The sequence below is a fragment of the Phocoena sinus genome, chromosome 14 (assembly GCF_008692025.1).
Source record: "Phocoena sinus isolate mPhoSin1 chromosome 14, mPhoSin1.pri, whole genome shotgun sequence".
NCBI lineage: Eukaryota > Metazoa > Chordata > Mammalia > Artiodactyla > Phocoenidae > Phocoena > Phocoena sinus.
In genome coordinates, this window is record NC_045776.1 from 50,109,142 (window position 1) to 50,337,378 (window position 228,237).

At 44.2% G+C, this 228,237-nt stretch overlaps 4 protein-coding genes and 1 non-coding gene across 28 annotated transcripts; 2 read left to right on the forward strand and 3 right to left on the reverse strand.

The window, feature by feature from the left end:
* The first annotated feature begins 222 nt into the window (after positions 1-222).
* NPC1 (NPC intracellular cholesterol transporter 1) lies at positions 223-47,888 on the forward strand. The gene is made up of 25 exons (XM_032654001.1): positions 223-391; positions 11,035-11,157; positions 12,082-12,188; positions 14,135-14,310; positions 20,535-20,702; positions 21,269-21,518; positions 23,290-23,363; positions 23,946-24,316; positions 25,754-25,980; positions 28,726-28,826; positions 31,262-31,364; positions 34,008-34,197; positions 34,638-34,820; positions 35,596-35,710; positions 37,492-37,619; positions 37,715-37,855; positions 39,217-39,306; positions 39,709-39,899; positions 40,217-40,332; positions 40,984-41,113; positions 43,098-43,298; positions 44,187-44,418; positions 45,389-45,502; positions 46,318-46,480; positions 47,086-47,888. The coding sequence occupies exons 1-25, from the start codon at positions 335-337 to the stop codon at positions 47,166-47,168; spliced, it is 3,834 nt and encodes a 1,277-aa protein (XP_032509892.1). The 5' UTR covers positions 223-334; the 3' UTR covers positions 47,169-47,888.
* RMC1 (regulator of MON1-CCZ1) lies at positions 46,470-69,558 on the reverse strand. 4 transcript variants are annotated; one of them, XM_032654003.1, is made up of 21 exons: positions 69,242-69,558; positions 68,468-68,544; positions 65,705-65,789; positions 64,779-64,835; positions 63,310-63,396; positions 59,510-59,650; positions 59,098-59,201; positions 57,403-57,492; positions 57,206-57,311; positions 56,322-56,433; positions 53,193-53,237; positions 52,887-52,940; positions 51,912-52,040; positions 51,322-51,428; positions 49,751-49,870; positions 49,361-49,438; positions 48,956-49,060; positions 48,800-48,868; positions 48,482-48,707; positions 47,671-47,751; positions 46,470-46,917 (listed from the first exon to the last, which is right to left on the reverse strand). In XM_032654003.1, the coding sequence occupies exons 1-20, from the start codon at positions 69,341-69,343 to the stop codon at positions 47,672-47,674; spliced, it is 1,974 nt and encodes a 657-aa protein (XP_032509894.1). In that variant the 5' UTR covers positions 69,344-69,558; the 3' UTR covers positions 46,470-46,917; position 47,671. The 4 variants fall into 4 exon arrangements, with proteins under 4 accessions (XP_032509894.1, XP_032509893.1, XP_032509896.1 ...); XM_032654002.1 differs by lacking the exon at positions 46,470-46,917 and having other exon boundaries at positions 47,586-47,751; positions 69,242-69,553; XM_032654005.1 differs by lacking the exons at positions 46,470-46,917; positions 69,242-69,558 and adding an exon at positions 68,612-68,791 and having other exon boundaries at positions 47,586-47,751.
* Positions 69,559-82,025: 12,467 nt separating this feature from the next.
* RIOK3 (RIO kinase 3) lies at positions 82,026-106,886 on the reverse strand. Its single transcript, XM_032602784.1, has 13 exons — positions 106,634-106,886; positions 98,840-98,955; positions 98,076-98,221; positions 97,875-97,982; positions 97,579-97,688; positions 95,765-95,908; positions 94,959-95,086; positions 89,337-89,534; positions 87,968-88,127; positions 86,175-86,255; positions 85,998-86,087; positions 84,996-85,103; positions 82,026-84,040 (listed from the first exon to the last, which is right to left on the reverse strand). The coding sequence occupies exons 1-13, from the start codon at positions 106,694-106,696 to the stop codon at positions 83,933-83,935; spliced, it is 1,560 nt and encodes a 519-aa protein (XP_032458675.1). The 5' UTR covers positions 106,697-106,886; the 3' UTR covers positions 82,026-83,932.
* TRNAE-UUC lies at positions 94,708-94,779 on the reverse strand. Its single transcript has one exon. It is a non-coding gene; the product is annotated as a tRNA-Glu (tRNA).
* A 7,172-nt stretch (positions 106,887-114,058) lies between the features above and the next one.
* On the forward strand, positions 114,059-222,705 carry TMEM241 (transmembrane protein 241). 21 transcript variants are annotated; one of them, XR_004345368.1, is made up of 17 exons: positions 114,065-114,232; positions 116,918-116,964; positions 123,285-123,362; positions 137,919-138,000; positions 151,510-151,587; positions 157,563-157,588; positions 160,911-160,962; positions 163,166-163,214; positions 163,521-163,560; positions 163,789-163,873; positions 164,356-164,401; positions 165,517-165,552; positions 168,921-168,955; positions 175,361-175,430; positions 179,167-179,260; positions 208,951-209,015; positions 218,817-221,630. XR_004345368.1 is itself a non-coding variant. In XM_032602554.1 (16 exons), exons 1-16 carry the CDS (start codon positions 114,161-114,163, stop codon positions 218,875-218,877), a joined length of 1,044 nt encoding a protein of 347 aa, XP_032458445.1. In that variant the 5' UTR covers positions 114,101-114,160; the 3' UTR covers positions 218,878-221,630. The 21 variants fall into 21 exon arrangements, 7 of the variants coding, with proteins under 7 accessions (XP_032458447.1, XP_032458448.1, XP_032458449.1 ...); XR_004345365.1 differs by lacking the exons at positions 163,521-163,560; positions 163,789-163,873 and adding exons at positions 166,509-167,311; positions 167,400-167,587 and having other exon boundaries at positions 114,091-114,232; XR_004345371.1 differs by lacking the exons at positions 163,521-163,560; positions 163,789-163,873 and adding exons at positions 167,400-167,587; positions 221,923-222,705 and having other exon boundaries at positions 114,096-114,232; positions 165,517-167,311; positions 175,361-175,562; positions 218,817-219,218.
* Positions 222,706-228,237: the final 5,532 nt, after the last annotated feature.

Here is a 228,237-nt window from a genome sequence, read left to right on the forward strand (position 1 = left end):
CGCGGGACGGAGAAGTGCCGAGCTGGGACTGGGGAGGGCGCTGTGGGATCCGGCGGTCGGGTCCCGACTAGCCCCGCCCCTGTCCCGCTCCCCACCCCGGGCCGGTCCAGCCCCAGGACAGGTCTAGGGCGGGTCCAGGCAGTGCCGGCAGCGGCCCCGCCCAAAAGTGGGAGGAGCCGACGACGCCATCGTCATTCCTGACCTGCGCGCGCAATCAGCCGCAGCTGGCGCTTGTTCCCTCCCTCAGGCGGCGCCGGACCCAGACAGACCCGGACGCCGATCGGAGCCTGCCAGCTGACCCTCACAGACGTCTGCAGCCCGGCGCCACGGCAGCATGAGTGCGTGCGGCCCGGTCCTCGGCCTCCTCCTGCTGCTGCTCTGCCCGGCGCAGGTGAGCGGCCGCCGGCGACCCGGGCAGGCTGTGGGGGACGTGGTGAGGCCGAGAGGCGGGGAGGGCTGCGGGCTGTGCAGAGGCTCAGGCGCCCCCGGCCCCAGAGGGGACCAGCCGCGGGTCCAGCGGATCCCGGGGAAGTTGGTCTAGCGATGGAGCCCCTGGAGGTCCCCCCACAGCTCCCCGGTGCCTTTCCCCGGCCACGCGGTTTTCCCTGTGGTCTGGAAGACGGTGGCAACTGGGGGCTGCTTATTTGACCTGTTTGGAGCTCCTTTCACCTGTGGTCACCTCGTTTCTGGATTTAGGGTGTGGGGTGAAGAGAGGAGGAAGAACATGGGCAGAGAGGAAATAGGGTTCGTATTATTTAACCTGTCTTTCCCCCTTAATTCTGCCAGATGCACGCGAATTCTTTGTAAATGTGTTTAGAAGATCTGACCACTTTATTTCTTCTCCTCCTCCCCTAAAGGTGAAGGAGGGAGGGGAGATAAAGTTAGCAATCCGTCAGGCCCCAGATTGGAACAACCCTAAGTACTTTACAGAAGGCAGCTTGGTCTTCTAAAGAGTGCAAGTTACTTCTTACCCACTCCCTTTACATCTCTAGAAGCTGAGGCCGACAGGTGCACGGGTTAATTGGATTTCGCAATACTAGCCGTGGAGAGGAGGGGCCTGGAACTCCCTGGGTCGGCTTTCCCCTGGTTTGGTAGAAGCCCTGGGCATGAGCGCCTCGCTGCTATTTGTGTGTCTAGTTTTATCCTTTAAAACTGTGGGTGTCCGGAGGGATGTCTAAGGATTTAGTGCTGATTAAACCAGATCCGGATGGGAATCCCAGGTTCTCGTGCCCACTCATAGGTGTGTCAGTGATGAGGGGGCAGTGAGTCCCAGGGGAAGGCAGATCAAGGGGTTTCCTGCACCAGGAAAAGCTCTCCTGAGACGTCTGCATAGTTCTCAGCAGGGGGGTAGGTGTGGGTGACCGGGAAGGGCCTCCTGTATGTGCGTGTGGGCGTCGCCAGGGGTGTGGGTTTGTGGAAGAGCACACACCTGGTGGGCAGGGGAGGCAGAGGAAAGCAGGTTTCGGGGAGGTGCTTTGGAATGGGGTCAACCGGTAGACCGCCTGCTAGCTCTGTGGCTTTGGGCTCATTACTCTTTCAAGCCTAACTTTTTCTGAAGATGAGCAATTCCTCATACGGTTATTGAGGTCCCTTCATGCATAATGATGTTTGGAGAGATCGCATCACTGGTAAAAACTCAAGAAATAGCAGCAGTTATTTGCTTTGAAAATACAGCTATTCAATTTCCCGAGAGTTTTAGGTTAGGATCTAACAGGCAGGCTTCACATGGTTAAGTAGCTTTAATTTATCTCTGAAATCCTTTTACCTCAAGGTAGCAGCCAGGGCTGATGGTAAATGAGTGCCTCTTCTCCTAGGACTTTTGGGATAGGTCAGGGGTTGGTCACAAGTTTCTTGCAAAATGCCTGGAAGCCTTGAGAGGGTTTGCAAATATGAACTGGAGACCCTCGTGTTGATATTTTTAAGATTAGCTCCCTCATGTCTGCAGAGGCTTTCAGTACCTGCATTTCCTCACACCTGAAATGTGATGGGGGGGGGCGGTTCCCGCTTTTAGAATTCTCACCAGTGATAAGCAGCTCGTCTGGGTTGAGTCTGAGCACCAGTAAAGTTCTGTCACGGAATTGCAGACTAACTGTCCTTCATAAAGTCTGAAATACCCTTGTGGGGTGGGGGATTTTTGCTTTCCTTAACTTTTAAGTTTTACAGGTGATGAAATCACATTACTAAGACTGCGTGGTTTTTAAACCTTGTGCTCATCCAAATAATGTGTGCAGTTTTGAGAAGTAGTACGCATCTCTCCTGACTGTAATATTTATAAGCTTTTTCTTGAGGGACTTGCACCATAATGAGGCCTGGGTAGGAATTAGGCCATTAAAACTGCTTTTCCTGAGGAGATTGGGAATGGGTTAATCTTTCAGCCTGAGAGCATTGAAGAATAACTTTCTGAAATTGGAGCGAATTTGGGTAATCTTCCCCAGTCTCTCCCATTCCTTAATTGATGCTGTGATCAGTTATTTTACTAACATAAGTAATCAAGGGAGAATGAGGCTTTTTATTATTAGCAAGTGGGCAGAAAGAAAACGCCTTGCTGAATAGGTCTTTGTATTCCTTCAGTGTTTGTCATATTACCCAGAACAAAGAATCCTCTTTCCTGGGTAACCCTTCCCCTCCCTCCACTCCTCCTAAAAGGGATGCTTTCAGGGGTGTGTTACAGATGACACATTACCTGTGCGGAAACCTGGAGTGGGCCGTCTCTGACCTGATCTCAGGTGCCTCGTCTGCTCTTTCACCCACAGATCTGTGAAGGGCACCAGCTCTCCAGCCAAATAAACTACTTGCTGTCAAAACCCTGCCCATCTTCCAAGGCCCGGTTCAAAAGCATCTTCATCTGTGACGTTGTTATTCTGTTCCCCCAACTAGAATGCCTTCACTCTGAAGTTCTCAATCTTCTTTTAAACTGCTGCAGGAGCAGCAGCGTTTACGGCCTGGCACAAGACTTGGAGTTAAAAGACCTGGTGTGGGTCTTGACTCTTCCTCTTACCAGGAGTGATCTTGGGCAAAGGCAGTCTCCTCCTCTGTAAAATGGGGTTAACAACTTCACCTACTTCTCAGGGTGCTTGTGGAAAGACAGAGAAATATTGTTTGAATTGAACTACCGTGCTGCAGGCTCCTTGAGGGCAAGAACTATATTTTACCATCTCCAGCATGGCCTGAATCAACAAATCATTGGGCCTTCATGGATTTGGGTGAGGGAATAAGATCGGTGAGGCATTCAGAGGCTACTAGAGATCAGAATTGGATTTGCATTTTTTGTCTCGGTGATTGCAAAGATCAACGGTGGCCCGACAGGCTTTCCTTTGCTTGGAACACGCTTGTTATTTTCAGTCTTTAGAATATTTGCTTTGGCAAGAAGACTTTAAAACACACACACACACACACACACACACACACACACATACACACAAACCCAAAAAACCCCTGCTCTCTCTGATGCAAGTGTGCTCTTGGGGGATTTGTGAGGGAATCTTTAGAATTGGGCCACGGAGGAACTCAAATTACCGTCATTCAGTAATTTCATAAATGTGAAGTGAGTGCAATGTAGGATACAATAGTAGATTGAAAGAATCACCTAGTCAGAAAGTGGTCTGTCTACAAACTGTAAAGTGCTATGTAAAAGTTAGTAGTTACTATCCCTGTCTTGTTCATAGTTGATAGGAGGACGAGTGGATACACAAAAAAATTACAATGCAAAGAAAAGTGTGCTCTAATAAAGGGACAGAATGTGATGGGGAGTCCATTTTTGAGCTGAGTGTTGGAGGGTGAATTAATGCTTACCGGGCGGATGAAAGGAAAACTGGAGAAAATGGGGGGGAAAGTTACCCGATTGTTACTAAAAACCATTAAACTGTACACTTCAATGGTGAATTTATGGTATGTAAATTATCTCAATATTTTTAAATGGCATCCTGGATTACAAGAGACTAAGGAAAAAGGAATTACCTAATTTTTGCATAGTACTCCATTGCGATGACACCTCTGGTCTTGTTTTAACCTCCCAGGACTCCTTAAGATAGGTGTGATGCTGTTTTTCCTGTTTTACAGATGTGGATATTAAGGCTGAAGTTTGTCTCAAGGTCATAGTTGGTACATGGCAGACTGGGGCTTGAGCCACTGTCTTCTGACTTCCGGGCTCTGCTTTATTCAAATTCAGAATATTGCTGCCAGGTTATTCATATTTAGCAAGCTCTGTTGAATGGGTGTTTAGCAGACGTTCTACTTGGCCAGTAACATTCAAGGCATGTTGCTGGCTCCAGTGTGGCTTCTCCAAAAGCCTGTGATAGATCAGGGGTGGATTTAGCCTACTGGCCTGACCCTTGGTTCAATTGTCACGTTGTGTGAACATTCCCTAGGAAAACACCTGCGGACAGTATACACCCCCATCCACTTTCATGGTTTTGATTTACCCTTGTGGCTTTTGGATTATTTTTCAAACTCGTGAGTGTGGGAGCTCAGAAATGTCTAAGACTGACTAATAGTGTGACCTTGGGCAAGTCAGTTAAACTGCAAGCTGGAGGGGTTATCTGTAAAGTGAAGATTGGCTGAGCCCATCTAACTCGAAAAATATATCTAAAATACCCATCTAAAGGCGTGCCTGGTGCTCACACAAATTATCCTTTGTTATGTGGATATGTTTACCCCAGGTTGGCTATAAAACAGAGTTCCAGAGAATTCCGTCAATAAAAGTCAGAGCAGACCAGCCTCCACCCCAAATGTCCTGTCATATTTGTTTGGTCTGCATACCTGACCCCAAAGGACACAGCAGGCAGCTTAATCTCTGGACAGGATTCTCTGGGCCACTGCCTCCTGGGTTATCCTGACTGGCCAGGCCAGCCCCTCAGCTCCACCCCTCGCCAGAGCTGCAGCTGGGTGTGTCTCCAGGTTCCATCGTGAGCTTTACTCATCCAGGACAGCAGCAGAGGTGAGGGGCCCAGGCCCTGCACTGCATCTGCATGGGATGGCCAGGTACAGGCCTGGGGCTGAGGACAGTCACTGGTCCTGAGAAAGTGAGTCAGGACTTGACAGCTGCCTAGAGTTGTATGTAAATGGTAGTCATCAGTCCTGCAGCTGAACAAGGCTGTGTGGAAAGAGGGACACCTGTGTAGGATGATAGTGGAGGGGACAGCCCATCCCTAGCACATTGTCGCAATCTAAGGATACGTCCATGTACAGACTGAGCTGAAGTTTGAACACTGCAGCAGCTGGTGGGGTGGGTGTGGGGGTGAATAGGAGGGAGAATGCTTAACTTGGCATTCAAAATCTTGTTTCTCATTACTGGTTTTCTCACTTATGAGCCATGTGACCTCAGAGAATCCTCTCTGAGCTCCAGTTTCCTTACCTGTAAAATTCTGTGATACTACTGCTCCATGGGGTGTCTGAGAAATAAACGAGGCAATGAGGGAGAAATCACTCAACTTTTTGCCTGGCACTCAGTTGATGTTCATTAAGCATTTGAACATGAGTTAATATTTACCCTGGAGTATAGAATTCTGTTGCTGATGTTCAGAGCTTCTCCGTGTGATAAGATGTGCTTTCAGGGAGCTCCCAATTAGAGTCTGTTTAGCAGCTGCTAGAGTTGCTGACACGTAGCAGAAGGGGCATTTTTTTTTTTTAACTTTCCTGAACTATTCCTATTATTATTGAAAGATGCTTCCCTGTGCAGTCATATATCCAATAATTAAACTCTAGAGCATGTTGTGAAATAACCATGTGGCCTAACCTTTAAAAGCAGAGATAGCGTACCTAGGCTTGTAACTACTAAATTCTGGGTTAAAGCCAAAGCAACTTCTTACATAATCCAGTCAAGCTCCTTCAACTCATCTTGTACGTTTTGACAGTTTCTGAATGAGTGAACACTGGATGAGATACTATAGAAAATTTCAAAGGAAGTATAACACCTGGGCTCTGCCCTTTAGGATTCTGTGGCCTCACAGGGCATTCGAGACCAAGGCAAGAAAATACTCTTGCAACTTCTGCCTTCATGCGCAACTTTGTGATACTCATAAATTCTCCTTGATCTTAGAGCAGGAGCCAGCAAATTATGACCTGGCTAGAGCCTGTAGCTGTGGATAGTTTTCTTGGGACACACCCACGCCCATCTTTTACCCATTGTCTGTGGTTACTTTTGAGCTACAGCAGACAAGGTTGAGTATGTAGCACAGAGACCTCAGGGCCCACAAACCTATCATATTTAATATTTGGTCCTCTAAGGAAAAGTTTATCCACTGCGTCCTGGTGGATCCGCAGGGGAGCTTGTGGAATGTAAGTCACAGAGAAATGGTTCGCCTGAGCTCTGGGTGCAGGACACCTGCTGACTCAAGCAGTGAGGATGGATTCCCGTGAGCACCAGCCAGGTGCTGCCTGGGGCCAACCTGCCTCTGCCCCAGGACAGCTCACCTGACAGGGGAACACCATGACCAGATCCAGGTGATAGGAGTCAGAGTTAAATTTAGTGGAGGCAGTGAGTCTTGGGTGAGGCTTGTAAACAGGGAGGCCGTTCCAAGATGGGGGGGACTGAAATGTGTGGAGAAAACAAGGGAGGGCAGACAAGGGCTGGAGTCCGGCCTTGGGGACCCCGATAAATACATTTAGAGGCAGTTCAGGTAGAGTCAACAGCCAGTCACGGAAGGTAGTAGAGATTATGTAAAAGTTACTGCATTTGGGTGTGTTTGCGTGGATATATCTCTACAGGTTTGCCTGTGGGAGGGAACTGAAAGCCCGGAAGACCTAGATCTAATAAGTTAGCATTGGTTAAATCTGAGGAATGGGGTGGCAGTGGAGAGGTAAGGGGGAGCTTCCAATGTTATCTCATATACACCTGTAATGTTTGAATATTTGTGATGGGTGGGTGCTCTGTAATTAAGGAAAATAAAATCTACACTCATTTAACATTTTAGGAATCAGACAAATGTTTAAATGCTTAAATAAGACAGTTCTTGTGGTCATGAATAGCTCTGTAAGACTGGTCAGTGCCCATGAGATGAACTGTGAAGAATTATCATTCTTTGAACTTGTCCCGCACCGACCCCAAGTGGAGCTTTGACAACACCTGTTATTAGAGACTCTGGCTGTGTCGCATGACGCTCAGACCCATGGTGTTCAACTGACGGTCACCCTTCTCTGTTTAATCTCAGTATAACCAAGAACGTGCTGTCTGCAGTCCTTGTCACTGGGCTTTTCTCTTACATGGTGAAGGAAGGGCGTCCGAGCTCATGTATTGTGATAGAATACACATAAAATCGACCATTTTAAGTTAAAGTACAGTTCAGGGACATTAGGTACAACACATGTTGTGCAACTACCACCACCGTCCATCTCTAGAGCTGAGCTCACACGCAGTCTGGTGCCCTTTGGGCTCTGTCAGACCTCCAGCCTTGGTGGGTTTATTTCAGTATCGGGCAGGCTATGTCCTTCCCCAGGTGAGTATCATTGGTGTGAAGTCAGCACCAGTTGTTCTTGTATCAGAGCAAAGGCAGCTTTCACCCAGACACCTTGCTTCCCTGAGAAAGGAAGTACGTGGCCTGTACCTGAGCCCTTGATTGCTCGGCGTGCCCTTAGTCTTGGTGTCGGCTTGTGCTGCCCTGACATTCCAGGAAATCTCCCAGGGATCTTGAGGTGAGCCGTTGTCTTCGTTGATAAAGTCCGACCGCTGGGCCGTGGCACTTTGGAGCCTGGAAACCCCAGTTGTTCGGATGTCAGCTAGGTTCTTGACGGGCTGCATAGATGAGCTCGGCCTAGTCAGTGGTCCGCTGAGGAGTGACCCTCGTGCAGCATAAGGAGTAAGAGCTCCAGCTTCCAAACCAGCCAGGCCTTGGGTCAGGTCTGGCTCTGCCGTTCTCAGTGGCCTCAGATGGGTCACTTTACCTGTGTAACCCTCAGTTTCCTCATATGTGAAATGGTGTTATTTTAGTGGCAGCCTTACAGATCTGCTGCGGGATTGAGGTGACAGGGGCACCCTTATCCAGTGCCTGGGTGCCGTGGGCGTGGCGTACCCCCATGGGAGCAGACCATGTGGTGGGAGGTGATGAGGTGGACAGAGGATGGCTGTGGGCTCGCAGGGAAGGGGTTGCGGGGGAAGGGGTGAGGGAGGCTGCACCGGCGAGGCTTCCCGGGAGGTTGGTGGGAAAGGTACCTGGGCCTGAGCCCCTGATGAAGAGGGCCTGGCGATGGAGAAAAGACTGGTTTCCTTTTGAGCACCTGGGCTGTGCAGCAGGCGGTTGGAGGTGCAGCTGGAGAGGAGTTGGGGGTGGTCTGACTGAGCGGGAGGGTGAAATGGAGCAGCCTTCCTGGGCAGGAGCAGGTGAAGGAACCAACACAGAGATGAGGTTGAACACGTGGGTGAGGAGGAAGCCAGGTGGTGGAGGTCCCCAGGGGCCTCGGCACCAGCGGGGCCTGCGGTTGAAGGAGATGCTCGGGTTTCAGCTGTAGGTGAGCCGAGGGGAGTCGGGGAGAGAGACTCGAGGTGGGGAAGAGGCCTCCCCACCTGTGCAGCCGTGTGAGTGAGTGCACAGGCGCACAGGCCTGCACAAGGGATGGGTGATGGACCCCCCTTGAGGGAGGACCTTAATCATAGGGTTGATTATATCTTATTGAGAGTCTGTTTCTGGAACTAGAATGTTCTGCTTTGAATCCTGGCTCTGCTGCTTTGGGACAAGTTATTTAGCCTCTCTGCCTCTGTTTGCTCATCTGTAAATTGGGCATAATAGCACCTCCCAGGACTTCCCTGGCGGTCCAGTGGTTAAGACTCTGCGCTTCCACTGCAGGGGGTACAGGTTCCATCCCTGGTCGGGGAACTAGGATCACGCATGCCGCGCGGTGTGGCCAAAAAAAAAACTTCCCTTGTGCATCTGTTGTAAGGATTCATTGGGTTAATATGTAAGAACAGTTAAAACAGTGCCTGGCACACAGCGAGTGGCCTGTGAGTACCTTTGGGCCCCGCCGGTTCATGCTTCTTTAGGTAGGTGACTTGGGAAAGCAAACCTAAGAGCAGTGACTCAGGCCCAGTTTTTTCCTGGCCCTAAAGAAACCACGAGCAGTTTATTTTCTTCAGGTCTTTGGATCCTCTTTGGTGAGGTCCCAAACAGTTGAAAGACATTGAGAATAATTCCTTACGTTTGAGTGGTAGTGCTTTCTAGTTTCCTAAGCACTTCCTCCTTTATTCCCGCATTCAGTGTTCACACCAGAACTGTGACGTAAGCGGGGTTTTGAGTGCAGTTCACAGGTAGGAGACTCCTGCTCTTCTCAGCCAGGTTACCTGCTCCAGGTGCAGCCGGGCGCAACATTTATTGAGGAACCCAAGACTCCTGATCTCCCGCCCCTCAAGCTCAACCCTCAGCCCTTCCTCCCTACCCCACCCCCCGCCCCATCTCTTCTTGGTGGGTGGAAACAACCTTGCTTTGAAACAAATAGTGTAGATTATAAAGGATCTTGTAAATAGGGACCAAACAGCATTGGATCATCTTTATTTTCCCGTAGAGTGCTAAGTGCTGAGGAAGGGGAACTTAGACTCCAGATGTCCGTCCTGTTAGTCATGCCAGAGTTGGCGTTTTTATGACTGGATTCCTGCCACTCCTGTGGGTGATGTGCCAGAGTGCCCCCTGGCCGGGACCTGCTTGCCCTGTTGGTCTGTTGAGAATTCTGTGAGGGGGAGTCCAAGGGACGTGTCCCTTGTGTGTAAATTACGGGTCAGTATCAGCAGTTGTCACCCCTCCTTAGCTTATTTGCCTTTTCAAACTTCAGTAGATGGATAATGACCTTTTAGTGGGAAACCCAGAGTTCTGGAAAGAGCAGTACTTTCTCTAGATTCGCTAGGTTTATGGACATAATTATGAGTCTTTTTATATAGAAATGGTGGAATTTTGCAACTTCTTGCCAGAGGTTTGGGATATGGCGTTGTTAAATGCTTGTTGCTTCCTCATTTGTATAATTTCCCTTCCTGTGGCCTAAATATATGACTTTTAATGAAACAAGATGGGGTAAGTCATAATTTCTGTTTTAAAAAATCTGAAGAATGAATTCAGAGACAAGTCATTTGGGCCCTGAGATTTCCTCTCGAAACCCCTCAACCTCCTGCTTGTTTTTCCTTTCATGTCTTCAAGGCCTGTTGTGGGATTTGTGTCTTGATGCCGGCGACCAACACAGCCCAGCTTAACTCCTTGCAGTGTGCGGCCCGTGTGCCACTGCCCCTGGAGAGAATTCACTTTCTTGCTTCTATGCCGATTTTTTTTAAATGACTTTTCCAACAGGTATCTTGGGATCCATGGTTGCTTCTCAACAGTCTCTGTTTCCCTACACGATAGCTGATTGCAGGGTCATGCCGGCCTTGACCCTGGCCAGCTTGGTGGAGCTTGGTGGCCTTGCTGATGGGATGAGTCACATGGTGCCCTCCTCCCCCCAACCCCACCGTGTGACTCACGTGGGGAATAGGAGTGGCTCTTGAGAAATCTTTACACAAGAGGTTTTATGTTTTTAAGATTCTGAGGGGATTTTCCTTAAAGTGAGCACATATCTTGCCTTTTAGTTAAATCTCGAGGACAAAGTATTCATTCTTCTCCTCCTTAAGGTCTTTTCTTCACATTACTCATGGTGTGCTGATATTAATTAACCTTAACAGATACGCAAATGATCTTTCATTATTTAGACCTGACGCAGTTCCTTATACAGACGTGCAAAAATAGAGCCTTAGTAATCACAGACTCACATACTATCTTGCTTTCTTCTACACTGATTGTATGTGGAACTGTAGCTTCCTCTTATTAATAAATCTAGCAGGAAGTAGAAATCATGTAAATAAGGAATTTCTGTTACCTCCTTCGCTGACTGACTTGACAAGTCCATTTTGGTCTATTTTAATTAATATTTGTCAAAATGTTAAACTAACCAGTGCCTCTTGCTGTTACTTGGCTTTGCAGGTAACCTTGGAAGCTTCTATGAATGGGGCTTGAGTGGGTGCCCTTTGCTGTTGAACTTTGTGTTATCCCTGAGGCCCTAATGAAGCGAGTTTTGGGTTGACTTTTGTAGGTATTTTCACAGTCCTGTGTTTGGTATGGAGAGTGTGGAATTGCATCTGGAGATAAGAGGTACAACTGCAGATATTCTGGGCTACCAAAGCCGTTGCCAGAGGATGGCTATGACCTGGTGCAGGTGAGTTAGTTGTCTTGGGCGTTGGGAACACAAAATGCTAATCAGAGATCCTCTGCAATTATACCTTAAATATTACCGTGGGGTGGGGATAGAGATGAAATGAATGGGCTTTTCTCATCCCAAACTCTTATCTGTAGCACAAAGAAGATAACATAACTCCAGAGGCGTAATTTTTGGGGGCTTACTATACCTTGCTCATAAAGTTTCCCATTATCAGGTTACTACTTAGGGACTGATCTTGGTACCTCAGATGTTGCTTTAGCAGCTTCTTCAAAATACACTCAAAGTTAACTCTTTTTGTTCCTAGATTTCAGGACTTGAGTGGGCGAGGCTGCTAAGTGGCTGTGACTCCGTTGTCCTCTGTTCACTTTAGTGATTCCTCCGGTTTCCACCAAGAGCCTATGAACTTTGGCTGCTACCAGGAATCTGTTTCCTGTTGTCTCTTTCACCATCCCTGATACACAGGGATATTAGAAAAGAACTGGAAATATCCAGGTGGAAAGACTGGTCTTAGAGGCTGCAGTTTACACGATAGCGGGTCATCTGGACTTACTCCTTTCATCAGAATTATTAAAGGCATTTGACATTCCCTGAAGTGACTGATGGAAAGAGTAAATAGCATTCTGGTTAAACTTAACCAAATAACCTAAAAAGAGGTAAAATGATTGTCAAGGGAGGAAAGTGAGCTTCCCAATTAGAAAAAAAAAAATTAAAATACCTCTACTGCCTCTACTTCTGTGAATCCTTAGTTATAAACAGTAAATATGATAGCCTTTTAAAAGAATTCTGCAAGCACTTTGCATATAGGTGTCTCACCCTTGTGTACCTAAAAAGGGCGATATGAATAAAATGGTCTTATATTTGAGGAATGCTTGTCCTTATTTAACTGTGCTCCTCTGATGTCCGTGCTTTCTCACCCAAAAGGAACTCTGTCCAGGGTTCTTCTTCGGCAACGTCAATCTTTGCTGTGATGTTCAGCAGCTTCGGACATTGAAAGACAACCTGCAGCTGCCCCTGCAGTTTCTGTCCAGGTGGGTTGACTGCCAGGCATGCAGGAAAAATAGGTCTAAAAGTTAGCTCTTGTTTTAAGAATGCTATCTTATGACTTCTCAGAAATAAACAGTAACTTCTGATAAGGTAATAATTATCAGACTCAGTTCTCTCTTTACATTCAGAGTTGCTACTTGGTTTTCCTCTGAGATGTCTTCATCCCAAAGGGGACCTGCACTGGGGTCTGGGTCCCTTCAGACTTGAGCCCCTTCGTGCTGTGGGGAGGAGAGGGGTTCCTGCCCATTTCTCTGACCTGAGACCCTCCTCCGTGCAGTCCTCTGCATTGCCTCCCTCCCCTGCTTTGTGCGTGGTTCTCTCTTCCTATGGTGACCCAGGCCTCATAGAGCCGGCCTTTGGTAACTGCTCAAAGCTTGTTTTGGCAGAGTCGGCTGGTTTTGTCAAAATTAGTTTGCCATCCAGTGTGTTCTGTGTGACCGGGTCAGTGAAAAGGGCTTTGTAATACATGTTCTCTAAGCTTACCCAGCAGTTCTCGAATGTGCAGAAGAACCAACTGGTGGTGGTCTTTAGATCAGCATGCTGAGCACCCTGATAAAGGCGGATGGGAAGGACATGTGCTTCTCTATGCAGGTGTCACTGCAGGTGACAGGGCACAAGTCGGTGTCCACTCGGAAACTTAGCTTCTTCTCAGATTTTCAATCGGCAATATAGAGTGGAAAACCATCTGTAAATTGTTCTCTGAGGACAACAAACAATATAATAGATCAGAAAGTTGAGACTCTAATCAGGCCAGCTTATCTTGTGGAAGGAAGCCTAGTCGATGTTGCTGTAGCCAGATTGGAGCTGTCAGTTAGCCAAAATATATTTATCTAGCACCTGCTCTACGTGAGGTATTATGGGCGTAAACATCAAAAGATAACCAAGTTTTCCCCGTGTTGTCAGAGGTAGCAAAGCTTTATTTATAATAGCAAACAGTAAGATGCTAATATGGAAAACTATGCAGCTGTCCAAACTGATGATTGTACAGATTAAGTGGAGTACCATAGAAAGAGGTTTGTAATTTATGGAAAGTAGTAGAAAACTGTGCACCCCAAGAGCGAATTCTGTTTGAATGGTGTAATTGTCGTTCCTGTTTGTCACAGTAAAGCACGGAACTCCTGAAAGCAAGTTAGTGTGGGTGTCTGCTCCTTCACTAGACCAGAGGCTTTGAAGGCTGGGACCACACCTTCCTTGTTCTGTGTCACGTGTGGTCGTCTGGGTGGGTTCAGAATAGAGAGCAATCCTGATTGGTTTTGTTGCAAGAATGCAAGTCTGATGAAGCAATAGCTTTTACAGATAACGGTGAACCAAAGAGGAGAGAGAGGTCTTCTGCCACATAACTGGTCAACATTAGACGCTTAAACTTTGAACCTGGAAGACAGCAGACAGTTGTGGTTCTTAAGAAAACCCAGGTGCTTCTGAAATGCATGCAGCCAGAGGACACCACTGCTGTTCTCTTTATCTTCTCATGTCACAGGGAAATCCTCTTGTGTTTAGAGAGAGCCTAGGATTATCTGGGGATTGGAAGAGAGCCCTTCAGTAGGTTATAAGATGAAAACTAATGTGTAAATCTCATTTTTTCCCTCTTTTCTTCTCAATCAGAATTGTCACCATGATGCTTCTAAGTCCTTCTAACTTCAAGACAGAGAAAACATGTCTGAATTATAAAGTGCAGAATTCAGAGAGCATTTGTCTCTTTTTGAGATTACATCTGGGCAGCACAAATGTAGTAATTAGGGCAGTTTCTAAAGAGGTGTCTTTATTTTAACATGAGGTTTTAGGTTTGGAATTGCTGGGTTTAATATGTCCTCATGGTAATCCATTTGCCATTTTACAATAAATTTTCAACATTCTTTGTCTATTTTAAATCATCTTTTTGCTGGCCCTATTATCCGTGAAATCATACAGAGCAGTTTACTTTTCCTTTTAGATGTCCATCCTGTTTTTATAACCTAATGAACCTGTTTTGTGAGCTGACATGTAGCCCTCGACAAAGTCAGTTTCTGAACGTTACAGCAATGGAAGATTATGTTGATCCTGTTACAAACCAGACAAAAACAAACGTAAAAGAATTACAATACTATGTTGGAGAGAGTTTTGCCAATGGTAAGTAAACTTTTAACTTATTCCTCTTTTATATTTGGTATCAGGACAGTGGATCAAATTGTCCCTTTTTGTTGTCCTGTCAACTCTGTGAAAATGAGTTTTTAGTTCCATTGGCCTTGAAATGTGAGTTGTTGCTTTGCTTGTATCCTGGGACTTGAGCTACAACCTTTTATACAATCTCCTTAAAGTATTTGCTTTAACTCCTTCCTAAGTATAAGTTCCCACATGGAAATTTTTAGTATGTGCAAGCTTATTTCTATACATTTTAGAAACCATTGGAACTTTGGTTCTAGTGGACATGAAAGGCATAACTTCATGAATTACTGCAAGACTGAGGAGATGGGGTGGAAGGTAGAACTAGTTGGCAGAGGAGAGATTTTTGACCTTGAAGAAACAGATCACGAGAAGGGAAAGTAAGCAGGTGTAACAGATAGGAGAAAGGGTACCCCAGCAACTAGAAATCATAGAACAATCTGAAAAAGACCATGTCATGTTTGTTGAAAATGACTGAAATGAAAGAATTCTACAAGAATAGGACACTAAAGAAAAAGAGTGAACAGATTAGAAATAGAACCACAGGGCTTCCCTGGTGGCACAGTGGTTAAGATATATAACAGGCAGGCAGTGGTTAAGAATCTGCCTGCTAATGCAGGGGAAACAGGTTCGAGCCCTGGTCTGGGAAGATCCCTCATGCCACAGAGCAACTCAGCCCATGCACCACAACTACTGGGCCTGCGCTCTAGAGCTGTACGCCACAACTACTGAGCCTGTGTGCCACAATTACTGAAGCCTTTGTGCCTAGAGCCTGTGCTCCGCAACAAGAGAAGCCATTGCAATGAGAAGCCCATGCACTGCAACGAAGAGTAGCCCCCACTCACCACAACTAGAGAAAAGCCCGTATGCTGCAACGATGACCCAATGCAGCCAAAAATTAAAAAAAAAAAAAGGAATCGTCATTTAAGTAGATTAAAAGAAGATTAGATGCAGCTGAATAAAGAATGTGCCCAAAAACAATAAATAAAATAAGAAAATAATTCATCAAAGTTGTTGACTATAAGAGCAACATGTAAATTTAATTATAATGATCAGTTAAAAACGTAACACAAAAACTTACTAGAAAAAAGATCCCATTCACAAAAGCAACAAAAAGTAGGGTACCTAGGAATAAATCTACCAAAAGATGTGACGTAAAAGACAGCCTGACAGGATGAAGAGAGTTGATTCTGTGTAGAAACAGAACCATCCATGTGGACAGTTGATACAGGTGTGTTGTTACAAATCATTAAGGGAAAGAGTGGGCTAGTTGATAAATGGAGTGAGAAATTAATTATTCATCTAAATTTATTTTTGATTAACAAAGTAAAACTCCTAATCTTGGAAATTTTTAGAAGTAAATACAGAATGTCTTTATGACTTTAAGGTAAGAAAGGATTCTAGACAAGAGAGGAAAAGCAGAAACCAGAAGTGAAAGGATTTATAAATACAGATAATTAGCATCTGTAGCAGTCAGTGAAATGCAGATTAAAACAGTGAGCTACCATTTCATGTATCAGATTGGCACAGATTTAAAAATTGGTCAACTCGAAATATTGGTGAGGATGTAGAGGCAGAGGAATGCTAATATACTACTCCACTGGTAACTGTAACTTGGTGTGAGTGTTTGAAACCATTTGAAAAATAGTTTTGCAATACCTGGTAAACTTGAAGATAAATAAACCCTCACCGCAGAAATTCCACTTAGAGGTGCCTACCTTAGGGAAACTCTTAATGCATGTAAGGAGGGAGAACCATATAAAAACGTTCATTGTAGCATTTCTGTGATCATGAAAAATTGGAGACATCAAGAGAATGAGAAGACAAGCACAGACAGGGAGAAAATATTTACAAAAGACATAATCTCATAAAGGACTGTTACCCAAAATATATGAAGAATTCTTAAAACTCAACAATAAGGAAGTGAACGACCTGATTGAAAAGTGGGCAAGAGACCTGAACAGACACCTTACCAAAGAAGATACATGAATAGCAGACGCTAAGTGCTAATTAAGAGGAGAACAGATCAGTATACTGGAGCATAGTCATAGTCTGTTATGTTAAAATGGGTGAATTAGGATTGTGTCAGTCACGTGAATGACACTTAAAAATACTGACTGAAAGTAACAGAACATATGTAGTATGTTTATACTAAACAGTACTACATATTTATGGATACAATATATCATAAAAGTACACAAACGTGCATGGGAAAAATAAACATCAAACTCAGGATTGTGATTACCTTAGGGAAGGGTGGATGCCCATAGGAAGGGATAGTGAGGGAGCTTCAGCTATATGTATAATGTGTTTTTGTTAATGTTGAGGCAAATGTAAAATAGTAAGATCGGTAGAGGTGGGTGGCAAGTACATGAGAATCACATTCTCCATATTTTCCGTATCCTTGAAATATTTGATAAATTAAAACCTGAAAACCAAATGGTTAGCTGGAAGATATGAGGGAATTACTCAGAAAACAGCATAGAGATATAAAGTTCTGGAAATCATTAAAAGTGACATATGGGGGTAAGAGAGCTGGAGAGAGACAGTAAGCAAAAGGATAATGGCTGGGGATTTTCCAAAATGGATGAGAGATGAATCTTCAGGCTTATGAAAAGAAAATGAATCCTTAAACCAGATAAATTAAGAAGAAATAGAATAGGGGCTTACCTGGCAGTCCAGTGGTTAAGACTCCTTGTTTATACTGCAGGGGGCGTGGGTTTCATCCCTGGTCACAGAACTAAGATCCCACATACTGCATGGCGTGGCCAAAAAAAAAAAGAGAAAATATATATATAAATCAGTTGTATTTCTATACACTTGAAATGGACAATCTGAAAGTGAAATTTTTAAAAAAATTCCATTTACAGTAGTATCAAAAAGAATAAAATGGGCTTCCCTGGTGGTGCAGTGGTTGAGAGTCCGCCTGCCGATGCAGGGGACACGGGTTCATGCCCCGGTCCAGGAGGATCTCACGTGCCACGGAGCGGCTGGGCCCGTGAGCCATGGCCACTGAGCCTGGGCGTCTGGAGCCTGTGCTCCGCAACAGGAGAGGCCACAACAGTGAGAGGCCTGCGTACCGCAAAAAAAAAAAAAAAAAAGAATAAAATACTTAGGAATAAATTTAACAAAAAAAGTGTGAAACATATTCTAAAAGCTAAAGAACATTATTTTAAAAATTAAAGAGGATCTTTATAAATGGAAAGGCATCTCGTGTTCATGGATCAAAGACTTAATATTGTTATAAGATGGCAGTACTCCCCAAATTGATATACAGAGCCAGTGCAATCCCTATCAGAATCCCAACTGACTTCTTTGTAGAAATGGAGAGGCTGATTTTTAAATTCACATGAAATTACAAGGGACCCAGAATAGCCAAAACAATCCTAAAAAAGAAGAACAAAATAGGAGGAATCACACTTCCCAGTTTCAAAATTTACTAAGCAACCAGTGGAAATCAAGATGGTATGGTACCGGTATAAGGATAGGCATGCAAAGAAATGAGACAGAATTGACAGTAATCCCATACATCTGTGGTCATCTGATTTTTGACAAGGGTGTCAAGACCATTCAATGGGGGAAAGAATAGTCTGCAACAAGTGGTCTTGGACAACTGGATAGCCACATGCAAAAGAACAAAGTTGTACCCTTACCTCACACCATATACAAAAATTAACTTAAAATGTTTGCAGCAACATGGATGGACGCATTATGCTAAGTGAAATAAGTCAGACAGACAAAATTAAATACTGTATGATCTCACTTATATACATGGGATCTAAAAAATACAACAAACTAGTGAATATAACAAAAAAGAAGGAGACTCAGATATAGAGAACAAACGTGGTTACCAGTGGCGGGGGGGGCAGCATATAAACCCTGAGGGAGTGGGAGGTACAAAATATTGGGTATAAGATAGACTCAAAGATGTACTGTACAACATGAGGAATATAGCCAGTATTTTGCAGTAACTTTAAATGGAGTGTAACCTTTAAAAATTGCATTTAAAAACTTAAAATGGATCAAAGACCTAAATGTAAGAACTAAAACTAGAAAACTCTTAGAAGAAAACATCAGGATTAAAAATTTAAAAAAAACAAACATCAAGATAAATCTTCATGACCTCAGATTTGGCAATGAATTCTTAGATATGACAGCAAAAGCATGAGCAAACGAAAGGAAGAAATAGATATCTTGGACTTGATCAAAATAAAAAACTTGGGCTTCCCTAGTGGTGCAGTGGTTGAGAGTCCACCTGCCAACGCAGGGGACACGGGTTCGTGCCCTGGTCCGGGAGGATCCCACATGCCGCGGAGCGGCTGGGCCCGTGAGCCATGGCCGCTGAGCCTGCGCGTCCGGAGCCTGTGCTCCGCAACGGGAGAGGCCACAACAGTGAGAGGCCCGCGTACTGCAAAAAATAAATAAATTAATTAATTAAAAACTTGTGCATTGAAGAACACCATCAAAAAGAGGCGAAAACAATATTTTCAAATCATGTATTTAATAAAGGATTTATATCTAGAATATACAAAGACTTCTAACAACTCAGTAAGTAGATAACCCAATTTAAAAATGGGCAAACGATCTGAGTAAACATTTCTCCAGTATGTGATACAAATGGTCAATAAGCTCATGAAAAGATGCTTGAGATCATTAGTCATCAAGGAAATGCAAATCAAAACCACAATGAGGTACCGCTTCACACCCACTAGGGTGGCTAGAATCGAAAAGATAGCAAATGTTGGCGGGGATGTAGACAAATTAGAACCTTCATACACTGCTGGTGGGGATGTAAAATGGTGCTGTCACTTTGGAAAACAGTCTGGCAGTTCCTGAAACAGTTAAACATAGAGTTACCATGTAACCCAGCAGTTCCACTCACAAGAGAAATGAAAACATATGTTCATAATAGGTGGAAACAACGAAGATATCCATCAACTGATACATAGATAAACAAAATGTGGTACATCCATACGATGCAATATTATTTGACCATAAAAAGGAATGAAATATGGATCCATGCTGCAACATGGATGGACCTTGAAAACATCATGCTAAATGTTAGAAGCCAGTCAAAAGACTGTATATGATTACATTTATATGAAATGTCCAAAATAGGCAAATCTATAGAGACAAAAGTAGATGAATGGTTGCTTAGGGCTTGAGGGGATGGGGAGATAAGGGAGCATTAGTTAAAGATACCAGGTTTCTTTTTTTAAGGTGATGAAAGTGTTTTAAAATTGACTGTGGTGGTGATTGCACATATCTATGAATATGCTGAAAGCCATTAGATTTTAACTTTAGATTGGTGAATTGTATGGTATGAGAATTATCTCAATAAAGCTATTTTAAAAAGGAATCCATACCTAAATATAGCTCATAAAAACTATAAAATTCCAAAGACAAATATCAAGTAGAGAAAGGATAGAAATCACTTCAAAAGAATGACAATTGGAGATTTTCTAACCAGCAATGATAGAGACCTGAGGGCAATGGAATTATAGTTCTAAAGAAGCTACTATCGCACTAGCTAAATTGTCTTTCAAGAGTGAGGATAAAGCACAATGAATTTATAAGTATCTCCTTAAAGTTTAGGGGAAGAAGGTCCTGGGAAGTTTCTAACAAGCAGGGACTGGTAATTGAATATTAAGATAGGACCCATTACCACTGCTTCCTTATGTGCAACATGTCATTGACATTCTTATTTCGTGTGTTGTCTTTATGCGTACTAAAATAAAACCCAAAAAGAGAGTGGTATTGGGGTCATTCACATGTGAAGTCTGTCCTGAAACCAATTTTTACCCTGGAAGTGCCATCATTCTCCAGCTGTAGAATTTCCTGGAACCAGCTTTGCTGGCTGAAGAGGCACTGAGGTCCTTAGCTTCTCCTTGCTCGGTCTTCAGTATGCTGTTGCATGCGCTGGAGGTGATACTGGGATGACGTAAGCCTTTCCTGTCTTTGACTTTTAAGTTGCTTGGAATCTGGCCTGATGTTACTTGTAGGGTGACAAGCTGGTTTCAGAGGTGACCTCCGTTCCCGTCCTTAGTGTCTACTGTCCCGAGTCCCAGCCCGTGGCTCCTGCTTGCAGTGTGTCTGGATTTCCAAGGTCACACGTGAGAGGCCTCCGGTAAGATCACATCTGGTGAATTAAAGCAGCTCGGCTTCAGTCTTTTCCCTTCCTCCCCTGCCAGCCATGTACAATGCCTGCAGGGACGTGGAGGCCCCCTCCAGTAACGAGAAAGCCCTGGGGCTGCTGTGCGGGAAGGAGGCCGAAGCCTGCAACGCCACCAACTGGATTGAGTACATGTTCAACAAGGACAACGGCCAGGCGCCTTTCACCATCACGCCCATCTTTTCAGGTGGGGATGAAGACCTCCACGTTTGGTGTATTGTACTTAGGCTTTTTTTAAAGCCCAGGAACCTTAACCTGCAGTAGGAAGATAAATTCAGATCACTAGGTTCTAGAGTTTCCTCCAGCGAGAGAGGTAACTAGAGCATTTATCCTGCCCCTGGTTGGTTAGGGGCTGGGCATGGGAGTGGAGATAGAAGAATTGCCTTCAGGTGTTGCTACAGAATTGAAGGAATAAGCTGTTTTTTAAAAAAAGTTTTTTCAAAAGCTCTGCCATAGTGTTAGACTAGCTCCTCAGTGGAGATAAAACTTGATTGAAGGTTTACCGTGGAATGTGGTGGACTTGGATCTCGGTGACAAACCCTATGCCCAGAGTTATTGAGGTTAACTTAAAATTTTACAGGACTAAGCAGCAGAACATAACTTGATCACCCAGAAACCTCCAGTCCTTTTTATTCTTCCATTTGTGTTACTTTCAGTGTGCTTATCATTGGGTTTAAATATAATTTAACACAAGCCTTGTAGTGTTTGCTTTTTTTTAATGGAGATTCTCACTCAACACAATCCTTCCCACAGATCTTCCAGCCCATGAGATGGAGCCCATGAACAATGCCACCAAGGGCTGTGACGAGTCCGTGGATGAGGTCACGGGGCCCTGCAGCTGCCAGGACTGCTCGATCGTCTGTGGGCCCAAGCCCCAGCCCCCCGCCCCTCCTGTTCCCTGGAAAATCCTGGGTCTGGACGCCATGTACGTCATCATGTGGAGCACCTACATGGCGTTCCTGCTCGTGTTTTTTGGTGCATTCTTTGCCGTGTGGTGCTACAGGTAATCCGTTTTGTTTTTCCTCCAGGACAAGAAGAGCAAAATTACCTAAGTGGCACTTCTAGCTTTCGCTCGGTAGACTTTGGTTCATTAGAATAGGAAACAAATATCTGCATGAATACCATTCCATGAATTGCTTATGCCCTGCAACTAGTCAATAATCAAAAGCCTATTTAGCCGTTGAAACATTTGAAGTCAGTTTCATTGATTTATTCAAAATGGCATGTGATTTAAAGCAGCCATTCTTTAACACAAAGTCTCATGAGCCAAATCTGATTCAAATCCTTTCAGATGCAATACTGTATCCTTCTAGATATCTGCGTCTTGACTTAGGACAGCACATTTTTTTTTAAACTTTTTATTCTGAAATAATTTTAGACTCACCAAAAGGGTACAAAAATAGTAGAGTTTATTTATATCCTCTACCGGCTTCCTCTAGTGTTACAACGTACATCACCCATGGAATATTATTTAATCAAAACCATGAAAATAACATTGGTATACTGTTGTTGGCTAAACCACAGTCTTTTTTTCAAGTTTCACCAGTTTTTTCTCTAACACCCTTTTTCTGTTTCAGGAACCCATGTCACGTTCACTTTTTGTTTTATTCATCTCCTCCTATCTGTGACAGTTTCTCATCTTTCCTTTTCTCTTATGGCCTTGACACTTTTGATGAGTGCTGGTCAGTTATTTTGTAAAATGTGCCCCAGTTTGTCTTTATCTGATATTTTCTTGTGATTAGGTTGAGGTTAGGTGTTTTTGACAATATCACAGAAGTGACGTGTCTTTCTCAATGTATCATATCAAGGGCTTATGATGTCAGTATGTCTCATCACTGGTGAGGTTAGCCTCGATCGCTTGGTTAAGAAGGTGTCTGCTGGGTTTCTCTACTACAGTAATGGTGAAGTTACTATTTCTCCCTTTGGAGTTGATAAATATCTTAGAGGAGGTATGTTGAGACTATGTTAATACCTTGTTTCTCCTCAAACTGCCGCCCACTGATTTTAGCATCCATCCGTGGATCTTGTCTTCAACACTTATTTCCTGTGGTGTTTGCCTGCTGGTGCCTTTGTATTTCCCTCGTTCCTTCTCCATTTACTAACTGGGCTTACTCTGTACAGAGTTATCCTTTCTCCTCTACTTATTTATTTATTCAGTTACGTTTACATCATGGACTTTTAAAAAAAATTCTGTGGTCTCTGTTCAGTATCATCATTTATCTTATTGCTCAATTTTTCCCAGTTTCAACCACTGGGAGCATCTTCTGGTGGCTCCTGTGCTTTTTTAAGCATGCCCCCCCCCACCACACCCCCCAATTCTCAAGCTTGTTCTTATTTTCTGGAATCACAAGATGTTCTTTTATTTTCCCTGCTCCAGCCCTAGAAGCATCCTTTTCTGCAAGGAGTCCTGGTTGCTTTCATTGGAGAGTGGTGTTTAGAAACCAAGATCTAGGCACTAGATGTGCTCATTGCTCCTGCAATATAGTGTTTACTGTGTTTTTAAAGAACCTAAAACTTTTAAATGTAAATGAGGGCTACAAGGTGAAATTATCCTTTATTAATTTTTTTTAATACCCTCATAAATTCTCCCCTGAGACTGATGAGCAGAGAGACCCAGAGCAAGAGAACTTAAGGGCAGGCAGGCACCAATTAGGGAGGAAGCAAACAGGATGCGGAAGTGAGCTTTCAATGGGGAAGCTCGTGTGGGAATGTCAGAAGAACAGCCTCACTGTGCCGAGGTCCACGAACACGACTTGCATGCTTTTATTTTCCAGAAAACGGTATTTTGTCTCCGAGTACACCCCCATTGATGGCAATATTGCTTTCTCTGTAAATGCCAGTGACAAAGGTAGGCACGTTGGTACTTAACTAAAAGGGTTGGGACCATGTTGGCACAAGAATGTTCATGTCCTCAACAAACGTTCATATGCCTGTTCCAGGAGAGGCCCTGAGCTCATGCCGAGGACACGGCTGTGATGGAGACAGGGTCCTTGACTTTGTGTGGCACTAACAACCTGGTCAGGGTGGCAGATCAGAACCACGCAGTTAATGATAGCAGTAGAATGATCCTGGCCTGGGATGAGAGCTGTGGAGGCGCCAGCGTGGTGGGCTGAGAGCCGGGGTAGCAGGAAAGATTGGAGGGAACTGCTCTGGACAGAGTGCTGAGAGCACTTTGCTTTTCTGAGGCTTGTGTGTGAGCACCGTTCCTCTAGGGGTGGGGATAGGTGTGGGCAGGTAAGCAGGGCCGCTTCCAGAGCAGACAAGTAGCTGGTGGGAGGCGGGCAGGGGATCGTCCTGTGCACGTCCCGGTGTGTCCTGTGTGGGCGCTAGTCCCGTTATGGGCAGTGGTAGCTGATGCTCTCCCCGTTCCGACTTTCAGGAATGGCTTGGCTCTTAACCTCCACCCTCTCTTCCTATCCCGCTCTTCCAGGGGGGCCATCCTGCTGTGACTCTCTGGGTGCCGCCTTCGAAGCCCGTCTACAGCGGCTCTTCGCACAGTGGGGCTTGTTCTGCGTCCGACACCCCGGCTGCATCATTTTCTTCTCCGTGGCCTTCATTGCCGCCTGTTCTTCGGGCCTGGTGTTTGTGCAGGTCACGACAGACCCGGTGGACCTCTGGTCTGCGCCCGGCAGCCAGGCGCGCCGGGAGAAGGAGTACTTCGACACACACTTCGGACCTTTCTTCCGCACCGAGCAGCTCATCATCCAAGTCCCCCTCACCCAGCCACACATGTACCATCCCTACCCCTCTGGAGCCGACGTGCCCTTTGGGCCTCCACTTGCCATAGACATCTTGCACCAGGTAATCTGCTCTTTGCAGAAATCAATTCCGGGGGACACGGCACTTTGTCAGCTTTTGACCAGTTTACTTGATGTGGGTTTGGGGCTGAGTGTGGTGGTTTATCTTGTAAACCTTAATGATAAAAGTACAGGCGCTTTTCACTTACTTTTCAAAAAAGTGATAGCTGTTGAATTTAATGAAAAATTTACTGTAGACCGCTTTGGTATTTATTTCATACAGATGGTCTTGCTTGAAATTGAGATGAGCATTTCTCTTTTGAAACAGAATGTATTTATAATTCACCTAGGAACTTATGGATTTTTTTCCCGTGATAATTAAAAAGTAATACACCAGGATCCAAAGGGATAAAGCCTCTTACGCTGTCCTGGGGACCTAGGAAGGAACTGCTGGATCACTGCTGATCCACCTGCAGGAATGAACTTAGTGTTGCCTGAATGTGGGCTCCCTGCCTGCGTTTGGTGGGAGGTGCATTTGGAACGAGATCCATCCCGTGCTCTTACAAAGGCTTTTAAACCTGCCCGTTCTCCCTTATCACACTTACCTGTAAATAAACTGCATCCACTTATTTTTTAATGAACAGTTGCACGGTTGCATGGTTTTTCCTTTAAACATTGCTGTTGCCCTACAGAAAGTCTTGATAGCTTGAAAAAACATCAAAATATTCTCAAGACTTTAGTAGGATCTTTTTTCCACCCAATGACTGTCTGTTGCTTTTTCCCAGCTTGTTGCAAAAGGTGCAAATGTTGTCATTTACCTCCTGGAATATATTCTCTATTAGAAAGTACGAGAATATACATAAATAACCATAGTATGGAGGAAGGTGGTATTTGTTGGTGAGGGGAGGGAGTGTCAGGAAGATCAGGCAGATGACCCCAGGCTGCCCTCTGTGGCCTCGTGGGTCCCTGTGGAGAAGGGTGGGAGGGCAGATGTTCGTGTGTCCTGCGCTGGGATCTGACCTGTCGTGGTGCCCCCTCCTCTCTCTGGGTGCCTGTAGGTGGGGTCTCCATCCCAGTTTGCTGTTCCTCAGCAAAAATATGTTTGTTTTCTTTTTAAGATTTTTTTTTTTGATGTGGACCATTTTTAATGTCTTTATTGAATTTGTTACAGTATTGCTTCTGTTTTATGTTTTGGTTTTTTGACTGTGAGGCACGTGGGATCTTAGCTCCCCAGCCAGGGATTGAACCCTCACCCCCTGCATTGGAAGGTGAAGTCTTACCCACTGGACCGCCAGGGAAGTCACCAAAAATATGTTTTAAAAAAAAAAAAAAATTTTTTTTTTTTTTTTAACCGTCATGTGTCTCAGCCTTCCCTGTCTCAGGAAGAATTTTCGCCAAATCCTCTTTACCTTCTGACTCCTCCAGGCGATAACGGTTAGTCAGCCTCTGAGGGAAAACTGATACATTTCTGGGTTTGTTTATTTTAAAAATCATCCTTCAGGTTCTTGACTTACAAACAGCCATCGAGAACATTACTGCATCTTACAACAATGAGACTGTGACACTCCAGGACATCTGCTTGGCCCCCCTCTCACCATATAACAAGCACTGCACCATCATGAGCGTGTTAAATTACTTCCAGAACAGCCATTCCGTGCTGGACCACAAAGTAGGAGACGACTTCTTTGTGTACGCGGATTACCACACACACTTCCTGTACTGCGTTCGGTAAGTGGCAGGGACAGTCCTTCCTTCATTCCTCCAACATTGGAGCCCCTGCTGTGGCCACACACCGTTGAAGGTACTGGAGCCCCAGCAGGGGTAAACAGTGGGATCCTCCAGGCAAAGCCTTCCTTCTAATGAAGGGAGGCAGAGGGTGAACAGTAGCCGCTGGCCCTGACACCGGGTTGAGACGGTGCCAGGTAGAGGCGATGCAGTGGGGAAAGGAAGCTGGGCGAGGGCAGGGAGTGCAGGGGGCATGCCGCTCTCCGTGCAGCAGAGACCTGGTCAGCAGAAGGGAAGACGGAGGCCTGGGAGAGTTGGGGTTGGGGGGGTGGGGGGAGTGTTCCGTGTAGGCGGGCAGCAGGTGCAAAGGCCCTGGGGCAAGGCATTCGTGGTGTGTCATTGAGGAACGGCAGGTACCGCTCAGCCCCTGACTCCCGCCTGGATTGATAACACATAGTTGCACTGCCCCAGGCATTCCTGAGCTGGTTAAATAGTGCAAAAATAGAAGCCTATAGTGCTTTTTCTTGTCTTTCAAGTATAAATTTATTTCATGATACTGAGTTTTTAAAATGTGCAGCATCCCCTCGAGGAGTGGGGGCTGGATTAGAGTGCAGTTAGATCGGAGGGCACTGAAGCTGCTTCGCCTCGGCGGCTCGACTGGCTGGGCAGGGTGCGTGTATGGTTTGAATTAGACACAGAGAAGCGTGCTCGGTGACCTGTGAGGTGATCTTTAGGCCTGTCCCGCGGCAGGAGGAGCGGCTTGCGGCTTGCGTCTGCCGTCTCTGGATGCCATCCATGTACCTTGGCCTGATCTGGCCCAGAGACAGTTGTTCAGCCAATCAGACCACCACTGTGGCTGTTTCTTTTTTTTTTTTTTTTTTTTGCGGTATGTGGGCCTCTCACTGCTGTGGCCTCTCCCGTTGCGGAGCACAGGCTCCGGACGTGCAGGCTCAGCGACCATGGCTCACGGGCCCAGCCGCTCCGTGGCATGTGGGATCCTCCCGGACCGGGGCACGAACCCGTGTCCCCTGGATCGGCAGGCGGACTCTCAACCACTGCGCCACCAGGGAAGCCCTGGCTGTTTCTTCATTATGGAAGCAGAGAAATTATTCCTTGTCACCTGTGAACGTGCTGCTCAGTTAACCACATCTTGACAGCCAACTGCTCTAGCTTCTGACCTGGTTTGGTGACTTTAGGTTCCGTCTCTTTTTGTTACTGGAATGTGACTGACTCTAGATGGTTGGGCTGTGTTTACTCTCTTCAGGATGTCACATCTATAAACACAAGCCCGTGAAACAATAAGTGTAGCCCGTGTACCCAAAGCAGTGTTCTCCGAAGGACAGGTGGTACAGGGTGGCCACTGGTAATTGGAAAGAAAGGTTCAGTATTATTTAACTTTAGTATTTAAAGAAAAAAGTTATTTTCTCTCTGTTTGTTTTACAAAATAAAATATCGACAGAATTTTGGCCACAGGGGAGACACATGAGATGGGTGTTTTGCCCGAGGGGAGTGTGGTTCACACAGGTGTGGAAGCACCACCGTGAGCACCTCCTCTCCTGCGCGGCAGAGGTGTGTGTTGTCTGTGGTTCCGCTTGTGCGTCCCCAGCTCTCAACTCCCTCCTCACCCTCCACCTTTCCCTGGGCTGTTCCGCCTGGGGGCATGCAGGCCCTGCAGGAGCCCGGCTAGCCCAGAACCAAGCACAGACCTCCTGCTTCCCCCGCATCACATGATGGCATCAACGCCTAACCGCTTACAGGATGCCTGGACTCTTCCTCACGTAGCTCTTATGGGTTTTAACCTCAGCATGAGCCCTCAAGCCCACAGTGTGGCAGCAGAGCCCCACATGTGTGGGTTGACAGGACTCAGCTTCTATGCAGCCCTGCTGTTTGCCCCCAGCAGTGACCTGAGCTCCAGGACCTGAGCCCGTCCCTTGTCCCTTGGCGCTGAAGGGCGGTGGTTCACATTATATACGAGGACCTTCACGTGTGCCCAGCGTCTGCCTGACTTCTGTGCTGAAATGCTGGTTCCCTGTCACCGGTTGTCTGTCTCTCCTGCACTGCTTGCATCCCTGGCCTGGTCTCCCTGCTTCTTTCTTTCCTACTTCCAGACCTCCTTCCGCTTTGCCACCCGAGTTATCTTTGTCAAACAGCTCATGACCTCCCTTTTCCCCACATCTGATTGTTCCCTAGTGTCTACAGGATAAAAATCCAAACTGCTTAGCATGGCGCCTACCCCTTTTTTCCGCTGCTTCCCTCTTCCTTCCTAGCCCCACCCCCTGCCTGGGAGGCCCCCCTTCATGAGTACCCCATGCTCTAGACCCAGGACTTTCTGTGGTCCCTCAGGCCGCCGTCCACTCTATCCTTTCCTGTACCTGTCCTCATGCTCTTTCTTCTCTTCCCACCAGTGTGGTGTGTGGAAGCCCTCACTTCTTCCCTCCCAGGTGAATCGCCCCTCAACCTTAGAGACCTGGCCTGTACAGCTCTTTTCTTCATGGTGGCGGTTTTCCCCACGTATTAGCGGCCCCCTCCTCTGTGCACCAGGTGACATCAACCACATTGCACTGTATGTGCCTGCCTCTCAGTGATGCTGAGCTCCCAAAAGCAACTACTGAACTGTTATTATTCATCCAAGGAACCAACCTCAGGCTCACATTCTTAATCCGCCTCATGACTGCTGCGTAAACGTTTAGGTCTCTGTGACGTCTTAAGGTTGTTCTAATTGGGTGGTGTTTTCTGAATTCTTGGCAGGGCTCCCGCCTCCCTGAATGACACCAGTTTGCTCCACGATCCTTGCCTGGGGACCTTTGGTGGACCAGTGTTCCCGTGGCTTGTGTTAGGAGGCTATGATGGTGAGAGAAGCTTTTACTCTTCCTGCTAGATAAAGTAGTCTTGGTTCTGTCATTAACAGTCAAGTGATAATTACGAAGATTTCATCAATCGAGCACTCTTATTATTTACCCAGTATATTGGGTCCCAAATATAGTATCTCCTTCGGCTTTGGGTTTTATTGTGCATTTGAAGGAAGTGGTATTAGCCATTTTTAGGTTACTCTTGGGAAAGCTGTCGACAGCTAAGGACGTTTTCCCAGAGTAATGCCATTGTGTACATCCACGTAATACGTTGCTCAGTTTCAGGGAGTTCATGGAACCCTTGAAACTCGTTGAGAGAGCCCCTGTGGAGTCTCTAGCCCTCTGGTTAAGAACGTCTGTAATGGGCTTCCCTGGTGGCGCAGTGGTTGGGAGTCCGCCTGCCGATGCAGGGGACACGGGTTCGTGCCCCGGTCTGGGAAGATCCCACATGCCGCTGGGCCCGTGGGCCATGGCCGCTGGGCCTGCGCGTCCGGAGCCTGTGCTCCGCAGCGGGAGAGGCCACAGCGGTGAGAGGCCCGCGTACCGCAAAAAAAAAAAAAAAAAAAAAAAAAAAAAAAAAAAAAAAAAAAAAAAGAACGTCTGTAATGGGGGAGAGATAATATGTGAGATGGGGGAAAAGAAACAAAGTGGATAGATTTTTTTCCTTCTAAACCAGTTGGCTGAGAATTCAAACACTTTTATAGTGGGAGAGGCGGTTGGTTTGCTCTTTGCTGGTTCCTGCAGCACCTTGGAGCAGATTCTGTTAGGTGTGATGGGGTAGTGAATCATGTGACAGCTTTGGCATCTGAAGCCTAATTACAGGCAGCCTAACAGGTTTTTCTCCAGCCTAAAGAAGAAGCCAGATGTTCTTCTCCTCATCCAGTGGGAAGGGAGAAGTTGTGAGCTGTAAATTTTACTCTGCCTTATGTAACACCATGTGGTTTCTAATCAGTGGGGAAAAGATGGTGTCACCAGCTGGGTAGCCACAGCCATCAAAATTAAATTTGTTCTCTACCTTATTCCTTCCACCAGAGTTAAATTCCAATGGAACAACGATTACAGGATAAGAAGTGAAACTATTAAAGTACTAGAAGAGAATGCAGGATGAATTTTTAAAAATAATTTTTAAATGGAGAAGGCATTTCTAAGCAGGACACACAATGCAGAAGCCACAGAAGGAAACACTGATGAATTTGACTGCATGAGAATTTAAAATTCCTGTGTAGAGAACAAAGTTTAAAAAACAAACAGCAAACTGGAGAAAAAAAAAAGTTAGTGTACATAACAGACAGCATTTCCTTAATATGTGGATAGCTCTTGGGGAAAAGAGAGAAGGTCAGCCACCCAAAAGAAAAGTGGGCAGAAGTCATATGAGTGTTAACAAAGGAAGAAATGCAAGTGGCTTTCAGTTATATGGGGAAAATGCTGAACCTTACTCCAAATTAGTGAAATGCCTCTCACTTCAATCTTTTACATAAGAGATTAGTAAAGATCTAAGTGTTTGATAAAATCTTTTGTGGATGGATGTGGGGAAACCACATTGTTGGTGGAAGTATAAATGGTTACTGGAATATAAGCTCCAGGAAGACGGAGATTTTTATCTCCTTTGCTCACTGATGTATCCATAGTCTCTAAGATAATGTCTGGCACAAAGTAGGTCTCAGTAAATATTTTGTTGAAGAAAGAAATGAAAAACAGGAGGCCTCTTTGGAGGGCAGTTGGGGGGCATCTATCAAAATTAGAAATGCACATATTTTTTGATTCTGTGATTGTACTTATAAGAATTGATTCTACGAATTACATTGTACATATTGGAAATATCAGGTTATTCTTTGTAGTAATTCTGTATATAATACCAAAAAGATTTGCAAAGATAGCCATCAACTGGAGATTGGTTAAATTATACTAGGAAATATCATACAGCAGAAAAAAGAATAAGGACACTCTCTGTGTACTAAAACAGAGCATTCTCAGGATACGACTTTAAAAGCAGCATTTGCAGAAGAGCGTGTCACCGCTTGTGTAAACAAGGAGGGAAGGGGAGACTGTGCTTATGCACATGGACCGTGGCTGGAAGGAGTCACAGTGCCATGGTGTGGGGAGGAGAGCTGAGACACAGACGGGGACTGAGGGAGGAGGGAGGCTTTTCCCTGAACACCTTTCCGCTCTGTTTGAAATTGTCACCATGCACATGCCGTGTAGTAATGATGATATGAATGACAACTGTGCCTACTTCCACACGAGGGTCCTTTTTCTTCACTAGCTGAACTACACAGGCACCAGATCTCCTGTTGTGTTCCTCGAGCTCAGGTGTGTATAGGCTTCAGCCCTATGAGAAACCAGGCACCTAACTGGCTTGTGATTTTCCCCTCGTATTGATCTAGTTTTCTGCACGCTTGTAATCTGCTTTTTGATGTCACCTTTTTCCTTTCTAGATGAAAACTACAATAACGCCACAGCCCTTGTGATTACCTTTCCTGTCAATAATTACTGTAACGATACAGAGAAGCTCCAGAAGGCCCAGGCCTGGGAAGGAGAGTGAGTTGCTCACAGGGTCTAAACAAGCTGTTCTTTCTGGGGGAAGGTGGACCGTAGCAGAAAGCATTTACAATTAGTTCAACTACATTAACCAACAGTAGATCTAAGTTATGCCATTTTTTTCACTTGGTACTGGTGGTGCTATGAAAAAAAAAATCTATTAATAAATTTACTTATAAACATTCTTTTAATACATATCCCTGCAACAAGAATGCAAAAGTATCTATGCAGAAATGTTCCTTGCATTCTTTTCTAACAGCGAAACCTAAGCAGGCTGAGTGTATGTTAGTAGGGAGAAGTGCAGTAGAATATTATTTCGTCATTAAAGATGGTGAGGCAAATAAATGGTTCAAGATAGTGACTAAAAACTGCAGTCAGCATGTTTGGACAAATATATGCTATGCATGCCATCCATGCCTAGAAAAGATATCAAACAAATGACCTGGGAACCGGTTAGCTGTGGTATAACCTCTAGAGAATGGGAAGAGGGGACCGAGGGAGACAGGGACTCTGAACAGCTTTGTTGGGATATAATTCATATACCATACAGTTCACCCATTTAAAGCGTACAGTTCAGTAGCTTTTAGTATATTCACAGATGTGTGCAAACATCACCATGGGCAATTTTAGAACATTTTCTTTACCACAGAAAGAAATCCCATCTTCTTTATTGGTCACCCTCCTAACCCCCAGCCCTACCCAGCCACCAATCTACTCTCTGTCTCTAGATTTTCCTATTCCAGACTTTTATATGAATGGAATCATGTACGTGGACTTTTGGGTCTGGCTTCTTTCAGTTAGAATAATGTTTTCAGGGTTCATCCAAGTTGTAGCCTGTGTCAGTACTTCGTTCCTTTTTATGGCTGAAGAATATCCCATCCTATGGATATACCACATTTTGTTTATCCATTCATCAGTTGATGAACATTTGAGCTGTTTCTACCTTTTGGCTATTAGGAATAATACTACAAACATTCATATACAAGTTTTTGTGTGAACATGTTTTCATTTCTCTTAGTTGGTATATATCTAGGAGTAGAATTGCTGGATCATACGGTAACTCTGAGGAACTGGCAGACTTTTTTCCAAAGCGACTGCACCGATGGGACTTCCCTGGTGGTCCAGTGGTTAAGGCTCTGCTTCCACAGGTTGGGGAACTAAGATCCCACGTGCTGTGCGGCGCAGCCAAAAAAAAAAAGTGACTGCACCATTTTACATTCCCACCAGTGTATGGAGGTTTCAGATTCTCCACACCTCGTCAACACTTGTTATTATTTGACTTTTTGATTCTAGCTATCCTAGTGGGTGTGAAGTGGTATCTCATTGCAGTTTTTTTTGTTTTATTTTGTTTTTTTTCGGCCAAACTGCACAGCTTGTGGGATCTTAGTTCCCCAACCAGGGCTTGAACCGGGCCACGGCAGTGAAAGCACCAAGTCCTAAGCACTGGACCACCAGGGAATTCCCTCATTGCAGTTTTGATTTGCATTTCCCTGATGACTCATGAATTTGAGCATCTTTTCATGCACTGATTTGTGTAACTTCTTCGGAAAAATGTTTATTCATATCCTTTGCCCATTTATTTCACTGGGTTATTTGTATTTTTATTATCGAATTATAAGAATTGCTATATATTCTACAAGTCCCTTATCAGATGTATGATTTGCAAATATTTTCTCCCATTCTCCAATCTGTGTTTTTGCCTTTCTTGGTATCCTCTGAAACACAGAAGTTTTTAATTTCAGTAAAGTCCAATTTATCTATCTTCTCTTTTGTTATTCATACTTTTGGTGTCATAGCCAAGAAACCATTGCCTAACCCAAGGACCTGGAAATTTACACCTATGTGTTCTTCTGAGAGTTTTATAGTTTTAGCTCTTACATTTAAAAGGTCTTTTATCCATTGAGTTAAGAGTTAATCTTTATACATGGTGTGAGGTAAGGGTCCAACTGCATTTATTTGTATATGGCTCTCCAGTTGCCCCAGACCATTTGTTGAAAAGATATTCTTTCCCCCATTAATAGTCTTGCCACCTTTATTGAAAATTAGGTGAAGGCAGATACATGGCATATTTCTGGACTCTTAGTTCTGATTCTTTGATCTGTATGCCTGTCCTTGCCTTGTGCTTGTAACCACACTGTCTTGATTACTGTTGGTTTGTAGTAAGTTTGAAATTGGGAAGTGTGAATCTTCCTACTTTGTTCTTGAAAAAGAAGATTTGGGGTATTCTGGGCCCCTCGCAATTCCATGTGAATTTTAGAACAGCTTGTCTTTCTACAAGGAAGTCAGCTGGGATTCTGATAGGGATTGCATTGAATCTGTAGATCAACTTTTAAAATTTTTGTTCCATGAGCATATGTCTGTAGTATAATATACTTCATTTAGAAATCATTTTTAGTAAAAAAGAAGTGAGACCATGAAGCAGTTTTTAAACTTGTTCTAAACCTGTTTTAAATACTGGAAAACTCAGCATGTCTGGAACTTCGTAATCTGGAAGTGTCCTACCTTCTACTTGCCAGTTTAGAAGGTCCTAACGAGGTATAAGGGTTAAGTGTGGCTTTTGTGTCGTAGAAGTTACGAAGAAGTTCCTTACTTAGTTGTCACTAAGTTTTAACTAAAAATACAAAATTTTGCTTACCCTTTTAGGTTTATTAATTTTGTGAAAAACTACAAGAATCCAAATCTGACCATTTCTTTTAAGGCTGAACGAAGTATTGAAGATGAAATAAACCGTGAAAGTAACAGTGATATCTTCACTGTTCTAATCAGCTATGGCATCATGTTTTTATATATTTCCATAGCCTTGGGGCATATCAAAAGCTGTAGCAGGTTTCTGGTAAGTGGGGTGTGTAGGTGTGTATGTGTATGTGTGTTAGAGGGAAATGACAGTACACAGCGTGATGGCATGGTTTTGCCTCTGCTTAATCCTAATTCATTATGTTCAAAACTACCTTAAATTGTCCTGTGTTTTACTTGTTTGTCACATTTTCTGCTTCCTGCATCTGTTTTCTTCAGTTCCAATTTCTTATCTTCAGCTTAAAGTTTATTTCACGTAATCCAGTTTTTTTTCTAACTTGCCATCACCTAAGAATGTAAGCTGATAAAATATGTTGCTAGGGAAGACCTAGACAACTTTTCATATCTTCTCTCAAACCGGGAACCGTACTTTTAAATCTAGATGGGCAATATCCAGGTAAAGAGGTGAAAATGAGGACCTTTTAGGAACAGGACAAAAAACACCCTAAATGAGGATTTATGTCTTTGTGGCATCTCCAGGTGGATTCGAAAATCTCCCTGGGCATCGCGGGCATCCTGATTGTGCTGAGCTCAGTGGCGTGCTCCTTGGGCATCTTCAGCTACATTGAGATCCCCTTCACCCTCATTGTGATAGAAGTCATCCCGTTCCTGGTGCTGGCTGTGGGAGTGGACAACATCTTCATTCTGGTCCAGACCTTCCAGGTGCATTTCAGAGTCTCACAGAGTCTGACCAAGTACCAGGCTCCACATACAGCTGTTCAGCTCCATGCGGAGTATTTGAGTGTGACACGTGGAGACTTCGTTTCCGTTCCTCTGTGTTGCTTATTGGTGCCTGTAACTTGTTCTGGACATTTTGAGACCAAGAAGATTGAGACCAACATTCTCTTTGGTTGGTGGCATAGATATAAAGTGAGAGTTTGGTTTTAAAATATGTGCAACATGTGTGCAAAAAGGGCTAACACGCTTGTAGAAAATATTTTGGGCACAACAGCTATTAAAATGATTCTCAGTATAGTGTAGAAGAATGAGGGATTTGTCAGAGGTGCCACTAAAAGGCAAAAGGTCAACACAGGACCCACTGATGTAAAAAATGATGTCAATCCGTTGGTTCTCCCAGGGTCCCTTGTCCTGTAGCGCTTACCTGGGCAGAGACCCAGTGGCATGTAGGAGTGTTATTTAAAGGTCCAGCCACCTGCAGCCTGCGTTGCTTGTATTTTCCTGATAACCTGATTCAATCCTTCCTTTAGATTCTCACCTGTTACCTGGCTCCGGGCTTCAGAAATATCCCAAATGAATCAACATGAGAAGTTTGGGGTCCTCACCGCTTTATTGTATAAAGTTCACAAACAACAAGTAGATGCTGCTAATCATTATTTTTTACCATCAGGTTAACACAAGGCACCAAAGAAGCAAAGAGGTGGCATTGTAATTGAGAAACTTTAATGTCGCGTGTTTAACTTTTTTTTTTATTTTTAAGAGAGATGAACGTCTCCAAGGGGAGACGCTGGACCAGCAGGTGGGCCGGGTCCTGGGAGAAGTGGCTCCAAGTATTTTCCTGTCGTCCTTTTCAGAGACGGTAGCATTTTTCTTAGGTAATTACTCTTTGAATCTGCCAACCCTGAGGTTTGCTGAGCCTGGGTGTATCAGTATATGACCCTTTGAGCTCTTTTTTAAGTTTTATTCTGTGATTGGAAAGTATCAGAGTGGACCACGAGAAAAATTGGTGGCAGTATCTCGGATACCATTAGCAAGTGTCTTCTTTTTTTTAACTACATTATTTATTTATTTTTAATTTTTAATTTCTTAAAATTTTGGCCACACCATGCGGCATGCAGGATCCTAGTTCCCCCACCAGGGAATTTCCAGCAAGTGTCTTCCTTCTCACATTGTTTCAGGACGGTGTTGATGTTGGGGTTCAGATACCTAGGACTCCTGCCCCTGCCCGTTTAGGGCACCCATGGCAAGTGCTGGGGTTTGAAAATAGCACTCTTGAAGGACAGCCACAGGGTCCTTCCCGTCACAGCACTCTCGGCAGCAACTCCAAAATCACAGGCGTTAGCTCGCAAGGTGTTTGCCACTGTTCCGAAAGGCAGTCTCCCCGCCTCTGCACACACATTTCACTGGGAAGCAGCCTCGTCAATGAGCAGAAGTTCTTCAGTCTTCCCTCAATACAAGGAGCCAGAATAAACTGGCACAAAACCCAGCACTTCTGTATTCCTTCATGTGGAGAAATCGGTAGTCTTACTAGCAGGGCACTGCCCACCCCCATGTCTGGCATGTAGTAAGAGAAAACTGATCATATCCTCTGCAGAGGACGCTGATTAGAATTGCCCAGTAAGTCCAGGGAAGACACACGATCCGTGGGTCCCAATGGAAATGCCTGCAGGGGCCACCAGGTCATCTTACAAGGGGCCATGGGAGGGACATTGTAGGTGTGGTCTTTGGACACAGACACGCCGTTAGCATAGATCATCCCCCATCTCCACGAAGCAGTGCACTGTGAAACAAACCTGTGGCTCTTGTGTTTCTCTTTATGGATACAGATGCAAAACAGTTACTTCCTCTCTTGCACACAGTGCAAGTGTGTTGGTGATAGCAGCTGACCCTGGGCCTCAAGGTCAGAGTGACTTTGGGGGGACAGGATGAGCAGCGGGGACTGTGGCACCCAGAGTCTGGGGTCCCATCTGCAAGAGGCAGCTATGTGTTGCTGGCCCAGTGCTGCCAGGTCCAATTTTTTTCTCAAGCGACGCTGTGAATCTAGATTTTTTTCCCTCTCAAGTGACACTGTGAATCTCATTGTTAACTATTGGCTATTTATTTTTTAAAAACTGTTTTTAAATTCTAAAATGGGTTTCTATATATCTGGCCCATGGGCAGCCAGTTTTCAGCTTCTGAGTCTTAGCCTGGAGGACGCTTGGAGCATCCTCATTTGTAACTAAACCAAGAGACTGACTGGATATATAATAGCATATGGGAAATACCATCCCTCTTGTGGACTGAAGCGTAGCAGGTACTATAAGAAATGGCCTGTGTTAATGGATCTCAAATGTGAAAGTGCATGCATTTGCTTGGAGAGCTTGTTAAAGTATGGAGTTGGGATCACAGAATTCTGAACAGCAGAATTGGGGTTGAATTCCCATTGTCTTGATAAAGTAGGAGGGGGCCCGGTCCCTGGAACGTACATTTTAACCTTGCCAGGTGGTTCTGGTGTGACACCCGCAGATCGTGCAGAGTGCCTTTGGGTGGGAGGATTGGGGGGATTCTTCTTGTGGGATTGGCCTGTTCTGGTGCCACGTGTTCATACGTGCACGTGCCTGTGAGGCCTGCTGAGCCCTCAGCTGGGAAGGACGTGGCTGCTCTCTTCTCCCCACAGGAGGCCTGTCCGTGATGCCAGCTGTGCACACCTTCTCTCTCTTTGCGGGGATGGCGGTCCTCATTGACTTCCTCCTTCAGATTAGCTGTTTTGTGAGTCTCTTGGGGTTAGACGTTAAGCGTCAAGAGGTAAGTTGTCATCAGGCGTGCAGCCTGTTTCATTTGAGTCTAGAATCTAGGTGAGGCGGCTGGAGGGTGACCTCTGTTCCTCTTCATCCCCTCAGAAGAACCGGCTGGACATCCTCTGCTGTGTCGGGGGCGCGGCAGACAGAGCAGGCATCCAGGCCTCGGAGAGCTGCTTATTCCGCTTCTTCAGAGACGCCTATGCTCCACTTCTGCTTAAGGACTGGATGCGGCCCATTGTGGTAGGAGCCTGTCTGTGGTTTTTCTCCCCAAAGTTGTCACATGCCTTCTAAGAAATCAGAGTGCTTGGGAAGGATTCTGACAGCTGTTAAGTGTGTGTGTGTGTGTGTGTGTGTGTGTGTGTATATACAAGAATGCAGAAGCAAATATATACAAATATAAAATATTTTTAGCAGGCAATATAAGCAAGAGTTTCTGTCTTAAGTTGGTTGTTTTGTTTTTAAATAATTACAGATTCATAGAAAGTAACAGAGGTAGTGCAGAGAAGGACCCAGCTGCCCTTTGCCAGTTTCCTTCCAAGGTCTTACATAATTGTAGTTCAATATCAAAACCAAGAGCTTGACATTGGCACAATGTATGTGTCCAGTTCTGTGTCAGCTTATCACATGTGCAGATTCGTGTAAGCACCAAGATATAGATCTATTCCATCACCCTCGTCCTGCACCTTCAGTGTCACCCACCTCCCTCCCCTGCACTGTCCCTCATCCCCAGTAACCATGCAAGAGCGTTTTGTAGTACAGTTTACACACTGGATATAGCCAACAGCTATAATCTACCACATCTCCACTAAAAGAATGTAAATTCATTCCAGTAAAAGTAATAGTGGGCTTCCCTGGTGGCGCAGTGGTTGAGAGTCCGCCTGCCAATGTGGGGGACACAGGTTCGTGCCCCGGTCCGGGAGGATCCCACATGCCGTGGAGCGGCTGGGCCCGTGAGCCACGGCCGCTGGGCCTGCGCGTCCTGAGCCTGTGCTCCGCAATGGGAGAGGCCACAATGGTGAGAGGCCCACGTACTGCAAAAAAAAAAAAAAAAAGTAATAGTAACACCTAACATTTATTGAACACTTAATATCTGGTATTGTGCTCAGAACCGGGTACTACGCTAAATTCTGGATTATCCCTAGAATTTTCTCATTTAATCCACAAAATTATCTGATGTTACAAGTCTTATTTTTCCTGTTTTATTGAGGAGGAAATAGAAGCTAAGAGAGGTTAAGTGACTTCCCCAGGGTCACTCAGCTTGTAAGTGGCAGAGCCAGGATTTGAACCCAGGTGGCTTTACTATTGAGACCGTGACCTCGGCTACTGTCCCAGACTCCTTGTTTTCTTAGCGTGTCATTTAAACTTGCTTTTCGTTTAGAAAAGTCCTGTTTTGTGTGTTTAAGATTTGATTTAGGGAGTTCCCTGGTGGTCCAGTGGGTAGGACTCAGCGCTCCCAGTGCAGGGGGCCCGGGTTCAATCCCTGGTCGGGGAACTAAATCCTGCATGCAGCCATAAATAAATAAAATAAATAAATAGATAAATAAATGATTTATGTTTTTAATCATGATAACTCTAACTCTGTAACTCACTTCACATTCCAGGTAGCGGTATTTGTGGGTGTTCTGTCATTCAGTATCGCAGTCCTGAACAAAGTAGAAATCGGCTTGGATCAGTCTCTGTCAATGCCAGATGTAAGACGCTTTCTTTTTATTCTAACTCATTTAGCCCATGGTGAATGCATTTTTCAAAATACTCATGCAGGTGTTTCAGCTGATGTCCGCTTCTAAACGTGGGTGCTGGCAGGCTCTCCCGCATTGCAGGAACCTCACCAGAGCTCTGCCCGTGAGGCCCGGGCCTTCTGAGCTCACAGGCCTCAGGCATGGCTGCAGAACACGAGCAGCCGGTCTTGACCTTGTGAGGTGCCCTGCTGACCGTGGGACCAACTGGAAAAGCCCCTGGGCCCAGGGTGGGGAGGGGGCGCTGGCTGTGGAGGGAGTCAGGAACCTGGGCTCGAGGCGTCTCGGCCGGGAGCCCCCCTCTCGCTTGCACAGGACGTTCACACTGTGTCCTGTTGTCCTCTCTCTCTCTCTCAGGACTCCTACGTGACGGATTATTTCCAGTCCCTCAATCGCTACCTGCACGCGGGCCCGCCCGTGTACTTTGTCATGGAGGGAGGGCACGACTACACTTCTCTGAAAGGGCAGAACATGGTGTGCGGGGGCCTGGGCTGCAATAACGACTCGCTGGTGCAGCAGATCTTCAACGCCGCCCAGCTGGACAACTAGTCAGTACCCCAGCTGCGGACGGGCTCCTGGCCCGGGACCTCGGCCTGAAACCTCTCTCTAAAGATAGCTTTTCCTGGAAAATCTATCTTGCCAAATGTGGGTTGAATCTAGCTTTACCTGAGCAAAACCTTTTAAAGGGCAAATTTACCACCTCACGTTCTGAAGCTTTTCCCATTAAGCACTAACGTGGTTTGTCTTCTGACTGGGTGGCATTAAAAGGTCTAGAAAAGGAAGTTTTGGATTTCAAGAAAAGGGACTGAAACTGAAGACTTCCTCCTTGTGGGGGCATCAGTAACCCTTTCTCTCCTTTCCCTAGTACCCGGATAGGCTTTGCTCCCTCGTCCTGGATTGACGATTATTTTGACTGGGTCAAGCCACAGTCGTCTTGCTGTAGAGTCTACAACAGCACGGATCGGTTCTGCAATGCATCGGGTACTTGATCCTTTTCCAGATCTTTCCCTCTTTTCTGAAGAACTTTAACATTATAATTTAAAAGTCATTTGCATTTTACCTCCACGTCCACCTGTTTGTCTGCCATTGCTGCATCTCATTCCCCTTGGCATCATCCCCTTCCTCCATTGTTCACTCTGGAGATACCTTGTTGTCCCCTTTCCAGCCCCCCATGGGGCTGCAGGCTGAACAAGGCCCAGGTCAGGGGACCCTGGTTTTCAGGTTTGTCATCTTTTCCCGACAGTGCTGTTGGTCTCTCTTGATTGGTATCTGGCCGTAGCTTCTCATGGGAGTGCTTTTCTTTGTTTATCACTATTGCCACATGGTTTTGTAAAAGTGTTGAGTCTGTCCTAGGATTTTCTTGATAAAAACATGGACGTCCTGGGCTCTGATAATAACATACTGAGGTTGTCCTTAAAGCAGGAAACCTGCTTCAGGGAAGAAAATTTGTACAGCCTGTGTTAGATGAAGATGGGACCTCAAGTTTGACTGTGAAAACCATGTGTTTGAAGCTTTTGGATAAACAGAAGGATTCAGGAAAAGAATTCCCATCACTTCTTTATCATTATTTTTAAATGTTTTAATATGGAGACCCATCCTTCTCACCGTGGCTCCCTCAACCTGTTTGCACAGTGGTTGACCCTGCCTGCGTCCACTGCCGGCCTCTGACTCCAGAGGGCAAGCAGAGGCCTCAGGGCGCAGACTTCATGAGGTTCCTGCCCATGTTCCTCTCCGATAACCCGAACCCCAAGTGTGGCAAAGGGTAAGTGACACGGAACCCATTCAGCTGTGTGGCCGCTTCCCCTTTAATTTGCACTGGGAAGCTGGGGAGGGCTGGGGTGGGAATGGTGGATGGGAAGGTCCTCTTCTCTGCCACTCCCCACCCTGTCCCGCAGAGGAACCAAAACGCCTTTAAAGAAAACTCCTCATCTTAAAAGAAGATGGTTCTGGAGAACTTAGGGGCAGGATAGGAATAAAGACACAGATGTAGAGAATGGACTTGAGGACCCGGGGAGAGGGAAGGGTAAGCTGGGGTGAAGTGAGAGTGGCATGGACATATATACACTACCAAACGTAAAATAGATAGCTAGTGGGAAGCAGCCGCATAGCACAGGGAGATCAGCTCAGTGCTTTGTGTCCCACTAGAGGGGTGGGATAGGGAGGGTGGGAGGGAGATGCAAGAGATATGGGGATATATGTATACGTATAGCTGATTCACTTTGTTATATAGCAGAAACTAACACAACATTGTAAAGCAATTATACTCCAGTAAAGATGTTAAAGAAAAAAAAAAAGAAAACTCCTCATTCTGACCCGATTCCATCCTGGCTTGAGCATTCTGTCTCACGCTCCCCTCCTGGGGGCATGAAGGACACAGTCCTGTGCAGACCACCAGCAGGGCAGATTGTGGGGAGGGATGCGGGCGATTCAGGATGTGAAAGGGTTTGTTCAGTTGTGTCTGGGGCATATGGGGCACTGCAGCTCTGCTCTGGTGACATCACCCGGGATGAAGGTTTAGATTCTTTTTTTTTTTAATTTATTTATTTATTTTTGGCTGCGGTGGGTCTTTGTTGCTGGGCACGGGCTTTCTCTAGTTGTGGCGAGCGGGGGCTGCTCTTCGCTGTGCTGCTTGGGCCTCTCATTGCGGTGGCTTCTCTTGTTGCAGTGCATGGGCTCCAGGCATGCGGGCTTCAGTAGTTGTGACCCACGGGCTTAGTTGCTCTGCGGCATGTGGGGTCTTCCCAGACCAGGGCTCGAACCCGTGTCCCCCGCATTGGCAGGTGGATTCTTAACCACTGCGCCACCAGGGAAGCTCCGAAGGTTTAGATTCTTTTAGCCCCACTGTGCTTCTTGCCAGCCTGTCTGTACGAGGTTATGGGCGTCTGACTCCCCCATCTAGCCAGGCAGCCAGCTACTGTGGAAACAGGATCTCTGGCCCAGAAATAGCAAAGATGACTGAAGTCTGGAGTTGGGCGGATTTGGATGTTTTGGTAGGAAGGTGAATGTCCAGGTGTACATTAGGTAAACGCTGGACATCCCTGTTCTTCATAAGAATACATAATGTGACCAGAGTCCCGTCAGTCATACATCTCACGTCTGTGTTTTGAGACCTAGACTAGGTACCATGGGAGGCCTGTCCCTAAAAATAAAGAAGAAATGAACCCTGTAGCTTGGTCTCCTGGCAGACTGAATGCTCGGCTACATAAAAGAAGTCAGAATGAATTCAGCTCGTAGGAGGGCAACAGACAGGGAGCCTCCTGTGTGCCAGGATCGTGCCAGGCACCTCAGCGACACTATTTCACTGACTCGCCACACAGCCCCATGAGTGGGTGGTGGTACACCCTTTGCAGATGACACTGCAGCCCAAATTGAGTGATTCTGCGCAGGGCTCCAGGGCCGAGGTCGACCTCATGGCGGTCTGATTCCAGGGCCCTTGTCCGTTTGCGCCTCCTGTCACACAGCACTGCTGAGCAAACCCTGTAGAAGAACACACTGGGCTGTGAGCAGAACCAGCTACAGAAACAGTAGCGGCTACGCATCAAAGAAACCAAAGCAGCAAAGAAAAGCCAGTGTGGGCAAGAATGAGCTAAACCTTCATCGCGCCTTTTCAGGGGCTTCCCTGTCCCTGAAATTGACAGCTGGTCTGATCCCTGAGTCCAGGGTCAGGTGACACCACTCAGCCTTGATGCTCAGATTCTGCAGGTATGGCATGAGGTGTTGCCTTTGATACCACTGTCTTCTCCCAGGGGACACGCCGCTTACAGCGCGGCAGTTAACATCCTCAGCAACGGCACGGGCGTCGGAGCCACGTACTTCATGACCTACCACACGGTGCTCAAGACCTCTGCTGACTTCATCGACGCCATGGAAAAGGCCCGCCTCATCGCCAGCAACATCACCAGAACCATGGGCCTGGAAGGAAGTGATCACCGTGTGTTCCCATACAGGTAACGTGTGGATTTTGTAAATGAGGATGTCCTGGGGAAGCACCCACACCCTGGGGTGCCCTTGCTGGGGGTGCCGACACTCGGCTTTCCTTCTGAACCCGGCTCCATCCTGAGCACAGGTGAAGCCTGTCTCAGGAAACGGCACCTGGGCCAGAATCTGCAGCACCTACTGAGGTCTCGGGGCTGGAGCTCACACCCTGCAAAACAGGCAGGGGGCATGGGTCGCGGCACCTGGGGAGCAGCTTCACAGAGAGGGCCCGGCAACTGATCGCTGGGGACAGTGCCTCTATGGAGGTTTCTCTTTTTTCACTTATTGTTTTTCTTTTTTTCCCTCATAAAGAAAATATTTTATGAAATACTGAATTTGGAAAATACAGAAAAGTAGGAGAAACAAGTGATTTTCCCCCCAGCCCCTGTAATCTCATTGAAGGGAGTCTGGACCTGTTCCTGGCAAGAGGACAGCCTGTTTTCCTGTGGAAGGAGTTCTTGGAGTGGGTGTCCTGACTCCTTAGAGAAGCTGGTTAACTTTGCCGAAAAAGCATTTTCTTCTCAGGCCCTGCATAGACCCCGTTGGGCTGGGGGTAGCCCTCAGGATAGACCAGGCCTTGTTTTCCCAAAATACCACGGAATATTCTTTGTCAATAAATGCCTATAAAGTTGGGCACATCAACAAAAACCTTATATAAAATACATATCTCGGAGGCCCTTCTTTGGGTGTCAGTGGTCAGAGGTCCAGCTTAACTGCTGGAGGTGAGTCTTGCACAAACAAGGAGGTTTTATGTGAGGATGTCTCTCAAGGTAGTTTCTGTTCTGCAGTTGTGGCAGGATGAGGAGTAAAGATTCCAGAAGCAAAAACAAGCTGTAACAGAACCTTCTCCCCCTCTCCAGTGTGTTCTACGTCTTCTACGAACAGTACCTGACCATGATTGACGACACTATCTTTAACCTCGGTGTGTCCCTGGGTGCCATCTTTTTGGTGACCGTGGTTCTCCTGGGCTGTGAGCTGTGGTCGGCAGTGATCATGTGCATCACCATTGCTATGATCTTGGTCAACATGTTCGGTGTCATGTGGCTCTGGGGCATCAGTTTGAATGCGGTTTCTTTGGTCAACTTGGTTATGGTGAGTCCTGGTCCACTCAGTTTGTCCCTCACTCCTTATGTCACTGCTGTACATTGTTTCTTCGGGTGAGAGATCAAGCCCAGCTCCTTCTCTTGGCGCACGTGGTCAGGTGGGGTCAGTGGCAGGTGGAGTTGGACGTGGGTGGTACGTATAGCAATGGAAATGTGAGGTCATGGTCTGGCTTAGGCATTCTGCCTTTAAATTATTATTCTGGGGCTTCCCTGGTGGCACAGTGGTTGAGAGTCCGCCTGCCGATGCAGGGGACACGGGTTCGTGCCCTGGTCCGGGAGGATCCCACATGCCGCACAGCGGCTGGGCCCGTGAGCCATGGCCACTGAGCCTGCGCGTCCGGAGCCTGTGCTCCACAACGGGAGAGGCCACAACAGTGAGAGGCCCGCGTACCGCAAAAAAAAAAAAAAAAAATTATTCTGAAGGGTGCTTTGCCGAAGTATGTAGCCGATGACAGCATGATGTTCAGTTTTCAGTTAGAAAAACTGCCCCTTCTCAGTGGAATTTTCTGACCAAGACCTTTTGCCTTCCATGTGGTTGCCAGGTGCTTTTTAATAGTCTTGAATATGTGCACATTTGAGAAAGTATTAACAGAAAACAGACACAGTGCATCTGCTCTTCAGATACAAACTGAACGTGGCTTCAGGGGGAGCGGTAGTGAGGCCCAGCTAAAGAAATGACAGTGTGCTGGCTGGCTGGGGGTTGGGGGGAACTTGAGAGGTTTCAGCTGTTTCTCCGTAATAGAGGCAGATCTGCTAGAGGAAACTGTGCCTGGAGGGTTCCACAAGCTTCCTGGGACAGCTTAAGTTGGTGTGATAGGAGCTTTGTAAGTTAGAGGGGGTGCTCCGGGCTCCTTTACCTCCCAGGTGCCCTGATAACCACAGATCCCAGGAAAAGGGGTGGTTGCTTTTACTGTTTTTAACTGGAGAAGGGCAGTCGTAAAGGAAGCACTTTATTTCAGAGCTGTGGCATCTCCGTGGAGTTCTGCAGCCATATCACGAGAGCGTTCACGGTGAGCACGAAGGGAAGCCGCATGGAACGGGCAGAAGAGGCGCTCTCCCACATGGGCAGCTCTGTAAGTACAGCCTGAGCAGATGACTCGGGCAGATGCCTCACCGTGAAATACCCAGCTTGGTGACTGAGTGTTTCTCAGGAGAAGGAACTTTAAGATTCAGTAGGGAAAGCAGAATTTGTATCTTTTACTTAGCGGCAGCTCCTAAGGATTATAGGTTTTCAGGCAATTCATGAATTAGCTGTATCTTGCATAGAGCTCCACCCTGAAATCCTTTAGAACTGTTACTGCTGGAGACTCCTTTGCACACGACAGTATGGCTGAAGCAGTAAAACAGAGAAGTTTGATTTGAGAGCCATTTAAAACCCAGGCCAGCCATGTGTGCTGAAAAGCAGGGGAGCTGCCATGCTTGGAGCCCAGTGTGCAGTCTGTGGTTCACATTTGGAGAATCTTCTCAGGCTAAACCAGGATACAGGGCTGAGCTATGAGCCAGTTACTTTACCACCAGACAACACTGTTACAGAGTAACAACAAAAAGTGTGTAATAAATAGCATTGCCTAAAAAAATAGTACATACCTTAATTGAAAAATAATGCCGTTGGAAAAAATGGCACTGATAGACTTGCAGGGCTGCCATGGGGTCTGTGCGGAATACACAGCTTTTACCCTTATTACACCTCTTTTTTCCCCCTCAGATTCATAAGTAGCAAATAAAACAATTTAGGCAGAGCCTAATGCTACTTAACAGTAAATCTGAAAGCTGGGGTTCGGTCCCCCATTACTTTGGACCTTGGCTTTTAAGAAATCCCTCTATGAGGAAGTGTTCAGTTACGGTAGGTTGATAAAAGTTGCTTCTAACCCCATCTCTCTTCTCTTAGGTATTCAGCGGAATCACACTAACGAAATTTGGAGGCATTGTGGTTTTGGCCTTCGCCAAATCTCAAATTTTCCAGAGATTTTACTTCAGGATGTATTTCGCTATGGTCTTACTGGGAGCCACTCATGGATTAATATTCCTCCCTGTCTTGCTCAGTTACATAGGTAAGAGTTTTTATTTTTAACCTAGTGGGATGGAGGAAGCATGATACTAAAGGAAAGGGATACCTTGAAACATTCTTTTGAAGTATTTGAATGTACTTATACTGATGGTCATTTGATAAGTAACGCTGAGTTAAAAAACTTCTAAGAGAAGAACTCCAATCCTGGGGCTTCACGTTCGTCCACACTACTTCATTAGAAAACTGGAGGCCTCGCGTCGTCAGATTGGAAGCGAGTTTGTGCGTCAGCAGCCCAGGGCTCCTCCCTGCTGAGGTGAAGGACACGAGTCCAGCCACAGCCCAGTGGTGCCCTGGAACAGCTTTCATTTCCGTTCGCTGTTCTAGCGGAACACTGCCTCTGCTGTTCACCTCTAATTTTGGAGTTCTCCTTAGGATCTTTTTGCCTCTGTGGTCACTTCAGCTTCTGTAAATGACCTGTGGCTGAAAGAACAGTACTAATTTGTTTGATATACAGCTTTGTGATTAAGAAAATGAGGGGTTTTTTTTCCCCCTTAATCTCTGGGGGATAGGAAGTTGTGTTACAGTAGAAACTATCTCCTTTTCTCCTAAAGAAACGATCCCAAAGTTCATTCTTTTTATCCCTCACAGGACCACCGATAAATAAAGCCAAAAGTTTGGCAGCTCAAGAGCGATACAGAGGTACAGAGCGAGAGCGGCTCCTCAATTTCTAGCCCTCTCACGGGCTTCAGAGACTCTGCAGGTCAGGTAGTCGGTTTACCACTGGACAGCAGCTGCATTGTCAAGGCTCGGTTGAACCCTGAGTGCGAGCAGATGTCAGGCTATTAACAGCAGCAGCTTCGGCCATAGCGCTTGTAAACTCAGGAATGCAGACTCTGCCCCGAAGCAGTATTGCTGAGCCTGGAGGTAGCCCCAAGACGCTGGAGCGCCTTCTGGTTCTCCAGGAACGAAGCGTTGTTCTCGGGCAGGCAGAAGGGACGGCTAGGAAGGCTGCTCTCTGCTCACTGACACTTTCTAAAGGCCAATCAATGCAATGTTTCTCCTTTTGTAGGAGTAAGCCATCACACAAGTTCTATACCATATTTTTAGTAACATTTGAGGATGTCGTAGATATACTTTATTACAACATCTTGTAGTTTAAAGAGCTTTATTAACGCAATAAATTAACTTTGTAAATATTTTATATATATATAAAAAGAAAAACTAGCAAGTGACCTCAGAATGTCGTAGGCCTCATTAGAGCTTGGTCTCCAAAAACCTGTTTGAAAAAAGCAACGTGTTCTTCACAGTGTTCTCCTGTAAAGGAAAATACAGATTTAATCCGTTAGACAAGGCACGAAAGGAGGAAAACGAGAATGAACACTTTGCAGCTCCTAGATATGGATACTGGGTTTTAACTTATTTTTCTTTCATAAAATACTTTGTTTTCCTAAGCTCTTGAGTTGTCCTTTCTGTTTACCCAGCTTGTGCCATTACAGAACCTTTACAGCCCCCAGCAAACTGCCCTCTGCCCTGAGAGACTGGGGAGAAGCAGGGTGATCAGTGAATGCTGGGAGCCCTGAAAGAGTTACAGGTTCCTTCCCATCCTAAGGAAGAGGGTGCTTTAGATTTCATAACTTTGGAGATAAGAGTGATTAACCAATGCTTTCTGCCTAAAACTAAAACATCAACAAGCCCCAGGCCATTTACACCCTCCGCAGCCATTTCCTGTCTTGTTCCTAATTCTTCAGAAAGGGCCATTCCAGGCCCAGATGTCAGACGGAGCTGGGCCCAGGCTACCCTACCTTCCACCCCGACACCCCACTGCAGTTCCAGAGCAGAACTCCAGTTCCGTCAGCACCTTGAATCCACTCTTACCACAACAGGCTAAGGATTATGCGGGCTGGTACAAAATTTTGTTTTTTAAAAACTAACCCGAGAGTTCTCCAAACCAAAAGGCTTCTCGCCCCCCCAGCTGCCAGTGCTTTCCTGCTACTGTCCGAGTCTGTGGTCGCCCCAGGTCTTTTCCCTGCAGCTATATTCTCACCTGGTGTGAAACTAGGGTTCCCTCGCAAACGCTGGTTTCGCTGTTCAAAAAACCGGAATATAGTGTAGAAAAGCATGTGGTCTTCAGTCTGCTTTGCAGCATCTAAAAATTTCCGTGCAGAGATGTTGTCATGGCCACCAATGCCCCGAATAAACCTTAAGGCGGCTAACACTTGGTGTTTGGAAAGGAGAACTTCTACTATTTCATCATTTGCTGTGGAAAGTCGCTAGAAGTAAGGGAGAAAGAGAAATCCGGGTCAGTGCAAGTAATACGAACACGCTTCTGTGGGGTTTAAAACTCTTGCTGTATCAGAGTTACCTTCAACATATCCAGAGACAGCTGATGAGCAGGAGGGTAAAAACTTTCCAGGGAGAGCAGCAGACAAGCCTGGAAGACCCATTTTCAGATTAGATTTGCCGTATGTTGAAAGGTCAAATTTTAAGTCACAAAAGTAAAAATTGGGTGGTACTTAACCAAAGGCTTCGAGTCGCTGAGGACATGGTACTGCAGGAACTGGTGTAGCGTGTAGAATAGGTTGTGCTGGACGAGCGTCTTGATGACAAGCTCATGCAAATAATGCTGAGACAGAGACAGAAGGAGAGATGGTGTCCACGTCGCTCAACTACGACAGACTAGAGGCTCAGTATGCCGAGGACCACGGCTGCTCTAAGTGACGGGTGAAAGAACCCAACCTGGCCTGAAACTGATCATTCCACCTGAAAACGTGGGGTCACGTGAGGAGGGTCACTGAGTCTGAGGCAGGTGTGCAGACTCTTGTGGCGTACGGAGAGTCATCTCCGTTAAGGCACTGACAGTGCTTTTACTTTAACAATCCCCTGCCCCTCTAACGTGGGACCACAGATGCTGGCTTGAAGGTACCTGTACTGTGATCTGAAACTGGTTCAGAGAGCGGATGTATTCCATGAGCACGGCTATCATGAATTTCTGAGGCATCTCCTACAGAGGGGAAAAGTGTTTAGAACCAGAGCGGCAGAGGAGGCTCCGTGTAACAGCTCCTTGTTTATCCGCCCCCCTGCTTCCAGGGTTCTACTTGGCTGCTTTTGCACAAACCCCTCCAGAACCTCCCGGGTCGGGGATCATCTTTAGGCCTGTGTATTAGAAGCCAAACCATGAGCATTCAGTCCTCACCCAAGATAACCCAGTTACTCTAATCACATTCTGAGTTCTACTCGTTTTCCTCAGTCCCCTTCAAATGAGATCTTTGTTTTGGGAACCTTCAGTCCAGAAGGGGCGGCGAGCCTCCCCTACCTTCTTCTCTGCAAACGCCGACAGCACGTGGGTGTACATGTCAGACTGGTCGACCACGGCCTGGGTGCGCGCCGGCCTCCTGAGGAATGGGCCGCTCCGGCTCTGCCCCGCTTCCAGTGCCTGTACAATACATCACAGACGGGACCTCAGTCGTCTTCTGGGACATGGCGTGTTCGCAGTTAATCCAAAAAGACTGAACCCTTAGATGCTGGGAGCCTAAGACGTGAGCAGAGGATGACACTTACTTCATTACTCAGACAAAACTCTTTCCTGTGCTGGCCGGGGAGGAGTTTAGGAGGTCAGGAAATACACCAGTGTTCATGGATGGAACTAAAAAGCCTAAGTCACAGTTTTATCGAGACTTTTTTTTTTTTTTAATTTTTGGCTGCACCACGCCGCATGCAGGGATCCTAGTTCCCATACCAGGGATCGAACCTGCACCCCCTGCAGTGGAAGCACAGAGTCTTAACCACTGGACTGCCAGGGAGACTTTTTTTTTTAACCTCTTAAAATAACTCCCTAATTTTATTAATCACAGACCACCTAGCATTTGGGTTATCCCTGAGTAGCTGAAGGGGACGGGCATTCTGGGGTTTTTGTTATTGTTTAAAACCACTTCCATTTTTAGCCTTTGGACTAATCAGATTCTTGAAGTGGAATCATTCATTCCACTTCTCCTGAACTTATTTCTAGCTTCAGAAGATACAATAACAGTACAGCAGACCCCGAGAAGCCATGTTAATTTTTTCCAGCCCTTCACAGCAAACACTTGAGCCCACTATAGGAAAAGTACAGTGCTGACGCTGAGTCATCGCAGTCCTAAGGGGATGCTGACTGAGTGCCAGGACACGTCTTATTCTTTATAGCTGTTACATCCTCAAAGGAAAGGAAGAACAAGCAGCAAGATGATTATATTTCTGATTTACTGAGTCTAGGCTCTGGATTGGCAGAAAGACATAAAATAACCAAACTGAGACTGCTTTTTTTATCCATAAAATAAAGGCAGACCAAGGAGCTAGCTATGTGTAAGATCAAACATAGATTAAAAACAACAAAAGAGGGCTTCCCTGGTGGTGCAGTGGTTAAGAATCTGCCTGCCAAAGAAGGGGACACAGGTTCGATCCCTGGCCCGGGAAGATCCCACATGCCGCGGAGCAGCTAAGCCCATGCTCTGGGCCGCAGCTACTGAGCCTGCGCTCTAGAGCCCGTGCTCCGCAACAAGAGAAGCCACCGCAATGAGAAGCCCGCGCACCGCAATGAAGAGTAGCCCCTGCTCGCTGCAACTAAAGAGAGCCCGCACGCAGCAACAAAGACCCAACACAGCCAAAAGAAAAAATAATAATTTATAAAAAACAACAAAAGAAGGTGAAGACATTAAGTGATGTTCAGCCTCTAGCTCACGGGACACAGGGACTCTGGATTTACGTTCCCCCTACGGCCGGCCACCTTGCCCTCTGGCACACAGCAAACCTCACTGGTGTCATTCTGTCAGAATCTTGTGTCATAATTACACAGACAGTATACCCGGGGTGGGGCAGGGAGGAGGCCCTCGTCACGTACATACAACTTACCAGTGTGTAACTCTGCTCGGCGTCCAGGTACTTCTTATACTCCTGGTTGAGTTTATCAAAAACAGTGGCTATCACAGGCAGCGTCGCTCTGTCTGACTCTGTCAACACTGGAAGGAGTCAGGGTTCACACAGGTCGGCCAACCTTGTGTGAACTTTAGAACTTAAACACACTGTGAGAGAAATGACTCATTTCCGGGGGCCACCAGGGCATTCGGAGAAACGGCGTAGAGACTGGGGCACGAGGGCACTCGCCAGCCCTTGCCGGTTACTAACGTAGCTACGGAGGGCGTCAGAAGATTCTCAAAGTAGGTATAAATGTTGTGAGTGACTTGGATTCTGAAACAGGTTTGTTTTCAAGCTGGGGAGGGCAGCCTCTACCCTCATGTGTGCCCATGCTTAGTTTAGTCTTTGCCCAGGAAATGTCTTGTAGAGACAAGTCATTTTTATACTGAGCAGCCTTTCCAGGGGGCTAAATAATCCACTTGTCACTGAGCCTACCGGCTGCAGACAAGATAAAAATGTGGCCCGTCTCCCAGTGGGCGGCGCAGGCAGTGTCAGGAATCAGACCGCAGGGTGAGGACCCCACTTACTCTGTGAGCACACCGACAGGACGACGGTCTTGCATTCCCTTCTCTGGAGGAGGAAGTCCATGAGCCTGCCTTTATCTGGCAAGAGGTTTACTATGGGCTGAAGTTTCACTTGGAGGTTCCAGAGGTAACCTGGATTGAGAGGCAGCAAATTTAATAGTGGGATGCAAACCAAAACAAAAGCCCCAAAGCTGGTTCCCCTCAACATTCATGGGGGGAAGTGCTGCAAAGCACAGTCAGGGGCTGCTTCTCACGCCAAAGCACAGGCTGCGATGTTCAGGACACGTCTGCCAACAGTGGGACTGGCAGCCAAAGCACCTCTGCGTGTCGGCTGACTCCTCACAGAGTGACCCTCCACGTGCACCCGTGGAGTGTCTACTGCATACAGACAGGCGACCCCTCCCCGCACCTGACCAACCCCCTTTGACCTTGAAGGGAGAACGGGTGTCTGCAGGGCACGAACTTTGGTCCTGGGCTCCGGTTTCTCCTGCTCTGGCTCATTGGTCAAAAGGCAATTCCTGAGGCTCCCAAAGGAGCTCCGTAACTCAGCCATCCACCAGCCCTGAACCTCCTGACACCCACACTGCTGGGCAGGCGGGCAGAGCCCTTCTCAGCTGGGGCTCCAGGAGAGAAGAACCAAAGGCTTCACTGGAAATGATCTGAGTCACCCCTTTCTCAACCCTCCCAGGGCGGGCACCCCTCAGGACGGACGGGAGGCTGTCAGCAAGCACGGCCTTCTAACAGCGTGACCCCCACCCCAACTAACAGCGCGACCCCCACCCCGACCAACAGCGCGACCCCCACCCCGACCAACAGCGCGACCCCCACCCCAACAGCGCGACCCCCACCCCGACCAACAGCGCGACCCCCACCCCGACCAACAGCGCGACCCCCACCCCGACTAACAGCGCGACCCCCACCCCGACCAACAGCGCGACCCCCACCCCAACTAACAGCGCGACCCCCACCCCGACCCACCTTGGCTCGCACTGATGATGATGTCGGGCTGAAAGACAATCCAGGATGAAGAATCTACATGTCATAGGAAATTCTAAACCAGCAAGAGATGAAGACAAAAGGCAAACCCAGCTCCCACTAGCATCCTCCCACCCTGCTTGCTGAGGCCACCCTAGTGCCCGGCCCTTGATGGGAAGGAAACCCCACAGGCGCTTCCCACGACATTATTCACGCCTGACCGGGGGGCTCGGACCACCCTCAGACCCCAGTGTAAGGAGAGGTGACAGCTCCCCTGTTGTTCCCAGCCAAGGCCTTCGGAAAGGATACAGAGTTTACACGGGATGGGGGACTGGCTGGTCACGGGAGCAGGACCTACAAAGAGAGGAGACGCGTGTGTGTGAGGGCTGGTGACGCGGCCAGAAAGTGCTGCCAATACTGGGACGTAAAGGTAACACTTAATACTTCCTTCAGTAAATGTTCATTCGACTGTAGTTAGATACCGAAGAAGTGAACTGTCGTGTCCCACTGATAACGCCTATAAGGAGGAAGGGGGAAGTCGAGAACCATCCATGAAGATGTCTCGCCAAGGAGAAAGCAAGTCAAGGTTCAATTCACGGCGTTTTCTTTTTTACACACATGCACATTAAAGAACTGAGAAATTCACCTGAGTGATTCAGAATCAAATACTCAGATAATTCACTGAGACTATTTCAAACAAAGTGTTTTGTGGCTTAATTATCTAAATAATGAGCTCAATTCTCCACTGCACAGTGTAGGTCCAGGCAGAGATCTCACCTGGGAAGCAGACCCCCCCATAAAACCCTCACGTGACAGGGACTCACAACTACCAGTGACATTGCTCGAGTGTCTATGTCTGGGGGGGAAGCCCGCAGTAACCTTGATAAATACGGCCTGCAAACTGAACATGACTATTCCTAGTTCTGTTCCAATTACCCAGGTACAATCGGAAAATAGGTTTCAGTCGGCAGGTTGGAAAAGGTGGTAATTTTGCACAGACCCCCCAGTAGAGGACAGGGCCAGACCAGACAAGCTGAGGCAAAGAACACTTGCACTTGGAACCTACGAGTGAGGGTCCTACACGTGGGCCTTGACTGGCTACCCATCACGTTGACTTAATGCTTTGGTTTTGAAAGCCCACCAGGTGATCCTAACGTGTAGCCTACTCGAGAGCCACTGGTTGAACAGACCAAAACCAGAAGGGGAAACGAGGGAGGCTGGCTCTTCCCCAAGTTGCTGGTCTCGTCTTTCAAAATAGTCCAACAAGCTCTTCCTGACCTGCGACAGCGCACCTGTGACAGCACACCTGCGACAGCTCAGATGGGCAAAATACAAAGATGCTACAAACCTGTGAGGGGCTCGGAGTCTAGCAGGAAAAACAAAAAGTCATTAACCACAAAAAACGCTTTGCCAACCCACTCTAGAAGCCCAGAGATTCACGGACTCTTGAATTCTTATTAATCCCTGGGCTCTTGTTTTAGCCACACCTGGCCTTTGCTTTATATAAACAGCCAATCAGAACCTGACTACCTTCTTACTGGTCCTAAACAACTGCAACAGAGCTGAAGGGCTGAAACGTTTATAGTTGTTTCTGCCCCAATTCACCAGCAGTTACCTTCATGCTGAGTGAGCAGCAGATACAAGCCAACCATTTGACACAATCTACTCTTCTAAACATCACTACCCTGGGAAAAGGAAGAAGCTGGAAAGAACAGAGGGCCAAGAGACCTAATCAAATGTGCGAACTACAGCTGACCATCGAACAAGGCGGGTTAGAACCACATGTATCCACTTATACAGGGATTTTTTTTTCTTTTTTTAAAAATTTATTTATTTTTGGCTGTGTTGGGTCTTCGTTGCAGTGCACAGGCTTCTCATTGCAGTGGCTTCTCTTGTTTTGGAGCACGGGCTCTAGGCGCACGGGCTTCAGCAGTTATGGCATGTGGGCTCCAGCAGTTGTGGCTCGCGGGCTCTAGAGCGCAGGCTCAGTAGTTACTGCGCACGGGCTTAGTTGCTCCACGGTATGTGGGATCTTCCCGGACCAGGGCTCGAACCCGTATCCCCTACATTGGCAGGTGGATTCTCAACCACTGCGCCACCTGGGAAGCCCAGGAATATTTTTCAACAGTAAAACCCACTGTGGTTGGTTGAATCCTTGTATGCAGAACCTCGGCTATGGAGGGCGGACCGTAAATTACGTGTGGATGAACCCCACTGTTCAAGGTTCCACTGTAGCTTATTCTCACACTCTGCTCAGCTTCTGGCTGATCTGGCAAGTGCTCTTGCTAAACCATCAGCCAGGGCCTGATCTGATTCTTCCCTGTGACAGGTAACCAGGATATTCTGCCAGCAGGCGAGGCTGACACACCAAAGCTATCTGACGGGGATTCCTCTTAAGAAAACACTCCTCCCAGAGTTCCAAATGCGTACCATCTGACTATGGTTTACACACTGAAACTTCAACTAGCTTACTCTAGACTCCAATCTCCTTGAAGAGAATATGATTTGAGTTCTACCTTAAAATCGATTACATTGGGAAAAAGCAAAAGGAACCAAATGGTTTCTTTCCCTTTTTCTGAAATCCTGACCCTCTCTCTTCTCTGACTTCCTACTGCCACCTCTTCAGGTTGGAGGAGTGGTTCAGAATAACCTCAGAACCACAGCCTAAGTACTTACTGTGACCATCAGTCAAGGGAAAACGCAGTTATTTATTATAATTATGACACAGAATGTGCGAAAGATAAGGAAAAGCGATCCCAGGTTAAAATAACAGCCATGAGCAGCCAAATTTAACCTCAGGGCTACAGAGCACAGACCAACAGAAAGGTCAAGGTCTTATTCAACATTAAAAAAATCTTTGGGCTTCAATGGGTAATCACAACTCTCCATTTTAAAGCTCAGGGAAGAGAATCATTCTATTTTCTTCAAAGGAAGATTCTTCTCTCTTACAAAACACTTTTCACAAGACTTCCCTGGCAGTCCAGCGGTTAAGACTCTGCACCTCCACTGCAGGGGACGCAGGTTTGATCCCTGGTCAGGGAACTAAGATCCCACAGAACCAAAAAATAAAAAAAACACTTTCACGGGCTTCCCTGGTGGCGCAGTGGTTGAGAGTCCGCCTGCCGATGCAGGGGACACGGGTTCGTATCCCGATCCGGGAAGATCCCACATGCCACGGAGCGGCTGGGCCCGTGAGCCATGGCCGCTGAGCCTGCGCGTCTGGAGCCTGTGCTCCGCAACGGGAGAGGCCACAACAGTGAGAGGCCCATATACCGCAAAAAAAAAAAAAAAAAACACTTTCACAAGAACACAATTTTAGCTTAAAGAATCAGCAGGAGTATCATTTAAAAAACAGACTCACCCCTTGCAAAAGCAAACAGATCTGGGAAGCCCTTTGTCTGCTCCCCCATCCATGCACACACGGAGATTCCCTTTTACCTGCCACAGGGATCTGACAGGGCTGAATGGATCGAGCTGGAAGCACCGGGTGATGGAGGGTAATGGTGCCATCGAACTCCCCCCTCAGCTTGATATCAAATATCACTGATGTCTGAGGGGGAGAAAGACAAGACTGTGATATCAGCCCAGACAAACCACGGTTCCACCCGTTCCTCTCGTGACCTCACACCTGCTGTTTGGGATCAGCTGAAGGAGCCCCGTGTCTGCGTTCCACCCCTGCACGCTGGTTCTTATTTGAGGAGGAACCTGCTGGAACATCCCAGCTCTCTTGTACATGTCTATCAGCTCTCAGAAGTATTCCTGGAATCTATGACAAGCTGCCTCTGAAGAGCTCCATCTTTATTAGTTATCGACACGGGTGTCACCAGCCTCCAGGAGGCAAGGAGGGAAGTGGCTTGTCTCCCACCAGACACCCAGCTGGTGGGGTAGAAGCAGCAGGATCATTCTAGTTCTTTCTCTGTGGCCACAGAGCCTCGAAACCGTCATCACCTACGCTCACAGAGCCTCGAAACCGTCATCACCTACGCTCACAGAGCCTCGAAACCGTCATCACCTACGCTCACCGAGGAAGTACAGGGCTCGTGTGCTCACACAACACACTGGCTCGGCGGGGAATCCCCAGCTGAGATGACTCGACCAAATAATTGTTCCAAAGTCCAATCTCCTCACATGTGTTACTTTGTGAAACAGTTTTTAATTATGTTAATCAACTGGTAGGGTTTTCCTAAACCATCTAGAAATCCAAACCCATTTCCACCTGGAAGATCAAAACTTTGAGCATAAAAAGCACTTTCTAGTCTCTTTCAGAGTATTCTGTCCATTTTCACAGCTCTCTCAAGCAGGACACCCCCCAACACTCGTACCTCCGTGTCCTGATGATGAACGACCACCAGGTTGTCCACCACGTTCAGCGCGAACTTCCCTGTCCGGTTTAACTTCAGTATGTGCATCTTTTTACAGGCGCCTTCTCTGCAGGACAACAGAAAGGTCAAAAAATAGATCGACAAGCTTTAGTTCATATTTTACAATTGGAGAAGAGGGAAGAAAGCATTAAATATACCGTGGTAGGTGATACAGGACTACCTCCGCTCCAGTACTATTGGAGGTCCGAGAATGATGCCTCAGGAAGAGAACATATAGCTGTCCGTATCTAATCACAGAACAAAGAGACGTAAGTCATGCTGGCTGTTTGACGTCCCTCCATTCTAACTGCAGAGTTATAAGGCCACAGTTAAGTAAATTAAGAGATATTTACTTAATGGGGTATTTCGCAGCCAACAGAAATATTTACAAAAACAGTGCAGTTACCTTAAAAAAAAAAAAGCCTATTATAAAGTTAAGTGAAAAGGGGGGATGCAAAACTAAATATAGCTTGGGCTTCCCTGGTGGTGCAGTGGTTAAGAATCTGCCTGCCAGTTCAGGGGACACGGGTTTGAGCCCTGGTCTGGGAAGATCCCACATGCTGTGGAGCAACTCAGCCTGTGTGCCACAACTACTGAGCCTGTGCTCTACAGCCCATGAGCCACAACTACTGAGCCCACGAGACACAACTACTGAAGCCCGTGCACCTAGAGCCTGTGCTCCACAACAAGAGAAGCCACCGCAGTGAGAAGCCTGCACACCGCAACTAGAGAAAGCCCACACGCAGCAACAAAGACCCAACGCAGCCAAAAATAAAATTAAAAAAAAAAACTAAACTAAATATAGCTTGATCACAGTATTTCAAAAGAAAAACACAAGCTTCTGCAGAATGACTTATGCAGAATGTCCAAAACTACTGGAACGAGATACATGTTGTCAAACAGCTGCCCTTGAGTAATATGCTAAGTCCATTTTCTTTTTAACTTTCTGTAATTTCCCAGTTTTATATAATGAGTACATTCCTTAATCACAGGAAAATATTATCACTCTTGACTTTTAAGCCTCATCTGATAAATGTTGCCATGACCAGTTCCTGCATGTACACTTTTATTCCAGGAGTTCACACTTTGCTGGGGCTGCCTCAGGGACAAGGAGGAGACTGGGGGAAGGGTCTCCCCCTTTGCAAGGACTGTTCTCATTTTATCTTTTTCTAAACCAGGATGCCGCAGATTTCTTAAAAAAAAAAAAAAAGCATTCTAAATGCTAAAAAATTTTACTGTTTGGAAACCACTGTTTTAGGCCATAGAAGAATCAGAAGTAATTTAGGAGCAAACTGTTTATATTTGTTGAATATGGGTATATAGGAGATTCTTGGTATCAGTTTCTATTCTTGTGTGTTTGAAACTTTCATAATAAAGTTGTAAAATATGAGATATCTGCATTTCCAAATGAAAATATACCTTCCTACATAAGTAATTCAGGTCTACATTTTGTTAGATCAAAAATGTAAACTATGTTTTTTTTTAGAACAAGCATGATATATTTTAGCTAAAAAATAATGTGTGATAAGTTCTGACTCACTGACTGAAAAGAAATTTCTAAAACTAAGAAACCTAAGAAATAAATTGGTTCAATGTTCTCATTTTATCAGACTAGAATGGTGAAAAATTCCCTAAGATCACAAAGTTAATAAAATCAAAAAAGAATGTCATGAAGATGACGGGCTTTCTACATTCCTAAGATCTGGGTACGAAGCAGGGAAGGCGGAGTCCTTATCCTGTGTTCCAAGGCTACTGGAGCACCAGCAGCCCTGGAGCTCTTACAACATGCTTCTTCTATCATGATATCCCTGAAAGCAATCACGAGAAGGAATTCTCTCAAAGAACAGACATACATCGTCGCCATGGCAATGTCTCTCTCTGAGAGGCTCAGTTTAGTTGACTTAGGTGCAGCTGGTAATTCGATCTCAAACTTGGGCAGCTTTGACATAGTGCCAGCCTGTTTGGGGAAGAAAAAAGTTTTAAGAAAAGCTTATTAAACCCCCTCTGATGTTTTAGCACTCCCCACATCAAATCATTGAGGATATACACGCATTATGTCTTTCCATCCTTTCCAGGGTCCCAGGGTCCTGTCCCAAGAAGGACTCATTCTTGGCGGTGATGGGATGGTACGGGGTGCCCTCTAGTGGTCGGAAGTGGCAAGGCTCTTGTTGGAGGAACGTGCCCCTTTGAAGTTACTGGATCAGTTAGGATGTTAGAGGAACAAGGTAGGAGGGGAAATTTTTTTAAAGGGAAGCTGACTCTTACCCGGAAATAGAAGGGCTGCAGCACATTTCCAAGCACCGTGGTGGACAGCAGAATCACAGCACTCTCGGGACAGTACATGTACCAGTTCACATTGATGTTCTGGCTCTTCAGGAGTTTCAGATTCCGTTTCTCTGGTAATACCTGAAGCAAAGTTCAAGAAACAGAGCCTTCATTTAAAAACAGCAAATGGGGCTTCCCTGGTGGCGCAGTGGTTGAGAGTCCGCCTGACGATGCAGGGGACACAGGTTCGTGCCCTGGTCCGGGAAGATCCCACATGCCGCGGAGCGGCCGGGCCCGTGAGCCATGGCCACTGAGCCTGCGCGTCCGGAGCCTGTGCTCCGCAACGGGAGAGGCCACAACAGTAAGAGGCCCGCGTACCGCAAAAAAAAAATAAATAAAAACAGCAAATGGGGAATTCCCTGGTGGTTCAGAGGTTAGAATTCCACGCCTCCACTACAGGGGACACGGGTTCAATCCCTGGTTGGGGAACTAAGGTCCTGCATGCCACGTGGCTTGGCCAAAAACAAACACAACAGCAAAGTGTGTGAAGACTGGGACTTCCCTGGTGGCACAGTGGTTGGGAGTCTGCCTGCCAATGCAGGGGACACAGGGTCGAGCCCTGGTCTGGGAAGATCCCACATGCCACGGAGCAGCTAAGTCCATGCACTGCAACTACCGAGCCTGCGCTCTACAGCCCACGAGCCACAACTACTGAGCCCGCATGCCATAACTACTGAAGCCCGTGTGCCTAGAGCCGGTGCTCTGCAGCAGGAGAGGCCACTGCAATGAGAAACCAGCGCACAGCAATGCAGAGTGGCCCTTGCTCACCGCAAATAGAGAAAGCCCATGCGCAGCAATGAAGACCCAACGCAGCCATAAATTAAAAAAAAAAAAAAAGTCTGAAGACTGACACAGTAAATGAAGAAAATAATAAAAAGCAGAAGAAAAAACCCAGTAGGTTAAACAGAAAAAAATAATCATTTTTATTTATCACAGCTACCATTTATCCAGCCCTGTGCTTAGCACTTCCAAATCTTAGCTCGTTTACTCTCTCCACAACGCTGAGAGCTGGGCATCATTAGGCCAATTTGAGGGGAGAAAATAAGGCTCGGAGAGGCGAGGGGACCTGCCTCCCCAGTGACGGCCTAGGCAGCCCACTTCACTGCAGGGCAGGGCTGAGCCTCCTCATTCCCAGGCACCGTCCACCGAAGGGCAGGGAGGAGCAGCATCCTCACTGTCACGGAAACGGTCAAAACAAACCCGTGCCCCTGGAGCCACGTGCACCGAACCAGGCGCCACCCAGCCTGCAGTCTCAATTTGAGGCTGGGAGGGGCTCCCTTCTTCTAACAGACGTGTTCATGAGACTCCGCATGCAAACCTAGTATTTTATAATCAAGACACATTTCAAATATACTCTCAATCTCCTGATACATTAAGGAATGCTGAATACAGCCCCAAGATGTTAGTTAATGCTCCCAGAACACTGCCCTGCAGAACAGACCTGGAAGTCAGGGTTGGGGGCGTGCGTTTCTCGATAATCCAGGTACAATAAAATAAAGATGTGATAGAGTCCTCTTTCTTTCTAACTTATTTCTTGAAGATCTGAAAACCATCTAGATGACCTGAATGGACGCTTTTCTACTACTGAGAACAGAAAGCCATACTTTTAAATGATTGCCCGAGGGAACCCTTCTGTAAAGCAAGTGGTCATTTCCTTGCTATCATAGGTACAAAATTCTGTACGTATGGGATTCGTGTAGTTTTTCTTTCCTTCTGCTGGTCAGCTAAGGTTCTGATTACAGCCCTACAGCAAAGCACCACAACATTCACTTTGCACACTGTTACACAGGTATATCTCCTCCATTAGTACATTCTAAATGACACTGCTTTCGTTAGGGCAACAAAGTTAACACTCTCCACATTGGCTCCACTTAGCGAGATCTCAGAAGCCTTCCCAATAGGTCAGGCAGCTAGAACATACTAGAAGATAAAGAGGAAGGTGCAAAGTAAAATCAGTAGAGTGAAAAGGCAACCTATGGAACGGGAGAAAACATTTGCAAATCATCTATCTGATAAAGGGTTAATATCCAGAATATATGAAGAACTCCTACAACTCAACAACAAAAAGAAATAACCCAAATAACAAAGCACTTGAATAGACATTGTCCAGAGCACATGCAAATGGCCAACAAGTCATGAAAAGCTGTTCAACATCACTAATCAGAGAAATGCAAACCAAAACCACAATGAGATACCGTCTCACAACCAGCAGGATGACTGCTATCAATAAAACAGAAAACAACTAGTGTTGGTGGCGATGTGTAGAAACTGGAACCCTGTGCTCTGTTGGTGGGGATGTAAAATGGCATACCTGCCATTGGAAACAGTATGGAAACAGTACGGTAACCCCTCAAAAATTAACAACAGAATTACCATGGGATCCAACAATCCCATTTTAGGGGTATATACTCAAAAGAATTGAAAGCAGGGTCTCAAAGAGAGACTTACACACTCGTGTTTCTAGCAGCGTTATTCACAATAGCCAAAAAAATGGAAGCAATCCAAGTGTCCATCAGTGGAAGAATGGATAAACAAAATGTGGTGTATGTATAACAATGGAATATTATTCAGCCTTAAAAAGGAAGAGAATTCTGACACATGCTATAACATGGACAAACCTTGAGGGCATTATGCTAAGTGAGATAAGACAGCCAGAAAAAAACAAACATTGTATGATTCCACTTATATGAGGTAGAGGTCCTTAAAGCAGACAAATTCATAGAAACAGGGGAAAAACAGTGGTTACCACGGGCTGGGAAAGGGGAAATGGGGGAGTTGTTGCTTAATAGGTACAGAGTTTCGGTTTTACAAGATGAAAGTTCTAGAGATCTGTTTCACTACAACGTGAATATATTTAACACTAATGAATTGTACACTTAAAAAATGGTTACGACGGTAAATTTCACCTTATGTGCTTCTTATCACAATTAAAAAAATTCTTTTTAAGAGGAAGAGGCAGTTCAAGAGGAAACACAAAGGTACAATACACAAAAGGTGCTTACCTCCCTCGTAATGAAACATACAAATTAAAATGGCTTTCCACTTCTCAGACTGGCAAATGTCTACAGACTTATAACATCCAATTCTGCTAAAGGTTTGGAAAATGGAGATTCCTACATTGCTAGTGAGAATGCAACTTCTAGAAGAAATTCAGTGATATCTTTTCAGCTTTCTAGATGTTTGTACCTAGGCTGTAATTTTCCCTTCCAACAATTGCCTCACCTAAGAATATAAAACAATGGTTACAAACCCGTTCACTGCTTGAAATCACTGTAGAATTGTTTGTAATCACTAAAAAGTGAAAACAAGCATGAAGTTCAACAGGAACTGGTTAAACTGTAGCAGGTCCACACAACAGAACAAATATGGAAAGACGTCTAACGACAGCTATGCCAAAAATAAATAAATAAATCAAGCCACAAGTTTATATACAACATAACCATTTCTGTAAAATCAACAAATGTTGCTACCTTTGTAGGAATGAAATGGAGGAACATGCATCAAATGGTTCATAATGGTTACTTCTAGGGACTACGGGGGACTTTTACCTTCCATATATCTTGGTAACGTTTGAATGTTTTACAAAAAACATGTATTACTTGTAATCAGAAAAAAAGAATAAAAGCCCAAACGGAAGACTAAAGCTCTGGAATCTCAAAATATCTATCTAGTGCTGAATTCAAAAGGCGGCCAAAACACGATCACAGACCTTTCTCTAGCACATGTAAGTAATACAGTACCTGGTAAAATTCGATTCCTTGATCTGTGATGAAGACAATTTCAGTAGAACTGGTCCAGCAGAATCCTAGTATGTTGGCATTCTTGGTCTGAAAAGAATTGTAAAAGATTCTTTTTAATTAAAAGAAAAAAATATATGTATAATTCTCTTCAAAAGCTTAAAATACCTTGTTGTTTGTATTGCTCTTTAATAAAAGTTACCGAGATTTGATTACTTATGAACAAATCAAACTTTCTTTTAAATACACCGCTCCCAGATTTTCACCTGTAATGCCTCACTGAGGCACCTGAATCTGAAGTCCTTCTCGTCAACAGGACAGAGAGAAAGGCAACTGCCCCGCACTCACCGATACCAACCTCTCTACTTTAGGAATCAAAGGACAGCTGACACTCTGAGTCAAACACATCATAAAAGCTGGCGTTATAAAAGTATAAAGGCCTAAAGGTTCTCTGTGGCTCTTGCCCCAAATGGGGTTGGAGGCCTTGAGCCCCGTCCCAAGTCACGTGGTCAACAGCAGCAGTGGGAGCCGAAGGGCAGCTGGGCCAGGGCCAGGGCTCTGCTGCACACAGAGCACCCGGAGCTCTGCCAGGGGCTCAGGCGTTTGCAGATGGGCCCCTCCTTGCTGAGGGACCCACCTGGATCCCCAATCAGCAAAACCGTCACAAAAATGAAAAAGGTATACCCTATCCACCTGCAGCTTCTGCGGGTTTCCCGGGTGCCGCGATGCCCACTGAGCTGAGCCCCCACTAGCCTAGTTCATCATAGCCGGCAAATCTAATTAAAATGGATTAGAATCTCCACCGAGGGAAAGAAGGGAGGGAGGAGGGAAGGGGAAGGACACGAAGAGCACAAGTCGAGAAAAGAAAACATCATCAGGAAAAAGGGGAAAAGAACTCCTTTTCCAAAAACCTCCAAAGAGGCTGCTATCGCCGCCCAGCAGAGAAGGGCAGGGGCAACAGGAAGACAACAGCTACCAAGTGCTGACATGGCTCGGTGTTCAGCATCCTGCATCCATTTAATTCTTCCAGCTCCATCTTATAGACGAAGAAACAGGCTTTAAAAACTTTAAGAAGTGTCGGGCTTCCCTGATGGCGCAGTGGTTGAGAGTCCACCTGCCGATGCAGGGGACACGGGATCGTGCCCCGGTCCGGGAAGATCCCACATGCCGCGGAGCAGCTGGGCCCGTGAGCCATGGCCGCTGAGCCTGCGCGTCTGGAGCCTGTGCTCCGCAACGGGAGAGGCCACAACAGTGAGAGGCCCGCATACCGCAAAAAAAAATAAAAATAAAAATAAAATAAAATAAAAAATAAAAAAAACTTTAAGAAGTGTCCAAAGTCAGAGCCAACGTGAGGCAGATCCCAGCATTCAAGCACAACCTGCTTCCAAGTTCGTGCTCTAAATTACCACGCTACCCTGCGCCTCTACCCCCGGAGTTAACGCTCACCAGCTGGGAAAGGATCAGGCCCATACCTTGCACTCCTGAGTGTACTCCAGCTGAGGACTATCCGGGGTAAAATTAGAAAAATCCTGGAAAACAAAAACACACGAGGAGAAATGTGGATTGGGCAGCATACTGCCGACCTACTTTGGTATACAATGAGACAAGAGAAAAAGACAAATTTAAAAAGTGATCAGAAAAAAAAACTGACAAAACCCAGACAGGAAAAATAAAAAGACTGATTTGGACAATCTGCCCCCTTAATAGCAGCAGGCCGACAATTCAGTTTTTTTAAACGAGTTAATCCAAATACTGTTAGGGTTTAGAAACTGATTTTGAGAATTCATTCCTCAAATGGTTGATTTCAGAGAAATGGGTTGCTGTATTTTACTAGGGGCTTTCCAAAAATTTTAGTAATTAATACTTGACAGAAGGAAACAGGATTCTGCCTCCTTCCCGACAGCTTTTCCTCTACTTCACAAATGGCGATGGTGAAGATTTATGAAGACTAAAATGCTGACAGGCTGCTCCAGCTTTGAATATCTGCTCCTATTAGGTTGAGCATTCAAAGATGAGAGAAGTGAATAAATGGAGTTACTCTGGTAAGCTTAACTCACAAAGTCACCAAAGATATGCTTCGCATAACCTATGGTGCTGGCTGTCAATCAATACGAAAGACACCTGAGGTTCCAACTTACTTTAAAAAAAATATTAAGTAAAAAAAAACTAAGGCCATAAGTATTCACCCATTTAAATGTCTTTCTCACCTTCAAGAATCCAAAGGCTCAAATACAATGCAGCATAACTACAGCTTCCATGTAGCTGTAGTATAAGCTTCCAGCTTATTATTATTAAAATAATAAATGGTTCCTTTAACACTGGAATTTTGCAATTCATTCTCTTCCAAATGTACTTCTAATGCCCTTTTCTTCATACTGTATTTAAAGATATGTCTTACCACGGTCTTTGAGGTCCTCTGAACAGCCAATATCTTATTTTCTAAGGAAAACTTAATGCACTTCACTTCTCCTTTGTCCTCCATTCTTTAAAAGAAGAAAGAGCAGGTTATGAGTTACACTTCAAAACTGCATTCTAGCATCTAACATTTTGTGAGAAGAAAAAAGGCAAGTTAAATATTCAGGAAGGGACTTCCCTGGTGGTGCAGTGGTTGAGAATCCGCCTGCCAATGCAGGGGACATGGGTTTGAGCCCTGGTCCAGGAAGATCCCACATGCCGCGGAGCAACCAAGCCCGTGCCGCCACAGCTACCGAGCCAGTGCTCTAGAGCCCACAAGCCACAACTACTGAAGCCCATTCGCCTAGAGCCCGTGCTCCACAACAAGAGAAGCCACCGCAATGAGAAGCTCACGCACCACAACGAAGAGTAGGCCCCGCTCGCCGCAAATAGAGAAAGCCCACATGCAGTAAGGAAGACCCAGTGCAGCCACAAAAAAAAAAAAAAATTCAGGAAGCAGCAAATCTTAGTTTAAAATTAAAACTATGTTTCTGAAGCTATCAGTAGGACTGCTTTTCAAAGAACAAAGTCCAACTGGCAACGGGTGGCAGGAGAAATCGACAGAATTGCAGGTAACAGCGACTGAGGGGTTGAGAACACTGCACTTTCACCTGAGCCTCCCTTTAGGCGTAACTAAGTCCAGACCCATGCAGTAACTTTCTCCACACACTGCCGCCTTCCCTCTCCATCGCCCTCACAGCAGCACTTTATTTTTTCTTTGAGATGCTGGCAGCTGTGAAATATTTATTTACATACTTATTTTATTTATTTATTTTTTTGCGGTACGCGGGCCTCTCACTGCTGTGGCCTCTCCCATTGCGGAGCACAGGCTCCAGACGCGCAGGCTCAGCGGCCATGGCTCACGGGCCCAGCTGCTCCGCGGCATGTGGGATTTTCCCGGACCGGGGCACGAACCCGTGTCCCATGCATCGGCAGGCGGACTCTCAACCACTGCGCCACCAGGGAAGCCCTACTTACTTATTTTTGATTGACGTACAGCAGTGCTTTTGAAAGGAGTCTACTCTTTGCCACCCAGTACCCAAGGGCTGCACCGCCAGGTGGGCTCCACCTCGGGTCCCACAACTGCCTCAATCGGACATTACATGGGAAGTCAAGAAATGGACCACAGAGGAAACTCTCAGAGGAAAGGGGATGTTCACCATCCTGACTGGTGATGGTTTCATGGATACATGTGTCGAAACTCATCAATTGCATATGTCAAATATATGCAATTAATGATAATTAGACCACAATAAAGCTACTAAAAGTAAATAAGATGTTTTTTTAAAAGAGGGTTAAGTTCAGTATCTCCCCCCCCAAGCCTTCCTGAGCCCCTTAATCTGGATCATCATGGCCTCACCCTCACTTTCCACACCCAAGAGACCACCAAGTCTTACCCCAGACCTTCTTAAGCAACCCTTGAGTGCCTATTGTTTGCTGGTCTACAGTGCCTTCAGGCTGGTCTTCCCTGCCTGCTCAGATTATAGCAATTGTCTCTTAATGGGATCCCAGACTGACAGGCTCCCAATAATCAAGCTTCAATGCTGCAACAGTGCGTTCTTTCCAAACGTTGACCTCATCATGCCACGCCCCACCTTTACCTTCAGGAACAAGATAAAGCCCGAAATTCACAGCAGAATATAGCCGACTGCTGCCAGAGGTCACACCACCACCCACCCTTCCCTGCATGAAACCTCATTTTCAGTCACACAGACTCGGAGTCCCCCCAACACGGTGCCTGCATGCCTTCTTGTTTCCTCCATCCGGAAGCCTCTTCTCTTCTCTACCTAGAATCTTCTCTTTCAAGCCTCGCTCCACTCTGAGGCCTTCTCCCGCCTGGGCAGTGGTCTTCCCCAGCCCATCCCAAGACAAATGTCCATCTCTTCTCTGTGGCCACATTCTGAACAGAGCACTACTACAGCACCTACCACAGTAAACTGTATGAGTCCACTCACCTGCCTCCCACTCTAAATATATGACTTTTCTAGAAGGGAGCCAAGCTAACTCAAAGCCTTCCCACACCTGATGCCCTGCACAGGGGCTGCAATCAGTGTTTTCCAAACAAATGATGATCAAAGAAAAAGAGGCTGATTCATTTTCTGTTTCAAAAACTGTTTCCTATTTACACAAGACAATTGTAAAATGTAAAATGAGTACTACACCGTACTTTCCCCTTCTGTAATCAAAAGAGTTAAGGTGACCAGATACTTTATCATCCAAACTGAGATATCTCTGAAAGTAAAAGAGGCTGCTATTCATTCCCCTTAAGTATAGTGGAAGCTGAGATTTTAATGCACTTTATTAGATGGGAAACACTGACCTAGGAATCTTCTCCACCTCCCAAACGCTCTGCAAAGACCCTGGGCCCAAAGAGGAAATGAAGGCCTCCCTCTCAAGAAACCGGAAATAGGCACATCAACGCACCCAACCGGCTAATTTCAAGTGTCAGGAAGTAGGTGCCCTGCGCTGGAGTATCTGGATCCCAAAACAACAGGGAAGGCCTCCACACGTTCACTCTGCACGAGGTACTGAGATGTACCACCAAGGCTGCACAGCTCCCTTTTCCTACAGACTGGGATATGCCCCCCACTTCAGCCCTCTTAGCGGAGACAAGGACAAAATTTAAAACAATCTTCTGAATGACAACAGAAAAACACCATTTTGTTTACATGCTGAAATATTCTGAAAACGTCAATACAATCATTACCTAAATGAGAGGGGATTCCTGTCATCTGGGCCTTTAACTACCACTCCAGTAGCTCCACCGGATCGAACAGCAAAAACCTGAGAGGGAAAAGCAGCAACGTTTTAACGGCCTGAACTTTTAAAGGCTTTAGACACATATACCAACCTGCAACGATGATTTCTGCTACACCCTACCCTTGGTTCAACTAAACTAACGTGGCGCATAGCAAACTGCAGAGGCTTGGTGTCCACACGAATCTTCAGAAAAAAGAGAGTAGAGACCAAAAAAGTCTCCCATTCCGAGAGAAGCCCGCCGAGCGAGGCTCCAAGTTTTAATCCGTTTCGGCAAAGGCGACGCCGCGGCACTTGCGCACACCCTGCTCCTCCTCCCCGCTGCCCCCCGCACCCCGCCCCTTTACAAAATTCCGAGAATAATGAAAATCTCAACGTCTAAATCTTTGAATGCAAGGGAAACTAATGACAAATACAGACAACAAAAGGAGCCGAGGAAACACCGGAGTGCTACCAGCTGACCACACCGGCCGAGGGGCGCAGGGTGGGCGCGGGGGCTGGGGTCCACCCCGCTGTCACTTCGTTGGGGGGAAAGCCCCGGCCGCGGCGGAGCCTGGTCCCACAGGAAGGGACTGGCGCGGATCCCGCGCCCGCAAGGCAGGAGAGGCCCCAGGCCTGGTCCCCGGGCTCCCAGCCCTAGCGCGCGGGACACCTGGGGGCACCGGGGGCGGCGGGCAGGGCGCGCCGGGCCGCGCGGGGGAGTAGGGCGCGGGCCTGCCCGCACCTGCTTGTTGGCCTCATCGAAGAAGACGCAGTTGACCGGGTTCGCCTTCTCGAAGTGCACCGGCCGCTCGCACAGCTCCAGGTAGTAGTCCTCCTCGCCCATGGCGGGCGCCGCAGCGGCGGCGGTGGGCCCGGGGGCGGCCGCCAGCGTGGAGCTGAGCTAGCGGCACCCGGCGCAGGGAGTCCGGCAGTGCGGCGGCGGCGGCGGCGATCTCGCGGGCTCTGAGGCCGCTTCCTGGTGCCACGCCCCCAGCACTCCGGCACGTGACTCGCGGCGCCGGCCCCCTGGCCACGGGAGGGGGGCTTCCCCCACCGGCCGAGACCAAGGCCCGCTCTCCGTTAGAGGTTCCTCGCCTTTCCGGGAGGGCGGGGTCCCAGTGCGGCCCACCGGGCGGAGGGCGGAGGGCCGAGGGCGGAGGGCCGAGGGCGGAGGGCCGAGGGGTGACCCGGAAGCCTGTCGGGTGCCGAGGGAGGGCGTCGGCGCCCTGGATCCCAGCCGCACCTTCGCTGACACGTTCCGGGCCAGGCTCCCACTCCGTTCCGGGAGGCTTGCTCAGGGCCACGTACTCGCGTGGGGCAAGGCTGCCCCCGGGTCTAGGGAAAGCGCATCTTTCTCTTGGGAGGGCTTCTTGAGCCTGCCTCTGAGGGAGCTTAGTAAGGGAGAACAGTACTGTGGTCAGCACCTGGTTGTTGTGAGCTTGCAACAGGGAAACCTAGTTTAGCTTGCAGGTCTGAAAGCCTCTTTTGATGGCTTTGACAGTTGAGGGGGAGGGCAGGGGTAGGTGGGGGTAGCTCCTCATTCAAGAGATAGAAGGGAGGGAAGAAGGGAGGATCACGGATGACGCCCTAGGTGTCCATTCTCTACAACCAGATGGATTTTGGCACCATTCTCCAGGATACAGAGGCTTGAGAAGTTTGGCAGGGAAGTGGGAAAGATCAAGAGTTGGGTTTTCAACATGTGAATCCAAAGAGAAATGACAGCTAGACAGATGGATATATAGGTCTGAAGCTCATCAGAAGAGTGACGAAATTGGGAGTTATTGGAATATTTGAAGCAGTGGAATTGGGTGGGATCATCTGAGACAGGGACATAAAGGAAAACACACACACAACCAGCCTTTAGAGGCCAGGACCAGGAATCAGCAAAGGAGGACAAGCAGAGCCTGCCAGAGAAGTAGACAGAAAACCAGGGAGAGGGTTGTTTCTGGAGATGCGTGTGGAGACTGTTTCAGGAAGCTGGTGCTGTCCGCTTTAACAAAGGCGCTGGGAAGTCGGCTAGAGAGAGCACTGAAAATGTTCCAGAGCAGGACCCTACTGAGCCTTCCTGGGATAGACCCCCTCCCCCATATCCCCTACTGAAGCTCCTCTCTGGTACCCAGATAATAGTATCTCATGCATATTTCCTGAGTTTTTCAGATGCTGCCCCATCAATTTGAACAAAACACCGCTCCTCAGGGTCCCCAGAGACCTCCATGTCACTATGTTTGTGAAGATTTTTCGGTCATTGCATGTTATTTCCCAGAAGCATTCAGTGCCTCTTAATCACCCCCTCACTCTCTTGAAACTTTGTTGACATTTATTTTTGTAATTATTTGATTATAATCTGTTCCTGTTGTACTGTGAGATCCGTAAGAGTAGGGGCTGTGTCATTTGTACCAGTCTCTCAGCCGTTACATCAGTAGCCTACTTCCTTATCTCCCCTTGGATGTCTCAAAGCACCTGGAAATCAACATCTCTAAAATAAAACTCCTGATCAACCCCCACCAGGGTGTTCTCCAAGGGTCCCCTATCCCAGTTAAGAGCACTGTTACCGAATTGGTTGACTGGACCCACTCCGGGGTCCTAGCCCGGGTGAGACCCCTTGACCACAGAGGAGGTTCTTTTTCTAAGATTCGCGTAGCCAACAGTGAAACCGATGCTGAGACTGGAGCAGCACAAGCTTTATTCAATGGCCAGAGAATGGAGAAGCAAGAACCTAGTTTGCAAATCAACTTCTCAACCCAATTTGGGCAGAGACACCAAAAATATAGAAGGGTTGAGGTAAAACAGAGGGAATTGGAAAGAGTGGGAGGAATATTCATGAGTTATTCAAGAACAGGGGTCTTATTTGGACCCAGAACTGATGCAACTCTCCTTCTCAGTCCTTATGTGGGCTCTTCTGGTTGTTGTCATGGCAGTTGTCAACTGTATTGCTGCTGGTGGGCGTGGCATTTAGCTACCGTATTATCATGAGCATGTAATGAGGCTTAAGGTCCACAGGAAGTCAAATCTGCCGCCATCTTGGGCCTAGTTGGTTCTAACCAGTTGTTTTTTTTTCCTCTTTGCAGCTTTCTCCTGAAACTCAGATACGAGTAATTGGTTTCTAGTCGAGGGAGGGGCAGGGGTGTAATTTTGGGGTAACAGCCTTGGTAACAGCACCTCCATCCATCCAGTTGCACAAACCAAGAAGCTGGAGTCCTCCTGGTCACTTCCCCCCTCTCACCATCCCCATGCCCCAACACCAACAGGCCATCAATTGGGAATGAGAAAAGTTTGGAGATTGAAGGGGCTCCCCAGGGAACCCAGGCTTCTCCACAGAAGAGCATATTTTGAACACAGCTCCTACAGGAATGTTGGCCAAACACAAGCAAGGGAGGCAGTAGTGCACTGCGTTGGCAGGGGGTGGGGGGCTGGGGGATGAGGGCTGCTCTGAAAAGACTGTGGTGTCTCCTTGACTCTGGGTATCTTATCCCTTTTCCCTGAGAGGTAGCTTCAGTTGATTATGGCAGATTTTTGCTCCTGACAGACGACGAGGCTTAATTCTTTTGCAGCTTACCTTGGATCTGCAAGCAGCATTGAGATCTGCCCGGCTGTGGGCAAGAGGCCCAGGAACACAGTGATCTCGACAGTGGCTGTGGCCCGGGAAATGCTGAGCACGTGGGCAGCCACTGCAGGCCACACAGAAACCAGATGATCCAGAAATGCCCTGGGCAAACCAAGTCTTTGCCTCTCCATCTCTTTCAGTCAACAAACTTATTTTTTCTGTAGAGTTCAGCATTAAAGACAATTTGAATATTTGTCCCATACTCATATAGGATTCCCTATTCTTCCCAGATTTAAAAAAGTTATCTTTTCATTGGGAAACAAGACTCTTTAAAAATGGACCAGCAGACATTTCTAGAGTTTTGAGGTTCCACATGTTACCAGGACTTAAATCTGTAGGTGCCCAGCATCAGCTTGGAAATCACCATGAATGACGGGCCAGCATTAGAATCGGGAGAGTCTTCTCTGTCTTGCGTCCCCTCACCCCCACAACCTGATAATTACCTCTGTTACCAGAAAGTTCTTTCCGTGATTTCCTTTGTTACTTAGGTAAATGTTTCCTTCCTCATTTCAGTTATTTTGTGTAACAGTTTGTTTCCATTGTTTCTTTTAAAGATTAAATTGAAAAGGGATACAAAGCTCTACCTCCGTGTTGGTGTCTTTTCATTGCTGCCACACTTTTTCTCTGCTCAATTTGATTTTCAGAGAAAAAACTTCATTATACAAATCAGAATAATTTTAATACCTAAAATACACTTTTGGGCTTCCCTGGTGGCGCAGTGGTTAAGAATCCGCCTGCCAGTGCAGGGGACACGGGTTCGACCTAGTCCGGGAAGATCCCACGTGCCGCGGAGCAACTAAGCCTGTGCGCCACAACTACTGAGCCCGTGCGCCACAACGACTGAGCCCGCGCTCTAGAGCCCGCGTGCCACAACTACTGAAGCCTGTGCGCTCTAGGGCCCGTGCTCTGCAACAAGAGAAGCCACCGTAATGAGAAGCCCATGCACCGCAACGAAGAGTAGCCCCTGCTCGCTGCAACTAGAGAAAGCCCGCGTGCAGCAACAAAGACCCAACGCAGCCAAAAATAAAATTAAAAAAAAAAAAAAAGAAAATCCTGGTTTCCTTTAAAAAAATAAAATAAAATTCACTTTTATTGGGAATTAAAAGTTGTATTTTTAAATAATTCATTAAACAATTTCAAAGTATTGTTCTTTTAACTGTATTGCGTTGTTTTAGAAGATAATTTGAGCCAAAGTTTTCTAAAAACTTGCTTTTACGTTGAAACCCATGGAAGGACAGTAGGCCTCTTGCCCACCCTGCTTGCGACTCTCCTGGAGTAAAAGCTCACAGGAGGGCTTCCCTGGTGGCGCAGTGGTTGAGAGTCCGCCTGCTGATGCAGGGGACACGGGTTCGTGCCCCGGTCTGGGAAGATCACACTCCGCGGCTGGGCCCGTGAGCCATGGCTGCTGAGCCTGCGCGTCCGGAGCCTGTGCTCCACAACGGGAGAGACCACAGCAGTGACAGGCCTGCGTACCGCAAAAAAAAAAAAAAAAAAAAAAGCTCACAGGAGAGTCTGAGCTCAAAGACTTCTCCCAAGACTGTCTGGTTCAATGGCTCCATGAACCAACCAGTTGGTTGTCAGAATCAAAAGTTAAAATAATCAACAAAAACATGCTGTCATTCGAAAGGAGTGCATTATGGGGGTTAAAATAATTCCAATAGAAGATATCGAGTGAAAAAAAATCTCCTCTTATTCCTCCCCCACAGCAATTCTCAAGGCCACAGCCCAGAAGAAGCCACTGTTACTAATTTCTCTTTCTAGCTCTGATGATAACACCGTTAACTCTCAGATACTTACCTTCTTTTAGCAGCTTCACGCAGTATATGTTACTTTCTGCTCTGAAAAAGATGAGGAATTTAGCACGTTGGTCTGCCTCTCACCTCCCTTTCCCCCATACTTCTCAATTTTTGTTACTTGCATTATTTTTAGTTCTAGAATTTACTTGTGTAACTTTATATACCAAAAAAGGTTACCTAAATAAGAAAGGTGTTTTGCTACTTCAAATATCTAGGAGTGACTCTTTAAGCACTGTGAAAAAAAACACAGTAACATGGTATCACAAAAAGAAAATGACGGTTCTCCAGAAACCAAACTTAAAGTCATAAAAGTTTGTGAATTATTATTATTTATATTTAGCAAAAAGATTAGGATCTTTGTTTTCATTATTTTGGGAAAGCAGGAGATCTTGTATCTTCCCTGAAAGCGCTGGAGAACTACCAAGGCAGCTGGAGCCCAAGAAGTCATGATCCAGGGGAGCAGGGAGGCCCAGAGAAGAGTCTGGTGTTGCTGCCACTTCGTTCCACAATGAAACTGCTGCTTTGAAAGCGATGGCTGAGAGGCTGAGGCACTGAGCCGAAGGGGAAAGATAAGACGCTGAGAAGCTGAGCAAAATGTATTTTTAGATACCTTCGGAGCTGCGGTGGAGGAGCGGTGCTGGTACCCCACTAGGCTTTCAGTGATGCCCTAAAGGGCACGCCTACCCAGGAGTAGGTAAACTACAAAATCGGCAGAAGGGAAAACAGGGGCGGCCTCCAATCAGCTCAACCCCTAATGGGGTTAAGGGTCACCTGCCCAGCCCTGACTGCCCCAGTGTTAGTGAATCAGCTGTAAGTTCATAATTGGTTTATTTTTTTCTTCTTTCTTATCTTACTGTGGGCTTGTGTTTTCCAGAGCCACGGAGAGTTCAGTGTAACTCCTGGTGTTTAAGATAAGCAGCTTTACAAGCTTGTGTTCCTCCCATAGTAGCTTAAAAGGTGCTTCTGACAGCTTCTAAAACCTAAACACAAAACACACAGGCTTTTCTGTTTTTCTGTTTTGTTTTTGTTTTGTCTCGTTTTTTAATTTTTTCAGGCTTTATGACACATCTGGAAGGATATGTATCAACATTTTTATATCAGTTCTCACAGCCTGTGACTTTCACTTTTGTCTTTGACCTTTTCAAATTCCCTTTGGTTTTTACAATGAGTGTAATTTTTATAAAAGGAACTATCTTTAAAAGTTTGTGTGCCTATATTTACTGGCAAATCTTGACTGTCACTGTTTCACAACCTGCTTTTCATTTTGTATTTCGTGTGTGAATTCATGTTTCCTTACATATATGTATTTGCACGTATATGTGTATACAAGAAGTGTCAGGAATAGTATTGATGGTGGCTGTCTTGTACTGTGGGTCATTTCTGTATTTTTTCTACCTTTGGCATTATTTGCATTAAAAAAATAAATGTGCATCATCTTCATAAACAGAAAAGTTTCTTTTTAAGTTTAGGGTAATAGAAGATACAGAAAAGTTGCTAACAATTAACTAATCTAACCAACCATCTCATGCCCCTCTATACCCCACCATGAGGTCATCCAGCCCCTGTATCTACAACTCAGGTGGTAAGAAGCTCATGTCCTGCCAAAGAACTTGTTCCCTTCTTGGACAGCTAGTAGAGACTTGTTTTAAACTGAACCCGATTGCATGTAATTTAAACAAAAAAGTGACCTGATTTAACTTCTGTTTAAAAAAGATCACTCTGGCTGTTGTGTTGAGACTTGTTCGAAACAGGAAGAGAGATAGGCAAGAACAGAAGCAGGGAGACCAGTTAAAAGACTAACTTGAACTAGGGAGGTAGCCGTGGATGCAATGAAAAGTGGTCAGATTCTAGATATATTTTAATTAGATGTGGAGCACAAAAGAAAGTTTGAGATGCCCACCAGATGTCCAAGTAAAGATGTTAACATGTTGGGTATAAAAACTGGAAAATGTTGTACAGCGTAAGTTCCCTTCCCCCACTCATTATTTAGTTAGGCATTCATTCATTCACTCTTCATTCAAAAATTAATTGAGCACCTATTGTATGCAAGACAATGCAGGGTGCTGGAATTCCAGTGAAAAAACATAAAAATCCCTCCCTCCATAGAGCTTACATTTTAGTGGAGCCTCACCTATATTATGACATAAGACTCATAAAACAGTAGATACTACAGTTATCTTTATTTTTTTTAATGCAAACAAGGAGACCTAAAATGTCTAAATGGGCACTTCTACATTAAGAAAAACTAAAGAGATATAACAGTCATATTCAATGAGTGAAACACGATTGAATCCTACATACAAAAAAAAACCCTATAAAACATTTTTGGGGACAAATGGGGAAAATTGAATGTAAACTGCGTATTTATTAGACAATATATATTGGGTTGGCCAAAAAGTTCGTCGGGGTTTTTCCATAAGATATTACCGAAAAACCCAATGAACTTTTTGGCCAACCCAATAGAAGTATGTTAATTTGTAGACTATCCTTCTTAAGTGATCCACACTTGAAGGACAGTTCTTGGGCACAAAGAAGCATGATGTCCGCAATGTCCTTTAAATGATTCAGGAAAATAACAACAAAGAATATAGAGATAGGCAAATGTGGTTAAATGTTAACAGATGAATCTAGGAGACTGGCATACAACTTTTCTGTAAGTTTGAGTTTTTTCAAAATAAAGTTGGAAAACTTAAATTTCAAACAATCATGGATTCACACCCATTTGGATGGCTATTCAAAATATATACGGCAAGTGTTGGTGAGGATGAGAAAAAATTGGAACCCTTGTGCACTGCTGGTTGGAATGTAAAATGGTTCAGTGGCTATGGAAAATGGTATGGAGATTCCTCAAAAAATTAAACAGGATTACTAAATGATTCAGCAATTCCACTTTTTGGTATATACACACAAAAAAAGCAGGGACACAAACATATCTGTGCACCCACGTTCACAGCAGCATTATTTAGGATAGCCAAGAGGTGGATACAACCCAAGTGTCTATTGACAGATGAATGGATAAAGGAAATGCGGTATGTCCATACAATGGACTATTATTCAGCCTTAAAAACAATGGAATTCTGACACATGCTACAACCTGGATGAACCTTGAAGACATTACACTAAGTGAAATAAGCCAGGCACAAACTGACTAATATTTATGTGAGTTACCTAGAGTACCCAAATTCAGAGAAACAGTAAAATTGTGGTTGCCAGAGATTGGAGGAATGGGGAGTTTAGTGTTTGATGGATACAGAGTTTCAGTTTGGGGAGATGAAAAAATCTTGGAGATGGATGGTGGTGATGGTTGCATAAAAAATGTGAATGCACATGGGCTTCCCTGGTGGCACAGTGGTTAAGAATCCACCTGCCAATGCAGGCGACATGGGTTCAAGCCCTGGTCCGGGAAGATCCCACATGCCACGAAGCAACTAAGCCTGTGCGTCACAACTACTGAGCCTGTGCTCTAGAGCCTGTGAACAACAACTACTGAGCCCGCATGCCTAGAGCCTGTGCTCCACAACAAGAGAAGCCACCGCAATGAGAAGCCCACACACCACCACGAAGAGTAGCCCCTGCTCGCCTCAAATAGAGAAAGCCCGCGTGTAGCAACAAAGACCCAACGCAGCCAAAAATAAATAAATAAAGTAAATAAATTAAAAAATAAATGTGGAGCTTCCCTGGTGGTGCAGTGGTTAAGAGTCCATCTGCCGATGCAGGGGACACGGGTTCATGCCCCGGTCCGGGAAGATCCCACATGCTGCGGAGCGGCTGGGCCCATGAGCCACGGCCGCTGAGCCTGCGTGTCTGGAGCCTGTACTCCGCAACGGGAGAGACCACAACAGTAGAGGCCACAACAGTGAGAGGCCCGTGTACCACACAAATAAATAAATAAATAAATGTGAATGCAGTTAATGCCACTGAACCGTATGGCTTTTTTTTTGGCTGCATCAGGTCTTAGTTGAGGCAGGCAGGATCTTTCACTGTGGTGCTCGAGCTTCTCTCTAGTTGCAGTGCACAGGCTTCTCTCTAGTTGTGGCCTGCAGGGTTTTCTCTATCTAGTTTTCTCTATCAGGGGCTCCAGAGTGAATGGGCTCTGTAGTTTGCAGCATGCAGGCTCTCTCTTTAAGGCGCGCGAGCTCAGTAGTTGTGGTGTGCAGGCTTAGCTGCCCCACAGCATGTGGGTCTTAGTTCCCCGACCAGGGATCAAACCCACATCCCCTGCATTGGAAGGCGGATTCTTTACCACTGGACCACCAGGGAAGTCCCTGAACTGTATGTTTTAAAATGGTTAAAATGGTAAATTTTATGATATGTATATTTAATCACAATTTTAAAAATCAAATTTAAAAAAGAGGAAGGAAAAACATGATTTAATTGCTCAAACCACAGAGCTCTTAATACCATAAGTGGGTCTCAAACACAGGTCTGTTTGATTACCAAACTCCTGCCGTTAACTCCCATTCTACACTGCCTTTATAAAAAATCAATGCTCCTTTCCTTTTAGAAGATAGACATTAGGTCCTAAATCTTTTCCAGGCTAACCACCTTCAAATTCTTTGGCTAATCCACATACAACATGATATGATTTCCAGCCCAATTCTAGCTGCTTTCCTGTAAGTACATTCTCATGCTTGTATCCGTTAGAGCAGCAGTTCTCAAACTTTTGGCCTTTTTACTTTCAAAAATTACTGAAGACCTCAATGAGCTTTTGTTTATGTGAGTTAAATATATTGATATTCAAAATTAAAACTGAGAAATTAAAAAAACTCTTAAAAATAACAAAACATGTCAATATAAAGAATATTTGCAAGTAAAAAATAACTGTATTTTCCAAAACTTCAGTAAGAAAAATGGCATTTTTCCAAGTATCTTTAATGTCTGACTTATTAGAAGACAGCTAAATTCTTATATCTACTTCTGTATTCAATTTGTTGAGGTATTTTGTTTTAGTTGAAGTATATGAGGATAATCGGGCCTCCTACAGATAGGTAGTTGGAAAAAGGAGTAAATAAATGGCCTTTTCAGATCATTGTAGATATTCTTTAATACACCAATACTCAACAAGTCATAATTTCTTAAAGGCTAGTTGCAATGTGGAATCCAAAACTGTATCAATGTATTTTTTGTACTCTGTTACATTAAAATCTATTGGTCTTTCTTGAACTTTGAATCAACCTCTTATCCACTGTATTAGTTATCTATTGCTCCAATACAAATTACCCACAAAACTTAATGGTTTAAGACCACAAACATTTATTATTATTTTTAAAAGTATTTATTTATTTTGGCTGTGCTGGGTCTTAGCTGTGGCATGTGGGATCTAGTTCCCTGGCCAGGGATTGAAGCCGGGCTCCCTACATTGGGAGTACAGTCTTAGCCACTGGACCACCAGGGAAGTTCTCACAAACATTTATTTTTTTTAACAGTTTCTGTAAATCAGAATTTGCGCATGCTTCCCTGGGAAGCTCTGATTCAGGGACCCACCTGAGTTGCAGTTATGATGCTGGCCTGGGCTGCTGTCACGTGAAGGTCTGACTGAAGATACAAAGGGTCTGGAGTTGCTCTGCAACTAATCTAAAGTTACCATCATGTTGTCTATATTCTTCTAGCTTATGGGGGTTGGTAGCAGAGACACCTAAAGTCCAAAATCCTACCTGTTGTATTTCCCTATTTTAATAACCCTGCTTAATAGTTTTTTTAGAAATTCATGCAAGTTCAAATGGTAACAACATAATTTTAATAATTCTATATGTGTAATATACTGTCTTACCATATACCATCTTCTGTCTTTAAACATTTTCCCAAATATCTTGGATATTTTTCACCTTAGCAAAATTGTTAAATTAGCTGAAGGAGTAGGATGCCCTCCCCATATTCCACCCACCAAAAACACTATATCTACCTTGGGTTTTGTATTAGTCTGCTTGGGCTACTGTAACAAAATACGACAGACTGCATGGCTTAAAAAACAGAAATTAATTTTCTCACAGTTCTGGAGGATAGAAGTCCAAGATCAAAGTGCAGGGCTGATGTCTGGTGAGGCCTCTCTTTGGGGTGCAGACAGCTGCCTTCTCGTGTGTCCTCACATGGCCTTTCCTCTGTGCTTGCGTGAAGGGAGATCTCTGGTGTTGCTTCCTCTTCTTATAAGGACACCAGTCCTGTTGGATTAGGGCCCCTATGACTTCACTTAACATTTATACCTTCTTTTTTTTTTTTTCCTTTAATACCTTCTTAAAGGCTCCATTTCTAAATACAGTTGTCATGATAGGGGTTAAGGCTTCATATGGATATAGGGGAGAAAACATTTGGGGGAAAAGGCTTCAATTACTCTGTCCAATATTTGTTTTATCCTTTTCCGAATATAACTCAACTTCAAAAAGATGAAATAGGAAATGAGTAGTACTGTTTTTGTTACTTAATAATAATATATTAAAACTTCAAGCAATGGACTCGTGTTTCTTCTTAAGATTTAACTTTTCAAACCCTTTTTGACAGTTCCCACACTTTTCATAAATTTTGGCTCATCATTTGGCACTTTACCCAGATACCGTTCTTATGGTTTTGCATCAAGCATTCTATTTGATTATGTGTTCTTTCCCTGCCAGAAGGCATTAGAGAGAGAAAAACAGTTTAGAGCTATAAGTTGTAGCTCACTCATTTATTCTGAAATGAATACCCCACCTTCCCCCTCCATCTGCTTTGTTCTTATCTTTCTACTATATTTGGTCTTAACTCCTCAAAAAGCTAGCTATGTTTGGGGAAAAGCTGGAAAGCCCAGGACAGCAAAAGTAAGGCTGCTCCCAAATGTAACTGTTTTATAGTAATGAATTGGGAAACAAATATGAAATCGAAGAATAAAAACAAAAGGCTTTGAAATGAATAAACTGATATGCCTCCAACTATAAACTCTGAGAACTTAGGGACTTCCCTGGTTGCGCAGTGGTTAAGAATCCGCCTGCCAATGCAGGGGATGCGGGTTTGAGCCCTGGTCCGGGAAGATCCCACATGCTGCAGAGCAACTAAGCCCGTGTGCCACAACTACTGAGCCTGTGAGCCACAACTACTGAGACCGCGTGACACAACTATTGAAGCCCATGCACCTAGAGCCCATGCCCCACAACAAGAGAAGCCACAGCAATGAGAAGCCTGTACACAGCAACGAATTGTAGCCCCTGCTCGCCACAACTAGAGAAAGCCCATGTGCAGCAATGAAGACCCAACACAGCCAAAAATAAATAAATAAATTTAAAAATAAACAAACTTTGAGAACTTATAATCATGCTTAAAATATATATCTTCAAAAATAGAAGTATTGAGGTTTGAAAATACAATCAGATGAGCTTTTCCCTAGCAATTTCTAAAGTGTTGGAAACTGCTCAGAAGTTTTTCAAAAGGTGCAGACAACAATTTCTTCTGATGCCCAGGGCCTGAATGAGCAACAACAGAAAATGTACTGCCTCTACCATATCTCGGAGCCTCCATCTCCCTCATCTTCCTTAGGGGTTTACCATGATCATCACTTCACCATCAGCTACTTTGGTTCATCTCACTTTCTGTTCAAAGATTTTTTTTTTCTTAAAGAGAATATAACATTTGCTGAGGGAAAAAAATTGGCAGGGGTGTATGCCCCACTATATGCAATGATTTTTGGAATGCAAGCGACCTTTACTTTAGCGTTTCTGAATTTCTATAATATTTAAATTTAAATGAGCATGCACGGGCTTTCCTGGTGGCACAGTGGATAAGAATCTGCCTGCCAATGCAGCGGACACAGGTTCGACCCCTGGTCCGGGAAGATCCCACGTCTCGGAGCAACTAAGCCTGTGTGCCACAACTACTGAGCCTGCAGTCTAGAGCCCGCGAGCCACAACGAAGCCCGCACGCCTAGAGCCCGTGCTCCGCAACCAGAGAAGCCACTGCAATGAGAAGCCCGTGCACTGCCATGAAGAGTAACCCCCGCTCACTGCAACTACAGAAAAGCCCACGTGCAGTAACAAAGACCCAACACAGCCAAAAATAAATAAATAAAATAAAAATCAAATAAACGAGAATGCACGTCTTACTTTTGTAAGCAGAAATGATTTTTTTAAAGAAACTGGCAAAAAATTATCTTGTTGAAATAAAAATTCTCTACATATAATCTTTATTTTGATAATTTATCTTATATTCATATATCCACTTCCATTAAAGTGAAACAAAATATGCTTATTTCCATTTTTTTCCCCCATCTGTATTTGACTATTTAGCAAATCAATATTTTCCACTTTCTTTTTCCACTGTGTGAACAATTTACTCACTGATCTATATGAGAGGAAAAACCTGTTTGTAATGTGAAGTAGGTCATTTAAAAGTGAAATCTAAAGATGGGAAGTTGAGAGGAAAAAAAACTGCTGAAAATAGCACTGTTTAACTTAAACAGAAGGGGTAACCTGGTGCCAGGACATAAGTTAATACTTCCAAGGAACAGGAAGAATCCACACAGAGAACCAATTCTAAAATGATCTCTTTGTTTTTAATTTCTTAAGAAGCATGTTCACGGCACACTCCAAGAACACCACACAGCAACAGTTTGCTGCTACTGTCAGAGTATGTCAGAAAACAAAACAAAACAAAATTTAATGGTTAACTGTTTTTAAAATTAGTTCTTTGAAACTTCTGTAAAGCCAATAATCACCAGTCATCTAAATATTTATTTCATAGTGGTAAACATTTCAGAAACGTAATGAGTACCCCAAATCACACTTCTCTGAAATGCAACTAAAAGTTATACAACAGAAACAAAAATATTTTTCTAGAAAGAATATATTTGGCATTTTTAAATAATTTTAATGTAGAAGCTTTCAAGTGCAAAGTTCAGATTTTTACTTTCTATTACCAGACAGAAAGGTTAGGTCTTTAGTGATTCCAATCTGATTCCAACAATAGGAGGAATGATTCTGTTGCAATGAATGAGCTTCAATCCTAACAAAGCCAATGTACTTTGGCTGCATTAAGAAGTGGAGTCCAGCCAGTACTAAACATTATTAAAAGTGAGGCCAGATAGTTCAAATTAGTTGGTTAATTTGGTACTCAACTTGTTTTATACATACTTTTCATCATTTGATGATACAATGTTTCTAATTAGCTTGCTATATTTCTCTCAAAATCAATTAGTAAGTATATAGTTTGAGTGAAACGTAAACTGAACTTTGTTTCACTGACTTCATTAAAATATGTCAAACATGGTTAAAGATTCCATTCTGTCCTTCTAGATAATTTACATTTTCATTATAAATGCAGAGCAGCTGCACCGTGAGTTACATCCTAACCATTTCACCTAAATGTAGAAAAGCTGAAAGTTAAATTTAAAAAATTTGGATAGTTGAAAAGTGCTTATATATTTATCTCTTTCAGAAACCGATGATGCCCTTCCTTGCATATGAGTGTGGAAAAGAAGAATTCAGTTCATAATTCAAGATATACCAAAAAAAAGTACTTTGCTTATGTCTATTTATGTCAGCCATTCTGAAACCAAATTTCCATTTATATCAGCTACTAAAGAGAAGAAATTTTCCTTTAGAATCATGGTCACAGTCTGGAAGAAGAATTGAGAAGGGCTAATTTTAGGTAAATAAAATATATGAGGAAAGACGCAACACAAAACAGGGAGGTGAAAAAAGCAAGTAAGTTGTAATAAAAGCCTCCCTTGTAAACACATCTGTCCCTTCCTCCCATATTTGGAAATGTTAAAAATTCTCATCAAAACATTTTATGCCACAAATCCTTAAAATCAGGTTGATTTCAGCTAGATAACCTGTAGCTGTTAAGAATTATATTATCCTATTCATATCATGAGAGGTAGTTGACATTTCAGTCTCTCAATGCCAAGCTAAAAATTCCACATACCTGGCATATGGGTTACAAGGGAAAAAAAGCACAGAAGCACCATTGTACATTCCTCATGTTTTGGTATTTCAAGTCACCCATAACTTCATTTGCTAATGGCAGCTGACAATCACCACTGTGTTAACACTGAAAGCAGTGGATATTAGTGCTATTCATCGTATAACACTGGCGGACCTCCATCATCTTTCAAAAATGAAGCAGCTTTCCTTCCATTCTTCTGAACGTGATCTTCATTCATTTTCTCCAAAGCTTCTATCTATAAAATTAATATATTAAATCCATTTGTCAAAATCCTACTTCACAGCAATTATGCTTGAGATTGAGCCAGTATTTTTACTCTCTTAAAACTAGGTCATTCCTAACGACATTGGCCTTGAATTAGAATTACAGCGTGTGACATATTACAGTGGGTCACATACATGTATGTTTTTACTTGATTATATTACCAGGGTTGATGTTTAGTCTTTATCAAGCTAGCAATTGGCATCAGATATGTTTTACTATATAACCTATACAGCTTTCAGGGAACAAGAAAAAGGAAATTCCAAAGTTGATTCAACAGCAGTAACACCCAGTAACTGTACAGAGCAACTGTACTGAACTAAAGGCTGGATTTACCATCTTCCTGTTACTTCGCTTCTGGCCTTAGACTCCAGCACAGCTTGGCCAAATTCAAGTCAATATGGGGATTTCTGGAACAGACTCTATAATCATTCTCTGCTTTGGCAGGTTGCTGGGAATAATTAGCTGCTGTTTCACTTTTCAGTTTTTGTTCAATTGTAAGAGAACTTCCCCGGAGGTATTTTTTTTTTGTATTGTTCTGTAGGTCCATATTGTAATGACTGGGTATTTCCAAGGATGGCCACTGCTGAATCTCTGTATTCAGTTAAAGGCAGGCAGGGACCAAGTGTTACTGCTTTTTGTGTCACCCAGAGTGTTCACCGGTCAGGGAAAAAGGCATATACTGGAAATGTGTTATTTGCCATCTCAACCAAACTATGAACTTCTTGAAGAAGTGTTTTGCTGTTATGTTTATCCTAGGGTTTAAGCCTGGAAAAGAAGGGTCAAAAACAGTATCTCAAGAAAGGAAAAATCTCTAATTAATTTTGTTTTTGAGGGGATGAGAGGATAAACTTAGCTCTGGTTTTCATTATCTACTCTATCCAGGTCCCCACTAACAGCAAGGTGAAAAACAGCCTTATAACACTTACCTCAGCTAAGAAATCAGCTTCATTATCCGCTGAGATGTTTAAGCCTGAAACGGCATTGAAGAGTTCTCGTTCACTAAGGGCTTCCTTTACGCCTCCTTTCTGGAAAAACTAGTAAAGAAATATAAGAAAGTCAGTAGACTTATTAGCAAGGTTCTCCTAGAAACAACAACAACAAAAAAAACAGGGAATAGTGTACTTGTAAAACACCAGTGATTTCCTTCCATAATTTTTAAGCTACAGATGTTTCCAATTCAAGTATAACTACACTCAGGTCCTACTTGCTTACTGTCCTCTCACACATCTGGGCTGTCGTCTAGATTTAGTAAGTTTGTCATATTGCACCTTCCATAGCTATGTATGAGTGGTATATGTAAAATTGCTTGGCATTGCTTTGAATGAGTAGACACAAAATAATCACTAAATCCCATGAATTAAAATTTTCCAGTAGGCTCAGAAAGTATTTCCAAAATAAAGTTGTTCTGTCATATTTAGGAAGATCATCTCTATCTGAATCTGTTGCTAACAATTCATTTCCTTTAGAAATAGCAAACAAATGCTTCCCAACTCTGTGATTACTGAGTTTTACCTTCCCTAATCTGTTCACTCTGCCTCAGAGAATGTGGTCAGACTATACCACTAGGAAAACTATTCTTTTAGTATAATAACAATGGCAGTAAGCATGCAGGCTTGCTTCAGGCCAGCTTCCCTTAAAGCATTGTGCATATATTAAATGTCTACTTGACTGCTTAAATATTTAGAACCAAAATAAAAACTTACTCTTGGAAATTTAATTCAGTGGCCCAAATGTGGGGCATGCAATCAAATTCTTGCAAAAAATGAAATCTGACAAATCAATCTTTGTCTCTTTACCTTGAAAGCAACCAGTTAACTAAACCCTTCCTTTAATTTCTAAGAATACAGTCATCTTACTTGCCTTAGGACTGAGAAAAATGTTTGAATATGTTATAGCCCATAAAAAAGACAGTTAGTTTACATGCCTACCTGTGAGACATTCCTACAGTCACGGAACAAGAACTCCAGGCCATGAGGATGGGTTGGTTCTACAGACTGACTGACGTCGATCAACCAGACCTATTTAAATATAGAGCACAGTGATTTCTGTACCTTCAGTAATTTACATCAAGTCACTTAACCTGAACGTTAAAAAATGCTCCTCACCTTCCCAGCATGCCACAGCATGTTGTACTCACTGAGGTCGGCATGTACGAGCTTACACTCATTATATAACTGCTGCATCAACTGTAAGGAGGCAAGGCAGACATTTAGAAAATGAAGGAACAACTCTAATTTACCTACACAACTAAAATGTCTATGTCACCCAATATTTTCCATAAAGAGCAAAACCAGGGTAAAGAACTTACTTCTTCTTTGTACAGTCTAGGACTGGTTTGTCTGTTTTTTTTTCTACCCTGAAGGAGGGTGTGAGCACAGTGAGACAATGGAAGGGAAGAGCACGTGACACTCTACTTCCCTATCCATGTGACAGCAATGAGATCAGGAGACCAAAGGGTAGTCCTGGAATCCCACATACGTAAGACAGCTATGGTCACTAACCAGGGGACCTAGGCTTATCCTTCATAAAAGGGCAAACATCCCACTGAGAGCTCTATGGAGTGTATACAACTCCAAGGTAAAAAGTACTTCCTGCCAGACAGAGTGGGAAAGAAGTATTCTTCTTAATTAAGCAGCATTATATATTCATGACTGATGGTGACCCCTAGCCTCATAGTAGAAATCAGCATTAATGCTTTATTTCCCAGCTTTAACAGAATCAAATAGGAAGGGCACATCACTACCTCATCTCTGCCCCAGCCACCCCACAGCCAAAAGAAGCCAGAAAAGTAGGCTTAATTTTCTTTGAATGTTTTCCAACTGAAGGCAGAGAAAGTTGGATTATCTAACTATATCTTAAAAAATTATTTGGATAATACGTTCATATTCACATCAACTGCCGCATGATATAAGAGTTCCACGCAGAGACTGTTTTAAAAACATGTTTTGGACTTTCCTGGTGGCGCAGCGGTTAAGAATCTGCCTGCCAATGCAGAGGACATGTGTTCGAGCCCTGGTCCCGGAAGATCCCACATGCCGCGGAGCAACTAAGCCCATGTGCCACAACTACTGAGCCTGCGCTCTAGAGCCCACGAGCCACAACTACTGAAGCCCACGTGCCTAGAGCCTGTGCTCTGCAACAAGAAAAGCCACCGCAATGAGAAGCCCATGCACCGCAATGAAGAGTGGCCCCCACTCACTGCAACTAGAGAAAGCCTGTGCTCAGCAACGAAGACCCAACGCAGCCATAGATAAATAAATAAACAAAAACAATATGTTTCTCCACTATTCAATTAAGACCAAAAAAAAAAAGACAATACAGAGGAACAACAACAATATGAGGAGCATTTCTTAAGCTTGAAGGACCCCAGACTGAATTTGGTTGCTGTCCCAAAGCATAAACAGCTTCCTCAAGACTCCTGACAAGTGCCTGCCAACTCTAATGCCTGCACAGATGGAGAAACCACCCCTTACTACCTTCTTTTCATCATCACTTACTTTCACTGACCAAATCTGCTTCCCTCTAATTCCCCAACAAGAAAGGTATTTCCCTTCACTGTTTCAAAAAGGCACACAAACTAATGAGGCAGTATATTTGCTAAATATAGTAACATCAAGTTTTAGTTAATGAAGTTTTGTCAATAATAGCTTCTGGCTTCTATGTCATTAATGCTAACAATACTGAGCCCTCACTTTCTCCACTAAGATTTTCCTAAAACAACTCAAGACATACGCATATTGATATAAAGACAATTCTTCAATATTAACATTCTTTCACAAACTTCAGTTTGTCCTCATTATATCACCTTAAAATAGTACTATTTTAGGAATTTCTTTTCTAGTTTAGAGGAAATATTGTTTAAAGTTGGTGTGTGAATGGTCTGAAAGGCACAACTTACATGAAGAGTTTGATAGTAGGCTTCTTTCATTTCTTCACTGCTGAGCTTTACTTCTTTCAATTTAGGGGCTGGAACTTGATCATAGCCAATAAAAGACATAACCAAAATATGTTTCTTTAGTAGCACAACTGTTGGACAAGGAATTCCAGCTCTCTGCATTCTATACAGAAAGAAATGATTAAGAATGTAAAGATCAGAAGGAGAGGAAATTTCATTTACTCAACAAATATCTAACGAGGTCCTGCAATGAGGGGGGCATTATGTTGTAATCTGGGGAATGTTGGAAGGCAAAGGCAGTAAGAACAGCCTCTGCCCTCACGGAGCCTGCGGCCTGGTGAAAACAACAGACAAGTGAGGAGATGATTACAGCGCAATGTGGTACATGCACTGGCAGAGGTGGGGGTAGGAGGCATCAAGGAAGAAGCAGGCAAATAGGAATTAGCCAGGTTCCAACTGTAGGGAGATGCTGTGGAGATGCACAGAGGAGTCCAGGAGCACAGTCCATGCGGGGAGTGTGTATAAATCAACGCAGCTGGATCATGAGTAGGAGGAAGGGCAATGTGGGTTTAGGCTACAGAGACAGGCAGGCTCCACATCGCAAGATGACTTTGAACTTTACACCAAAGACTATGGGAGCCACTGAAAAATTTTAAGAAAGGCAGTGATGAGATCTTAGTAATCCAGAAAAGAGATCGGAGGACAGCAAGACCTCTTAGGAAATTATTCTAATTAGAAGTCCTACTAAGTAGAAGACTTTTGCAGCTAATAAATATAGATAATTACTTTTGAAAGCAAACATCTTTAGGAAAAGCAAACTAAAATTAAAAGCTTTCACGGTTCAGATGTGGGCAGGTTTGTATGTAAGAAAGATTATTAATTTCTTGGTTGACAAAGCAAATTCCTTGATAAATTCTGCGTAGAGAATTGAGAAACAAGTCTAATAAATTAAAGCAAAATGCAATTTGACTGGTAAAACCCTGCCCTCGCCAAATGAACAAACATTAGATGGAATATACATTTTCTGAAACAAAAAAGGAAATCATTATTTATAATATGCCTAACGGGAAACTGGAAAGGATAGCGTTTAGATATATGACAAAATATCTGCAGTTGAAAATGACTTAATTTCCCTCAAACTTTACTGAGGAAAGAAAAACAAAATGGATTTTTCATCCTACAAGTATGAATTCAGGTTATATACATGGAAATGTTTTCTTACAGAAACTCTCCTTAAGCACTAGAATTTCAAGGCCTTTCATACTTTCTATAAATGAATTTAAAAGAAAGTGTGGGTTTTTTGCCTGGCTGGTAGGCCTAATACAAACAGGTGATCACCCAAGATGATTTCTAGCACGATGATTTTCTTTACCTTGTGAGATTGTGCATTTCTTTTTCTGCCCACATGCGGATGATCTTACGTGGATTTAGTTTACTGAAGCGATCTTTAAACCTGAAATCATCTTTAATATATTTGTCACGATTCTTAAACTCATTAAGGGTTGTTTTAAATACCTTGATGGCACATTCTGTAGGTATAACTTTACTATCTTCCTTTTCATCCTCCATGCTAAGTGGAAGAAACAAACATTAAGTCAGTTCAAGTTGCCAGATAACAAAACAATTTCAAAATAAAGATTTTATGACATGAAAGTGGATCTGCCGTCTCTGAGAATGTCAAGTCTTGGGTTGGTTGTTTTTTAAGCCTTCAAGTTTGAGGTCTTAAGAAAACCCTAGGTTTTAGCTTTTTTAATAAAACACACTTTCAAATAAATTCTCAACAGTTTTCAACAACCCATAATATAATCTTCATTTAATGACTATGGAATTAAACTTGAGGAACAATGAAGACCTATACACTTTAAAATAGGCTATGGTCTGCCTGGGATGGTTCAGAGGCAAAACTCAATGGAACGAGCCAAAGAGTCTAGACGATGCTTAGGATGCTAATTCAACAGTCCCACAACAGCGAGCCACTGAGAGGGTCTGAACCACGGTGGTGGCAGTGCGAACCAAAGGGGGGAGGTGGAAGGAGAGACAAGATTTACCTTTGAACCTCTGAAGGGATGTTAGTCTGGAAAAGAAAGGAACTATATCTAGAGCACAGAATCTGACTCAAACTCCCAATCCCCTCCTTCTGGGACCATATTTTCCCAGCAGACTCCTCCTCCGCCAGGTAGCCTCAGAAGGCTACAGTACAAACTCTAACTGGTTCTAAGTAACGCCCTCTCTTCCTAACTGCCTTCTCTACCTAAGAAGTGTGACAGCTCCATGGCTTTAGATATCATCTAGATACAGATAACTGCTACATTTCTATCCTTAGTCTTGACTTTCTCCAGAAGTTCAGGCCCATTTATCTCATCCCTACTTGACTTCAGTTGGATGTCGAGAAGGCAACTCAAACATATCATGCCCAAAACAGAATTCCTGATAACTGTACCCTAAACCTACCTATCCCCAGTCTCTCATCTCAGTAAATGGCACCACCCAGCTGCTCTAGCCAAGAATCTATCCTCTCACACCCCACATCCAATCCAACAACACAGACTGTCCACTCTCACCTTCGAAACACACCTCACCTTCGAAACCTTCATCAGAGGTTCCCCTGTCCTACACATAAAAAGCAGTCAACCAGTCACTATGACATCACCCTATTTTATCTATTTGCGTAACACATATCTGATAGTCCTGGAAGGGGACTGAAGGGAGGGGTGGGGAGGAAGCACATTCTATGAGAGCAGCGACCTTCCTTGTAACATACATTGCTGTAGCCCCAGCACCTAGAAGAGCCTGGAACACGGAAGTTGCACAAATACTTGGTGAATGAATGGACCAATTTTCAGGGAGACAGCCTAGAGATCCTTTACAAGGAAGAAATTCCCAATAATTTAAAGATGTTATAATAAACGTCTTTGGATTTTGAGATGGTAAGTTTCCTGTCACTGAAATAATTTAACCGTAGGTAGATGAGGCCCTATCAAAAACACCACTGGGGCTTCCCTGGTGGCGCAGTGGTTGAGAGTCCGCCTGCCGATGCAGGGGACACGGGTTCGTGCCCTGGTGCGGGAAAATCCCACATGCCGCAGAGCGGCTGGGCCCGTGAGCCATGGCCGCTGGGCCTGTGCGTCTGGAGCCTGTGCTCCACAACGGGAGAGGCCACAACAGTGAGAGGCCCGCGCACCACACACACACACAAAAAAACACCACTTAGGAGATCCCTAACTTGGAAGGTCTCTAAGATAAAATCTAATTTGTAAGATTAATCTCGTCATTCTCTTACTAAAAAAACTTCTGTGTTTCTCACTAAATTACACATCCCTCTGCCTAGCTTTTAAGGTCCTCCTTACCAATTTCTGGTTTGCTTACACAATTTTACATCTTATTACCTCTACATATATACCTTCTAATTTCCTCACTGACAAATCTCATCGCCTAAATTTCAATCCTCCCATTTTCAGCACCCCTCCCCCACCCCACTTTTTTTTTTTTTTTTTAAGAATTAAACTTTACAGATAAAGCTGAAGTTACTTTTGATTATTTACCACCCCTGGTAGTTTCAGTCCCCATTCCAACTCTTTAGAGACAATCACAATCATGAATAGTACCCTTCTAGTCTTTTTAAAAAGATACACACACATACGTAAGTATCCACAAACATACATTTTAAAAAAACCATGTATGTTACATTCTGTATAACTAAAAATTTAAATAGATGCTATACTGTATATATTCTGCAACTAGCTTTTTGCACTCAGTACTGGGGGGTGGGGAGGGTTGTCTTTTTTTTTTTTTTTTTTAACCTATTTTTAAAATCCAGGTTGAGATCCAACTTCATCATGACCTCTTCCTTGAATGTGACCGGCAATGATCTTCTGTTCTCTATTCCTATCCCGAGGTCTCACTTGTCTAACTGCGTACTCTATTATGTATTATCTTTAATGGACCATAACGGTTCTTACTGTAACGTTCTCCTCTTGGCTATACCATAAGCTCTTTGACAATAGAAAACATGTTATACACTTATTCCCTGAAAAATCTAGAACATGTTACTATCCAAATAACTTGATTACTTGGCCAACCTGAGACTGACAGAACCCAGAAGAGCTTTATGGCAGGCAGAACTTAAAATGCCCCCCAAGATCCCAGCCCCTGGTGTACAACCCTGTATAAGCCCCTCCCTTTGAGTGTGGGAGGGATAGCCACTCCCTTGAATAGCTTACATTATATGGCAAAGGTGATGGTATAGTCGTGCCCAGGATTACATTCCATTGTCTAAGACTCAGTCTCAGTAGACTGAAGGGAGAGAGTCTCCCGCTGGTTTTGAAGAAGTAACCTGCTGTATGAAAGGGCTACATGACCAGGACCTGCAGGGGCCTCTAGGAGCTGAGAGCAGCCCCTGGCTGACAGCCAACTAAAAAGTAGAGACCTCTGTCCTACAGCTACAGGGAACTGAACTGTGGCAAGGGAATAGGAACCCATGTCCAGAAAGGAATGCAGCTCAGCTGACACGCAGATTGCAGCCCTGGGAGAGCCTGAGCAGAGAACCCAGCTAAGCCGTGCCTGCCCGAACTTCTGATCAACAGGAACCATGAGATAATAAATAGGTGTTGTTTTAAGTTGCTAAACCTGTGGTAATTTGTTATGTAGCAGAGAAAACATACACTTTAAAAAATATTTACTCTCAGTTGCTGAAAACCGAATGCTCTCTAGCTTTGCTAATTTACAAATGCCAAAGTATAGATTACAATACCAATTCCACCAGAAGGAAAGGGAGCTCATTCATTATATCAAAGCATCATTAAGTAAAACAGAAAATGGAAAAGGCTAAACAAGGCAACTGACAAGAAAAAGAAACTTAAGAGGCCAATACACTCAAAAAAAAAAAAAACTTAACCATAATTAAATAAATGCACACCAAAATATTAAAAAGGTACTTTTCATCTTTCACACTGACAAAAAAAGTATTGTTTGATAAGACTAGGCACTGATGAGGGTGAGGGAAACAGGCTCATACTGCTGGTGGTAGCATGAACTGGTTAACTTTCTCATAGGGCAATTTGGTAATACCTACTGACATTCAGAATGTACGCAACCTGAGGATGTGACTAGCTCGTAGAGAAAATTGCAACTGCCCTACCATTAAAATGTAAACACAAATTTGAGATTTCTGGTCTTTGGTGTGACATACAAGAAAAAAATTTTTCTTTAATTTTTAATAAATAAAAGAAATCAAGAAACATTGCTTGCTACAATAGCCAGCTCAGAGGCCCAAACAGTGAGCAAAATCTGGTACTCTCCATTCAATAAGACCTTCTACTATTTAACAGAAAGGGGAAAAAAATGCATGTAGTCTCTGCCCCAGAAATTTCAAATGTTAGGAATTTAGCTTAAGGATTTATTTGCAAAAGCACACCAAAGTATATGTACAAAGATATTCCTATATATTCACAAAGTAGAATGTTCTACTATAAAACTGGTATGATATAAACCAGCAATATAAAAGGATATAAGATATATTAACTGAAAAATGAAGATGCTGAATGCAGAATATAATCTCTTTTGTACAAACAAAATAAGAAATACATGCATAAAAATTTCTGGAAGGCTAGACTAAAAACTATTAATAGTGGTTGCCCTTAGAGGAAAAACCTGTGGGGCGACGGCTGGTAAGATGAAGGCTACCTTCATTTTAATCCTTTCTGTACAGTTTAATTTCTACCATGAGTAATCTTTCATTTTAAAATAATTTGTGCAATTAAGTTATGTTTGCCTGGTCTCAGGGAACGCTCAATTGAAATTTGGAAAGAGGGCAACAGAGCTTAAAGCCAGAAAAAAATAAGTGTTGACTAAAATTAATATATACCAGTTATTATAAAACATGATTTCATTTACCCCCAACAAAATCCTATGAGGTAAGGGTCACTTTTTAAATGACATTTAGTAAATTGCTCCATATCACGTTGCTTGAAAAATGTTGAGCCATTTTATCCCTTTCATTTCAGAACTTAGTATAATTCAATACATGATTATATGTATGTCTCATTTAGAAAGGGAGACTAAATAATTAAGAAAAACAAAGACAAGGACTTGACCAATAATTGTTTGAATCCCCTTAAGTATACAATAAATACCTTCTAAACCTAAAAAAAACTAGAATAATCTGTAATCTATTTTAACATTTTTGTTTATAAATAATGTTCAGGTAAAGGAACAGCTGAGCTAGTAAGCCTTGCTGAACTAGTAAGACTTCAAAGCTAAGTAACCAGATGACTTCATATTCCTGGCTTAAGCACGTTCTCTCAACAGCATCCACGTTTAAAATTTTTTCTCTTCCTCATACCATCCTTTACTCAACTAAGCCCTCATAACAAAAGTAAAATGGGTAAGCTCTAAAATGGCATACAATCTTTAAAGACATTTCTTTAAATAATGAAAGCATTATTAAAAGGGTAGGAATTGGTAGCTGATCTAAGTATGGCCCTCCCAACCTGGTACCAAAGGGTCCCACAGTGGAAAGACGTGGGTTTTGAGTCAAACTCAGGTTCAGATTTTGCTATGCCACTTACAGCTGCCTGTATGTTATGGTATAATTACAATAATGTGAAAAATAATATATTCATAGAAAAAAGACTGGAGGAGTCTACAACAAAATTATTAATGGTTATCTCTGGATGGCAGAATTGGGATGATTGTGGTTTTGTTTTGTTTTTTTTGGCTGCACCGCACAGCTTGCAGGATCTCAGTTCCCTGACCAGGGATTGAACCTGAGCCACAGCAGTGAAAGAGCTGAATCCTAACCACTAGACCACCAGGGAACTCCCCTGGTTGTGTTTTTCTTTACACATCCCTATATTGCTGAGACTTCCTACAATAACACTTTAAAAATTACTGTTTGCCATGCAGAATGAACTTTGATTTTGTATAAATCCATTAATATCAGAGAGAAGGGGCTAAGCTTTTGTTGATATGATGGTATTGTATTTTGCTCATTTACCTCCCTCCGTATGCATGAAAGACAACAGATTCCTTTCCTGTACTAATACAGCCAGTGATTGTCTCCAACATTCCACAGTTGACCATTTTATACAGAAGTAAACGTGTCTTCGGATCAACTGCTTTTTCCTACAAAAGATAAAGCACTGTAAGTGAAAATAACTGGTAATCACAAAACATTTTCTGAGCCATTTCTAGTATCTAACATTCAAAATATATACTTTTTTTTAACCTTTATTATTAATTTACCTAGGTGTATATACAACAGGCTCTTAAAAGAGTGCTGTCGAGATACAATTCATTTCTGTAACTCTAATGTCTTTGAAAGTGAATATCTAAAAGAACCATTAAAAATCAGACTTTAGTTTAGTCAAAATTTTATCTCCAAAGTTTAAATAGCTCTCCTAATGTACTTACCATTAATTTGTTTTTCTAAAGGTTTAAAAATTATTCTCAAGATATTATATACTATCTTTGTTAAGGTAAAACATTGTAGACTATTAAGTTATTATAAATATGTCATGACAGGAAACAACTTTTCATACGCAATGTAAACTACACAGTCCAAATTAATTATGACCACTGAAATGTTAGTTTTGAATAAGTGATTAATAACCACTACATGAAATCTGAAAAGTCAAATGGCAAAGCTACTTGGGTTTTATTTACATCTTTGATTTGAAAAGTCAATCTCATGAAAAAAACATCAAACATGAAGTTTTATCTTGTTTTTTCTCTGAACATGAAGTTTTCTAATATGAATCTTTCCACTAAAAAAACAGAAACAAAAACGTTAAGAATACTTACTGCAGTAGAATGCTCCTTTTTCTCATGGAGGCGGGCACTTCGACGTTCTTCTGAGTAGGCATGTTGTTTTAAAGCATTGAAAACATGGTTTGATAGTTTTAAATCCATTCCAATTCCATCTCCTACCTGAAACCCAGGTGCAAACTGCCAAAAAGAAGAAGAAAAATTAGCATCTGAGTACTTTAAAATGGGGAAGTGAAAACAAAAAACAATGAGAAAATCAGTTTTACAAGGATTGGGTTTTCTACTCAATAGATGATAATGCTATGAAAGCAGAACCCACAGGTATTACAGAGGAAAAAGCAAAATAACTCTCTGGTAAGCCCAACAGAAAGGGAAACAAGGCTTTTTAAGAAACTGTATCCCAAAGGAAGGGAAGGTTTATTTTTATTTTTTATGTTTTTTTTTTTTTGCAGTACGCGGGCCTTTCACTGTTGTGGCCTCTCCCGTTGCGGAGCACAGGCTCCGGACGCGCAGGCTCAGCGGCCGTGGCTCACGGGCCCAGTGGCTCCGCGGCATGTGGGATCTTCCCAGACCGGGGCATGAACCTGTGTCCCCTGCGTTGGCAGGAGGACTCTCAACCACTGCGCTACCAGGAAAGCCCCGGGAAGGTTTATTATATGCATAGAAAACATCCAAACACATCTAAAAACTAAGGTATTTTAGCATATGCTTTGAACATATGCTAAAATACCTTATGCTTTTACATCAGACAAAGGATACATTATATTTTGAAATCATACCAAATCTTACCAAAAAAAAAAAAATTTTCATAGTCAATTATTTTTGAAGAGTGGGTTAAAATCACAAGCTATGCCCACACCGTGACAATTATGTCCAATACGGAAGCCACTAGCTACATGTGGATATTTAAATTTAAATTGATTAAAATAAAATTAAAAATTCAGTTCCTCAGTTGTACCACCCAAATTTCAAGTGCTCAATTGTTGAATATGGCTGCCATATTAGACAGCACTGACACAGAACATTTCTATTATCACAGAAGGTTCTACTGGACAGGGTTGTTCTAGAGTCAGATCTGGATTATTTCTAGAATATGTTTACTTAACAAGTATTTGTATTCTAAAGTCTAAATGTTTTATATTAACCACGATAATTACAAAGGAGGAAAAATGCCATTTTTCTTTTCTCCTTTTTTTTTTTTGCGGTATGCGGGTCTCTCACTGTCGTGGCCTCTCCCGTTGTGGAGCACAGGCTCCGGACGCTCAGGCTCAGCGGCCATGGCTCACGGGCCCAGCCGCTCCGCGGCATGTGGGATCTTCCCAGACCCGGGCACGAACCCGTGTCCCCTGCATCGGCAGGCGGACTCTCAACCAGTGTGCCACCAGGGAAGCCCTCTCCTATTTTTTTAAAAATTACATTGTGTTTCTGATTTTGCAGGGGTAGTTCAGGCACAAGATAAAAAATTCAAAAATTATAACAGGGTATACAGTAGAAAGTATATTTATCTCCCATTCTTATCCCCCAATCACCATTGTTATCTATTTCTCAGGTATTTTATGGAAAATAAGATGCTGAAAAATAAATGTTACTTTCAGAAGAACCATTTCTTAATTTTAGAATCAATGTAAATCAAACTAGTTTTCTTAATATTGATGTAGGATTTTATTCTGAGGTACATTATATTCTCATTAGTGGCTCAGTTTCCACGGTGTTGCTATACTGTCATCTAAAATATCTTTAGAAAGGAGGAAGGATATTTTTAGAAATTTAAAGATATTGTATTTAGAATGCTATGTTTTTAACTTATTCTAATAAAACTTTTGATTCAGAGTAATACTTCTGTAACTTACATTTTCCATTCTGGCTGTATTCTTTCTCCCACATACTACTTCATCATGTTTGGTGGTAATGTCTTTTCCTTTTCCAATAAAACCCTTTTTGGGAGTAGGAACTGGTTTTGCTAAAGGCGATTAAGACAAGCCAAGTATGTAAAAATAGCAAAGACTAAATTGCTGCATTCACTATTATCTGAAAAAGATATTTGAATCTAATAGTAAATTACCAAATGAGATTCAAAGACAAATATAAAATACTTAGTCTTCCTACATCCCCATCCTATGCCCCCAGAAAATAAAAGCACTGATACCTGGTCTGTAGGGATCATCACGAGTATCCTGCCAGTCAACCTCATCTTCAGAGCTATCACTGTCTTCATAAGGATGTACTTTTCGATAATTTTCAAAGGAAATGGAAACTTAAAAGGCAAAAATGGTTGAAGATTTATTTAGGGGCACATTACAAGCATTTTTTACCACCCGATGGAGTTGACACAGTAAGGTCATAGTACCTTTGCTATCTCCATTGAATTTTTTTTCTTCACGCCTCAGCTGTGCATCATATTCTCTGTCAAATTCCATCTGTAGCATCTGAGCCAGCATTAGGTCGCTGGAAGTGTCAATGTTTTCTCCAGTAATAAATGGTCCTTCAGCAACGCTATTCAAAATAAGGCAGTACAGACTAATATAATGTGCTTGTGTAAAGAGACGCTACCAGTTATGGGTGAGATGTGCCTTTTCAGTGTTAACTGTATTGAAGAAACAATGGAAAAGAACTTTACCAAACCCTTCACCCTCTCCTGCCCAGCTGCCCTCTGACCAATAGCAGGCACCTGTGAAAGCACCAACTAGGATTAGGAGAGCTTCAAGAGAAAGCTAAAGGGCCTATAATAAAAACCAAACAGACCCAAAATTCATTCGTTCTGTGTTCTGATCAAAGGAGAGATAACATATATATGAAAAGATAAACAACAAACATTTGATCAAAACTGTACCCTACTTCATTATTTTTTAATCTATTTGATAACAGAGTTCAACTGTTGCAATGACTAAAACCCAGAGAAACAGAGTGGTTTGCCCAAGATAATACTGAAAACTAGTAACAAAATTAGGACCAAAACCCATGTATCAGTGAACTCCCAATACAGTGCTCTTTCTATTGCACTGCTTTTCTAAATGCATTTCTGAATCATTTGTCATGACAATCACTAATCAAATCCTAAGACTGTTATAACAAGCTGCTAGATAAAATAGAGTCTCTATGAATTTTACTCACACAACTTCAGGAAAAGCGGCAGCTTCTTCTTCCAGCTGCAATTCTTTAGCCAACTGTTCACTCATTACATCAGACAAAGAACAAGATATTGTATTTTGAGGGGTAGCCCATGGACACTATAAAAAAAAAAAGGCAATTCTATTCACAATAATGAACTTAAAGTACTTTCCAAACTTGGAAATAAGGTTATCTTTTGAGAATTAGACTATCTAAATCAACTCAAAAGGAATGCTTACCTTTTTTGCAGAAATCATCTTAAAAGGAAAAATATATCCCAGCTCAAATCTAATCAAAGAAAAACCTAAACTACGACAGCCAAAAGCACTCTCCAGCCTGCTTGGTGGGTATGTCCTTACAGTTGAGGGGAAGCACAGGCTACTCTAGCATCACCGACTAGCCAATGAGTTCATGTAATGCCCCTTGTTCTGATTCCATGCTCACCGAGCAACCTTCTGCTTATAGTTTGGCTTCTGGGTAGATCCTCTTACAGGAACAGGCTATATACCAACTACCACAATTCAAAGCCCACTTAGAAGTTACACTTCCTTCTAATTTAAGCAGTAAGTCTTCTACATGTAAAAAGTGTGTGGCCGACCCTTTCAAGACACCTTGGAATATGCAAAAATAAAAACAGCAATAACAAACCATGAATCCTATATTTCTGAACTTTGGAAGCTGAGAAATAGATTCTTGAAACAATACTACTAGAACAAAGTAATACTCTGTGAGACTCTTCTAGAGCAGCCAGCCACTCAGCCCTCCTCAATGGCATCACTATCTCAGCCCTCTTGAAATATGTACAAACCGTAGGTTTACTTCACAATTCCTAATTTTTGAGGGGGGCAGGCTTTACTTAGCAGCAGCAAATGATTCCATTTGATAGTCTAGTGATTAAGACCATTAATACTGAATAAGATGTCTAAGTATCTCTTGAACCTGCCCAGCTCTCTATCCCCTTTCCAGTATCATCCTCCCATCACTGGGCTACTGTAAGAGCCTCCTAACTCATCTTTCTGCTTGCTTCCATTCTCCACACCACAGCGTAATGGTTTTTCTAAAACGCAGATCTGATTGGTTCAGTTCCTTACTTAAAGCTCTTTATTGTTTTAATGTTTCCCACTGCCTTTAGGATAAAATCCAAACTCATTGCTTAACTATTACTGAGAGTCTAATTTAGAATATAGCATATGATGGTAAGTGTTTTGGCCACAAATTTGTTTAATCAAGTTTAGCCAGTACAGGCCCTCTAGTTGGTCTAAGGGCCTGCTGGAGTGACTCCCAGGGATAACTGGGCAACTTACCCTTGCTCAAGTTCCATAACGTTGAGGTTTAGGGATTTATTTGGTTCAAACTGTTAGGGTGAAGCACATAAGGGTGATAAATGATCATTATATTTATGCCTAAGTGAATGAGAATCAAGTTTTATCTAGTCTCACCCTAAGACTGGTGAGATGTCCCCACCCCCCACCTATACTAGCCTATTGCAGAACTGTTCTCGCCTTGTATAAGGCCAGGCCTGGAAACAACAGGAAGGTTTCCTCATGGTGTGGTATGACTTCCACTGACTCAGATCTTGTCAGCAACTGAGCACTCTCCTGGTGAGGATTTTGAGGTCTGTAATCTTGAAGCTCTCTGTAATCTGGAGAATACAGCTAATCTTTTGGCCACATGACTCTCCTGACTTGCTTCTGCATCTTCTAGGTAGAAGATAAAATGCTGCCTCTTACCTAGAAATGCTTGGTCTGATCAAAGTCCAGGTTCCAAAAGGCAAATAACTGTATTCTCTAGCTCAGAACTGTCAATCACACTTTGCAATGACTAACAGCAGCATAACAGGCACCACGGGGATACTCTCTATATTGGCTAAATACACCTAACTTACATAGATTAAGTGACACACTGGAGTAGTTGCAATATCATCCCCATTTTATAGATTCAGAAACTGAGACACAGAAAAGTTTTTTAACCCAAGATAACACTGTTGATGGAAGTGCTGAGATTTGAACCAAGGCAGTAAGGCTTAAGAGTGTTTTGCTATACTGCTTCCCTAAGCACCTTGTCCTGGGATGGGAGAAGCAAACTGCTGTACTGCCTGCAGTCTAAAATCCAGATTTCTCAGTAAGGAATGCCCTTCACAGCTTGACCTAATTTATCCTCCCAGTCTTGACTCTCACCTATCCTAGACTCTGGCAACACTAATTAAATGCTAAATATGGCATACTTTCACCCTTCCACGCCTTTCACCCCTCACACATCCCCTTCTCTCTCAAAGGTTTTTTCTTCCTTCTCTATTTCACCCAATTAAGTGTCAGCTCTTCCATAGGGTTATCTCAGTTTTATCAGACAAAATTAGATCCTTTCTTTTATCTTCCCATATCAGTATTAGATAGTTAAATGCATCAGCCACAACACAGCAAGAGCCCCTTGAAGGGCAAGGTCTTCTCATTCTCAGAGTCCAGTGTAGAGCTTCAGACATAACGAGGCATTCAAGTATTTACTGAACAAGATGTGCCAAAAGGAAACCTGGAGATATCTCACGGAACTGCCAGGCTGTGCCTAGGCGGTAGAGGTCTGGTGCCTTTCTACACCCCTCCTATTTTAAAGTCCTTCTCTCCACCTTGCAGTCAGCCGCTTTGCCCACCCATTTCTTTTGTTTTGTTTTTGGCCGTGCCACCTGGCACATGGGATCTTAGTTCCTCAACCTGGGATGGAACCCGTGCCCCCTGCAGTGGAAGCTCAGAGTCTTAACCACTAGACCACCAGGGAAGTCCCTGCCCACCCACTTCTGATGCTTCTACTCTCTTGCCAGCAGTCAATCAATTCTAAGGTGTTAAAACACCAGCGGAAAATCTCTCGGAGAGGCAAAAATGAGAGGCAGTAACTGTGTTATTTTGTGGCAGAGATTTACCTACCCCCAAGATAGACTGAATCAGAAAGGGAAACATGCAGAGACCAAGAGGGTACCAAGACACCCTAACTGCCCACTCCTACTGACCTTGCTCTTCGGAGCCTCAGACTCTAGAGCTGTACTTCCCTGCACCTCTGCTGACTGGCTCAGCTGGGCAACCTCACACTGAGACAATTTCCTTGGGTGGGATAAATAAATAAAGACTTCCGAAAGTGTGCCAACTTCTATACTTTGAAATCAAATCCAAACTCTTCAAACCAGTAGCCAAAATCCCTCCATAAAATGTTCTGGGCTGGAGGGAGAGCTGCTGGGCAGGGACAGTCCTCCACAGGCACAAGCGGTTCACCACCCTGAGGGGGGCTTAGAAAAGGCACTGGGGGCTCCTCCCACAAATGGGCACCAGTGGGTGTACGGAGGGGAATCCTGTGTCATCTTGCAACTCTTCAGTAAGTCAAACACTCCTTGTGAACAGAGAAACTCCGTGAAATGTTCAAATAATAATAAATCTAAGAAGATAAGAGTAAAAGGCCCTTCATCATCTTGCTCTATCCCAGCGATCCAACGTCCTTTCCCACTACTCCCTTCACCAGCATAAACTTCCCACTGCATCAAGATCTGATGGGAAACTCCACACAATCCTTTCCAGTTAGTTATTCCGCTTTAAATGACATCTATCAAGCCCATCACTAGCTCTCTGATTCCGGTTTGCTGAAGACCCCTCACCAACCTTGTTTTCCTCTCCTCTGGGAAACTGCCACCACTAAACTCAGCAACTTGGGGTCATCACAACCACCATTCTCCCACATCTGGCTGGCTGCAGATTAGTGGGAAATCATTCCCCCTTCCTTCTACTCCTAAAGATGCATCCCCAGCTGCCCATCCCACTTTTTTTTTTTTAAGGTTTTACCACACACAACTATGGGGAAACGATCAAGTAAACTGAAAAAAAAAAAAAAAAAAAGCAAACATGAAGGAGGCACATAATAAAAAAAATTCAGTCCTCAACTTGAAGCAAGTCAACAGAACCATAACCCCACAGAAAGCTCCCTTTTCTGCTCATGCATGCAGGTAGAAGACATAATCTAGGCAAAATATTTAAGTGGGTAATTTTACTTCTCAAAACAAGGATCTCTGCAAAACGTGATCTGGGTCTGTACAACAACACTAATCTTTTTTTTTTTAAACTTTCAATTTTAGAGTATTTTTAGATTTACAGAAAAATCACAAAGATTGTATCGAGAGTCCCCAGATACCCCATACACAGCTTCCCCGTATTAATACTGTACATTTGTCACAATTAATGAACCAAATCATTATTATTAACTAAAGTGCATACTTCATTCAGATTTCCTTAGTTTTCCCCTAACGTCCCTCTTCTATTCCAGGATACCTTCCAGGATACCACGTAACATTTAGCTATCATGTCTCCTTAGGCTCCTCTTGGCTCTGAGTTTCTCAGACTTTGTTTTTGGCGACCTTGACAGTTTTTTTTTTTGTTTTTGGGTTTGTTTTTTTTTTTTTTTTTTTTTGCGGTACGTGGGCCTCTCACCGCTGTGGCCTCTCCCGTTGCGGAGCACGATGCCTAGGCCCAGTGGCCATGGCCCACGGGCCCAGCCGCTCCACGGCACGTGGGATCCTCCCGGACCAGGGCACGAACCCGTGTCCCCTGCATCGGCAGGCGGACTCCCAACCACTGCGCCACCAGGGAAGCCCGCGACCTTGACAGTTTTGAGGAGTACCACTAATCCATTTGTTACAGCTCTTTCCAACAGAGCTACACAATTCCTCACTTTTGCCTACAGTTTGTCAATTCTCCCTGCTTGGAATACTCCCTAAAATTCTTTGTTCATAACAGCAGTTTGGGATTTTGCAACTGGGGACCCCAAGTCCCTTTCAGGGTGTCTAAGAGGTCAAAATTATTCTCATAATAGTTCTAAGGTAGTTTTTGTCTTTCCCATTCTCATTCTCTCAAGAGTGTGGAGTGAGGTTTTCCAGAGTCTGTATCAGATATGATGGCAGCACTCTGGTGGCTACTAGAATGTGTGCATGTGTATTCTTATGTTTTCTAAAATTTTCAAAGGTAGTAAGTAGACTGAGGATATAAATGTGCATTTTAAACTATTATATATAGGATGGATAAACAATAAGGTCCTACTGTATAGCACAGGGAATTATATTCAATATCCTGTGATAAACCATAAAGGAAAAGAATATAAAAAAGAATGTATGTTGGGCTTGCCTGGTGGCGCAGTGGTTAAGAATCCACCTGCCAACGCAGGGAACACGGGTTCAAGCCCTGGTCCAGGAAGATCCCACATGCCGCGGAGCAACTAAGCCCGTGCACCACAACTACTGAGCCTGAGCTCTAGAGTCCATGAGCCACAACTACTGAGCCCATGCACCACAACTACTGAAGCCCACATGCCTAGAGCCCGTGCTCTGCAACAAGAGAAGCCACCGCAACGAGAAGCCCACGCACCGCAACAAAGAGTAGCCCCTGCTCGCCACAACTAGAGAAAGCCCGCGCACGGCAACGAGGACCCAACACAGCCAAAAATAATAAAATAAATAATTTTTTTAAAAAAAGTATGTATATGTGTAACTAAGTCACTTTGCTGTACAGCTGAAATTAAACACAACAATTGTAAATCAACTACACTTCAATATTTTTTTAAATGTGCATTTTTAGAGATTAACTCAGTTTGTTCTTAGTGCGTCTACCGTGCTCTTATTACCCATCTTCAATTATGCCTGCTATAATCTACATATTTGTTAGGATAGACTTTCATCATATACTTCAACTAACACATATCACAACAGATTGAAGAAAAAAGGAGCTATGAGAATCCAGCTGTTTTCTATTAAGTCAGACATTAAAGAGATTTGCAAAAATACAAAACAATACTACTCTTCATTAATTTTTTGTTTTGTAAAATAGTTTTTTTAAATATAAAAATGTTATTTATATTAACATAATCACTTAAACATTTTTTTCAATATCTCAGTTTTAATTTCTGATATGACAAATATAATAGATATAACCAATATAAACAAAAATTCTTGGCGTCCTCAATGTTTTTTAAGAGTGTAAAGAAGTCCTGATGGAAAAGTTTTGAGAACTGCCAGCCTTTAATATTCTTTCCATTTTCCAAGACTTTCCTCAAACCTCTACCTCCTCCAAAAAGGCTTCTATAATCACTTCAGTCTTTCAAGAGGTTAGAGAAGGAAATGATTAATACTTGTAGCATCTTTCTATTTGTTTTGCCTATGAAAATGCTGTCTTCTCAACAGAACACCAATAAACCCCAAAATGATTTTTTGTTGAACAGTGAAAATGAAATTTTATAGTTCTGATGATGTACACCTAAATGAAAATATGACTGATATCAAATATTTTATTACTGAATTCGTTTTGTAAGTTTGTTCTGAGGTTAGGTATTCTAAGCAACGTTTGTTTCATCTGACATTTTTACTAGCTTTATAGATGCTTACCTGGAGGAATTTAACACGTAAAGTATATATTTACTAGTATCTCTCTACTGATTTCATCCTTTTATGTCTACTGATCTTGGCCTTGTAAACAACGCCTTGATAGAAAAAAATATGCAAAGTAACACATAGATGTAACCACATTTGCCAATGGAATATCTGATTCTCTCTATGGTTATATGAGAACTTTTATAAAAATTTACCTAAAAGCTTTACCTAAAAGCTACTTATTTCCCCCACTTTCTGTTAAGACCTAGTCTGAAGATCTAGTAAGAGTCATGAGTGACCCTTCACATGGAACAAATGTTCTGTGTTAGCATGTAAAGAAGTGCATGAAATGGGTAAAGGTGGTCAAAAGGTAGAAACTTCCAGCTGCAAAATAAATAAGGCATGAGATGTCATGCACAGCATGGTGACTATAGTTAATAATCCTGTACTATATATTTGAAAGTTGCTAAGACAGTAAACCTTAAAAGTTCTCATCACAAGAAAAAAAAAAATTGTAATCCTGTATGTTAACTAGACTTATTGTGGTGAGCATTTTGCAATATATACACATATCGAATCATTATGCTGTACACCTTAAATATGTTGTTATATGTCCATTAAATCAAAAAAGAACCATTATGAAGTTAAACCTTCACAACCTTAATTTGAGGAACACAAAATCCCAATTGACCCACTTTTGCTTTCAAGTAAACCCTCCATAAAGTAGCAAAAGAATCTTTTCAACCTTCTAATGAAAGTATCATGAAAAGAAGCAGCCTGAAACCAGAAACCAAATGTGAAATAAACATTTTAGTTGGTCATTACAGGGAAAAGCTTAAACGTTAAAACCCAGGTAAATGAGAATTTCATAACCGTCTCAACAGTATGTAAACACTTGAGAATTAGCCTGGAGCCGAGGGAGGGTGCGCCTGGATTTATCTTTTACTACTTCAAAAACAAGAAACTGCCCAAGTAGGATAACCACGCTTGCCAAGTTAAGGAAACAGCTTCCTAAACCTCCTTTCTGTAGGGCTTTCTGTGTATAACTGGCCTGATTCATGTGGCCGGTGAAAAACAAGTTCGTGCTTGTTTTCCGTCAAACGTCAGCACCTTTAAGCGAGTCCTGCCCAAACATTTGTTACAGAGGTTCAGAAATCAAGGTGTAGAACTAGACAGTGACTCCAAACCGCCCAGGGTGGACTTTGGTTGCCTGTGCCCCTTCCCTGCCTCTCCCACCCCGAGCCCCGCAGCCTCGCCGCCCGTCCCCCGTTCCGAGGTGGTCAGGGTCCCGCCCAGAACTTCCCGAATCGCCTGCGGAGCCGCTTCGGCGCCTGCCACCCTCTCCGGGCCCTCCGAGAGGACCTGCCCAGGCGACTGTGGCAGGTACGTCAGTCCCGACCGCCACTCACCTTGCTGGGTGCCCAGGCCGCTGCCGGCCCGGGCTCAGGGGATGCCACTCCGACCAGATCCATGTGGGGGAAGAAGTCAGCGACGAGAACAGAGCAGAGAGGTGGCAGGACCGGGAAGCAGCCTCCGCCGAGGAGACAGGCAGCGGGGTAGGGACGACGGGGTGCTGGTGCCGGAGCTGAGATGACAGATGGCGGCTACAGCGCCGGCGGCGGCAGCCGCGTCCGGAACTAGACCTCTTCTCTTCCGCCGCTTACGCTGGAATGCTAGCTTCCGATTGGCCGCCGCCCCGGGCTCCGCGTTGGGTCACCGTTCCCCGCCCCCGGCGGACCGCACTTCCGGTCGCTGCCCAGCGCTCGGGACTGGTGGTGGCGACACCGGTTGCCCGAGAGGGCAGCTGGATCTCGTTGAACGGAATTCGACTGCATGGACTGTAAATAAACAAGCAAATCAGGCTCTCTATTCATGCATTATTTCCCGGGTGAATTCTGAATTGGGATGGTATGGGAGACAGAAAATGGCAGGTTTAGAGAGGAGAGACTGAAGAAGACGGTCGGATTTTGTTTTTATTGCAGTTGTCGGAAGGAGGCGGGGCGTGGAATATGAACTTTTTAAAATGTGTTATGTAACTTTGAGCAAAAAGAGAACTGCATAATAAAAGGTTTTGTTTGTTTTTGGTTTTGTTTTTGGCCCCGCCCCGCAGCGTGTGGGATCTTGGTTCCCCAACCAGGAATCCAACCCACGCCCCCTGCATTGGAAGCACAGTTTTGATTCCGTATTTTGTAGGGAGATTTTCATAAAGTGACCAGAAAAATCCCGAATAGGTAAATCAATGAAGACAGAAATCAGACTGGTGGTTGCCAGGGAATGGGGTGGGGAGGAGGGAAACGGGGAGTGACTGCTTAACGGGTAAAGGGTTTTCTTTTGGGGTGATAAACTGTTTTGGAACTTGATATCAGTTGATAGTTGCACAACATCGTGAATCTGTTCAATGCCACTGAATTTTACACTTTGAAATGGTTAATTTTATGTTAAGTGAACTTCACCTCAGAGAGAGAGTGAGTGAACTCCTTAAGGGTTTTAAGGGTAGAGCAGATGCAGCTTATTCCCAGATCAGAGGAAACCACAGTGAAACAATGGTGAGGATGAGGTCGGGAAGCTTAAGGGAGCAGGGTAAAATGCCAGCGTGTTAATGGGTGATGCACATGGGCCTTGAAATTACCCAGCAAGATGGCAGGGCTTCGGGTGGAATTGGAAGAGTGTGAGCAGGTGCTGGTCTTCAGAAGATGTGCAGATTGTAATCCAGAAGGGTTGGTAGATGCTGCTGCTAGGGAATCTTAGAGACAGTGACAGCGGGATGGGCAGAGATGCCAGAGGAGAGCCGTATTCCTGAGGCAGCAGGAATCATGTTTTGGGAGCTGCACTGGAGAGAGCAAAGAGTACAGACCCTCTCCCCTGCCTTGCACACTAGACAAAAATGAATAGTCTCAGAGGACACTAAGGTTTTACTCAAGACAGGGAAGAGAGAGGGCGGGCTGTGGGGACAAGGGAAGTTTATTCATCCTGAGTTGGAGTTCCAGGTTAGAACAGAGTTTGTGGGTTAACAATTTTAATGGTTGTGTGTCAACAGTTAAGGTATATACCTGATGCCACCAACTATGTGCTCCTTCAAAAGGACAATAGAATTTTACAATACTTAGAGTTTACATTTACAAATATTATTAATAGGAAAAATGGGGTTTACCAACGACAGCATGTTATCTGTTTGTTTAATCCTATGCTATTTAACAGTGAGTTCTTGAATGGTGTAACGGCCATTTTGCTGTGAAGTGGAATAAGCACAATGTTTAAAAGATTTAGTTCCAGTTTTTACTCCTATCATCTCTGTTGATAAACTCGCTGGTGATCAACAGAGATGAAGCTATTCTAGAATTTGCACTGCCTCAGCACGTGGAATCAGCAGATTCTTCAGTCTCTAAAGGGAACAGAAATAAAGCTCTTTAGTCTTTATTATTGAAATTAGTTAAGTCTATTTTGCAAGTACCTGTTTCAGGCAATCAACAAATATTTACTAACTGCCTAGGATATTCCTAAAGTCCTGTGGGAGAAAAATAGAACTGTGAGATATGGTTGGAGAGATAACATATTCACATAACAACATTGAATGATAATACAAAACTTCTGTCTCGAAAGTGTGCATGATTAATTGCCACATGACAGCTATAGACAACAAATGTTTCAGGATTCATTGTGGGTTGATGAGATGTGGAAAGGCTTCATGGAGGAGGTGTTATCAAATTAGACCACGAAGTTTGGAGAGAAGCTATAAAGCTAGTTTAGCTGGAAGGAACAGTATAAGACTAGTGTAAGGATAGGAAAGTCCATTATATGTTTAGTGATGACTCAGTATTTTCATAAGGTTTCTAGAGTGGGATTTTATGGATATAGGTCAGTTAGGTTCAGTTGGGACACAGTGGTTTTTGAACGTTATGCAACCCAGTGCCATTTTCTTTCTTTCTTTTTTTTTTTGGCCAAGCTCTGGGGCTTGTGGGAGCTTAGTTCCCCAACCAGGGATTGAACCCAAGCCCTTGGCAGTGAAAGCCAAGACTGCTAACCACTGGACTGCTAGGGAATTCCCCATTGCCATTTTCTAATAACAAATATTTTGTTCTCTTTACTGCACATTATTTTCTTTAAATTGATGTAATGTTCTGACTATAAAGGATAAAAAAAAGTTGAATAATTTTTAATAAAATACATGTACTTGATTCCACTTAGATAAGGTATCCAAAGTAGTAGAAAGAAAGTAGAATGGTGGTTCCCAGGAGCTGGGAGAGCAGGAAAAGAGGAGTTGTTCAGTGGGTATAGAATTTCAGTTTAGCAGGATGCAAAAGTTCTAGAAATCTGTTGCACAACAATGTGCATGTAATTAACACTACTATACACTTAAAAATGGTTAAAATGGTTATATAACAAATTATATGTTGTATATTTTTAATACAATAAAAATGTGAACTTGAATATGTAAGTATGTCTAAGAGTGGATTTCTTTTCATTTGGTTTGCTCAGGATTCACTGTATCTGAGGATTCATGCCTTACATTAGTTCTGGGAAAAAATGCCTCTCACGTTCTATGTATCCTCTTTTTACTGAATTCTTTTTTTTTTTTTTTGCCTGAGTCAGGTCTTAGTTACGGCATGCGGGCTCTCTCGTTGAGGCATTCAGACTCAGTAGTTGCGGTGCATGGCCTTAGTTGCTCCGTGGCATGTGGGATCTTGGTTCCCCGACTAGGGATCAAACCCGCATCCCCTGCATTGGAAGGTGGGTTCTTTACCACCGGACCACCAGGGAAGTCCCTGAATTCATATTAAATAGAATTAGACCTGCTTATTCTGTCCACCATGACTCTTAACCACATTTTCATATTTTCCATATCTTTGTCTCTTTGTACTGTGTGATTTTTATTGAAGTAAAATACACATACAAAGTAATACATACACAACTATATGAATATTGCAAAGTGAGCACATCATGGAACCATCAGGAAACAGAATAGTACCAGCACTCCAGAGCTACCCTTCATGGCCACTTCTAATCCTAGCACTCTCAAGGATTGTCATCCTTGTTCCCTTAGTTTTGAAGTTGATGGTCTCCATGGGATGTGTTTTTGCTAGGGGGGTCTGTTTTTTCTTATAACAGTTTTATTGAGGTATAATTCACATACCATATAATTCACCAATTTGCAGTGTACAATACAATGATTTTTTAGTATGTTCACTAAGTTGTGCAACCATCAACACAATCAATTTTAGAACATTTTCATCACCCCATAAAGAAACCCCACATCATTAGCAGTCACTCTGCATTTCCCCTAGCCCCAGGCAACCACTATTCTATTTTCTGTTTGTATAGATTTGCCCACTCTGGCTATTTCTATAAACGGAACCACACAACATGTGGTCTTTTGTGACTGGCTTCTTTCATTTAGCGTTTAAGATAATTTTTGTATGTTGTATGAGGTAGGGGTCCACCTTCATTCTTTTGCATGTGGATATACAGTTGTCCTGGAACTACTGGTTAAATTTGCTCCTTGGATTCTCTTGGTGCCCTTGTCAAATTTCAATTGGTCATAAGTGTGAGGAGTTACTTCTCACTTCTATTCCATTGACCTATATATATATATTCTTATGCCAGTATCACACTGTCTTGACTACTGAGGTTTTGTAGTAATCTTTGAAATCAAGAACTATGAGTTCCTTAACTTTGTTTTTTTCAAGATTGTTTTATCTATAATGGGTCTCTTGAATTTCCATATGAATTTTAAGATCAGCTTATTAATTTCTACAGATAAACCAACTGGAATTTTGATGGGGTTTTGTGTTGAATTTGTAGATCAAATTGAGGAATATTGCCATTTTAACAGTATTAAGTCTTCTGATCCATGAGCATGGGGTATCTCTCCATTTATTTTGGTCTTCTTCAGTGTCCTTCAATAATGTTATATAGTGTTCAGAGTATACATTTTCACTTATTTTGCTAAATTTATTCCTAAGTACTTTGTTCTTTTTGGTGCTATTTTTATTTATTTAATTAATTAATTTGGCCACAGCTGTAGGGCTTGCAGACTCTCAGTTCCCTGACCTGGGATTGAGCCTGGGCCAGAGTAGTGAAAGTGCCCAATCCTAACCACTAGACCACCAGGGAACTCCCCTTTTTGGGCTATTTTAAATGAAATTGTTTCATTAATTTCTTCTTCACATTGTTCATTGCCAGTGTATTGAAATATAGTTGACTTTTTGATCTTGTGTCTTGCCAACTTTCTGAACTCATCTATTAGTTCTAATAGTATTTCTTTAGTGGATTCATTAAGATTTTCTGTATTCAAAATCCTGTCATCTGTAACAGAGATAGTTTTACTTTTTTTGCAATCTGGATGCCTTTAAAGTTTTTTTCTTGCCTTATTTTCCTGGATAGAGCCTCCAATACAATGTTGAAGTGGCAAGAATGGTCATCCTTGTCTTGTTCCTGATCTTAGGGAGAAAAGCATTGTCTCTCATCATTAAGCATAATGTTAACTGCAGGTGACTTTTATTGTGTTGAGGAAGTTCCCTTCTTTTTTTCTAATTTCTTTTATGTTTTTTTAAAATGTATTTATTTATTTATTCATTTATTTTTGGCTGCTTTGGGTCTTCGTTGCTGAGCGCGGGCTTTCTCTAGTTGCGGCAAGCAGGTGCTGCTCTTCATCGTGGTGCGTGGGCTTCTCATTGCGGTGGCTTCTCTTGTGGAGCACAGGCTCTAGGCGTGAGGGCTTCAGTAGTTGTGGCGCGAGGGCTCAGTAGTTGTGGCACTCAGGCTCCGTAGTTGTGGCTCGTGGGCTCTAGAGCGCAGGCTCAGTAGTTGTGGCACACGGGCTTAGTTGTTCCGCGGCATGTGGGATCTTCCCGGACCAGGGCTTTAACCCGCGTCCCCTGCATTGGCAGGCGGATTCTTAACCACTGCGCCACCAGGGAAGTCCCTGTTTTTTTGGCTGTGCCTTGCAACATGTAGGTGGGATCTTAGTTCCCTGATGAGGGATTGAACCCTGTGCCCCCTGCAGTGATAGCGCAGAGTCTTAACCACTGGACCGCCAGGGAAGTTCCTCTTTTTATGTTTTTGTTATGGAAGGGTGTTTAACTTTGTCAAATGTCTTATCTGTTTCTACTTGAGATGGTGATGTGATTTTTGTCCTTTACTCTATTGATATGGTGTATTGCATTAATTGATTTTTGGATGTTAAACTAACCTTATTTCTTGGGATAAATCACTTGTGGTCAGGGTGTATGCTCCTTTTTTATGTTGCTGGATTCCATTTGCTAGTGTTTTGTTGAGGATTTTTGCATCTATATCCATAAGAGATATTGATATTCTTTTTTCCTAAGGGAAATTTAGGAAGTTTCAAAAAGTGTGCAGCCACTTCTGCCGTCTTTTGAGAATTGTCCATGTGTGCTGTCAAAAAATTCATTATTAAAAAAGATTTGTGAGGAGAAAAAACCCACAAGTTATTGTTTAATCCAAGCTCTCTTCTTTGTTTATTCAACAAACATTTTTTTGAGCACTTAACAGTCAATTTTCAAAAAGTAAATTAATGACTATGACCCTTTGGCCTCAAAGATCTCAATTAACAATACAACTAGTTAAATCTTTTTGTGTGAATAGAAGGTCTAACACAATCTCATATATAGCAGCTTGTTGTTTATCAAAGTAAGACCTGGTAATTTCATTTTTATTCAGTATTAGTTTAGTTTGTTTTGTGGAACAGAATAATGCAGCTTTGGAAAAATCAATACTTCTGGTAAGACCTACAGCACTTTTGCTACAAATGTCAACTTCTATTTGCATGGTTCTTTACTGTGCTGGTTGTTCCTGCTTGTTAAGGAAATTTTGTCAAAGAAAATAAGTTAAGCAATAACTAGGAAGTAATAAGGCCTGAATTGAATTTGTTCACTTCTTAAAAGAGTCCAGGGAAATCTCAGGTATATAACAACCATTTACTTCAACCAAATTCTATTGGGCAAAAAGTTTCTTTGTAAGGACTGTTTAGCTCTGAAATAGGTTTTCTAAATATTGTCAAGGAAAAATAAATTTTTAGTTTATTTGTGTTTTATGTGGAGACAATATATCCAGTATTTTCTTGGATAATACAAGTTGATAAGCAATTTTACATTGGGCATACAGATAAAAAAGAGTGAAGGCTTCCTGGTACATGGGGTATTTCTAAAAATCTGTATGTTTCTATATGTGCAGACACTTGTACCTCTAGTTCCTGACAAAGTCCCTCAGTATGTTTTTGTGCATGTTTACTACTGTCTGCCCGAAGCCTAACTAGGTCATTTTTCCTCCCTAGAGACTAGGAATAGGGGCTGTGCTTGAAGCTCTACTTCTGGAAGGATTTATTTTATGGAAATTTCAAAGCAATTGGATTGACTTCTCCTAAAGAAAAAACTACACTGATTATAGTTCCTGCCCCCTCAGCCTTCCTTCTTTTAAAATAACATTTCTTGTTGTTAGCTTTTTTGTGTCGTTTGCAAAAGTAGTACAGACTCGATGCAGAAAATTGGGAAAATTCAGTAAAGCACAAACAACATTTTGCTCCCACCGCTTAGAGCTAGCTATGGACATTTTTTCTTTAAATGCTAATGGACTGTTGTGAACTGTTCTGTCAGCTGCTTTTTTCCCCACTTCTACCATTTTCTACTTTTTTTTTTACAACAACTACTGTCCGCTCTTGCTCTACGGGTGGTAGCAGCCCTGGGGGACCTATCCCTCCCTCCGCAGTCCTGGGTAGCTGAGCGCCGCCCCGCCCACCGCGAGGCTACGAGGCCTGCGAAGGCGCAGCCTCTTTAAGAGGCAGGCACCGGGGGCGGTCCCTGCGCGGATTGGCTGAGCTCGCAGCCACGTGGCGGTCGTAGCAGCCGCGGTGGAAGCGGGCCGGCTCGCGCGGCGGCCGTGGGGCTCCTGCGGGGTCCCCGGGAAGGGGCGCAGATTAACAGATGTGCATGAGGAGGTGCCTGGTCGGCCTCACGTTTTGTACCTGCTACCTGGCTTCTTATCTCACGAACAAGGTGAGGAGGGCGGGCTTCTTACCTCACGAACAAGGTGAGGGAGGCGGGCGCGGGGGGCTGATGATTGCCCGTGGGCGATCTTAGTCCCCAAATCGTGTGTAGAACAAATGCTGCCTCCAGCTTTTTATCTGATTTGTTCCTGATGACGATGGAGAAGAAAACGACTCTGTGTACGATGCTCTTTTAGAAATAAGATTTGTTGGACGGTACTGTCCCCATTTCTCGTCCTGTAATGCATTCTTTACATCTCCTGGGAAACTGGATTTTTTGACTGGTGAATTCCCAGGAACTTAATTTTTGGATATGTGGACTACTTTTTAGGGAAAGAAAAAGCAATTGGCTCCTGTTCCCTCGAGGAGGAAGAGTAGGCGAAGAAATCATGCACATCCTGCTTTCTCTTCTAAACATGCCCCTGCCCCAGAACCCCACAAGGTTCCAGAAACCTTTAAATAGAAGATATCAATCCATCTCCATCTCTGCCTCACACCACTGATTCTCAAACCTATTTTTTCTATGTCTCCATCCCAGGCACTTCCAGTATATTCAAGATTTTTTCATGGAATTATTTTAAAAAATAAGATGTAAACTTAATTTTGTTTAATGTTGTAGAACTCTTTTGATGAAGAGGCAGAAAAGCAGTGGTACCATGTTTTTGTTTTGTTAGGAGGGAGAAGCTGGCCTTGGATTTGGTACCATGCAGGGAAATGTTGGATCCCTGTGGGCTAGGGTGGGGCATCACCCCCTGTCCTGGACTCCAGGGTGGACACCAAGCCAAAGTGGCAGTAGGGAGCTCAGGACCTCCTTCCCCCACAGTAGGGTCTTGACTGCTCTCTCCCCACTCCCTCTTGAGAATAAAACCCTCTTGCGGGCTTCCCTGGTGGCGCGGTGGTTGAGAGTCCGCCTGCCGATGCAGGGGACAAGGGTTCGTGTCCCGATTCGGGAGGATCCCACATGCCGCGGAGCGGCTGCGCCCGTGAGCCATGGCCGCTGAGCCTGCTGCTCCGCAACGGGAGAGGCCGCAGCAGCGGGAGGCCCGCGTACCGCAAAAAAAAAAAAAAAAAAAAAAAAAAAAAAAAAAAAAAAAAAAAAAAAAAAAAAAAAAAAAACCCTCTTGCTCTCTGGAAAAGAACTATTAGCAAATAGCGATAAATGAGCATTTGTTATCGTCATGAACGTTGTTGAGGATGATGTAGGTCATGGCCCACATGCTCAATCCTTTCTCTGTCTCAGTTTTACAAAGAAAATATCATGGAAAAGTGGAGGGGAACAAACTGAATTGTGTGAGTAAATAGACTTCAGAGAAGAATGAAGGTCCATTTCTAGGAAACACAGACCAGAGCACAGGTAGTTAACCATAATTGTGGCATTTAGGGGCTCATACAAGGGGAATTACATGTTGATTAATCCATGGGGAAAAAAAGTATAAATGTAAACTTGCCCAACACCAGTCTATTGCACTTTTCAGATCATGTGAAGTATCAGTAGAACCCTTGCTTAAAGCCATTTAATGGTTTTTAGGCTTTTAAAAAATTCTTAAAGTGTTCAGTCATAGAAAACAATAGAAAAAGATACCCAGAAAGATAAAATACAGTTCTCCCATTCATAATGTGCTGTAAATTTGGTTAAAAGACATAATAGAAATACAAGTTGACCTTAGCTGAGTTAGCTTTAAACACATCCTTAAAAAACACACCTAAAAATGTAATATACCTAAGAAGAATTAGTTAGGAAAAAAATCCTAAGAATGCAAAAACCAAACAAAACCCTAAAAATGGAAGGAAAACAAAGGAAAGAATGAACAGGATGCAGTTCTTACTTGAAGAGAAACACAGAAGACGGTGGATTTTTAGGTAAACTGGGCAGTAGTTAAAGTGGATACCCCGAGAAAACAGACAGTGTCCAGGGGTTTGTCTGGTTTTCTCTGGTGTTACCGCAGTTATAACATGGCACTTCTGGGGTCTGGGACGATGCTGAGGGGTCAGATGTCCACAATATCTGGCCCAGCTGCTGTGTGTTCCACTTTGTTGCGTCCCCAACTGAGAGATTGTCAGATTTCTGGTGACCCTGGGGAAAGCAAGTCTCCCTCTCTCTTTTTTTTTTTTAATTGTATTGGAGTATAGTTAATTTACAATGTTGTGTTAGTTCAAGTGTACAGCAAAGTGACTCAGTTATACATATACATATATTCATTCTTTTTCAGATTTTTTTCTTGTATAGGTTATCACAGAATATTGAGTAGAGCTCCCTGTGCTATACAGTAGGTCCTTGCTGGTTATCTATCTTATGTATAGTAGGGTATGTATGTTAATACGAAGCCCCTGATTTATCCCTCCCCCCAACATTCCCTTTTGGTAACCATAAGTTTGTTTTCAATATCTGTAAGTCTGTTTCTGTTTTGTAAGTAAGTTCATTTGTATCACTTAAAAAAAAATTAGATTCCACATGTGAGTGAAAGCATATGATATTTGTCTTTCTCTGTCTGACTTACTTCACTTAGTCCCTCTCTTTAGTATGAATTGGAAGGTCATTTTTTTTCCCAGTGTGTGATTTTTTGGGGAGGAATAAAAAAAGCCTTTTTGAAACTTGAGTATACTTATGTTTCTTTAGTAGGGATTTCTTTGATTATATGATCTATCACTTCTCTATAATTTGAAAATGTCCATTAATTTGGTATTTGTTTTTCAGTATGTCCTGTCTGTCTTGAAATTTACCTACCCTACATTATTCCAAGGGTGAGTATCTTTTATGCGCTTTATATACATTTGTAGGAAATGTCCAACCAGCATCATTAAATGTTGTTCAAAATATATTTAATGACTGCATAGATTTTTTCATTAGATAGACATCCTGTAATTTATTTAGTCATTCTATTAATGGCATTTGAATGGTGTCCCATTTTGGGGGTATAAACACAACAATGTTCTCAGACATTTTTTGCATTCAAATCTGCCAAATTTCTAACTATTTCTTTGGAATAGATTCCTATATAAGAAATTTAGATTAAAGAACATGAACTTCTTTAGTAGTCTGCTTGAATATTAAAAAATTCTTTTCCAGTATCTTTTTACCAATTTACATTGTAACCCAGCCTGTGTATGAAAGTTTCTATGATATTATACTCAAACCATGACTGTTACTTTTACCCTCTCTCTGCTGATTTCATGAGCAAAAAATGGTATCATATTATTTTATCTTATCATTTCTTAGATTATTCATGAAATTGGACAGTTTTCTTATGTTATCCACTTGTATCTCTTTTTTTAGTGTCTATTTGTGCCTTTTACCCTTTTATTTTTTTTTTAACCCTTTTATTTTTACTAGGGTTTTAGTATTTTTTTTATTATTTAATGAATTCTTCTTATTTAAAGGATGTCAACCACTTTTCTATCATATTTATCGGAATTTCTTTTTTTTCAATTTTTTCTTTGCCATTTCATTTTGTTTATAATTACCTTGATTATTTAGTTTTTTTAAGTGACATCATAGAGAATTCATTGTTTGAACATAGGAATGAAGCAGCAGAGAGAAACACAGATGAATCCAGTGTGTGATCTTGTGACTGAGAGATGCTATTATTAGGAAGAAGATAGAAAGTGATGTAGAGTCGGGTCAACAGTCTAGAGAAATGGTAGAGGCAGCATGGAATGCTCTGGCGTTCACATTTCCCCTTCTCACCTCAAACCTCCACCCCCACCCCCATCTTTTAAAAAAATATATTTTAGTTTTAAATTGATCGTTTCTTTTGTGATAGCTACCATTGCTTTTATGTTTATTCTTCTCTATCACAAGATCATATAGCTATTCACCTATAAGTCATTAAAGCTTTTTTCAATTCTTAATTATGATCTGTTTATTTTAGTGTATGGTGCAATGTGAAGAAATCATTCCTCCCCTAATGGTTTTTTATTTATACTAGCCCCATTTATTATATTTTATTGTATAATCCTTCCTTTTGCCTTTGGGTCATTAGTATCATATGTAAAGTCATTTTTCTAGGGTCTGTTTTTGAGCACTTATTTGTCAGTTTTTATGGAAAGGGGCTAGTGGTAAATTGTTTTCATTATTATAGCATTTAAATATGTGGCACAGCACGCCATCCCTCTTCTCTTTTTCCTTTTTTTTTTTTTAAGTGTCACACAATTGCACACAGAAAAGCAGGGATAGAGATCTTAATATCAATCAAGGTTGAATTCAGGACAAAAACATTAGCAAATGAAGAAAGCTGTGTTAACAACGTTAAAGCAATGCAGTTCAAAATGAAAAGACACATTATAATGCCGGAGCATGCAGTTCAAAGTGAAAATAAAATAGGGATGAATATCTATCAACCAAACAACAGGCCATCGTCATTTGTCAAATAAAAACAGCAGGAATACCAGGGCTAAATAGGAACAAACTAGTGATAGGAGACAAATTTACTACTATTTTTCCATGACAGATCAATTGGACCAACAAAACACTAGAACATATATATATATTGGATAAATAATACAATTAAGAGATAAATATCAAACTCTGTATCTTGAAAATAGAGATTATGCCCCCCTTTCGAATGCCCATAGAATATTCACCATGAATAGAACATCAATTATTTTAAAAAAATATAAAGCAATTATACAATCCCAGTGCACTAAAACCAGACCTTTATATCAAAAACAAAAATCCCTACCTACAAAGGGCTCTTGAACATATAAAAAGATATTCTTCATTCATAAGAAAATATAATTTTAAACTGTATTGAGGTATATTTTTACCAACAAGATTTGCAAAATGAAACTTCAAAATTTGATAGCGTAGCATTGATAATGAAAGAAAGCAGGTGCTCTCATATATTGATCATGGGTGGCAAACTGGTACAATATCTATGATTGGCACTTTGGCAGAATATAGCAATGGTCTGAATCCTTCAATCCAGCAATTCCACTTCCAGTAATTTACTTGAGAGGTTTACTTGCATTTATGTAAATGAAATATGTACAAAGATATACATGTGAAACATTGCAGCTGTTTGTGACAGAGAGCATTTTTATTTTTTGAATTTTATTTTATTTATTTTTTATACAGCAGGTTCTCATTAGTTATCCATTTTATACATATCAGTGTATACATGTCAATCCCAATCTCCCAATTCATCCCCCCCTCCCCTGCCGCTTTCCCCCCTTGGTGGCCATACGTTTGTTCTCTACATCTGTCTCTATTTCTGCCTTACAAACTGGTTCATCTGTACCATTTTTCTAGATTCCACATATATGCGTTAATATATGATATTTGTTTATCTCTTTTTGACTTACTTCACTCTGTATGACAGTCTCTAGGTCCATCCACGAGACAGCATTTTTTTTTAATAATGACTTTTAAAAAAAAATATTTATTTATTTGGCTGTGTCAGGTCTTAGCTGTGGGTCTTAGTTCGCCCTCGGCATGTGGGATCTTAGTTCCCCAACCAGGGATTGAACCCTTGTCCCCTGCATTGGAAGGCGGATTCTTAACCACTGACCACCAGGGACGTCGCAGAGAGCATTTTTAAACAACCTAATTTTCATCTATACAGAACCAATTAAATAAATTATATTGTATTCCTAATGGAATACTATTCAAATGTTAAAAAATAAGGAAACTTGTGTATTGACAAGGAACGGTCTTCAAGATTCATTTAATGGAGAACAAAAGCAAGTCCATAACAGTATAGTACATTACCATCAAGTAGAAATGTGTGTATGTTTTCCTTATTTAAAAAAAAGATGAAGACACTAGTAAGAGTGGTTACGTTAGGGAACTACTAAGGTGGTGGACAGGGAAGTGCAGATAGTGGACAGGGAAGAGAAGACTTTTCACCACTTTTTTATGCTTTTGAATTTTTGTTCTTTATATTATCACCGATATGTTATTTCAGATGAACTTTAGAATTACTTCGTTGTTTCTCCATAATATTTCACAGCAAAACTTAAAAAAAAATATCATCTATGATCGTGTATATTTCATTCAATAAAGCTGGGATATTGTTTTCTCATTTTCTTTTCTTTTAATTTAATTTTATTTATTTATTATTTTTGGCTGCACTGGGTCTTCGTTGCTGCACGCGGGCTTTCTCTAGTTGCCGTGAGCTGGGGCTACTCTTCGTTGTGGTGTGCGGGCTTCTCATGGCAGTGACTTCTCTTGTTGCGGAGCTTGGACTCTAGGCAAGCGGGCTTCAGTAGTTGTGGTATGTGGGCTTCAGTAGTTGTGGCTCGCAGGCTCTAGAGCGCAGGCTCAGTAGTTGTAGCGCATGGGCTTAGTTGCTTCGCGGCATGTGGGATCTTCCCGGACCAGGGTTCGAACCTGTGTCCTCTGCATTAGCAGGCGGATTCTTAACCACTGCGCCACCGGGGAAGCCCCTGTTTTCCCATTTTCTGATCCTGATTGTCCTTTCACTTCTCTCCGGGTAGAGGGACTTAGGGAAGTTAGTGGGAAAAGGTGATGTTTTCACCTGAATTGCCTTTTCCCCTCCTTCTCTGTAGATGTCAGACTGAATGCACCTCCCCCGATAGAATGTAAGGTCTACAAATGCAAGAATTAAGCAACAAAAAAAATCCATTTTGTCACTGGTGTATCCCTGATGCCTAGAACCATGCCAGGTACACAGGAGGCACATAGTAGGGCAGAATAACTCATTCTAAGAAAATTGATCGCATGCATATGCCAGTCACTGTTTTAGACACTTGGACTACTTCAGTGAAGGAAAGAAAAATCCCTGCCCTCCTAGAGCCTGCTCATTTCTTCTTCAGTTTACCTGCGGTGAATGGTACCTTGTATCCAGTCGCCCTACTTAGAAACCTGTGTTATTCTTGATTTCTTTGTCTCCTTCACCCCAACGTCTAATCAACAACTAGGACCTCTAAACATCTTTAGAACCTGTCCACCTTCTTCATCGCCTCTTCCTGGGCCACTATCATCTCTCAAATCACCCTAACAACTCGTAACTTGCTTCCTGGCCCCTGGTCTCGCTTCTCTCAGCAAACATTCTCTCCCTTGTAAAGAGACAGAGCTTTCCCCAAGGTAAATGTGGCAGTGTCGCTCCCATGCTGCAGACCCTTCAGTGGGTCCCCAGTTTGAAGCCCCAGCTCGTTGACGATTGATATGGTCCTTCGTGACCAGCCCCCGCCTCGAGTACTCACATGCTAAGGTCAGGCCAATTGAACCTCTGTAAGAAGCTTTGCTGGAGCCATTGTCTCTCTTACCTGTGGGCCCTGGTCCATTCTGGGTCTCCCGCTTTGAAGAGGCTTCAGGCTTTTGCTTGAATTTACTTCCTTTAGGAAGAGTCACCCAACCCCCTAGACTGGATTAACTGCCTCTGCTAGGGTGTTTTGTGCTACCTGGTACTCTTCCCATTAGGACTGTATCACACTTTATTGTAATTATTGGTTAATTAGCTTACTTCCCTCTAGACCAGAGTTTCTCGGCCTCAGCACCATTGGTATTTTGCACTAGATAACTCTGTTGTGGAGGGCTGTCCGGCACGTTGTAAGGTGTGGGGCAGCATCCTGGCTTCTACTCATCAGGTGCCAGTAGCAACCCTTCCCCCATCCCCAATTGTGACAACCAAAAATGTCTCCAAATGTCCCCTTGGGGGGAAGAGCACATGATTGAGATCCACTGCTCTAGACCAAGCTGTTGGAAGACACGACCCATATCTGTCCACTCCGCCTGGCGGTGTCATTGAAGTCTTCACAAGGGAGACGTAACACCTGGATCTTACAGGATGAGCAGGTGTCCACCAACACGGAGGAGAAGGGAAGACGTTATGGGTCACGAGGGCCGCACGTGCAAACTCTAAAAAGTATGAAATGGGCTGGCACATTACCGAGGCTATGGCCTGTTCCGTGTGGCTGGAATGTGGCTGCCACTGGCAGATGGACAGGAGCTAACCCTGGAGAGGGGCAGCTGCAAGTCCTGGAAGGCTTCTATGTCACATGCAAGTGACTTTTCTGTAGACCAGGGGTTCCCCAGTGTCGTGTCCCAACACACGGGTGTGCTATAATAACCTCTGAGGTAGGTGTCTCAAGTCATAACTAAAAATAAGGTTTTGAAATTTATGAATGACTCACCAAAAACAGAGTAAAAGCAATTAGTGTGGAATAGGATACAGTTATGCCTGTAGTACTGGTCACTCATTTGGCATTTTGCTGTGCTTTCTGCAGTGGGAGAGGGAGGGGTGTTTATCTTGTCACCTATGCTCCCCCTAAACTCTGCACGTGAGGAAATGTGTCTCACGTGAGCTTCATGACCCCAAGTGTGTTGCAGCAGAAAAGAGGCCGAGGGCTGCTGCCTATAGCACCAGGAAGAATCAGCCATTTTTAAAACAAGCGAGGGGCACAATTAGGTTTGCATTTTAGAACAAACCCTTTGGCTGCAGGGTGGAGAATGGATGGTGCAGGGCAACCCTGGAGAGAGGGGGACCCGTTAGGGAACTGATGCTATGGTCCAGGTGTGGGATGATGAGAGTCTGAATTAAGCAGATGGATGGAGGGGAAGGCTTCGGGTTTCAGAGAGGTTATGGGGATAAAGTCAATAGGATTTTGTAAGTTGTTGAGGGAGGTGATGACAGAGGAGGGCTGGGATGACATCTAGGTTTCTGGTTTGGCTGACTAGGGATAGTAGGAGAATGACCAGGATGGGGAGAGGGAAGTTCAAGGTAATGTTTTAGGCATGTTATCATTGGGAGCTTGTGGGGTATCAGGGTGGCCATATCCTCGTGGGAAGGGGGATATGGGAACCATTAGTGCAGAGGTCATAGAGAAGTGGTGGCTGTGGGTGAGATTGTTTGGGAAAAGTCTAGAATAAGAAGAGGAGAACATCAGTGTCAGCACTGAATGGTACAGCTGGACTCAGGGAGTAGTAGAGATGAGAAGGATGGGTCTGAGAATTGGGATGATAATTTGGAGAAAGTGGGAGAAAGGAGTTGTAAGAAGGATCACATGTGTATATTTGTGTCACTCGACAGATCTGCTGGGGGTGGATGGCATTTGAGACCATGGCACTCTGTTAAATTCACATTGGCCCTTATCCTTTTCAGGTGGCAGACATTAATTGGTGGACTTTTGCTTCATGTGTCATGGAAACTGGGCTGGGCGGAGATCAACAGCAGTTCAAGGTAGGACCACCTCTTCTGTGATTGATTCATGACTCATACCCAGCTTCCTTGTGTATTATTTAACTTCTTCTGGTGTTACATTGGGAAACACGGGTGTTTATTTGAGTTGTATGATCTCTTAATTCCCTTCTAATCTTGAGATTAAATGATTTTGTAATCAAGTAGAGCTCAAGTAGTGTTTTCCTGGTTAATAATGCCACTCTTATAATATTAAAATAAATTGAGATATACAATTTATAATACCATATTAATTTGGCTTTGTTTTAGATCATAGGACTGCTATGAATAAGTTATTAAATCAGCTTTAAATTTTTTGGGTAAATTTTTAATTTTGAAATTATTTCCTGCTTACAGAAAAGTTAGGAATAGTACAAAGAAGTCCCATATCCTTTACTCAGATTCCCCAATTATTATTTCACCTTGCTTCTCTTATCAGTTTCACTTGATACATACATACATATTTGTATACATGTAATTTTTTTCTGAATTATTTGAAGGTAAGTTGCAGATTTTTTTTTACTTCTGAATTGTTGAGCATGTATCTCCTAAGAGCAAGGATGTTCTCTTACAGGACTGCAGCAGTTATCAAAGTGAGGAAGTTAACATTGATGCCATACTATTATCTCATATATAGACTGATTCATGTATTGCCAGTTTTCTCAGTAACATTCTTTATAGCCCTCTCCACAAAAATTTGATCCAGGGTCTGATTCAGATCACACATTGTTGTTATGATCCTATTAAGACCGCTTTTCAAATAGATTTGAAAGAAATGTCAAAGACAATGACATTTTTCAAGCAAAATTGTAATCCGAATTGGCTATTCAATCCTGCCTCACCCAAATAAATCCTCATGACTCTTTGAGAACATCATGCCTTGCCTGAAATGATGCACAAAATGAAAAGAAAATGAAGTCAAGGTTTACATGAATAAGGTAAACAACCCAACTGAATGATCAGGCCAAATCATTTGCCTCGTGGTCCAAGTTAACTGCCCAGCTTCTCCATGGATTAGATTAACTGCTTCGTTGCTAAGTCATCCCTTGGCTTGGCACTCTGGAGAAGCTTTGAGAATGAGTCCAGTATAAATATTAATAATTTTGGCTTCTTCTGAAAATATTTAACTGGAGAGCAAAACACTGGTATGAAGAAGTTTGACAAGGGAGAGGGCCTGGGAACTGAGGTGTGGATTAATTTCCCTGACCCTATTACATCACAATCCATATTCTGAAAGACTATCACACACAAGATGCTTAACTAATCCAAAGGAGTAGTTCATTAAGTCATAATTTTACATTTCCATGGTAGAGCGTCCTCCACTTGATAAAACCCCAAAATATAAAATTTTGGGATTTTATATGTGATACTAAGCACAGGTCTTACTTTATACTCCATTGTTATGGTGGATAGTTCAAAGAGAGCGGGTCTTCATTTAAACGAATAGGAGCCCTGAATTCACAAGGACTGTGGTAGTTCTAAGATTTAGTTCTAAGATTTAGTTAAATGATGAAGCATTTTGACTCCAAATAGTTGAATGTATTCCTCCACAGAAGCAAGAGATTGGACTAGAATCAGGGAATTGGCCGTCACATTTTGCACTGGGGTCCACCGGTGCTGATCAACGTGGATCTTCCTCTTTTTTTTTTTTTTTTTTTTTTTTGCGGTATGCGGGCCTCTCACTGTCGTGGCCTCTCCCGTTGCGGAGCACAGGCTCCGGACGCCCAGGCTCAGCAGCCATGGATCACGGGCCCAGCCACTCCACGGCATGTGGGATCTTCCCGGACCAGGGCATGAACCCGTGTCCCCTGTATCGGCAGGCGGACTCTCAACCACTGCGCCACCAGGGAAGCCCCGGATCTTCCTCTTTTACAGTGTTCCTGACTATGATTATCTTATAATTTCTGATGTGAATTATTTACTTGTTCATAATGGTCATTTAAACGTCACCTTAGGGAATTCCCTGGTGGTGCAGTGGTCGGGACTCCGTGCTTTCCCTGCCCAGGGCCTGGGTTCGATCCCTGCTCGGGGAACTAGGATCCCACAGGCTGTGTGGTGCGGCCAAAAAAAAAAAAATTAAAATTAAATAAGTATTACCTTAGTCATATTTCCTTAAAAGCGATGCCATTGTTCATACTCAAACATTTTTTTGTATGTAAAATATGCATAACATAAATTTTACCATTTTTAAACATTTTTTAAGTGTACGATTCAGTGGCATTAAGTATATTCACAGTGTTATGCAACCATTGCCACCATCCATCTCCAGACCTTTTCACCATTCTAAACAGAAACTCTGTACCCATTAAACACTAGCTCCCCCTTCTCCTTCCACCCCCCCACCCCAGGCCCCTGGTAAAGCTCTGTTCTATGTTGTCTCTATGAATTTACCTATGCTAGGTACCTCCTTTAAATGGTATCGTACAGTATTTGTCCTTTTGTGACTGGTTTATTTCACTTGGCATAATGTCTGCAAGCTTCATCTATGTTGAAGCATGTGTGAGGATTTCCTTCCTTTTTAAGGCTGAATAATATTCCATTGTGTGTATAGAGCACATTTTGTTTATATACCGCATTTTGTTTATCCATTCACCCCTTGATGGAATTCTTCATCTTTTTATTGCTTTTTTTGGAGGGGGGTAGAGGGGATGACTAGTAGAACTGGATGGAGTCGAAGATTCTCAAGATGCTTTTCCTGGAAGAAGTGGTCCTTGACAGAGAAGGATCCACTAGACACTGTTGTCCCTTTAACTTGCATGATGCTAGGCGCCACCCATCTCAGAAGAGCCATAATCATATCCCTTTTTGGTCCCCTTGCTAAATCTCCCGGAGACTTTTTCACCTCTATCCCCTGGACTTCCTTTGGTGGTTTCACAGCCACGCACACATGATGTCAGCTCAGTTAAGCTTCTCGTCAAAGATTCTAGTGTCTTAGTTTGTAGTGGGTCTTGTGGTTAATAACTGCTGTCACAGCTCAGGATTTCCAGTTACGATGGGCCCTGGGCAAAGAGGTGTTAGCAGGTAGCAAGCAGTGCTCCTTTGTGTGTGCCCGGGCTGGGTTTGTGTTTGCTGTGGCTGCTGTTTCCTACTGGACTTTGTTTTCCAGTGATGTCATCAGAGAACCAAAGCCCAGCTTTGCTGTGTGACTGTGTACTTGTGCAGAGATAGCAGAGGTTGGGCTCTACTAAAAATGGAAACAACAGCTGGAAGACAGTTTGGAGTCCCTGATGGCATGATGGAACGTCATCATGGAGTTATAGTGATGGGGCTGGAGGGTGGGCTCCAAATTGGTCCTTAATAGCATATGCCATAGAGAGCTCATTTAGACTGTCCTTGCAGCCTGGAGCACAGCAGCAGAATCCCAGATTCCCTTGCAAACAAGTCGCAGACCCTGGCACCATGTTTCTTACATCGCAAAGAGGCCATACCTGCTGTGTTTGTCACATCATGTATTGACTCCACCCAGTGATCTCATGGAATCATTCTCCTCCCAGGATGTTTGCCTGGTAGCCAGTTGTCACCAGGTGTTGGATGATGCCCTGGAAGCCTCTGTCTTGGGAAAGATAGCACTGGTTTTCAGTCACAAGCTTGTCATTATGTGGTGGCAACTGTTGTAGCCAAGACTTTGCAGAGCATTGAAGTGATTTTTCTAGCAGATGTTGGAAGTCCTGTGCTGAAAGCTTTTTGTATTTCTAAAACATGATCCTAAACGAGCACTGTGACCTTTTTCAGCTGACTGGAAGCCTGGTAGCACAGTGAGACCGTGTCACTCTGTTAGATTCTAGAACCATCGCTGAGGACCGACTCAGGCATGATTTCATTGGAGACTTTAGATGCCATCTCCTGGCTCCTATATTACCAGGCTGCATGTTTAAATAAAAACATTTTGAAAGTAATCTTTAACCTACATGCCACTTTTTGTCCACTCTGCATATGAGAGTAAAATTTTGATTCTCAAGGTTTTCAAGTATGAGAAATTCTAAGTTTAAAAAGCCTATGCCATAATACCTTTGTGAGCAGAGATTTCTAATAGATGAAGAAGCCCTCACACCATAACTTTACATTAAGAGTCGTTGGTGGGGAAGCATAACGAATCTCTTTGATAAAACCTCCAAATTAACTCAGCCTTCTCCCTAAAGAAATAAATAGTGAGGCAATCAGGGTTGAGATTGTACTTCTTTTTAATTATTGATTATTGATTGTTTTTTAAGTGAGCTAGCCCACCTTTATGAAAGCTACTGGTGGTTGGAATTTCCCAAATCATGTTGTAATGTATTGATATTTCATTTTGAGTGACTCTTATACCTTTCTAAAAAGTCATCTCTGCTCACAGAGGAAAGTTAGCACTTAAATTCATGTATTTTTGATATTCTTCCCAGTTGTTTTCTCTCCAGAGGAATGGTTTACATATACACATGTTGAAATTACTTTTTGGGGATAATACAGTGAACTTTCAAAACTTCCTCAGGAAACAAGCTTAGAGCCACGAAAAGGATAAAATATCAAATAAAAGCTGATTGGTGTTGGTGTGGTGATTGGGCTGGTACCTGGAGGGAGTCCAGGAGGCCAGCGATGGCAGAAGGACAGGAGGTTCTGAAGTATCAGCTTTATTGAAGTGTCATTTGCAAATAAAATTTTAAGATGTTTAAAGTGTACAATGTGGTGATTTACTATACATATACATTGTGAAAGATTCTCACCATCTAGTTAATGAACACATCCAGCACCTCACATATTTATCTTTTTTTTTGCGGTACGCGGGCCTCTCACTGTTGTGGGCTCTCCTGTTGCGGAGCACAGGCTCCGGACGCTCAGGCCCAGCAGCCATGGCTCATGGGCCCAGCCGCTCCGCGGCATATGGGATCTTCCCGGACCGGGACACGAACCCGTGTCCCCTGCATCGGCAGGCGGACTCTCAACCACTGCGCCACCAGGGAAGCCCTTTTTTCTTTTTTTTTTTTTTTTTTTGGTGAGAACATTTAAGTTCTAGTCTCTTAGCAAATTTCAGTTATACAGTACAATGTGATCAACTGTAGTCAACATGTTATACATTAGATCCTCATAGGATACGTTATTCATCATTCATGAGTAATCAATATACATTATTCATCTTGCAGCCGAAAGTTTGTGCCCTTTTACCAAACTCTCCCTGTTCCCCTCACCCCCCAGTCCCTGACAACCACTTTTCTACTCTCTGTTTCTCTAAGTTTGACTTTTTAAAAAAAGATTCCATGTAATAAGTGATGCCATGCAGTGTTTGTCTTTCTCAGGATGGGATATTTTGACCTTTGACACCTGCAGGTCATGCCCACGCCACTCAGTGCATAGGAGTCTGCTGAACTCACGATTTGTCATAGATACACCACGTGTGGAAGTCACTCTGAGTCCATATAACCCTTTCTGGCCTCTTAAGTCCATGGTGTGAAATGTAAACCTCCCCAGACTGAGATCAAAGGAGTTATGTCTTGCACATTAGCTTGGATTTGCAGTCTCTCGTGGACTGTGCACGGGCAAGGTGCTTGTACTGGGTTTTCTTTCTTCCTCACATCTATTAGAGATGAGATATGTGCCCCTTCTATCCTGCCTCACTTATTATTCGGGGACCTGGGTGGCCTATGTTTCTTTTTTTTTTTTTCTTTTTTGGACTATATTTCTTAGTACTGACGTCTCTGTTCTATGCCATGCCTGCCATCTGTCTCCTAAGGCTCAATTAACTGCACATCCAGCCTTGGTCCTCCCAGGGGAGGGGTGAGGCGCCCAAGGGTACTACCACTCGAAAGTTCCAGACGTTGGGACCCAAGCTGCCTTACTCTAAATCAGGGGTCAGCAAACAAGAGCCAGAAAGTAAATGTTTTAGACTTTGTGGGCCATGCAGTCTCTGTCACAACTACTCAAATCTGCTGTCGTAGCGGGAAAGCAGCCATGACAACGTAAACGGATGGGTGTGTCTGTGTGCCAATAAAATGCTATTTTCAGCAACAGGCAGCAGGCGGGATTTGGCCCGCGGGCCCTTGTTTGCTGCCTCCTGGCTCTAAGCTATCCTCTCTGAGAAACAGTGTCATCACAGGGTTGTTGGGTCCAAGTAATATTAGGGCTGGACAAGGGAGTGTGGCCCTCTGTGAGTCAGGGAGAGAGTAAGGAATGAAGGAGTAAGGTCTAAGAATAGGAGGAAGCAACGAGAAAAGGGAATAAGATACTTTGAGGACCATATTCACCAGGAATGGACCAAAAAGATGAAATTAGGTGTCTTCTATAAGTAGGAAGTTAATGTATGCAGAAGTCCTTTTGAATTGTAAAGCAAATACTGATTTTACAGTTATAAGGTGTGTTACTGTTTTAGGCAGTGCCAATCAATAGTCAACACATCAACTCTGGTATCTTGGTCAGGTGTTATTTTCATGTTTGGAAACTGCTTTGAGGTCACTAGGTGTCAGTAGAATGCAGAGAACTTTTAAGAATTCAGCTCAAGGATCCCTCCAGGCTCCTATGAACAGATAAACTAAGTGTTTTCAGGGAGCAGATGTTCCCTCAATAATGCATGCTCTATTTGAAAAACAAATGATTTAATTTAATTAGCCTTCATCTCAATAACAACAGTTTTATGATTCATGCCAACAGACTATTGTTAGCTTCTTGTAAAATGCTTTACTCATCAGGGTTCTTAGGGACAGTAGAGCGTGCACAAGCAGAAAAGAAAAAGTACACGATGCAAACAAGATGCATTTGTGCTTATAACTCACGGAGGAAAAATTGCGTATCACCACTATTTTCAAAGCAGACCCTGTAGCAAATAGTCCTTCAATAGAGTACAGCCTGCAGTCTTTCCCCCAAGGAGTTCCTCTGAGATCCCTCCTACACACACACACACACACACACACACACACACACACACACACACACACACACACACACACACCCTGGCTCAGCCCTCACACCACAGAGACTCGAGATTCTGTCAGGACCTCCTCAGGATTTAATCCCATCTTGCCTCCTTTGATGGCACGTAGAACAATGTAAGAATAAACCAGCACAGAAGGCCCAGATGGTGCCACCTTATGAATTAAAGGTGGAGAGGAGGTGCCTTAATAGATGTGCCTCATTTGTTCCTAATGCGCAGGCTGTTGGGTGTCTCAGAATCATGCAGTGTTAGAGCTGCCAAAGAGCGTCTCAGTCAGCTAAGGCTGCTGTTACAAAAGACCACGGACTGGGTAGCTTAAACAGCAGACATTTATTTCTCACAGTTCTGGAGGCTGGGAAGTCCAAGATCAGGGTGCCAGTGTGGTTGGTTTCTGTTGAGGGTTTCTTGTGGGTTTACAGATGTCTGCTTTGTTCCTGTATCTTTACATGGTGGTAGTGTGTGTGTGTGGGAGAGAGAGAGGGGGAGAGAGAGAGAGAGAGATGGAGAAAGGAGGCATGCTCTCTTGTGTCTCTTCTTACTAGGGCACTAATCCCATCATGAGGGTTCCATCCTCATGACCTGATTACCTCCCAAGGGCCCCACCTCCAAATACCGTCATACTAGGGGTTAGGGTTTCAACATATGAATCTTGGGAGTACATAAACATGCAGATCATAGCAGAGAATGAGTCAGTATAACGTCTCTGGAAGGCAATTTTGTAACCAGTTACAAACTTTAACGTGTGTATCTTTGAACAGCAATTCCACTTCAGGAAATGTGTTCTGAATATTGTGAAAACATCATAAATATGAGCAGAGAATATATTCAAGGATAATCATTACTGTGTTAGAATAGTAAAAACCTAGGATAAGCTTAAATGTCCAGCAGTAGCCTGGTATTCAAGTATTAATAAATTGGGGATGACTTTTTTGACATGGAAAGATGTTAAACAGGTTATAAAACAACCTGTGCAATTGGATCCCATTTTTGTTGAAATGTTCATATACGTGCATATGGATGCTGTTTGGAAGGAGATATAACAGGGTATTAACAGTGGTTATCTTTGGGTAGTAGGATTGTAATTATAATGTTTTCCTTGATAATCTGTGTTTTCAAAATTTTCTAACATGGAAGGTACCACTTTTTAATAAGAAAAAGAGATAAATTATTATAGGAAACAAAATAACTGCCTCCATTTCAAGTTTCTAAGTTCACATCTATTGAAGAAAAACATGTTTGTTTTTTAATGCAGTTGGGTTTTTTTGGTCACAGTTATAGGCTACAACATGATCGTTACAAATGTTTATTGAATTTGAAATTCTTAGGATTCTCGCATTGGGGCCATTTCAAACAGGCAGATGGCAGGATATGGAACCTTTTGCTTGCATCCCTACCTTTGACAACTGAGTAGCTGTAAGTGCCAGCAATTCTGTTCAGGGCAAAGTCTCTGAAGCACTTGAGAAAAGCAGAGGAAGAAATGTGAATTAGAGTCATGACTGCAGTTTCCTGTTGTATCTTGCTGCTTTGTACCAAACTAGCAAGAGAAGGGAAAACTTTTTTTTTTAAGTTACAAAAATAATACATGGTGATTCATTCAGCAAGTATTTGAGTGCCTACTGTACATGCCAGGTATTGTGTTAGGTGTAAGGGGTGCATAATGAACAAAACAGACAAAAATCCTTGCCCTCATAGAGCTACGTTCTAATTGATGCAGACAGACAAGAAACAACTAAAAATGAAAGTGGATGACGTAATAGGTGTAGAGAAGAATAGAGCTGGGTAAGTGGATAATGTGTATGTGTGTGTGCCTGAGTATGGGCCAGTGGATGGGGGGGTTTGTTATTTTATATAGGGTGGATAAGAAGGACTCATGGATAAGAAGCTGTGACAAAGCGAGAGAGAGGCATGGAGATACATACACTACCAAACGTAACGTAGATAGCTAATGGGAAGCAGCCGCATAGCACAGGGAGATCAGCTTGGTGCTTTGTGACCGCCTGGAGGGGTGGGATAGGGAGGGTGGGAGGGAGCCGCAAGAGGGAGGAGATATGGGAACCAATGTATATGTATAACTGATTCACTTTGTTATAAAGCAGAAACTAACACACCATTGTAAAGCAATTATACTCCAATAAAGATGTAAAAAAAAAAAAAGATGACTTTTGAGCAGAGATTTGAATACGTGAAGGAGTGAACCATGCAGGTATCCGGAGGGGGAGGGCTCCAGGCTGAAGAATGTTTGATGATCAACAATGAGGTCAAAAGCAGTTTTGTTCCACTTGTAAATGGAAACATCACTGTAGATATCTTTAAATACCTCAACAACAATAATAATAAATAATAAAGTATAGTCAAGTAGTACATATGTAGCCTCCGAAAGATACCAATTTATATCCCACAGCAGTATATGAAGGCATTAATTTTATGACCCCCTGTATAAGATACCATCTTTTAAAAATGGCTAGTTTCTTGGGCAAAACTTGATATATCATTGTTTTATTTTAAAGTTCTTTTTAGTATTAGGGCGGTTGAATAACTTTTCACATGTTTATTGGCCATTTGTGTCTCTTGTGTGTGTGTGTATGTGTATGAGAGAGAGACGCACACGTACACATACACAGACAGACAGGAAAAGGAGAGAGAAAATTACCTATTTCTGTCCTTTGAATGTTTTTCTTTTGGGGAGTTGGTTTTTTTCTTATTGATTTGTAAACACTCATTATACATCAAGGATATTAAACTCCAACCTGTTTTATATGTTGCCAGTGTTTTTCCTGGTTTGCTAATCATCTTTTCACTTTCTTTATGGTGTTTTGGCCATCTTCTGGCCATCTTAGGTGGATCTGTCAGTCTTTCCTAGTGGCATCTGAACTTGGAGTTATGTGTGGAAAAGCCAGAAGGAGAACATTTATTGAGTGTTGTTTTCAATGTGCCACATGCTACCTCAAGTGCTGCGTATTCATTCCTTTAGCTAATTGTCTCAATAGCCTTCTGAGCATTATTATCGCCATTTTATAAATGTAAAACGGAGCTCTCACTGCAAACTAGCTTTAGAGTTGGGATGTAAATCAACTAGCTTTAGAGTTGGATACACATCTTCTAAATAGGAAGGTTTGCCTGAGCACATTCTTTCTACTACACAGAGCCTCCTGCTCTATACTTGTGCATCCTTCCTACTCCCACCTCTAGATAACCTAGATGACCCCTAGATGATCCCAGCCCTAGATGCCCTGACCTAGAAGAAAGGGCACAGCCCAGGGACATGTGTGAAGTGTGTCCGTCCCTTAGAGCTGTTGGTTAAAGTTTTCAGCTAACTGCTGGAACATTCCTTGGGAGTGAAGAGAGCTAATTATAATTTCCAAAGATTTGAGCAACCATGTGAATAAGATTATACTCTCCAGTGCCCAGAACCAGGTACAGTTTCCATCACTTATTGCTATATCTCCTGAGGAAAGAATCCTCAGTTTTAGCAGACCTACCTAGGATGTAAAAGTTAGTTTCCTTTCTTTCTGAAGAAAGGATTTTAAAGAAATGCTTCAAGAGATGGCAAAAACACAAAGAAGCACTGCCCTTGTAGCTGGTACTCACCTTGTTTCCACACTGCCTGGAAGAGTATGGAAAATTCAGTCATCATGAATTTTATCTGCCCTGGTAGGTGTTGAAAGGTCTGACCCCTCCATGTTGTAAGATCACACTTAAGTCGTGGAAACCCTGGAAGCCAGAGGTCCAAATTCTAATTCCTGGAGCAGCCTGTGTATATTTTTTCTGGTTGAAGTTCTTCCTTTTTTTTTTTTTTTTTTAACAACAAAAAGAAACTTATGCTTTATTGAGAGAAAAATTCTACTCTAGTAGTAAGATACAGAGGAAAATTTAGTCAGACCTTGTGCTATGCTCTGTACTTACAGTACTTACAGAGATGGAAATTTTTTTTTTTTTTTTGGCTTAAAATAACACAGGTTTGCTATCTTACAGCTCTGGAATTCAGAAGTCCAAAATGGTTTCGCTGGGATAAAAAGTCTTTGGCTGTAAAGAATTTGTTACAATTAGGAAATTTTTCCCGCATTTTTTATGTTACAAAACTTTGCAGTACATCTTAAGTTTTCAAAGGTCCCAACTCCTTTTCAGAAATTTTTCCCCAGAAAATTTATATTTATACATATCTTCTAATTTTGCCTAAACTTTTGTTTTGAAGTTATTTCTTTGTATTTTAGGGCGGAGGGGTTAAAATACAAGAGGTTCCCTAGCGCTGTTTTATTTCCCTCACGTCCAGATACCCTGACGTCTCCTGAAGTATGTATGAGAGTAGGCGGGAGTTTTCTTTGTTTAGGAGTGGGTGGGGCACGCGTGTCTGGGGCTTCACTGGCCTTCCATTCTGAAGTCGGGCTTGCCGCAGCTGGGCCAGCCGCTATTTCCCCACCCCTGCCCGGCACACGCCTTCCTTCCTTCGTCATCATGCTCCCTACAGTACATGCTCTGGGCTTCCTTCTAGGGCACAGCATGTCATGGGACTTGGCCCTTAATGTCTAATGGGAAAGCCTTTTCCTAGAAGAGTAGCAATTGGTTGGTATTAGCTTGGCCCCTTTAGGATGGAGGCTGGCATTTCCATTCTTTGTTCACCTTTTGGTTGGAAGTACAGATGTCTGTGATGGCAGCAGGACTAGTAATAGCAGAATATTTCTCAGATAACTAGCTGCTTGAGCTGCTACCAGGGCAAAATCATGTTGTGTTTGCAACTTATTTATTTATATATCATTGTCTCACATTAGATTATTATGAGATCCTTGAGGGTAAAGTATGAGAGGCGGTTAAAAGCAAGGTTTTAAGTCAGACAGGCCTGAATTCAAATTGTGGCTTTGCCATTACCAGCTTTTCTGACCATAGACAAAGTACTTAAACTCTTTGTGCCTCGGTTTCCTCATCTGCACAGTCGGGGTAATAATGATAATAATGATACTTTCCTTGTGAGATTGTTGTGCAGATTTTATTATTATTTTTTATTTATCTATTTTTAGATAAATATTTTTTGGCCACGCTGCACAGCTTGCAGGATCTCAGTTCCCCCACCAGGGATTGAACCCAGGCCACAGCAGTGAAAGCCTGGAATCCTAACCACTAGGCAACTGGGGAACTCCCACAGATTTTAAAAAGATTACAGTGTAGAAAACATTTAGCACAGTGCCTGGTTTGCAGCAAGGGCTCAAAAAATGTCATTGGTGATGCTGCTGTTTTTTTTGTGTGGTTTGTTTGTTTTTTAAATTTATTTATTTTTGACTGCTTTGGGTCTTTGTTGCTGCAAGTGGGTTTTCTCTAGTTGCGGAGAGCGGGGGCTACTCTTCGTTGTGGTGCGAGGGCTTCTCGTTGTGATGCGTGGGCTTCTCATTGTGGTGGCTTCTCTTGTTGTGGAGCACCGGCTCTAGGTGTGCGGGCTTCAGTAGTTGTGGCACGTGGGCTTCAGTAGTTGTGGCTCGTGGGCTCTAGCGCGCAGGCTCAGTAGTTGTGGTGCACAGGTTTAGTTGCTCCGTGACATGTGGGATCTTCCCGGACCAGGGCTTGAACTCGTGTCCCCTGCATTGGCAGGTGGATTCTTAACCACTGTGCCACCAGGGAAGTCCCTGATGCTGCTGTTAATATTAACTCTGGCGCTGTGAGCACCTTGCAAGTTGCTGTGAGTTTGGCTGAATGACTATATACAGGAAGTAGGGTTCGAAGGCCTTATCTGAGACTAGAAACGTTTTCATGCCCTGTTCCCTGGGAAGTTGTACAAAAGCAGGTCTGATGATAGAGTGCCTGCCCATGTTAATAAAATTACCAAAGAACACTTCTTTTTTTTTTTTTTTTTTTTTTTTGCGGTACGCGGGCCTCTCACTGCTGTGGCCTCTCCCGTTGCGGAGCACAGGCTCCGGACGTGCAGGCTCAGCGGCCATGGCTCACAGGCTCAACTGCTCCATGGCATGTGGGATCTTCCCAGACCGGGGCACGAACCCGCGTCCCCTGCATCGGCAGGCAGACTCTCAACCACTGCGCCACCAGGGAAGCCCCCAAAGAACACTTCTTGAACAGGCTCCATCCCAGGAGAGCAGTTCATTGAGTTACTTGGGATTATTATGTTGTATCCTGCTGGAATGTCTTCACTAATTTATATTTATTTTAGAATAACTCTGGAAACTTGAATTAGTGAACCGAATGCATTTGTAACTGATGGGGGAAGCAAATTGCACCCTCAGTGATGTGTACTCTATGGAAAGACTGGGATTTTGCTTTTTTAAAACTTGATTTCAACATAACTATTCTTACAGAAATACACTCATATTGGTTATTAGAATGCAATTTAACTTATCCTACACAATTTGGACCAAAAAACTTGGTACATGGTTTGCTTTAAAAAAGAAAGAAAAAGCATTTGCAATCTGGTTTATTTTTCATCTATTACAAATGTGTATAAAAGATCCACCATCAAATGCTGCTAAAACAAACAGAATGAACCTTGAGAAATTAAACTTTGGTTTGTCTCTGAAAAATAACATGTATTGCACTGTAAAAGTTTATAAAATTGGTGCAACAGAACATTGTTGTAATGTTTCAATGCCAGTTCACAAAGTTCAATAACTAATGGATGTTGATGAGGGTGGGGAGAGCCTATGTGTACGTATGAAAATATAAAAGCTATCCAATCTAGTTAATATTGCATGCAGATCACAAGTTCACTCAAACCAAGATTCAGATAATTTCTTAAATCTGAGTTAACACTACCGGTCCAGTTCATCTGCTGTCAACAAGGAAACTGCACAGTAGCTGTTTTTCTGATTTGCGCAAAAAAGAAAATGAAGTTTCTTCCCCCAGGTTTTCAGTGTAGAACTGAAACTACAGGAAAGGTATTCTGAGGAGAGCAAGATTCTAAACTGTGTTGAAAAAGCAGTTCTCGGGACTGGCTGTCCAGTGGTTAGGACTCCATGCTTTCACTGCCAGGGGCCCGAGTTTGGTCCCTGGTCAGGGAACTAAGATCCTGCAAGCCATGCAGTGTGGCCAAAAAAAAGAAAAAAGAAAAAGAAAGAGGAAAAGCAGTTCTTGGTGTGGCCACAAGGGAATCAAAGAAATGTGCCCTTGAGAAGTCCTTGGAGATTCCCTGAACTGGCATCCCAGGTAAACGGTTGAGGCTCAGCAATTGGCCACCCAGCTCAAGTTCAGACACTCTTTTCAATTCCATCCTTTCATACTGCGGTTCCTTTTGTTGTGGTTCCCTGGAGCTGTTTGGTACCTTGCCTAGGTAAATTGCCTTTAAAAATTTTTTTAAATAATTTGGCATGTGTTCAAAGCCTCCGGCTACTTAAATTCCAAATAATAACATTCACTGCTTCTTTTAAAAAAAATCAAATCTGTTCTTTCTCCCAACCTGCAGGAAACCTTTTCTATCTCCAGCTCTTCTGTGCCCGATTGTGGGATCAGTAACGCCACATCGTTGGCTGAGTGATGGACTGTAGTCAGGATGGCTTGGTCAGCTTCCATCCCTCTCAATGATACACAGCAAATCATGCTTCACAAGTCACCTGGGGATGTTTAGACAACCATGAGTGCTGTATTTGGTGTATGGGAGCGTCATACCTTCCAGCGAGGTCTTTTGGACATAAAGTGACAGAAATCTATGGCCTCTTTCCCTTTTACAGATCTGATGTTTTGACATGGCTTCCTGCTTCAGTGCTGTTTGTGGGTATCATCTATGCTGGTTCCAGAGCACTGTCCAGACTGGTAAGTGTTAGAGGTTTTGGGGGGGACAGTCCCTTTCCCTTCTTCCCCTTTGCCTTTAACTTGTTGCGCCTTGGATCAATAGGGGGCAAAGCAACAGCTTTAATGATGGTGCAGCTAGATTGAAGAACAAGTCTTGGGGCTGAGGCCAACGTGGAGTGGTCCCACTCCCTGAATGGAAGATAACCAGATAACAGGGAAGGATTGACTTGTTTTACAAGATGGAGAGCTGCAGATGGAGACGTAGGAAGCCGGAGTAGGGATATTTGTGGAGCCTGCTCTGCGTGGATACACCCCGTCCTTGGGAGCAAGGAGGGTGGGCTCAGTCTGCTCCTTGCTTCCGGGGACCATGACCCTGCCCATCAATAACACGGCCTGGGCGGGCTGGGCTTAGTCGTGGGTTCGCATGCTTGGTACGGAATTGATGCCCAGTATACAGGGACACTAGTGAAACAAGTGTTCATTCTGTCCTCCCACCCAGACCCCAGGACTGAGCTCCTCAAAGGAGGGTACTGTGAGGAACAGATTTCTTCCAGCTGTGTTATATATGATATGGAACTCCAAAAATTTAGTTATTTTGCCACCAAAGGAGAATCCATAAATATCAGCATTGATCAGAGTCTCAGAACATGGCTTAAAACTCAGGAACTTTTTGTTTTCATATAGTTAAGGTTTTGTTTTGTTTTTTTAATTGGGGTATAGTTGCTTTACAATGTTGTATTACTTTCTGCTGTACAACGAAGTGAATCAGCTATGTGTATACATATATCCCCTCCCTCTTAGACCTCCTTCCCACCCCACCCCCCATCCCACCCACCTAGGTCACCACAGAGCACCAAACTGAGCTCCCTGTGCTATACAGCAGATTCCCACTGGCTATCTATTTTACACATGGTAGTGTTTATATGTCAATCCCAATCTCCCTATTCATCCCACTTCCCCCTCCCCCACCAAGTCCACATGTCCATTCTCTACGTCTGCATCTCTATTCCTGCCCTGCAGATAGGTTCATCTGTACCATTTTTCTAGATTCCACACATATGCGTTAATACACGATATTTGTTTTTCTCTTTCTGATTTACTTCACTCTGTATGACAGACTCTAGGTCCAGCCACGTCTCTGCAAATGACCCAATTTCGTTCCTTTTTATGGCTGAGTAATATTCCATTGTATACATGTACCACATCTTCTTTATCCATTCATCTGTCGATGGAACTTTAGGTTGCTTCCATGTCCTGGCTATTGTAAATAGTGCTGCAATGAACATTGGGGTGCATGTATCTTTTTGAATTATGGTTTTCTCAGGGTATATGCCCAGTAGTGGGATTGCTGGGTCATATGGTAGTTCTATTTTTAGTTTTTTAAGGAACCTCCATACTGTTCTCCATAGTGGCTGTATCAATTTACATTCCCACCAATAGTGCAAGAGGGTTCCCTTTTCTCCACACCCTCTCCAGCATTTATTGTTTGTAGATTTTTTGATGATGGCCATTCTGACTGATCTGAGGTGATACCTCATTGTAGTTTTGATTTGCATTTATGTAATGATTAGTGATGTTGGGCATCTTTTCATGAGTTTGTTGGCCATCTGTATGTCTTTTTTGGAGAAACGTCTATTTAGGTCTTCAGGAATGGTTTTATACTCTAATTGCTGTTTTTAATCTATCAGAAAATGATTGTATCCTAATGTTTGAAAACATGAGAAATTTTCAAACAATTCAGTCTTTTAATGTAAAGTTTGTTGTTATGTTGGCCCCTTAGGCCTCAGATATGAAAGCAGTGAAAACAAAATCTGCCTCTCTGGATAATAATAGTATTGTTAGGACAACTCCAAAGCTGCAAAGTAGTGGCTGAGAACTGTGATAATTTCTAAATTAAATCGATAATTTCTAAATTAAATCATCATTTTCCTTTCATGATTCATAAGCTTGAGTAGATGGGATGATGTGTGCGATGGGGGAGAAAATAGCCTGGGTGACCTAAGAAGTGAGACACAGAGCACGTTGGTGCTGAGCCCAGAACAGGGGGCCAGGCTGGCTCTCAGCTGCCGCTCTTGATGCTGTCAGGCTCCTCCAAGTCCATGGCCTCTCTTTACGGCCTCTGGCCTGCAGGGGGAGCTTCCTCTTCTATAGCAGAGTATAGGGTTTGACTGGAAAACAAAAAAAACAAAAAACAATCTTTCGTTGTACAAACGTTTTTGAAATTTTTTGTAGGCTCTGGATAGTTATGGATGCCAGAGTTTTGAAGTTTGAATAACTAGGGTGTTGTGCTAATAATGATAATAATTTTTTGTTTGTATAGTGCTTTTTTTTGTTTGTTTTTTGCGGTACGTGGGCCTCTCCCATTGCGGAGCACAGGCTCCAGACGCGCAGGCTCAGCGGCCATGGCTCACAGGCCCAGCCGCTCCGCGGCATGTGGGATCTTCCCGGACCGGGGCTCGAACCTGTGTCCCCTGCATCGGCAGGCTGACTCTCAACCACTGCGCCACCAGGGAGGCCCTGTATAGTGCTTTTTCATGTGTTCTCTGGAGTGATTTCCTTTGTATCTTTTCATGTGAGTCTCACAGTCACCTGGTATGTGAGGCAGATGTTAATAACCTGGCAGAGGAAAACACGTAGGTGTGGGAAGTCTCGGTAAGCTGTCTCTAGTCCCAGGTAATGGCAGCTCTTCTGACTCCCCACCTTTTGCCTTTTCAGATTTGTCTCTTCAGGATCAAGGTATATGGATTTTAGAATGAGCCCAGGGTACAGTAGACATGCATAAGCTTGAGACTCTTGGTTGCAAGTGTTAGAAAGCTCACCAACTGGTCTAAGTAAAGGGAAATTTCCTGGTTCACATTAATGAAAAGTCATAGTGTAGAAACTGCTTCAGGCATGGCTTGACCCAGAGGTTCCAATGACCTACTCAGAATCCAGCTTCTGTCTCTCTTTCAGTTCTGCTCTCTGTCTTTGCTTCATTTCACAGCCAGGCTCTCGCCTCATGGGTGTTGTTGACTTCAGGCTGACATCCTCACAATTTTAAGTCTAATGGAAAGACTGTCTTCCTTGTAGCTTCTGCATGAGTCTCACAATTCAGTCTGATTGCATCAGTCAGGACCACTGCCCATCCCAGGTCTAAAAGCTGGATGGATTTACGTTGATTGACCAGTCCTGGATCATGACTTTTCTGAACCATTCACTGTGACTGGAGAGACTCAGAGCACTGTTTGGCCAGCCCTGGTCATACAGGATCCCCAGCTGGACCCACAGACTGAGAAAGGGTGAGGCAGATGCTTTATATTGGAGTGCTTTACCAAGGAAGGGATAAGGAGGCTAGGTGGCCAAAAAACCCTCAAAAGTCCATTGTAAATGTCAATCTAGTACGTCTCAGGCAGATGGAGATTTCTGTAACCTGGAGCAATGCTTCTCAGAGCGTGGTCCACAGAAGGTGATAGCCTGTGAGCTCTTTGTTACCTGTCTGTAAGGAGATTGTGCCAGAATGAACATCACGCTTGGCACTAAACACGCTGATGAGTTTGAGCTGACATTTTTTTTTTCATAGCAGGACTTTTTGAGGAAGGAAGCAGTGCGCTGACTTATATTCTGTGCGAGATCCTTATCTTTTGGAGGGACTGCATTGGAGTGCCCCTGGCCTAGAGCACAGACTTCTCTCATTGGCAGAACAAAGCTGTTGCAATTCAAACTCTGAGCAAAGGGAAACAACCCCAGACCAAATATATCCAGTTGGAGTGGGAGGAGGACAGAAAAGAGACACTTATTACTGTTTTTTTTTTTTAGTGAAATAACTCAACCCAGCATCTGTTCTTTGTTCTCTGAGTTTTTTGTTTTTACATAGTTGCTTAAAAATTTACAGAGTGGATGAAACACGAGGCACTCGTACAGCTTGTGTTAGATGGAAAACCTGTGTCAACATGCTGGTGCCAGGCTGGCAGTCTCATGAATCCATGAGGACCTGGGGGAAACGTGCTCAGTTAAAATGCGTGGGTGTGTTGTTATGCAAAACACTGAGGAAGTTGCTCTGCTCCATAAAGGCCTCCTTCATCTGACAGGACTTTGAAGTTATCCTTCTGATGTGCAACTCCTGAGAGTAAGCTGATGTAACTCTTCAAAGGCGAGGTGGGGACAGTTCTTTATTGATTTTTCTACCTGGAACTCACAACCGAATGATAGAATTAAGGGAAGGAGATTATTCTTGTGGCTCTCCATTCAGCAAATATTTATTGGGGAATCTACTTCTGGGGGCTTAATGAGGAAGAAGACCTGCTTCCTGACCTTGAAGAACTTCCAGGGGAATCCGTGGGAGACACACAACTCACCATGGGAACAGGCATCGTGAACAGTCAGTGTTACATATGTGTGCCGGGCACTTCCTATTGTCAACCCTCATGACATATGAAGTTGGACTTAATTACTCCCATTTACAGTTGAGGAAACTGAGATGCAAATTATTTGACCAAGGTCACCAACTAGTAAATGTTAAAGTGGAGATGCAAACTCAAGCCTGTCCGACGATAGTGGTTCATCTGCAACGCTTACCCTCTTTCCTCCCTAAATCACAACAAGCAAAGGAGATGAGCCCATCAGGATGGAGCTGGGAGGAGGGGAGAGGAGCCGTGTGGCTGTCCTCCCTTCTACAGGGGCTAATTTAGCTCTGCTTCGCCAGCGTTCCTGCCCTGAATAAGGTCACAGTGATGAGGGCTGATGGCATGAATGTCAGTCTTTGGAGGGACAGGACAACGTCAACCAGTCGTTATTACTCTTATTATAATTTCCCTGCCGCAGCCCTTCTCGGCTGGACGGGATTGCCCCAAAGCCTGTGCTGGTGAGTGTTTAGAACAGATGTGCAGATTCTCACACTGGAGAGCTTCAGGGAGAAGCCATCCCAGTGCTGGTGATCTGGGTGCTCAAACCATGCTCTTTTCTTGCTTAGGGTCAGCAGTTGGAAGACTCTGCAAATCTCAACTGAGGCATCTCGACAGGACTGGCCTTGGTTTCCTACCCAGCACTTTGATCTTGAGCCTTCCCTAACTGCTTGTCAGGGTTTCTGTCTTCACTCAACACAATGGAATAGAGATTGGCCGGGGGTGTCGGTGAGGAAACACATGGATAATCAGACTCGCGGGGAGTGAAATTACTCAGTTAAGCAAACTGGAGCCTGTGGGCTCCCTCCTGCTTGGTTTGGCTCCAGTATCACATAAGGGATCTTGGATCCATGGGAAAAGGACGTAAATGTTGATCTATCAGTAGAATGGAGACCCTTCCCCTGAGGTTCCCTGTCACTGTGGTTAGAGGCAGTTGTCTTTCACATGGTTTTCTCATCAGAGGTGATCAGAGTCCGATTGCAAGGATTACTTAAGATGTGGGCGCAGTGGCAAAATAATAACCCCCTCCTCTGCATTTTAGTTATGTTCCTGCCCCATCTAAAGATGTTTTCCATAACCCTTATAAAATGACTTATTAAAACTGGGCTCCAAGCGGAAAACATGACACTGGACTTAGCAGTGATTTATTGGCTGTAACAGCAAGACACGTGCAACAAAAGAAAAAAATAGGCAAATTGGACTTCATCAAAATGAAAAACTTCGGTGTATCAAAGCACGCTGTCAACAGAGTAAAATGGCAATTCACAGAATGGGAGAAAATATTTGAAAATCATCTATCTGATAAGGGATTAATATCCAGAACATATAGAAAACTCCTAAAATTCAACAACAAAAACCAAACAAGCTGATTGAAAAATAGGCAAAGGACTTGAATAGACATTTCTCCAAAGAAGACATGCAAATGGCCACTGAGCCCATGATGAGGTACTCAACATCGTTACGCATTAGGGAAATACAAATCAAAATCATGAGATACCACTTCATGCCCATTAGGATGACTGTTATCAAAAAAATAGAATATAACAAGTGTTGGTGAGGGTGTGGAGAGATTGGAACTCTTGTGCGCTGCTTTTGGGAATGCAAAAATGGTACAGCTGCAATGAAAAACAGTATGGTGATTCCTCAAAAAATTGAAAATAGAGTTACCATATGACCCAACAAAAAAATTGAAAGCAGGGACTTGAGCAGGTATTTTGTGTACCTGTGTTCACAGCAGCATTACTCACAGTAGCCAAAAGTTGGAAACAATCCAAGTGTCTGTTGACAGATGAATGGATAAACAAAATGGTATATCAGTACAATGGAATATTATTCCAGCTTAAAAAGGAAGAAAATTCTGACACATGCTGCAACATGGATGAACCTTGAAGACATTATGTTATATGAAATAAGCCAGGCACAAAAGAACAAGTCCTGTATGATTCTACTAATGTGAGTTACTTAGAAGAGTCAGATTTATAGAGACAGAAAGTATTGGTGCTTACCAGGAGCTGTGGGCTGGGGAGAATGGGGAATTATTGTTTAATGGGGACAGATTTTCAGATGAAAAGAGTTCTGTGAAAGGATGGTGGTGATGGTCGCACACAATGTGAATGTACTTAATGCCACTGAACTATACACGTAAAAACGGTTAAAATGGTAAATTTTATATGTCTATTTTACCACAATTAAAAAGATGTGTTTATAACTCCCCTCCCCAGGCTACAACAGAGATTTTCTTGAGGATTATATAGGGGAGGGGGATATGTTCTCACTCACCTCACTCAGAGCCCTTTCCGGTGCTGTAGGAGGTGCATATATATATATATATTTTTTTGCCTCTTTATTGGAGTATAATTGCTTTACAATGGTGTGTTAGTTTCTGCTTTATAAGAAAGTGAATCAGTTATACATATACATATGTTCCCATATCTCTTCCCTCTTGCGTCTCCCTCCCTATCCCACCCCTCCAGGCGGTCACAAAGCACCGAGCTGATCTCCCTGTGCTATATGTGTATATATGTCCATGCCTCTCTTTCACTTTATCACAGCTTTAACTGAATTCATTCCTATGCACTCGTGTAAAAAAAGGGTGAGAAAAATAGCAGTTCACTGAGAGCAGGCCAACCTGCCCTCTGTAGTAGCACGTGCATTTATGGCCCCAAGTGAGATTCTTATTCCCATGCATCTTACAAGCTGGCATTCTAAGCTGCCTATTTTTCAAACAAAAAGGCCCCTAACACAGGTCAGCTACTTTATGTGATGAACAGATGAAGGAGGGAGGTGGCCTCCAAGCTGGTGCTGGAGATACTCTGGCAAAGAGGGAGTCTGGCCCTCTGCCCTCAAGGAGTTGACCCGGGAGTTCCCTGAAGGTCCAGTGGTTAGGACTCCACGCTTTCATTGCCAAGGGCCCGGGTTCGATCCCTGGTCGGGGAACTAAGATCCCTAAAGCCGCTTGGTGCGGCCAAAAAAAAAGGTGTTGGCCAGTTAATGACAGAATGATAAAATTAATGTAAATAAACACTCAAATTTATCTCATGCCAATCAATTTGTGAATATATTCATTTATATGTACACATAAACATATTAAAACACCTCAACTGTCTTCCCAAAAGAATGTGTTGTGGCTTAAAAGAATAATGATGATGAAAATAAGATAAGCATTTCTTATGAATAGAATTTAAAAGAAATCTAGGTCAAGGGTAATTGAAGAAGAACTAGATGAGACCACAGAGAGACTTAGCACATATCTTATGAAATAAATACAGCTGGGCCTTGGAAAGATGAGAAAGCTCTCATCTTTCTGCAGCCGAATAAAGAAGTTACGAGACTCTCAGTGCTTGTAAGAGAAAAGCGGGTTGTTGCCGCAGACATGCTTCTTCCTTGCTGTCAGGTCCTGAGTCCTCATAAAGGGTAAACTGGGCTACTTAGGGTCTTCAATCGCATCCTTATAACAAACACAGTGGTAACCTGATTTCTGGGATTCTTAGTGCATTTTGGAGGCCTAATGACAGCACAGTTCAGTAGGAGCGATTCTCCGGGGCTAAAATCTCTGCTCTCCAATTATCCGGCTCCCTTCCTGTAGGAACAGTTATTTCTGGCATGCATGATTTTGATGAAAACTAGGCAGCCAACAGTTCAAAGGTACATTCTTTGGCAAGGGCCTGGTGAGCAATTATTGTATATTGCAGATTAAGGCCACGTCCACATATTTAAAAATCACCCAAATTGAAGGTAGGATTGATGTTTTTCTATAAAAACTTAGAAGTCGACCCAGGACTTGGCTAAGGGAGTCATCCCCACTCCTACAGCATGACCCGAGTCCATGCCTGTGGGCAGGGCCAGGATTTTCCATAGAAAACTGTTTTAAGTCAGTTCCAACACCTGAACAAATAACAATCAAGGCTTGAAAATTCCACTCTGGGAAGCATGGGAATAATGAAAAATCTTAAGTAATAGTTACCAATTTCTCTTTACATCCAGAGAAAAATTTCCAATGGTACATAGATGCAATGTAAAATTATAAGTGAATGTTAAAATTTTAAGAATAAATTAGTTGCAAACTGTGCCCCTAAGTAATGAAATGAATTGGACTGTAGGGTAGTTGAATTCGGTCAATTACATTTTGTGTCAAAGTTGATAACTTGGGCTTCATGGTAGATGATCTTGAGCCATTTTTCCTGATGAAATATGGTGGGGACCTTTTGTTATTGAGCCCGTTCCTAGAGTCTTGATGTGAAAGAACAGACTTATTTTTCTGTTCTCTTTAGCAGCAAGCTAGTGTCTAGATCGTCTAAAGTGATTTCAAATTATTAAGAGGCAGGTTAAAAAGGAGGACCAAAATACATCCTTTCTTTTTTCTCATCCGTATAACTGGAATGTTAATAGTATCTCCCTCATAGATTTATCATGATGATTCAATATGTAAAAGCAATTAAAACAGAGTCTGGGGGCTTCCCTGGTGGCACAGTGGTTAAGAATCTGCCTGCCAGTGCAGGAGACATGGGTTTGAGCCCTGCCCTGGGAAGATCCCACATGCCGCGGAGCAACTAAGCCCGTGTGCCATAACTACTGAGCCTGTGCTCTAGAGCCTGCAAGCCACAACCACTGAGCCCGTGCGCTGCAACAACTGAAGCCCGTGCACCCTAGAGCCCATGCTCCACAACAAGAGAAGCCACCACAATAAGAAACCCATGCACTGCAACTAAGAGTAGCCCCGGCTCCACGCAACTACAGAAAGCCCACTTGCGGCAACGAAGATCCAACACAGCCAAAAATAAATAAATAAATAAATTTATTAAAAAAAAAAAATGTACAGTGACAGCAGTAACATTTAAAAAAAAATAACAGAGTCTGGTACATAGTAAGTATTCAATATATCTTAGCTATTATTGTTATCATATCTCAGAACTTTTTATTTTGTTTTTTTTGCCTGCACCGTGTGGCTTGTGGGATCTTATTTCCCCGACCAGGGATCGAACCTGTGCCCTCTGCAGTGGAAGCGCAGAGTCTTAACCACTGGATTGCCAGGGAAGTCCTCATTTCTCAGAACTTCTGTCTGATTTCACAAAAATAAGTCCTGCTGAACCTCACTCCATAAAGATAAAAGGCAGGTTTTCTAAAATAATCAGTCACTGGAGTCTCTTGAACTAATAACGTAGTTCAGACTGGGGCTTCATGCACAGAGGTGGAGGCCAAGGGAAAATCAGTAATCATAAATTGTAGACTGCCTTAATACTGTTTTTGATAGATCTCTCTGGAGGCTGATAAAATCAGTCGTAGAATTACTGTTTCTAAAGCCTGTTAGCTCCTCAGTCGAAAAAATGGCTTGAGAAATTCAGATTAAAAAATTTTTAAGTGGAAATGGAAGATATCCCTTTAAAAAATGGCATAGAGTTTACTCCGAGGTCATCTGTTTTAGATCATACCAGTTATATTGCTGGAGGAAGCAGACTGGCAGGATTTGGAACACAATGGTATTGGACATTGCACAGTTGTAGGTCCAGGAAGTTTATACTGGGGGCTTGCTGTAATTTGGCTCCATAACATCGAGACTGGGAGCGTGGGCGTTGCCGTTACTGGGTTGGAGTCATGGAGTCATACCCAGAACTAGGTGTGAGCTCGCCAGCAAGCTGCCCCATTAAGCTTCAGTTCCCTTGTCTGTAAATCAGGGCAACAAGCATCCGTGGATACAGTTGTTGATATATGGTTTAAATAAGAGAATGCAATTAAAATAATTAGCACTGTGCTGAACACATTGTTGGTATCTATGATTAGAGAACTTTAATATCAGTTCTGGGGACTTCCCTGGTGGTCCAGTGGTTAAGACTCCGCGCTCCCAATGCAGGGAGCCTGGGTTCCATCCGTGGTTGGGGAAATAGATCCTGCATGCATGACTCAACTAAGAGTTCACATGCCACAACTAAGGAACCCACATGCTGCAACTAAAGATCTTGTATGCTGCAACTAAGACCCGGTGCAGCCAAAAATAATTAATAAATAAATATTAAAAAAATTTTTTTTAATTAAAAAAATTAAAAGGCAACTTTCTTTTAAAAAATTAAAAATAAAATAGAATAAAAAATAAAGTAAAATCAGTTCTGTATGTGTAGATAGATCCTTTTCCAGAATCTGATCAGAATCTCCTAGGCAGATGGAGAAACCTGTCCACAGTTTATAAAATTGAGAAAATTAAGCCTCCTTGAAGTCTAGAGTTAGCGTCTAGAGTCACCCTAAATCTCGTTTCCTTACAGATTTTATAGTCAAGGAGGCAAAAGCATTTTAAATCAGGGCTTTATTTTAAATAAATAAGATCCAGGTTGCCCTGTCATTTTCATGTCATGTACCACAGGGTTAACCTCTCTAAGATTTTCTGTGCTATCTTCTTAGGCTCAGACCTAGAAGGCCAGGGCCCACGTTTTCCAAACATGAGCCCAATGGATAAAGCCAATTAAAAAAAAAATCTCTTTAATAATCTTAAAATACATAAAGAATAATTGAAAATATAAAAGTTTAAGAGGGATAAAAAGAAGCACAAAAGATGAAAAACATAGAAAATAATTAAAATAAGGATGATTTTAAAAGGAAAAAAGTTTCAGCTGCACTTTTAAAGGAGTAGAGAACGTTAAAAAGGCAAGAAAAATGTAAGGTGAGAGCTCAGAATGAAATGAAACAGTGCAAGTTAGAACAAAATACCAAAATAGGGCAGAGCGATACAGTTATAAAAGTCTTAAAGACAAGGTAAAAATATATACTCCCAGGGACTTCCCTGGTGGCACAGTGGTTAAGAATCCACCTGCCAATGCAGGGGACCCGGGTTCAAGCCCTGGTCCGGGAAGATCCCACATGCCGCGGAGCAACTAAGCCCGTGCGCCACAACTACCGAGCCTGCGCTCTAGAGCCCGCGAGCCACAACTACTGAGCCCACGTGCCACAACTACTGAAGCCCGCTCCTAGAGCCTGTGGTCCACAACAAGAGAAGCCACCACAATGAGAAGCCCGTGCACCGCAACGAAGAGTAGCCCCCGCTCATCGCAACTAGAGAAAAGCCTGCACGCAGTAATAAAGACCCAACGCAGCCAAAAGATAAAGAATAAATCCATCTGGAAGTGGTTGAGCAGCAACATCTGCTTAAAGACCCACTTAAGATTCCTCCAAGCTGGAATAATTTCCCAGCTCAGGGTCCTCCATCGATGCCACTAAGCGTGGGCTTGGTACCTCTTAATATTGACAGCCTTCATGCAGTGCTCCTGCATTATTTCCATCGTTCCTCCCTATAGCTCCAGGTCGTAGATATTGTTATCCTCATACTACAGAGGGGCAAACTGTTTGGATACGTGCCCTGCTCCACTAGCAGATGGTGGAGCTGGAGCCTGAAGCCCAGCTGATGCCAAAACCCATGCATTATTCTTGATCTTTTTCTGCTTTCCAGGAGACATATCAGCAGCAGCAGCAACAAAGACAATAGCACAATCCCTCACCCCTTAATCCCTCCCCTTTACCTTGTCAAGATTATCTATCAAATTAGGAAAGACTGCTGTTCTTAGCAAACAGCCCAGCGATAGTCAATGTGCAGTGGGTACTCTGTGTATCTTGATAACCCACTGGAGTGTTACCTTTTTTTATATCTTCTCCCTCCCCCCCCTTTTTTGGGGTACAAAGTTGATCCCAGTTATCCCATCATTTACTGCAGTTCAGTCTCCTAAATATTTCCCTCATGTGGCCACTTTTCTCCATCTTCGCTGCCACTACCAAGTTCAGGCCACCGTCTTGTCATTCCTTGTATTAGTTTCCTGTAGCTGCTGTAACAAATTACCACCTACCTAGGTGGCTTAAAACAACAGAAATTTATTCTCTCCCAGTTCTGGAGGCCAGGGGTCTGAAGTGAGTACCAAGGTGTGTCAGCAGAGCTGCGCTCCCTCCAGAGGCTCTAGGGGAGAATCTGCTCCTTGCGTCTCTCTTCCAGCTTCTGGTGGCTGCTGGCACTCCTTGGCTCGTGGCTGCATCATTCCAGTCTCTGCCTCTGGGGTCACATCGCCTCCTCCTCTGTGTGTGTCAGATCTCTGCCTATCTCTTAGGAGGAGATCTGTGTTTGCATTTGGGACCCACCCAGGTAATCCAGAGTAATCTCCCCACCTCCAGATTCTCACCTTAATCCCATTTGCAAAGGCCCTTCTTTCACCCTATGAGGTGATATTCATGGGTTCCAGGGACTAGGCTGCAGCTATAGTTTGGAGGGCCATTTTTCCGTCTACCACACCACTGAACTTTCGCAACCATCTCTGCCTCCTTTGCCCCACCCAGCAGTCCAAGGTCCCCTAAACGCACAGATCAAATCATGCACGGTGGGCTTTAAACTCTTCAGTGTCTTGTGGTCCTTGGGACGGTCCCGATTCCCTGATAGGGCCCATGATTACCTCTCCACCTTCCTCTCCCCCACTTTTCCCTTCCACACTATATTCCACCCCTCTCAACTCCCCCTGGTTCCCCGAGGAGGTGGGCTTCCTCGCTCCTCTGGGCCCTTGTGTGTGCCTCCAGCCCTCTCCCGCCTTGTCTCTTTTTGCTGGGCTCATTCTTTTTTTTTTCTTTTTTCCCTTTGGCCGTGCCATGCGTCATGCAGGATCTCAGTTCCCCAACCAGATATCGAACCCACGTCCCCTGCGTTGGGAGTGCGGAGTATTAACCAGTGGACCACCAGGGAAGTCCCTGGGCTCATTCCAGTTCATCATTCTGTTCCCGTTTAGACTTTGGACTTCGCTTCCTCCGAGAAGGTGTGCTCTGCCCACACTGGGTTGGTCATGCCTTTCTGTGCATTCGGTCAGAGCTCTTACCTCAATAGGGACAGCCTCTCTAACATGTGTCCAGCTGTTCACAGGATGTGTCCCCTGCACCTGGCATGGCACCTGACACACAGTAGGTGCTTAATAAATGATGAGAATACCCGTAAGAGGGGAGCCTGTGCATCCACCCTACTGAGCACAGTGCTGCAAGCAAGAGCACTGATCCACGCAGAAGAGTTTTTGCTGGAGAGCAGTATCAACGTGAATGCCAAAAGTACCCACAGATCTTTATTTTTAAGCATAAACCAAGAATTATGTAATTATGAGATCCAAGAAAATATTTTCATGCTTATTCCTTTGTTTTCTTTCAGGCCATTCCTGTGTTTCTCACTTTGCATAATGTAGCCGAAGTTATAATCTGTGGGCACCAGAAGTGTTTTCAGAAAGAGGTAAATGATTACGCAAAAGGCTAGTTTCACTTCCCTTGCTTGAAATTTCAAAGACGTGCTTTTTATGTATGGTCCAGATTAGTGTCTGCCTTTTCCTGCCATCTGTTTCCAGTCAGGCCTGCCTGACGGTGGTCACTAATTTCAAGGATCACGGTTTTGACATCCCTTCAGTTCACCAAACATACGTGGGGATGCTTGTGGGTCTGAATGGACCTCAACCCCAGGCCAGCGCTGAGCCAGGGCCTGGGGGGCCGAGGTAGAGATGACTGTGGGCCTGGATGGTGGTGGTGGGGCATTCCCCCCTCCCCCCACCGCATCCCATCACCATGAGGAAATATTTGGCGAGCTTCCCACAGGGTGCTGGGAGCTTTAGCCCACCCTGTGGACATCCTCTTTTCCTCCCGACCCCAGCTCTGCCTTCCACCAGTTGGAACACGTTTCCTCACCTTCCGGGCCTCCATCCATGAAAAGGGGAGAGAAATGACACCCACTCAAAGAGTCGTTGGGAGGACACCATGCAGCACAGGTGCTAGTAGGTGCTCCCAACACTTTCCGGCACATAGTAGGTGCTTTGTACCTACTATGTAGTTTAGCTATGATTTTTAACGTGATTGGTGGTTTTAGTTTGGTACCTGTTTTGAGAGTTCCTTTTTTCTAACATCTGCCTGTTTCAGATGACTTCACATCAAAATTTTGGAACTTTTAAGCTTGAGAGAGGCTAGTGGGCCATGCAGGCAGCACACTTCTTACAGGTGTGCCAGGGACAGAGAGACACCTTTCCTGTGGCCAAGGCCACTCCACACACCAACACTCCCGAGGGACCTTTCTGACACATGGATCTGATCATGTCCCCCTACATACAGCCCTTCAGGACCACCCAGAAGCTACCTGGAGGCCTGCAAAGCCCTTTACCACCTGGGCCCCATCCACCTCTCTGGCTTCAGAAATTCCAGCCACAACCAAACTTCTCACTTTCCCTAGACCATGTCGTAGTGTTTCTCTCCTCTGATCTGTCAGCAAACCTCTTCGTGCACCCCTGTCCCATTCACTCTATGAATATTTCTACATCCCTGCGTATGTGGCCACCCTGCCAGGCCTGGGTCTACAGTCGTAAGCAAGAGGCATGATTGCTGCTCTTTATAGAGCATCAGCCCAGAAGGGGAGACAGACATTAAACTAAGAATTAGACCCACCTGCTCGGTTGTGTGGCCACAGCAGGCCACTCTGGGGAAGTGACATTAAAAACAGACAAAGGATGAACAGGAGTTAGACATGGTGGGGAGGGGAGGGCTCCCTGGAAGAGGAAGCAGCAGATGCAAAGGATCAGACATAGGAAGGGACTTGGTGGAAGTCATTCTGGGCTGTGTGGCTGAAGCTTGATGAGAAAGAGAGGGGGCGCTTAGGACGAGGCTGGAGACGGGCCTTTGGGGCTGAGCTAGGAATTTGGGATTTAGGCTGAGTGCACTGGGAGGAACCGGTTGGGTTATAAGGCCCACAGACACTGTGCAGCTTCACAGTGTTAAAAGCTCCCCCAGTTTCTGCGGAGGAGAACGGATTGCAGGAGGCGAGGGAAGCCTGTAGTGACTCCGGCGAGGCTCCGTACTTTAGGCTAATCTGCCTGCCGTGGGAACCTTCCCCGACACCTCAGGCAGCTTGGGCACCTTCAGCTGACATTTTACGTATCACCAGCTTGCAATTTCCATATTTCATCAATTCTAACATGTGCTGCTTTTTCTCACATCTAACATTTTCACTCTCGGGACTTCCCTGGCGGTCCAGTGGTTAAGTGCTTCCACTGCAGGAGGCACAAGTTCGATCCCTGGTCAGGGAACTAAGATCCCACGTGCTGCGTAGTGTGGTCAAAAAAATAAATAAGTAAAAATAAAATAATTCTTTAAAAAATAAAAAATAAGTTTTCACGATCTAAAATCAGGGTGGTTTTATAGTCAATGGTATGTCCTGGTCTAATGTTTGTTGGTTTTTTTTTCTTAGTAGTATAAAAAATACTAATTTTACAATCAGTGGCATCTGAAATTCAGTGAAATACAGTATGATTTTCCCTGTGTCTCTGCCTGCTTCCAGCCCTCTCATTGCAGTGACCCTGTGGTTGGGTGTTTTTTGGAGCCCCAGGTCTCAGCCCAAGGACTGGAGCTGAGCTGAAATATTCACTAACTGGTCACTTAGGTTCCAGGAGCTGCTCAAGTTCTGGGAGACTAGTCAGACCCTGACTCGATTCCACTCAAATTCCAAAGAAGACTTCTTATTCACAAAATGGATACCTTTTGTGTGAATTAAAAATGAAGATTTACCTGGTCTAGGGATGAGATCCAGCCATCTTCATGGGATACTGCTTCTTTCTTTTTTGGGGGGGGGCCACACCATGTGGCATGTGGGTTCTTAATGCCCTGACCAGGGATAGAACCTGCACCCCCTGCATTGGAAGTGTGCTGTCTTAACCACTGGACCGCCAGGGAAGTCCCTCCATGGGGTATTGCTTCTTGATGGACAAGTCAGATCAGGTAGGTGAAGGTGAGGGTGGGACATGGAGCTGGAGGGTCCTCAGTGTATTTCCACCAAGCAGAGCGCAAGGGTCAGACTCCCAGGCCAAGAGGACCTTTCCTCGGAAGCAATTGGGTGAATACCAAAATATTGTGAATCTTCGACTCCATTTCCTTACTGACACAAAACAACATCATTTCTTGTCAGGGCAAATTAGGAAACAATTGAGTGGGTTACATATCTATTTAGTTATTTTTTTAAAAAACCCTTTCTTTCCTTTATGAATATCATAAGATGTAATAAGTCGTAGAAAATGCAGAGAAAAAAAATGGCAGAAATCAACTGTGATCTTACTTCCTAGAGGAAACGACTTCATTCATTCAGTTCAGACATATGTAGAATATTTACAGAAATGATAAAATACGTCCTGTTTTTCCATTGATCGATTTGTCGGAATCCCTAAATGCCTCATTTCTCTCCACGTGGAATGCAGTGTGTTGGCCGGTCCCTGTTTGTAGATTTGTAGGTGGTTTCTAGTAGTTTGGCGTTAAAATCTGCTCTGTGATGAAGATGACCGTGATATGTTCTTCATACGATTTACATTCCTGAGCGTTCAGCCTGGAGCCACGACCAAGCGACCAGGTGTCATGAGGAACGTGGTTGGACGCCGTCTCTCAGACTTGACCTGTGACTCCGGACGTGGGCTCTTTGGTCCGTTATGTGTCAGGTTTCCCTAGAATGGCCTTGGGAGAGTAGAGTTGACCTCTTCATGACCTTGCTCCCAGATGATGAGAATAAGCTCTATCTGGGCTGTGGTTCATTGTCGCCATCCATAACTAGTTGTTTGTGTATGTGCACACACAGAGGCACACAGTTTGACTCTAAGTTAGCGTGTGGCTTGTGGAATTAGTCTCAATAACTTGCAGATATATTTGTCACGGTTTAACCTTAGAATACTGCTATTCATTCATTGGTTCGCTCAACATTTATGAAGTATATGCTACATGTCGAACATCTTGCTAGCTCTACAGCTACAGATGTGGAGAGACACATTTATCACCCTCACAGAACTCAGGCTGAATGGCGAGCTGACATGTAAACAGGTGCTGGGATGCCCATAGAATGTCCTATGGGCTGGAACAGGCGTGTGGGTGCACTGGGGGGCGACCGCTGGTAAGTCTGCTTCCAAGGGCCAGATTTGAACCCAGTCACACAAATGGGTAGGAATTTTCTGGGCACTCCAGGCAGAGAGGAAGCAGCCAATGAAGGCCTGAAAGGGCCGGTGGGTGTCACTGCAGGACTGGCTGTGACAGAATAGAGTCCAAAAGGGTCAGACTCTGGAGGTCGATCGCCTGGGCGCACACCCTGTGATCCCAAGCAACTTAACTGATTTCTCTGTGCCTCAGAATCCTAGCACGTAACCCAGGACTGTACATTAACCCGTAGTGACACGAGTCAATATGTGTCGAGCACCTAGGACAGCACCAGCAGTCCTCAGAGCGCGTTAGCTCACCCAGAACGGCGTCAGCTACTTACAGCTCACCCAGAGCAGCGTCAGCTACTTACTGTGACTTGGGCAACGTGACTTTTGAGGAGTTATAGTGACCCACGCAGAGCTGAGATGTCGTTAGGACTTATCACTGGGTGATTTGGGGACCGAAGGGCTTGCAGAGGGGAATCTCGGACACAGACTCCTCGGTTGCTCTTGGAGCCTTGGGGGCTGGGAGCTCTGTAATGAATTTCTTGCTGGTTTTCACTCTCCATGTCTCAGGTTCTGGGCTCCTGTAGTCAGAGGAGGTCAAAATAAAAAGGACTCTCCTCTGTGGGATGGGCAAACTCCTTCAGGCACTAGGGTTGATTTGCTGCCCTGTAACGGAAGCCCCCGAGCACCTGCTGGTGAACATGTCACTCATGGAAGAGTTGAGCATCCTTTTTGTTTCCATCCTCTCCATTCCTTCTCTTCCTCCGAACTCTGGAGATGTCAGCTTTATTTAGCTCAGAATCTTTGAGTGACACGTGTTCCCATGTTGGGGGCAATTATCCAGGTGGGAGCCAGGTCACCTCTGCGTGTGTCATCCTTTCTGTACTGAAGGGATAAGTGTCCCCACTGGGGGGCAGTGGAGTCAAGGTTGGCTTTGCCTTTGGGCTCTGCTGAGGCCGGTTCCACAAAGATGAAAGATAACGTATAAGAGGTAACAAAGGATCTAAAGATGGGAGCCACTGCTTTGTACACACAACATCGTGTGTTTATTAAAACAATGCAACGTGGATTATTTAGTCACACATGAAAGCTTAAGATAACCTTCATAGCAAACCACACGTTTCTCTTGCCAGTGCTTTACTTTTTTAAAAAATTGAGATATAATTGACAGATAAAATTATATTTGTTTCAGGTGTTCAATATAATGATTCAATGTTTGTATATATTTCGAAATGATCGCCACAATAAATCTAGTTAACATCCATCACCACGCATTTGTTTCTCTTGTGATGAGAAGTTTTAAGATCTACTCTCTTAGCAACTTTCGAATATATTCAGTACAATACACTGCTGTTAACTATAGTTAGTCACCGCGCTGTATGTTTCGTCCCCAGGCTTTGCTTATTTTATAATAACTGAAATTTTGTACCTTTTGAGTGCTTCATTTTTAAACAATATGTTCATAGTTCACACTTTATCTGAGCTGGAGTAAAAGAAAATTGCAGTTTGTCCTCAACTAGCAAAATAATCCTTCTGAAATGTCCAGAATTAATCTATTATCTTGCCTGACCATTTCCCCTGTCAAATATGAAAAAAATCTATGCTTCTTCCTGCTAGAGCTTTCTTCCCAAGTGCCAAGGACTAATTCCCTTAAACTGACCAATAAAAAGGAGGTAACAAAGGTAGAGTATGCATTAGAATTTCTTCATTTCAGGGAGCTCTAAACGGCAACTTTAGATTTCCCCAATCTGCCCTTTTTTCCTTCTCTCTAGGGATGGAGTCAAATGTCCCTTCTCCTTTTTTCTGTTTCCTAATTTACACATCATACCAGAGAATTTATAGCACTGCTCAGGGTCAGAGCTGGATTAATGAAAGGAAAATTTAAAGAGACCGGAAGAGAAGTTGAACAAGAGCTTAATTTCTTTTCCTACACAGGGTACATTGATTTCTCTCTCCTTTTCATGGTGTGTAAGATATTCGAAGGCTTGGGCGTGGCGTCATTTTGCTTTTTTGTGGGTAAACATAGTTCTAATGGTGAGAGCGGTAAAACTACTCATCCAGAGTGCTTTGCCGAAGTGACTCAACTCTGGACCTCTGAGTCATCCTTCCTTTGGTCCAAGCAGAAAAAGCCTCAATAAATACTGAAGTGCAGCAAGTTGTTAAGCCCCCAATAAACTTATTCATAATTTATGTGCCTCTTGATCTAAATATTTACTTTTAAGGGGAACAAAAAAGTTTTCAAAGACTAATTGTACGTCTCTTTATTTTCATACAGAAAACATCTCCTGCAAAGATCTGTAGGTAAGTTTAAAAAAAACAAAAAACAACTGCACAAACATCTAAAATAGAAGATTTAACCTGATATTAACTTCGATGAGAAACCGTCTGTTGACAATTCATACTTGAGAGTTGACAGAGGAATTTATTACAGACACTCACATATCCCTATTTTGTGTCTTATTCTCAAATTTGCTCTTTTTTTTTTTCTGAAATATTTTATCCCTAAGGGGAAAACAACTCATGCTAGATTTTAGCCATTGATGCCCAGAATTTCACTAAGAGTTGTGCAATACTGATGAAGAATGAAAATGGAAAAATGGAAGTGACTTAAAGTTTTAAAAATAATGTTTGATCCTCATTGGGTTTTTAAGAATTCCCATGGTGGAAAAGTACTGGCCTGCGAATCCACGGATCTGAGTCGTGGTCTTGGGCCACACAGCACCGTGACCGTGGGCAGGTTTCATACCTCTCTGTGCCTCATTCTTCCCAGCTGAAACATGAACTGGGATGGACCCTCTGGCAGGTCCCTGTGCTCCTGTTGTGCTAATTCTGACCTGGATGCCTTGTCCTCTGGTGGCTTCCTGCTTCCTCGGCAGTAGCTGCGAAGCTCGGTCCTGAAGATAGAAAACCAGCAGAATGTTTTGATACGTGGATTTAGGACTTTTTGTTTCATATATTTCTGGGCTTTCATCCAATCTCCTTTTTTTGCCTTTATTACAGGCTGCTACTTGAAGAAAAAAAAAATCCCACTGTCAGGAAGCATCCTCTTGTTTAAAAGATTAGCAGGTGTTAAAGAGAGGCATTAAAACCCATTTATGCCTGATGTCATCAGGTGTAGCTCAAGGCCAATTTCGGTGGGAAACCAGGGGCTGCCTCACACCTGGCACTTCTCCCCTCAGCCCTGAGGGCTTGTCTGCTTGAGGGGATCTAATGCTCATTGCCTGTGGATGGGGAAGCATCCTGCATCCTCTAAAGCCTCTGTCCACTGCAGGCAGACACCAAAACCATGAGGGTTCTCCTCTCCCCCAGCCTACAACCTGCCTATTCCTGTGCAGTCCCAGAAACCCTCCTGGACAACCTCCCTCCTCTCACCCCACCCTGACCTCTGAATCCCTCAGCAGTCGGGTGCCAGGGAATTGTCTCAAGGCTGTTTGAGTGTGTGCCTTTAAAGTTGGCGAGGCTATAGGAGTGGGTGGACTGGAGTGGTTAGAACCTGTCCCATGTTGTCCTGCCCTTCCTGAGGCCCTGAGGCCCCAGCTCTGAGGATTCCTCTGTACCCATCCTCCTGCCTCAGGCCCAGCAGCCATGCTAGTCTTTTAAGGGTTACACACTATGTGTGATGACAACAGTGAAGACTGTGTGTGTGTGGGGTGTGTGTGGACAGAACTGATTAACATCACTATTGCCAGTGTACTTAGGTTATGAGTATCAGGCTGTTGTGTATTACGTAGATATATGTAAGTAATACAGAATTTGATATGTATGTAGAACATATACTGGTGTGAGATGTCATATGATAAAGTTCCCTAACAGTGAAGATGCTGTATTCACTGCCCCCACTTATGTCTTTGATCCTTTGCTGCTCGCTGCGTAATGCAATGGTCAGAAGGGACCCAACCCTGAATATGTTGTTGCATCATAAAATGGAAAGGGGGGGGGGAAAGCACGTGGTCCTTTGGGTTTTGTGTTTTCTGGTGCCTTTCTTTCGGAGGAGAGAATGATTGGCAAAAGCTATAGGCCAAGATATTTTGGTATATGAAGCCCATATACCATCTAAAAACCACTGATTTCTAAGCCAAAAAGTATCTCCAAATCGACTTTCTAATGAATGAGAAAATGTGAAAATATCGTGATTGGCAATGTTACTTTTTTGTGCAAGAATTATAAAAAGAACCTTTTATTATGGAAATTTCTAAACAGATATAAAAGTAGACAGAACAGTATGATGAAGCTCTGTAGACTCATCCCCCAGATTCAACAGTTTTCAACTTAAGCCTCTACCCAGCGCCTCATTTCAGCAAATCCCAGGCATTGTAGCGTTTCAGCCATAAATATTTTGGTATGTATAAGAGATTTTTTTCTAATGAAACTTTTTTTTGTTTGTTTTATTTTATTATTATTTTTTTTGGCCACGCTTCGTGGCTTGCAGGATCTTCGTTCCCCAACCAGGGACTGAACCCCTGCCCTTGGCAATGAAAGCGCTGAGTCCTAACTACTGGACCGCCAGGGAATTCCCTTATTTGGGAAAAAGTTAAAACCGATAGAAAAGCTCCAAGAATATTACAAAGAACTCCCATATACCTTTTATCTAGATTCACCCACTGATAACGTTTTTTGTATTTGCTTTCTTTCTCTCTCCATATATATATGGAGATGATACATATATATATGTAAGAATATATACATAATTATTCTTACTCTTTTCTGAACCATTTGAGAATAAGTTGCAGGGGTTATGACTCTACCCCTAAATACTGCAAAGCGTATCTCCTAAAAATAAGAAGCTCTTTTATAACCACAGTGCAATGTTTAAGTTTAGAAAATTAACATTGGATACAATACTGTTATGTAATATTGAGTCGATGTTCAAATTTGGCCAATGATCCCGATATTGTCTTTTATAGTAACTTCTTCCCCCAAAGATGTCATGTCTCTTTCATATCCTTTAATCTGGAACAGTTTCTCGACATTTTACTGCCTTTCATTGGTTTCATAGTTTGAATAGTGTAAGCCCATTGTTTTGTGGACTATCCCTGAATGTGGGTTTGTCTCAGTGTTTCCTTGTGATTCAGTCCAGGTTATGCATATTTGGCAGGAATACCACATGAGTGACGTTGTGCCCTTCTCAGTACATCGTATCAGGAGGCACATGATGTAGCTCTGTCCTGCTATTGGAGATGTTAAGTTTGATCATTTGGATAAGGTGATAAGTTTGTAATGTGCTTTCCGTGGTGTTTTCTTATTGGTAAGCGGAACAACTGTAGTCTGCTTGCCCAATTTTCCACTAGTGTATTTTTGGGGATCGGTAGTTTAAAGAAAGTTTCCTTTTATATATACTGTTTTTCTCAAGTGAGCCAGCTGTGCTTTTGCACATGTCCTGCAAATGCCTGTCTCTGGGAAGATGGCTAGCCGAGCCCCAGAGAAGAAACTGGTGTCAGCAGAGCACATAATTGAAAACTACATGGGTAGTGAGGTTCTCAGAGGATGAACGGGGGAATTGGGTGTGGTCTCACGAGATCTTTGCCTCATCCGAGCTCCAGTCCGTGTATTTCAACCTCCACACTCTCCGGGACTCACCCTTGATGTTGACAAGTGAAACTGCGTGTTTACCTCCTCTCCACAGTGCCCTCTTCCTCCTGGCTGCTGCAGGGTGCCTGCCCTTCAACGACTCCCAGGTGAGTTCAGGCGGACTCACTTTGCCTTCCAGGTATCTCTGAAGCCTGCGTGGATGAGCAGAATTTCCGAATCCTTCCTTTGAGGAGCAGGATAACCTTGGCCTGTACAAAGGCATGTAAAAGCAAACTTTCGGGGCCCTAGGGCACTTTTTGGCCAGGCCAACACCTCTCCTCAGGTCTCTGCCTTCTCCCAGGCTGCAGCAGGGGAGCCCGCAGACCTCGGGCCTCTGGGTGCCACGATGGGGGCGGTCCACCCTCTGTACGTGCTGGGAGGACCTGCACATCCAAATGACTCCAGCCCCACACACTGAGGTGAAGTTGGTTTTCTTTTCCTCTCATCCCAAGGGCCTCACCTGCACAGTGATTTTCACTTTGTCAGACTGAGTTTTTCTTTATTAGGCCCTGAGAACCCACCCCCACCTCCAGGAGTCATCTCATTTCGGGCTCTTTTTTTCTTTCTTTTCTTCCCTAGCATTTATTCAGTTCCCATCAAGTGTTAGGCACCAAGGCAGGCTCTGGGGGCACAAGGAGGAATTGCCATCATCCAGGCAGAAGTTGGAGTCTAGTCAGAGCAAAGGGGAAGGGGCAGACGATGAACAGATAATTATAACACAGGAAGGCCAGGGCTCTGTCCAGGGAGGTGTGGGATCCTTCGAGGCTCAGAGCAGGAATAGGGAGCAATTATAGGGAGCTTACTGTGTGCCAGGCTCTGTGCCAATGCTTTAGTGCCTTATTCTATTTAATCTCACAGCAATTCCACAAGGGTAGAAGCTATTATTATCTCCATTTCATAGCTGAAGAATAGCGAGGCCCAAAAGGTCACCAGCTAACAAATAAGTGGGGATTTTAGAATTTAACCCAGATCTTTCTATTTTCTTTCTTTCTTTCTTTCTTTTTAAGTCACTGATCCTTTATTTTGTTCCAGTTAATATATCAAGTATTAGTAACATGAAAGCCATCATATATTGAACACTTGTGTGCCAGGCACTGTGCTGAGATCTCTGTATGCTCTGTTTCATTGAATTCTCACAACAAACCTTGAATGGTTAGGATTACTATTTTACAGAAGAAGAAACAGACTTAGATTAAAATAATTTTTTCACCTGCTTGGTATAGTGAGTGTATAGATCGTGGCACAACCAGTCTTCAAACCTAGACTTGTCTGCCTCCAAAAGACATGTGTTTTTTTTGCGGTACGTGGTCCTCTCACCGCTGTGGCCTCTCCCGTTGCGGAGCACAGGCTCCGGACGCGCAGGCTCAGCGGCCATGGCTCACGGGCCCAGCTGCTCCGCGGCATGTGGGATCCTCCCGGACCGGGGCACGAACGCGTGTCCCCTGCATCGGCAGGCGGACTCTCAACCACTGCGCCACCAGGGAAGCCCCAAAAGACATGTTTTTAATTACCATGCTAGTTTATAGCAGATGGGCAATAGTCTTTTGGATGTGGGGAAGGGAAGGGGGCAAGAGAATTAACCCGGATCTTTCTGATGCTGGAGCCAGGATCTGCTTACTGTACCTAAATCTTAAAGGGTGAGGAGGAGCAACCCAGGAGAAGAAGGCAGGTACGGACAGAGCCCTAGAGGCGTCCTGAGTGGCCTGTGATTCAACTTTATTGAGCACCTACTATGTGTGCGTCCCTGGGCAAATTCCTGCCCTCTTGGAATTAATCATCTAGTGCGGGGTGGAGACAGAGACAGGTCACAAGTAAAACAGAGTGTGTCAGGTGAGATAAATGGAAAAAGGAAGGGAAGAAGAGGCGGGAGTGCCCCTCAGCTGAGTTGGCCAGGGAAGTGCAAGTTCTCTTTCTCTGGAGGGGGATGGGCAGTGGATGGGACTGGTTGGGTTGATAGGAGCTTGTCATAGGGATTCTTGGGTGTCCTGAGTTTGGATTTCATCCTGAAGTCGCTGGGGGATGGCTGGATGATTTTAAGCAATAGGTGGCACCATCAGGTCTACTTTTTAGAGATGCAGTGCTGGGGATTGGGGGGGATGGGGAAAGAGATGCTGGAGGCAGGGAGCCCTGTTAGGAAATGTTGTAGGCAACCGGGTGAGAAATAAGGAGGGACTGGTCCAAGGCCCCAGAGTCCTGTCTGGCACCATGCCTGGCACTGTGCATTGACGTTTAGTGTTTCTGATCATCATGCTGGATCCCGTTTGTCTGTACTTACAGCCAATTTTTTTTGTTTTTAATCTTGTGTTACAGTTTGATCCAGATGGTTATTTCTGGGCTGTAGTTCACTTATTCTGCATAGGTAAGGGTTTTTTAATAAATTTATTTATTTAATTATTCATTTTTGGCTGTGTTGGGTCTTTGTTGCTGTGTGGGCTTTCCTCTAGTTCCGGCGAGTGGGGGCTACTCTTCGTGCGGTGCATGGGCTTCTCACTGTGGTGGCTTCTCTTATTGCGGAGCATGGGCTCTAGGTGTGTGGGCTTCAGTAGTTGTGGCTCGTGGGCTCTAGAGCGCAGGCTCAGTAGTTGTGGCGCACGGGCTTAGTTGCTCCACGACATGTGGGATTGTCCCGGACCAGGGCTTGAACCCGTGTCCCCTGCATCGACAGGTGGATTCTCAACCACTGTGCCACCAGGGAAGCCCCGTTGGTAAGTTTTTAAAGAAGTCTTACTGAAACAATTGAGACTTATTATTCCTTATCATGTATCCACTTTTTAGTGATCCTGGGCAATAGGAAGATGAAATCCAAGGTGTCAAGGTTAAAATTAAATAGGCATTTTTCTGGTTTGATTTTTCTGTTTTGGAGTTTTCCTGAAATGTTTTCAGTCTCCATAGAGTCTCGCCTTTCTCATGACAAACATTCATTAACTCGCCAGGGCCCAGGCTTTGCTTGCTCAAATCCACTTGTGCAGTGCTGGTTGGTCTTCTCTAAAAATGGTGAGAAGAGATCCAGATCCAGAGGTTTGTGTCAAAAACACTCTTTCAGCAGTATACCAAAAAAAAAAAAAAAAAAAAAAAAAAAAAAATTAAGTGGGTGAAATAAAAGGACCATCTACTTTATTTCAAACCAGTGTTTCCTATCTGTAGTCTTAGAGGGAAAAACAGTGCCCTGACTTTGTGACACATGGGTCAGAAGTCCAGCGGTGTTTCTCATCACCATCAAAGGAAATCCAGGCTTAACAATCCTGTTAATTGTGTCCTTCTGGGGACCGCGAGCCTTTCCAGCCCAGCAGTCTGTCTATGAACTGCATCATCTGGGGGATTATCGAATGTGCATCCTTGAAATTCTCCAAAGTGCCCTTGGTCGCCCCCTATTGGCTGCGGGTGACCCTTGCAGGGAAGAGGGGCCCTTCTCCCTGCGCGTTTCATGCTTCCCAGGAAGCACCAGACGGCCGCCTCCACAGAATGCTGCGTGCCAGTGACTTGTGTTGCTTCCTTTCCAGGGGCTTATAAGATACTACAGAAATCCCAGAAACCCAACGCGTTAAGGTAAACTTTTAAAATTTGGTGAGTCGTCCTTTGGTTAAAGGAAAGGGGTGAGACCCATGGGGTCGTGAGCTTCTTCCATCAGCCAGAGACTCCATGAGTCCAGGATGGGGGGAGGGCAGCAGGCCGGGTCCATCAGTACCTGAACCATTGCCAGCGATGTGCAAAGAGCCTGGAAGTCTCTCTCCTCTTCCTTCAGGGTGGCCCTTTAGATGACATTTTGACAAAAATTGCGTGACCGGCTGCCTTGGGCCCCAGTTCACTTCCTCCAGCTCAGAGGCACAAGTCTTTTTTCTTGTTTCTCCAACCCCTTCCTAACTTTAGACCCAGAAGCCTCCCCCGTCGCCAGCTCTGTTCTGGGGTAAAATGAGGCCTTTGTTGAGGGCAGTCAGTGGAACAGAGTTGCTGAATGTAAATGAAAAAGATGAGAATTCAGGCCTTGGTTGGGCTGGAGCCGCCAGGTCAGAGCCCTCCACTGGCCAGCTGGCCACTGGGTTTCGGGGCCGTCTGAGGCCCACAAAGAAAGGTCTGAAGGGACTGACTCCTGGGAGAAGGTTATACATGCTGAGGGTATGTGGTGGGTCCTTAGAGCACCATTTTTTCTTTGAATAAAGTGTTTTTTCAGCAAGAAGCCAGTAGAGTTGTTAGATAAAATACAGGATACCCAGGTAAATTTGAATTTCAGAGAAGCAGCAAATAATTTTTTTAGTTTAAGTATGTTTCATGCAATATTTGGATCATACTTCGACTAAAACATTATTCTTTATGTGAATTTCAGATTTACTTGGGTGTCCTGTATTTTTATTTGTCAAGTATGGTAGCCCTAGAAGCCAGTCCAGTGACCTGAGAGAGCTGACACTCCTTTTAAAATGGCAAATGTACACATAATCGGCCACAAGTGAAAATGCATGTGATAGTACTAAATTGAAAACGTTTTTAAAAAATGAGCCAGGAAATGGTTTTGAATATAAAGTACTTTTCTTAGTGTTTATTAATGATTTATAAATCTAGGAACTTATACATAGATCTAATTTATTAATGGAAGAAAATGACTATTTTGTGTATGTTAAACACATATTATTTTACCTTTTATGTTTTTTTTTTTCCTCATTTCTTAGTGACATTGACCAGCAGTACTTAAACTATCTATTCAGGTAAAATATAATTTAAATTTTCAAAGAATAACTCATATTCTTCTAGAGCTAATGGATTTTTATTTTCCAATAATGTATATATTTTCTATTAATTTTTTTATTGGAGTATAGTTTATTTACGACGTTGTGTTAGTTTCTGCTGTACAGCAAAGTGAGTCAGTTATATCCAGTAATATTTTGATAAGGGAGATCTGAGCCAGTGTGCCTGCCTGCCAGCAAGGCAAGCTAAATAATTGGTGAGATGATCAGAACTGCAGAAACTAAATAGTGGTCCTGCCGTTAGGCCAGGCAAGAAGGGCTTCCATCCAGCCCCACACTTCAGAGAGCCATGCCTCTCCCCAAGGCATATGGAGTCTGTAAGGCTAAGAGCCCACACCCTTCCTTCTAGACTGGGCCTTGGAATTTCCGACCCAAGTGGATTCCAAGGCCTCCCTGGGTCTGTCTTCTTAACTCATTCCGAGACCCAATGGATGTCCAAAGAGAGGCTGTTAGTATGAGGGATGTGCATGGAGGGTGGGCTTGCAGACTGAGGTGTCCACACACACATGTTTGAGGTCCTTGGGTGCAGGATGGAGTCTGGTGTCGGGAGAGAAGAGGGTGCACTGGGAGCCGGGAGCCAGAGGCAGGATGTCCCCACACTAACACCTTCTGACAAGAAGCTCCAAGGACTCCAAGAATTCTAAATTTTAATCTGGACTTTCAGGTTGCTTTGAAGGTGTATTTGTTAAGGTAGGATGAAGTTTGAGGCTTGATTTATAATATGTAAGTGTAGTATATGGATTTCCATTTGTACCGTTGCCCCAAGCCAAGTAAAGAATAGGGGTTGGCTGCTAAGTAGAATAGCTGGGGAGTATTCTTGCATTCTGAGAGTCCCACATGGTGCACTGAGGGACCTAATTGAGAAAGTGAGGTTTTGCTGTCTAGAACTCAAGTTTGCCTAATGCAACAACATTCAGTCCAGAGGACCAAGGTCGGAGAGGTGCCTCTCAGCCTTTGGCCACATGGATTTCTGCAGGAAGTTGGCTTAAAACGTTCAAGATCTGTGTTCTCTACCTACAGGTAAAGTTCCTAAATATCTTAATATTTATGAAAATGCCTTTTTGAAGACAGGATTCAACCCAAACATAGCTGGGGCCTCTTTTGTACTCAGTGGAACAGTCATTAGTTCCACTCTGCCCAGACCCACCAGCTGCCTTTTCAAGAGATGTTTCTGAAAATGCAGAAGTCTCTTGGTGTTTGAAATGTTTCCATGACATCGGACTACTGTAGACAGTTCTTTTTCCTCACAGAGCTTATAGCCAAGGCGAGCAGCAGAGGGTTTTGGGGGTGGAAAAAAACAGCCGCTGTGACCCCCAGCTCCTGCCCTCCCCCCTCTCTGCCCTCCCCCGTGTGAGGGTTTCACTACCTGGGAGCCAGGTGCTCAAGGCTTCCTGCCTCAGCCTGCTGCACACCCCGCCAAAGCCACACTGCTGTTTCCACGTCTTCTTTCAGTACAAGTGATGAAGATGAGCCAGGACTGAGATTCGATTTCCCACAGGCCCTGGGTATCAGCCTCCAGAGATCTGCATTCACTCAGCTCTGTAGGGTAGCTGCGCCTGTAGGTGCCAACCCGGAGCTCTGCCTGCTGGTTTGATCTCTCTCTGCTGGTTTGAAAACATAGGGAGAACCTGCTATGTATCTGGCCCTGCTAAATACCTGAGCTCCAAAGACAAATAAAATATGGTTCTTGCTCCCCAGGTCATCACAGTGTAGGAATTAGGTGGGTGTAACTCTGTATTTACAAAATTCAGACATGGACTAGAGAGTCAACTCTTTTATTTAATTATCTCTTATTTTTAACTCCCTAGTGTTTTCTTTTAGAGTCACCCTTTGGGGTGATTCCGATGATGGCATTTGGGATACCATGTCAGGCCCTGGGACATGTTTTGGGATGGAAAGGGGCCCCTCACATCCTGCCATAGGAGCAATAACTTCTGCTGCTGAAGTTGAAGCCAAGAGGGGATCCAGCGAGATAGAATAATGGAGAATGTACAGGGTATGTGTTTTCCGGAGAGAGACAGAATAATGGAGAATGTACAGGGTATGTGTTTTCCGGAGAGAGACAGAATAATGGAGAATGTACAGGGTATGTGTTTTCCGGCGAGAGAGTAATGGAGTATGTACAGGGTATGTGTTTTCCGGAGAAAGAAGAGACAGCAAGCAGACGCCCATGAGAAGGACAGGGAATCTCCAGTCTTGTCTGTAGTGTGTGTATTCTTTTACAGCTAGCTACCTGTAAACCCTTGTCTCACAAACCTACAACTTCCGAATGACCAGAATGTGACTATTCTTACGGCCGTTGTCACAACCCTCCTCTCCTCCTGCCTCTTTCTGTGATGCTGTTCCTCTGAAAACCATCAGAAAAACAGAAACGATGCTGGGAGATAACCCAAGAGCAGGGCTGAGGAGCTCACATTGGTTTCCCTGGCTGTCGTGTCACCAACTGGAGATTTGTGGCAGTGGTTCCTGATCCTGGTACTTTGTAGCTTCCGGGAGCCACAACAAATAAAAACAATGGATGCCCGGACCGTACCTTAGAGATTCTAGCCAGGATGTTACACTATTTGGATGTGTATCCAGGGTTGAGAACCAGAGCAGGCCATCCAGCGCTTTAAGAAAACTTTCCTTCTTATATTTGAATTAAAAGTTTCATTCCTAACCTCCAACTAAATCAGCTGCCTGCGTGGCATGAGTTTTGATGGAAGAGGGTACGGAAGGTGGGCTTAGGACCGCACAAAGGCACTTGTAGACAGGCGCCGGGAGATGGGACAGGCTTCCAGAGATAAAGATGGGAGACAGCCAAGCACAGGTATGGCCTGCATCAGCCCATACAGCATCAACTGCAAATTGGTCCAGGTAGTTTTCAGACACAGGGTGGATGGATGGCATGGGTCATTTTGTGGGCTAGCTTCCTGGAAATTTACCTATTCTTCTGTGTAGTGAATTTTGTGATTTAGCTCACATTCAACAGCTAACTTTTAGGCTGCAGCCTGTTTGTAATTTAGACTCTGCTTTGTTTAGCTGACAAATAATCTCTGTGGATTAGGTGAATATGATAATCATTAGTGGCAGGGCTGACCCTCCAAGAGGGGCACGGACCCTCAGAGTCCATCCCAGGGGAGATCCAGCCCTCTTGCCAGAACCTGAGGCATTTCAGGAGATTCTCACTCTCTCCCTGACAAGCTGGGTTTAGGCAGAAAGAGACCATTCAGTGCAGATAGTTTGCTTTTAGGCAAATCTCACTATTTCCAAGTAGAATGGGTGAAAATGGATGTTGTTTTCTCAGTGCTGGGGAAGCTTTCTTCACGAGTCTGCTGTTTCTTTTTCAGCGTGGTGCTCCTGGCATTTGCATCTCACCCCACAGGTAAACATGATTTTGTTTGTTTGTTTGTGTATCTTACATTGCCCATTCAACCCAGTGCTCTGACTCCGGTTATATCTCTGAGGGAAATTTTGTAAGAGAATGTAGCTGCCTTCTAGGGTGTCGAACTTAAGGGTTAGGAATGGCCCACATACTTGAAACTGTTCTTAGTATCCCGTTATGGATTTATTGCTCATGAATTGAACCTTTTTCCATCTTTTATTGTTGATGTTTTCATCTGGTGCAATCTCAGGTGTACAGGCGGGTTTATAATCTGCCAAATAAACTAGTGCTTGCTTTGTCCTTTTCTAAAATTCTCCCTTCAAGTACCCAGAATTGCTCTTCAATCCTAGGGCTAAAGATTTGGTGGAGAAGTTCAAATTGCACCTATTTCTCAGTGACATCCTTTTATACATTTTTATCATATATTGTCATCCAGTTTTCATAATTCCAGATGAAAGAAGTCATTTTAAAACTTACCTTCGCCCATATATACACTGATACGTATAAAATAGATAACTAATAAGAACCTGCTGTATAAAAAATAAATAAATAGAATTAAATTTAAAAAAAGAAAACTTACCTTTACCCTGTTGCTGCCTCAATTACCCTAGAGTTGTTTTCCAAATTCAGGAATTTTCCGTAATCCTCTATTTCATTGTGTTTTTTTACTTTGAAAGGTTTTGAAGTTGATGCAAAGATAAAGCAAAAATATCTGTGTGCAGCATGGCTGGAAATACACATTTTATTGGTCACACTTAAACTAATGTTTATTGACCTCTGCTATGCATGAGGCATTACCCAAGCCCTCAGGGTCTCAGTCTCTTATCCGGAAATTAAGAAAGGTGGACTGGATTATTTCTGAAGCCCCTTCTAGCTCCCTACTGTGCCCCAAACAGCAACCCCTTTCTGTTTGTGTTTTTAGCTGCTTCAGACTGTTTGAACTAATATCCTCAGGGAATTGCTGATGGTGACTCGGGTCATGTTTCTAGATTGGACATGACCTATCTGAACTGCTGTCTCATTAGCATAATTTGAATTATTTTTTTCTCCATGAGTGCTTCTACACTTGCCCATACTGAAGCACATCCACTGTTTTCTGCCCACTCCCATAGCCTGAAAACCTATCCTCTGTAAAATTACAAGTCATATGAAACCCTGGTGTTGACCCTAAACACCTACCTGTACCGCTGAGTGTCCGCCTCCAAATCCTGCCTCTCAGCATTCCTTCGTGCAGCCAGAGGGTTGCCACCCAGCAGATATTTCAGAGCCTACTAAGTGTCTTCTGCCTTTCAAATAGGTTTTTAATCAAAGACCTTTGGAGCGTTATGCTTGCTGGTTCTTCTTGGTTTACATGTTCATTTTCCCCCTGAGTGATTTCTAGTGGATTTGGGTGAATGATATTCACTTAAAGAAGCCACTCTGCCTTTCACTAAGAGGTTGTGCTAGTTCATCTGTTACACTCACGCTTATCAGAACTGGAAGGAACCTTAGTGATTATCCAAGGTGCCACCACATTTTACAAATGAGGAAATTGAAACCCAGAGGAGTTAAGTGATGTGACCAAGATGAGGAAGTGAGTAGCAGAGGGAGACTGGAGTTTAGCTAAAGCTTCCCTGCAAGGGGATGCCCCACAGCCGTAGTGGTCAGGAGTCCTGTGGGCCTCAGTAGCCATCGTAGCAGGGCTCAGGCAAAGGCCCCAGGGAAGGTAGGTGTGCGGCTACCTGTGAACTGGCGGCAGCCTTCCAGAAGAAGCCGGAGATGTTCATCTATACCAACACCAATTTGGGTATCTAATCCGTGAACATTGCAGGGAAGCACTGTGGAACCGCACCTACTTTTACGTGAATGAAGTAACAAATACAGTTGTGGTCTTTATTAACAGTGCAGTGTGTTTATACTGAAGTTGTGTAATGCATAACCATGTCCAGCTCTAAGCAGTGGCCCATTGTTTCAAAAAGCACACAGGTTTGCTCAAGTAGGTAATTAAGGCAGATGGATACGAAGGTAGGGATTTGGTGTGTGAGATTATGGAAGCTGAGAATCTAGAAGACCCCTTGGGGATCCATTTTTCCCAGCTTTATAAAGCCAGGTCAGTTGCCCTAAACCCTTTGATGGGTCCTGGTGATGTCTGGTGATGTTTTCTCATAGGGGCATAAGGTTGATTACAAAACTTAAGCAAATAAAACCGCTGAGGAGAATCTCTTTCCTCCGGAAGTATTCGAGGACTGCTCTGATTGGCAGCTTCAATTCCTGCCAATTCGTTAGCTTCCTCATTGGACCCGTGGGTGGTCCAGCCCATTTTTAAGGTGGAACAGCACTTCGTTCTTTCCCACTTGCTCATTATACTTTCCATCTGGAGTGTCCACTTCAAGGCCTGGGTGTGGGTCAGGGAGAGCAGCTTCCTGATTCTCCCACATCTGCACCAATTAAGACACAGTAAGAGCCAGGACCCGCGGGTGCAGCCTTTTTTTTTTTTTTTTTTAAGGCTCTGTTAATTTCTGATGTTTTAAAACAGGGCTTTATTCTTTTTGGTTTCTTCTTACCTCTTCTTTTTTGACTTGTATCTTCATTATTTAGTAGTACTCTCAAAACATTTTAAAATTGAGATATGATATACACATAGGAAATGCACCTATCTTAAATGTGCAGCTTGATCAATTGTGACAAATGTATATGCCCATGTAACTCACACCTCTATCAAGATATAGAAAACTTCTGTCACTGCAGAAAGTTTCCTCACGTCCCTTCTCAGTCACTCCCTCTCACCGACCACCAGAAGCCCCTGTTGATCTGATTTCTGTTACCATGCATAAGTTCTGTCTATTCTAGAGCCTCATATAAATGGAAACACACAGGAAGTATTCTTTTGTGTCTAGCTCTTTCATTCAGCATAGCATTTAGAGATTCATCCAGGTTGTTGGGTGTCTCACTAGTCTCTTCTCTTTTATTGCTGACTAGTGTGCCAGTGTGCGAACCCTTTGTTTATCCATTCACCTGTTGATGCCCACCTGGGATGTTTCCAGTTTTGGGCTGTTATGAATAAAGCTGCCATCAAGATTCTCATACAGTGCTTTTGGTGGACTTATGTTTTAATGTCTCTTGGATAAATATCTAGGAGTAGAGTTTCTGGGTCTTACAGTAGATATATGTTTAACTTTTAAAGAAAGTGCCAGTTTTCTAAAGCATCTGTACCATTTTACCCTCCCACCCAACAATGTGTTAGAGTTCCGGTTTCTCCATGTCTTCACCAACATTTGGTGTTGTCTGTCTTACGTTAGCTATACTACTAGGTGGGTGATGGTCTCTCAGTAGTGCTTTTGACTGAGCCGCCCTTCTCACTCACTCCCGAGTGACTAGAAAGATGGGCTTTCTTGCAATGCAGATGGTGTGGCTTTGGGTCACCACCTTTGGGGTGCATTGGGATGTAGCGGTAGGTAGGGACCAGGTAGATAGTTCTCCATGTCCTAGGTGCAGACCCTGACACTTTTCCTGTTTCAGGCACTGGGTTTGCTTCTTGATGGGTGGGATCTACTTCTCCTTCTAATCTTTCAAAGTCACAGTTCATGCAGAAGCTCCAAGAATCTTAGAAACTTGCACCCCCAGGACTGCTTTAAGTAAAAGTAGAGAAAACAAATTCTTCCTCTGCTTGAAAGTTTGCATTTCATCTTTGTATGGGTCCCTCTGCTGTGGCATTTTCAAGAGAGAAAATTTCAAGGAACCAGAAGGGCAGGAAGACTTTCGGGAATCTGACCAGAAATGACCTTGTTATGTGGTGTGTCTACTGCTCACATAGAGATAAAGCAAGCAGTACGAGCTACATCCTGGAGCCGACCTTCCACTTTTCCACTCATTCTGAGGACTAAAATGTGGTGAGAGGAAATTTTCTTGATGTCCAAGTATCCATTATTCTTGATGTGGTAAAATTGTGCCACACTTTTCACCGTGGCGATTTCATGCTCCGTTATCTTCAGAGAGATGGGACTCACTCCCTCGCTCAGAGAGTCAGCAGAATTTTAACTGTGGGGCACAGGCATGAAGGCTTAACTCCGACTTCTGTGCATAAGCTGCGTGTTGATGCCACAAAGCATGTGTACAGAGCTTGACCCACTTAATTTGTGCCTGAAGTGTGCGTTCTGCACTAGGTGGTGCAGAAGTTGTCTTTTGAGCACCTTTACACAGTTTTTAGTTCCTGGGTCTAGTTCTCATGTGGTTGGGGCCAGCTAGCCACGTACTGCAACATTTTCGGGGCTATTTTTGTAGCACAGTTATTAACCTTTGCTGTTTAGAGGTTGGTGTGCGCCCTCTCTGTTGAAGTAGAAGATGAGGCCGGCTGAAGGCATCAAGGGGGACGTACTGGGGGCCAATTTGAGATTGAGGACCAGCAGAGCCAAGTGGAAAGTGTTCGGAACATTCTCTCCAGGGAAAGCAAGAGGGGTTGAAGTCTTCCAGATACTCTTGGATCAGGAGTGCTTGTCATTTGTCAGAGATGGTCCTAACACAGCGGATACAAGTGTTGAGTATAGTAGAATCCTTGCTCACAAGGACTCGATGGCTCTAGAAGGAGAGACAGTCATGGAGTCAACTACGTGAGAAATGTGTGGAGGTTTTAGAGATGGCTCAAAGGGAAGAGTGAGCTATTCTCTCTCTTGCTCTCAATAATCGACAGGATCAATTTTTAGGATTTGAGGGAGGATTATTATGCAGCTGGTCAGTTCCCTAGGATGGTGATTTTTTTTCTTTATCTTCCTTCCTCCCAGTCTACCTCTGCCCACTCCACTGCCCTTCAGACCCCTCCGTAGCCTGGGCCGCACCGGGAGTCCAGGTCACCTCCCCTGAATCCTGAGGTCCTGCGTTTAATTTATTCTTCTCTGCTCAGTCCTCCTGATCACACTGACTGCGCTGCGGTTTCTCTCACGCTGAGAGGGCGGTTGGGAAACAGCCAAGAGCCAAGAGCTGCCAAAGAGACAGAGCAAATCCTCCACGAACATGCCTGCGCCCACCTTACAGGGGGCTGGGGCCGCCTGCCAGCACCGGGGTGCTCAGGGTTTCCTCAACTGTCACTTCTGTGCGAAAAGGGGCTACAGAAGCAGTGGAGCTCCTCATGCACTGGATGTCTGGGCCTGATGTCAGTTACAAAGTCCCTCCACCAGTATGGGTCCCTAGTAAATGACAGGGGTGTCCAGTGGAGCCGGAGCAGAAGGAGAACAAAAACTCTTAGCCTTTTGTTGGGCTGCACGAAAACCAGATCCTAGGGGACCTCTCCTTTTAGTTAAATACACATACATATGTACAAACCAAATCAAACAAAATAACAATAGTTATCGTAGAAAAAAGCAGCCGTCCGGAGAAGTGGAATTCAGACCTTTCCTTCCCAGTCGATGGTTGAATCATTTGAGGTCATTTAGGTACAAGGAAGTGTAGCGATGCGTTGTGTCTTTTGTTCTGAAACTCTTGATTAGTAAGTGTAGTGATGAAGGATGTTCCACCGCCCCTCACAGGCTCCAGTCCATCCAGAACTGAGAGACAGACCGAGGCCCGGGGGTCTGGAAGGTCTGGCGCCTCCAGAATCTCAGAAATTCCAGATTTGGAAGGATTAGGCTATCTGCTGTGGAAATGCTTAATTCCTTTTCTCTGGACATTTTTGGAAGGCTTTCTGCTTTTTTAATCTCCTGACTTCTTGTTTGTGACCAAGTTCAAATTCCAGAGAGGGAAGCGGCCAATATGTGTGATTATTTCCTCTTGCACCAAGTGGAACTAAAAGAATGAACTTACTTCACTAGAAATAAATGTACCCTTTGGACCTTGAACTAAAATGAGTATGCATGGGCGCTTGGCCCTTTCTCTGTTTGTGCGGTAATTAAACACAAAGATGAGAGGAGATGTCAGAGGCATGCGTTTATGATCCTTTTTTAGATGTAAGGCAGAAAAGAATAGAAGAATCTTAAAAAAAGATTCTTTTTGTCCTACGCTCTGGGCCAGGGATGGCTGCCTGGCGAAGAGGAAAGATCTTAGGACTTGAAGTCACCGGGGTCCACATTCTGGCTCAACAGTTAAGAGAGCTGTGCAAACGTAAACAAATCACTTCTCTGAGCTGCAGTTAAAATGGGGATAACAAAGCTTCACGGAGTTGTTACAAGGATTGAAAGAGACAATGTTCGGGAAGCTTTTCACACAGGGCCCTGCACAGGGCAGGCTTTCACTAAATGGGTGTCATTTTCATCATACTATTATTATAATAAGACGATGCCAAGGACACAGAAACCCTCGAATGCAGGAGTGAACTCACTGCTGGGCAGCTCAACCACTCAGAGGGCTGATGTAATTAAGATCCTTGCCTTGTGTTTCCGGGCAGCCGGGGGCAGGGGGCTTTCGGGCTGTGTGTCTCACCCTTGCTGTTTCCCTCAGGTGATCTCCTCAGCGTCCTGGACTTTCCGTTCCTGTATTTCTACAGATTCCATGGCAGCTGCTGTGCCAGGTAATCTTAACTCGGAAAACCCCTCGCACTGTGGATTTGTATGTTTCTGGACTACCAGCTGTGTCTTCGTGAAGCCCCGGGTCACTGTCTGTTATCTGAATGAGCGTCGGAAGAAAGTGGTGTCTGGTGCAGGTGAGGAAGTTGCCCCGTCGGCCATCAGAGGGTTGTTATGAACGTTCTCAGGTGCTCAGGGCTGGCCTGGGACCTGCGAGGACCCCTGTCCTGAAGAATTTTCTCGGCCAGGGCAGTGGTTTTCAGACTTGCAGAAGAGAGAGAATTCTCCCCCTTTTTTTTTTCCCCCACAAGCAATTCTTAAACAGAACTTCAGCATATAAAAATGATGACACTGACTCAGTTCAAGGGAAGATTTGGGTACAGAATCACACCCTGTCGACATCTACCTTGATTTCTCTCTTGTTCCTAAAGGGCAGCCTCCAAAAAATTTTGACTGAACCCTAAGACTCTGAGAGACAGATTTTGAAACCAATGACTAGGAATTGTCTAGACCACAAGGTGATCGTTAATATTTGGCCTTGGGAAGTATCAGAGATGTGGACCAAATAGATGGATACATTTAGATACAAAGAGGTTCATCCCCATCCTACCCCCACCCCTTTCCTGCCATGACCCCCACTTCACTTGACTGTATTGTGCTGAGGAATGGAAAGGCTTCTGTGGACAGTCTCAAAGCATGGATTCTGATGTGGTCGAAAGGCCACACTTGGGTTGAATTTCAGCCTTGCCGTTTGCTAATTTGTGTCTTTGGGCAAGTTATCCTACTTCTCCCAAACCTTAGTTTAGTTTTCTCATCTGTAAAATGGAAAGATAATACTAATACAGGGTGATTGTGTGTATTAAATAAGGTACACGAAGCTCAAAGCATCTTGCCCAGCTCAGCAAATGATGGGCATTATTATTATCTGTAGATAAAATGTCAACAGACCAGAAGCAATTGCTACATAAAAGCCAGACCGCCTATTTCCACCCCAAAGAGAGTGTATCTTGTGAAGCAGTGGTTCTTCACAGAGAGTTAAAGAGCTGATATGCAGCTAGGTGCTGTTTCTGATGGGGGTGTGTTAGGGCAGAAAAAATCAGTATCCTGGAGTTTGCTCCTGCATTGGAGCCTCAGAATGATTTATTTATTTTTCTTATCATTCTCAGAAAAGTTTCAGGAAAACACTGACAGAATTTGTCTTCTCAGTTCCTATCCATTTGGTCAGGCCTTGTCACTTGCCCATTAGCTAGGATTGTGTGGCAGGAGTGTCAGTGCCACCCTGGTGCCTGCGGACTTGCTTCCCTTTGGGCCTGCTTCTTTGGCCGCGTGGGTGGCCAGGGGGCCAAGGGGGCCGCCAGGTTTGGTTATTTGGAGAAGAGCATCACGGTTCATAGCCCGTTGGTGATGGCTTTGTGGGGTGACCTATTTTTTTTTTTTTTTCTTGGCCACGCTGCGCGGCTCGCAGGATCTTAGTTCCCCGACCAGAGATCGAACTTGTGCCTCCTGCAGTGGAAGTGCAGAGTCTTAACCGCTGGACCGGCAGGGAAGTCCCTGTAGGGTGACCTTCTGCCTCCATTTCTGCCCCTTTTAATCTGCAAGTTTTTCTAATCCAACATGAAAACTCAGGTGTTTTTTTTTTTAATTTGAAAGATTTGGAAATCTTTATCTGAATTGGTTTAACTCTCTATTACATTCTACCTCTGGCTTACCCTCTTTTAAGAACGTGGCGCTTTTCCCCACGTCATCTCGTGACTCCCCCATAACCGTATCTCAGACTAAGAGCTGTCACCTTCAGAGGTCCTGGGGGAGCTCAGGAGGGGTCGTGGAGGCCTGAGGGGTCAGTGGTAGCCGTGGCCTGGAGACCCCATGAATAGGGAGCCCCAGGCTCCTTCACTCCTGGGGTCTGCCCAGTGCTCTTAAGACCGCCTCCACAGCAAGGGGTAGACAAGCTGGAAGTGGGAGACACAGATGAGGGAGTTGAGGGAGGGACCCATGAGTCATTTAGAAGTGATTCACCGACATGCAAGTCAGGTGATGGGAAAGAGTCATGGACGCTTTCAGGAGCGTGTTGGTCACAAGCCAGGGGTCGCTCAGTCCTAGCAGAGTCTGTGCTGAGGGCAAGGGTCAGCGTGGAACTGTGCCCTCCTCTGGCCAGGGATGGAGAGGACAGGAGAAGCGCAAAGGGGACCGAGGTATGGGGGATGGGACAGGCACCTTTTGGGGATGCAGGGGGTGGACACCACCAAGAGGAGCCCTGGAGGGCCGGCTGCCTCACTGTCCTCTACCAGCCTCGCGACCTTGGGCACCCGGAGCATCTCACTCCATCTCTCTGGCCGAGAGCACATTTCCACGCTGAAGTCTGCAGGACTGTGGAGAGCTTCGGAAAAGCCAGGAAACCTGGGCTCTAATTACGCCTGCGACCCAGTTTGCTTGTTAATAAAGTGAGACTTGGGGCTGGGGAACCTTTCTGTTCTGAAAATCTCTGATTTCCATAAAATAGGATGAAGAGCGCTGTGCTTATTCCTGCTTTAAGGCCACAGAACCGAACCTGGGGCAAGAAAAAAAGGGGGAAAAATGGGGATTTGGTCAAGGTTACGAGGGTCGGTGAGCACAGCCAGGAATAGAATCCCGGATCACTTGATTTCCAGCTTCCTGGTTCCCCACAGGGGCTCCTTGTGAGGGTGATTCAACGCCTTAATCAGCGCGGCCAGGGCTCCCATGACTGCAAGTGCAGACCTGTGCAAACTTTGTGGGTAGTTAGGCCAAACAGGCTGAAATATATAGAGAGGAAACCTAATCCCTGTCCCTGGTCTTGCCCCAAGAATGTGGCTGTGACCTAATCGAATCTAATGAAATGAAGGCGCACATTTCTGTGAAATTTGGCCTTAGGTGCATTTAAGTCAATTCAACCTGCTTCCAAGTACACCTGCCAAACATTTATGTAATACATGCTATGATCAGGGCACCTTATTTGGCTCTGTTGGGGAAATATGGAGAAGCCCAAGATTGGGCCCCTCCCTCTCAGGGCTCATGATCTGGGTGGGAGCCATACCCCAGCACCTATAATAGAGGTCAGATGGCAGTCTGGCATCCGACACCCTGGAGCTACAAAGGAGGAGGTATGTAGAGCTCCAAACCTCTGGATAGCCCCTGAGTTGCTGTCCAGCCTCAGGCTCCCTTGGGAGGTGAGGGCTCTTTCAGACATCATTCCCAAAGTATAGCGTCTGTGTAGGTCACCCTGCTTTGGGGGACTTCTGTTATGCAGCCCTCCCCTTTAGGTTCTTACCTTGAACCAAGGGGCCAGTCCAGACCCTCTGACTTCATACGGTGAGTGTTTCTTTGGAAGTCTTTTCCTAACAGTTTGTTCTGCTTGAAAAAAAAGTTGAAGCTCTACCTTGGCAAGCACCAAGCTCCAGAAGTAGTACAGAAGGAAGCAGGAGATACTGTCCTCCAGATTTTTTTTTTTCTTTCATGATTTAGCCAGAGATCTCCCAAATTTCTATACCCACTCCCTGCCTCCAGGGAAATGATCTCTTCATAGCTCCTTAGCATAGTAGAGCTTCATGGGTTTTTAAATTTTTATCCAGAGATCACTAGAAAACAGAGATGAGATAGGGGTTGTGTAATAACTAAATATAGACTAATTTTTGTAAAGGTAAATACAAAATGTAACAGGAAATAGTTAGCTACTGGCTATAGGAAGGCAAGTCTCACTAACAAAAGTATATTTTCTCCTTCCAGTGGATTTTTAGGATTCTTTCTCATGGTCAGCACAGTGAAGCTAAAAAGCCTTATGACCCCAGGACAGTGTGCAGCCTGGATTTTCTTTGCTAAGGTAAGAGACAGGGGAGGGGTGGGAAGAATCCATCTCAGGAGCCCTGTGTCCAGTGTTCTCAGAGTCAGGTTGGTCTTCACGGAGTCATCTCTAGTCCCTGGCCCTGAGCCTGATCCTTCGCTTGTTCAGGTAACAATTTCTGAGGGTTTCTGCCTATTTTATCAGCATGACATACTGATCTCTATCACATTCCTGGAAGGTGACCCGAGTATGCCCCTTAATTTCCCAGAGCCTTAATTTTCCCATCTGAAAAAGAGAGGTTTTGCCAAAACAAAACAAAACACCTCTAAGCCTTCTCTTGCTCGAAGAGGCTGGACCCCCGGATGCATGGGGCAGTTCTTATCTTCCTTCCTGGGAGCTGTGAGGGTGTCCAGAGCTCCAGTGACTTGCCCAGAAGGTCTCAGCCCGTCAGAGGCAATTGAAAAAGGAAAACAGACAGATGGCCTGATAGGGGGACTCTGATGGACCATTCAAAAAACGGACTAATAAAAATGCCCAGCACGTATTGACCATGGTTGAAGCATAAGATAGAGAGGTGGGAAAATAAGAAGGAGCAGAAAAATCAGCTCTGGGATGCAGGATCTTAATGCTTTGGGGCTAGCTCTTTCTAGTGGAGCATTTCATTTCCCTAAAGTCTGTGAAGGAGTCAAGTTACAGTGCCCTAGGTGCTGCTTCCACTGACTGAGATTTCTTAATTAATTTAATCTAATACAGTAATCATTTAAACTTGTGCCTTTAGCCATCTTTATGTTTGTTGGCTGAATTTTTTCCCCCAGAAAGCAAAAACAAATGTTTTTATTTGAAAGTAAGATTTCACAGCGATGTTCCCACCTGCATTGTCTACTTTCTAATAGCATTAATAATTCACATTCCAGAAAAATGTAAAGATTGGCTGCGATACTGACTTAGAGCATGACAGAATGACGAGGTTGATAAATCCTCTCCCCCAGAAGCAACTAGAAAGCTGGAAAAAGACTGTCAAAGATATCCATCTCAGCTCTCTAAAAATTGACCAAAAGCATACAACAAACTGAGAGGCATTTGTTCATGAAAACTCCTAAACTTCGGGTAGGAACAGCATGAGTTAGTGGTGCTCTTGCTTTAGGTTGCTCTCCTTCCCTTCTCCCCATCTCTATAAGTATTCTCTTTCAACCAGAGCAGGGCAGGCTGTGTAAACCAACAGGCTTGCTGCTGCTTCCAGAAGGGGCTCACTCTCTTTGGAGTATTGTCAGGTAAAGGGGCCGTCTAGGTGGTAAATGAACAGGAAGTTCCACTAGCTTGAGTTTACCTCTTTGGGGCAAGCAATGGACCAGTGGTCTAGCTGGGGACTTATCAGGTAGTTCTGGGAGGTGAGACGGCCATCAGGGGCTTGCTAGCGCTCCATAAATGCCAGATTCACCTTAGTCTGTGTGCATAAGCAGCAGAGATGGAGGATGCCCAAGACACGTACACATCCCTGGTCAACAGAGCCTGTGTGCACACACAGAGGAGACGTGAGAGACCAGCAGCAAGAAAAGCCGGGGCAGACATGAAAACAGCCTAAAGTTTGAATGTGCTCCCCAGCCCACATACAGAGTCAGAAGCAGAGAGAAAGCTTTCTGGCTTAAGGTGTTTAAGCAAAAGCTCTTGACTAGTCTTTGCCAGAACACTGAGCTATGCAGACTGGGGATGATCCCTAGGAAGACAGGCTTAAAAATAAAAGCAAGAAAAAAAATTGAGTGAAGACCGCAGCAATGGTACCTTATATGGGAGACAGGTTTCACAGACTGAGTCCAGTCAAATTACTAAACAAGCAAAACAACAATGCCAACGAAAATGCTCTGGGAAAAAGTCAGAATCCAGAGTTGCTATACTATCTAAAATGTCCAGTAGTCAGTGAAAATTAGGGCATTCAGAGAAACAAGAAAGCATAACCCATGCACAGGAAAAAGGCAGTCAATAGGAATTGTGTCTGAATGTCTATCCTCAGAGGTAGGACTTAGCAGAAAAAGACTGCAAAGCAGCTATTTAAATATGTTCAGACAGCTAAAGGAAACCATGTTTAAAGAATTAAAGGAAAGACTCAATGAATACAGAGTCTCAAAGAGGTAGAAATGATTTCTAAAAAAAGAACCAAATGGAAATTCTGGAGTCGAAAAGTACAGTAACTGAACTGAAATGAAAAATTCTCTAGAGGTACTCAGCAACATATTTGAGGGAGCAGAAGAAAGAATAAGTGAACTGGAAGGTGGAACAAAAGAAATTATTCAATCTAAAGAACAAAGACTTTTTAAAAATTGAAGAAATATGAACAGAGGCTCAGAGACCTGTGGGACGACATCAAGAATATCAACAAATGTATAATAAGAATTCCAGAAGAAGAAGGTTAGAAGAAAAAAAAAATGACAATCAGCAGATGACTTCTCATCAAATACAACAGAGGCCAGAAGGCGGTAGAAAAGAAAAAAGGTCTCAAATCAGTAACCTAAGCTTGCACCTTAAGAAACAAGAAAAATAGGAACAAAATAAACCCAAAATGAGCAGCAGGAAGGATATGATAAAGTTCAAGGTGGAAAGTAATGAAATAGAAAACAGAAAAGCAATAGAGAAAATCAATGTTTGTTCTTTGAAAAATCAACAAAATTGACAAACCTCTAGCTAGACTGATGAAGAAAATAAGAAGATACAAATAATCAAAATTAGAAATGAAAGAAGGGACATCACCACTTATCCTATAGAAACTAAGAGTATTGTATAGTTTTATGCCAGCAAATAGATGATTTAGATGAAATGGACAAATTCCCCAAAGGCACAAAATAGGAAAATTGACTCAAGAATAAATGGAAAATCTGAATACGCTCATAACAAGTAAATAAATGTAAGTAGTAATTTAAAAATCTTTCTACAAAGAAAAGCCCAGGCCCAGTTGGCATTACTGATGAGTTCTATCACATATTTAGGGAAGAAATATTTTTTCTTTACAAATTATTTTAGAAAATAGAGGAAGAGGGAATAACTCCCAATTTATTCTGTAAGGTGAATTACCCTGATACTAAAGCCAGACAAAAAATTGTAAGAAAACTACAGACCAACATCCCTCATGAACACAGATCTTTAACAAAACATTAGCAAACCAAATTTGACAACCTACAGGAAGGACTATACACAGTGATCAAATGAGATTTATCACAGGAATGCAAAGCTGGTTTAACATGTGAAAATTAATATGTTATATTAATAAAATAAAGAACAGAAATACATGATCATGTCAATAGGTACAGAAAAATCATTTGACAAAATCCAACATCCATCCATGATAAAAACTCTCAAAAAACTAGTAACAGAAGAGAACCTCCTCAGTTTAATAGAAGGCATCTACGGAAAAAAAAAAAAAAACGGCATCTATGAAAAACCTATAGCTAACACTATACTTAATGGTGAAACTGAATACTTTCCCCCTAAGATTGGGAGCAACACAACAATTTCACTCTCACCACTTCTATTCAACGTTATCCTGGAGGTTTCGGGCAGTGCAATAAAGAAAAAAAAATTGTTTGTACTCACAGATGACATTATCCTATACATAGAAAATCCTAAGGAATCTATAAAAACCCTAATTGAACTAATAAACGATTTCCCAAGGTCTCAGGGTGCAAGATCAATTGTAGTTTTATGTATTAATAATGAACACTCGTGCAAAAAAATGAAATTAAGGAAACAATTCCATTCACAATGGCATCAAAAAGAAAAAAATACTTAGGAACTTAACAAAGAGGTGTAAGATTTATACACTGAAAACTACGAAACCTTTCTGAGAGAAATTAAAGAAGCTCTCAATAAATGGAGAGACTCAATATTGTTAAGATGGAAATTCTAAATTGTACAAATTCACAAACTGATCCTAAAATTTATTTGGAAATGCAATAGCCAAAACAAAAGAAAAACAAAGTTGGAGGACTTTAGCTACATAATTTGGAACTCACTATAAAGCTAGAATAATCAAGACATCTTGGTATTAGCATAAGGGTAGGCATTAAGGTCTATTGATTTTCTTTATTTTTTTTTAAGGGTGTCAATGTATTTTTTTTAAGATTTTATTTTATTTTATTTATTTGTTTGGTTGCACTGGGTCTTAGTTGTGGCTCACCGCCTCCTTAGTTGTGCCATGCAAACTCTTAGTTGCGGCATGCAAACTCTTAGTTGTGACATGCATGTGGGATCTAGTTCCCTGACCAGCGACCAAACCCGGGCCCCTGCATTGGGAGCACGGAGTCTTAACAACTGCGCCACCAAGGAAGTCCCAAGGTCTATTGATTTTCGATAAAGGTGCCTAGGCAGTTCAATGGAGAAGGGGTTTTCTCTTCAGCAAATGAGGCTATAACAGTCCGTATGCTGGGGAAAAAAAGTACTTAGACCCTTGCCTTGCATTGTTAATTCAAGATGGATCATAGACCGAAATGTTAGAGCTAAAACCAGAATACTCTTAGAAGAAAACACAGGAAAAAATCTTAATGACCTTGGTTTAAGCAAAGAGTTCTTAGATATGACACCAAAAGCATGAGCCATAAAATAATTGATAAATTAGACTGCATTTAAGTTAAAATATTTTGTAATTCAAAAGACACCATTAAGAAAATGAAAAGATAAGCCACAGTCTAGGAGAAAATATTTGCAAATCATAATGGACCACTTATACATCAAAATGTGCTGACATTTGGAATACAACATAATTGTACTTAGCAATACAGCCTTTCCCCCATGTCATTGCGACTCTACTGGGTGCCAGTATATTTAGAAAGTGACTCAAAAAGATGTTCCATTGGCCCAGAGGAGAATATGGATTCTGTGAAAAACTCACAGGCAGAAAGGTTAAACAGAAGGATGTGCAGGTGGGGAACCAGGAGGAAATAAATTTAGCTAGAGGAGGAGGAGAATGTAGAGGGGAGGGGAAGAACTGAGCATAGGAGAGTCAGGTTATAGGTATCCCTAAAAGCCATGCCACAGAGACTACTGTGAACCTCAGGATGAGACAGACCAAGGGTAATGTTTTAAGCAGGTTAATATAGCGGCAGTGCTTAAGACAGATTGGAGATGACTTCCAACCATTCAGAAGGGAGGTGAATCAAGGTAGTGATGGCAAGAAGAAAGGTGAAAGGTCAAACGACTTACAGTACACAACTTACCATATAATTGTTCTGTGATGTGATAAAAGAATTAGATAACAAAGACAAGTCATTTTAGAACAGTTGGGGGGATAGTTTGGACATAGGAATGATGGGTATGGAAGGTCACAAATGGCTCCAAGGTTTGTAGCTAGAGACATGGGAAATCCATGGCATTACAGACAGAAATGGGGGTGATTGTGAAAGAACATCTTTGGGGAGGAAAGCTGATGATATACATTTTAGACAAATGTGTATGGTGATAAAACATCTACATGGAGTTCTTTTTTGTTGGAAACATGGGGTCAAGTGTAGGCAAGGGCTCGGAGCTCTGCATGTCCATTTGGGCTTCGCCTGTAGAAAGATGGAGTTGAAATCAAGAAAATGTGTAAATTGATGAGCTCACTTAGAGAGTGAAAGAATTTGGGGAGAACAGAGAAGAGGCTTACAACTTAGCCTGGGCAATACTTAGATGCCAGCGACCAATAATGAGCAGGAGAGAGAAGTAACAGCCGGAAGGTAGAAGGGGGATCAGGAGAGTTCAGAGCGGGGAAGTCTAAGGGAGAATTTTAAGGAGTAAAGCAAAATGCCACCAAGAGGTCAAAGAGATCCGACTGAGAAAAGACTAGAGCAAGGACTTTGCTGACCTTTGAGGAAACAGTTTTAGGCAAAGGGCAGGGGTCGGAGTGGGGCAAAAGCTGGATCAGAAATACTCAAGAATACATAAAAAGTGGATAGAAGATTGTGATTGGTGGTGGGTAGATCTAACGAAGACAGCTTCTGTTCTAGGAAAAGAAGGACTTGGGCGTACTTGAAACTGGAAGACACCTGTATACAGAGATTTCACGATGCTAGAGAATGAGGGGAAATTGGGAGAATAAGTTTCAAAGGGAAATGGAAAGAGTGGGGGGGGGTTAACTTCAGAGAAAATGAAAAACCTTTATCCTGAGCCTTGGCAGAAGGGCGAAGATAGGAAGGAGGCTATTCCTTGAGTCACGTGGCAGGGGAGCTCGGATTTCAGGGGTTTCAGGGAAGGAAAGACTCTTCGGCTTTGATCACTATGTACCGAACCCCTCTAGTCCTCAGCTTTTTCATCCATAAAGCAAGGGGTCTGGACTAGAAGATCTAAAGATAGTTCAAAAACGTTGTGATTCGATTGAACTCTGACGGTGCTGACTGTATCTGATACTTGGGACTGAACACTGGCGGCATTTACATTCAGTTGTAGGATTGTATATAATGATGATCTGCTGGGAACCATGTCATTAACTGTCAGTGCCTACTTAATGAAACATGTGCCAGATTTAAAAAGTCTTTAATAGAACCGATCAGAGTAAAGTAGGAAACCACTGAGTAATATGACCTTCTTCCATCGCTATTACCAAATCCCTTCTCTCATGGAAGATTATGTATAAAGGCCATATGTGGTTAATTGGAATGTTTGTCCCTGTTCTTATTTAGTTTGGACAGTCACAGTTCATGCTTAGGGAATGGGGTTTCCCTTCCCATTGCTCCTTAGGCTAGAGCTGCTCATGCAGTCCAGGTGGAAGATGGGGCAGCCTTCTTTTTTTTGGTTGTATTTGAGAAATCTTTGCCAAATCTAAGGTCAGTAAGATTTTCCTTTATGATTTATTCTATATGTTTTATAGGTTTAGCTCTTTTTTAAATTAATTAATTAATTTTTGGCTGCGTGGGGTCTTCGTTGCTGTGTGTGGGCTTTTCTCTAGTTGCGGCCAGCGGGGGCTACTCTTCATTGCCGTGTGTGGGCTTCTTATTGCGGTGGACTCTCTTGTTGCAGAGCACAGGCTCTAGGTGCGTGGGCTTCAGTAGTTGTGGCGTGTGGGCTTCAATAGTTGTGGCTCGTGGGCTGTAGAGCACAGGCTCGGTAGTTGTGGCGCACAGGCTTAGTTGCTCTGCGGCACATGGGATCTTCCCGGACCAGGGCTCGAACCCGTGTTCCCTGCACTGGCAGGCGGATTCCTAACCACTGTGCCACCAGGGAAGCCCGGTGCAGCCTCCTGACATGGGGTCCTACGTGAGTCTTTGAACTTGGAGCGTGTGGTGGGTGTAGAAGTGGAGCAAGGAGGCAAGGAACAAGGGGTGAAATATTGCAAACTGAGAAAATTCTAGAACCTGACTCCTCAACGCTTCAAGAAAAAGGCAGAATGTATAAGAAGATAGACCACAAAGTGCTATGCAAACACAGAGCATTATGTAAAGTTACTTAAATCCCGACCAAGACTTAATTTTGACCTAGCTCTGAGTCCCAGCTCGGCCACACTTTCTAGGTGTGTGCTTCATTTTCTCATCTGTAAACAAGTATAATAATAATGTCTACCTTGCTAGAGGGTTGAATAATATTTAGACAGCCCTGGAATAGTGAGTGCCGGCAGCTGGCTGGCCCTCCTTGGCGCTGTCGACCACTAGTTTAATTCTTCCTCCAGATTAACCAGTGATTCCTGAGTCTGGATTTTCCATTTGTATTTGCTAGTTCTAGGTTATGAATTGAGTTGGGAACTGCCTATCTAGGCACTGCTTAGAATTCAGGGTGCAGGAGAACCAGCTCTCTCACCGCGTTTTTAATCAGGCATTCCCTAACAAAGGAAGCAATTGATGTACCATTCACAATGTTTTTAAACCTATATAAAGAGTCATTGATTCAGAACAGTTGCTGTGCCTGTGGAAATGTGTGTTTGTTGGTCTCCATGGAGACCACCTCTGGCTGTTCTGTGATCATTGGCCTTAATTATACCCAGGGTTGCCAGGGAGCCTGCAAAGCTGTCCCCATAACAACACATCCTTGTGTAGTAAAAGGACCGAAGTCCTGAACTGTGTTTCCCATTTAGGAGTTTCTCTTAAAAGAGTTGAGAAGACTATACTGGTAAGTTTTAGCCTCCATTTGATTCATCCTTATGAAGAACTCTTGAGTGGGTAGGAATTTCTCTTGAGTTTCGACCACCTCTCTCTCAGGCTGTTTGGCCAGGTCTTGGGAGCATGGCCTGACATCTTTCTTTTTCCAGTGACATCTTGACATTTCTCTTGACCTATTGCCAAGATATTGAATTAAGAAGGAGGCTTGGCTATGTGAGTTTACTAGATAAGATTCAACCTGTTTTAAATATAGGATGTACTTGTAAAAGTGTCCTCAACAGATGCTGTCAGGGTTTGATGTTCGGAATTTTCAAATGTCTCCCAAGACCATGGGTGAAATGCTTGCTGTTTCTGGTGGAATTTAAAAAAAAGAAATAAAAGAAGCTTAGTGTCTTTTATATTGGAATCACAGAGATTTTATGACTTCTAAATAACATAATTTTTTTCTCCACTGAATTTTTATTAGATATATTTGTAGGGAAGTTCCAGAGCTTAACGTGAAGTCACACCTTAAATTTCTGAGGGGGTGACAAGTAAACAAATCCTCCAGGTTCTGGAATCTGACTTAGATTCAATTTCTGGCGCATGCAAACATGCATGTGTGCGCGTATACACACACACACACACACACACACTCAAGAACAGACTACAGACAAGTCCTGGAAGTATAGTTAACGATCCCCATCATGTTTCGCTTTCATTAGGTCTAGTCTATGCTGAACAGTGTTAGTTCTCCTCCGCCTTCTACTTCCTGCTCCGTTACTACTCTTCTCCTTTTTAAAATTTTTTTAATTAATTATTTATTTTTATTTATTTTCTTTTTGGTACGCGGGCCTCTCATTGTTGTGGCCTCTCCCACTGCGGAGCACAGGCTCCGGACGCGCAGGCTCAGCGGCCATGGCTCACGGGCCCAGCATCTCTGCGGCATGTGGGATCTTCCCGGACTGGGGCACGAACCCGTGTCCCCCGCATCAGCAGGCGGACTCTCAACCACTGTGCCACCAGGGAAGACCTCCTTTTTTTAAAAAAAAAACAGTTTTATAGAAATTTAATTGTCATATAACATTGTGTTTGTTTAAGGTACAAAACATAATGATTTGATATTTGTATATATTACAAAATGATCACCACAATATATTTAGTTAACATCTCTCAGCTCCCATAGTTACAAAAAAATATGGAATGCTTCATGAATTTGCATGTCATCCTTCTCTGTATCATTCTGGTTTTAGTGTATGTGCTGCTGAAACAAGCACAGTTACTTCTTTTTCTTTATCATCATCATCTCCATCACCATCTGTTGGGTGTGCAGAGCCTGTTGCTGTCTTTCCTCCCTTCCTGGATGGTAAAAGGCAATCACAAAAGAGAAGGCCACTCCTCTCAGTTTGCTATTTGCATTTCTTCCCATTTTCTCAGCTTCTTAAGACTCCACACTCCTTTCTGGGGAGCAGCTTCCTATTTTTTTTTAATTTACTTCCTCGAGCTGTTATTCAGCACCTTGATGTGTACTAGAATGGTCCGATGAAAATAAATGATCAAACCCAATGAAGCTGTGCTGTCATGTAATTTTTATGTTGAAAGAATGAGCTTACAAAATTATGACTGTTTTCCTAATTAGATCATTTTTCTTTTTCACAGTCTAAGCGGCTAGGGCAATGAAAATAATTTTCATTGGTAAAGGAAAACCTAGAGGCAGCAGCATACTTTCCTTTACGGTCTCTAGCTGGGCAATAATAACATGTCTATGTCTTTCCATGACATCACCACTGAAGCGACAGGAATGTGAAATAGCAAGTTCAGGAGCTTCTCTGTGTTTGTTGAGCTGTATGGAAACAGTCAGCAAGAAGCTGGTTATCTGGGAATGATTCATTTATAAGCAAGGTTTTCCCAGAGGACACATGGGAGGGGAAATACAGTTTTGGATTAAAGGGAAAAAAAATTCAATTCCATTTCCTATTGTCAAAATAATTCCTAAGGAAGTGAGTGATGTTAATGGACATTTTGCTATTTTGGATAAGGTTGTTGTTTTTCTTGTTTCCGATTATGAACTCCTAATTTTTTCTGGGCTATTTTTAGTGCCATTGATCATCACAATGTTCTGTACTGCAAAAATATGATAACGATTCTGGATTTCTCAACTTTTGACCTGAATGAATTTGCTTTAAAGGAAATGCCCGGAATTTCTGTAAATGTTCTGACTGCAAGGTTTATAGGAGTGCTGTCAGTATCCAAGACCATTTATAACACCTAAATTAAAGTGATTTTTTGCAACACAAAGGCCAGTTAATTGGGAAAGTTTACAAAGCCTCCGTTGGGGGGATGAATCAATGTGTCCTTGGTTCATTGTAGGATAGCCTCAAATAAATGAGTGCCAAGTGAATGCTTAAACACACTGATCTTATTTTACACATCTTGGCAGGTTTGTGCACTCATGTCAGAAACAAAGGTGCAATCCCACATGTATCTCTTGAAGTTACCTTCCACTGCCCCCAGGGATGCTCTCGTAATGTACATATTCCTTCCCTTAATTGTGCCATTAATCCAGTTTGAGTTCACCTTTCCTTATGAAAATCTTCTATCCCAATCACTAGAACTAAGTCCCCCGAGGTATGGCAGGACATGGGGTGATTAGCAAGGAGCATTTCATGGCCTGTATGTGCCCAAACCAGAGGGCAAGCTTCAGGCAGCAGCAGCTGCCCGTGTCATTAGAGGATGAGCAGGCGGAATGAGAGCTAATAAAAGGAAGCAGTTTTGGGGAAATCTGAAGAAGCAGAGTTTCATTATGGGACAGCTAAGTTTTGACACATAATAGAAAGGAATGACATGTGGATCTGAAAGACTTAGTAGATATTTACTTGGTGCCATTTTGTGAAAATAGCTCTTATCTCCTGCTGTGCCTTAGAGACATCTTGGTGGCCTGGCCCCCCGGGGCCCCCAAGTACCCCATCGGATCCCGCCCCACGCTTGTTCTCCTGTTTTATCCCCCAGAGTGGAATTTGCTTATAGATAGTCATTTGCTCATTTTTTTCCTGTTTAAAATGTACTCCCTTACAAAAAGTCATCCACACTTGCTTTTCCCCTCCTGACTCTGCATCATCACTTTGAACTGACCCAGTGGTTCTTTAGGTTAAGATTTCTGATGCTTTTGTTTTTCTATAAGTAGACTGCATCTAACTGTAAGGCCAGGCAGTTAAGTACAAGCAGGTGTGCTTGTTTATGTGACTCCAGAATAGCCAGTCTGTTAGTCAAATATGTGGCAGGAAAGGTTTTTTTCAGTCAATAATGAATTGCCTGATACCATGTAAACTAGCCTTAGATTGTGTTTGTAATTTTATTTGATTGTGTCTGTGCATATCTGGGTGGTTTTGGGGGGTAGATTATGAGGGGAACAGGCTCTCTCTGTCTACATTTCCACATCTGTCTTCTTGTCATGTGACTTCTGGGGGTGCCCTGGGGGATACAAAGAGACACCTCTCCTTCAGTTATTTGGAATGAACTCCTTTTCTAACTTCTCGAATGTTCTAGCTATCTGTGAAGGACGAAACCTATAAAGTGTACTCCAGCAAAAGGGGAAATCGAGTAATTGCCAAAACCTTCTCTCCCAAAGCATTGAGCTCCCAAATCCTAACTTTTTTTTTTTTTTTTTTTTTTTTGCGGTACACGGGCCTCCCGCTGTTGTGGCCTCTCCCGTTGCGGAGCAACAGGCTCCGGACGCGCAGGCCCAGCGGCCATGGCTCACGGGCGCAGCCGCTCCGCGGCATGCGGGATCTTCCCGAACCGGGGCACGAACCCTTGTTCCCTGCATCGGCAGGCGGACTCTCAACCACTGCGCCACCAGGGAAGCCCCCAAATCCTAACTTTTAAAATTAATTAATTAAATGTTTTGGCTGCGTTGGGTCTTCGTTGCTGCGCACGGGCTTTCTCTAGCCGCGGCGAGCGGGGGCTACTCTTTGTTGCAGTGCGCGGGCTTCTCGTTGCGGTGGCTTCTCTTGCTGCGGAGCACAGGCTCTAGGCACGTGGGCTTCAGTAGTTGTGGCTCGTGGGCTCTAGAGCACAGGCTCCGTAGTTGTGGCGCACAGGCTTAGTTGCTCCGCGGCATGTGGAATCTTCCCAGACCAGACATCAAACCCGTGCCCCCTGCATTGGCAGGCGGATTCCTAACCACTGAGCCACCAGGGAAGTCCCCCAAATCCTAACGTTTTAAGGGTGCACAGAGAGAAGTTAAAAGCTCTGAATGGTGTGGTCAAATGGCAGCAAACACCCGGCAATTTGGAATAGCAGTGCTGACACTGCTTACGGTAGGATTTCTAAGGTGGGAATGCAAGGCCTGAGGTTGTGAGGACATCTCTTACTCTCACTTGAAGGGAAAAACCAGCCCAGTTCTGAGCCCAGTGAACTGGTGCTTTTTCCCCTGAAATATCCCTGCTCTGACATCTAGGTTGAGCTACGCTGTGTGAACCACTTGGATCCAATCAATTCCTGCCATTATCTTTTGTGAAGCCAGTCAGTTACTCTTATTTTCATGTTATCCTTGGGTGGTTGACTGTTCACTCTAAGAATTACACAATGCATGACTCCGTTTCAGTACTCATGCTTCTGTTTTTTTGCGGTACGCGGGCCTCTCACGGCTGTGGCCTCTCCCGTTGCGGAGCACAGGCTCCAGACGCGCAGGCTCAGCGGCCATGGCTCACGGGCCCAGCCGCTCCGCGGCATGTGGGATCTTCCCAGACCGGGGCACGAACCCCGTATCCCCTGCATCAGCAGGCGGACTCTCAACCACTGCGCCACCAGGGAAGCCCCTTATGCTTCTTATGAGGGTTTTCTTTTCCCTGAAAAAAATTTTTTCAAGTTACTTTATGAGAAAATGTATATTCAGCAAGTTTATTCAGCAGAGATTTATAGAGTGACCTGTCATATTCTAGGCTAAGAAGCTGCAACAGCAGGGAGTAGTGACAAATAGCCCCGCATTTTGGAGACAGAGAGAGCTGGATAAGAATCCCACTCTCCAGCAGTGTAACTTTAAAAAGATTTCTTCGCCTCTGTATGTATCCGTTTTATCATATGTAAAATGGGAGTAACTGTATAACTTCACAGAAGTATTGCAGGGATTCTATGAAGTAATGTATGTTGCGCAGTTAATGTTTGTTCATGTTAATTGAAAAGAATGAGCTTTTTCCTTGCAGATGGAGGAACGTTTGAAGCGCTCTTTGTATTTGGCTACAATTTGAGAACTGCTGACCTGTAGTTAGAGAACCTTTGCTTCTGCTTTGCTCCATTTTGTCATTCTAGTGTCAAGAGGAATTTAAAATTACTGGATTCAAGTGGCACCATGGGTTTTAAAGTTCTTTTTTCAATTTTTCAAGTAACTCGGGGAAACTAATTTATCATTTGATGGAATATTTTGGAAGTCACAGGTGTTTATTTTAAAAAAAAAGAAAAAGGAAAAGAAGCATCATCAATCCTAAAGATTGTTGGATGAGTCTTCAGTAGTGGAATGCAGCTTACAGTCTGTGCCAGGTTGGTTGTAAGAGAATGGGGATTTGAGACAGAAGTGGTTTTAAATCTGATGTGGAACCACACACACACCACCCGCCCCAACCCAGGCCGGCTAAAATGAAAGAGGCTGACAATACCAAGTGTGGGTGAGGGTGTGGCATAACATTTCTGGTTTAGAAAGCACTAAAGCTAAATAAGGTTTGTTATGACTGAGCGACCCCACTCCTGGTGTACAGTCAATTGAAAAATGAAGACGTATGCCCACAAGACATGTTCAGTGGTATGGAATTAGAGGCGGTGGTTGCATGACTGTGAATATACTAAAGAAGCTATTCAATTGTACACTTTAACAGGGTGAATTTTGTTTGTTTGTTTGCGGTACGTGGGCCTCTCACTGTTGTGGCCTCTCCTGTTGTGGAGCACAGGCTCCGGACATGCAGGCTCAGCGGCCATGGCTCACGGGCCCAGCCGCTCCACGGCATGTGGGATCCTCCCGGACCGGGGCACGAACCCATGTCCCCTGCATCGGCAGACGGACTCTCAACCGCTGCGCCACCAGGGAGGCCCTAACAGGGTGAATTTTATAGTATGTGCACTCTATTTCAGTAAGACTGTTATTTTTTTTAAATGCATAATAGGAATATCCACAGTAGTTTTACTCATGACAGCCCCAAACTGAGGAAATAGACCATACATCAATCAAGGAGAAATAAAGTTTGATCTCTCCATACAGTACAATAGTATACTGCAGTAAAAAAGAGCCTACAGCCACATAGGTGATTCAGATGTATTGATTGGGAAGGAACCTAGGTTCCTTCTCTGTCTGGTGGTGGTTACATGGGTGTTTCAAGGTGTAAACATTCAACAAGCCCTACACTTGAAATTCAAGCTTGTCGTGCATTTTACTGTATTTATGTTATAATTCAGTTTTTATTTTATTTGTTTATTTTTTTGCGGTACGCGGGCCTCTCACCGTTGTGGCCTCTCCCGTTGTGGAGCACAGGCTCCGGACGCGCAGGCTCAGCGGCCATGGCTCACGGGCCCAGCCGCTCCGCGGCATGTGGGATCTTCCTGGACTGGGGCACGAACCCACGTCCTCTGAATCGGCAGGCGGACTCTCAACCACTGCGCCACCAGGGAAGCCCATAATTCAGTTTTTAAAAATCCGATGTGGGTGCTGCAGTGGTGCCATCCTCAGAAAGCACAGCTGAGCCTCCTCTCCTGCTGGTCCCTGGGAAGCCCAGGTGTTGGGTCCAGCAGACCCTCCCACCTCTGGCTTTGACCCTGTCTTTGCACTGCAGATGGTCTGGGGTTTCACTTACTGGGGAAAGAGAAGAACCCACAGAGTGGTGCCTCACTCTTCTGGGCGCCGGCCACCAGTTCTGTTGAATGTCATGGTTGGAGAGGGTTTCTAATCAATATTCAGCTCAGTGCCAATGTAAAGAAAGTGAGCTCAGGCTTCCTGGTAGCGTTGCAGAAGTATTTATTGGTCTGCTTCTGCTCCACAGGCTTTACCGTTTCTTCAGAGAAAAGCAGCCTCTGCTGAGCTGTCTCCTTGATGGAGGCGGGCGGGGCTCCTGGCTGCACCGCCAGCTCCCTGCACTCAGACTTTCTGCTTCCTGTAATGGAACCCAGGCGAGGACCGTGGTGCAGATTTCTCTATTCTCAGCTTCCTAAATTGTACACGGGGTGTACCTTGTAAATGGCATGGGAACAAGACAAGACATTTTCTTCCCTCTGGGTCACTACACTGGGCCTCACTGTGGCAGTTGACAGGTTTCCTAAATTAACTGCTCTGTGCTTTTTTGAAACATATATTTGAATGTCTGTAACGATGTTTTCAGTTTAAACTTCGGAGACAGACTGACATTAAATGGCTTCTCCCAAGCAGTCCGTTTGCCTGCATCTTAGGGACACCCCTTGTGTGACTGACCATATGGACCTTCACGGCTGTGGCTACAGCCAAACTCCTGAGCTGCTTCCTCCCCTGCTATGTGTAGTCCCCTCCCCACTGCGTCAGTAGACATCTCTGGCGTGGACTTGGGGTCATAGCCTCATCTCTGCCTCCCTGTCTTTGTTTTCCCCCTATCTTCATCTCTCTTATCTACTTCCTACAGATGTTTTAAGTCTGTAAAGATTGTCTTTTTAAGCTTCTTGAAAATTCTCACTGGAACAAGGAATAAAATTCCCCCATCCCTTTCAAAGAAAAGGTGTAAGTGAGAGAATAAAATTCAGTCCCTGAGAAATAACTTTATAGATGATTCCTTTGTCTTAGGGAGGAGGAAACTGAAATCTAGAGAGGGGAACGGCCAGCCTGAGGTTAGTCAGTGAGTTTGTGACACAGCAAGGGGACACTGGGGACTCTCAGAGTGCTGGCCCACTGCTCTCCCACGGACACGGCACAAGAACAGATTGGGATGAGCTCTTTTGAAGCCCAAGTCCAGACATGCTACACGCCCAGTCGTCCTGGATCCAGCTGCCCACGGTCTTTAAGGGAATAGGATTCCCATGGGATTTTTTTCAATACCTTGCTGGGAAAAAGCATTTTCCAGCTACTGGTTTTTTCTTTCTCTTCAGGTTTCCTTCAGCTTTAATGGTGGCCTCCACCCAACTCACACTTTGCATTTTCCGATAAAACCCAGTGGCTTAGCATCTGTGAGTTTGTTCATGCTGTTCCTTCTATGTAGAAAGCCCTTTTCACCCTTCCTCACCTGGTAATTCTTATCTGTCCTTCAAGAATAGCTCAGGCATCATCTCGATGTGGGCTTGTTCCTGCAACACTGAATATACCCATGTCTTAGCACTTATCATATGGTATTGAAATTATTTGCTTAGTAACCTCTGGAAGTAGCTAACCTAGAATGGGGTGCTGGGGGCAGGTTCTTGCCTTTCATTTTTGCCTCTCTAGTTCCTAGCGAGGGGCTCAGTGAAGGGAATTTGGCCTTAGTGTCCTTCCAGCAATAACTCAAAGCCCTTTTCCTTTTTCACTTCTAATTCAGTGAAAGCTTCTTCCTAAACAATTTGTTGTTGTTTTAGCTTTCCTTTTGTAAACTCTCCAAAAGAGCAAGGAATTATGTCTTAGCTCGGGCTGCCATAACAAAATGTCATAGATTGGGTGGCTTAAACAACAGACATTTATTTCTCACAGTTCTGGAGGCTGGGAAGTCCAAGATTAAGGTGCCAGCAGGGTTGGTGTCTGGAGGAAGCTCTCTTCTTGGGTAGCAGGTGGTTGTCTTCAGCTATGTCTTTGCATGGCAGAGAGAGGGCACAAGCTCTCTGACCTCTTCCTGTAAGGTCACTAATCCCATCATGAGGACCCGACCCTTATGACTTCATCTAACCCTAATTACCTTCCAAAGGGCCCATCTCCAAATACCATAATATTGGAGGTTAGGGCTTCAGTATATGGATTTAGGGTGGAGGAGGGGCATACAATTCAGTCCATAGCAAAAGAGTGCACAGGTGACCCACTGACGTTTTGCAGTGAGTGCCAAGAGTTGTGTAACAAGAGCTAGAAAGGGGCTTCCCTGGTGGCGCAGTGGTTGAGAGTCCGCCTGCCGATGCAGGGGAGCAGGGGACACGGGTTCATGTCCCGGTCTGGGAAGATCCCGCATGCCACGGAGCGGCTGGGCCCGTAAGCCATGGCCGCTGAGCCTGTGCGCCCGGAGCCTGTGCTCTGCAACGGGAGAGGCCACAACAGTGAGAGGCCCACGTACCGCAAAAAAAAAAAAAAGCTAGAAAGTCTTCATGGTTTGTGTAAATCCCTCAAGTGGAACTGAGCTGGTAGAGTGAGTCTTGTGCAAGCTTTGTACATTTTTAAGGAGTTCTCACTCTCTGGTCATGTAAAACTGGGTGTGACTAGACCTGGAGCTGAGGTATAGCCCTCGACATCATAGGCTCACTTCTCCCAACTGATATTTCATCAGGAATTGTTGGGATTAAGGAAGAAGGCAGGTTAGAAGTAGCAAAAAGGTTTTTGCCAAATGAGCACCACATTTCCTATCTTTAAGCAGGTCTTGTATATCTTTTGGCAAATCTATTCCTTCACCTCCATTATTACTAAGTATAACAATAACGTGAATTGCAGTTGTTGTTAAATGGAGATTTAAAAATCCTCATGACCTTGGAGTAAGTATAATTATGGTGCTTTTATTTAAAGCTCCTTTGAGTTAAATTCATTTCATTTCTAAAAATAGACTGCAGAGATTAGATCTATTCTTTGAGAGGATCAAAATAACTTCGAATATAAAAACACGTTAGCTGCATGCTCCTCCTTTCCAGAAGCACAGAGTACTGCTTAGCTGGGAGACTGATAGAACTTTTTAATCAACAAGGCAAAGTTTGAAAAATAACTTTGGCAGAAATCCATCATTCTAAAAGTAAGTCTGTCAGTAAGTGAGTACATTTACTGAATAACATGAGACTGAAAGAGTTGAGAAAAAGTACTAGAATGAAGAATCTATTAATACTATACCAGGCTGTCACTGAATTGAATTTGAAGGAAAATTAGAGTAGCCTCAAATTCTCCATTTGTCTTTGACGATTGGATGTTCTGAGTCTGTCTACATTATTTTGCTCTTTATAGTTCTTGGCAAAGGAGCAATACTTGGCAAATTATAGCCCCTTTATTCAAAGAAATTCTAATATATTATAGAAAATAAAACAAACAAAAACAAAACAAAACACCCAACCAAATCAGGTATTTTAGGATGAGCTGAAGTGGAATGCCCAGAGAGATAGGTGAAAGGAAGAAGCCCCCCCAAAGGTACCAGGGAACACCGCTTCAGCAGACATGATTTAATATGGCCTCTTGAGAAATGTGAGTACTAAAGAGAAAAGTCTGACACCCAACCCTTTCTGAGGGAGAGCCAACACTTTCTGCACTGCTGATCCAGGAAGATTGCAAGTCCAAGATAAAAGGTCCAAAGGTCACAGATTTCTGAAGCTGGAACCAAGGGATCAGTGTCAGATGGCATAAAAGACACATGGGTCTCTTCAGCCTACAGCATGTGTTAAAAGGTTCAGAGTTCTGGTACTTGAACTCTTCTACCCACTTCTCCCTTCTTGGTATATGGACTAAGAGAACATATGGACAAAGAATAGTAGGCAAGTGGGAAACAAAGTTGACTTGAAAAACTCAACCTTAGTTTAGAGACTTAAGGCTTTCTGCTCCCTATAGGAGGCATGGCTTCCTCTCCATCCTCCACTCCCACCCTGCAACAGGTGAAGACAGGGTAAAGAAAATTTTATTGCATGGATTCAAGAGAAGAAATAAATCATGTGGAGTCTGGATTCTTGCCTTTAAAACACTGGAATCCCACTAACTAGTGTAATGAGCCTCATTAAGTGTACAGTCAGATGAATAATTCTTCCCATTAGAGTGAACTTGGAAGAGATTGAAAGGATGGAAAGCAGAAGAGTTTCCTCCTCCCAGGCAGAGAGAATCGTGAGGAAAGGAAACGGTATGTTCCTCTCATCTCCAGTCTGCCTTATTAATCATCATCAGTTGCATCATATCTGAATCTCTGTGTCTGAAGAGAAAGAGACTGTGCCCTTAAGAAAGTCCTGTTGCCCTCGGCTGATAGATACAAGATCCTAGGCTATGATGAAAATACAAAGCTAATTTACATTGTAATGATGAGTTAATAAGATTGTCGCTGATCAGGAAGATGTTCAGAACAAATCAAATAAAGCCTCCCCACCTTGCGTCACCATGATGACATCCAAGGTGGCTCTAGGGAAATAGTTTTCAGCCAAATCTGGTTTGAAAACCAGTGTCTTACCATCTCTCTCTGTCTTAGTTTTCTCATCTGTATAGTAAACGGAAATCCTCTACTTCAGAGTAGACTGTTGTACATTGTGACAGGCCAACATTCAGTTGAAACAACTAGGGGAAAAACAAGTAAATTGCAAAAATCATATTTTTAAAGAAATCAGAGATCTGTGAAAGCAATGAGAACTAAATTAAATAAATTTCCAAAGAAGGAAGAACCTTCCTAGGTATATGAGTGACACAGGCTATTTTCTTCATGGGGTTGGGGGGAGGTGAAGGATATTTGCTGATTCTGGGTGTGGCCTAAGGATCTGACTTTGTCCAAGAAAAGGAAATATTCTGTGGGAAAGAGAAACTAGCAGAGCTTTTGGCAGTCATGTGGAACTGGCTTGATGGATTGGAAACTAGAGGAGCCCCAAAGGCAAGTCCAGTATTCCCAGGAGACGTTTGCTGAACTCTGGAGCAGTTCTGGAGGCTGCTGGTTGTCCCAGAAAGGCAAAGCAAAAGCTCATAATCTTGGGGGTACTTAGGAGACAAAATCTTGCTAAAAAGAGGAGCCTGAAGCAAATATACAATGACTCTTCCCCTGAAGACTGTTGCCAGATTTTGAATCTACATGGGATGGGAAGCTAAAAAGCTAAGGTCAAAATTTCTGAAAGGCAGAACTTATAGGAATGAGAAGTTAGAGATCTACCAGGCTCTTACACACAAGTCTGGAAGGGCCATACCTGAAGAACTAGATAAAGTAGAGGTGGACTAAGCCTTACTAGAGCTATAGCCCATCTCTGATTCACTCAATCCCTGATTATAGTTCTTTTACATGCAGTGTTCAACATAACAAAGTTGTAGACATGTTAAGAGGCGGGAAAACATGACTGATAATTAAGTGGAAAAAATGAGAGCATAACCACAAATGATCTGGGTGTTGGAGCTAGTGATAACTTAAAAGTGACTATGAATAATATGTTAAAGAAAATAGTGGAAAAAATGAATTAAATGATGGGAGAAATTCAATGCAAAATTGGAATCTGTAAAAAAAAATCAAAGAGTTATTATTGAATGGAAAAAATATGTGTGAAATTAATAACTTAGTGGATGGGTCTAAGAGCAGACTGGACACAGTGTTACAGGATTAGTGAAGCATAGAGAGGAAAAAAGAATGGAAAGAATAGAACAAAGTATAAGAGACATGGGGGAGATTGTCAAAATGTCTAATATATATGTACTTGGAATTCTAGAAGGTAAGGAGAGAAGCAGTGTATGAAGGAATAATGGCTGAGAATTTTCTAACACTGCTGAAAGACATCAACCCACAGCTTCAAGAATCTCACCAAACCCCAAACTAAAAATACAAAGAAAAATAAGTATGCTTAGGCATATCCTAGTTAAAATGTTGAAAACCAAAGATAGAGAAAATCTTAAAAGTCAACCAGAGGAAAAAGACATTACCTTAAATTTTAAAGTAACTGACATTTCAACTGAAACTATGAATACCAACAGACAATGGAATGACATCTTTAAAGTGCTGAAATTTAGGGGATAGATTAGATAATCTCAACACTCCATTCCTCTATTCCTACCTTAAAGAACTAGTCACCAGCCTCTTCAAAATTACTATGAATATGTTTGGAGAATTACTACTTGAGGTTTTCTAGACTTTTTCATTAAATATACATGCTTATTTCATCTCCTAATTCTCAGATTTCTATTGTCTTGTATTCATATCACATAGCATGATATTGACTTCTAAAATTCACATTGGAAACTCATTATAAATCAAGTAAAGTAGTACTTAATTTGGATAGACAGATCATGTTCTTTTTTTTTTTTTTTTTTTTTTGCGGTACGCGGGCATCTCACCGCTGTGGCCTCTCCCGTTGCGGAGCACAGGCTTCGGACGCGCAGGCTCAGCGGCCATGGCTCACGGGCCCAGCCGCTCCACGGCATGTGGGATCTTCCCGGACCCGGGCACGAACCTGCATCCCCTGCATCGGCAGGCGGACTCCCAACCACTGCGCCACCAGGGAAGCCCAGACAGATCATGTTCTAAAGTAGAATATAAATGTTTGAAGGTAGAATGAATGAATGGCTTTATAAAAAGGAAACTGTGATATAATGGTATGATTCATGTATAGTGAATCATTAGTTAAGGTGTTGGTTGGAATAGTGATTTAGAATTACTTGCTACTCAAAATGTGGCTTCGACACCAAAAGCACAAGCAACAAAAGAAAAAAATAGATAAATTGGACTTCATCAAAATTATAAACTTTTGAGCTGCAAAGGATACCATCAAGAAAATGAAAAGACAACTCACAGACAAATCATATATCTGATAAGGGAGTTGTATCTAGAACATATAAAGAACTCTTAAAGCTCAATAGTAAAAAGATAACACAGTTTAAAAATGGGCAAAGAATCTGAAGAGACAGTACTACAAAGTAGATAAATAAATGGCCAGTAGGCCCATGAAAAGATGTTCAGCATCACTTGCCATTAGGGACATGCAAATCAAAACAACAGTGAGATACCACCTCACTCCCACGAGGATGGCTATAATAAAAAAGACAAATAAGGACAAGGATGTGAAGACATTGAAACCCTCATGCACTGTGGTGGTAATGTAAAGTGGTGTAATAAATGAGTCCTGTGGTGAAGATGCTGATGATGGTGGTAATGATGGTTATTTACCAGGTTCTGGCTTATTCATCAATGTTATAAAGTGGTTCTGTGGATTTTGGCAGTTTTGTAGATACTTTTACTGAAATTAAGAACACATCACTAGGGACTTCCCTGGTGGCGCGGTGGTTAAGAATCTGCCTGCCAATGCAGGGGACGCGGGTTCGAGCCCTGGTCCAGGAAGATCCCACATGCCACGGAGCAACTAAACCTGTGCGCCACTACTGAACCTGCGCTCTAGAGCCCACGAGCCACAACTACTAAAGCCCGCACACCTAGAGCCTGTGCTCCACAACGAGAGAAGCCACCGCAATGAGAAGCCCGCACACCACCATGAAGAGTAGCCCCGGCTCGCAGCAACTGGAGAAAGCCCGCATGCAGCAATGAAGACCCAACACAGCCAAAAATAAATAAATAAATAAATTTTTTTTTAAAAAGGGGGGCTTCCCTGGTGGCGCAGTGGTTGAGAGTCCGCCTGCTGATGCAGGGGACACGGGTTTGTGCCCCGGTCCGGGAGGATCCCACATGCCACGGAGCGGCTGGGCCTGTGAGCCATGGCCGCTGAGCCTGTGCGTCCGGAGCCTGTGTTCCACAACGGGAGAGACCACAACAGTGAGAGGCCCCATATGAGAATTCCTAGGGAATTTTTTTTTAAATGCTGATACCTGGACCTTATTATAAGATATTCCAATTTCATTGATATGGGACAGGACTTCAGTTGTTTTTGTTTTTGTTTTCTAACTTCTCAGGAGATTCTGTTGTGCAGCTAGGGTTGAGAGCTACTGAGTCAAGTTGACATCTGCAGGGTTAAGCAGAGCTACCATTGAGGGTTAACTTGGAAGTGGAAAAGGAGGATTGGCACAGGAACCAGGAGACCTGGGTTTGAGTCTGCACTCTTCCCTTTTTGTGACTGTGTGCTTTGAGCAAGATATTTGACCTCAAGGAGCTTCAGTTTCTTCATCTGTAAAATGGGACAAAGCACCCTCCCCTCCTGTGGAGGGTTGTTGCGAGGAGCAGATGAATTCATACATGTGACACTGCTGAGCCTGACACCTGGGACATTTTTTGCCCTATTTATTTATTTTTTTATTTTTTGCGGTACGCGGGCCTCTCACTGTTGTGTCCTCTCCCATTGTGGAGCACAGGCTCCGGACGCGCAGGCCCAGTGGCCATGGCTCATGGGCCCAGCTGCTCCGCGGCACGTGGGATCCTCCCGGACCGGGGCACGAACCCGTGTCCCCTGCATCGGCAGGCGGACTCTCAACCACTGCACCACCAGGGAAGCCCTGCCCTCTTTATTTTTAAAAAAAATTTTTGGTCATGCCGTGAGGCATGCAGGATCTTAGTTTCCCGGTCAGGGATTGAACCCGTGCCCCCTGCCTTGGGAGCATGGAGTCTTAACCACTGGACTGCCAGGGAAGTCCCTGACCTCTTTAAATTTTGGTTACTTTCTTCCCTTACCTTCCATGAACTAGATATTTATGTCACTTTTTTTTTTCTAATTTTGTTCTATTATTGCTTTTTCCATAAAATGTAGGAGTTTGTTAAAAGTCATCCGAGGTTTCTCTAGGTTTAGAATTTATCCTTTCTTCACGTGACCTTGATCTCTTTACGTTCCTCAGCTATATTCTCAGTCCCAGTGTACTTATGGTAAATGTCATTTTTTGATACCTGAAAAAGTAACGGCTCATTGTATATTTTAATGAGGTGATACCAAATGCTGTTAATAGCTCTGCCTGAAGTTTAGCATGATTTGTCTGTCATTAACTGATCCTGGAATAAATCATAGGATTGATATTGAATAAATTAATTCAATATTTTAAAAACACCAAACGGGCTTCCCTGGTGGTGCAGTGGTTAAGAATCTGCCTGCCAATGCAGGGGACGTGGGTTCGAGCCTTGGTCTGGGAAGATCCCACATCCCATGGAGCAACTAAGCCCGTGTGCCACAACTACTGAGCCTGCGTTCTAGAACTCGTGAGCCACAACTACTGAGCCTGCATGGCACAACTACTGAAGCCCACGTGCCTAGAGCCCGTGCTCCGCAACAAGACAAGCCACCACAATGAGAAGCCTGCGCACTGCAATGAAGAGTAGCCCCCGCTTGCTGCAACTAGAGAAAGCCTGCACACGGCAATGAAGATCCAACGCAGCCCCTCAAAATAAATAAATAAATAAATAAAACACCAAACGGAGTTCCCAGCCTTAGCTGTGGTTTCTGTCTAGTGGATTTGGCATAGTTTCTTTGGTCCTAGGCGAGAAAGACAGCCTGTTCTGAGATTATACATTTTTATTAGATTTACTCTTTAACCTAAGAGAAAGGCTGGGTTGGTTACATTCATATGTGAATCTGAAACACAGATGGACTCCAGGACAGTCTGACATGTGCCTCTACAGCCTGTGAGAAAGCTAGAGTTCACCTTTTCCTGGAGATGTGGGAGTACCATCTGGCCAGAGCTGGAGTTGGATGGTGTGGAGCAGAACACCTCACATTTTAATGTGCATGCATATCACCAGGGGTCTGTTCCACTGTAGATGTTACTCAGTCGGTCTGGGGTGGGGCCTGAGAGCCTGCATTTCCTGCAAGCTCCCAGATGGTTTCGATGGCAAGGGTATAGAAGACAGCCGTTCTTCTGTCTGCCCAGCACTTTCCCTACCTTCCTCCAGGGAAACCTTCCTTCCTCCATTCCAACCACGAAGTTCAAGGGTGAGCTTCCATGTTCTTACATTACTCTGTTTCCCAGGCCACAGTCAATTGATTCAGGGACCAATCAGAATCTTCCCTGGCATTTTGGGACTTGGAACCAGAGAGCCAGTCTCAGCTCTTCTCTGTGGAGCCCCATGGAGGTAATTGGTCCAAGAAGCACAGACAAGGGACAGAGAGATTGCCCCCAGTGTTCTCAGGTCTGGGTTCCAATGTTCCTAATATATGAAAAGTGACCTTTGGGATTATGTTACCAGCTCTGACGATACAGTGCTTTTGTGTAAACTGTTTCAGGCACTTACCGTATGCAAGTCTCTGTTGCTGGGCCCCGAACATACAAAGATGAATAGCTCACCTCCAGTGTGGGGAGACCACCATTTCAGTAGAATTTGATGTGTGCAATGGTAAGGGGTTACGGAAGCCCCTAGAAGAAGCTTCTGATCCACTCAGGAAAAGTTTTAGAAATGGATTTTCGAAAGGTGAATAGGGATTGTTTGAGGAGGCCTGTGAAATTATTCCAGGTAGAGAAAACTTGCTGAGCAAAGGCAAGATGATGGGATGAAACAGGGTTTGAAAACCTATAACCAGTTTACGTGGGAGGTGCATGGCTGAAACCGGGGCAGTTACGGTGAAGGGCCTTGTATACACGCTGCCATTGGCCACTTTTTCCTTATGTCCTATGTACTTCAACAACAACAACAGCAACATCAAAACAATAACAAACAGCAAAGCTAAATCTCTGCTTCTCTTCCAAATACACGACTCTCTGGCAGGTTCCCATCAACAACTGTTCCTCTTTATTTTCCCTTAAACAAACAGGAAATTTGTCTCAGGATCGAAATGAATGTTTAAAAAACAAACCTGATCTGCTTTAAATACTAAAATCTGTTTAAATAACACAGAGGTTGTGACATCCATTGACAAATCCAGGAAGTTCAAAGCCCCGCCGTTGACACAATGTATTGAGTTCTGCTGTTGTTGGCAGCCCGAACTGTGGCAGGTCCTGGAGTTTGTCATTCAGGTCCTCATGTGCGCAAGGCAGACATTCCTCAGACCACAGGCCTCTTTCTTCTTTGGGGAAACATTTGTATTTCTTTTTTTTTTTTTTTTTTTTTAAGATTTGTATTTTTTCAAATGCTTTTTGAAAGTAAGAACAACAATTGACAGTGATGGCTGCTACTTCCATCTCCTGAATGGCAAGCCCCAAGAGTAACTTGGAGTCTTTCTTCTGGGCAGATTTTAGCTGTTTTAAAGGTTAGAAAAAGAAGTTTATGCTTTTACTGACATTCATCAACCTAAATTGAAAGCCTGTACCCATTAAACACTAATTTCCCACCCCTCCCGGTCCCTGGTAACACCCATTCTACCTTCTATCTCTATGAGTTTGGCTGTTCTAAGTGCTTCACATAAGTGGAATCATACAGTATTTGTCCATCTGCGTCCGGCTTATTTCACTGAGCATAATGTCGTCAAGCTTCACCCGTGTTATAGCATATGTCAGAATTTCTTTCCTGTTTAAGGTTGAATAATATTCCATTGTGTGTGTGTGTGTGTGTGTGTATATATAGAGAGAGATATCTATCTATATAAATATATCTATATATATCACGTTTTGTTTACTCGTTCATCCATTGATAGGAACTTGGGTTGCTTCCAAGTTTTAGCTATTGTGAATAATGCTGCTCTGAACATGGGCTTGCAGATATCCGAGTCCCTGCTTTTAGTGGACTCTTATTTTCAAAAAAGCTGCATGGAGCTCATGTGGGGCCTTTCTGGCTGTGAGAGAAGGCTGACCTGGGAGTCAGGGCCTTGACTCCACTGCTCCCTGCCGTGAAGTCGCCGGGGCCTGGAGCAAGTCACACACCATCTCTGGGTCACCGTTTCCCCACCTCTGAGCTTAGGGAGTCGGTTGTACCTCCCGAATTCTGCCCCCAGGTGCCCTTGCATGGGACATTCTGTACCCAGACTTGCACAGTCAGCGGTGAAGGTGAAAGGTCTGTTCACCTGGCTTCCGTTTGTTCCTCGGTGGAGTTAGAAGTGGAGTGGACTCCTAGCACGAGCAGATTTGTCATTCACACACTTCCCACTGTTTTTGAGCAGCCCTGATGGCCCGTGGCAGGTGGAAATCTGTTGCTTTGCTGGGGCATGACCTTGAAGCTCATACAGGCTGAGAGGGATGTGTGGGTGCAAGTCACTTAGTGGGTGAGTCGGGCTGGACACCTGCCCAGGGTCCACCCCTCAGTGAGGTGTTGTCAGCTGCTACTCATCCCTTCTTACACTGTGACTTTTGTGAAGTGGTAGAACTTTGGTGACTCTGTGTGTGTGTGTGTGTGTGTGTGTGTGTGTGTGTGTGTGAGAGAGAGAGAGAGAGAGAGACACATACACACACACACACACACACACACACACACACACGGGGCGGGGGGGAAGAGGGTGATGGGAAATGCTTCTAAAAGATCTGACCGCTGGGGCTGGTGATGGAGGTAAAAGAAAGCAGAGAAGCCTAAGGAACCGAGGGTCCTTCTGGAAATTGATTAAAAAGTGAGCCATCTGCCTCCCCAGTAGCGCTACAGAATAAACAAGTTCACTATAAATTCCCTACAGAAAGAAGACAAACCTCCTTGTGAAATTTCACTGAGTGTCTCAGCCAGCAGAAGATTTGCTCATTGAGAGAGAAAAATTTAGAGAAGTTTGAAAGAGGGGCCCAGGAGAAAGGCAGGAGACCATGCAGACGTTTCCAGGAAGCAGCAGATGGAAAGGCACCAGTCTGGCTATAAACCAACCTTATTTTCAAGTAAGGGCTGGTTTGAAAATTCTCAGAGGTATTTTTCTTGGCAAAAGGTGCAGTTAATAGGAACAAGCAGGCCAGCTGTCTATCTCATGGAAGACGAGGTTCCTCCTAAGCTGAAGAAACTCGTAGAGGAACAGAGCCACAAGCCCTCAGCTGTGACTGTTGCAGGGCATGTGGGAGGTGATGGTTCCACAGAGGAGACTAAAGTCATATGAAAAAAGCCATCAGAGAGGACAATTAGAGGAGGCCATGTACGTATATGTATATCAAATCATGTTGTGCAATTAGATATATACACTTACATTTGTCAACTATTCCTCAGTGAAGTTGGAAAAAAAGAAAAAAGCTGGTAAAAAGGGCAAAGGAGATGAAAACGATGGTGAAGAGTTAAGAAAGGCTTCAGAAACGTCGTGAGTTGTTCCGTTAACACCAGGCTGCCGTCGCTAACCTCCGTCAGCAGAATGGAGGCCTTTTCAGCAATTCCAAGAAATAAATCTCTGTTGGCACCACCCCAGAAAATGTCCAAGAAGTTGCAAAAAGTAAAGAGGGATTAATGAGATTAACTTTGGTTAAGACTAAGGAAGGAAAGGGAAAAAAAAAGTAAGCGAAAATGACAATAAAAGTAAGAACAAAAGGGAAGGTGATAGGGACTTCCCTAGAAGCTCCAGGTCCAGAGGCAGTCAGGTCAGAGTAGAGACCACAGTAAAGATCATCTTTATCCTTTATAGGAAAAGAAGCAGGGAGGCTGATGAATTAATTCATGTGGTTTGTATAACCGTGTTTCCAAAACCAGATAATTGCATTGCAAAATAATAAAATTTTAGGCCCACTTCATTTATGACCATAGATACAAAAGTCCTAAATATAAAATGCCAAATAAGAAGAGGGCAGGATGGGGGAAGAAGAGCTGCTCTTTGAGATAAAAGCTCTTTAAGATAAAAGCCACCACTCCGTTTTCACTTTGAGAAATCTGTTTCCTCTTGTCCTTTGCTTTCTACTTTGCAACTGTCTCTCTGACCTTGTTGGCACTTCTTTTTTGTTCCTGAAGACACCACAGGCCTTTTTCGTTATCAAGGTTTTTGCTGCAAATTAAGCAAGGAAAGCAAACAGAAAGTGACCTGAAATGAATAAACTACCACAAAGGTTCTAAGAGCTCACAGAGTTTGTGTACTGAATGTTCCTGGTTTATGTTTCCAGACTTCTTTTTGAGATGGTAAATGAATGAAGATGAGACCCATTAAACACACTCCCTCCTTCTGACCATCTGCTTGTTGCCTTGTTCCCAGCTTGGGACCTGAAGAGGCCTCCAAGACCGGACATGACGTCCCCTTGAGTGACATGGCAGTTGACATCTCCGAGGGCATCCAGCCTGCGTGACCCATCCCAATACGGCTTGCTTCTTACTTCTTCTCATTGCAAGGAAGCAAGTCCTTAGGGTGACCTTCCTCATGGAAGCCCTTTTGTATTCCAGAATGCAGAATTCTGGGAAAAAACATCTTTCCTGAGCAGACATTCCAAAGTTGGGTCTTTGATTCTCAAAACTTTTTGTGCCGATGTTTAGAGGCACCGCTGGAGGCTGAGTCCTGTTACTGCCATTCCTAAGAGACTTTTATGTAATTTCTGGCTCTGAGAGATGTGGACTAACCTCTTCCCTCTCCTGTGGCTTCTAGATGTTTGCAAGTAATTAATTAATGATTTCATTGCTCGCTCCCTTAGGAAGTACCTGGTTTCTTAGAATGTGTGTCACGGGCCAGAAAGACAGGGGCATTAGGGCAGGGCGAGAGATGGTGTGTTAGCAAAGGCAGGTTGACAGCTAGGTTTTTAGCTGGAGGATCTGGGAGCAGGTGAATGAGTACTTCTGACCCTGAGGATTCTTTTTGCACAGCTGAGACAAGATGGAAACAGGGATTCTTGCTATGCCCCTGCCCAGGGGAGAGACGAGTTTGGATGTTGGCTTCCAAACTCCTCCTTTGAAGAGTTTGGAAGTTAAATGTTTCTTTGAAGATTCTCACCTCAGAATAGGCTAGAACTTAGCATTTTCCGCTAAATACAGGGGTATTTGGGAAAGGTAATTAGGGGGACTAGGAAGTATTTGGGGCAAAAAGTCATGAAGTGGGAAGGCATGGCTGACGTCTGGGATCTGAACTAGTACAAACTAAGCTTGTGAAGAATGGCTTTGGAGAAGGTTGCCGAGGGCCTGCTGCTCTGATGACCTTTTGTTGAAATGATTTCTGCAGGTGATCACGGCTGGTTTATCGATATTGCTGTTTGATATGATCCTGACCAGGGCCACCGTGGGATGGTAAGTCTTTTGCATAGAGAGAGGAGAAGAAAATTCGTTGTTTGTGTTTCCTTGGGATACTAATACTTGCTCTCAAATGTTGAAGAAAGGGTGTGTGTTTGGGTATATATTTTATTGACATATAAATATACATTCAGAAGAGTGCATCTATCATGATTATTTTCACAAACTGAATATACCACACCTGCTATAGCCAGCATCCAGGGCAGGAAGCAGAGCGTCAACGGTACACCTTTCAGCCACTCATCCACACGAGAGTAACCACTATAGGTGAGCCACTAATTATGCGTGCATATAACTATAACTACGTTTGTGTTTTTGCCTTTGACCCTTCAATTCATTTTCTCCTAGTCAAGTTCCAGATCATCCTTGTTTAGAATGCACCCATCCATTTGCTTAAAGACAGCACTGCCTCTCCCTCCCGTATTTGAGCAGAGACCTGAAGGAAGTGGGGGAGCGAGCCCTGGGGACCCTGGGGGAAACAGCAAGTGCAAAGGCCCTGAGTGTGCTTGGTCTGCTCAAGGAGCAGTGTGGCCGGAACAGGTTGATGGGGGAGAGTAGTAGGAGATGAGGCTGGTTGGTGGCTGACCATGTGGGGTCTTAAAGGCCATTGTAAGAGTGAGGGGGGAAGCGATCAGAGGGTTCTGAGCAGAGGAGCCACTTAGCTCGTAGGTTAAAAACACATTCCTCAGTCTGCCATGTGGAAGATGGGCTGTAGGGTCCTACCTCTGAACGCTCTATACAGACTGCCGCTCGGACAGCTGACGGAGTTAGGACTTTGATCCACTCCAGCTTGCTAGCATTCAAACCAGCTGATGTGATCATTACCAAGGGCTGTCGCTGTCATCTTCAGGGAAGATGAGGCGGGGTGGGGAGTGATGGTGAGTTTAAACTGTTAAGACTTCTGTCGCTCCTCTCATTAGTGGGCGTGCTTTATTTGGGGGGTATACACTTACGTATTTTAAATCTACACAGTAACGGGTGCTATTTGTGAGATGTTTAAGACAATGCAGAAATGCATCGAGTAAAAAGTAAAGGCCTGTCATCCTCTGCTTCCACCGTCTCCACGTGCCAGAAGTCACACCAGTTTGATTCAACAGTGAGAGCAATGCACTGTTTGGTCAGGATGTCCGCGCTGAGGGAGGTGGGCTCTATCGTCTGCCAAGTGAAACCACACCGACGGGTGCCTGTCGAGCAAGACGAGCCTCTCAGTCACCTGGGAATGGGTCAGTCCTTGCCAAGTCTTCGCCCAGCCTCCCGGCTGCTGGCCGGATGACCCACAGCTTTCCTCCCCTATGACCACGGCTGCCTGCTGTCCGGCCTGAATCACTAATGCGGCACATTATGGAGAATAAGTCATATTTGTTGTTGCTACTTACTGGTCTCTTAACCTCTGTTTTAAAAAGGAAAAGAAGCCTAGGGCCACTTGAAGATAAAGCTTATTTCCATTCCACTTTGGATGCATTGTTTGGCAATCCCCCCTCACCCCCGCCCCAAGAATGGCACTCCAAAACGGAATGGCAGACAAGTTTTGGAATAGGTTTTTCCATTTCTTTACCAGCATGATGGAAAGAAAAAGCATATTGTTGCTTAGCTTTGCTCAAATAAGGCGTAGTTCTAGAAAATCCATATTTTTTCCCATTCTGGGGCTGAGAGTAATTCTAAGGGTTGGTTCCTCCCACCCCCTCCCTCCACTTTTTTGCATTCATGTGCACATTGGACCTGCAGAATTGTCACCTGTTTTGCTCAAAAGCCACAGTGCTGGTTGGTGGGGCCGGTACTCGTGCTCAGTGTGTCTAGGGCAGCCTCCCCTCTCCCAGGACGTCTTGCAAATAATCCCCTGCCTTGTGCCGTCACAGCCACACACACAACCTCAATATGAGGTTCTTGCAAGATAAATGTGAGGGTCAGGACCAGGCTCTGGGAATACCATGATGAGGAAGTCCAGGAGGTGACTTTGCATCTCATGTGGCTTTGGGCTGGGAGGGGTTGGTTCAATAAACAGATATTTCCTGGGGTTCTGTGTGCCAGGAACAGCTCTCGGATAAAAGTGTAAAGTCACTGCCCCTGGGATGTCTGTTATTGCTCATCTCCCTGCCTGAGGGCAGGTTTGCACCTAAACCATCCAGACTGACAGAAATGAATCTTTTTGCTCACGGCATTCGGTGAAAGCGATTTTCAACCCCTCTCAGGAGCCCCTAATGGGGCATTTCCTGCCCCAAGAAGAAAAACGGAAGGAAAAGAAAAATTAGGAAATACTCCCACACCCTCCTCTTCTTCCTCCTCCTTCTAGTCTCACCTCTTCCTTTGAATAATAATAACCATTTATTGAGGAACTACTATATTTCAGACATTTTTATATTAATATTATCTCATTAACTTTCACAACAACCCTCCAAGTTAGCCCCGTTTTAAAGATGAAGAAGCTGAGGTTCAGAGACATTTAACTGATTGTCCCAAGATTTTAGAGCTACTAGGTGATTGGACCAGGATTCAAACCCAGGTCTGTGTGTGTCCAACATCCCATAAACTTCACATACCTCCCTAGAAATGACGTGGGAAACGCCAAGGACTTAGCAGCAGCATAGATAGTGTCTAGGTAGAAGCAGGTCATGGAGAGGTGGAAGAGACATTGGCCTAAATGTTTCTCTTCCCACCAGTCTGATCGTTTATAAAGAGCATCTAGATGATATGGCAGGAGTACAGAAGGAGCGTTACCCAGGACAAAACGGCTCTATTTCTTGTTCAGGGGCTGACACGGTGAACTAAGAATGTCCAGTGGAACATTTTTAGGAAAAGGATTTCATTGCCTTAGATTTCTTTTTTTATTTATTTATTTTATTTTTTATTTTTTGGCTGCGTTGGGTCTTCATTGCTGCGTGGGCTTTCTCTAGTTGCGGCGAGTGGGGGCTACTCTTTGTTGCGGTACACGGGCTTCTCACTGCGGTGGCTTCTCTTGTTGTGGAGCACGGGCTCCAGGCTCATTGGCTCTAGAGCGCAGGCTCAGTAGCTGTGGCGCACGGGCTTAGTTGCTCCGCGGCATGTGGGATCTTCGCAGACCAGGGCTCGAACCCGCGCCCCTGCATTGGCAGGTGGACTCTTAACCACCGCGCCACCAGGGAAGTCCTGCCTTAGATTTTTAATACTAGAGGCTATAATTCTATCAATCAACTAACAATATTTATTGAGTGACTGCTGTATGCAAAGCATGTGGAAGTCATTAAGGAACATAAGACATCATCCAGCCCTCAAGGAGTTTTCGGGAGAAGAAGTCATGAAGGTAGTTTCTGCAGTAGGATAGTAACCGTTTGAATGCACAATGAATGTGAAGACTGGAGGAGAGAGAGAGGGTGGGGTGAGCTGGAGGGCCTTGGAACTGGCTTGAAACTGGACCTGATGCAGAAGGGAGAGGCTTAGTCAGACTGGGGGTGGAAGAGTATTTGGTCCCTCCGGCCCTGGGAGGACAGGGAAGGATGGAGGGGCAAGAGGTGCCAACGGTGAGACTTCGTGATTTGGAACCGGAGCTGGTGCTGGGGGGGCAGGGAGCTGATCCTACACTCCCTCCTCCTTACTCTGCACCTGTCCTTCTGGGAAGGCAGGACACAAACGGGCAGGTTGACATCCAAAAACCTAACTGCCAAGATATCCTGGTGCATCCTCAAGACTCTTCCCCCAATTTCTTGTATCTTACCCTTCATAGTGATCGTCTCAACTCTTGACAGTAATTTTCCTTCTTACAAATAAGCCTCATTGATTGTATTTTGTATACAATTTCAGAATGAATTAAAAAACAGCAGAAAAACAAAAAACACCCAGGTGTTGAACTGAGTGTGAGAAATGAGCCTGAGATGCTCTCCAGTGGGGAGGCCGCGCTTAGTCTGAAGGTTCCAGCAGCCGTCTGTGCGTAGGCCATATCTCCAGGCTGTTCCACATCCTGTGGACTTCGTGGTACACCCTGAACAAGATGGAAAGAAGAGCTGTGTGTACCCAAATCAAGGAAACAGCACGTGTGATTATTGCAAAAGGAACCTTGACTTTGGAATTTCCTGATTTTTGAGAACTCTCGAATTTAAGGATCGTGTGTTTTCAGCCTCAAAGAATTTTCCAACCACAAAGTGAACCGCCAGAAGAGGAATGTCAGACTGTGTTTCAGATTTCCTGTCTTTTGCACAGAGCTGATCTGCATTGTCCATAGACTGGGTGTGTTCAAGCTGTGACTGGGTGACCAGCTCGGATCCTGGGCAGGGATCCGAGGCCAGTCTCTGTCCTGTGGGAGCTTAGACTGATCGGAAGTGAGAAGGCAGGGCTGCAGGCCTGTTTTGTTTGGACCTACTGTGTTTGCCTGTATAGTCATTGTTTCTTCTTTTTTGATTTTCAAATTTCAAATTACTCAGCATTTAGAAATCAGGTGATTTCCCTGTACAAGTCCAGATCTCCAGATTCTTTTGAAAATACGGAACAGCTGTTAAGTTGGGCCTGCATGTCCACACAGCAGCAATCGCTGGAGTGGGTCGAGGCTGCCCGCTCAGTGGACATGGGCTCCGTGAGTGAGCGTAGCTGCCACCGCTGCAGTCTGGCTGAGGGCGGGGACCCCGGATCAGCCGATATCCTCGCCTGCATTTGCTTGTATGTTCATTCATTCTATAAGGAGTGCTTGCTGGGCTCTGAGGCTCCAGACACAGTCCAAGACCCCAGAGAGGTCACCCTCCAGGAGACGAGGGCCCATGTAATTAATTGTCCACCTTCGTGGGTGGGCAACAGCTTAGAGGCACAAAATAGCTCATTGTCTCAAGTAGGGTTTTTCACCCGCAGCACTGTTGACGTTTTGGGCCAGATAATTCTTTGCTGTGAGGGGCTGTCCTGTGTCCTGTAGGATTTTTAGCAGCAAACCTGAGCCTCACCTCACTAGATGCCAGTAGCACCCCCTCAACTGTAACAATGCGAAACGTCTCAGGACATTGCTAAAGGTCCCCTTAGGGGCAGAATCGCCCCGGTTGGGAATCACGGATCTGAAGTTGTGAGGTGGTTAGTGGAGACATGCCATTTGACATTTCAGCGAGATCTTAAGGAACTTGTTTATCTCCTAATTAGAGATTTGGATCAGCTCCAGGGTCAGGTCCTGGGCAGCCCTTGCTGCCCGCTCTGTGTTCCACGATCAGCATGAACCACACGCGTGACAGGTGTGCACTCCTTGCCCACCTGCTGGCTGAAGCTTCTCCAGGAAAGGAGCCACGTTTCGCTCACCTTTGCGTCTCTCCTTCCGGCACCGTTTGCTGAATCAACAGGTACTAGGCTTCTCAATCCTGTACCTAAGAAAAATGATAAGCCTAAGCCCCCAACATTGGTCAACTTTTAAAGCCTTTAATTAAAAGCAGCTGCTCTTGGGGACATCCCTGGTGGCGCAGTGGTTAAGAATCCACCTGCCAATGCAGGGGACACGGGTTTGAGCCCTGGTCCGGGAGGATCCCACATGCCTTGGAGCAACTAAGCCCGTGCGCCACAACTACTGAGCCTGCGTGCCACAACTACTGAAGCCCGCGTGCCTAGAGCCCGTGCTCTGCAACAAGAGAAGCCACCGCAATGAGAAGCCCACGCACTGCAACGAAGAGCAGCTCCCACTCACCGCAACTAAAGAAAGCCCGTGCGCAGCAACAAAGACCCAACACAGCCAAAAATAAATAAATGAATAAATAAGTAAATTTATATATAAAAAAAGCAACTGCTCTTGTCCAGCTAACTACCTTGTTTTTAACTATAAAAGCCCAGTATTTTAATATCTTTGGCAAGCCCTGTAATTTAAATTTCCAGATTAACATGTATTCATTTTTTAATTAACAACATCTTACAGTGCAGATCGATAACGAATTCCCTCTATTCTAAAATTTCGGCAAAGGGGATTCAACACATACAAAAGAAAAAAATTCTGAACGGTGAGTGATGTTCCTTTCGAGTAGAATTAGTTGTGTGTGCCTCCTCTTCAAATCCTCTTTAGACAAAGAGAGTCACTCTTCTCTGTGGAATAGTTTAGGTACAAGGAGAGAAAGGAATAACCAAAGCACAACCTGTTTGTTTGTAGGATTTCGTGACCAGCTCCTCACCTTTGCCCATCATTCACCGGGCCTGCCATTGATCCTGGGCTGCAAACACGAGGATCGCTTCAACTTGATTCCAGTCCCAACCTCATTAACACCAAGAGTCTTTAGAAAATGGTCTTCTATCCTCTCTGAGTAGAGATGTGTGTGCCTTTCATGTTAGGGGAATGCTTGGAGACTGCCCAAGTCTCTTTGTAGGAAGAGTGAAGTTAGGGGTGAAGAAAGAACTTCCACACACCCCAAAGTGCATCTAGGACCACAGTGTCTGAAGTTTTTCATCTGAATTAAAAATTTGAAGCCCCTTCTTTAAAATGCTGAGAAAGGCCTTCATAACTATGCTCATTACCTTTCGACACAGAGTAGTTTATCAGATTGTGAACTGTCACTCAGCAAGTCCCCAAGGGAGTGGTGAATTAGTTTTGGTGAGGAAAAGAGAGAAAAACAAAAATAGTTTGGAATCCAGATGGGAAAAGGGGGAGCAGTTATAAGAATTCCATCACTCACTGAGTAAATATTTATTGGGTGTTGTGTTAAGTGCTAGGCCTACAGCTGGGGAAAGGATACAGTCTCTGTCCTCTGTCTGGAGGGTTCCATAGGAATTCATTGAATCACCACAGTAATACATGTATAATTGAGATGGGGCCTTTGGCTCCCGATGGGAGAAAAGAGGAGTGGAGAGACGCTGAAAATAACCCCCTGGAAGAGAAGCGAGCGATGACTATTTCTGGCTGCCTCTGCTCTGCAATCTGATGTTTATGCCTTGTTACATGAAGTTTGTTCATTTCAGGAATGATGGGGATTATAAGATTTGCAAACAGTCCAGTAAAGCTCTGACTTGACCAGCTGTAATGCGATTAAGATTCCTGCCCCCCTCCTTGTGTCAGCATCTCCCGCTGTTTAGAAGACAGCATCAAAGCTCACCTCCCTGGCTCTCTTAACAGTAAACGGAACCGGGTTTGTTTTCATGTCAGCGTTCCCTAAGCTGCTAGGTGTTTCATTAACTCGCTAAGCCAAGGGGATGAAATGCAAGTTTATTACGCTACAGCATTGTTCTAAAGCTGCAGGTGTGAGGGTGGCAGAGAGCCAGCCAATATCCTGTTCTCCCTGGTGATTAAGGAAGATTAGTGGAAATGACTGTGACCCCCTCCTGTTACAGTTGCAGAAATAAAACTCTTCCAAAGCCAAAGTTCTGTACAGATCTTTCATCAGGTCACGGTGACTCTGCGCTTTCCCAGGGGTTTAAGAAGCTGGTATGTGCGTTCTTTAAGGGATGTTGAAGGAAACAGCAGATTGGCTAAGAAGGGAAAGCCAGATCTTTAGAGGTGAGCCTGTGTACAAAATGAATGGCTTCCCCTTCCCAGGCCCTTCTTCATCCAAAGAGAAGAGGCAATAGAACCTGCCAGCATCTGGGTCTGTCCCTGAACTAGACCAGGGACAAGCACAAATGGGTCACGTTTCACAATACGGTCTTTGGGAACTTGGACCCTAGTTTCTCCCAGGAACAATCCTATAAATGATGAGTATAGATCTAGGAAAGTCCTCAGAAATTTATTCGGTTCGTAATATAGACACAAACTTCAGCTACGTTATTACGAGCTTAGTATGCGTTAAAGAGAATTCATCGACTTATTGTCACTATTATAAGACTTCTGTAGGAAGGAGGAAAGTACGTTCCAACTTGGAGCTTAAGCTGTCAGGCAGACATCTCCCTCGGGCCCCTCTCCTCTCTTTCCCCCTTGTTAGCGGGCTCGGGGGTCATCCTTCCAGCCCACTCCCCAGTGCAGTCACTTGACTAGTGCCTCTCTGCCCTCACCCAGAGACAGAGGCCTGACATCACCAGGGAGGGGACATGGCGGGGGTTCAGGGGATTTTCCCACTCTGTAGGTTGGCAGATGGGTGATGGGGGCGTAGATTTGTTCTCTGTTGCTCTAGAAAGCAGAACTTAGACTCACAGGTGAGGTTGTCAGGTCAGTATGAGGCAGGACTTCCTCCAGGAGGGAAGAACCTCGTGCCCCAGGACCTGCCACAAGATGCCCGTAGATGCCCATAGATGTTTGCCTGAATCCCATGGCTAGAGCTGGCTTTGCAGAGCAGGATGGGTCCTTCACAAGGAGTTTTCAAGCAGAGGTGGGGAAGCCAGCCAGTGGTGAGGGCTGCTGAGAAAGGGATCCCTACTCTGGGAGAGCAGTCGAGAAAAGAATAATATTTCATTGCTTGCCCATTGTAGGCCACACACGGGGGTCAGCTGCTTCAAGTATGTCCTTCTAAGCCTCACAGGGATGGTTAGATGTGATTGTCTCCTGTGGTACAGCTGAGGAAACAGCTGACTAACACTTGCAGGATTACGTGGCTAAAAACACCTGAGCACAGTTTGAACTCAGCTTATTGTTTTTCTATTCTCACACTTATTCAGTTCACTGCTGTACTGGAAATGGTCCATGGTACAAGTTATCTTTATGTCGCAGTCACCCACATAGGTGACATTTTCCACTGGGAACAGGATATGCACAGCCTAAGTGTGTTTCATACGTTCAGTGCCTTAGATACATGTTAGGAACATGGAGATGCAATAGCCCAAATGTGAGAGTGTGGTGTGTGGGTGTATAGGAGGAGTGGGTGTATAGGAGGAGTGGGATACTGGGTGGGTAAATGGGAGAAAAAAGGAAGAAGAAGGTGGGGTTGTTGGCACCTCTGGACAAGAGCATTTCATCCTCAGGGACCCCCATCAAAATCCTTTACGCGTGGCCCATCCTAGGCCTTAGAAGTGCTTTTGGGGAAGAATGACAGGGGATTCAGACAGACACCAGGTTGTCTACTGAGAAGTTTAAAATAGGAAATGTGCAGACCTTTCACTGTATTACCTTTTAGGCATGTTAAAAAAATCCAGCTCTTCCCGTTCTCACACTCTTCTGTTCTCCTGCTATGTTTTCATTTTCAAATCACTGACCATATACATATTTCTGCTCTGGTGGGAAATTCACGATTCCCCATTTGTATTTTCTTCATTATTCTTTTTTTTTTTAATATTTATTTATTTATTTATTTAGGTTGCGCTGGGTCTTCGTTGCCGCAGTCGGGCTCCTTAGTTGTGGCATGTGAACTCTTAGTTGCGGCGTGCGTGTGGGATCTAGTTCCCTGACCAGGGATTGAACACCGGCCCCCTGCATTGGGAGCGTGGAGTCTTAACCACTGCGCCACTAGGGAGGTCCCCTCCCCATTTGTATTTTGTTTTTAAATGTTCTGTTATTCTAAATGAAATAAAAGGATTCAGAGATTGTCAGCTTAATAATGATAAGATTATGGATATCTGCATGATTTTATATTCATCAACCCTCTATGGCAAAAAGTACCAGGCAGCTCTGTGGGAAGCCCTCCTCCAATATTTCTGCCAGAGAGCATTAACGAAGGGCAGTCACTGTCACCTGGTCAGGATGGTTGGGACACATCACCTTCTTCCCTAAGGGGAGGTATCACAACTCACCTTGCAGCCCACTCCCCTCCCCCCGCACAGCTGAGGCTTACCCTGGATGACTGGGCAGTCCCTGGGCCTGACCTCAAAGCGGGGCAGTGCAGGCGGGGGACAAGATGCTCAGCTGCGGGATGAGGGGGCATCCCTTGCCCTGCGGTATGTGGGCACCAGGCAACTCCGTGTGTCCACAGCCCCCAGGCTCCGGGGAGGGGAAAGATGACTTCTTGCTGTTTCTTGCAGCCTCCTGCTTGGCGGCCTTGGAGAGGCCTTGCTGGTTTTCTCAGAGCGGAAGGGCTCCTAAACACAGAGAAAGTGGACTCCCAGGCTGCAGGTGGAGAGCACCGCCCTGGGCTTTGGAGCTCCCTGTCCCGGCGATAGAAAGAAGAAAGCAAGAACGACGAGACACTGCTGCTCGCTGCGTCGAGGAGAACTTTTTCTGGGGTCTCTGGGCCGCTGCAGAGAGTGGACTGTGTCGAGAGGCTCCCCCAAGTCCTGCTGACTGTGCTGTGAGCCCAGCTGTGCAGAAACAGATGCAGGATTCCACCTGCATGGGGATGGCTCCGCCCACCTTGATTGCCACGCAAGCCTCCTTACTAAACACCCTTCCCAGATAAGCGTTCACTGCCTGCTAGTGGGCCCAAGGTATTGCGTTGCCTTTTTGGTTTTGTTTTGTGATTTTACATCCCTGGAGACTCCTCCGGAGACCCCCTTTCCTTGCTGTCAGGCTGGCTTGCCTAGAACTCATACTCCCCCGCCTAGGGGCACAGAGAGAATTCCTCAAGCGGGGCTTCCACTGGGGGCGGGGGTGGAGGAGGTAAATGGGGGTTCTGGGCCAAGTAAGACACCAGCAAGGACTCTACTTCTCCAGAGTGTGTGCTGAAGCCTTTTTATGGTTGTGTGTTGTGTTGAATTCCACACACCCTTCTGTGCCTACCATTAGGTTAACTTGGTACTAATGATTACCAGAGGGCACAGGATTAATAAGCACTGGTGGAGGAAACACCAAACAAACATAGCTATGTAGGGGCTTCCCAGGTGGCGCAGTGGTTGAGAGTCCGCCTGCCGATGCAGGGGACACGGGTTCGTTCCCCGGTCCGGGAGAGGCCACGACAGTGAGAGGCCCATGTACCGCAAACAAAACAAAACATAGATATGTAAACGCACACACAGTTATATTCATAATCCATTTAATTCCCTGATATCTCAGAGGAGGTTTCAGATCACTGAACACTGAAATATATTTTTCAGGCCAGATTAAAAATAGGATGAAAACTCTAAATCTTGCCTTTATGGGACTCAAAAGAAATGAATTTGCATGAAATGGTCATTTGATTCTGAACCCCAATGAAGGTTTAAGAAAATAATGTCTAACTCCAAATATTCCTGCTCATAATAGGTTTTCTGAATGCATTATACCCTGCCAGGTGTCAGTTTTGGTCATTTTGAGACATAGAAGGTAATGAAGTCCAGGGAGTCCTGTCCAGGAAGAATCCAGGCCCTGCAGGGTTGGACACCCTGTTAGTGATGAAGGACCACCTCCAGCATCTGGGAAACAAGCCTTGTCCATTCTTGGCCTTGTGAAGACTAAGGTCAGCTCAGTCAGGCCATTCTTCCTGCATTTTTTTCTCCAAGTTGTTGAAAAAAGAAACAAGATGAAACAAATAGGAATGGGTTAGTATATTTGGACCTTGAGTACCTTAAATTCATTTCCTTGTCTTTTTCCTGGTCTCTGCTTGTCATTTAAGGTAAACATGTTCAGAGTGACCTTTATACATATATAGTTTCACTTTGCTTTTTGTTCCTAATCTGAGATGTCAAACCTTCTACTGAGGATCAAATAGAAAATGTGGGTTTACAATTTTCTTTGTTCTTTTGCTCCCACAAAACCGTGTCTGTACACCTGAGTCCATTTCTCTCTTTGCAGAAAGTGGCATCTGTCCAAATGTCATCTTATGTCTGTCTTTCCAAGTCTCATTTGAGCAAATGGAGATTCCTAAGGCTAGAAAGAGCCATGTACAGTTAACAAACCCCATCCCCTGTTCCAGCAGGACTGACCTCAGAAACTTCTGCAGCAGACAGAGAAAGACAAATACTGTACCACATCACTTACATGTGGAATCTAAAAAATAATACAGATGAATGTATTTGCAAAACAGAAACAGATATAGAAAACCAACTAGTGGTTACCAAAAAGGAGAGGGAAGGGAAGAGGCAAATTAGGGGTATGGGATTAAGAGATACAAACTACTGTATATAAAAAAGATGAGCAACAAGGATATACTGTACAGCACAGGGAATTATAGCCATTATCTTGTAGTAACTTTTAATGGAATATAGTCTATAAAAATATTGAATCACTATGCTGTACACCTGAAAGTTAATACAATATTGTAAATCAACTATACTTCAATAAAAGAAATAAATGTACCTCAAAAAACAAAATTTCTGCTGCAGAGTTTTAGACCTTTTTTTTTTTCTTTTTAAAGAATCTCTAACAAGGATTTTTTTTGGTTTTTGTCTGTGTGATTTTTTTAACTTCATTCCAGAGTCCCATTGTTTTTAAAATCTCAGGTCTTTTCTTACTTTGACACTAGCAAGAGGCAAAGGCTAAGATGTTTCTTCAACAGACCATCCTGCTTCCTTCAGCTTCCGTTTCTTCTCGGGATTTTTTCTGCAAGCTTTTACCACCATCTTTTATGCCCAAGTTCTCGTGCTCAGCTCTGAACTCAGGGTGAGCCTAGAGGGCTGTAAGTCAAGGGACTGGCCTTGATTACTGCTCTCATTCTCTGTGGCTCTCTGGGCCCCTGGCCCCCCTGGTGGGGAATCCTCAGGTTACCCCAGCACTCCCTTTTACCCGAAATGATCCATTTGGTCATGTCCTATCTTGGTCATGTCCTTGCTGGCCCCATGTCAAAGCCAGGGTGTTTCGTCTTTGTATTTGTCCAAATAAAGAATACGCTTTCTGTCAGGAGAAGCAAAGTTCTGTGTGATTGTGTATTATTACTAATTCTGCTGTGGATATAAGGAAAAATAAACCATTTATTTTCTCGGTAATTGGCCTTTCTCTTCTCTTCAGCCTGGACAGGAGAGTATTGCAGAAAAGGTTGTTATCCTTGGGGAGTGAGTTCTTGCATCTTAAACACAGGCCCAGACCTCTACCAGCATCCAGACCACTTAGCTCTGCAGAGGGAGGTCCACCCAACTCCTCCCTCTAGCCCTGCCCTGTCCCGTGTAACCACCAGCCGTGTGTGGCCGTTGAGTACTGAGAGGGTGCCCCACCCCTACCTACCCCAATGGTATTTACACCCCTTGCAGTTCCTGTCTCTTTCTCTTGAATCCCGTCTAGCTCTGACTTGCGTGCTGCCAGTAGGAGGTGATAGAAGCAATGATCCCAGACTTCCAAGGCCAGGTTGAAAGCCTTGCAGCGCCTGCTTTGATCTTCTGGAATGGCCTTTGGGAGTCCCGAGCTGCCTTGTAGAAGTCTGACTCCCCTGAGGCAGCCGTGCTGGAGAGACCAGGTACAGGAGCCCTGTAGACAGTCGCTGCTGCACCCAGCCTTCTCACCACCCCACCAGGCTACCAGACGTGAGGGGAGCTGCCCTGGACCTTCTAGGACCAGCCCATCTGCCAGCTGAGTGCCATCAAGTGATCTCAGTCAATGCCACGTGGTGCAAAGCATCGGAGTCTGCATGAATGCCTGACCACAAAATCATGAGATACAGCAAAATTGTTTGAAGCCACTAAGTTTTGGGAAAACTTGTTATACGATAGAGAGCCTCGAATTCCTTTCGTCTCAGGTGGATCCAGTCCGAGCACTCTGAGACCCTCCCCTGAATAGACTTGTTCCAGGAGAACCAGTCTGCTCCAGCTGCCTTCCGCCCTGGAGCTGCCTGGAGAAGGGGACCCCTGCTGAGTGTCCAGGGCTTTCCCAGACCCCCGTTACAGGGCAGGATCTGTGCCTTTGGGTCAAAGAACCTCATTCACTCATTCATTCATTCAACAAATACTGAGAACCCACTATGTGCCAGGCTCTGTTTCGGGCTTGTGGATATATCCGTGAATAAGATGGGTCCCCCTGGAGCTTACTTTCTAGGGGTGGAGACAGACAATAAACAAGTAAATAATGGAATTTCAGAGAGAGTTAAGTGCTTTTAATAAAATAAAGACCGGATGGAGACACAGACTCTTCTGAAAATCTGATGAAAAGTAAGGAATTTCCCTTCCGAAATGTGCAGTCTCACACACACACACACACACACACACACACACTTAAGCATGTAGTTGGGGGATTTATTCTCCCTGAAGTCCATCTATTGGACCTCTATTGGATTCCAGGTTAAGAACAACTGAGTGAGAACCTCTTTGGGGGACATGGGGTGAAGTCAAGGGTGCCCATAGTGCGATGTGCTGCCGCCCCCCACTGGTCTGAGTGGAGGCCAGGTCACTGGGCCTTGTGCAGACAATGGCGGCCACAGAAGCCTCGGCCCTCTCTCGGGGGGGATCTCAGGCTGGTGTGGGAGAGATGCGCAGACTTGAACATGGGTCTCATGGTCCATTTCAAGGGCATGATGCACCTGGTAGGAACCTGGAGAGATGCCGGGAGGGAGAAGTCCCAGCTGCGAAGCCCAGCACCGAGAATTACTGTGGGCCATGCAGAGTGTTGCCCAAAGGGCTTCACTCCTGAGACGTCTCACCTAATCCTCACAAGGAGCCTTTGGCGGAGGAATTGCCATTGGCCTCGTTTTGCAGAGGAGAAGGCAGACACGGAGAAGGTAAGTCACATCGCTGAGGCCCTCAGCTCGGTGGAGGGTGCGTGAGGATTTGAGGGACGTTTGTGACCTCCCAGCCCTGCCTGTCAGCTCCCACGGTGGCTGCCCTCCCCACGCGAGTGACAGGGGACCCGAGTGAGCAGAGCCGGAGCTGGGGGCTCCAGCCACGCTCAGGCAGTAACCGCCGGCGAGGCAGGGCCCAAGAGGCCAGGAGGTGGGTTGGGTCAGGCAAGGGGTGTTTTGAAAGCCTGGCTGGGAAATTATGTTCGTGAGCACCCGTGATGCTCTAGATGGGGTGCAGGTGCCTCCCCCATGCTGTGTCACCTAGTCTTCACAACCCTGCACTTACAGAGGACGCCTCCGAGAGCCTGACCGGACAGGAAACCTTGCCACGCTCACCACTCCTGAGCTAAGATTCCAAGATGGCTTTCACGACCCTTCTGCCCTGGCCCGTCCTGTATTATGCGTTGTCTGTGGGCACTGCCCACGTCACCCCCACCACGGACCGCTGGGTTCTGAACAAACCAGACGAGCCAAGCCCCCCCACCGGTGGCCCTCGTACAAGGTCCAGGGCAGTGCTGTCCCCCGTGGGCGTCGGCCACTCAGACCCCACACTGGCCGTCAGCCTGGCGGCTCCCGGGTCCTCTGACCTGGGCAGTAAGCCCCTGGGAAGGCTGAGCCCATCCTGGAGCTCACATGGGGCTCCCCTCTGTTCTGGAGATGTTTCAGAGACTCAGACATCCTGTGCTCCTCGTGGAACGGGGGATCCTTTGCTCCTGCTGTGAGCTGATTTTCGGTGGCCTGGCCAGCAGAGGCTTGCCCTGTGCAAAAGCAAACCTTGGCACACAGACCTTCATCCAGTTCCATCCAGGCCCAACCAGGGAGGGGTCTGAAGGAACCGTGCCCCGCTCCACCCCCCAGCTCCCCTCCCTTGGCCGCTGAGGGTGGAATCCCATTTAAACAACCGCCTGAGCCAAAAGGAACATTTGAGTCATTTATTTCCTTCTCGCTGTGTGAAGAGGCCCACGGGCGGGCGAACACAAGGCCTCTGTGCCTGTTTGTCTTCACACCCATCACTCTGAGTGAGCCTCCGGGAGAGCAGTGGAGCCCTTGGAAACGTGGGAATTTAATCCAGGCACCATTCCCTGGCCGGTGGATTGACATGACGCATTAAGAGGAGCTTGTTTAGCGAAAAGGGCTCTAAGTGGGAGATAGAACCCTAGGTTCTGTCCAGGCTCTCTCACCACCCCGGCAAGTGATAGCCATCGTTTCTTCATTTATCTCCTCTTCCCTTCATTCATCACCCACCTACTCTCCAGCAGAGCTGGCCGCTGCTGGAGGGGAGGCCTGGCTCTTCACACAGGGGAGGCTGTGGGCAGCGTCTGCTTCGCACGGAGAAAGCTGCAAGTTGTCCCTTGTCCTGGCGGAGCAGCTCTGGCGACCCTCTATGTGACTGTCGAGTACAGCAAATACACCCTCCCTATTCTCAGGGAGGCCCTGAGTCAACAAGAAGACCTGCAGACTGAGATTTTTTAAAAAAAATTTACATACCCTAAAATGTACCATTTTGTTTAAGGTGTTGGGTTTCTTTCTTTTTTTTTTTTTTTAAGTCTTTATTGAATTTGTTACAATATTGCTTCTGTTTTACGTTTTGGTTTTTGGGTGTGAGGCATGTGGGATCTTAGCTCCTCCACCCGGGATCCAACCTGCAGCCCCTGCATCGGAAGGCGAAGTCTTAACCACTGGACTGCCAGGGAAGTCCCTAAGATGCACCCGTTTAAAGTGTACAGTTCGGTGGTTTTTAGCATATTCACAGAATTCTGCAACCATCGCCACTATCTAATTTGAGAACATTTCCGTCACCCGCAAAAGAAACCCTGTACCCGCTGTCACTCATTCCCCCCGCCACTCCCACTGACCCAGGCAATCCATTTTCTATCTCTACACACGTGCCTGTTCTAGAGATTTCCTATGAACAGGGATCGTGCAGTATGTGGCCTTTTGTGTTGGACTCGGGTTTTTGAGCAGTTCATGCCCTTCTACCAAAGGCTGCCTTCCCCGGCAGCCATGCCCCTGCCTGTAGGTGGGATGAGGGCTGAGGTGGGATCCTGAACATGGAGCATGGAAAAACTGGGGGTGGGAAGAAGGGACCCCCAGCACCTGGAGGTGCGTGAGGGAGCTCCAGAGAGCGGCAGCGGGAGGGGGTGGGCCATACTCTTCCAGAGCCGGGTGGCCACGGTTAAGGTTTATTTTTTAGCTAATGCCCTTTATGATCCTCAGGCCTTCAGTGAAGTCTGTTACACAGGACAGCCTGGTGTTGGCTGTCCTCTGGGGAATAAAGGGCCTGGGTCCCCTGTTGGTGATGAAGCTGGACAGGGGAGAGGAGGCCCGGTCACCACAATCCCGCCGGTGGTACGACTTTAAAAAGCTCCCAGATCTGTCCTCGTCTCTCCAGGGGTCTTGAAGGTACAATGGAGTCAAACCGTCATTCTATTTGTGTGTGTGTGTGTGTGTGTGTGTCGACTACTCATCACATGTTCTCTAAGTAAAGCACTCTTTCCCGGGAGAAAGGAGAGAACAGACGTGGCGGGTTTGCAGGTTCGCCCTCGACAGAACAGACTCACGCCCACAGGTGACAGAGGACGTGGACCAGGAGGGGAACCGAGGGCACTGCCATGAGAATTTTGAAACCATAGAAAACAATCAGAAACAATGTATATCAACAGCATGTGTAAAATAAGCTACAGTTCAAAGTTAAGCTGAATAACCAAACCATGAACATTACCTCCAATATTTGCTATTATTTAGAACATTGCACATATTTTCAATAACTTAAAAGTGAATTCTTCACATCTCCTAATCCCCCAGGAAGTACAAGTTTCTTTTCAGTAGATTTAAATAATACATCCAAATATTTACTCATAGTAGGAGATTCTGGCATTAACTATAGCTGAGTTTAACAGAAATATAGAAAGTCATGAAGATATATGCGGCGTTTAAAAATGATCACTTGTAGCAATTCCTTAGAAGTCCTGGGGGAGAAAGGCAGTTCTCTACTTCCTAACAGCACCTAAGGTTTATGCTGCATCGAACGTAACTCAGCAGGACAGCATTCTGACCGATGATAAGCACCTTACAGAAAATTCTTTCGCCTCTTCAATGTTTCATTTTAAAGCTACTATTTTGACCGTCTCCAGCCCCAGCCCCAGCCTTGGCCTCACGGTGGAGGCAGTTCGTAACCTCACCTCCGCGCGTGGGGAACGGATTCTATGACGGAGGGTCCGTGACTCCCCGCTCGGCTGCCCACCACCTGCCCCTCCCAGCCATGTCCGTTTGTCCATCCTGCAGGCTACGGCTCAGCTTGGCCCCAGCTGCCCCAGGAGTGCTGGGGCTCCGAGCCCGTCTCCAGGACCCGGACGAGCTCAGGATCCAGATGGCTAAACCCTTATACATTTCCTCTTCCTCAGTGTATTTGTTTGCTAGGGTTCTGGTAACAAAGTACCACAGACTGAATGGCTTAAATGGTGGAAATGTCTTGTCTCACAGTTCTGGAGGCTGGAAGTCCAAGATCAAGGTGTCGGTGGGGTTGGTTCCTTCTGACGGCTGAGAGGTGTGGCTCTGTTCCTGGCCTCTCTCCCTGTATCTCTTCCCATGGTCTCCTCTCTATGCAAATTCCCCCTTTTTATAAGGACATACTGGATGAGGACCCACCTTAATGACCTGATTTTAACTTGATTACCACTGCAAAGACCTTATCTCCACATAAGGTCACTGAGGTACTGGGGGTGAGGACTCCAACATATCCTTATGGCTTGGGAGGACACAATTCAACCCATAACACTTAGTAATGGAAATTAGATTTATTTGAGCAACTGTGTATAAAGCTAACAGATACATTCCCAGCCTCTCGTGTAACCATGCAGCTTATCTGAGTAGGTTCCAACCAAGGAGATGTAAGCAGAAGTTGGTGGGTGAGACTTTGGGGACAGTTGCTTAAAAGAGCTCAGATAGGTAAATCTTCTGCCTTCCTTCCGCTTCTTGCCTGGGTTGAGGACATGATAGCTGGAGTTCTAGCAACTATCTTGGGCCTTGAGACAACCTTGAAGTTGAAAGTTGTGGCCTTAGGTTAGCGGAACAGAAGCTAGAAGGAGCCTGGGTCTCTGATGAGATAATGGGGCCACCATGCCACCTGAGGGCTGCCCACCTCCAACCATTTTAAGTGAGAGAAAATAAAAAATTCTCCTTTGTTATTTCTAGTCTCTGTTACTAGCCCCCAAGGAGCCAGGATGGTGCCGTGGGGAAGACATGTACTAATACTTTGGCACGAGACAGACCTGATTGGGTCTGGACCCTCCTCTGGACCATTTATACACACAGTTGTATCACAGCATAGAAATGACCTCTCTGCTTGTCTGCCCTCCCCCTACATGGTGAGCTCCTTAAAGGCAGGGTCCATGTCTGTTTGTCTTTGTTTTCCTGGTACCTTGCACAGAGCTGCACATAAAAGTGCTCACTGAGTGTTGATCTGAACAGATTTTAAATCCTCTACACTTACCAGCTCTGTGGTCTTGGACTCTGAGTCTTAATTTCATTAATGATTTTAAAAAGAAGGTTATAATACCAGGGCTGTATTAAAGATGAAACACGAATAAATGTATAGCATTTAGCATTTGTTGGATGTCCAAGGAACGATAGCCCTTATTAGTATTAAGACCACATTTTCTACAAAATCCTAGTTCTAGGCCCGGTGTGATGCTCCATTTACTTCTGATGACCAGACTTTTGCTTTGTCCTAAGAGCAAGTCTCTGACATACACACATTGTATTCATCGGGTTCCCGTCTTATTCTCTTTGACTTCTTTTGGTCTCGAGAACTTCATCGGTACACGAGT

Bases quoted from the DNA above. Each gene is read 5' to 3' on its own strand.
- NPC1 (XM_032654001.1), top strand. From the start codon at position 335: ATGAGTGCGTGCGGCCCGGTCCTCGGCCTCCTCCTGCTGCTGCTCTGC. The intron at 11,158-12,081 runs GTGAGTTAGTTG...CTCACCCAAAAG, and splicing joins ATGGCTATGACCTGGTGCAG to GAACTCTGTCCAGGGTTCTT. The intron at 35,711-37,491 runs GTAATTACTCTT...TTCTCCCCACAG, and splicing joins GACGGTAGCATTTTTCTTAG to GAGGCCTGTCCGTGATGCCA.
- RMC1 (XM_032654003.1), bottom strand. From the start codon at position 69,343: ATGGGCGAGGAGGACTACTACCTGGAGCTGTGCGAGCGGCCGGTGCAC. The intron at 59,651-63,309 runs GTACTGTATTAC...ACTTTGCTTCAG, and splicing joins AAGGAATCGAATTTTACCAG to GTATTACCAGAGAAACGGAA. The intron at 48,869-48,955 runs GTTAAGTACCAC...TGGGTCTTCCAG, and splicing joins TCAGCGACTCGAAGCCTTTG to GCTTGTCTGCTGCTCTCCCT.
- RIOK3 (XM_032602784.1), bottom strand. From the start codon at position 106,696: ATGGATCTGGTCGGAGTGGCATCCCCTGAGCCCGGGCCGGCAGCGGCC. The intron at 98,956-106,633 runs GTGAGTGGCGGT...TTTTTTTTATAG, and splicing joins CGGCCTGGGCACCCAGCAAG to TGTCCATGGGCTACCCCTCA. The intron at 88,128-89,336 runs GTAAAGAAAATC...CTTTCTGTATAG, and splicing joins GAAATGCACAATCTCACAAG to AATGCAGAGAGCTGGAATTC.
- TMEM241 (XM_032602554.1), top strand. From the start codon at position 114,161: ATGTGCATGAGGAGGTGCCTGGTCGGCCTCACGTTTTGTACCTGCTAC. The intron at 123,363-137,918 runs GTAGGACCACCT...TCCCTTTTACAG, and splicing joins GAGATCAACAGCAGTTCAAG to ATCTGATGTTTTGACATGGC. The intron at 138,001-151,509 runs GTAAGTGTTAGA...GTTTTCTTTCAG, and splicing joins CCAGAGCACTGTCCAGACTG to GCCATTCCTGTGTTTCTCAC.